General features: G+C 39.6%; 6 protein-coding genes across 12 annotated transcripts; 3 read left to right on the top strand and 3 right to left on the bottom strand.

The window, feature by feature from the left end:
• The first annotated feature begins 56,011 nt into the window (after window positions 1–56,011).
• On the top strand, window positions 56,012–136,756 carry ASAP2 (ArfGAP with SH3 domain, ankyrin repeat and PH domain 2). Of its 4 annotated transcripts, none has more exons than XM_056488524.1 (28): window positions 56,012–56,483; window positions 73,529–73,601; window positions 77,504–77,649; window positions 84,767–84,841; window positions 86,386–86,435; window positions 97,225–97,354; window positions 99,444–99,529; window positions 100,908–100,983; window positions 101,471–101,557; window positions 106,795–106,898; window positions 107,008–107,077; window positions 111,743–111,830; window positions 113,587–113,635; window positions 113,744–113,910; window positions 115,261–115,394; window positions 116,123–116,217; window positions 117,717–117,906; window positions 118,339–118,424; window positions 118,624–118,739; window positions 119,184–119,251; window positions 120,032–120,145; window positions 123,747–124,002; window positions 126,425–126,586; window positions 127,440–127,608; window positions 128,928–128,995; window positions 129,785–129,891; window positions 133,639–133,761; window positions 134,142–136,756. In XM_056488524.1, the coding sequence occupies exons 1-28, from the start codon at window positions 56,358–56,360 to the stop codon at window positions 134,214–134,216; spliced, it is 3,090 nt and encodes a 1,029-aa protein (XP_056344499.1). In that variant the 5' UTR covers window positions 56,012–56,357; the 3' UTR covers window positions 134,217–136,756. The 4 variants fall into 4 exon arrangements, with proteins under 4 accessions (XP_056344499.1, XP_056344498.1, XP_056344502.1 ...); XM_056488523.1 differs by having other exon boundaries at window positions 129,782–129,891; XM_056488527.1 differs by lacking the exon at window positions 126,425–126,586.
• Window positions 136,757–137,035: 279 nt separating this feature from the next.
• Window positions 137,036–145,670, bottom strand: ITGB1BP1 (integrin subunit beta 1 binding protein 1). 2 transcript variants are annotated; one of them, XM_056488530.1, is made up of 7 exons: window positions 145,509–145,670; window positions 144,206–144,306; window positions 143,213–143,291; window positions 142,386–142,522; window positions 141,097–141,189; window positions 138,121–138,270; window positions 137,036–137,394 (listed from the first exon to the last, which is right to left on the bottom strand). In XM_056488530.1, the coding sequence occupies exons 2-7, from the start codon at window positions 144,275–144,277 to the stop codon at window positions 137,323–137,325; spliced, it is 603 nt and encodes a 200-aa protein (XP_056344505.1). In that variant the 5' UTR covers window positions 144,278–144,306; window positions 145,509–145,670; the 3' UTR covers window positions 137,036–137,322. The 2 variants fall into 2 exon arrangements, with proteins under 2 accessions (XP_056344505.1, XP_056344506.1); XM_056488531.1 differs by having other exon boundaries at window positions 144,206–144,303; window positions 145,509–145,658.
• CPSF3 (cleavage and polyadenylation specific factor 3) lies at window positions 145,301–163,113 on the top strand. 2 transcript variants are annotated; one of them, XM_056488528.1, is made up of 18 exons: window positions 145,301–145,772; window positions 146,242–146,305; window positions 146,714–146,811; window positions 147,776–147,904; window positions 148,635–148,812; window positions 150,080–150,169; window positions 151,150–151,300; window positions 153,581–153,756; window positions 154,275–154,433; window positions 155,179–155,325; window positions 156,231–156,383; window positions 156,789–156,897; window positions 157,591–157,689; window positions 158,732–158,826; window positions 159,355–159,442; window positions 159,983–160,052; window positions 160,629–160,725; window positions 162,684–163,113. In XM_056488528.1, exons 1-18 carry the CDS (start codon window positions 145,492–145,494, stop codon window positions 162,783–162,785), a joined length of 2,286 nt encoding a protein of 761 aa, XP_056344503.1. In that variant the 5' UTR covers window positions 145,301–145,491; the 3' UTR covers window positions 162,786–163,113. The 2 variants fall into 2 exon arrangements, with proteins under 2 accessions (XP_056344503.1, XP_056344504.1); XM_056488529.1 differs by lacking the exons at window positions 145,301–145,772; window positions 146,242–146,305; window positions 146,714–146,811 and having other exon boundaries at window positions 147,853–147,904; window positions 148,763–148,812; window positions 162,684–163,106.
• A 615-nt stretch (window positions 163,114–163,728) lies between these two features.
• Window positions 163,729–184,364, top strand: IAH1 (isoamyl acetate hydrolyzing esterase 1 (putative)). 2 transcript variants are annotated; one of them, XR_008840202.1, is made up of 7 exons: window positions 163,802–164,019; window positions 165,238–165,290; window positions 165,739–165,887; window positions 166,747–166,908; window positions 168,632–168,750; window positions 169,441–169,742; window positions 182,487–184,364. XR_008840202.1 is itself a non-coding variant. In XM_056488522.1 (6 exons), exons 1-6 carry the CDS (start codon window positions 163,939–163,941, stop codon window positions 169,606–169,608), a joined length of 732 nt encoding a protein of 243 aa, XP_056344497.1. In that variant the 5' UTR covers window positions 163,729–163,938; the 3' UTR covers window positions 169,609–169,756. The 2 variants fall into 2 exon arrangements, 1 of the variants encoding a protein (XP_056344497.1); XM_056488522.1 differs by lacking the exon at window positions 182,487–184,364 and having other exon boundaries at window positions 163,729–164,019; window positions 169,441–169,756.
• On the bottom strand, window positions 169,993–206,059 carry ADAM17 (ADAM metallopeptidase domain 17). Its single transcript, XM_056488521.1, has 19 exons — window positions 205,826–206,059; window positions 193,563–193,695; window positions 191,947–192,080; window positions 190,959–191,047; window positions 188,792–188,960; window positions 188,130–188,260; window positions 186,383–186,472; window positions 185,210–185,323; window positions 184,531–184,675; window positions 183,898–183,986; window positions 181,890–182,042; window positions 180,883–181,082; window positions 179,783–179,886; window positions 178,977–179,111; window positions 177,930–178,060; window positions 176,892–176,970; window positions 175,638–175,726; window positions 174,961–175,017; window positions 169,993–173,348 (listed from the first exon to the last, which is right to left on the bottom strand). Exons 1-19 carry the CDS (start codon window positions 205,911–205,913, stop codon window positions 172,998–173,000), a joined length of 2,481 nt encoding a protein of 826 aa, XP_056344496.1. The 5' UTR covers window positions 205,914–206,059; the 3' UTR covers window positions 169,993–172,997.
• A 23,355-nt stretch (window positions 206,060–229,414) lies between these two features.
• Window positions 229,415–250,981, bottom strand: YWHAQ (tyrosine 3-monooxygenase/tryptophan 5-monooxygenase activation protein theta). Its single transcript, XM_056488924.1, has 6 exons — window positions 250,798–250,981; window positions 249,430–249,808; window positions 234,538–234,661; window positions 231,976–232,139; window positions 231,525–231,620; window positions 229,415–230,484 (listed from the first exon to the last, which is right to left on the bottom strand). The coding sequence occupies exons 2-6, from the start codon at window positions 249,721–249,723 to the stop codon at window positions 230,425–230,427; spliced, it is 738 nt and encodes a 245-aa protein (XP_056344899.1). The 5' UTR covers window positions 249,724–249,808; window positions 250,798–250,981; the 3' UTR covers window positions 229,415–230,424.
• Window positions 250,982–288,358: the final 37,377 nt, after the last annotated feature.

Genomic DNA, 288,358 nt, shown 5'->3' with positions numbered 1-288,358 from the left:
TATCACAAAATGATTCTGCAGGAAAATAACCTCAGCTGCTTATAACAGGTTTTTCATCTTTCAAGGTCCGTGTTCACCACTAAGAAGAATAGTTTTAAACAGATATTGTTCAGGTGCAGGATGCTCAAGAAGCATCTGTCAGTCATTGCCTGCATTCGTTTGCTACTTCTAATACAGATACAAAAATATTACAGCTAAATCAAGCTGTATTATTCATACCATGGTACTAAATTATTTGCCTTGGTTTTACTGGTGAGATTTGCTTTCAGGGATTCTAGGCCATGGAGATCAGTGGAAAAGTCTGGAGCTCTGAAGATTTAACCTCAGTAGAGGAGGATTGAGTTAGGAAACATTTAAACAAATAGAGCATACACAAGTCAGTAGGATTTTGTGGGATTCAACCATGCATGGAAGGCTACTCTCAATTCTGTCTGGAAGGTCATGGAAATCAGAGGAGGTTCCTGGGGCCTGCAAGAAAGCAAATGTCTGTGCTGTATTCCAGAAGGGCAAGAAGGAGAATGCAGGGATCTACAAGCCTGTCAGCCTCACCTAAATCTTTTGGGGAGGGTAAAACAGCAAAGCCTCAAGAAAATTCTTTTCAAATGTATCATGGACAGGATGATTAGGAGTTGTCAACATGGATATAAATGGGGGAAGCTTTGCCTAACCAATCTGGTGGCCTTCTGTGATGGAAGAACTGACTTTGTGGATAAGAGGAGAGTGGGCCATGTTGTTTATCTTGGCTTTAGCAAGGTTTCCAATGCTATGTCCTGTAACATCCAAAGTGACAAACTGACGAAGGGCAGACTAGATAAATGAACAGTGAGCTCAAAGGGCTGTGCTGGGCACAAAGTAAAATACCATGGGGATTGATACCAGAGCTTATACTGGGTGGTGTTGTCAGAGTGCACCCACAGCAAATATCCAGACAATAGAAGATTGAGAGGAGTGGTTGAGACCAGGTGTATGTGCTGACATTCAGAGGGACATCAATAGGCTTGAGAAATTGACTACCTCTTGTTCTTGAACCTCATAAAATTCAACAAAGGGAAATGCCAAGTCCTGTAGCAGCTGAGGATTAACCCTATGCACTAATACACATAGGAGCCTGGGAAGCAGCTTTACAGAAAAGGATCCAGGGTTCCTGCTGGGCAAAATGTTGACTGTGAACCAGCAGTGTGCAATTGCAGAAAAGGCAGCCAACAACATCCAGGCATTGCCAGTAGGTCAAGGGAAATAGTTTTTCCTCTCTAGTGAGACCACACCTTGACATCTGTGTCCAGTTTTGGGTTCCCCAGCCCAAGAAATACATGCCCATACTGGAGAAAGTTCAGTGAAAGGTTGTAAAGATAATTAGGAGAATGGAGATGTGTCATTCAAGGAAAGACTGGGCCTGGAGAAAAGAAGGCTTAGTAAATCTTATCAATGTGTGTAAATACCAGAATGGATTAAGGCAGTAAAAGACCATAGAACCAGTATCTTTTCCCTGCTACCCAGAAAGGGCAATAAGCACACATTGAAAGACAGGAAATTCCACTTAAATATATGAAAAATTCTTTGCAGTGAGGATGGTCAGACACTGAAACATGTATCCCAGAGTAGTTGTGAAGTCTTCAGCCTTGCAGACCCTTGAAATCCAATTGGATCAAATCCTGTGCCACCTGCTGTAGTTGAATAAAGTTTGAGCAGGGTAGGGCCTGAACTCAACAGTCTGGTGAGGTCCCTTCATCATTCAACTATTACGCTTCTGTGGGTCTATCAAGTTAGGGTAGTCAGAAAGGTTTGAGATAAATTCTGCCATTTACAGATGAAGCATAAGAGCGTAAGGAGCAAGGTAAAGCCTCAAGATAAATAGTTGGCTAGGCGTTTCTATTCAAAAATACAGGATTTGTGCATATCAGGAGTGCAATACATATAAATATAAATGCTTGCAGAGTGGACCTAAACTATTCCTTTTGGCATTCTGTACTAATTTGCTAATGGATGTCATGCAGATTGGGATTTTTAATTGTAGAGGGACCTTGGAATGAAAAAATAATTTAAAGCCTTCTCAACTTCTGTTGAATTCAAGAAGCCTGCTGGGAAACCCTATTATTCAACCCTGCAGGGATTTGTATTTTTGATGTGTTTTTTGAAGGATTCAATTCAACTTTCAAGTCCAAGAGATTGCAAGTTGTGTCTTTTATATATATGTGCAACAATGTCACTAAATAAAGGGGAGCAGCATAAACATGCTTCTCTCCACCATTTTATTGAATCTTTGTTTAGTAGCTTCCATATACTTTATGGATCTTGGAGTTGTCTGGGCTGGATAGTGCCAGCTGTGGCACTCAGATATGGCACTCCTTTTCCTTAGCTGTGGTTCTGTGGTTTTACCTACTCTGGATTAAGTAATTTTTTTTTATTATTTTTTTTTTTTTCCCCCGTATGTTCTCTATTTCCCCTCCCATCACCTTGTGGGAAATGACATTTCACCTTTATTTCCCCTCCCATCTCCTTGTGGGAAATGGCATTTCACACACCTGGAGAGACACCACACTTAAGCTTCAGGTTCTCCCTTGGATAGCAAATTCTACAGCCATTCTTCAAAATTCAGACATGTCTGATGGATCTGCATTTTCAGCTGTGTGGACTTTAGCAAAGATTCAACAACTTCTCTTTCTTTTCATCATAGCTCCTATAGTCTCTTTTTGGCCAACATGCCTGTTCAGAACAACTGCAAAGGCTTTCCCTCCTTGTTTTTCAGTAACAGATGGGTGTTACTGCTTGTGTGTTTGAGAAAGAAGACAAAGACTGGACATCTATTTCTCAGCCATCTGCTTCCTTGTCGGCCTCTTTCTTTAAACCATGTTATGGAAGAGGAGTATCAGGGTCTCTAGCATGATGGTTTTACATAAATGAATTAAAAAGGCATGGTTCCTGCTCAAAAAATTTACAGTAAAAAGAGAAATTGCAAGAAAACAATCACTGAGGCTTCATACAGGTATGTAAATTGCATCATGTACCATTAAAAATACTAATAAATTCAATATTTGAAGTAAGTATCTCATGTGTACAATTCCACCATATATCCTAAAAAAAAGGCAAAATTTTGGTTTTAAATTTTGTAGCACTACAGAAGACTATGTATGTCTTTTATACCTGACATGAAACAGCCTGTTGACAGATGTGCTTGTGTTAAAAGCACTGAAAAGTTTATGCTGTTTAATTGCATTATTCTCCCCCTTGCTCAAGTAGATACAGTGGTTTGTCCAGCAAATTGGAAAATCCAAAGCTTTTTTTTTATTGTTGTCTCCATCTGCTTTTTGAAACTTTTGTAAGGGTGTAATAGCAATGTGTTGTGCTGCTTGGAATTTTGATCTGTATTTTACTGGGAGGAGCATTTCTGGTTTTATATAGGACTCAATAAAACAACCTTCTCCCCTTGGGAAAGTGATTAGTGCTTTTTTATTAGTCCAAAGCTAGAGGCTATTTTAATCCTCCAAATACTGACTTTCCTGCTTACTAATGTGAATTAAAAACAAAACAAAACAAGAAACAAAGAAACAAAAAAACCTAGCAATAAAAACATAGATCTTCTTCATGTCTGCAAGTCATGTATTCTTTCTGAGGAGCAATGTGCAGACAGAGGCAATACAGCATTGAGGAGGAAATTTAGCAGGAAGGAAGCAGTACAGGTGTTGAAGACTTGAAAATTTGTGGGCTTTTCAGAGCAGGAAAATCTGCCTGAAATCTCTAGTGTCTAAGTCAAGAAATGGTAGAGATTGCCTACACTGTACTGACTTTGGAAGTAAACTATTAGATTCAATTTCCAAGCCTTGTCATTAGGAACACACCTGAAATATTTTTTAGAGTGTTCTAGTTATAGCATACAAGCATTCACTTAATTGCACTATTTGAAAGAGCCAAGATAACCTCAAATAGTAGTGTTCCTCTGTCCTGCAGGATTAGGAGACTGTTGGGAAACATTCACAAGCACCCATTTGGATAAAGCCTCTGTTTCAACATGTTCTGAAACAAGTGAACTCAGAGCTTCTTGGACAGCCAAAACCTATGGCCGCACCTAAACTTCTCTATCACAGTTTAGGGAGAGTCTGTCATCTTCTGATGGGGCCTGAAAGCAACCTGACACAGTATGGGCTGTGCAGAACATTTTGTTCTTAGTTGTGATGCCTGGAAAGGCTGACCTGGAACAGAGATTGTGCAAAGCAAAAGGAATAAAATAGGTATTTATTGAAAGGATATGCGTTGGGCAGTGCAAGAGCCTGGCTGGGGCTACACCCAAGGTGAATCCAAGATGGATCCCAGTCACGAGTTTTTACATTTTTATAAGTTTTGGTTCATCTACATATTGGGGTCAATTGTTCAACCACAGACCCAGCCTATGAAGTCTCAGCCCCCTGGATTGCCCCCTTTCCTTAGCCATTGTTTCTGCTTTTTGGGTACTGGTTGTCCTTGATTCTCTAGCTAGGAAGGGATTGTTTTGTCCAACCACCCTGTGAAGAGAACTTGCTAACACCTAACATGAAGTTTCAGAGTTACACACCAAGCAGCAGAGAATCAGAAACACATAAAAGCTAAAACCCAAGGCATCAGCTGTTCATAGGTAACAGAGTTCCACAGACATAAAACAGTCACCTAAACAATGTTGACCTAAGGGAAGAGGCACTAGTAAAATGAATGTTGAACTTAATTCCCTGCCCTTTACAGATACTCTAATAAGTAGTTGCCTGCAACCATGTACAGTGTTAAGTTGCAAAATACCTTGCAACATGTTGTCCTCATTTCTTTTGTGCTGTGTGGTCTATATTTGCTTATGCTTCTACTTTTTGTGACTGCTCTGTCCAGAGTATTTTGTCATAAATTAATTCACAAAATGTACAAGAAAATATTTAAGTAATCCCATCAGATTGCTCAGAAAAAGTAAATGTAGTTTTAAACTGTGATATTGCATGCAAACAAGCCAAAATTCAACCTGAGAAATGCTTGTACTGGGACAGGAATTGCAATTTCTTCTGCATTTGAAGGTTTTCTTTTCTCACAGTTCTCTTCTTCACTTGGCTTGGACTATAGCCACTATGTGAGATCACACAAGTATCTCATAAAATGCTCATCTTTGCCTTTTTCATTCTCTGAAAAGCAGCAGACTGAAGTTTAGAGGAGTTTGGGATGCTTGCCTCTGAAACTGGAAAGGAATTTGTGGGATGGGGATCATGTGTCCCTGTGTCTGTAGGAGATTTTTTTCTCAGAGCCTGGCAGAAGTGCCAATGGTGGCTTCATCACTGAGCCAATGTTCAAAGTGTTTCTGGTCTCTGTACAAAGAAGAATTTATTTTTCAAGAACCTTGACAGGGTTTGCAATTCCCCCATGGCTGCAATAAATTTTTTGTGATTTTTTGCCTCCTAGTGTGCATTTTCTCCTGCACAGTGTGGTGACCGTGTACTCAGGCTCCTCTGTTTTCACAGTATTTGCAGTGAGGAAAAACAGTCTCATCAATATTCTTTCTCAGATGTCAAGACATGGATTTTCAATGTGAGAATTAATTACTTTTACATTGTAGAATTGCAGATTTAATTTTATTTTGTCTTATTTCCCCTTTGAGCTCAGCAGACCTCAGTGGTTTCTGGGAAGTGTTGTCAGAGTGACAAGAGATCCTGTTGTAAGAAAATGGCTTTTGTTATTTATTGCTTTGTTTAAATCATCTTTTATAAGCTTACTAACTTCCTATGAAAGTGGTTTGCCTTTTGGTATTAATGTGTCTAAATAGATAATTAGCATCTTAGTCCTGGGCCTGTTTGACTTTCTTAGAGCTTGGGCAATGCACTGGTGATATTTATATCTTAGAGATCCCTGAATGGAGAACAGAGGGAATGTCTAAGGCCAGCATAGCCTGAACATTCTCTTCAGGCTCTTCAAAGTTTTAGAATAGCCTTCTGAACACATAATATGTAAGTAAAATGAGACATTTTCTGAATTACAAAATCTCAAATATGAATTGCCTTATTATTTGACCAAATCCATTGCCTGAAATGATTTTCCCCTTAACTTTGTCAATTATTACTTTATATGTGGATCTGGAAGAGTGCTGATCTGAGGTAATTACTTCTTGGATAATACCTGTCAACCAGCACTGCCCCAAGAATGACTTATCTGCCACAGTAGAGGGGGCAGAAGTGAGTTGTATGTAGTTTATCACCAAGACTTCCCATGATGGAGGTCTGCCTCTGTGACTGTTTAGAGGACCCCTTGCCAAAAAAGCACTGGCTGTTGTACTGCTTGAGACAGCTTCCACCTAAAACAAACCATTAGAACAGACCTCTGGTGACTTTTCATGTCAACAGATGTCACCCACTAAAGTAGACCCACAATTTAAATGTTAATCAAAACTTAACTTCATTTAAACTTTTCCTTAGACTAATTCACATGCACTATCCGTACACAGACAATGGTAACAATGATTATTAGTGAAGTACAGGTTGCAGAATTTACCACACACCATTGTTGGACCCCTTGAAACTGAGAATTTTGGGCTTTCTATGCTAACAGGCACTGACCCCCAAGAAAACGCTGCTTTTGACTTGGAGAATGCAGGAGACTCCTGGATTCTTTGTATCAGGGTGGACGCATGGAACAAGAGAAAGCTTCCAAAATTGAATGATAGAACTAGGATCACTGGCGTGTAGTTTAAATAGAAGTGTGTAATATCACATGGTGAAAAACTTGGAACTTAAGGTTTTAGAATATAGCAATATACAGGAAGAAAGATGGAGGTTTTGGGGTGGAGGTTTCTTTCTTCTTCACCTTCTTCATGGGTCTAGGTGGCACTTTAGTAATTGGATAGAAAATGCTGCACTGTGGGTCACTGGTGTTTGGTTATTAGGTTAAAAGTAAAAATAATTTAGGTGTTAGCTCTTAATTGGACAGACTGGCCCTTAAAAGGCATTATAATGAGAGACACATTGCCATGTTTAGCTAGAAGTGCTGTAGCACTCACTGTAGTAAGATAAGAATTAATAAATATCTGAGTCTGAACATGAAATACCATCTCTCTTTAAGCTTTTAATCTCTGGCAGAAAAGAAAAAAAGAAGATAAAATGCAATACACTATAAACTATCTTCACTTAGGTGACAACCCTCTATAAAAACAGATATCACTAGTATAAATTAATCTTGGAGAGAGAGGTTTAAGGCTGACTTAACAGTTCTGCAGCCCTTACTGAGATAGTGTTGGGGAAGGTGCCGCACCATTATCATGGGTTTTGAAACAGTACATCCATCAGTGATGTCTCACTGTGAAGAAATTGGCCAAGTACATAAGGCAGTTTCTTTTAGAGAAAAAAACTAGATGAGATGGTTTCCTTTGTAGATCACTATTCCATACCTGGCTGGAGACAGCATTCAAAGCAAGTAATGCAGCACAAGCTGTCAGCTGCTTCTGAAAGCTATTTCCCATGTGAGTTGACTGTATTTGTCTGCAAGTGCAGCAACCATGACAAAAACCAGACTTCTAGTGATTTTAATATTTACACACATAATTGAATATTTAAATATATCAACCTTTTATGGCAATTACTGAGATATGCTTTATTACGTAATTTTAAAAACCCAAAACTATACAGATTCAAAGTGATACAGTTGCTCAGTTTATGTATATAAGACCCTCTCTTATAGGCAGTCATCCACATAAGCAGCAGCCATGAACTTCTTACTTGGTTTCTTCCATTTGTAATTGTAGATTGTAACTGTCCAGAAATCTTCACCCTGTTTACAGAGATGTTCCTCAAACCATAGCAAAGTCAGTGCCTGATATTTTGACAATATCACTCAGAGCATGGAAGGATTTCTCCCAGTGCATCAAGTCCCCCAGTAATTCTTCAAGCATGTGAGGGAACTGTTTGTTAAGGAAGTTGTTCCAGACAAGGTGTTAAGATAAATAGCCGTGTTTGTGTTGTAGTAACACTTCACGGAATGTCTTTCTGCTGTCCTGTCATTTTGTCCTTTGAAAAACTGACTGCTTAAAAAAACAACAAAAAAGGTAATTTCAGAAAGCTCAGCACTGAAGGCAGTATAAGCACTTTGTTGGGCTCTGATTAGCAAAGACTGGAGGTCAGGGCATGCCCAGGCACAGTTCAGGCCCATTGCCTTTTGGGAGGTTAGAGACCTATGCCTGATGCTCTCCTCAAATTGCTGAGTGCACCCTTGCTCAAAATGGCACTGCTGCAATGTGCTTAATATATCAGCTGAAGTCACAGGGCCTGTGTGTTCCTGCCGGGATCTGACCAGGATTTCACTGTACTCTCCCTACCGATGACTGCATGTCAGGAAAGTGCATGACTTGGGCTGAGAGCCTGGAGCAGCCCCTGGTAATGAGAGGCTATAGGCCAAACACAGTTGTACAATACTGCTTCAGTAAAGCAGTAAATGGGAAAATTTGTCCAAAGAGCAGGAGATTTGGGGATGGTGAGTGAAGGATGTACTGGCTTAACTCCCAGCAGCTTGTGGTTCTGCTGCAGTCAGAGTGCAAATGCGCAGGAGGAAGTGGGACCAGCAGCTGAAGCAGGTGTAGCAGTGAAATCTGAGCTTCCCGAGGCTGCCCTTACACCACAGGGTGAATATAGGAGCACGGGGCTGCTTCCCAGCTGCTCTGGGCACAGGCAGGAACTCACTCCCAACACAGCTGGGCACCAGTTCCTGGTGTGTGCTCAGGGACCAGATTACACCAAAAATACATTCTCATCTTTCCTCATAAGGAATGTAGATTTTTTGCCCATAAGCAAGATTTTAAACATAGCAATTGTATATTTGTATGGCTGTTGCATCATTCCAGGAAGGCAGGCACTCTCCTGGGTTTGTGGAGCAGTCTGAGTCTTTCCCAATGAATAGCTGAGAGGGCAATGAGCAGGGAGGAACCAAGTGGCCATATCATCCTGATTCATCCAGCACATATTTTCATTATGTTACTACATCCTTGTTTCCCACCAATGATAAGCTTGAGATTTCTTGATTTAACATATGATCTAATTATGAACTTTTGACACTACCATAAAACTATTGTCCTTAGTATTATATTTTTCTCTTCTTTCCATTGCTCTGAAGCAGAAGTCTAGATTGAGCACAAGATAACTCAGGAATTCAGACTTAAATGCAAATTTCAGTTTAATGATAAACAGTAGTAATTACTTCTAATTATATGTGGTCTTATTATACAGCAAGTGCATAGCACTTTACAAATATTGATGAAGCTAGTTTGATAGTGCCAAGATAATGTAAGTAAGCATAAATTTAGGCACTCAACATGAAACAGCTCTGGTAATGCATGTGACTAATAAAAGTGTGTAATACTTTATGCTGATTTACTAAGCCTGTTGACTCACTGTGTAACCAAAATCCAGTTAAAGGAACTGGGGAGTGGCTGTGTAGGACAAGGCAGGAAGGGTTTGAGAGGGTGGGACACCATAAAAATAAGGCTTTTTATTTCCTCATTTCATTTCTTTTTAATGGCTGTCAAATTCCAGAAAGGGACAAGTTACACTGGTTCTGTCACTGAGAAGGCTGGGCACAACAACTCTTCATATAGGAACTGCATTGGCTTTGAGATGGGATATTTGAAGAAGAAAGTATAAGAGGAACACTAGAGTAGTGTCACCTCTGCATAGCCAGTCTCTGGCTTTATTTGACAACCACCTCATATATTTTCTTCTATAAATTAATCAAATCAGTTTATAAATTCTGTTTTATTATTTGTCCTTGTAGCTTCCATTGGAAAGTTTTTTCAGGAACTCAGTAATCTAGTGTCAGTAAAAATCAACTTGGGTGCCTTGATACCTACTGTGTGCTTTAATTTGAAGAACACACATCTTTTCATCTGCTTCTTTAACTCAAAATTTACTTTAAAGTCCCGTTCCCACTGCTGACCCTGCACAGGAAACTTCCCTTACAGAGCACCTGGTATTGTTGTTTCCAGTATTTTAAGTCATCTGTGTGTTGTTTCTTTCAGTTGTTGCCAGTGCCTTTAAATAATCAGTACAAGTAATTTGTTGTAAGTACAACAATTTAACTACAGTGGACTGCATTTGCTATTACTTTGCTATATGTGTTTTAAAGGTTTTCTTTAACTATTCCATTCATACATTTCTGCATTATTTTGAATTAGCCACTCAGCATGCTGGATTGGATTGACAGCCCAGCATTCAGTGTTAACTTGTGCTGCCTGGCATTACAAGATTTTTTTCTTTTCCATTGGCAATGTTCATGGATCCTTAGCAGAAAGAATGGAGATCAAGTTAACAAAGCTGTACACTTCCTTTGCTGGCATTAAATAAATGCTGTACATTTGGAATAATTTCAGCTGTTCAATCCACTTGAAGTCATTTTCAACCCACTGTCAGACAGTCAGAGGAATCTACCAAGCTCTCCTACACTTAAGAAGAAAACGTTGCTTCTGCATTTAGAATAGCTTATTAATTTTGCTTTCTATGTGCAGCTTAAAATCAGGAGTAAAATGTGATTGAAAAACAGGCCATGAGTTTCCAGTGCTGCCTGAAATAAATCACAACCTGTTGCCAAGAGACAGGTGAGTTCTAAGTATAAAGTCCAGTGCACACCTCATGCAATTCAGATGGGTTTTAAAATTTTCTACTACTAACATCTTTGAATGCAACTTCAATAGCCATTTTTGTTCTAGGATTAAGCAAGAGTGCATATTGTTCCATAGAGGTTCTGTGGCTCCTTCTTAAGCTGTTGACATACGTACAACAAATTGTTCTAAGTAAAATGCAGCAATGCAGCACAACTCAATACTTAATCTTGTAGCAAATTGCTTTTCAGTTGCAGTCCCTAAACTTTGTTGTGGAAGAATAAGAAAAGCTGATGGAAAGAATTGCCCAAAATATTCAAGAATATGTACCTTATAAACACTGAAAATAAAGAACTGTTAGTCAATTGTGATTTTATCAAGACTTTTTTCATGGGTACAGTTAGAGATGAGCAATTTCAAGCAAAAGAGGTTAGTTATATCAAATAATACATTGTTTGCTATTGTACAGCATTGGAGAGAGCAAATTATTACTTCTTGGAGGAGGATAAAAGTGAGATTTAACAACTTAAAAGGATGCAGGAAGTGTATCCTGCAGTAAAGGAAACAAATCCTCCAATTTGCTGGAAAAAGAAAATCACAGTTAAGGACTATGCTGTAAGCAAGGAAACATTTGTATTTGATTTTATTAGGGATGATTGTATGAACTTTGTATTATGATGTCCATAGGTATTCAAACTGCATTTGAATAATATTTTTCCAGAAAAAAAAAAAAAGTAGCAACAAGTTTAAATATGATAATGGATTTTTATAGAAATAAAGTTATTATCAAAAGTTGTGATAAAAGACCAAAAATCATAAAGAATGGTCAAAATAAGATTCTCTTGACACATTGATCCTTTAATTAGACAGAGAAATTGTAGTTACATTAGCAATGGGGGTTTTTATGCTTTATGGGAATAGAAGATGGAAGGACAACAGTTCAGTCATCTGGACCAGCAGTTATGTTTGTTGTTTAGGCAGTTCACTTCCTCCCCAGTTAAGGCTGCTCACAGACCTGAGCACTACCTCTTTGTTTCAGGTACTGTGTCTAAGACGAATTCTGCCTTCACAAACCTCTCTAGCTTTCAGAAATTTGTCAGATTCTCTGGGAGTAGTAAAGTCCTTTCCCTCATGATTTTAAGTGTTATGGAAAAGCAGAAACTGAGGTTTCAGAAGATAAATAGCCAGGAATATATGAATTCATCAAGATCTCAGTGGCCCAATTAAACCATTGAAGACTCAGCTCATGAAAAACTGAGTATACTAATAAAACCATGAGTCATCATTCCTTTTTTATTGATTCTTGTTATCTTTCTGTATCTGAGGCAACAATAAACATGATTTATATGCACTGCCTTTAATTTCCCATGGTGTTCTAATCTCACAGTGGTGTAGGGGAAAAGTCAATGAAGATGAATGGTGAGCAGACTGCAAACTGGGAGGCAGGCAGCAAATTTGGCCAGAAATTGGGGCGGGGGGGATCATGTTGCAGAGATAAGTAACTTTTACATCTCTAGATCTGATGCCATTTAGAATATATTAAAAAAAAAAATGTTGTGATGGGTAAGGCAGGATGGTCCTGTCTGTACCCACAAAAAGGGCCCATTTAAATCTCCTTTGTGGATGAATCGGAAAATGATGCTTAATACTTATGAGCCTTTCTTCCCTCTGCACACTGCTAAGCAGAGACAATGTCTGTGAAGATGTTTTCTATAAGGTCCAAATAATTTAATCTATATGGTGGAACCTGCTGCAGCAGTTCTCCTCACTGAGCCACACGGACAGCATAATACACATGGCATCACAGGAACTTCCAGTGCCTTCACATACATTTTCTATGTCACATGGATGTTTGATGGACAGCTGCCTGGAAATAGGCTGTAGGCTCCCTGGCAGCATCATTCAGAAAAAATTAATTCAATCTTCTAAAATATAGGCAGATTAGAAGAAAATTACTACAGGCTGCTTTCCGGTTCCTTCCCTTTGGATGGGTTGTGGGGGCTTTTTTGTTTTGAAAGAACATTGAATTAGGTTGTGAAATCCTCCCCTTTCATTTATTGTCTCTGATAACATCCTCTTTATGACTTCATTCCAGTTACTGCTGAAATGGTGCCATTTCACTAAATGCTATTTATTTTTGCAAAAAGGATGGTTAAGCCTGCAGCTTCTGGCAGAGCCATGACCCTCGTGCCTCCATGAGGACCTCTGCATATGATACAAAAGAGGCACCACTGGCTGCCTGTGAGAATCTGAATAAAGATGAGATGCCAGAGGACTTGGCTGAAATGGGAATCAGTGCTGACAACAGCTACCAGGAAAGTGCTTAAGAGTGCAAGTGCAGATACTTACTGACATCCTTCTAAAATTACTTACTGTGGCTCAAGAAATCAAGAGCATTGGTGTGCAAATGGGCACAGAAAATGTAGCAGTAAAGCAACTAGACTTCTAGAAATGCTGTATACGTTTGTAGAGAATGCCTCAGGGAGGAAAAAAGCCTTTCCAAGGAGCAGTTTTTTGTAGGGCCATTGCAGCAATTGTAAAGGGATATCCCTGGAAGCTCAGCTTTGTCTCCAGCTGTTATTGGAATAAGAAAAAGGTCAAATTCTAAAGCAACAATGGCTTAAGCCTTTATGAGCAGCTTCTTCTTTATGGTTCATTTTGTGGTCTCACCAATAAACTGTTTTACATTCTTCCAGAGAAAGGCAGCCTTACAGTTAGAGAAAAGCCCTTTAGGTTCTGTTCCTCAGCTCCACTATCCCTCTCTCCTCCAGTGAACACAGAGATCCTTAACCTACTTTAACGTTATTATGAGGCTCAGAGTCTGTGCTGCTCCCTTTGAAGACAACTGGAAAGCTGCCACTGACTTCCAAAAGAGCATGGGCAGGCTTCTTGTTAGTTAACATTTGTAAAGTGCTTGGAGATACTTAGACAAGAGATGTTACATAAATGCTATTAATATTGTAACATGGCTGTCAATACTGCAAGGTTTTGCTGCACCTTGATTAGCAGCATCTCTATTCTCACTCAGCACCATGTGGCTGAGGATTAGGGGTTAGGTAAATACAGAAAAATAATCTTCCCAAATTCAATGCAACTATTCATCTACATAAATAAAGCTTCTACCTTTGTTTAAGTAAGAAAATCTCTTGTTTGTGTGGAAACCCTTTTAGAAGTATATATATTAACACTAGCTCTTATTTCTGGTACAATTATAAAACATAGCTGCTTATTGAGGTGTTGTATGTTTGAATCATCACAGATGCCCTGGGAATAGCAATATAAAAATAGATACAGAAGGTGAATGCTACTTAATACTAACAATTCAACTGTTCATGTCAACTTTTGCCAGTTAATTGTCAAAATTAGCTTTATCTTCTGGAGACACAGAGAAGTCCATTAACACTGATGAGTTATTTAGGTTACCTAAGCACCAAAGTATTTAGGTTTGTTCCTTTCCCATTCCATGAGAACAAAGTTATTTCTTTATCATTTTACATAATTCACATCAATATTTCTAATTCTATGGGCATTTCTTAGTGGTTTCATAAGTTAACCTTTAAGTTAACTTTGGGCAGTATTGCTTGACTCTGTCATCTTGAGGTCACTACAGTCAGAGTTTTGAAAAAGAAGTTAGAGGCTTGGAAAGAGAGTCTGATGACTGCAATGCCTGGAAATCATCTTCTGACATGGAATGGCAGGGAGAGGTGGATATGCTCCCCCAGAAAGGATCCATGGCAGAGGGCTGGTAGAAGGGGCCAGATTTCCTGTGAGTCTCAGCTCCTCACACCAATAATGGCAATGGGATAAAAATTGAAATCCAATGGCTGAAAGGCAGTAACAAGCACAAACCCCTGTCCTGTGTACACAACTCACATTCATCCACAGGCTTTATGTTCTATGAGCAGAGTCATTATGCATTGTGAGAACTATAATATCTACTAACTGATTGATTTAATTGTGTTCCATGAACCATTGTCTTTTTTCCTAAAACTCAATTCAGACGATAAAATCCAGCATCAAGTCTTTTGACAGGTTTTCTTGTATGACATAAACTTCCCCTTTTGAATCACACTCCTGCAATTCTCCATCAGCATTCTGCATGCATTTTTGTTACTGAGAGCCAAAAATTAATATTTTATAGTCGTTCCTTTTGTGTATTGTAAGCACTTTGTTGTTATGTGCTGCAAGTATTAATCAGTTTGGTTATTCTTAACAAAAACAATGGCTGTGTATCTACCATTTCAGATTCTAGTTTATTTGTTTGAGGTAATTACCAAAGAAATATGCATTATCTGTGGGAAGTAACTTAAAGAATGTAGCATTCTTGTAAAAGTGAACATTATTCTATTACAAAACTAAAAATATAATGGGTTGAGAGGAAACCTACTGTGTATTTGAAAGGGCAACTATAATGCATTTTGTCAGCATTTGTATTCCCACATTTCTTTCATGTCCACACATAAAGAAGGCAATTCTTGATGTAGACAGCTGGTTTAGTAGGCCTTAAGTGATGGAGAACCTGCAGTACATGGATAGTTCAGGCAAATATTTGCAAGCAGTGTAATTGAGCTGTGCTTTTCATTTCTTAGACACAGAATGTGAGATACTTGTCATGTGATGGGAAGAAGTATTTAGCCCATTATTCCAGTCATGGCCTGGCAATCATAATGCCAGTTCATGCATCCTTGATATATTTGGTATTTGAGTATTTTACTTTGAGACACAGCCTTTCTACAACAGTGGATGTTATTCACTGTAATTGTTATTCACTTTAACTGCTGTTTTGCAGCCACTTTTAAGGTTACTGTTTTCAAAGCTGCTATTCCCTTCTGTAAAATATGACTTTTCATTCTCTTACTTTGTATGTCAATATTAAAATGTGGAATACTTCTTTGCACTCTGTTCAGCAAGTGATGCCTATAAAAGTTAGGTTTACATTTTCAATTTCCACTCCATCAGTCTTTGTGCTGCACATATTAAAGCCAGCTCAAGAGGAGCTCACTACAGGCTTGTGTCGCTGAACGAACCCAGCTGTTTCCAGGCTTCACAAGTTCCCTTCAGCCATGGACCAGCTCCAAAGCTCAAACAATTTCTCAGCCAGTTTGATGACTGATGAGTAGATTGGATAGAGATTTGGAATTTGCCTGCAATTTGCCAGTGATAACCCAAAAATGGAATGTTAATGCTGCTCTCAGAGTTAGTCAGAGGTGGGAAGCTTCTTACAAAACTTCATTTCACTATGTGGACAAAAACTTTCTTCTCTCTCTACTGCTTGAGAGTACCTATTTTATGCAGTCTTCAGAGTGACAGATTAAAAAATTAATGTGTAGCTGCTTAAATAATTTAAATACTGAAGTGTATTAGGTCATCAAACTGAGTAATAAGAATGGGTATTTTCTCTACCCTATTTCTATTCAAATTCAGCCAACTCAGTATTTTATGCCTGAAAAAGATTTACATTGATGTTTGAAAAGAAATGTTGAATATATGTTCCTTTTTTAAAAATGTATTCATAGAATCACTATGTCCTTAGTTGGAAGAGACTTGCAAGGATTATCAGGCCATCTCCTGGCCCTGCACAGGACAAGCCCTGGTCACACATGTGCCTGAAAGCATGTGTCCAAACACTTCTTGAGTTCTGTCAGCCTTGGTGCTGTGACTGCTTCCATGGGAAGGCTGTTCCAGTGCCTGACTACCCTCTGAGTGAAGAATCTTTGCCTAATACTCAGCCTAGACCTCCCCTCAGTGAGTATTAAGTGATAAAGTCAGCAATTGACAGTACCTGACTACAATGCATTGAACTTGAATCTCCTTCAGACTGTGCTCCCATTTTGCAGGGAGAAGACAAAAAGCATTTCCCTTGGTTCTGAATATGTAGGGACAGCTGGCTCTATTTTTGCTATTCACCTCCAGCATCCATCATTTGTAGACATTTGGAGTCTTTGCTCACAAGAAGGCTGGAGAGAGTCATGCTGTCATTGCAGTTATCATCTCCTGCATAAAGTGCCACGGGGTTGCCCAGTGTTATCTAAACTAGAGCACAAATATGATGTCTTGATGTTAAAATTGACAGAAGTGAACAAGGAACCTGCAAAAAGGCCTCTGTGTTACAATTGTTTCTTGTTTATAGTGAGACTGTATCTTGCACCAGTGTCATTTGCATGTAAGGCAGAGGGTATTTCTCCTGGCCATTTATTAAGGCAGACCCAGTCCTGCCTAGAAGCTAGCAGTCAGTCATAGCTTGTGCAGCTCTACTGAAACATATGGAGTTGGCTTCTGCTAAATGTAATTCATTCTTTAAAACAGTTATGCAATCATGTCTGGATCTTACACCTAATGTATTTTTTCTTTGTAGTTTTTTTAAAAATATATTTTCAGTTATGTAGCCCCTTTTCCTGTACAGCACTTCACAAGAGTGGACAGCTTTTGACTTTGGTGTGCGTCATAGAGCACTGACTTCATACTTGAAAAACTACATGTACTTGTAATTTCCAGCAACTTAGTTTTTTTTTCTTTCAATAATTATATCCATGAACTGAAGCAAAAGAAGTAGAATATTGACCAGCACAGAGGAAAAGCCAGCAGCTGATTGCACAATATGGACAGCTGTTACATGCTTTCACAGAACATTCAGGAAATACTTTGTTATATTTGGTACTCATACCCTCTTAATTCAAAGAGGCTTTAATTGATATCAACTAAATATTGTGTCAGTGAAAATCCTTGTGACAAGCGCAAGAAGTTTGTAGTAAAATGAGACACAAAACACTGTGTGAAACATCATATGGCAGCTATTTAACTTGTTAGAACTGATTTATTATTGCAGTGGCTACCTATACAGACTGTTATCCATTTTAATTTTAATAAGGATCTTAAATTATGTAAATTCTGCCCAAATGCTGAATATTCCCTTTCTGATCCCAAAGTCCCACTTGCTACTGAACAACAGCTCAAATTTACTCAGAGAATACCCTGTGCTATAACTGCAGTGGGCAGAGAATCAGATGTGACCATTGTGGAATACATTAAGTCCTGAGATTTTTTCTGGATTTGACCACCTCTCCCACTATGGAACTATTAGTTTCAATGCTCAGGTTTTGTTTTCTTGAGCTCTTAAAAGCATGACCTGTATCATTCTTGTTATAGTATCTAATTTATGATGTGCCTACCAAGAATTTTCATGTGAATCTTTTCCATTCTTTCTTTGCTCATTTCAAACTTAGCACTTCAATCCTGGAGAAAAAAGTCATATAGCCATAAACAAGCTTGGAACAATATTTATCAAATGTCTTGATTTGTGTGGGTGTCCATATTCCTCTCAAATCATGCCTAGTTTGGCAAACATATGGGTGCAGTATTTGTAATTCACCAACATTCAGTTATATACCATATTATGAAGTTTATTGCTGAACAGTTTCCTATTTCTTAATTTATTTTTTATTAGCTTACTGTTGTAGATAAGAAAGGACATACATGGACACTGAGAGGAGACTGACTCTGGGCCATAAAAAGGAGCCAACATTTTCAGTTACAGGTCAGGTTATTATTTCTGCCCCCTAGCAGAAATTTGGCATCCAGACTTCAAAATAACATATTAAGATTTTATTACTAATGGTGGGCTGGCTATGGGTAATTGCTATAAACTGTTACAGTTCTAATGATTTCATCACAATAGCTTAATTAAACAATTGAACCTGACAGGCAGTGCATTGTAGAGGGATTATTGGATGCCTTTAATAAAAAATAAAATAAAAAGCAAGGAATTTCAGCTACCAAGAAACCTTTGAAAACAAATCTTCTGACCACTTCATTGTTTAAAAAAAAAACAAAAACATGGAATTTTAAGAGAGCAGAAAAGAAGAGATCAGTCTTGAATTTAGCAGTCTAAGGGTATTTATCACCACTCAGAAAAATCTCCCCAGAATACTGTATTTATTTCTCATAACCCATTGCAAGATGACTTTCACCCTGGAACCAAGATTTAAGTGATGGTTTAATGTTAAGATACTTTCCCATGTATTATGACAAAAAAACAAGACTCATTAGGGAACCAACCTCAAAGTGTTCTTTTGAGGGGTGAGCAGAGATGGTGACAATCTCCTCTCATTAGGTTTGTCTGCTTCTCTGGAGACAGCTGAAAAGACGATGCAAGGAAATAGCATTAGCAGCTAAGAGTTGGTGGGATATAGCCCAGTTTACTTGAGCCAAGCCCTGTATTACTGTCAGAGCTTTGCCAGCTGACAATATGGTTGATATTGAGCAGATGAACTTCTATTGACTAAAGACTTTGTTCTAGAGCCAGTTGTGTAATACAGAAATGCCCAAATAATTAATTTGACTAAAACACTGAGGAGAGCTAAAATTCTGCCATGCTAACAAAATAGGTATTTATCACAACCACTTTACTGACAGGGACTACCAGCACACGTGTACTGTAATGCTTTCCAAAACTTTACCTTCCAGTATTTCATATCTAAACATAATGTGTCAGAAAAGGAATGAGAAGATTAGGCCAGCTAAACCAGGAGTTTTCACTGTATTTTTTGAGCTTTTGAGGTTAGCATGATGTATTCTCTATGGAGAAACAATAAAGACTTTGTTTAAACCTCTTTCAATCTGGAGCAATGAAACCAAGAGTAACATGGAGGATATTGTGTTGCAAAAAGATTTGGCTTTGTCTTGATCCCTGCTTTTCTATTTGAGTTCTACTATGAGGTCTTCCTGCTCTGTGTTCAGTCTTCAGTACCTGAAGGGCACAGATTGTCCCGTTTGGATGCCTGGTCAGTATCAAGTGCAGACAATAGTTAGGTACCAACACATTCACCTACATACTCACATATTCACAGACTCCTCACTCTGTTAACCTTGTATTGGATTTTGAAGACTGTTCGAAAAACAAACTATTGACTTAATCTTTTGCTTTATTCCCACATTCCCCTTGGACTTACCAAATATATCAAATATTCTCCTCCCATCTTATATCTGATGTCAGTGACAGGCTGTCTTCACAGCAGCATATGCTTCCCATTGAGGATCAGAAGATGAAACAATGGAGTTATTTGACCTGGAGTAAGCATGTAATCTAATGAAGAAGATGCCATTTCTATTTAGTTTACTGGCACCTGAACTACCACTGGTAAATGAGTTGATGCTGATGAAGGAGGAAGAGAGCTGTGAAGGTGCCTGATGAACTTCTCATGGCAGTCTTTATCTAAATGCCACAGAGGCATTTCTGCCACTTTGGCACCTGTCCAAGGGCTGGCATTCTTTTTGTTTGCCTTTCCAGTTATGTCTCTGATATGCTTTCTTCCTTGAGCTGAGGATAATCACATTAGGAACATACTGTACTTCTATGTTTAAATCTCTAATTAGTTTATTCAATAGGGTAAGTATAATTATTCTCATTTTGAACCATGAAGAAGATGAAACAATTTGCTCAACATCTCACTCCAAATAATTTAGATACATGTTTTTATATCTATGAAAATTCCCCATTGTATTGCTTTTAGTAATAGCTTGTCACACTTAGTTCCACACCCTGTGTCCCACATCTCACTTCCAAGCATTTATTTCCAAGTAAACTCCATAGTAGACTTCTGCCCACATTTGCTTCACATCTACACTGTGATGTGGGTGAGAAGCACAGCCTCACACAGCAGAAGAATGAAGGAATCTGCCACACAGGGCACCACCTTCTCCTCAAGGCAAGGACTGAAAACTCTGAAAATTTCCCTATTTGCTCTAAAAATACAGAACAGATGTATGTTGATATTTAATTTCTCCTAGTCAGCTATTTGATAGCACATCACTTCTTAAAGCAAGTATAATGCTATGTGTGTAGAGGTCAAGTAATTTTTAAAAAGGCGCTCTGTAGCTGATGAGTCCCAACACAGTTTTCTGTTCAGTTACTATTCTTTGCTATAACGGACTGAAAAGTTGCATTCATAAGCCAGAGTAATTCAGAAAGTTTGTTGTTTTTTTTTCCAGCTCTATTTTATATGATTTTTTTCTAAGCAATGGAAAATTTAAAGCAATCTTGAAAAGGTTTTTGGCAATTGCATCCACAGCAGCACATGTATTCTGCTCAGCACAATCACTACACTGGAGCACACAAAACCCCACTTTTCATTTGTTGGGACTGACTCTTAAGAAGCTTTCTCACCAGTGCATACAATTTGGTCTGTGTGTTCTCTTTTGTGACCATTATTAACTCACAGTGTGGGCTATAAACCTAGGCTTCCTCATCTGGTGCCAACTGGCATCTGTCTCCACTCTCTCCTTATCTGATGCCTCTGCCAGTTCCCAGTGTGAAATGAGGCCACGCCATGCTATCGTCAGGATTAGACCTAATGCACTGAGTTCTGTCTGCCCTGTTTATTTTTACCAACTTATTTAGATTTCTGGGCATCTGATGTCCAGAAATACTGGTGTTTTAATAAGCAGTAAATCCACACAGATGCAAAGCCTGACTATTTCCTCTGTCATTTTTTTGTGTGTCCTTAGAAGGCATGGAGGAGATGCAAAATCCTGCAGCGCAGAAAGCCCTGCAGAAGTTGCTTCCATACCACTGCCATGTGTGTGTCCAGGTGCTAGAAGGACAAGAGGACATGAGGAAGGACAATTGCCTGACTGTTACAAGAGGCACCCAGAGCAAATCAAGCTAATGCTCTGCAGGTATTGACCAGATAATTGTTCTGCTACTATTTCCTAAAGTAGCTGTATTAGATATTGGGAGATAAAATGGAAAAGCAATAAATGGATTTAAAACTTCCTCCTCTAATAGACAATGATGATTAGATAAAAAAACATTATATGATCCATTTATAACCCTGATCTGAAACTGATGGAACTAAACCTAAATTAGATCAGATGCCAAAGCACAAAAGAGCAGGAACACAAACATGAGATATGCAGTTTGTTTCTCATGTATGGAAGAACATAAAGGAACACTGCAGAGAGAAAACATCTAGTAGCCAATGCAGAAGTATCCTTACCCATTCTTTCCTAAGGATTTCAGTCCAGTCCATTTTTAGACACAGCCAATCTCTTACTAGATACTTCAGTTAAGAGTACATTGAACTGTTGGACAGCATTTTTCTTCACAAGCTAAACAGAGTTCTCATTTTCTTCCCTTCATTTTTTTGCTTATTACTACACAAGATTTTTCAGCATCATGGGTGTTTACATCTTTTTAATACCTATTTGCCTGTTAAATCCCCCAGTACGTTCTTTACATTTCTTAAATTAGCCACCACAACTCACGAGTCAGAAAGCAATAAAAACGTCAGACTTTCATTTAATAAAACAAGGTTAGCAAGGTTAAGAGAAAAATGGAAATTAAGCGAGCCTCCAAAGCAAAAAGCTGCAGAACACTTCCAGAGGGTGTTACAAATTTCAAAATATTATGCATGTGCATAATGCAATTAGATTCATGGAAGAAAAACACTTCAAGTGTGGTGAAAAGAAAGGTGTCACCTCTCAGCAAGTCAGTTAGTTGCAGATCACTGAGGAATGGCCGGTGAGCTGGGGAAGAAGAATCACATGCTTCCCAAGCACCTTTTGTCAGCCACTTTCAGGGAAGACTAATGAACTAGATGGACCTCTGGCCTGTTCAATACATCAGTTCTTACAATTTTTTGTTATCCCTTTGGGATGGGTGGATTGCTTCTTTGATTGATGTGATTTATCTACTGTATCACACAGAAACTCTGCCAAGAAAACAAATTGCTATATTCATCATGGTGTTGCTGGGACAGAGGTCAACAGTGCAGAGCAGCACTCCTGGGCTGATAAAGGTACAGCCTGACAGCCTGGAAAAGGGTTTCAGAGAGAGATGCTCAAGGTGTGTGTTTGTGTGGGGGAGAGCTAGATTGGGTAAATGCGCAACAGCAGGAGTGGCACTTGGGTTTTGCTCCTCATTCACCTCCCACGGCAGGGGACAGATCTCTCCCTGGACAGCTTCAGTGAGAAGCTGCTGAAAGAGGAGATCCAGCAGCACTGCACTGCTGGGGCCCAAGGAGGCTGCAGTGGTGCTGTGAGGTGGTGCTGGCCTGGAGCTGGGAGCAGAAGTGTAGCTCAGCTCCACCAGTGTCTGTGCCGGCAGGGTGCCCTGCTCACTGAAGCCCAGGGCAGGGCTCCTTACAAGAAAACATCAGCACCCTGCAGTGCAACAGCGCTTTAAGCTGCAGAAGAGTCATGTTTTCCCTGTGTGAAATTTGTAGGGAGGGGATCCAGGACACTGGCTGAGGTTTCACTAACTAAAACTTGCACTTTCAGGCCATTACAACCTCATCATTGTACTTTCTTATGAACAGATTCCTCTTTCCTCACTTCACTTCCCTGCGATGGCTGGCTTCTAACATGCTCAGCACAATGTAATTGAGGGCAAGTGCCCAGAGCTTAGTGATGGTACTTGGACTAGAAAAAGGTGAAACAGTGGGTGGAGATTCATGGACACAAACCACAATGAGTTTCAGATCTCTGTTTCATTATCACTTCAAAGAAAACTAAGTTCATTTTATCAGAGGAAATGAAATGTAATACTGGCATTAATATTTTTTATTTTTCTCAGTAATTAAAGAACTCAGACTACTGAAGTTTCAAAAATAGATAACACTTGTCTGCTCCTATAAGCTTGAAAAAGCAGTGATTTATTTAGAAATACTAAGCACAAACACTTGATATGTAGCACTTGCTACTGGGAGAAGAATTGTCCGAACCAGCCAACTTTCAGCTTGATTCATTATTTCCCTGCAATACAGACCTCTGCCACAAGCAAGGCATTGCAGCCCATTGTCCTGCCAGTCAGCTGTAGTCTCTGACTATATTTGTCCATAAACAGACCTAATAATCACAGCCTCAATAATTATTAAATTACTGGAATTTGAGTTATTTTTTATCCTAAATTATTATAATTATTATTGTATTTATCTAGCTGTCTATCAACATAAAGAAAGATTCATAGGCCAATTACTGTTTTCTTCATCATTTCATGTATTCTGTGATTGCCTAACCTAGGCTAAGATGGGGACAAACATCTATGTTTTTGTATTTAGTTCAGCATAATTTTCTTATTCGTGAAGAGAGAAAAATATTTCCTCTATCAGTTTAGTGCTCTGTTCCTATCAGTTTTAGTGCTCAGATGCATTTCACTCCTTTTTTTCCTGTAATTCACTTCCTTTTCCAAGTTATAAAATATTTGGGGCAGGTACTCTGCTCTAAATTGATTTAAACCTGCTGAGGACAGGCTTCAAGAGCTCATGAGTAAAAAACCACTTGTTCGTCTATTTGTTTTCAACTTATTAAACCAAAGCTAGATTATATTACTTATTCAATTGCATTATAATCATCTTAGTACATGTGTCTGGAGTAGTCAGCAACTTACAAACATATGGTTATATGGATAGCTGTATGCATATGTGTGCTGTATGCACACATCCTCATGTGTGTTTGTGTGTGCAGGATCAGGGTCACAGCTTTCAGGGAAGTAATTTCTAAACAGGAATATGACATGCTACATTTCACACTGTGACAGATTTTGTAGTAATACTCAAATCTTCAAGAAATAGTCTCACAAGAGTGTGACTCAAACCGGCCTCGACTGTCAGCACATGTAAGGGATCAAATGCTCAGAAAAAAGGAGTTTCAGAGCAAGAAGCCAAAGCAGCATAACTATTCTTAGGTACTGCAGGGCAAAACCCAGCTGCCAGCTGGCTGACCTAAACGTGGTGATTGCCAATTAAAAGCAAAAATGAAGATGATGAAGAACGTAGACTGAGGGCTAGTTAAGGAGTTTACATAACTTGTCTTTGGCTTTCACCAGCCTGGTCTTGAGGTTTGGTGTTTCTACCACAAGAGTGCAGCTGTGATTTGTGGGGTGTTATCACTATCAAATATTTTTCATGGTAAAAACTACTGAAAAATAAATATTTTCATAAAGTAAGACTTCCTTAAAACATTTAAAAGTTTATAGTTAATACTTTCATTTTTCTACTTTCAATCCCAACCTTAGAATTATTTACCAAACTTTGCATACTGCATTTTTTTGTGAATGTAGCAGGTTTTCTACATTATGCTTACTTGATAACCTAATTTTTTTTTTGTCTCTGAAGTGTCATAGACTGCCTTATGTGTTGATATACTAGACAACTAGAAAATATTTTTAATTTAATCAGTGTAGCCATATGATGTCACAAGCTCCTTATGACTAAGCAGTATGTTATCAATAGGGCCTTGTGCTAATGGTCTATGGCTATGTATGGGATTTCACCTGATATTTATTGTCTCTTTCCTACTGAATTTACCCTTTTATCACTCTCCTCATCCTTTTCTCACCAGGTGAAACAAGTACAACTCCTTTAACCTTTCCTTGTAGTGTAAGCCCTTTACAATCCTGACATCCTCCCCTCCATTTTCTCTGCATCCATCCAAACTCCACCAAAAAACTCTTCCTGAAAGATGTGTTTCAGATGGAGCCTCCCCAACAGTGAGTAGAGAACAAGGCAGTGGGACAGAAAATGTGAAGCCAAAGATAAACCTGACAGACCTGGACATTTTCACTTAGGAGTAAAGAGTCTTTAGAAATCTCTAACAAAAACGCAGCAGGGTAAGATCACCCTCACTCTGGACAGGAGCACAACATCAGGGAAGAACCCTTTGGAGCACATGTAGCAAAGACTTGGCACTTTCTCCATCATGTTAATTTTCTTCAATGTTTTTAGCTGATAAATTTCCATGAATGCACCCTTAATGATCTGGTATGAGCACTGCACCAGCTGAGCACTGCTGCCACACTGCAGTCAGGGCAGGTGATCCAGGCAATGTTTCTCACCACTCACCCACCAGCTGATCCTGGTGGCAAGGCTGGGAAAGGGACCCTCAATCAGGACCAGTAGTTATTCCAGATTCAAAGGAAAAATAGAGTGATACAAACACATTGCTGGTGGCAATAGTGAACAACTATCAGACAGATTAAATTAATTTTTTGTCTACTACAGCTAATGTTAGGTGTGATTTGATCAGCTCTTTCCCATCCCTAAGGGATCTGAGGTTCTTTGGTTCTGGTACTTCTCTGTGGTATAGAACAGTAGTTTTGGTCATATTTATTGCCCCCCCCTTGAGGATGTTTGGTAAGGACCATCTTTTCTGATGTTTTTTGACTGCCATCATGGCTAAAGAGATATGCAGAACTGTGGTCCTGCCCAGTCAGGGGCTTCATCACATCTGCCATGGACAGAACACACTCCTTGGCATCCCCTCCTGCTTGTGATTTCAAACTGCTGCAATTTATGCACTTGCAAGGCTAGTTCAGTACAAGTAACATTCTGGAAAAGATGTGGTTGTTTACTAGCACTCATCCCAGGAGAACGGCATCTCAAAAACACCAACATATTTATAGTGTATTTTCATTTAAATAGAAATAACCACACTCCAGTGAATTTAACTCCCTAAATTCAAAACACATCCATTTCTGGCTTTTCTGGGGATTTGCTTCTGGTTTGAACCATCTTTTAGTGACCACAGCTGTTCCTCCGTGTCTCTGTGTGCTGTTTTGAGTTATGTAAAGAATTGCTAATACTCAGTATGGTCCGTATATCCAGACTGATAGCTCAATTCTGCTTTCTTTCATGATGAATGATTACAGGCCTAATAAAGATAATGAGTTATGGGTTCTGTAAACTCTGCTTTTCCCCTCACTGAGGGGATTGGGATGTTTTTTCCCTGTAAGATTCTCTCTCGGTTTAAAAGACAACTCATGGTGCAGCTGGTTCTTCAGCCACAGTATTCCTAGCTTCCCCTTCCATGCCTTGATCATCTTCTTTCATTAAACATTCAGGAAATCCGTGTGGAATTAAGATAGCAGATGGGCATTCGGGTTCAGATAGGCAGGATCTCCCTCTGGAGGCTTCCAACAGCAACTGCTTCTCTTCCTTGGTTCAGAGACCCCGGGAGAGAAGCGCTCTGGCAGAACCAAGATGCTGCTGGGGCAGGATGCCCTTGCTTTTTGATTTGCCGTACACCACCAATCCTTCTGGCAAATGTGGCTGCAATTTGCCAGCAGCTTCAAAAGCTCTTGGAATGGCACCTCTCCCCGCTCGGTCCCAGAGGGAGAAGGGGGAAGAAGGGCCGAGGCGTTCCCATGCGCGGGCCGGGCAGCGCTGCCCGCAGAGCCGCGCCTCCCTCGGGATGCTCGGAACCACCCGAGCCAGCTTATCCCACAGGAGCACCGGCGTGAGCGCGGACTAAAGCTGTCTGATAGAAATGTCTCGCAGAGACATAAGGAACCAGAGGAAACACTAAACCCATAATGAAGCTTCTAATGCTAAGGTTTGAAAAATATACAAGAAGGCCAGTATGAACTACTTAGGGCTTTAGGCATGTTCAGGGGTTAGTCAATGTCATAGTCCCATGTCCGACCTGTTGAATCACTTTTCCTGAAACATACTTGACATAAAATGAAGTATTTCTGGGCATAGGAAGGAAGATATGCAGGCTACCAATTTTCTGGATTTTATAAAAGGTTTATAATTGTGACTCTAAAAATAACAAATGCACCTTTTTTTCATTAACTGGAGTAATTTGTATCAAGAACTTAGAATCAACTTTTATTGTAGAGAACACGATGAATTAAATGAGTTTCACTTAGTACCTTCCACTCTTCTTGTACATTTTTTTTTTCACTTTCATGAGTCTTTTGAACTCATGTTGATTAGGTCTCCCAGTAATAAGCTGCTCTCCACCATACTTGTAAAGGATGCTGTCAGACTGAAACCCAGCAAGAGGCAAAGGTTGTTTGAAAAGTTGTATTTCAATATCAATACCTGTGTACAAATAAAAGGCTTCTGTTGAATTTCAGCCAGCTAAGCTGGTAAAAAAGTCCTGACTAAAGAAGAACCCAGACTGCAATCTCTTTGGAAATTCTACTGGTTAGCAAATCAAATACTTTGTAATCAAAAAGAATCTTAAGTAGATTTAAGATGGGAATTTGTTTTAGTAGCCGGTAAAAGATGTGTTTCAGATTTTAGAAATATGTCTAAGCTAAAAAAAAAAAAATAAAAATGAGAGAGAGAGGAAAATGTCAGCCCATGATCTGAAGGGGAGATTGTAGTGCAATTCCATGCCTATTCATAAATACAACAAGAACTGTATTTTGAAAATTAACAATAAATCTCAGGTATAAGTTGTTAGAAGTTAAAATGTTTGTCTGCTGTGTTAGTGGCTTGGGAATCAAGAAAACTGAAAGGTAAGCAAAAATATTCCCGCTGCCGTAGTAGCTAAATGCAGATTTTATTTCCATCACTAAGAGGCGCTGCTGCATCAGGACCATGGGCGACTCTTGCTCGTCACACAGTGAGGTGGAGCCAAGAGTAAATAAATACACACATAGGTTTGGAGGGGTTTTTTAATCCTGGAACATGTGTGTATTATCTATCTATCTATCTGTCTGTCTATTTATCTATCTATCTATCTATCTATCTATCTATCTATCTATCTTGGTCTTTGAATTAATATTCGTCTTTCAATTTAAAAAAAATCAGCTTAAAAGTACACTTGTTTGTGTATTTTTTACACATGTGAATGGCTGCTCTAGCTTCTATCAAAAATATCCTGTATTTTCATTAAGCTGGGAAAGATTTTGTGCTGTACTTGTGATATTGGAAACCATCTGAGTTATGATGATGCAGACTGCAAATTCTTGGTGCCTGAGGCTGTGTAAATCCTCAAGCTGGTAATGTACATTAAAAGGAATTTTAGATCTATGGAGCCAAGTCCCCTTTCATGAGAGGATCTAAGAACAGGCTTAAAGTGCTTCTTACTGTGTTACACAGAGCATGTTAAGCAATGTTTTACTCCTCCATTTGCAAAGATGCAGTTTCAGGAGGGGACATAGCTAAGCCAGGAATACACCTAAATATTGTTAAAATTGTTCATGCAGCTAAGGTGACTGATACCAACTGGTAGAACTTGTTTTAATTTGGAAAGGAGTTTTTTCAGCAGAGTTCACAGCAAGCTGGATTTGGACTGGGATGGAACAGGGTAGGAAGAAAGGATTTGCAGTTGATGAGGGTAAGTACATCTATAAAACAAAACCTGTACAAGACTATGATCACAGCTTCAGCATGCAGCAGGCCTAGAAGGTACAGCTTGGGCTTAGTAGGCTTGTCTTGGGTTTGTTCTTTACATCCTTGCTGTTTAATCTGGAAATTCTAGAGATAAAAATTAAAGATTACAGGATGTTTAGTGGTCCGTATGACTCTTCTAAGACAGCTTTTAGGAAAAGGAAGAAAAACACAAACAGTACTCTACTCTTTGAAGAAATGCAGAGAAGAATATCAGTACTGATTAAGAAAGAAACTATCACCTCAAAAGAGTGTTTGACGTATAAAAATACGACAGTTTGAATGAAATTGATTTGTCACACTTGCTCTGTGCACCATTCTCCTTTTAAAAGCTAACTTAAGAGTTCTTATTCGAAAGAAGACACAAACCATTAAAAGAAAAGGGAGATAAAACATAATTGTAAAGGTTCTTGTAGCTATAGGCTCACACGTTTTTTGTTAGGAAAAAATAAATTAACACAGAAGAAAGTTGTACTTACAACCACAGCAATGTTTACTGCTTCCCACTCCTTGAAGATTATTTAACAGTTAAAATTAGAGGAGGAATGTTCTTCTCTTGTGATTGGTGATGGTGGAACTATAAACCAAACTGCTTTTCAAAGAAATGAGTAAAGGGTATGGTTTCAAACACAGTAAAGCTGCTAAGATGCAGACTGCCTCCCCTTACCCACTCTTGGCTTAGGCCCTTGAGCTGGTACTTGCCTGATCAAATCACAAACCGGTTAAAAAATCTAAACTGACAGAAAACACACTACCCACTGAAAAAATACAGGTCAATGCGTTTTTGCCAGTTCAGCTCCCTTAGCTTAGTACCAGGTGGTTGGACAAGCTTGGGTGGAAGGGACAGTACGGGAAGAGGTGGCATGGGGATGGGATCAAGTGTCCATTTGGGCAGCAGTTGCTGCCTCACCTTACGTGAACCATCAAATTTAAACTTATCTCTTTCAGCCTTCTCTTTCCCATGTGTGAAATCCCATGTGACTTTTGGATAGCCTTGCTCTTGTGGCTGAAGCATATGCTATGATTTAACATAGAGTAGGAGTATAGAATCATAAAATCATTAAGATTCTCTGGAAAAGAACCTTTAGTCCAACCTTTGACCCAACACCACCATATCAATTAAACTCAGTGCCCTGTCCAGGCATTTCTTGCACAGTTCCAGGGATGGTGACTCAACCACCTCCCAGGGCAGCCTGTTCCAATGCTTAACCAGCTTTTCAGTGAAGAAATTCTTCTCTATGTCCAGCCTCAACACATCATCCACAGCTTCAGGCTGTGTCCCCTTGCCCTGTCACTGTTGCCTGGGAGAATAGACCAAACCCCACCTGGCTGCACGCTCCTTTCAGGCAGTTGTAGAGAGCAATAAGGTCACCCCGAGCCTCCCCTTCCCCAGGCTAAACAACCCAATATGCTCTTCAGATGTTAACTATTATAATACCTTTTTGTCTTCAATTGGAAGAGCAATATTGTTTCCAGTGCAATTTCTGCTAGTCAACTTTTAGGAAAAAAATCAGTTCCAATCAAGAATTTAAAGAATTTATATATGTTCTTCCTATTGCTTTTGCTATATCAGCATACCAGAAATGGTCGAGGGACATTTTGAACTTCCAGATTGCTCTCTGCAGCTGCTCTTCAGACCTGCAAAGCAGATTACAATGATGTGCTGCCAAGGTGCTAGCTCCTTCTCCCACTGCCACCACTGGCAATGGAGTTGCATGGAGAGGGGTCTGACCCAGCATGCCATGCCCAGCTCCTCACCAAAGGCCCACTGTCCTCTGTCAAACTCTGCTTTCCAAGTGGACAGGTTATGAAGGAGGCAAAGGGTATTATACCAGAGGTCAAGACATAATCTATGACTCTAACATGGTAGTGATACAGCAGTGTGTGATAACAAGGAGCTGTAAAGCACTTCAGCATGTTGCATTCTCTCTAGGTGTCAGGACAGGAAGGTAATGTGAAGGGTTTGTATCCTCTTAGCATTCACATCCCATGCCTCCAATTATCCCTATGAGAACAGAGATTTGTTTCCTTTCTAAATTATGCTATTCTTTTGGCATCAGGTGCCTGAAAGTTGCTAACATTATTCAGTGTTGTGCAAAAAAAAAAAAAAAAAAAAAAGTCTTTCATGGATTTAAGAGCAATTGTTCCACTGTGACAATTTGTAAGTAGGAGACAGACTCAAGATGCAAAATTCAGTTCATGCAGACAACAGCAAAACAGGAAAATGGGTCAGCCTCTTCAAGCAGAGGAGGATTTATAATTGTCAATATATAGAGTAGGAACATAGTAAAAACATTCAGTGGAACTTACCCTTTTTAAAATTTCCACTTCACTTTAGTTATAAAAATATTAAGGGTGTGGTAAAGGAAATTCTGCCTAATTTCCAGTATACCTTTGTGTAAATGTTTCTCACTGTAGCAAATCATCAAGACATCATCAGAGCAGACTGAATGTAAGATTTATATTTCTGTCTTCAACAATCATAATAAAGCTACATATCTCTTTAAAAGGGTAAGGGCATAACAGCAGGGATGGCATCAGAATTTGTTTTCATTTATTAGCATTAAGATTTTGGTGGAAAATATTCTAAATAGTAATTAATGGATTATGTGGTGATTGTATTTGTGTGAGTACTTTGCTTTCCCGTGAGGTCTGTCTTTACCACATCCCAATACAGCATTAGCAGTGTCTGTCTTTTGCTTTATTGTTCAAGCTCAATCATTCTTTCCATCTCCAGAGCCACCACAGAATTCATAATTGAACAACTCCATGTAAAGGAAAAATGCCTTCTGCCATAATTAAACAATCTGTGCTGCAAACATCATAATAAATTAATCAACATGCTGACATTTTTTAAAATTACTAAAATTCTTGTATCTCAAACTCTTAGAATAGTTCTTTAATTTCAAAGCCCATAAACAAAGTTAAATAAGAAATAATCTAAAGGAAGAGTAGGGGGAGGAAAAAAATATTTTCTCTGATAATATAGTGACCGTGTTGTATTCCATGCAGTGACTGTATGTCAACCACTGAGCAAACCTCACAGCATTTCTCCTTCACCTTCCCATGGTGTAGAATTTGAAATAACCGTCTTGCTGCATGTTGCAGCTTCTACTTAACTTCCACTGTTTTTTAAATAATTTTTTAAGGATGTAAAACACATGAACTCTTCTGCTTGTCCCTGGCTTTAAAAAAACTCATCAGGTGATGAGTAGCACAGAAATATTGTGGAAACTCTTGGTTGATGTTCATTGTGATTATAATTTTTTTTCCTGTAGCAATTGTGATCAGAACTTAACTAACTTTTAACTAAAAGTATATCTAAGATTGCTCCTCTATCACTTCCAGAACTGGGCACGATAAAGATAAACAATGGTCCTAAGCATTGTGATAAAATCAGTAAAATTAGCTCAGCATGGAAATGCAGCATAATAGGAATATCTTACACATGAAGTACAAGAATATAGTACAAGAGGTAAAATTGACACACAGAATGGTAGTCACTTCAAGACAAAATAATTTTTGGGGCCTGGGAATTATCGTCAGGGCAGATTCATCCACACAACACATTATGTTTGTTTCTTTTTTTCCTAATTAAACAGAATGCAGTCTTACTATCTGGTTGGTTTTCTGGCAAAGACACTGTGTTTTCCACTTGTGCTTCTAAAACGGAGATGTAGATTCTAAACAGCTGGACATTCAACAGAAATGATCTCATTCTTTAAATCTGTAGTGTCAAAACAAGACAGAAATAACCTTTGAGTGAAATGAATATTTTTTACAACATTAAGGCCCCATGCAGGAAATGGGACACTCAATTGTTCTTAAGATCTTTGATATGGGTCTCTCAGAAGAAATCTAAATTGACTTTTGGAAAGGAAGGATGAAGTGGACTGAGAACTTTCTTGTGGCTGTACCATAATTAAAGTTATTGTTGCCAGGCTAATTTAAAATCGCTGAAAGCCTCTGCTTTCCCCTTTGACTTCATGAAGAATTTGACTGCAGAATGGAGTAATTTTTTCCAGTAGCCTGGGTAATCCCTGTTTTTCCCACCCGTCACTAAAACTATTCTTTGCATTAGTGTGGTTTTCAGCTGCACTTCAGATCTGAAAGCAGAACTCTTATCAGTTACTCAAAAAAAATCCAAAGTATCGTGACTAATGCTACTGACAGAGCTGAAAATCCTCATGCCAAAAAGCATAAGGTCTAAAAAATTTATCTTTGTATTTCTAAGACACCAGGATTTTAATATAAACCCTGAAGTATCAGGGTTTTTCAGGGCTTGTTGTGGGTCCATGAATGCCAAAGTCCTCAGGAAGCAGTTGGAAGCAGAGACAAGATATGTGTGCAACTTCCCTAAAGGTCCTCAACTCCTACTTCCCACCCACCACTGCTTAGTGCCAAAGCACTAGGTGATTTTTGGAAGTGGAATTTTGGAAGTTTGCATCCCTCAGGAGTTTTGTATGACTGGGATTTTGTTTTGTTTGGGGTTTGTTGTTTGATTTTTTAATTGAGTCAAGAGTTTGAATAAATTTTCTGAGCAAATTGGAACAGATTAAGCCTCCAAGGTGAGGTACAACTGTCAATGGAAGAAAAGCTCCTGCTCACAAAGGCCTGTCTTTCTCACATTTGCTTGTAAAGTAGTTCTACACATGTGCCTGTGTGCTTTAGGATATAATTTATTGTAATAACAAACAGGATACTATGGTCTCTGGGAACAGCTGCAAGGGGCTTTGGAGCAGTGGTGTGGAAAGAGCTACATCCTTCCTGCAGCAACCAGCAGGAACAGCAGCCAGCCCAGCACAGAGCCAGGCTACAGTCAGCAGTCTTGGTTAATCTCAGTCTAAATCCCCCTTGAATCCCTGCTGCAACCAGTGCTTGACAAACTCCTCTGATGAATCTGCCACAAAGGCCACTTATTACCTGAATTTCTGCCTGAAGTTCCATCTCTTCCCATCATCCTGGCAGTTATCCAGGCTATGAAACAGGACTAAGTGCACTTTCATTTTCAGGGTAAGAGGAACTTTAGCAGGAAGAAGGAATTTCAAGCTCAGTAGCTGTGTGAAAAGGACCAATGCTGTGGGGAGGCTCATTGGAAACCACAACCAGAGAATTTTTGAAGTCTCATGATCTCAACTGTCAGAACAGGGTGGTGCAGGACAACAACCCAGCTGCCCTGCAGATCAGGGCCAGGCTGTCCCATGCACTGCTGCCCAGGCTCCAGACCACTTAGAATTTATGCACATCTCCCACATTTTGCAATTTCTTCAATGATCGGACAAAATTGATTAAAAATAAAGAAGCTTTGCCCATAGGTGCAGAAAAATGTCATAAATAATTAGAGCTGATCAGAAACAAAATCACTGAGACCTTTTAAGATTTTGCTCTAAATCAGGACACTTCTAAAATCACAGGTTCACAGTATCATAGAATGTCATGGGTTGGAAGTGACTGTAAAGACTATGTAGTTCCATTTCCCTTGCCATGGGCAGGGACATTTCCCACTAGATCAGGTTGCTCAGAGCTCCCTCCAGCCTGGCCTTGAACACTTCCCAGGATGGAGCATCTACAACCTCCCTGGGCAACCTGTTCCAGTGCCTCACCACTATCACAGTGAAGAACTGCCTACTTTCTTTTACTTTGAGTCCATTCCCCCTTGTCCTGTCACTAGAAGTGCTTGTAAAAATTAGAAATTCTCAAGTATTTTAATTATAAATATAAGAATTATAAACAGGTATTTTACATAGACGTAAAATGCTTCCTTCCTTAACATATTAATCTTTCAAAGAGGCAGAAAAAAAAACTACTCACTTTTTTTTTTTTTTTTTTTTTTTCATTTTCCCACTTATTCTTTTAACCTGATATTAGGCCATTTTAGACAGAGGGTAGTGAAACAAAGCAATATGGTCCAATCATCATCACCATGCAGCCACCAGACTGGGTCTGATCAGGCATCTTGTGTTCTACACCTGCACAAATAGAAATGTCCCAGGTTGAGTTTCCATGATGGGAAATCATGCCCTTTAAGCCAATGGAGAATGGATCGTGGAGACAGGAAATAGGCAGAGCTATGACCAAAGCTGAAAGGTCCTTGCCAAACTTCTTCAGTTAAGAACTCTCTGAAGAAGGAAATCTAAATGTGAGAAATCCTCAAGTGCTGTAGGATGCTGTCCCAAGTCCAGTCAAGTATTCCACCTTTTCTAAGTTTTCCAGAATTGCTCTTCCTCAGCAAGGGACCCTGATCTGCTACTTCTTAACATAGTCCACATGTCATGGAAAATGGTGACTGGTTTCATGAGTAGCTTCTCTCTAACCCAAACCCCTACAGGAACATCTCTGCTAGACTGCAAATACCACACAAAACTAGCAAGACTCTACAGTCAGAGAAAGTTTCTGCTGCAGCACAGAAAACTGTTTTTGGAAGCCAGCACTTGAACATATTCTTAGATTTTAGACTGAAAGATTTTATGTCTGCTTTTCTGACTGCTCATCCATCACAAGCCTTTAAATGGAAAAGCAAAGTTTACATATTTTGAGAGCCCATTTTGCTCAAGTTTTGGGAATTCAAGCCCCTCCTGCAAGACATTCAGCCTGGTCTTTGTTCCAAACTCCCTTTACAAATTTAAAGATGGATATGAATACATTTGAAATAGCTCCCAGCCACTGTCCTGGGCTTAGGAGAAGATGAAGAAGGAAGGAGAAAATTCTTGCACAAGCAGTTATGAAAAGGGACATTTTGGCTGTTCTCTTCTGTGTTTCCAAAGTAAATCTTGTTTCTCACCTGTCTGTTCATACACACCCTGGCAGTTTTACCTGACTGACACCAACTGTTATTCCCATGCTAGGGGAGAGAAATTAGTCTCTTCCATCTCTGTAAGAAACCACATAAAATCAAATGCTAAAAATGTAGTGGCTGTCTCTAATAAATTGCAACAGCTTAAACCAATGATATTTACATCTTGAGCCACATTAAATTTAGGCTGTGGACAAATGACCAAATCTTTTTGCAACATGTTCCAAATATTTGTTGACAATAAATGTAATGAGTATCTAGAATGTCTATGAGGAAGTGATATTAAAACAGGATTTTTGCACATCACTGTGAATGTTGAAGTCTTGGAAAGTTGTTGCTGAAGTATGTTTGCTACCTTGATGTAATTTGTAGATTTATCTTATCACCTGAAATTTAGGGAAAAAGGAGTATTTTAAAAAAGTGAAAGCAAACAACAAACTAAGGTCTTCAATATTTAAGCAAACAGAATAAATGTTGGTTGTGGAGAGGAATTATAACTGAAAATTAACCACATCCCCCTTATAAGATTCCTTCTCTACACTTCATCTTGTCGTCTGGGATGCATCATTGCTGTATTGTGTTGCTTTGGATCAAACAGATTTTTTACTAAACAGACAAAAAGTGTAAATCCTTAAGGTGAACCTCCAGCATTAGTCAATTTTATCAGAATTAACTAGCTGGATTTCATGAAGAAGCTTGGTGAGAATCTTCAAAGAGTTTTTAATAAAATGGATACTGTAGTTACTGGGAGCTAAATAAATTAATGAGCACTCAAAGCTTGAAATCTTAGATCTTATTCATAGAAAGTCTGGAGGGTGGTAACCTGCAACAGCAGTTAATGATATTTCTATTTCCTCTACTCTAAGGAGAAATATCTCTGTATCCATGAAATAAGCAAAGCAGAGCTTAGAAAACTCTTAAATTACATCCCATGTAGCTTTATTGGCTGCTTCATTCAAGCAAGAGTAGGCTGACACTGCCATAGTAATGTCAGATGTTGTTTGCTTAATAAAATGTCTCTTTGATTAGACTGTGGGCAGATATCTTGGCATTCAAACTATTAGACTGTGGTGGATTTAACAATTTAGAAATAAATTTCTCATAAGCATTTTATTTCTTCTTTCAAGCAGTAAAATCAGAATTAAACATATACTCGTTTTTCCATAATCAAGGCAGATTGTAAAGGACATCCCACACAGCCCTTACTGTGACTCTGATATATTTTTTTGCTTGCAGGGAAAAATAACCTAATGCTTCTACAGGAGACATCCCCTTAAAGAGACCTTAAATGTTTTTTTGAAAAATCTTTTCCTATTTGGAGCTGTCAGATTAAATTTCTCTTTTTCAAGACAGTGGTCTTTTACTGGCGACTGGGGCTTTCCTGTTATTTTTCCTACTACTTCCAGACAGTGGGGTAGTATCAACAAACACTTTTCTGGAAGTTCTTTGGCAGTTTCCAAAATTCTAAATCACAATTAGACATGCAGTATCACACCCCATGGACTTTTCACTACATGGGAAGATGAAGACCTAAAGCCTTTCTGCCTGAAGATGTTTTTCACTTCTTCCTGATGATGTATTAACTTATATCCCAGAAAATGCCTAAAAAATAATAAATATCAGAATTGTAACATATTTGTTTTTATAGGGACATGTATTACCTAGCAAGGTGCAGGACAAAGGGGATTCATGTCCCCTGTACCATACTGACATAGTTTCAATGTGCTAAGTGTAACATCCAAGTGTAACACAATTTGAATGACATTATCATGGTCTGTTACAATGGTGCCAGTCTTCGAAAAACATAGAACTCATCAATAGGCACTACATAATCATTAGCAAGCAGTTTGTCTAAGGGATTTCTGCAAAGACTTAAAGTGGTAAGTACTATCCAGTCATAATTAACTCCAGTACTGAGGACAGTAAAGGTCAAAACTGAAATATCTGGCAGACTCAGAGTCTGACTGCATGTTGCTGTGACATAATTTTGTCCATCTTACTACAGAGACTTCTTTATCACCACCAACAGAATAATTCGGTTAGAAAGGGAAAAATCTGGTGATTTCTACAAATTCTCTTGTGCAAGAAGAGAGAAAATAACTTCTCAGAGCTTAATGCCATCACCACAGTGAACTTGTATCACCATACAAATTCTATCCAGTGAGAGCAAACCTAAATGAAGTATTTTATACTCAGATGCTTGTCTGCTTATGTGTACAGAAGATTTTGTGCCTTCAAGGTTGGCAGCACATGTGCACACTCCAAATACCTTCTCTTTAAGCAAAGCCAGCACTGCCTCTAGACATAACCTACTGCAAGCACTGGCCACTGGGCAAAAGCAGAGATGGCAACTGGTTTATGTATGGAATTGAAGTCTTGAGCCTGCATTTAATCTTTCCTCAGAATACTGTTGAATTAAAGACTGAGTGTCCTTTTCCTTTAGCTATTATTCATTGACATTATTTCTATAGTTCCACTGTCATGCACCTTTTTCCTTGGCTTTCAGTTTACCAATGAAAGTAATGTCTAAACAGAGTGTAAACGAGGCAGGGACTAACTGCCAGCTCCTTCCCTTCAGTGTCAATTGTCTGCAGAAATGAACAATAAAACAGTGAGATAAAATAATAACAGAGTATTTTAAAGAACAACACTGAAAATGCTATATCATAACATTATGATATAAAGGCTTATTGTGGGAGCAACTGTGCCTACAACCTCAACTGGTTATCAAAATGTGCAAGGAGCTACTGTTCTAAACAATGTGAGTGCTCTCCTGCCATGGGGATGCCACATACATGCCCCACTTCCACAAAGAAAAACATAAACAGCCTTACTGGCTGCAAAACTGTGGAGAAGAGTCTTTACTAATGAGGCTCTGCTTCTTTTGCTTTTCTGTGAGAAGTCAGCAGGTATTTTCATTCACAGCCATGAAAGAAAGGAATGAGGAAAATGCTGACTTTCAGACTCTGCAAATGCTCATAGAAATTGCAGACCAGTGACAGGTAATTTATTTATTGTCACTCTGTTGTGAAATCACCGTATTAATTTCCCACCATTGTGGGAAGATTAGCTACTAGGTATTCAGGTGGCCTTAAGTGTAGAAATAAGCTGCCTTTAGAGGTCAAAAAAACTGTCCCTGAAAATGCTTATCATCTTAGTATATGAGAATCCATTAATACAGCGAAGATCAGATGCAGTTGGGAGGGATGAATTTCAGAAGGCATTTAATTTAAAGTAAGGGAAGGTAGGCACAAAATATAATTGGACAGCAATATGCTAATAGAAGTTATTAATGGACCACTATTTAAATTGAGGGATTGATCAACAAGGCTATTTCTATCAAGCTTGGGTATACAGAAATCTGGCCTAGGTCCAGTTTCATTCAAAATTTCATTTGTAACCTGGATGATAGATTAGGCAACATTTCTGTTAAATTTACAGACAACATGAAACTGCAGAAGACTGAAAGGATATTGGCTGACAGGATCAGAATTCAAAATAGTTTGGACTTGTAGGAAAAAAATTCGGGAGAAGACATGAAAGGAAATTCAGTCCAAGTGATGGAAACCTATATACTTAGGCCATGTTTCCACAATCATGAGAGATCTGTGCACTGCTAAATCACCCACCTTTACCACCTCACTTAGAACAAATATGATGTTTATCATCATAATTTGCAACCTATTACCACATGAGCAACATGCCATGTTCACCTCTACCTTAAGCAGCAACAGTAGGCTGGATATCTGCCTGGAGGTGGTCAGAGAGCTGTGTGAGGAGGAATGGTCCCATTCAAAGCTGTGTGAGGAGGAATGGTCCCATTCAAAGCTCATCACACACATCACAAAGGGACAGTGCAATTGCATGGCCATCTGTAGCAAATCTGGGCTGCTGTAGTTCTGCCATCTGCAGGACTTCCCAGCTACATTCCCATCCTTTTTTTTTTTTGCTACTACTGCTTCTAATTCAACCACATGCTGAGACAGTTCAGAGGGCTGACAGCTGGCTCTGCCAAGAAAGTGATTATTTTTTTGTCAGAGCAGCTCTCAGAGTCAGCTCACTACATAATTCTATGAGCTTGTGCACTGTGAGGGATGGGAATGTGTCTGGGGCTGTGTGGGGCAGCAGGAACTCCGCAGCTCAGATGTGATCAGCTCCAGGTACCACAGCATTGTAAACAGAGAGAGGACTCAGCTAAGACTTTAGGAAGTCACTGTAGCCATGTGAATAAAGGGACTCCCATCTGAAATTATCCCATGAGAAGACGCATCTCATAACCGTGGGATGAGCATCCACAGGTGTCTGTAGAAAATGTGCTTGATCACCTGAAGGCCAGAGGAATATTTCTTAAAGGGAAGAAAAATCTCTGACTAACTTGAAAAAGATTCTGTTTCTCTGCTGTCTCCTGCATGGCATTTGCAGGAGCAAAGAGGAGCAGATGGCACCAGACAGAGAGCAAGAAGGCCAAATGGAGCCCCGGTCACCACCTGTGCCTGCCACAGCTTGTTCACTCACCCGGGACAAATGGGAGGGGCAAATTGTGGAGAATGCCCTGACCGACTATGCTGTGCACAATCCCTGACCACTGCTTGCTGTGCTGTGAAATTATGCATGTGCTGGAGTGAAAGCAGTAAACAATTGTGTTCTGCAAACCTTGCTCCTAGTCTTTTTAAGGTGTTATTCCTGCACCCACCCTGGAACCCCAGTCTCTGCCAGACCTGGCATAGGGCTGGCAAGGCCTAGATCCCCCAGGCTGATGGCTCATTGATTATTCCCAACTCGTGTTAATAATCCCCCAAATTACTCTTGCAAGTTTTCTGCTTGGCAAAAATACAGACAACCCAGAGATGTTAAAGAGTAACAGGATTTGTTAAAATGTAACAAAGGCTGGGCTATGCAAAGACAAGGGCAGTTCTGAAAGAGAAGGGCTGTGGATAACTGGAAAGGTTGGAATCCCACCATGTGTCCTTCTGTGTCCATCCCATCCGGTGACTCTTACAATCCACTCGCTGTTCCTCAATCAGAAGGACTTTCCAGTGCTAGGGATCTTCTGGGGACAAAGTTGTCCTGGGGAAATATAACAACTGCCACACACAGGGCCATGGTATAGTGGAGGAAGATGCAGGAGAGCAGAACACGGTAAGAAGTGCAGAGACCCCTTGGCCACTGGCACTTCCACTCCATCACCTGCTCTCTCTCCAACAAAAGCACAGAAGACACCGTCACCTGGACAGAAACCATGAGGGAGCAATAAAAGCAATTTGAGGTCTAGAAACACAAGGAAAGAACTGAAAAATAAAGGATATTTATCCTGTGGAGGAAAAACAAAGGGAAGCTTCATAATAGTCTTCAGAATGTTTTAGTGGAGAGGAGCAGGGTGGTGGAATTACAGTTTGCGTCAATTACACTCACTAAGTTTTTAGGATCTTGTTAGACAAGGCCTGTGAGGAAGCTGCTGACAAAATCTTGGGTTGAATTCATGACCTGTGCCACCTCTGACTAAATTTTTATGACCTTATAATTAATATACATCATTACATTTGCCTCCTAAAGCAGACAAAGCAATAAAGAGATTCATGAGATATGAAAGAGGATTACAGGGATTTGGTTAAGAATATTGCTGTAATCAAAGTCCTGTCTTAGCACACTGAAAGGATTCTGCTTAAAAATCAGAGGCCCAGATAACTCTGCAATCCATATTCCCAACACCATTCCTCTTCAGTCTTCAAATTATTACACAATTGCTCTTTTAGTTACCTTTATTAGAATTTGCTTGAATTAATTTAACTCAAATTAAAAAATGACTACTCATATTTACCAAAATCAGAAGGATTTCATAAATTGTACTTTTGTATATATTAAAAGTTGCCACCTATTAGAGCACTATTCTGTGGATTTAGGACTGCTAATAACATTAAGTTCTTTATCCAGGTCTCCTTTAGTCCTTCAGTGTATTGGACTAACAAGTACACTCTGGGAAAATGGATCTGGAATCACCTCCTCTCTTTTAAGATAGCATCAGAATGGTTATAGTAATTATTTTGTTAACCAAACCCATTTTATTGAACTACCTGCTTGATCTGATTTGAAAGTAATGATAACAATGAAACAGAGGATCAGGACAGGAACTCTTTCAACAATTTTTACTCCTCATTTAAGTTCCTCTATGAAAATAGCAATTTTGCTGAGCTTTTCCACTTTTTACTGTCTTTAATGGCTAGCTTGTCCTTTTACTCATGCATTTTGGTACCTGAATCTCATTGTTTGTGTCATTTCAGCTGCCTGGGTGTGCTCATGCAGTGCTACAAGGAGAGGAAGCCTGTTTCATCTCAAAGGACAGGCTGAAATGTCATTTAGTGCTTTGCTATTGCTTACACTCCAGCGCTGAATGACAATGTGGAATACAAGTGATCATCTGATTCCAGATTTTCTGGTGGTAAAATGAATCCTGGAAGAACACACATCCAGGTGCACTGCAGGTTTATTCTGGATCCTATCAATATTTCCTATCTCTCATTTCCAAACACACACTCTTATTGCCTTGTGATTCAAAAGGCTGACCAGATTACCAGGTTCTAGGGGGGCTGTACCAGAGAGAAGGGGGAGCTGATTTGAGGGCAATTGCTGTGATTCTTCCATTTATTTCTGAATAGATTCTCTGTTTCTAAACACAAGAAAAATCAAAATAATAATGTATAATTCCCATCCTCAAATTTTCCCATTCAAAACTCAATCAAAAATCCCCTATTCTTTCTCAGCTTTTTCTCAGATCACCAATACCAGACTTCCGTGGGTCTGCCCTATCCCATATTTATTTATTTATTTATCTGAGTAATATTTCTACCTCCTTTTGTAAAGACAAACAAAAAAGAACAAAACAACAACCAACAAATTCCTCTGTATAGGTATGTGCTTTCTTTCGGATGAAGCAGCTGGTGCTTCAGCTGCTTTTTTTCCATGGAAGTGTTTAGTAACTTCTTAATCATAAATGAGAAGTCCTATACATAACAGTATACTCATCCTTGATGAATGTCCTGATAAATCCTGATTTCTTACTGAAATATAGGAATTTGGGCCAAGTGGAGAAGATAATTATAAAGCAATCCTTTTATTTTTCATGTGAATTTTACAGAGGTTTCAAATACACTTAAATTAGCTTTGTAGACTGTACTTCCCTTGGCCTTTGTCTTCTCTTCTGTTTATTTATGCTATTTTAGCCCCCTCCAGCAATATTCAATAAATAATAATTTCCTTTCTGTTAAAAACTGCCACTGTGTAGTATTTGTTCCAATCCCTGTTTCCTATAGTTTTAGCTGAAAATCATCATCACCACCAGCCTGAGGAAGCTTAATTCAGTAAGTTGTTAGTGCAGGCTAGTGCTCAAGAATTTACCTCATTACCAAATGAGGAAAATGAAAGCAAACACATCTATAGTTTCTACACAATCCTCCATGAAGTGAAAGTCAAAGGATTTATTGTTTCTATTACATGTTGCATATCAAAATACACTTGGTGTATTAGCAGTTTAGATAAGCATATGACAGAAAGAGACAACAGAAATGTATTTCTCATTGATAGGAGTCTGTAAGCCCGATTCAGCTTCAGGCTGATTTCCAGCTTGCAGACTCAACAGACATCCAGTGCCAGAGGAAGAAAGGGTAACTGCATGCTTTTCCAACAGAAAATTCCTCAGAAAGGAGAGACATTTCAGGATTTTTGAGATTGGAATTAGTATGTCCTGCCCATTCAAAAGACAGAAGATTTTTTTAGTATTCACTGAGCAGAATTCTGCTTTTCTCAGAGTGAAAATAAAAGTGCATTGATTTTATCCTAGAATGATTGTGGCATGCAATGTCTTGGCTAGCTGTGACAAGAGCAGCTTACAAGATGAGCTTCCAGACAGATACTTAGTCTTACTGTGATACATTTACTATGCTACTCATGCAGGCATCCCTCCATCACTGCAGTGTTACTGCTGCCTCCCCATAGTCATACCAGCACGTTCATGTTCTTGCTTTGAAACAACACACTTTGCTGTGTGTACTTGTCTCATCTGAAAAGCTTTAAATCATCCTGGGACCTCCTTAACAAGACAGACCCTAAAACATCATCTTTGTTTAAAGCTTTGTTGGCAAGTTCCTCGTGAGACATACAGTAAATTCACTGAAATGAAAAACAGGTCACCCCACTGCACCTTGCCATGAATCATTGCATACCTCCCCTTCCTGTGTTTCAGATTCAAGTACTGGGTTTTGTCACTCCATTACATTTTAGCTGTTTTCCTTTAATAAAGGGAGTTCAAAGCATCACCAAATCTAAGTTTTCCACTTGTTCTGTTGCTAAGTTTTATGAAGTCTCGGCATAAATGAAAACTTTGTTAAAAAGTGAGGTCAGTGCAGGACTGCTATAGGAGGTCACTGAAGAGCTCATAGAGCACGTGTTACACAATGCCAGAAGTCAAAGTGAGCTACCAGTAACAAACCATGACAATAGCAACAGAAATCATAATGATGAGTAGCTGCCTCACAGTTGTTCGAGGTTTTCCACAAACCTCAGCACTTGTCATGCAAATAGAATTTCAGAACCTGCTAACAATAGTGTATAAAACAACACACTGTTTTGCAACAAACAGGCATTATGTTAATGCACAAAGCCTAAACACTCTTTTGGGCTAGATAATTATCCCCCTTGTACTTCTGGAAAGGCAGAATTGCACAACGGAGAACTGCACTAGCTCAGACATGGTCAAATAGTGGCCCAAATGAGACCTCAGTGCCTGTGGGTACGTTTTATTATTGCTGCAAAACAATGATAATTTGTGGTAGCTAGAGACAGAACTTTTCTTCTGCAAAATCCTGTAACACTGCTTTAATTATCTTTTCCAGAGTTTTCCGGACAGCGCTTGCAGTCTATAGCAGAGCTGAGCTAGCATCACACAGCACCAGGGAAAAACAGAGCATTAAAACACATAATGGACACAGGCTGTCACAGGGAACTCCAAATGAGGATAGAGAGAGGTCAAGCACCAGCAAGAGGTCATTTTATGTAAACAGAAGTGGAGAGCACTAAATTTAGTCAGTTGATTATTTATCTCATATTACATTTTGCTTGAACATTTGGCTGTGGAATACAAAAATGCTAATGTGACTCCATGGATATTCTTGAGAGCATAATAAATTTGTAGAGTAGATAGATAATCCCATTGAAATAAATACTTTGGACCATGCTGAAAATAGCACTCAGGACAATACCACTTAGACATTAGAGATATTACAATAATTGGTTTCATGTAAAACAGATAGCTAAAGACATTGGATTAGTTCCCAGGAGTGTGCTAGACTATATCATTGAAGATGGGTTCTTTAATTGAATGTGTATAGGAATAGATATAACAGCTTGAGCCATACACAGTATGTCACAAACCTTAACAATTATGGGTACATTTCATTTTGCACACCATTCCATTCCCATAAAATAGCTTGTTCAAATTTAAAGGTACAGAATTAAATATATTTGCTTAAGAGGCATTTTATATTCTTCGAGGAAGGAGACACATCCTTCTGCTTTTTACTGAAAAGAACCAAGAACAGTCCTGGAGCAATATAAATAATAAATCTCTCTCTTATACATTTATAAAGACTCCATCAGTATGATACATATTTAACATACAAGCACTTCATATTTCATTATATATGTATGTGAAAATTAACTCCACTTTCTAGGTTCCATAAATTTTCCTGTATAACTGGCTTGAAAATATGGGCTATATATTTTTATTTTCCATTTTTTAGTTTTATTTTCCTTTTTTTTTTCTTTTTTTTTTCTTTTCTTTTTTTTTTTTTTTTAGTATATTTATAGAAACTGAAAAACTGCTTGCAACTATGTTTATCCTTTTCCTACATTTTAATTTTTTTAAAAGAATCTGCCTATATCTAGAATATTTTTTGTTTAAGTGCAGGAAACTAAGAATTTTCATTGGTAGAGTGTGCCAACACTGTTCCAATTTTGCAATTATATATGTGGAAAAGTAAAAACAGAGCAACTCAAGCCATTAGGATCACAGATCAATCTGGGCAAATAATCAGACATCCTGCATTAGAGAACTTCCTCAATTTTTGAAAGATAAGGGAAGATAAGTATTGTAAACCAAACCTCTACCTTCAGCCAAAACCAACTGTGCACTGTAGTGGCTCTCTTATGAGCATTATCACAAGACAATAGCTTTGGAAACAGAGTGCTATGTTGTCTGTAAGTGTAAAGATAATGAAAATATGTGAATGGAAATCCTGTGATTTCCTTGGAATGCTATATTAAAACTCTTGACTGACTCTCATAAATTGCTTTGCAATTACTGCAAATTCTTTCCTTGGTTAGAGATGAAACAATGTAGTATTTACTCAACAAGTTTTCTAACACTTAAAAATGCATCAGAAAAAGTCTCAGCTGCCTTCAAAATGGCATATGTGCTTTGAAGCATATACTGGAATTCTTTATAAGTTTTTGCATAATCAATTAGTCTCCTACAGGATAAAATTAGATTGTAAAACCATAAATATCAAATTAGGTTGCTTGCAGTTTACACCAGAGTAGCCTCATTTCAGAGGTGCTCAGAAACCACAGGAGGGAGTGGATTGCATCAGCTCTCAGCCCGGTAAAGACACTTCCCATAACTCTCCATTCATGCACGCAGCAATTGTGAAGCAAATCCTCATCTCAGCTTACTTTGACCCATATGGACAGTCTAGTTCTGTGGAGCCAGATTTCCTCCATGAGCTGCTACTTGGGATGCTAATGCAGAGGAATTAAGGGGCTGCCTTAGGGCTCCTTACATGCATCACAGCAACAACTGCGCTGCATCCAAGCACTGCTGCATTTGAATTCTTAACCGCAAGTCAGTTATTGGTGCTTATTTTTTTGTTCCTTTCATACAACATTGTAAATATTTATGTTGGTATAAATGAAGGATTAAAAAATTATTTTTAATCATCTCCAACACACCAAGCAACACACTGACATGTGATTTGTTTCACTTCATTGATAATATGCTCAGAGCCTTTTGTGCTGAGGCATGAAAAGTTAATTACTTGCAGCACAGGGTATTTATTATATCTCCTTGGGTTCTAAGTGTTAGCATTTTCTGGATGGACTATTTAAATGAATTTTTGAGGTAGTAATATTTTTTGTTGTTGTTATTTTAATGCACATCATGATAATGTGTATTTTTCATATTATCTGGACTTTACCAATGGATTGTTTTCTCTTTTTCCTTTAGGTAACACATTCTTTTAGCCACTGAGAACTGTGTGCTCATTGCTACCTTTCACTATCTTTTAGATATTAGTGATACAAAAGAAAGACTGTCAGATACCTTAAGAGAGTGAGTGTAACTCAGTTCAAACACAAATAAAGCTGATGTAAAAAGACTGAGCTTTGTGGCATCCAAAAGTCTGTACATTTCTACTGAAGTTCGTCACTGTCTGCTACTAATCCCACAAAGCTCAGTAGGGATCAGCTGCTGATAGTACCAATGAAAGGGGGTCTTTGTTACAACACTCTGTGTTTTTGTACATATTGAAGACCTTGTGAGCCTCATTCAGATTGTCTGTTACTTAGCAAATATTAACAGTGTCTATAATGCAGTGCTTCAGACAAATCTGTATTTTCTCAGGGTTTTTGTGTTATTTTCATTCATCACAAATGTTTTATATACAATTCATGCTTATGATTTAATTCTCTATCCACAATAAATGCCACATAAATAAACACTTTACTTTTTTGGTCTTCTCTTTAGTGGCAAAATAATGATTGCATGGATAAAGTTCAAAGCTAGAATGTTTTGCCTGTGGTGGATTTATTATTACCATTATAAAAGTTGCCTTCAAAGGGTTAAAGTTGGTTATTCAGTTATTCCAATTCTCCCTGTTTAATGAAATTATTTTGTTTCCTTAAACTGTGTTTAATAAGTAATAAGGAAGACTAGAAAATTAATACACATCTTGCTGTATTGATTTAGGTTTAGTTCATTCTGTTTTCTCTCTGAAGTCTACAAGCCTTTAGGTGCTAGCTAATCTATTCATTTCTGACATGCACATCTTTCTATTGCCTAAGCGCCTGTGCTGTTCTTGAAACAGCCTCAGAGATTATTTAAATCCACATGCTTTGCTTTTTCACTTGTTCACCATTTCCCACATCCTTTTATTATGTACTTCAAAACATTATAATTGTACTCTAAGAAACTCCATTGTCATATTAGGTCTAACTTAGCACAACCATTTTATCCAAGGATAGTCCCTACATCCATTGTCCTGCAACCGCAGGAATACTGCTAGATCTCCTCTTGAGTTCTGAAAGTGCCTGGCAGCAATTCCATACTCAGGACTGCATTTTAAAATGGATAGCTAAAAGTGTTGGAGGGTAATGACTCAGGTTGTGCATATACAGGTAAGATGTGAGCAAAGTTAAGACTGTGGTACCATGGTATGTGTGATGAGAGCAGACTGCACAGTTATTTTTAGATGACAGCGCAGGAAATAAAATGATGTGCTTAAAACCCACAAAATGCTAAATTCAAACCTACAAAGTGCAGAGTCATTGTGACTGAAGCAGCCATAATTAGCAACATGAGGCACCAAGGCTGGTGAAAAGGCTGGAAGGCATGATCTGCACGGAGTGGCTGAAGACACTGGCTTTGTCTAGTTTAGAGCAAAGGCACCTGAGGGTGAATCCATTGCTCCTTAAAGCTTCCTGAGGAATGGACATGGGGAGAGAGGGAGGTGCTGAGCTCTTCTCCCTGGGATGCAGTGACAGAATATATGAGAATGGTTCCAAGCTGCACCAGGGGAGGTTCAGACAAGATATCATAAAGCATTTCTTTACTCTGAGATTGGTCAAACACAGGAAAGGCTTCCTTGAGAGACAATCAACTCCCTGAGCCTGTCAGTGTTTAAAAGGCATTTGGACACCACCCTTAACAACATCTAATATTGGTCAGCCCAGGTGGTCGGGCAGTTGGAGAGATGGCAACTGTTGGTTCCTTCCAGCTGAATATTCCAGTATATCCATATAGCCACAGTGTCGTGCTATACAAACAACATCATCTTGGTATAACTTCTCCACTGAATCCTTCTGCCTGAGCCTCCTTAGGCAGGGGTTGACTCAAGCTGTACAGACTCCATAGGGTCTTTCCCTACCACTCAGAGTACCTACGAGCAGGTCCCCCAGGAGGATGCAGGCCTTTTGTAAGGCTGGAATGCCAAATAGCTAAGTACAAGAGTCAGTAGCTAAGAACACTCTGGACTATGATCTTGTTCAGGCAAAATTCAAAAGCAGAAACACCACTCTGAAGGGAGTTCCTTTCTATACTGCCTAGGACATACCATGTCCCCTACCACCAAGAAACTGTCTCATCAAGTAAACTAATTTCCATGGGTTCCAGATCATCAGATTCAGACAAGAAAAAAATGTAGCAAACTATAGCCCCTGAAAGGCATCCAAGGCAGCTAGTTCATATAATCACAGAATATATCTGGGCCGAAGAAGACCTTAAAGATCACCCAGTTCCAATGCCCCTGACAAGGGCAGGGACACCTTCCACTACAGCACGTTGTTTAAAGTTCATCACTGCCAGATATTTCCATTCATTGCTGTTGATTTGCATATGTTTGAGTAAGTGAAGTCTTTACCATACAAGGATAGAAGATGCCAGGCTAGTAGACTTATTGTTTCTAAATGCATTCTCCACTTTAAAGGTCACCATATTTTATTTAGCAGACATTAATGAAGTGTTTGATCTCATATGCTACACTCTTGATTGCAAGCCTGACTCTGGGAAACAAAATAGATTTATGGTCTTGTTTAAACTCTACTTTGTTTTTAGCCATGCCTTATTACAATGGGGAAACCTCCAATTTCTATGCTTGTTTTCCATATTAAAGCCAGGTGAACTTCAGTCTTAGTTCTCTTTTTCAGTCTTTGTCTACTGAATCTAATTTCTTAGGGTTTTGTAGTATTCTAAGTAGCTTTTTGAAGACAGACCCATTTCAAGTTTCTAAATTCCAGTGGGAAAATGGAGCACTACTCTCTTCTGAACTGAGTTTCAGGAATTGGTCCTTTACAGCAAATTTATGAGAGCAATAAAGGTGCTTTGTGTTTGACAACAATACAGGCTTTTCTTTCTTTCTAAAAATTCTTGAATCTGAGAACATTCCTTGTCTTTTCATTTTGTGCCCATGGAAACTAATGTCTCTTCATTCCTAAACACCACCCAGTTATCTTCCATGTAAGTGCTGTCACCTGAAACTTTGCTGATTCTGGCTCTGAATTGTAAATCTTTAGTTTCTCAGAAGAGAAATCACCTTATCTCAAGCAATATGTCAGGGATCTGACATAACAGAGCAGTGTATTGAATATGGTGCGATGAGTGCAAAAATGGCCCACAGACTGCTGACCTTGCCTGTTTTCATTGGTGATCTGAAGCTGTAGGATCAGACTAAGACCAAAAAGCCATGTGTATGTAAGGGTACCTCCATTGTGTAGCCTTTAGACACAGCTGAGCTGCTGACAGGAAGGATGTTCAGCATGACCTGAAGCTTGAGAAATGACCCTTCAGGATGTGCTTGTTCTCACGAACATTGCAACCACAGAGATATTTACAACTGCCTGGGTACTAGAAAGACTGAGTTTCCCTCTGCAGATGTTAGTCTCCTCCCCGTGTGTCAACAGGCTGGCTTATGGCCCAGCGCAGAGACTGAATGGCTGTGGTGGTTAGGGATGGTGACACAGGATGAGGGAGCAGCCCAGCCAGGGGAAACACAAGCTCTGCAGATGAGTGTTAGAAGAATCTCTCTGGGACTGTAGCAAGACAACTTCAGCAGTTGGTATCCCTGAGGCTTTCCCATCTGATGTGAGCTCCTGAGATGGCCCAGGGGCCTGAGGCTTGATCCGCACAGCACAAGACAGCCCGAGGCTCCGAGACAGGAGCGGCATTCGAGGGTGTCCTGAAAGATAATACACAGCAGTGCACACATTCATCCAGGGCATACCTTACAAATACTGTGAGCCTAAGTTATTAATATTGAATTTAAATTAAACATATGGTGTAGCTCTGATGTTAGATGTTAGAGAAGTAGTTCTATCCAGTTTCACTCTTGAAGCAGCATGCTCCCACACTGCTGGTTTAAATAATATCTTTGGGGAGTTTTGAGGGAAATAGAAAAAAGGCCAACACTCTTCTCCATGTTTTCCTTCTTGCTTTTGTCTACACGCTAGTATGCCTGTTACAGGTGACGCTGTTACTATTATTACAAGGCAAAATAAATATTTTCAATCTCTACAAAAGTCTGAGGCAATGCAAAGGTACACAAGGCAACATCAATTAGGGTGAGAAAAGCATACAATCACATGTGCTTGAAACAGGGATTTTTAAGCAGGCACTTCCGTATGCAAAAGGACCTGAAAAAACATACTTTTCTGAACTTTTTTAATTTACAGAATTTGCACTTATTTGTAGAAATAAATCTCTGGAAACAGACCTACGAGACCAAATAAATTTTCAAATAGCAATTATTTTCAAATTAATTCTAAAAGAGCAGACACAGTTGCTATTCTAAAGCTGCTACATGTTGTAGTTGGCATCATTAAAACATGAGTTAATCCTCCAAAATCATAGGAAAGACTTTAAAATAATCAGATATCTGCTCTTTTGGGGATTAATACATTTAGAAATCATGAGAAGCCTTTGTTCAAAATTGTGGTAACAAATTTTCAAAAGTGGAAGCTGTTTTGAAAGTGTTTCTCTGAGCAATCAACACCAAGGATTGATGCTTCATGGACAAAATGCAAGAATTGGGACGAAATTACAGAATCCACTAATAAGGCTCACCACAAAGTGTTTTACTTATCTTCTATGAATTATATGTACTATAGAAATTTCCTGAGTTTCACATCCACCTGCCTCAAAATTGTCACTTGGTAATTAGCAGCTGCCAGACTACATTTATTTGCATGCTTATTTTTAAAGTTCAAAGACAAGTGATGATGGTAATGAGATTTTCTATGAACCATCTTCTTGTTTTGCTCCCTCAAAACACCATTAATAGAACTAACAAATAAACCTCAGAATCACTGTAAGTACTGAGTACATACAAAGAAGGCCAAGAAAAAGTATTTTCTCAAACCATCTAAAGCTACCAAAGAAAGAAATTCTGTGAAAAACCATTGACATAAAATAAAAATAGAGCAAATAGAAACAATGTCATGGAGCTGGTCACCACTGCTGCGGGTTAGAAAAAACAACCTTACACATTTTGGGTCCTATTCTAGGCAGCTGCTTAAGGGATCATCATATTCTAACCAGACCATCATGTTCTTTACCTGCTATTCTCACAAGTCCTTTAGCATGTCCTCTCATTAAACAGACATTAATTTTGCCCCTGATCCATGACATTTACCTCTAACTCTGTTAAATTTCAAGGACACAAAGTCTTTTGCGCGATCTCTCACGTTGACCCTTATTATTGGAATAATTCCCCTTTAAACACACCAATATACCACATAATCCTTCTTGAAAATGCTACTTAAAATGTCTAAAGAAACATTTGGGCAGCAGGGTGTGAAGATTGTAAACTCTAATACAGACCAATAACCAGTATTTCCTTATATTCACTCAACTGCTTTTCAATTAGCTAATTTTAGATATCAAAATCTCCAGAGGCTGCCTTATTGTTCTGTTTCTATAGCACCTGCTCCTCGGTTTGAGTTCTCACTTACTAGCAGTGATGCAAATAAGGATTTTGACATACAGATAAGATTTCTAAAGGCTCAAAACCAGCCATACAAATAAACAAAAAGATAAGAAAATCAGTTATTTTTAAATCTGTCTTACTATTTTGAAGATCTGACATGTTTTTAACAACACTGACTGATGTAACCATTAATGCTGTTTTGAAGTCAGTGTTGGAAGAAATGTTTGTACAAATCAAGTATTCTGATTAATGGAGCAGTAGTCTGTGTGTATCCAGGAGATTAGAAGTTTTCCAGCAATGTGCAGAGCATGAATCTTTGGAAAATATTTTTTGTTATTAATTTGTCTTCAGTAGAAGACCTTTAACTGAGTGACTGGGTCAAAGAAGGCAGTGGCATTTTGAGGAAGGGAGGGAAGGGAGGGAGGGAGGGAAGGAAGGAAGGAAGGAAGGAAGGGAGGGAGGGAGGGAGGGAAGGAAGGAAGGAAGGAAGGAAGGAAGGAAGGAAGGAAGGAAGGAAGGAAGGAAGGAAGGAAGGAAGGAAGGAAGGAAGGAAGGAAGGAAGGAAGGAAGGAAGGAAGGAAGGAAGGAAGGAAGGAAGGAAGGAAGGGACCAAAACCAGAACACGAGGAGCAGGAAAACCTAGAGACAAAATAGTAGTACCCCATTCTCCACAAGCTAGCTTTGTTCACAGCTGTCTCATTATCAAGGCATTCCACTTCAATACTCATTCACAGGTTCAAAGAATGGGGCGTGGAAGTTAAGTATCACTCATAAATACCTAAAGGCCAGAGTGTAGGGTTAGATGAGCCTGAATATGACATTGAGACCAGAAAGTCTAATAATACTCTTGAATATAACAATGAATAATTAGAGAACCAGAAGAATAATTTATTGAGGTGTTAGGACTATAAAAATGATGGAAGTGCTGAGAAAACAGCCTTTCAGTGAGAGACACAGGACTCGCACACACTAGTAAAAGTGTTACTGCAGAATAATGAGGTGCCATGTGTCAGCTGACTCACAGTCACCACCTGGGTACTCAGTCTGGGTTTGTGGCCAATGCAAAGCAGTTCAAATTAACTCTGCCCTCTTTAGAAGAGGGGAGTTATTCAGTTTGATTTATCAAGAAATAAACTGAGAAATTATTTCATGCCTGTGTACAAGAATGCTTACAAGGAGAAAAGCCTGAGTACTAAATAGTTCCTTAACTGCTGAAAAAGTATAAAAATAAGAGCTAATAATAGTAGATGCAATTAGCTGATGTCCTAAAACACAACAGAAGTAAGGATTCTCTGAACTGTTGAGTCTTGATATCAAGTCTAAACAACTTCTAAAAAGCTTACCCAAGCACAAGTCTTTAGCTTCATAAAGAGTTGAGGCAAATGCAAAGTCTGCCAAGCAAAAAAAGGCCTCACACTTTCATTGGGTTGGCAAATATTTGAATCTATTTAAGTTAAAGGTAGAAGAAGATCAGATAGCGCAGCAATCATCTAACTTAACCTGCTGTACCAAAAAAAAAAAATAGAATCTGTACAATTCAAAGACTCATTACATGATGGTACTGTCTGTTCCTGTTTTCAGCTGGGATAGAATTAATCTCCTTCTTTGGAGCTGGCACAATCCTGTGTTTGGAATTCAGTATGAGAATAATGTTGATACCACACCAATGTAGTTGTTGCCAAGTGGTGCTTACTCTAAATCAAGGACTTTCCATTTTCCCATACTCTGCTTGCTGGCAGGTGTACGAGAAGCCAGGAGGGTGCATAACTGGGACAGCTGATAGGCCAAAGGGATATCCTGGACCAGTGAATGTTATATTCATCATATAAACTGGGGCTGGCTGGGGGTATCAACCACTGCTCGGTGATGGGACAGGTAATCGTCAGTGGCTGGTAAGCATTGTCCTGTGTATCACTTGTTCATCTTCAGTTTTAGTCCTTTCTCTCTCTCCTTCTCAATAAAATTACTCTTGTAATCATTATTATTACTATAATACTTGATTTTGTTTCCATTATTAAACTGTTCTTAGCTCAACCCACAAGTTTTTTCCTCGTTTTTTGATTCTCCTTTCCACTGAGCAGACCAGCAGTGATGAGTGTCTGTGTGGTACTTTGTTGCTTTGTACTGGGCTGGAGTTAAACCATGACACCATCTCAGCTGCATATACTCCAATATCAAACTGTGGACGCAACCACTAGGGGCTGCATTACTATGTTGCAGATTTGCACTATATCTGATAGAAGAGCTGCTGCAGAAAGTCGAAGTCTAGTAGTAGTTGCCTTTCAGACCACAAGATTTTCATCTCCTTTAAAATATCAAAATAAATATGCCACACTGGAAGGTATGGAAGTCAGTTTAAGAATGCTAGTGTTTACTATAATTTTGGATAATAGTGTGATAAATGTTGCTTTAAAGGCACCACCATCAGCTAATGCAAAAATGAAGATGTAAGATCACACATTTTTAGCAAGAATGAATATTTATACCCAACTATACTTACTTACTATGTGACTTACAAATACAGACAATAAACTTAATGCATTAGCAGCAGAATAATGTATATCTTTATTTGCGTAGTAACTGATCATGCATAAATATTAGCAAGGAGGGTGGCAAAGAAGTTAAAAGCAAAACAACAGTGGTGATTTTCATTGGAGAAAATAAGGAATAATTAGGATGGAAAAACTATTAAGAGTTAAAAAACTGAAAGAACATGTAGGTAGTCCCTGTTCATTCATCTGATTTACTACAACCAGTAAAATAAATATGGCTGGCAAGCTTTATTATTTATGCTAAAGGATCTAGCAAGGATTACAAAGGGCAGTAACATCTGGGCAGGCCAGCAGTTATTTATTTGGACATTTTACAAACGGCAGCAAAAGAGTACCTGCTTACTCATTTGAATTCCCTGAAGAGTTTTAAAACAGAGTAATAAAGAATCACTTATAGAAAGCTAATAACTGTATCACCAGAGGGGAGTGAAAGAGCCACAGGGGAGTTTCTGGGCCAAAATACAGACTTCTGAAGCTTTCTGCAGGAATCAGCTAGAAGTCCTAAGGGCTTTGAGGCCAAAAGAAACCACTGCCATGGATCACATCCCCGTATTCCCAACGCAAGCAACACCATGCTCGTTCAGTGACACTTTGCCAGTGTCCCTTCTGCTGCATCAGTCACAAGCGCCACAGCTCGGGCTGAGCTTCACCCTTTTTGCCTTGAGTAATCCTTGTGGCTTTATATTGAAGAACAAAGCACCTCCTCTGATAGCTCTTATTCCTAGAGTACAGAAAAAGCTTTCTAAGAATTTAGATTTAAACGTTACTTAGCCTAAAAGTATTTTTGCACGGACCTCTTGGGAACAACAGCATTTCTCCTTAGCTGCCTCGAAACTAGACAACGAACTCGTAAAACAGATTAAACTGTTGAAACATAAATTACGAGCTGTGAGGAAAGAGACTGTCCCTGCACCTGCGGGCAGTCCCGGAGGAGACAGCGCGGAGACCTGTCCTGTGGGCTTCAACCTGCTCCCCCTCGTACCAGACAGGAACTGCGCCTCACCTTCCCCTGCCCTTGGGTTTTTGTTGTTAAACACTACCCGAAACACACGGCTGGATTCCTCCTGCCTGTCGCCGGGATTACCCAGCCGGCGCCTGCCACCTCCTCTCCCCTCGGGGCGCGGGGAGGACGGGCTGAGGGAGGGGGCCGCCATCTTCCCAGGGCGGGCGCGGGTGGCGAGTGCGCGGCGGCAGGTCCGCGCCGGGGGCTGCAGGGGGCCGCGCCCCCGCCCCGCCGGCGTGTGAGGGAGCGAGGGAGGAGGAGGAGGAAAGCGAGAGGGAGAAAGCGAACGGGAGGGCGGGGTGTGGCGGCAGCTCCCGCGGCTGGGCGTGTGCCCGGCCCCCGGTGCTGCGTGACCGCGCGGGAGGAGCAGGAGGAGGAGTGTGGGTGCGGGGAATTTCCTTGTGTGGCGGCGGAGGAACAACACCGCTCCAGACGGCGGGGCTGCGAGGAGGGCGCTGCCGCCGCCGGTTGCCGAGCGATGTGAGGGGGAGTCCCCCCCCTGCGCCCTCCCCTCCCTGCCCCTGGAGCCGCCTGCTTTCCCCCTCCCTCCCCTCGCTCATCCCCGCCCCGCCATGCCGGACCAGATCTCCGTGTCGGAATTCGTGTCCGAGACCAATGAGGATTACAAGTCACCCACCGCCTCCAACTTCACCACCCGGATGGCCCAGTGCAGGAACACGGTGGCGGCCATCGAGGAGGTGAGCCCGGGCGGGGGGCGCGGGGCGCGCAGCCCTCTCTGGCCTGGCTGCAGAGAACAAGGCGCTACCGGCGCTGGCTCCTGCCGCTCCCTCTCCCGCCCGGCCCCGAGCAGCGCCCTCGACTGCCGCTCGGAGGAAGTGGGGCTCGCCCGAGTGGAGAGGGGAAAGAAAAGGAGCGGGGGAAGGGCCGGGGCGCCGCTCCCCCGGCCCGCGGGGCTCACGCTCCGCCCGCCCCTCAGCGCACGGCGGGGCTGGGTCGCTCGCCGCCCTCAGCTGGGGGAGCCCGAGCCGTCGGTTCTCGCTGCTCCTGAACGCCCGAGGAGCCCCGATCCGGGCGGTTCCGCCCGCTTTCCTCGTAACTGGGGGGTGGGGGGAACTTGAACTCTGCAGGCTCCTCCGTCAGCCCCTTCCTTCACAGCGACACCTGAACCGCCTTGGCCTCGCCAGCTGCCGTGTGGGGCTTCGGCTTTCCCTGTTTGTCCTTTCCACGAGTGTGTCTTTGCCCGCCTCCGGGCACAGGTGGGATTTAATCCGCTTTCCAGTTCCCACACACAGAAATTTAAACGCACTTCCCCCGGCCACACAGTTTAAGGCAGCCTTCCCTGGGGATCTGCTCCCTGAGGGCCGTGCCCGTCCTTCGCCTTGCGGGATCCCGAGCTTCCTCTTGCCTGCCTCCTCCGGGACAGCCGGGCTGCGGGTGCCCGCCGTGAGCCGCTTTTGTCTCGCTACAAGAGCCGGCTGCTTCTCTGTCTTTAAAGATAGTCGGGACGTGCCGTTGAACCTGATGGTGAGAGCCCACTCTGCCTCCCACGAGGGATGTCTGCCAGCACTCGGGAGAGGGGGGCTCGCTTCCCTGTTTCAGATCAGTGGGAAATCTGGGACAGGTCTGAACGCAGTGAGAGCACATTCCACATCCCAGTCATACATGCACAATGAAAGGAGAAGCGTCTGTGTATCTTGACTCCTCTAGCAGCTTCTCTGAAGTAACTTGTAGGAAGGGGAAAGCTTACTTGTGCTGCAGATTAATTTGCTCCATCTACCTGTTACATCAGTTCTTCCAGTGTGTTTTTAGTTGATTTGTTTTGTTGTAAGCATATGTTTTATAAAAAGCCTCTTCAGCAAAAATAATCTTGTCAGTTGTTGATGTCCCTTCTTACAAAAGAACTGCCACTAGCAATGGATTATTAACGTGTCTTAAGTGAACAAAACCCAGGTTAGGTGTTTAAACACCTTTTTCAGGATTTTCCTGTTTTGCCAGTTCCCAAAACCACTAAAGCAAGGAGTTGAATTCAAAATAATCTTGTTCCTGAGGTAATTTTCTGCCCTGCAAGCTCTTGCACTTAAATGCCTGGATTTAATTATGCATTATTAACCCGATAGTCTTAAGATCAACAGTTCTGTAACAAAGACAACCTCTTCCTGAATATTTATAGTAATGAATAATTTTAATTGCAAGGTAGAACTGCTTAATAATTGATTAATACAAGATCAAAGGTGGTATAAACATCTGGGTCAAAAGCAGTTTTGTGAGATATAGAGATTTTTATTTCTGAAAAAAAATGTTTTTTTTCTCTATGTTGAATTTAGTGGATTGGTGTTTGATTTTTAATGGAACTCAATTAGAACATTAAATCTTTCTTTGTATCTGCATATTTTTGGTATTAGATGCTATCTGCTAGCTTAGTGCAAATTGTCTTTAGTAATAATCACGATAAAGAATGAGCCTGGTGAAGTTTGAAAGGCAGGAGGTGAGAGATTGCAGAGACAGGCAGTAGTTGTTAATAGTATTGATCTATCTGGCACTTCTGGCAAAATATCAGCAGTTCCTGCCCGTTTGTGCTGCTGTCTGAAAGCATGTGTGGAAATGCTTTTACTCTGATTTGTCAAAAACAACAAATATATTTTCATAATTTCAAAATGGTGAAATTTTCTTTCAGGCTTAGACTTCTTTGGTTTGGAAATACTCATGTCCTTTAGCATGACGTGCCTGGTTTTTCAGGTTAAATGTGATTCTTGGATAAAAAGCTGTCTATAAATTGTGCAATAGAGAAGTCAGGGCTCAGAAGTATTTTTTTTTTTTTTCATAGGGGGCTGGGCAAGAAGTAATTAATCAGCTTGTTATGAACGAAAGCTTATTAAAGAATGCATCTAAAAATGTTCAGGAAATACAAAGAACCTGTGCATTTCCAGTGGCATTGGCAGTGTGAAGCATTGGTTTCCAGTGCATACTGCTCTCTTGCAGCAGGCAGTGTACTTCTGGGAACTAGGAAGTCTGGCTGTGTATGATTGAGGGAATGTGTTACTTTAAAGCAGTTAATAGGTAAGTTGAAACTGGTTGACTGCTGACTTTGTGTATGTGTTGGTTTGAACATGCGACTGTAAGAGCTAGTTTATTAACTGAAGACACATTTTTGCTTCCCAGGAGATTGTATACATTTATTAAATCAACAAATTAAGTGGTTAATACTGATACTTAGAGGATGTCTCTTTACTACTACTACTCCCAGAAAATCTGGTTCTGGAACGGAATGTTAAACTGCCTGCATGAAGCCAGCTCTAGCCTCCCAAGTCTGGTGCTCCCTTGGGAGCTGGGGAGGCAGTGCAGGAGCACAGGAGGGGGAAGCTGCTGTCATTTGTTAGCCTGAGCTCAACTGTCCTCAAACACTGATGTGTTTTCACATCCCACATGTCTTTTGCACTTAACATTGCTGGCTACTAGTTTTGAAATGCTGTCTTTGTTAATTAGTAGGTGTCTAGTAGTGTCTTAAAAGTTTAATTAATGAAGCTTTCCATGTTGGAGTGGAAGAGGCTTGTTAAGTGAGGAAATCAATAAGATGTTGGACAATTAGAAGTGTATAATTTATCTTTATATCTTTGTGGGCAGTGGAATTATCTTCAATCTGAACTTGGATTAACTGACCTCTGTCAGTTTCACAATATGGTTGATTCTTAGTATCAGTTGAAAATACTTTCAGTTTTACTGTTTTATGTGATTATATACACTGATTACATACCATGGATCATGGCTTTTGAGATCACCAGAAACACCTGCATTGCAGTTTGGGAGCTGGTGCCTGTTCAAACACTTGCAGAAAGAGCGTCTGATTCTTTGCTTAATCTGTTTCTTTGCTCTCTGTAGTGGAAAAGGGATTAGGAAAGGCATTCTTGTGGAACACAAAGTGATTTCAAAGGAAAAGGAATCATATAATTTCTGCATTGTTCTCAGATTAGGGTGTTGTTCAGCAAAATGTTGGGAGTATTTAGCTTCTTCTGGAACAAAATTGCTAGTGAGCAATATGTCACAGGCCCTTACAGGTTACTGTTTAATCTTTACATGTGTGATAATGACTAAGATTAAATAAGTTTTAATTGATAGAGTGCAGAGCATGGTCACATGATTTGGGTAGGGGTTGTTTGAAATCAGTAATCTTGTCTGATGACTGCAGCCTTTTCAATTGTCTGTTTCTGTTAAAGGTCACAGGTTCTAAAAATTTGTAGTGACCATTCTTAAACTATGAATGCTTTAAAAAATCTGGTTTCAGTATTGCTGTTACTTAGAACAGGCACTTCTCTCTTTTATATGCTGAAAGTTAAATAAAATAGCCCCTAAATTTTAGTGAAACCTGAAATATGTTTCTAGAAACTGTGATCATTTTAACAATTTTTAGAAATTAATTTAAAGAGTAATTGAATGACTAGAATCTAATTGTGCCACTTTTTTTTTTAAGCATGAGTCAAGTTTTACAATAACGAGTGGAAGTGAAGCCCATATTTCTGTTCTGTTTATTGGGGCCCAGTGCTGGACTGAGTAAGTAGGATAGAGAGCAGTTTTGCAGGCTAATACATAGAGAGTAGCAGACAGTCCCTGTGCTGAAGACTTTTCCATCTAGTTCAGGATTGAGGTATAAAATTTACCCATCTACTTAAACTTAGCTGCATGCACAGACTTCCCTATGAAGGGAGGAGAATGGAAACATTGAGAGAAGTTTAATATGTTACTGGAACACCTCCACACCATAGTGGCACTTGCCACTGGGATAAATGTGTTCTAAAAAGTAGAGAGGACAAACATGTGGGGGAAATACATAAAAGTGTACAACCAAAAGAAACAGTATAGGTCCCATTCCATGATGATGATACCTCAATAATTCTGTTATTTAAAAGACTTTTTTTTCTCTTTAAAAGATTTTAAAAAAAAAAAAAATTACTACTGCTACAGATGCAGCATGTCATTTCTGTATCAAATCCTTTTCTTCCTCACTGTCATTTATAATGCAATTTTCTATCAGAAATGGCAACATCATCTTGCCACCTAAGGCAGTCCACAGTTTTCAGCTGGCTTGGAGTGGTATAAGGGGTCAATGTTTCTTGAATTTGATTCCCCCTTATATGGTACAATTCTGTAATATTCTCTTCTGCATTTTGGTTCTGCTAAGCTAACAAGGGGAAGATGTAATAGCAACATGGTAGAGTGGGGGAGTGTGAGTCTGGATACATGGATACACCTGAATATTTACTTTTTGCTTGCTACATTTCTAGGACTGGATTCTGTTTTCCTATAGTTGATGATTGTGCTTTGAATTTCAAAGTTACATGAAGAAGGTGTTTCTGTATAGTTTGAGAAGCAGTAGGAAGTGTCATATACTGTAGTGTGTTTTGAGAAATTTACTGTGGTTTCATGTATGTTTCATTTTAATAAAATATATCTTTATTCCCACTATAGCATGCTCTTTACTAGAACAAATTTGCACACTTTTCCTAACTTGTTACTAAATACACTTCCATAAGTGCATGTTGTTTAAAACTTTTTTTGTGTTCCACTTCTGCTTCCTTTCTGGAATCATGATTCTCTGTCATCGGCATCCAAAGAGGTTTCTGGAAAAGTCATTATAACACAAAAGGCATGATGATTTCAGAAAGAGTGTGGGAATTGTTTTCTTTTTGAGAGACATACAGAGGATGAAAATTGCATAAATGCAGGAGCTAAAATGTACATCTTCAGCTGGAGCTTAGTGCATATTTTCAAATAGGCAGTTTAAACCTTTTATGTCGACATGCAGTCAGTTAAAACAATGTCAAACCACAAGAAAAGGTTTCTGTGCACCTTACCTTAGCACATTTGATGAATCTGCTTCAGCATTTACCAAATGCTCCTGTTCCTCCTAGGAGGATGAATGAAAAATACAGATTTATAAAGAAAGCGATAAATATTCCTGAAGTATTTTACTAATTGGGGGTTTTGTGTTTTGAGTTTTCCATAATGTTGCTGTATTTTTCAGAACCATCTTATCTGAATCTAGTGCTGCTAGAAGAGGGTAATGTAGAAAGTGGCAACTTCTGCTTAGGTTTAACCCACCTTCAGTTCCTCTTCTTATCTTCATCTTGTTCTCTGTATACCATAATATGCAACAATTTTAGGTAAAAGTGAAGCCTTTATTTTGAAAGGCTTTGGAGAGTCACAGGACAAAAGCCTAATCCCTGCTTCAAAGTTCTTACAGTCCACATGTCAAGTAGATCTGGCTGATGAATACAGGTGGAGAAATGCAAGAAAACTTGGTGCACCTCTAGTGTAGTTTGTTAGTAGATGAAACATTGTGAAGTGCTTTCTTTTTATTCATATACATTGGAGTAGTGGTTATTAAACACTTAATTCAACTCTTAAAGCTATTATTTTTTTATAATTTCCACCTTCCATATGTGTGAGTATGTGTATGTATTATATACAGCCATTCCCTGTGTAAGCTCCAGCACTGCAGCTTCTGAGCCTCACTCTTGACTGCCCAAATGATCTGTCTTCCCCAGTTTCCCTCAAACAACCTTTCCACTTAAAGCTCCACAAAAGTCGGGTCTAGCCTTGTTGGGGCTGACTCTTCCCTCTCTTGTCTTGGGTATCAAGCTTCTCTATGCTTTTGAAATGTTTACAGTCCCTTATGTTTCTTAATTTCCTGAAACTCCTTTGCTACAGCGATTATTGGTGCTTTGTCCTACCTTGGTGGAGGTCTGTGCCTTGGCCCAGCCCTGTCCAAGGTACTGGAGCAATGGCTAGAGCTCAGGTGGGCTTCACCCCAAGATGAAATGCCTCTCATGGATGGGCCAGTGGCAAGAGCCTTCACTTGTTCTCAGCCCTTGCTGTCTCCAAATAAATCATATTCTTCATGAAGTTGCTAGAGAGGGAAGAAGTTGTGTTATAGTCAGGCATCTGTCATGGCAAGCCAAGATGCTGACTTTTATGTAGGGAAACAGAAGCTGGAGGGCTAATTTGAGAATCACCGGTTTAAAAGAAGGTATAAAGTTGTGGAGACAAATGAAGTGTTTGTTGAATAGTAGGGGCTGAATTAATTGTGCACTAAAAGCAAAACAAAGAAATTAAAATATATATATATATATATATATATATATATATATATATATATATATATATATATATATATATATATATATATATATATATATGTATATATATATATGGAAAAAGTCATTAAACTGAGTTCTGGTGAGGTTGATAGAACTGAAGAGTTCATGTACTAAAGTCTGAAAAATGTTCTTTAAATATCCCAGAAATGGGGAAAATAATGAGAAAATTTACAGATGTGAAACACCCCAGGAAGAATGTCACAAATTATCTGAGCCTGTCAGACATGTGAAGAAAAAGCCAGAGGAAAGTTTTTTTAGAGGAAAGTTTTGTTGTAATGAATATGTGTAAAGATAAAAGACAAATTTGCAAAGGTCAAGTTTCTTTAGGAGTGACAGGAGATAGTAAAGCAAACAAAAACACTCTTAAGCACATGGAATTGCAAGGGGAAAAAGAAGACATAATTTGCAGTTAGAATGTTGTAGTATTGAAGATAATGTAGGTATTGCCAAATCTAAACAAGTGCTGTGCTGCAATTTTTGAGCTCAAATTGTGGGAGAAGGTAGAATGGAGGGCAAGAATAGAGATGCAAGTAAACAAGGCAATAAACAAAATTGTGAACAAGAAAAGGAAATTTGAATTAAAAACAAATTGAGAAATTGAGTTATCTAGGAGCAGAAGTACTGTGATAGCATATGAGAAATTGAAGGGTCAGGAATTGCCACTTGGGGAGAAGCATTAAGGAGGGGATGAGGAAATGCATAAAAAGTCTGAGGAAGTTCAGAGGAATTGGTATTGCCAGGAACTGCAAAGGAAGAGGGAGTGTGTCAGTGTTCACACAGGAAATAGGATGAAAACACGCCTGAAAATGTAGGGGGAGGGCTAATGTGAAAAGTGTAGCAAGGAGGTGTGAGCAGGAATATAGGGAAGGGGTAGTGCTGGGGGACAGGGAATAATGGTGGTAGCTGTATCCTACTGTGTAGTTTAGGAGTGGAAGAAGAGTTCTGTATGTTCTCCAGAAAATGTTATGTGATTCTTAGAATTATGCAGACCTTATGAGATATTATAAATACCTCAATTTTATTTGGAAAGAGAAAATAATTTACCTTACCAGGGGTGAATTTACTGATGGAGGAACTGAGATAGAATTGTAACTGAATAGGCTTTTTCTTAGGAGCAATGGTGCTTTGCAGGAAATTAGCTTGGGTGGTGTGATTCAGTACTTTTCATCTCAAGTATTTGTTTTCAAGTGAGTAGGTGTTGGACAGAATTTGAAAAATTTGCTTCTTTGTGTGTGTGAACTCTGCTTCACAAAAATGTTTACTATGTAAGTGACATACTGTGCAGTGAAGTGTATTTCTTTAAGAGTTGGCTGTAAAAGTTAACGTGAAAGAAGCTGTAGTATAAATTCTAGCATCCGACTTGTTAAACCAAGAGGAAGTAGAGAGCTGAGGGAGAAGGCTGAAGAAGGGTCCTTGTTGTCTTGGAGCAGTGTGGTGTTCACAACCATCTGCTGTTTGTGGACCCCTCAGCAAGCCCTGATTAAAGATCAGATTATCAATGTAGTTCTAGCCTGAAATCTATAATTCTGTCTAGGCATTATGCTAAGTATCCATGTAGATACATCAAAACAGCTGAAGTGATTAGGGCTGAACAAACTACTTTCATGTTCCTGAAAGCTTTGTTCTACATTTAAAAAGCATATAGGAAAGGAAAGTAGTAGTGAGGGGTAGTGGATGTTCTTACAGATTTTCTCATGTTATATGATTTCTGTTCATTTTTAGGGAAAGATTTCTGTCCTAGAATATGCAATTTCAAGGAGACTTAGGCTGTATTCTAGGGAAGTCAACTCAGAAACAAATGCATTTAGTAATCATTTAAAGCTCCTTCAATCAAACAGGATTACTGTTTGACAATTGCAATAGGAGTAGAAATTTCCTTAGCATTTGCAAACACATAACCCCTGCTCCTTAAAACATGCAGTATGGAGTTTTGCAGAGCACATATTTTTAATAATTTGTTTATTTTCCAGCACTGTATGTGTATGTTACACAACAATAGAAAAAATGCCAGCAGAGTCCTCCTACGCTCTGAGCTCATAGACTCAGATGCTAATTGTGCTGATGAGAATAGCATTGAAGAAGCAATGAAGTAGTAAATCTTTTGTAAGCTGCTTTTTGTTTGGTTTTGTTCTTCTGCTTAGTTCACTCTCTTCTGTTCCTTAAATGGTCTGGATGTAGATGACAAAATTTTCATATAACTATTTCCAGCCCAGTCTGTTCTAGGGATGGAGTGGTCATGGTTGCCACTGCCTTCTCTGTTCCCCAGTCCATATGGATGTGGCACTGGTGTAAGGATACATGGTGCTTGGTTACATATAGATTCAGGCATTTGTCTCTTCTGCTTCAATCAGTTGGTTCAGTAACTCTTTCCTATTCATTTAAGAACAGAAGTTCTGATTGACCTGGACATGCTTCTCTGTTCTAAATTGCTTCAATTTTAAGTGCAGAAGTTCTTTTTCTTAGGTAGTCTTAGGTGACAGTTGTGCATGAATTTACCTTCCTAATGCTTCATTGATATGGAGAAGTACCATCTGTTACATTTGATAGATGCCTTCCATGACATGAACTCTCTCATTATTTTGGTAAAGTCCACTCTGGGATAAAGCTTTTATTTTTGCATCAATATTATTTAAATCAGTATTTTATATCTACTGTTTGGATTACACTAATAATTGCATTAAGTTATACTTAAAGCTGCTGAAATTCCAGTAGAATTTAAGACCATTGCTTTCAAGATTGTCCTGTGATTTCTGTGTTGAGCATCTAAAATGAATGGCACTTCAGATGCATTATTTTGTTTAAGTGTGTTGATACTGAGACCATGCGGAGATTTTCAAAGGTAAAGTGAATACAGAGAAGTTGGAGTGAAAATCACAGACTGAAGTCTGGATGCCACTATAGAACAGAAATAATTTTATAATGTTTCAAGAGAAAATAAGTTTTATCATTTGACACTGGATTTTATGTGTAACAATATACAGTTAATATTATAGGTAGATGGTGTTAATAAATTTCTACCCTGATAATAGAGGAATGATGTCCAATGTGCTGCTTTACCTCTGATGAACCTTGTTTTGACAGCTGGTTCTGTATGTCTCTAGGAATAGTTGATTCATTTGAGGTGATTTGTCTTGCTCTCCTGAAGTCGCTTCTAGATACCTCTGCCATTCTTTGTTGTGGGAATATGGTGTCCTAAGAGTTTCAGGTGTGTCATAAACTAGATAGAGTTTGTGTGCCTTCTATTCCCTTTCAGAATGGACTCCTTGTATGTGTTTGCCAGAGATGTTTGTGGTATTGATTTGTTATTTATTTCTGATAAAGAACTCTCAGAAGTCTGTTAAGACTGAAGTTTGATTTTGCTATGTTGTTGTAGACTCTTTTCTAGGCTAGTTTCTTGTCCCTAGAATTACTGGATACCTAAAGAAGAAAAAGTCAAAGAGTGTTGGATGAGGAGGGATAGATCAGTTTATGACATCCAGCTGATTTGTGCACATACTGCAAAGATTCTCATTTTTAGCATAAAATACATCATACATAGGGAGAAACAGAACTGTTTAGTTTATCATTGCTTTATAGAGATTGTAACAGGAGTGTCTGGCTTGTTCAAGTAGAGGTTTTGAAGACTACAGATACCAAATTAGACTACTAATATGGAAACCTTTGAGTATCTGGAAAATACTTTGATTTGTTAATTGCTTGCATAAATAACTAAAAATTCTCTTTTCAGAAAGCTTGTCACATGCAGAATAAAAGAGATTTATGTTCTGCAAAGATTAATTCTTGTTGCTTCTGATGGTGTCCGAAAAGATTTAATACTGGGGAAAGAGTTACTGAATTAAAAAATCTGCAAAAGGAAAATCCCATTAGCCAGCTCATCATAATGCTGCTGAATGATATAGAGTGAGGATCAGCCTCTTCCAACAGCTGGACTCCAAACCATGAATGGCTTTGATGGATGCTGACACCAGATAGAAATGCAAAAACATGAAGATAGAAAAAAGTCCCTTGCAGAATGAGGACCAGAGAATTTTGACATGGGTAAAGGGTTGCTAAATCTAACTTGTCCGTTTAAGACAATCATCACTGGAACTTTAATCCTGTTGCCTATGTTACTTTATTTTACATGGTGATGATTCTTAGAATGTTGAAGCATGTGATAGTAAATAAATGGAGATGGATATTAGGAATTGCCTATTGTAACTGAAAAAATAAACAACAATTAAATATTAAATAAGGGAATTTTATTTACCCACCCTCTGTTTATAAATGAGCAACTATAAAGAATAAGTGCATCATCTATTAGATTGCTTATGAGATCTGTATTTAAAGTCCAGTCATCTTGTCTTTGAAAGCAAATAGCTGCAGTGTTGGAGAAGGAAAATATATTTCTCAGTGTAAAAATTAGTTAATGCAGGAGGTGGATGTGTTCTGAGAAAGAGTTGACATAAGCAGCTTTCATTCTTTCTCTAAGCATGCGATTTTATTTCACAAAAATGCTTGATGTCTGTTTCCCAGATAAATATTTGTTGCATTTCTAACTTTTTGTAGTGAGTGAAGCCTGTGGGAAATCAATTAATACACAGATACCTGCTTTGTTTAGTGTGAAACAGTCTCATTTAGTGACTTTGTATTAATAACGTAACATTTTGTATCTCTGAACCTCTGATTTGGGATTTCTTTTCTGATAGAAGTAGTCTGTTGGAGACTTCTGGTTTTTAGGCATCCCTTGTTTGTTTTAATAAATGCATTGTACCAAGTCATCATGCTCAGGTCTGATTTTATACACAGCATAGAGCAGTTCCAAATTCTTCCATCGTTCACCTTTGCAGCAGAATTTCCTTGCACTTTCAAGTATTAATTTCCCAAAGCACAGGGATATTACTTTTTTCCACCATGCATATCCTTAGCTCAAGAGTTTACTGCATTCTTCTGCCAAATACACCAGTGCTTGTTTAAAAAGATTGCCTTGGCATTGGGCCCACAAGAGCCACAAACCCAGATGCTGGAGAAATAATGCTTTTGTGGAAAGGGACCTTTCAGAGATGATTCTGCCATAAATTCTATCCTTTTTTTGCAGGTTTGTCTCTGAAGCTTTAGTCTCTTTAGCTGACAGATCTCACACCAAAGACCTCATTTATACTATCATAGCTACTGCAGTTTTTCACTTGCATACTCCAAGTAAAGCAATTGCCCCAAATTAAAGTTTTTTAAAAATTACTGTTGTTCTAGGATACACTCAGAAGCTACAATGCCTTGCCCCAGACTATGCCTGTAAGGGTTTTTTTCCACCTTTGTATCAATCCCTCTGTGAATGTGCAAGCTGATCAGTGGAAGGAAACTGGAGAGGATTTAGAAAAGAAACTAATACATTGAAGGAGGAAATGACATAACAGTAGGAGAATGAGAAGAGGATTCTGGAAAGGGATAACAAAATTTAGAAAGTTTTTTTATCACTCTCTGTAACAAAAAAGTGAATTGAAGCCAGTGGTGTTGACAGTTCATTTCTAGTAGAAAAATAACAAACTGAGACAGAATGTCTGTGGATATCTCTGCTCTTTTGAGTCAGCAAGGATTAATTACAGCAAATATCAGATTGCCTGTAAAGATACACCAGAAAAGCCAAACTATTGTGCTTCCTGGATACAAGTATAAAAAACCTACTGTTAATTTTAAAACAAGACTAGTCCAATGAGGCACAAGAGCCTTGTCTTGTTTTGCTGTCTTTACAATAATTACTTGATTGCCTCTCTTTTCTTTTACTGACCAGGTTTCTTCCTGTGCCCTTTTGTTTTTGGGAAGGTTGTTCCTATATGTGTTCAGCATCTGCAGCAGCCTCTGGCATTATTATTTATTCTGAAATACTGGAATGGATGAAGTGGAGGATTTATGACTGTTGAGCAGCCCTGTGTTTTAAAGTAAATTGCTAAAATTAAGAGTAAAATCTGATTTTATTTTAAGGAAATAATGTTAAGGTAACTATGTATAGTAGGTCAAATATCAGTGTGTTAATTTTTTTTTGTATATTTGTCAGTTAGATGTTCAGTATAGGAAAGAACACATAGGTTCCTGGCTCTGGGATAATTTTTCAAATGACATGAGGATCTATTTCCCAAAATTTTGTTACTGCTTTAGCAGTACTTCCAAGCATTTGTTGCTGTTGTTCCAATGGACTCTTTATTTTGCAAAATGAAACTTTCTGCAAATTCAGATCCAGTGCTATGAATACTTTCAGCAAAACCAATAGCTGAAAATGTGAAATAGTTACTTTTACACTTGCCAAAAGGAAGCTGCTGTGGGTAAGAAGGAAAGGATGCATTTGAGATTTTTGAAGTGTTTTAAATGCAAGATAAAGTAAAGATGATGGCTAACTCCTTCCTCTTCCTCTGTCACTACTTCCCGTGGTACGCTCTCAGTCCCTTGTCTGGAATGAGAAAACTTGGGCTTCTTGTTTCTCTTGAGAATAGCCTGTTGGGCTATGTAGTGTTTATGGTTGAGAGTATCTCTGTCTGTTTTTAAACTCATTACTGGAAACTGGGAGATTATCCTGGGGAAGGATGTGTACGTGCTTTTCCTTACTGCTCTGAACATCTGCTGTTGGCCGCTCCTGATAGAGGATATCAGGTTAAATGCAGTGTTGATCTGATCCAGTATGGCTGTTTTTCTATTCCTTCACAGATAATTAATTATTTTCTGGGCCACAAAGAAAAAAGACACTGGTGTGAGGACACTTGCACAAGATAAAGACCCAGACTTCTGTTAGTTTGGCACAAAGCATGTTTAATGAACCACTAGAGCCTGGGGACTCTCCAGTTATGTTGCTACTGCCCCGGTTTTCCCCATACCCTTTGGCATTGTGAAAGGTGCCAAAATCATCTCTAGGATGTTCAGTTTCTGAGTTTGTCTTCATTCTTTTTTTCCTCCCTCAGTTAAATATGCTAATAATAGAACAGTTTGTTTCTCCTTTCTCCTCTGAAAAGAGCAAATAATACATTCATCTTTTGTGGCAACCATCTATATTGCACAGATCTGTTTAGACAATATAGATGTGGGGATTGATGCTAATATTTTTCTTCTCTGTTTTTCTTTTTTTAGTGGGGGGGAAGCAGTGCAACTAAATGTTTGAAAATTGTATATGCTGGTGGGCTTAAAACCTTCTAGGCAATATGAAACAGACTTAAACAGAACTACTACTACTACTACTGCTATTATTATTATTATTTAGATTGAGGCGTAGAGAGTAGGATGTAGAATAACATTTCAGGATGTTCCACTAATCTCAGACTGATTTCTTCCTGGTAGAATGGAAGAGTTAATTAGTTGACACATTTTACTGTACAAAATAGAAAACTTTGAAGAAGCAAAGATGGAAATTGGTCTTTGGCAAGTGAAACTAGACCTTGTTCCTACACGTGGAAAAAGGCTTTGCTACTTATCACTGGTAGCTTGTGTCCTCTGTCTTGTGTTCCTTTGAAAATTTTGTTTGATTTTGATATGCTTATTTCCCTCTCTAGTTTGTTTCTGGCTAAAAAATAATTTACCTTAAAAATGGTTTCATCAGATTGCCATCAGAAATCATGTGAAAGAAAATGAGCAGAAGACATAAATACTGTATTTGGAAAAAAGATTGCACAGACAAGGACACACTCAAGAAAGTCAGTTTCGAGTTTCTGTTTTGTTCAGTTCACATGCATAGCACCACTTCCACAATAATGTGATTTCTTGTCTTATGTACTGGAGAGAGTTTCTTTCCTGCTTTATATTTACTATTTTTAACAATAGAGAAGTCTGAGTGCTCATCAGTAGAACTGAGTGGAACTATGAAAATTATTTATATGACCTCATAGACTGAGTTATGCTGAAACAGATGCTAAAATAAGCAGTCTTACAATAGAGATTTTTGAGGCAGAACTAGAAACATTACATGAGAGGACACAATGATCCCACTATATGGTCACTTTTCTTCTTGTTCAGGAGTTTACTGGCCATTTTAATTGAATAAAAAGAAATGTTAGTATATGCAACATCTGAAGCCATTTTAAAATTTCCTGCTTCTGAAACTACTGAGAATGCACCAAGAAGATGAATTAGGCTGCATTTTGATGCATGTGTGTGCATTGGTATAGTGTGTGTATATTTATGTGATAAACACAAGCTCAGAAATGTGAACTACAATGTAGCTACAGTTGGATTTAAACTGATTTCCCAGTGCTAACATGTGGGCAAAGAAAAGGACAAGGAAATACGAAGAACGACACTGAAGAGGAGGAGCTGACATTTTCAAGTTTTATCCACAGTTGGAAACATAGTAATTGTATTCATAAATGTATCTAGGTCCCTTTCAAATGGCTAGATATTTTTTATCCTTTGTTTCCTGTTTGGAAAGCTTTTCAGAACTGATTTTTTCCCCCAATTTCTAGTCACGGTTTGTTAAGGTTCAGGTACAACTTTGCACTGACATAGCTGAAAAGAATGGCAGGGGATGAAGAGAGGACTCAAGAAAGCCTGACCTGTACAGTTCAGACACATTAAGGTTTTAGGTTTTGCTTGTTGTGTTGTCCTTGGTACTGTCAGTGGGGTGTTTTCCTCATTATCCTTTGTTTTGAATTGTTATGTGGACCAGCTATCTGAAATGGATTGATGCTTAAGTTGTCACTGGTGTATTCGGGCATTATCTGCCATTTCTGTGGACTCTGGTTTTACTGTGCCTTGTGGCTTTGTTCCTCTGCTGCCCTTATCCTGGTGAAAGTGGAAGTTGGTTGAGAGACATTTCAAACCAAAATGATGACTTTAGTTGAGGAAGAGGATTGAGGTTTTTTCCTTACTGGGAGTTTGTGCTTTCTGACTGAGGCAGTCATGGGCCTGAGGACTTTATGAATCTGTTTGGTCCCTGACCACAGTAATACAATTAATTCCATGCATTTATCCTTCCAGCATTTATCTTCCTCAAGAATTATCTCCCCCAGTCTAAGGTGCAGAGATTTAATATTTTCTCAGCTGCACATACAAACCTAAGGCTTAGCTGAGAATTGAATTTGTAAGTTTTAAGGCTGTCAGCCTTCTCTTTGGACTGTTGCTAGTATTGCTTGTAGTTAAAGACATTCCTTTCCTTTGGACTTCAAGAGGGTGATTGCCTTTTGATGCAGTCATCAATTAAATTATTCCTCTGTAGTCAGCTGTTTGGGGAGTGCTTTTCTGAGGTTATTTTTAGAAATCATACAATGAGGGAATTCACTTCATGTACTCCCACCCAAACAGGTGACTAATCTAACCTTGGAGATCACACTAGATACAGACTTGTAGTAGATGGAAATCAAATTGTTGAAGAGGGTGAACAGGTCTGGCATGGCTTTTATGGGCTTGCTTAGATTGTTTTATTTTCCCTTTCCTCTGTACTTCAGGACTCCAGGTGAAAAGGCCTCTGCAGTTCTCCTGCTAATACGTTTCAGATGTGGATATAAAGATATTGGAGGTAGAACCTCCAATGGATACAGCAATACCATGATGCTGTAACCATTAATGTTAAGGCATTGTCTAAATTGGTTGGTTTCCATGGAATGCTGTGAAGATTTTGTTCAGCTATTTGTGGTCTAAATGGATTCAATTTAAGAATACTCCCAGAATCAGGGGGCTTAATATTTCTTTTTTGCATTCACTGTATTAAAATAATTGGATAGACTCCTAGGGGCTGAATTTTCCACATTGTGTCTCTTACACAAATGATTAACAATAAAACAATGGTAGGTCAGATGTGTAGCTGCTGCAATTCATTGAAATGTTTTGAATGAAAACTGGAATTAATTTGGTGGGTTTCTTTGCTTTATCATGTATCATGCTAAGCAGCTCTTGACATAATACAATTTGTAGTGTTCAGTATTGTTCTTCAGTGGGATCTAAAGACACCACCATCTCTGAAACATATTTTCAAGTTTCACAATTTTTTTTTTTTTTTTAATAATTTGTATAGTCATAATTCTGCTTCTCCCTTCTGGAACAATTCTACATTTTTGAGTCTGCTCATATTTCACTTCAGTAAGCAAAAGGGCTGCCTGTTTTTACTTCTTTCTTCAAAACAAATTGATTATAAGTGCTTGAGCATTCTGGACAAGATTTAAACTTGAATTTTATATAGCGTTGGGGAAAGCTTAGCCTAGTTAAACTGTGTAAAATATATTTGAGAGATATGCAATTTATTTTGCTCAGCATAGCAGTTGGAAAGTTCATATAATTGAGAATGCAATTAACTAAATTATCCAGGAGAAGTGAAATTAAATTCCATTTTCAATATTCTGCCTAAGGAAGTGCTATTGCTTGTTTCTTCAGCAATGTCAGAACATATGATGGGTGAAAACTGTTTTAAGCTTCTTTAATAATTCAGCATGGAAAGATGATACCGTGTAAATTGTTTCCTGCTGCGTTTACATGATGCTGGTCACCAGCCAAAGATGGAGGAGGTGTATTTTTGGGCAAAGGGACAGAATAGATTATATGGATGGGGGTGGAAGCAAATGGCAAGTAATTTATTAATTATGGAAATAAAGTTACCTATGTAATAGTTGTAACTACAGCAGGTTTCCAGGTCAGAAATTTGCCAAAGGACAATCCACTATTACTTTTTTCTCTTTTGTTTTTAGGCTCTGGATGTTGACCGAACTGTTCTCTATAAAATGAAGAAATCTGTCAAAGCCATAAACTTATCTGGTCTGGGTAAGTACATAATTCCTATTAGTTTATATTGGTGAAATTGTAAGATTTAAGCAGTCAGATGTCATACTGAATCAGAAAGAGTTATATGGGTAACTCTGAGAAGAGAAATATGTACGTTTTAAATGGCAATTTTGAACTAGCTGTTTGATCATGATCTCAGTAAGGATGAGATGTTGTGGGGTAGCTAATCCTCTCTTACTGCCATAGTGGTACCAAGTGGTGAAGCTGTGCTCTCCTCTTTCCACCAGCTGTGGGCTACCTGCTCCTTCTGTCACACCTGCTGCTTTGCAGATTCCTAGATGAGTTTTTAAGCTTGTACAAAGCTGCATATGGAGTGAGATCAACTTAATTGGGATTAGATGAGTGCCTGAAGTGGTAAGGCCATGTGTATCATCAAGAGATGAGGGTGTGGGGGAGTGAAATTACTCTTTGTCAGCAATAAGAAGCTATGTTGGCTCTACTGCTATGTGAAACCTCAGTCTCCCTGGTGGCTTCCACTTATGTATGTTGAGAACTTCATGAGAAGAGGGAGCTGATGAATTGCAACTTTTTATTGTCATGATGTAAAAAATCAGATAATTTTCTTACAATTCTGTATAAAATACAAATAACTATTGCTGCATGTAGTTTTAAATGTGTGCAAATCTCTCAGAGTTGTGTACGTTTATCTCCTTTGAAAAAATAACTGAAGCTTTTGTTTTTTGTGGATCAGCAGCATTTTGTGAATAAGAAACAGCATTTGTTTTTGTGGATAAGAAATGGCATTTGGTTGGCTTTTGTTCTCACCGTGCGGTTCATAGCAATTAGAGCTAACAAAACCTATATTAAATGCAAAATAGATAGGCCTGTCAACCTTGGAGAGCCACCAATATCTGACAGAACTTGTGGCTGTGTTGGTGTTCAGACAAGGTTAGAACAAGGACTACTGTTGCGGTATAATTCATCTCAGCTAATTGAAAGGAAGTTCCTTGTTGAATGTAATAAAGCAGTTATCTTTGGATTGTGGAGGGTCCAGTTTAAGATTCATTAGGAACTGTTTCATTGATTTGGCATCCTTTCTTCTCTTTCTTGCTTGGCTGGGGTTTTTTTGGCTGTTGATTTTTTTTTTAAAAAATTATCCTAGTGTGCTAGACTGTGCCTTAGAGTACCTGTTAGAACATTGTAGCAAATCACTAGTCTTTACATAAAATCAGTGCCTTGCCCATGTTTTAAATTTGTGCTGCCCACCCAATCTTGACAAGAAAGGTTTGGAGGCATTTATCTTCTGCCAGCAGAAACATCACTAATCGAGCCACTTGTCAGTCTCTGGGGTTCCTTTTGACAAAACAAACCTCATGGTCCTACACTCATAAGAGCACAGTGGCTGGATTTTTAATATAGATTCCATAAAAGTTAATATACATGTTTTGTCTTTCTTTTTTAGTATGAGAGTTTACAAACCGTTGTTAAGGATTACATAGTGACTCCCAGTTTGTACCTAGCTGGGGTTCTTACTTAAAGAAAGTCTCTAAACCCTCAAAACTGTATCAAGTCTCTTTTTGGGTGTATTTCATACCTTTTGTTTGTAGAGAAATTTCTAAAATTTGTCAGGAAAACACCATAGGACAGGAAGAAGTGTTTTGGAGAGTTCCATGGGAAAAGTAGGTTTTTGTGTTCTTCAGAAGCACTTGCAGAGTACCAGCTCAGTTAATAGTACTGCTGCAGTAAACTACCATCAGCATTCTGGGGAATGTCTCAGAATCCAAAAGAACAGTCCCTAGGATGCTGGGGAATAGAAGACTCCTGGGGATGCCATGTGGAATGGATGCTGGGCTTGTTTCCTAAGGTAAAAAGTCAGCATGGCTCAGCTACAGGTTGCACATCTAACCATAGCACTTAATGGTGGCAGCCTTTTCACCTTGCTTTCATGCAGGGGGCAGCTTTCTCCTTTTTGCTGTGGGAATTGTGGCCTGACTTCTTGTCTCACCTGGGTTCGCATAAGCTAAGCTGGGTGGAGGAAGCAGCAAGAATGCAGAAAGCAGTGTGGTGGAAATAATGTACCTTACTGGGTAGAAGTGAGATCTAAAGGAGCTGTGACCTGCCAGATCCTTGTTTTTGCTGCCTGTGCCAGTTCATTGAAAGCTTGTTCAGGTGGATATATATCACACAATAGAATTAGTTGAACATTCTTGCTTCGTTCTACAGCAAAAATTTTGGTAAGTGCTCAGCCCTTTCTGTTGATGCTGAGGAAAAAAAGTAACTTTCAGTGCTAGTATTTAGTTTTTAAATTTAATAGCTATCTGGAAACTCTGTCACAGGCAGCAAATTCAAGTGCTCAAGTTAATGACTTGTAGAATTAATGCTTCTTGTGTAATTTCCATTCTGCATGTACATTATGTCAGTCTTTAATTACATGGTGTTATACCCCTGCTGCACAGGGTTTTGGTTTCATATATTGGAAATCAGAGAAAATTTGTAGCTATTTGAGAAACAAAATTCTAGAATGGCTATTCAGATAGGACACATGAACAGACAGGCTTGTTTTTAGTCTGGAGCATGATAAGTTTATTGAACAGGTTGTATAACTAATTCACTGAAATTTGGGAAAGGACATAGTATCAAAAATCCTTTGGATATTAAATGTGTTGTTATGTACAAATGGGCTTGAAAAAAAACTGCATCATTGCGTGTTTAAACAGATTAATCCTCTCTAAATAATCTTCAGGATTTAGGTAGTCTCATGTAATGATCAAGACAGTTTTTGTCCTTATTAATACATGATTTGTTTTCTAGGGTGTGGAGCTTTTCTTCCTTGACTTCCTTTGAAGCTCTAGAAATTGTCTACAGCTAGAGTATGAAACAGACAATGTTAACTTTCTCAGGTGCCAACTTGGTGTGTTTTATCCACGTGCTCAAGCTTCACATGGTCACTAAACTGGGGTTCAGAAAAACTTTCTCTTTCTGTTTTATTCCCCAGCTCAAATTGACTTTTGACTAAGTGACTTTTTATTCCTGTCTGTATAGGCAGTAACCTGGTGACCTAGGAGTAATCACTTGGGCAAAGTAGTTAAGACTGAAGCCTCTCAGATTTCCTTTATATTTGAATCATGGGAATTTATTTTATTCCTAGATTTCCTCTCCTGCCCTGGGCTGAATATGTGCAACTGAAAGCTTTCTGAACATTGATGTTAGGTGTATGCTGGATGAATTGTTCTGGTGTAGCCCAGGACTAATGGACGACTTCTAGGGCAGAGCTTCTGGTTTTGTTGTCTCAGAAAGGAATCTGGTTGTCATAAACCAGCACTGCTTTCAGAACTGAACTGGCCTGTGGTAAATGCAGTTTGCTAGGATTTGCTTCAGATCCCCACTGCTGCCTTGAATCAGAGAACTAACATAGATATGATTTTGTCCTCCTCTGTAATGTGGGTTATAATCCTTTTTCCTAGGATTACCCAAGAGTATTTGATCTGTTGCCTTCTGTTGTAGAGATCCAAGACTGCCAGCACACTAGCTCCTCTGTTTCCTTTTCAGCACACAGTAAAACATAATAGCACACAGTTAAAATAAGAAAGTGTTAATGAAAGACTCTAAAACCTGAAAGTTAGTTATAGGAGTTGGGAGTTGTTATGAGGTCTCTGCTATGGTGCAGAAATATTATGGGTCTTTCTAGACTGTCAGATGTTTGTCTTGTCTTGGCACATTGTCATTTGTACATGTGGATAGGTGCATGCAAACCAGAATTAGTGATGTATGTCATACTTCTAGGATATATGTGTTAAAGTGTAAATAATGACTGTTTTTTGTACCAAGTAAACATTTTTAGCAATAACTCTGGAAAGTGTCTGTTTTAAAAAACCCATCAATTGTGATTTCAATAACCTTTTATCTACTGATGTTATCTTCATGTTTTGCTCTTTTTCAAGCTCACGTGGAAAATGAAGAACAGTATACACAAGCACTGGAGAAGTTTGGTGGCAACTGTGTTTGCAGGGATGACCCAGATTTGGGAACAGCGTTTTTAAAATTTTCTGTGTTTACAAAGGAATTAACTGCACTCTTCAAAAATTTGGTAAGAATTAGTTTAGAAAAACATGGAATTTTAAAGCCAAAGGCTGTATTTAGGAATTATAACAGCTCTTCATATTGAAAACAATTTGTGTTTTAGCAATCACTATTCTTCCAAAATTCTCAGCTTATGAAAATATCTCACGTCCTAGGCTTTTCCTTTACAGAAGTCAAAACTCAACCCAAACAAAAAAAACCACCACAGAACAAAAACACAACAACCCCCCTTCTTCTAACACTTCTCACACCTAAAAGCTTCCCACAATAAAGTAGTTATAACATGCATTATAAAACACACATCTCAATTTGCTTTAAATTATGAAATCAGCAAAACCCAACTTGGTGTACTGTGTGATCATGATGCTTTGCTTTAATTTTTCCCCACTTTCCATTTATATTTGTAAAGGGAGATTTTAGTGGCCCTGCAAGAGAGCTTTTTTATTTCTCAGGGAAGTGGATGAGTCAGGAAAAGAAAATCAAGCAAAATGCTAAAACAACAGTAGCATCCATTGGGGACCAATGCTACAGCTGAAGCCAGAGCATTGGCTCTTTGGTGAGCCAAATGGGATGGAGCCAAATGGAAGAACAGGATTTTTAATTATAAATTGAGAACTTTCAGCCTCAATTTCACATTAATCAGAGGGTGCAAAAAGGGCAGATTCTGATTACGTCCTACAAGCTAGAGCTTTCTCATATCTTAAGTACCAAATTTACTTGAATTCGCAGAACTCTTATACCAGGGGCTAGGAAGGGGAAATGACCCAGATTCCCAGGAGCATTTAAAAGTCTGTGTCTGCTGAAATCAATGGCATGAAGACACATCAAATGCTTTTGTGAGTCTAGACCAAATGTCTGTAGTTTACAGCCAGCTGGTCATAATCACTTCTTTGGGGAATGTTTCCAGCTGATGGGATTTAGGGCAGTTCCATTCACTCTCTGATGCTGTCCTCTCTTTTTACCTAATCATGATATTGATGAATACAGCCACAAATGTATTTATCAACAATGAAATGTCTTTCATACTGGTTATATTGATTTGAACTTCTCTGGATGTACAAATACTATCTGAGATTATGTATCAGAACAGGCATCCTGATTCAGTGTGAGTCAGTTATCCCAAGCCTCTTATACAGAGGCAGGCAGCTCCTATGGAAAGAAAAATGGATAAAATTGATACCTTCTGTTGACTAAAACCCTCTCTCTTGTCATCTATTAATTGCAGTATGATGAATTCATTAGGCAAATGGATCTGGGAAATGTGGTGTTTATGTGATTTTAAAAATCAATCTGCTAAAAGCTACACCCCCTCCCCAGAAAAATCTTTTAATGTATTGCATTTCAAGAATACTTCTAAAAGCTTGAAGGTGTTGTATTTTTACCAAAAATCTTAAGCTATTTGTTCTCTTAAAACCAGAAACCTATCTTTGCAAAATGTTTCTGACAAGAATAACTTTTCTTCCATACTTTGGAAAGGGAAAACACCAAAATAATATCTATGGAATGCATGTTTTTGTTACCTGTTATCTACCTAAGTGTTTTGTGTGTCTTCTCCAAGGAATATTTGTAGTTCTTTTTTCTGTGTACTAGTGGTTTTTTTAGTAGCATTGATGTCCTTTTGCTTCAGTTTGGGTGTATAAAAAGAGGATACGTCATAAGACAGTAGCTAAGTCTGTAGTTTTCTTAGTTTATGGTTCTTGTTTTCTCTGTTTTTGAAGGGAAGAGTAATTTTGCATGGGCATGAATGTAATTTTTTAAAAATATTGCAGTTGCATAGGCACCTTCTCTCTTTAACACTGTCTGGTGAGGAACAGATCTCTGTAAAGTTCTGCTCCTTCCTAATATGCTTCATATTGTTAAGGTTTGAAGCTTTTTGTTTTTTCCTGACTAGCAAAGGAAACCTCATGGACTTTGAATTTGGCGTCTTAATACGAAAATTGTTTCCTCCAGAAAGAAATGCATATGGAAAAAAAGATGTGAACTTCATTACTGCTTACAAATGCCATATTTATGAAAAATAAATCTTGAATAATTGAAAATTATAGCTGTGTATAGCTTTGCCTATTAGAAGTTAATGCCACTTGAATAAATTTTTAATAACTGGTTATTTTGAAAATCTGTTCATAAATTCAGTGTTTGTGGTCTAGTTTTCTAAAAGGTTAAAGGATATTGACCAGTATAAAAAGTTCTGTAGAGTAATTGGAAATAATTTGGGAAAGTCATAGCCATATGTGCATTCTCACAATGAGATGATGTATCCAACTCTGAATGCTCTCAAGATACTGACCTTAAAAACATGCCTCTCCTCTGGTGTTCCTTGTAGCATTCCTCATGTTTTGCTTGTAAAGATTTTCATCCAAAATGTAGCCAGGGCCATGCAACCTGCTACTGTTGTAAAAAACATTCTGAAAGGTACTCTTTAAATAGACCTATCTCTGGAGTTTCACAAGGTGCTGAATTTCCACAGATTTTAACTGAAGTGGATGGGGGATGTGCAGGGAGGTGAGAGGACATGTTCAGACTGGAACAGATGCCAGAGCTATTAACACTGGCAAAGCTTTAGGGCTACTGTCAAGTTTTGCTTTGTCATGTATTTTACTTTTGTTTCTAGAAGCTGATGTGTTCTGTCAGCTCTTGGCCTGGATGTCATTTAGAGCTGTAGCTCTGAAGTGCTTCTGCACAAAGATTTTTCTCTAAACTTGTCCTTAGTTTAGGCAGAGGAAAGCCATTATAAGGTTGCTCTGTTTTAACTGGAGTTTCAGGTGCTTGTTTTTCCTAATAATTTTAAAAGTTTCCCTAAAGACTTTGAAGTTTTTATGGCCTTATCAAGGCATCAGTGTTTTAAAGTATTTCAATACTTCAGCTGGTGTGTTTTTGTTTTTAATCCTAAAACCTTTATACTATTCAAAGTTTAGGTCTTGAGGTTTTTATAAATTTGCTATGCTACTTTTATGTGTGCACTTTCAAATAGTGCATAAAATTAAGAAAACCCCACCCCAAACTTTGTAGTTTTTCTTTGCTTTTGAAGAGATTTATAAATGCATCTTCAGTAAATGAATTTATATTTACTGTGTACAAGATCCTTGTAACCAGTCATTTTAGCCATTCTACCCCAGTTTGCATTGCTTGGATCACTTTGTGATATAAACTCTGCAATTATTTTCTATTGCCAAAGCTCTGATATCAACTTACAATTTTTTCTTCAAGTTCTGTTTTTTAAGGAGATTGAGCAATTAGCTTGTCTTTTTGGAAATGAAAGGTCTGACTATACTAGAGGCCATTTTCAGTGGTAACGTACTACATTTTGTGGCAAGCACAATCTTGCTTGTTGATGCCAACCTTGTTCTAATTCCTAATAGCATGGACCCCCCACTAGAGAAGGAGGAGTTCCCAGGTAGGTCAGGTCTGTATGGCACTTGCTTGTAGTGCTAATCACTCTGTCTTTTTAAGTATAGTGCCAAGGGATAAAGCTGTGAATCTTAATATAAAAAAATATTAGACAAGAAAGGCTCATTGCAATATGTTTGCACTTCAAATATTTTCATAGGATTTTAAATCCTATTAAATTTTTACACTAAGAAGAAATAAACTTGGCTAACAGTAAGAGTTAGAAAATAAAGACTACTCTTTGATTTATGCTTGTAGAGATATAAGCCAAGATGTAATAATTCCTCCTTGGCAGCATGGCTTCAGCTCCACCTGGAATCAAATTTTTTTTTTTTTCCGCCCCCAAAGAGTACTGATCCAACTGGAGGAAATTCAGAGGACAGTAATAAAACATGATTAGGGCTTCAATAGATAGGTTTATAAAGAAAGTTTAGAAGAATTTTCAATTTATGGTTTGCTTCATAGATAACTCTATGGAGGAGGAAAATAATAAATTGCTATAAATGGGATCTCACCCTCAAAATATTAGGTGAAGTGTCCCAGAGAAAGTGATAGAAACTTAGGTCTTTCAGCCTAGGTTAGAAAATGTGCACTCTGGTATTCACTGGCACAGAAGTAGGGCTAGAATAACTGCAAGTCCCTTCCTTTGCTTTTGCAACTCTTCATTTTATGCTTTTCAGATATTCCATTAAATACTTCCTAATAGAGAAGTTCTCAGTTTGTAATTTGCACATTGGTGCTAATAATGGGGCTGACTCTAACTAGTCCATTGTGGCTACACTTGGTATCTTGTGTGAAGGCATTTTTCTAGGCAGCTGTTCCAGCAGCTCCATGTGGACATTTAGTGGTGCTTTGTTCCTGTTCTGCTAGAGTCTTTTTCCCTGTGGCATAATTGGTGGTGGGTGATGTCTGAGCTCAGCCATACCCGTGCTGCAGGGGAAAGGGGGTGAGGACAGAGGAAGGGCAGTACTGTGTCCTTGTGTGCAAGGGGAAGGCACAGTGCAAAGATGAAAGTTTGTGCCACCAGTCTTTGTTATAGATTTTTCTGAGGTCTTGGGGGTAGATGCTAAACCCTAAAGCTCAAACAATGTCTCATCTGTGGTGGATGTTCTGATTTCCACTTTCTCCCTGCTGTGTTGATTTGCCTTGTCGTACTAATGCACATGTGACTAAGAAAATTATTGGAAACTATTAAATCCAATAGCACTTCTCATTAAAATAAAATAACAATGATTTGTTAGCAGGCAGTACTGCTATCACCTGCACACACCCAAGCTCACTGCATCTAAAGTTTAATAATGGCAATAGGGGATATATATTGCTCAACTGCTTGGATTTTAGTTTAAACTGAAAAAGTTTTAAGTTAATAATTAAGTAAACTATTTAGCTTCTGAAGTATACTGAAAAGGATTTTTTTCCTTCTTGCTCGGATTTAGGAAATAAAGCCTACAGAAGTACTGTGGGCACCAGTATCTAAAGCTCTTACGGAAAAGAGATTTACTTTAAAGTAATGAGGAAAGCTGGCAAACAGCAAGTTTAAATGTTTAGCCATAGGCCCTTAAACCACTTGAACATCTTTCCCCTTTACAAATGCTGGCTTGCTTGTTGCCTTTACCAGCACTATGTGTTTTGTTTATCTGTTCTCTCCCCTGCCATTTCTTCTTCTCTGAGCCTTCTCCAACTTAGGAAGTTTTAATTTTTTACCCTGTCATCTTGTTGGAAACTGCCAGAGGAAATCTGCAAGTGCCAAAGCAGCAATGTTGGAAGTGGAAACGAGGTCAACTACTTTTTTCCCTTTTTTTTTTAAACATGGAATTTGTTAGTGTTTGTCTGAGACAGGATGACTTCAGTATCTGTGAAGCTTTTTTACATCTTTGTATATTTTTTTAAAGCATATTTTAAAACATCAAGTAGTCAAAATGTAGAGGCCATTGCATATGTTCTAGCTCCTTGTACTCTGTACACAAGGTAGGAGCTGCAGCATATTAGTGCTTCTCTGCATGCCAAAAATGGGTCTATATTTTTAGATAGTTCAGCTTACGCATCTCAAGAAAGAGGGGAAAAACATGTAAGATCTTTCATCTGTGTATTGCTTGCTGACTTATAAATATGAGGGAGTATGATTCATCTAACTAGGTTAATAATGACAAGTTCATGCATTATGTATGCTTTTGTTACAAGTAGAATAGGAGCATAGGGAATACAATAGACTGATAGTAATGTACAGGTGATAGCACACAGAAGGAATTAGTTTGAATGGTCAAAAATTCTCTAAACTTTTTAAAGGAATGTAGAGTTTTTCTGCTGTAGAGTTTTTTTTTTTTTTTTTTTGTTGTTTGTTTGTTTTGGGTTTTTTTTGGTTGGATTTTTTTGAAGTTGCTTTGGACTCCAGGCCTTATGGTGTGAAATTCTAGCAAATATCCATAACTTTTGGAGTCTGATTGATGTTTACACATAAGTATGTTTGGGATAATACTTTGGATTTTTTTTTTAATGACTTAAAGAAAAATCAGTTGTCTTGGGTCTGCTGTTGAGAAATGCTTGTTCTTTATTCCTGTTTAATGAATTTGAGGATTAATTAAATGGAGACTATGAAAGTATTGATCCTTAAGTTAGACATTTGACTGCATCATACTCATAAAACAGAATAACAAAGCAGAAAACTTTACATGGGATGGTATCTTTCAAGAGACCTCTTTTCTACCTGAATAACCATTCTGGGTGTGTACTTACAGCTTCTAGAAGTTTTGGGATTTTTTTAGATAGGTGTTGTGCAGTTTAAACCTTTGCACTTATCTCCTGTATCTCTGATATAAAATTTTATTACCTTTGGGGAGCATGTGGCAGTACTGCTGAGGACTTAGGAGGTGGATGGTTTCCAGCACTGACAACTAAACATGTGTACATGTTCCTTATTCAATTTTTACAGAAAGTACTTTGAAAAACTAGCCCAAACACAGAGCTGAAATTTAACTTGTTGATTCTGAAGGGCCATGGTTGGGTCCTGCAGCTTACTGGGGAGGAGAAAAAGTAAGGTGGAGGAGGGGAAATGTGATTTGTGTTAAGAGTTCAAAAGACCAGATTTTCTTATTTCTTTAGCTTTCCCATGCAGAGACAATCTGTGTAACCTTTAAAACTGATGAAAGTCCACTTTGGCTGAAATTTCAAGCAAATGCAGTAAGCAAATACAGATGTATTGCTTTTTAAAAGCAAATGGAAAATATTGGAATGGTGGCCCTTTTACAGGCCAACATTCTTTCTCTTTATAACTTCTGTCAGAGTAAGATGCTATGTATTGGGAGAGTAGCAGATATGCGTTATGGAATAGGTCTGAGGAGGCTGGAAAGTAAACAAGGTTAATATAAAATATGCTCATGAACTCAAAATTACCAGTGCTAAAAAATTGTATGATTGTTTTTGTATGATTTAAATGGGGAAATAAGGCAATATAATAATTAGTGGTCTTATTTTGCAGACACTGTTGAGATATTTATAATCAGCAGTAATTCTGGAGGTTTCCTGCTGGCTTGGGTTATAGTGTTTCCAGAGTGAGTTTAATTAACTCGTGTTGCTTTCATTTTGATTACTGGCTGTGCTGATAAACATCTCCACAAGGCAGGGACAGGAAAATAATATGTGAGATTTCCTTGAGAAACTTTCTGAAATGTATGTATTAAGACAATTTATGTTCTTTGTCTAAATATATTAACTGATTTGTTGTAATTTTCTTGTTATAGATTCAGAATATGAACAACATAATCACTTTTCCATTGGACAGTTTGCTGAAGGGAGACCTGAAAGGAGTAAAAGGGGTATGTCTTTGTTCCTATTTATATGTAGGATTGTTGTTGGTACAGTAGATACATTTAACACATGTATTAATCTTATGTGCTGGGAGGTGTAGGATATTCAAGTGTTGTATTAGCACAATAAACAAGACTTTGGGGGCTTTGTTTGTATTTTGGGGTTTTTTTGTAATCAAGTCATCCCTTCTGTTTGTGGATTCACATACCTCATATTCTTGACTGTGTAAACAAAATAACATTTGAGGAGCTTTAAAAGCAGGCCTGAGATACAGAAGATAAGCAGAGAAAGAGGTGTAAGATTTAGATATTTACTTTGTTGAGTGAAGGGTAGTACTATATTTTAAAGGATTATTAGCATTCTAGCATTTAGCATTCTAAACTTACCTGGAACTATTAAGAAACACACATTAGACTGTATGAGCATAGGATTTTTCTAAAAGAAACTGAAATCTATCTGTTTATGGTCCAAGGACATTTCCTATTTGAAATAACAGCATCTTAGGTCTCAAATGATGATATGTTTATGATAAATTTCAGAGCCTATGGTGAGCAAACTTACTTGGCTTTTGCTTTGTTTAGTAGTGAGCAGACAGGAAGGAACTGGCAGCTATTGTTGTAGGACATCGAAGGAAGGAGAAAAATATGTACATAGACTAAAAATGGTTTCTGTAAATTACTGGAAGGTAAATAGATTATTTAGTGAGATAGACTTATTATCTTTGTATTGTTTGCTTTCCCGATTTCACTTGCGTTCTTCTCTGTGTCAGAATAAATCAATAGTTTCCCTACTGCCTTGAGAATATAATCCAATGCTACTTCAGTTAATTTAGTAGTCGTCTCAATAACTAAGTAACATGTAAGAATTAGTTCCTAATCTGTAGTTGCAAAGTTTTTCCAGTGTCTGGCAGTTAATATTTTTTGTGGCTGTCTGTTCTCTTCAACTTGATCAAAATTTCAGCTCTTGCAGCTTTAGACATCAATGAAATAACTTATTAAGATAGGTTTATCAAAATTACCTTATTTAAAGGAAAGAAGACAAAGGAACTTGTAATGTAACTAATTCAGAATTCTCACAGAATTAGTTATGCTGAACCATAAGGTCTATACTGTTCTCATTAAGTCAGTGGAAAATTGATATTTTTAAACTTTAGTGTGATGAATCAAGTTCTTAGCCAAGGCTATACTGCAGCCTCAGGACAGGGTCTTCTCTCCAGTAGAGCCAGAGACAAATAGATGAGAAAGTAGTTACTTTGATTAATTGCATAGTGTGGTCTTGGGATAACATGTTGTTATACCTTTTAAAGAGTAAAATGGAGCTATAAAAATCATAGTAAAAAGCATCCTAGAGATGCTTTTAAAAACATGAGTGTATTAATTCTTTTTACCAGATTTGTTTTTGTATGTGCAAGATTGCTTTTTCAGATCCCTTAGGTTCAAGAAGCCCCTTATTCTAGTAGCCACTGCAAGCACCCAAGGCATGTGTTCATTGTTAGAGCCACAGTATTTTTCATGTAAAAAGCTGGTTGTTTTTTTTTCTCTTTTCTTGACAGGACCTGAAAAAACCCTTTGATAAAGCTTGGAAGGACTATGAAACAAAAGTGTATGTATCTTTTAAACTTTTATTTAAGAGGGAAATGTAACTGAAATCTGTAGAGATTATTACTTAATTCTGAGGCTGGATGCTCTCAGCAAGTGCAGCATGTACTAGAAGTGGATGTACACCTATCAGAGGCTTGTAAATTGTATCTTATGTTGTGGATCTAACCCAGCTTAGCATAAGCCACTTGTTTGAAATTACCAGATCCACTGTATAAACAGCTATAAAATAAGGTTATAAAAAATGAAATTTTATATCCAGCTAAATAAATTTAATGAGTCAACAAAGTTCAACACCTGTCAAACACAATTTATTCTGGTTCCTAGTAAATCTTAAGTGGTTCAGTGCCCTACATCAGGGGCAGTTGTTTCCAGGGTTTGCCAGGTCAATTGTATCAGTACAGCTGACAGTCTCTGAAGTAGAATTTTGTAGTGAGTTTTCTTCCACAATACAGTACTACCTGGATTATGACTATCAGTTTTGTGTCATATGTCCAGTATATTTTTTCTTCTGAAATAATGCCACCTGATAATACAGGTCCAGAAGAATCACGTATGATGACGATTTAACATAAATAACTTGCAGATCCACAGCCAACTAGACTGGCTGAAAATCTAGCACCATTTCTGTATTTTTTTTAATTGCACAAAGTTATAATGATTCTCTGGTTCCCACTTAGGCTGTCTCAAGTCTTCAGAAATTATTCCTGTAGCTGGTTTACTCACAAAAGTAACCAGTTAGCTAAACTTCATTATTCCTTTTGTGAATAGCGATGAGAATGGTCTAGTTATTGCTTTCTAGCAAATTATGGGGACTACCTGTGTGGCTTTTGGTTTTTGAAACTGCCTAGTTAAGCTGGATTTTCATAAGAAAGCATTCTGAAATACTGAGATAAACCTCTGGTCTGACACTCTAAATCCATAGAAGATTGTGATGGCTCCAGTGTTTTATGTTCCTGACACTGATGAACAATCTCATTTGGCGCCATACCAGTTATGGACTATTGAAGTAATTAAGATTTCTAATCATTGCCTATGGCAGTAGTTGATCTCTGAGGACAGGCCTTAAAGAATAGTCCTATAATTTAGTCTGCTCTTGTCTAGCACTTCTTGATTGCTGGATCTGAAAGCTTATTTACTTGCATGTGACTATTCATACTGACCTCCTATGAAGTGCAGAATTTGTGCACTGCTGGGGCATACAGCAAGAGCAATGTTACTACTGGACCAAGACCTCTAGTGCTTTTAGGATTTCTGATCTAATATTCACTAGGATGAGTGTTTTGAAGTGATATAAAGATTTGTACTTGATTATCAGTTTGTTCAGAGCTGGCATTTCAGATATGCTAGAAATATTATCAGTTATTATTTAATTTAATTAAGAAGTAAGAAATCCTCTTAGAAAATGTATTTGTGTATTTGGGAATTTTCATTTGAGGTTATGGGCATGTTGGAAATGTTCTGTGTGCTATGTCATTCAGGACCTGAAAACATGATGCTGATGATGTGTTTTCTGTCTGTGGTGTTGAATCCATTGCTGCTTGTATAATGAGATTTTTTCTTTTTCTTTCAACTGGCAATCCTTTAGAAAATATGTTTTATGACTTTGCTTTCAAGTAAGACACTTGGATTTTGATCTGAAGTGGGTTTCCTTTTTCTACTTGCAGTTATCTCTACTTTCTGCAAGATTTTTTAACAAATGAAGCAGACCTCCTTGACAGTGTTCATTTCTAAGCCATTTATGTGCCAGGTTATTCAACATGCAAAAGTTGAAGGTAGCACATATTCATCAGGAAATTCTTTCAGATCCATGAACCATTTTTTTGGCATTTCTAAGTGGTGGGCTGGTACAATTACTGAGTTTTCTATTTTTTTTAAGTGGTTAGATGAAAGTTCCACATCAATATTTTGAAGTTTTAAGCTCTTAGTCTAGCCTGTTGGACTCCTTGACTTTGATCAAGACCAAAGGATCATCTGCTTGAGGCTCAGGATAGGGAGCCTGGGAATTCGATGTACAAGAAAATTATTTAAACCAATGGGCTGCTATTTTTTTGCCTTTTTTTGTAGGCTGTTCTACAACAGCAGAAATTACTTTTATTGACATGAGGTTGGCAGTCAGGGAGTATTGTTTTCTGGTGCAAGCTGTGCTTGTACCAAGGAGCACAGGACTTTTCTGTTGTTTGGTTGAGTTAAATTCAGTCTTGGAACTTCCCTGAGACCTCTGCCCCTGCAGTAGGACTGTGGGATTTGTCAGACCTCTTGTGCATAAGATCAGTTCCCAGATAAACTGAGATGTTACGAGCTGCCATTATGGAGCATTTGTCTTTAAAAGCCAGAGATGGGAAGTTTAATGATGTGATCAGACCTAGCCAGCATGGGTTTAGGAGGGGTAGGTTGTATTTGGCCAAACCTCCTTTTATGACCAGGTGACCCGCCTGGTAGATGTGGGAAAGTCTGTGGATGTTGTCTATCTGGACTTCAGGAAGGCCTTTGACACTGTGTCTCACAGCATACTCCTGGAAAAGCTGGCTTGAACAGGAACACTCCTGTCTGGTTTAAGAATTGGCTCTCTGGGCACAGAGAGGGGTGGTGAATGGTGCTGCATCCAGCTGGTGGCCAGTCACCAGTGGTGTTCCTCAGGGGTCTGTGCTGGGGCCACTTCTGTTCAATATTTTTATTGATGACATGGATGAGGGTATTGAGTCTTTCATTAGTAAATTTGCAGGCAACACTAAGCTGGGAGCTGTGTTGATCTGTTGGGAGGAGGGCTCTGCAGAGAGACCTGGAACGGTTGGATGGATGGGCAGAGTCCAGTGGAATGAAGTTTAACAAGTCCAAGTGTCAAGTCCTGCATTTTGGCCACAATAACCCCTTGCTGTGTTATAGGCTGGAGACAGTGTGGCTGGACAGTGCCCAGGCAGAAGGAGACTTGGGGGTACTGGTCTACAGCCAAGTGAACATGAGCCAGCAGCAGTGTGCCCTGGTGGCCAAGAAGGCTGAAGGCCCCTGGCCTGTGTCAGGAACAGTGTGGCCAGCAGGAGCAGGGAGGTCATTCTTCCTGTACTCAGCACTGGTGAGGCCCACCCTGAGTGCTGTGTGCAGTTCTGTCCCCTCAGTTTGGGAGCATGTCCAGAGGAGGCAACAAGGCTGGTGAGGGGCTGGAACACAAATCCTGTGAGGAAGGGCTGAGGGAGCTGGGGATGTTTAGCCTGGAGAAAAGGAGACTCAGAGGTGACTTTATCACTCTTTACAACTCCCTGAAAGGTGGTTACAGTCAGGTGGGGGTTGGTCTGTCTCTCCAGGCAGCAACTGACAGAATGAGAGGACAGAGTCTTAAGCTGCACCAAGGGATATATAGGTTGGATATTAGGAAAAAGTTTTTTATGGAGTGATAAAAGTACTGGAATGGTCTGCCTGGGGAGGTGGTGGAGTCACCATCTCTATGTGTTTAAAAAAAGACTGGATGTGGCACTTGGTGCCATGGTTTAGTTGAGGTGTTAGGGCATGAGGTTGGACTCGATGATCTTGAAGATCTCTTCCAACCTAGTGATTCTGTGATTTTCAATTTAGGATGACAATATTAATTTGAGCTTGAATCTGTTCAGGTTATATTTTTTCTCATACTGATTTTTGGACATAGGAAAACAGTGAGGTTTTCTGGGTTGCTATTATATATTCTGCTGAGGTTTCTTAAGAAAATAACTCTTCATTCTGTGGCTGTCCCGAATGGATCTAAACTTCCTTATAGCTGTGTGTTTTGGTCGTCTGTAGCAGTGGGTGGATGTAGATTCACCTCAAGAGTTCTTAATTGCGAATTTTGGGGGTTTTGTTGTGGTATCTTCATGCTCTCTGCGTTAATAAAAAGGACAAAGGAACCGGGAGAGGTAACCTCAGTCTCAACTAGAGTTTGTATTGACAGAATAGAATGGGGGATGTAGGTGCCAATAGCCAGAGGTTTACTCAGTCTTCTTCAGTCTATTACTTTTGATAACGCCTTATTTGGATTGTGCCTAAAACCAATTCTAGGTGTGTGCTTAGTGAGCTGTCTTTTCCAGTGATATTTCTTCAAATATGTGAATAATTATTTTTTAAATTCTTCCTGTTTTGTTTTTTTTTTTTTTTCCTTTCTTTTACTTTTCCCTTTGGGCTAACAAACTGTTCAAGGCTACTAGGCTGCCTTTTTCTGCACATGCCTCTGTGTCACATGCTTAACATCATACTGTTCATCTGCATTTCCTAATCACAAGTACAGACCTGTAAAGCTACATGCCAGATAATGAAGTGGTGCTTTTGTAGTCTGTTGGGAAGTGACGGTTTTCATATTGATTGCTGTCCTTATAAGGAAAATTTTTAAGCTTGTCGCACTATCTCATCTCTTTTACTTGCACCTTTGTGATGACCTCTTGGGTGCAAATATACCCAAGTGTGACCCATTTGAAAAGAAAGAAGGTTAATTTAAAAATGGCATCTGCTTTCCTTTATTCTCATAACATTCTTTGAGCTGCTGCTTCAACTTCTGTATGTAATTAAACACATTTTAAAAATCCTATGTATCTAGTTCTTGTTTGGGAGAGCGATGTTAAGATCCATTCTGATGCTCTTAGATCACCCTCCACCATTGTTGATTACTATGCACCTCCTTTGCCCAGTAGCCACCTAACTTCTCAGATTGTTTTCCTCAGGATCCCTTCAGCTGAGGGAAGCTAGATCCCTATTTCTCTGTACCCTGGGGCTGCTCTTGAGTAAGGTAGTATGAAGAGTATAGCTTCAAGCAAACCTACCTCAGTCAAAAATTGGGACTATCCTGAGATGACAATAATGAATAATTTATCTTTTCTCACCATCAATCATTAACATGACTCAGTTTAAGTTATAAAGGTTTTTAAATGCTTTTAAAGCTTTAAACCAGTGCATTTCTCATGGGACCTCAGTTAGAGTTGTTGTTTCCCACGTAAGAGCTGGGAGATGCTGCTGGCCACCACAGCAGTGCAGCAGGACTGGTCCGTGTCCTTCGGGAGAGCCGTTTCAGGCTGGGCTCTTTTTGTTACATGGCAGTGGCTTTCCCCTGTGTACTTAAACACTAATGGCAGGCCTGCCGGGGGACCATATGGGGAAGGAGTACACATGTCATAAAAACTGCTCATTCTCCCAGCAGACAGATCGGATTCAGCAAGGCGCTGAGCCAGATATCACCCACATGCTTCAGTTTGATCAGTCCTGTTGTGGTAGATTCCAAGGTAAAGACTTTGTATCAATTTTACACAGGAAGTAAAAGTATAAACACACTGAAGCATATTATTCACTTTTTTTTCTTATTTTAGCTGAATACATCTGTATTCTGGACATAAGCCTGGTTTTCCTGAAAAGAAAAAAAACGTTATTTTTTTTAAAAAAGTTACCTTATTTTGGGGCCTGTAAATGCCTTTCATCTTCAGAAGTCTTCTTTAACAAGTGTTGTGCTAATTCTATGAAATGTAAAGGTTTAATGGAGACTAATGAGCTATTTCTGGGAAGGCTGATTACCTCTCCTCCTTTGCCATTCTCCTTTTAAAAACTGGGCATGAGGTCTCTTGCACAACTGAGTGACGAGAACAAGTTGCTTGAATGTGCTTATGGCATTTTAAGCTCCAGGCATTAACAATACAGTACTGTGAAGAAATGCTAGCGCTCATACCTAGAAATAACTATCATTGATTTGTTTCTGAACTATTTGAAGTCAATGGAAAAATTAAAGTCAAATACAGTCATCTGTTAAGATGTCTGCACAACTATTTAAGTGATGCTATTTCCAGTTTGGTAAACTCATGTTTTACACAATATGAAACAATTTTATTTCAGAATTTCTGAAAATTCTGCAAGCAGTTCTCAATTGACTTCTTCAGAGCTCTAACTTGACTCAGTAGACCATTGATATTCATAGCTCCTAGGTATTTCTGGCATGCTTCTTTTTTAATGCAACTACATAAGACAAAGTGGAGGTCACAGCTTGTAAATAGTGATATAGAATGAAAGTGCTAAACAAGGTTACTTAAATATAGAATCATAGAATAGAATAATACAATCATTTAAGTTTGAAAATACCTTTAAGGTGATCAAGTTAAACCATAAATCTGAGGCTGCCAAGTCCACTTCTAAAGCATGTCCCTAAGTGTTACATCTACACAACTAAATGCCTGCAGGGATAGCGACTCAATCACTCCCCTGGACAACCTGTTCCAATGCTTAAAAACCCTTTCCAGAAGAATTTGTTTTCTAATATCCAATCAAAACTTCCCTTGGTGTAACTTGAGGCAGTGTCTTTTTGTCCTTTTCTTGTTACCTGTGAGAAGAAACTGAAATTCCACTGCTAAAACCTCCTTCCAGGTAGTTGTAAAGAGTGGTAAGTTCCACTGAGCCTCATTTTCAACAACCTAAAGAATCCCAGCTCCCTCAGCCACTTCTCAGCAGACTTGTGCCCCAGACCCTTCACCAGTTCTGTTGCTTTTCTCTGGATTTGCTCCAGCACCTTGATGTCTTTGAGGGACACAGCCCTCGAGGTGTGGCCTTGCTGGTGCAGAATACAGGAGGATGATCACTGCCTGTTCCTTTTACTGATACAGGCCAGAATGCCATTGGTCTTCTTGGCCACCTTGGCACACGCTGGCTTGTGTTCAGCTGGCTTCTGACCAGGACCTCCAGACTCTTTTCTTATGGGCAGCTATCCAGCCACTCTGTCCCCAGCCTGTAGCGCTGCCTGGGGTTGTTGCAATCCAAGTGCAGGACCTGGCACGTGGCCTTATTGAACTTCAAACCGTTGGCCTTTCCCTATTGATCCAGCCTGTCCAGATCCCTCAGCAGAGGCTTCCTGCCCTCCAGCAGATCTGCATCCCCCCCCAGTTTAGTGTCATCTGAAGACTTACTGGGAATGCACTCAATCCACTTTTCCAGGTGATTCATAGAGATATTAACCAGGACTGGCCCCAACACCAAGCCTGGGGAATACCATTAGTGACCAGTCACCATTTGGAGTAATTCCACTTACCACCATCCTCTAGGCCTGGCTTTTCAGGCAGTTTTTTTGCCCAGTGAACAGTGCGCCTGTTCAAGCCATGAGCAGGCAGCTTCTCCAGGAGAATCCTCTGGGAAACAGTGTCAAGAGCTTTACTGAAGTTTAGGTAACCATATCCACAATATACTGTTTAAAGTCTAAGATTTCATATTAAGTATTTTTATTTTGAAAGAGATTACCTACAAATTAAATGGAAAGGTCTTTGAATGAATCTGCAGATGTTATGGGTGAAATGATGAAAATATCTGAGCGTATTTCACTCTTTCTGCCCTCTTCCCCTTTATCATTCAGAGCAGGATATATGGAAAGAAAAACCTTTCCAGCATTTCCAAAAGGAAAAGGTGACTTTTCATGGAGGACTTGAGTGATAGAAGAGACATGCTTTACTGTGAGCATTGGCAGGCAGTAGGGTGATATAAAATAGAGGCTCTTTCACCGAAAAGCTGGAGGGCCAGAGCCTGGAGAGTCAGGCTGAAGAGAAAGACTAGACAAAGGAAATTTGAGATGAAAATGTCTAGTATCATTTTGTCAAACAAAATAGCCTTCAGAAGCACTTCTTTTTCCAGAGTGCTACAAATTCAAGTGTGCTTCTTCCAGGGGCTATTCTCAGTCTGTGCACCTTCTCATGTATGCAACCAGACTCAGCCTGGTTTATTGCTCTATGGAGAAGGAGAGGAAGAATGACAGAGATGCTTCCCAGCCGGCTGGTTCACTACTGCTGCATGTACACAGGGTGCTCTGATTGTTTACCCTTATTTTCTGGCAGAAAAGAAATACAAGTCTTTGGTGCTTATTTATACCATGAACTGTATGACAAAATTGCTTTATTTGAAATCAAAATTGTAATTATACTGAAAGATGGTTGCTTTTCAAATTGGAGTGGTAAAAATAGTCTTATATTGGAAACTGAATGGGTGAGACCATTCACTTTGTCTCTCTTTGATTTTACTGTTGTAATGCTTTGTTCTGTATTTCAGCTTTGTCTGTTACATCTGAGCTCACTGTATATTAGTTATGTGCAGCTGTGTTGTAAATGGAGTGACGTGTGCTCACATTTTAATCTTAGTCAGCAAAGTCTGTATATGAGATATGTGCGGCATGAGCTCCAAGAATAGCAGCATTACAAAACATTTGCTGCTTTCTTATTGCTTCTAGCGTATTTTTTAGAGTTTTCACCATTTTCTTATCAATTTGGGTTAATTGATCTGCCTGGAAAACCTGAATGCCCTGCAAAATGTGGACATCCCATAGTGCAGTGTTTCAGGACTGCCTTTGCCAAGAGGATTTGGTTAATGTCACAATAGACTGACACTTGAAGCTGACTTGATCCTTGCATGTGGATTGGACACTCAGCCAGCCTTTAGCACTCAGAAGATTTGCCTGCAAAATGGCTGTGAGGGGTTTTTTGTTTCCCTAGAAACAAAATGTCCTGTACTATCAGGTAGGAGGTAGCATATTATTGTGGCAAAACAACAGGGTAAATTCTGAATTACAAACATTAAGATGTAGTTAGATATTAAAAGCATAAATAATGAGTAAATGTACCGGCCATGTATCTCTGATACTTGTCGCTGAGAGATTATTTTGGGGTTTTGGTAAAGTATCTTTTGGAGTTTTTGCAAACAGGTAGCCTGAAGCTCCACCAAATGGCTTCAAGGATATCTTTCTCTGAATTGCTTCATAGAGATCAGTATATCTTGGTCTTGCTTTGTTTATTTTTTTGCCTGTGGAGTATGATTTATCCTTTAAAGAGCAGAGAGCATTCTTTCACCAGGCTTTCTTTAGGAGGAATACGATGTATCCTGTGATATTGTGCATAATGTTTGACTCTTTGGCAGTGTTCACTGTCTTTTGTTTTAACTAGTATTGAGAGATAACCTTACAACATGTTAATAAACTTCTAAGATCTTGGGGGTGGTTTCATTTTCTTATGCTTGAGTATTTTTCTCTGTAAAAAACGAAAATACTATACAATAGTAATTGGTAGTTATTAGCCTTGTCACACCTGGACAGATATTAGTGAGTTCTCTGGCCTCAAGAACTGTTAGGTTAATTTGGAAGTTGAGAGAACTGAAAGATCCTGGATCTTTCCTCTGAGTTTGACTGTTTCAGAACTATCAAGTATGATATAATGTAAACTCCTCTAGTGTGTGCTAGAAAGGAGCTGCATATTCATCATTTTCTGTGAATCTTTTTTTTGTCATGGTTTATTTTTCTTGTTCAGGATTGTCCACTTAATTCTTGTGTCTGGACTCTTGTTTTCTGTGACTTCAAAATAGCATAATTGGCAGTAATTGGGTATGAGTACTGACTTATTCTTCATGAAAACAGAACATTCTGGAATTGAGTTTTAATTCAGGCTATTGGAAGTTTTCAGAATATTTATTTCAAAGGAGAGGAGCTTCCTTCCAAATGTCTGCTTCTGGCGGGATGTAAGGAGCACAGTGCTGGCTGGATGTGCTGGCTGCTGGAATACTGCACAGGAACTGGCTCTGGTGTGCCTGCATGTGCTGAGAGCACAGTGGGGCTTTTTGAATTGCTGCTCAAAATCCTTCCCAGTGGGAATGTTGAAGGGAAGGATTAATGAAATTAATTCTTGTTTTCTGTTACTTCTTGAGGTGTAATAGGAGGCAGTTCCTCAATTTTGAAAAGTGTAAGTAATGAATATTCTGTTGACTGGGAGTCCTTAGACCTTCTAGACATTTTCCCATAAGCTGTTAGGGTAATGCTAACATCAGGTTAAGAGAGCACTTGAGACATGTCATCTTTTCAGGGAGAGAGCTAAGAGACACTTGACTACCCAAGAGGAGGTAGGACAGTTGTGTGTGTTATTTGTTCCTCTGATCTCCTTCCTGTATTCCTGTGTAATGCTTCCTCTTGTTCAAAAGCAGTGTATAGCGTTTCCTCAGGAAGCTTTTTTTCAGAATTTTGAGGTTCTAAACAGTATGAGTGGCGAACTAAAAGTCTTCAAAAATTTTCTTTCCTCAGTATATATAATTTTTTTATATTAGACTTGTCTAACTTGGTTGTCAAATTATGCTACTGCATTTAGGAATAATGAGGAGAACAGCTTTAACAAATTCAGAAGTGAGTTTGTGGGAATATGCCAGGCATTGGTTATTCATTTATATTCTGCAGGAGAACCTGTTTTATTCAGAGCTCTTGGAAAGTGTTCATGGAAACTTTTAGGGAATTAGGACAGCTGGTCTAGCAGACTTTGAAGTCTGCAACACAGCCGGCTGGTCGGCATTCCCAGTGCCAACTGGCTCAGCGGCAAGTAGAGACAGCAACTGTGATTTTGGCTTAGGAAACGCTGTATATATAGAAGATGACTTGATGACAGGCAAGACTCAATAAATCTGGTGACATAATTGAACTTTGTTAACCAGTGTTTGCTCTGTTGGGATTAAACATCCCCCTATGTTTTCAATTAAAACTCATTATTTTTTCCTGTATTTTCTTTCTTTGGAGCAAGAACTTAGTGTGTTCTTCTCATCGACTGTCTTCTTTTGGAATATCTGTCAGAACATTACTTTAACTGATGATTAATTAGATTTCTGCTACTATATGTCATTGCTGATCTTTAGTCATTGTCAAATTTCAAATGAAATGTCATCTGGAAGTAAGTTATATGCAAAGCTACAGGAGTTTGGCTCCGCATCTGTCAGGAGAATTTGTGAATAATCTGATTTCCTGAGAAGCTGTGGATTTCTCACTTCATTGACTGATTCTTTTTGCCTTATAGTACAAAAATAGAGAAGGAGAAAAAAGAGCACGCTAAGCTGCATGGAATGATTCGTACAGAAATAAGTGGAGCTGAAATTGCAGAAGAGATGGAGAAAGAAAGAAGGTTCTTCCAGTTACAGATGTGTGAGGTAAGATTCACTGTGAAACTATTATTGTTCTGCTGCTGTTTTTAGAAATTTTTTTAAAAATGCAATTGTTTAAGAGTAGCTCTGATATTAAAGGGAAATGCCAAGTTATTTGTTGACTCCATTTGTGAAAACAGTTTTTTTATTATCCTGGTGGGAAAACTTTGCAGGGAATTTAGATATTTTCTAATTTCACTTAACAGGTAAATTAATGCAAATAAAACACTAAGAGATTATAATGAATAAGTCTTTACACTTCTACTTCAGTGTAAGTTATTTTAAGCCCTTGATCATTCTCTGAATTGTTCCCTGTGCTGACAGCTGTTGAGGAGGAGAGGCTCTAGTCTAGCACACTGCTGGGTTGGTGCAGGAAAAAAGTGCTAGGGATGGAATCAAATTGTCTTTCAAGTTGTTTCAGAATGTTTCTGCTTCAAAATCTCTGTGATTTTGCAGTATGTTAAACCTGATGTGAGTATTTTTGGTTCGATTCATTTAAGGATATGTCTGGTTCTGTGGTTGGGAATTCAAGTTGCTGTGTTCTTTTTTAGTACACATTTGCCCAAAAATACACCATGCATGTTTCTACTGCCTTTGCTGTGATGATGATAGCTAATTTGACTCATATGCCAGCATAGCATAACTGCAGTTGTCCTGAATATTACTTTTAGTAACTACATGCGCTCATACATAAAAGCTTCACATTCCTATACAGAATTGGACTAAAATGTTCAAAACTGATAAAGGGATTTGAGTAACAAATAAACATATGGATGTTGCCAGCTAATTGCCCATCTGTATCCTTCCTAAGAAACAACTAGGAACAGATGCTTCTCTCTTGCTGTGTCACAATAAAGTAAGTTGTAGTGATAATGTAGGGTGAAGTCTGTGAAATTGGTCAAATTACCTTAAATTGGAATAGTTGAAGTGTATCCTGTATTTCTTTTGATTTTGTGGAAAAGTAGTTTATACTTGGTTACCTCATGGATAGTTGTGAAAGAGGAATTTGGTTTTGTTTTGATAATAAGTTAGAAGGGTGGCATATTGAAGTTTTAACATAAGTACAGACTAGTTCTCTGTAAATTATGAAAGTGAACTGAATACCAAATGCCTAGAGCTCCATTTTAAATTAATGGGAGCAGGAGAAGTGATTGTTGTAACTAAATACTATCTAGTGCACATGTCTACATTTAGGCTCATCATTTGTTCACCTGAACCAGCATAAGAAGCTGCAACACTGAAAGTTGGCACTTGGATGCTGCTTTACTTTAGTTGATTTAAAACATTTTGGGTGTACTGTGAGAAGGGGAAACTCAGATGCATTAGGGCATCATTAAGAAAACATTCACCCCTTTGCTTGGAGGCCACTGGTTAAGTTGCAGTTAAAATTTGTTGATGTTTAATGGACAGTTAAGGACTTTGATATTTGATCAATCATACTTCTGCTTGCATGGCTGACATTTTATGCTGTGATATTGAGGGGAGGAGCTGCCTGTTAATGTGGACTTTGATTTTGCCTTATGCAGAAGGACAGTAATAACATTTCATTGACACTTGACAATAGATTCTTTGAAAAATCTCTTGCTAAGCTGTAAGTTGTCATAATTACCATCTATAAGGATTTGATAAAGAAAACTATAAAATCAACAGGGGGATTTTAAAATTTGTTAAAATAATCTCTCACTTTTCTTTTTTTTTTGCAAACTGCTTTACTCCTTAATGATGTATGTTTAGCAATTAATTTAATAACTAGTGAGATACATTTTTAGATGTGCTGCTACGTGTAAGAATGGGTTCCTAAATATACTCCACAAACCCTTTCATGCTTTCTTTAACAGAAGCTTTCCTTAGAAGCCCCAAAGGATATTCTAACAATTTGAACAAATCATAGTGAAATATCCTCACAGGATATCAAAAGTCAGCAGTGACAAGAATTCTTTTTGTGTGATTTAACTCTTGAAGCCACTTTTTGCTGCATTTTCTTTTAGGTTTTGTAAATCTGTGACTGTTAAAACTTGTTGAAATATAACTGAAAATAAAGTGTTTAAAAAAACCCTGTAGCAGTAATATGTTTTGTGATTTACTGTTTTAACAGTACCTGCTGAAAGTCAATGAAATCAAGATTAAAAAAGGAGTGGACTTGCTTCAGAACTTGATCAAGTATTTTCATGCTCAGTGCAAGTATGTTTTTCTTTTCTTTATCTCTACACTAACTGGAGCAATATTTTGTTTTCAACTTTTGACATCATCTAACACTTTTCTAAAATTTTCAAAATCTTAAGATTCAGCTGTTCTTGCTGATGTCTTGAAAGATTACTTTTCAGATTAATCATAGCTTTTGTTACTATGCTCTGAAACATGTAATGTGATTGAGCATGTTACATTGAATGTAATCATATGTTCCAAAGGAACACTGAACAATAATTTGCATGTTTATAAACTACGCTTGAAACAGGGCTTTTAGTTTGATCTTAGTGGTCTATTTTTTTTAATGGAACTCTTTGAGTATATCTAACAATGATCTAAATTAATTCTGTGCTCAAGAAAAAAAAGTTGCATAAGCAGTGGAATAAAACTATATTGAAAGAGGCACTCTTTTTCTAGTTTATTGGAAGAGGACCCAGTATTAAAACACATAATTGTCATTAGAATTATGTGCTTTTGTTATGATATTGTTACAAATCTGTCATGTAGCAGTGAAGTCACAAGTATAAACTTGGAAGAGCCACTGCTAACCTGTTGAAATTAGTAAAGTTTTCATCTTAAAATACCAGTCTGCATCTATGTATTTTTTCCTTAAATAGCCGTGTTGCTTTCAAAATCAGTTTCACTTGTAGTGTCATTAGTCTGTTCTGTCTGTTTAATAAAATTTTGTGTAAATGCTATGTTGTGTTGTCACTTTCATACTGTTTCCAAGAGTGAAAATGTTTTATGTTGTGAACAGTGCAGCAATATTTAATCAAATATGCATGTAACTGTGATTTCTTAAATTTTATTTTTTAAATCTCAAATTATTTTTTTTTAAGAACTGGAATACTTGGGATAGATAGCATTGCTCTGCCAACACAAGATGCATGTACTACAGAAAGATGTAGCATATTCAGTTTGCATATAGACCATAATTAATGCTTTGGAAACAAGGGGGTTTTCCTTTAGTAAAAGGATTGCATCAGATATAAAATTATGTGGCTTCAAGAAATCACAATTATTTTATATCTGCCAGAATTTTTGCAGTTCTGTAAATGAATCTTACTTATTCTGGGCCTTCACAAAATGTGATGAGAACTTGTATTTGTGGTAAGAATGAAGAAAATTTGTGTGGCAGTGGATTGTGGCAATTCTGAATTTAATTGGGGATTTTGCATTTTAGAATAAGCTATGATGGAAATAAAGAGGTGAATCAGTCAAAGATGGATTAAAAGAAGTTTACTGTTTTGTTAATAAAGCTGTTAAGTTTATGGCATGGATAATAATATGTATGTCTTACTTTGGCAACTTTTAAAGCAGAAAATACAAAGTAAAGTTTCATAACCACTTGCTTTTTGCCTTTCTTTTTAAGTTTCTTTCAGGATGGGTTAAAAGCAGTTGAAAGTCTCAAACCTTCAATTGAGATGCTCTCGACAGATCTTTATACAGTGAGTATAAACCTTTCACGTTTGTGTGGTAAATTTAGTTTTTTACTGCAGAAGCATGATCGTTTTGGTTCAGGTTCCCTGACTGCTTTAATAGTCAGCATTTAAGGTTTACAGTAGATTGTTGGTAAAATCTTGTCTTAATATGGCATTCAGAAGCCTTAGTTTCAGTTCAGGACCCCACTGTGTAAAATGTTATGAAAACAGCCTTTGCTCTGAAGTGTTTATTAAGTGAAAAATAACGTGCGGTTTCAAATGGAACACAAGGAAGCAAGGGCATTGTGAGGCAATATCAAAGTCTTAATCTAGCAATATCCTAAACATTATCAAGTTTTCTGAAGATGAAAGGGAAAATAAAATGATCACATCTTTTACTTTCCTTTTGTTCTCGCCTAATATTTCTCAAATAATGTACCATTTAAGCAGCAAATTTTAAAGACCTGAATTAGAAAAAAAAGTTATTTTTAACCTGTGTTTTTCTTCATTCAAGATTAAACAAGCACAAGATGAAGAACGAAGACAGTTAACACAGCTCAGAGATATTTTAAAAACAGCACTCCAAGTTGATCAGAAAGAGGTGAGTATATAAGGTGGTTTAACTTTGGAATACCTATTTTAATTACTTGTAATGTTAATATTAAAAATAAAGTTATTTTAACTTTTATCAGACATTTAATTCTTTTTCTTCATTCATCTCTGTTTTGATGCTGATGTTGAATGTTTCTGACAAAGGCATTTTTTTAAAAAAAAAATGAATGCCCACTAAAAATATGAGACTTACTGAAAAATAGCTTCTTTTTGTTACCAGTACTGTAAAATACTTCATATGGTGCTCTGTTGATCAAACTGAAAATGAAAGAACTTGGGTAGTATCATGAAGATCCTATTCATAGAACCTTATCTCACAATTTTATTCCAAACTATATAATGATTATGTAAAACTAAGCTTCAAATCCCAAAAGACCTCTGTCATCATCTGCAAAAATGGCAATCAAGTTTGCTACTCAGCTGCAAAATGCCACTGTTCAGATGTGCAAGAGCTGGGTCAGTTTGGCAATCTAATAAGTATTTTTTAATTCCAATTACAATTGCCGTTAGATTTAATGACTTCTGGACTAGTTTCAAACTCTGATCTGGAAGTAAGCATCTTTTGTATAATGTAATCCTAAATATTGGGTCGACTTTTGTTTCAGATTGCTAGTGCCTCTTCTTCTTATAAATAAATGCCAGCCAGTTTCCTTTGTGTGGCTGCTGGGCCATGAGTAAGTGATGAATGAACCCCTGCCCCCTTTTCAGATTCTCTTTCTGAGAGGGATCACAATGAAAGAGTTTAGTCTACAGAGCACAGACTTCCTTGATCTTTTCTGGTCTTGCTTTGATCTTCCCATAAAATTTAGGGTGACTCCTAACTTTTACTGGTCACAGATGATGGTTGTTGAGCCATGTAATCTAGTGAAAGATGTCCTTACCCACAGCCGAGGGTTGGGCTTGATGATCTTTAAAGGCCCCTCCCAATCCAGACCTGTGTGATTCTGTGACTTGCGGACAAGCATTTGAGACGGTCCCGAACACTCTTCACCTTGTCACCTTGGGAAGTTTGTGATAATGTCCATTGTGCACAAAGTCCCATAAGATAATCAGGCATTTCCTTGGATTCTGCCTGGCATTCAGGACTCACTGATTTGCCAAAAACTTCCAAATTCGAGCTTGGTAGAATAAGAGACTAGGGACCTCTGGCTTTGGGTTAGCCATTGATTGCCTATTTCCAAGAATGAGTCTTTGCTGTTTAGGTGTCCTCTTTTAATTGGGTCTGTGCTCAAGAGAGCTAGCAGTAGTAGTTGACTTTCATGGTTGCTGGGAATGTCTATCAGTGATACTGATATTTAATATATACATGGAAGATGTGACGAGTACACATTTTTTCACAGACTCAGAAATTAATACACATAAATTTATTATTTCTACTGGGTTTATGACATGTAAAAATACAAGTACAAAAAATGCTTTATGCAATAGTCATTTTTTATTAATTCTTCAAATTTAGATATAGATGCTTACCTGCAGAGCATGAGAATTACTCTAATTATTTTTAAAGCTTTTTGAAAACATTAATTAATCAATGAGATGCCAAAGAATTCTTACATCATTTACTGTACAACCCGCTAATATTATTCTTGTTTCACTGTAATTTTCTTTACTATAACTGATTTCTTTTTCCTTCCTGAAATGCATTTACATTTTGTGACCGAAGTCTAGGAGAGTAAGTGTTACTATGTTTTAATGAAAATAGTGGCATGATTTCCATTCAGATTTCAAGAAACTGGATTTTTCCTCTGAGCTTTTGTCTGTTGGCATGAAAAGATTGGTTCTTTCTCCTCTTTAGTGTATTTTATTGCTGGGGGGAAAAAAGTGAAAAAAGAAAAAAATTATTAAAAAATTATCAGATTTTTCTTGAGAAAGAACATTGTTGCAAGACAAATTGGTGATTTCCTTTGTAATTTCCTTTGTTTTGGAAATTAAATCCAGTTGCTTGATTTGATGTTCTTGCAAGATTTTGAAGTACATGTATTTTTTATTAAAATGGAATTCACATATGAAGTGGCAGAACATTGGCAAGTATTGTTCTGTTGTGTTTAAAAAATTGAGCACACATAAGTACTCTTAGTGAACCTTTTTTTTGTTGTGCCTGTATGCATAATTTCTTCCTGCACACAACTTCCTCAAATTTGATTTGTATTGAAACTTATTTTTGAAATGTCATTATGTACACCTTCATAATTTTTGATTTTTAAGCTTTTATTTTTCAAAGGTAGAAGTTCTGCAAGTTTCAGAGTCAACCTTAGAATTGTATTGCCTTAACTGTTCTTGTTTCCATGACCTTGGGTGAGGTCACCTCCTGCGACTGTAGTGTTTAGATTTATTTCTGCTTCTTTGGTAGAACCTATAATCTATTTAGGCTACTGCAAAATATGATAAATGTTATGTTTCTTACAAAAATTATGGTAGTTTTGCTGTAGGAGAGACTGCCTGCAGGGGATTCTGATAGATATAGTCTTTTGGAGACTTTTTGGGGCTGTAATAGGGATGGGATAGATAAGGGATAGATCTCTGGAACATCCTCTTGGCAATGATCCTGTAAATGTCAGAGAAGCTTAAGCTCTGGGAGAGCAATAAGAGCTTTTTTTGGCAGCTTTACACACAGGAGTGATCTATACAGTCTAAAAATCCTCCTCCATGGGAGCTGTGGAACGGCTAGCCAAAATTTGTTCTGTATATGTTGAAGCGCCTTGTATGAAAAGTTCTGTTGTGTAGTGGGGCTGATAAATAGGATTTTAGAATATCTCCTACCAGTAGTCACAGACCATCTTTACAGAATACTCTTTTCACATTTCTTTCACTTTTAGTTCTGTGGTTCAGCTTGACTTGGAAGTCACTATATCTTTATAGACTTTGGAAGAAAAAATTTCAAACCTTTCTATGGTCAGTGAGTGATTCACTAAGAGCATGCTGCAAATTTTAAATGACTCACTTCTTTTTATATGCCTATCTGCATTTCAAAGTTGATACAGTGGTCAAAGTTCAGTTCCTTAGGCTTGTGTACTTCAGCCTTTTCTGATCTTGTTATGTTCAAGATATACTTAAAATGACAATACTCTGTATTAGGTGTGTGTCCTCTAGCCAGCAGTGATCCATTTCCTCCCATAGGTAATGTACATTGTTTCTACTCCTCCAGTGAGGCTATTGGGTCTGACCCTGTTATCTGTGATTTGTATCTGTGTTGTGCAGTATGCAAACCAGAAGTAAGGGAAGATCCTTGGAGACCCTGCTTATGGAAAAGGCATGCTGAAAGGAAGGATGTTAATTGTGGTGGTGATTCCTGGGGTGGTTACCGTCTCTTAGGAGCTGGATCAAAATCATAAACTTCTTGTCAGACAGCTGTGGAAAACCATCGTTTGGCAATCATGCTGGGCAGTATTGATCTAGACATGACCTGACCTGAGAATTTAAAATGGACAATGTGTTTGTCCTTAAGATCTTTTAATGAAATAGTATTACATTTTTAAGATACTGCTCATAGTCATGAATGTGTGGAAATACACGTCAGCTGCTGCAGCTTCCTCTCCTGCTGAAATGAGGCAGGAAGCTTTTATTATTGGTTTGCCAGTTTGGCCAAACACAGCAGCTGAGCATAAACAGATGAAGGGAGGTAGCTGAAATGAGGCAGAAAATAATGCACAAAAAGTAGCAGCACAGGCTAAAATAATGGGAATGGTGCTATGAGCAGGTGTTGGAGGTCATTAGTAATCTTTAAATAATTGAGGATGGGGAGAACTGAAATTAATTTCCTGTCAGGCCTCTAATCTTGGGAATGGAGTTCCTTTACTGACTAATGGGAGGCAGAGATCAAGGCATTGGTAGGGCACAATAGGCAGTGTCAGATCAGATTTTCTTCAAAAGTCAGTAAATGTATGCGTGCAGCAGTTTTTAATGAGTGACAGGAATATTTAAAAAAATGTTGTTCTGGCTTGATGTTGTGCAAAGTGCAAAACCAAATAATTCTATGTAAACAAATGGAATGATAAACAGACTGGTTTAAATTGTAAAGGATGCTTTCTCAGGCATAGACAGCTAAGTGGTAGTTCTTTAGGGCCTTTAAAAGGCTCAGATGATGTACTAGCCACCTGGTATGACTTCCTCAATCACTTGCTGAGAGGCAGGAAGGGGGCACAGGTTGCTTCTATTGAAAAGGAGCACCAAGGAGTGCTGCAGCCTGGCAGAGCTCAGCTCATGGCTCTCTGGACCACTGAGCTCCAGCAGTGTATTCAGGATGGGCCTGAAATCCTGCAGCTTGGAGGTGTGGAGTCTTAAGTGCTCTAAACAGGGGTGTTGGTGGGAGCTCTGTCCCTACTGTCATGTTTAGAATAGCTCATAGTCATACAGGGGAGCTGCTTTGTGGGTTTTTTCCTTACTATACTTGTATTATACACCCTATATAGCACAAGAGTAATTATGTCCATAGAGCAATGACAGTAGAAAAGAAAAAAATGAAAATTTTAAGTAATAGTCATTGTTAATGTGTGCATTAAAAGTCCATTCTGTCGTGTTACTGCTTTTGATATGGTGAGATACATCAGATTCCTCATTTTCAGGTTGTTATTTCTTAAGAAGTTGGACTCTTGCAGCAGTGGGTCATGCCTCTGAGTAGTTCTGAGAGCAGTGAGAAGGGTTCAATTAATCCTTGTCTCTTCCTGTCTAAGATTTCTACTTTCTTCTAGACATTTTCCTTTAAGTTATTAGTTTTTGGAAATGACTTTTCAATTTTTCTGTGTGACTCCTGAGCTATGTTTCCAGGACGATTCTTTTGCTTTTCAGACAATGACTTGACTCAGTTTCCACAAAGAAAATTACTTTTTCAAATTGATGTATATAATTATTTTTTCAATGGAAGAGTGCACTAGCAATTGCAAGTAATAGTAGTCTTTAATGTTTGTACCTTGCAGTGTTTACATGAGTTGGAAAGGCCACTGATCAATTAAGTTTTGGATTAAAACCCCCATATATTAAGGCCAAGAGTAAATCTAAATAAAAGCAAGTAAAAATCTTTTGGCAGGTGCTCATAATGAATACTTCTCAAATGGTTTTTGTGCCCTCTGTAAAAATGAATGGATCTTGTTCTCTCTTGTTGAGGAGGAAAAGTGTACTTTATTTGGCCTGTAGGACTAGAGCAGGAAGGAAAAGCTCTGAAACTCATTAGTGGGGGGTAGTTTGGTTGATAGTGTGGAATGCATCACAAATTGCTATTGATTATTTCAGGATTCTCAGATTCGTCAGAGTACAGCTTACAGTTTACATCAACCTCAGGGAAACAAGGAGCATGGCACTGAGCGGAGTGGCAGTCTCTACAAGAAAAGTGATGGGTAAGTACTGCTGGAGTTTGCTGGGAGGAATATTAGGTCCTAAGAGCTCAAGCAATGTAATACAAAATATATTTAAAACTATCACCTTTTTTTTTCCCCTTTAAACTAGAATCAGAAAAGTGTGGCAGAAAAGGAAGTGCTCAGTTAAAAATGGTTTTCTTACAATTTCCCATGGTACAGTAAGTATTTGTTTACAGTATTTTATGTACATGGTTGCTAATACAGAAAGGCAAGCTATGCTGGTCTATATTTATGATTTGGAATTGACTAGATTCCTGATACAGTGTTTTGAATGTGAAGGATTTATTTTTTAAGGCAGACTTTTAGAAATATATCAAGACATACACAGTATCTAAAAATACAGCTATTTTAATGTTCATGACTGTTAATGGGAAAAAAAGGCTTTTTTAGTGACTCAGTTCATGTAAATGTTCATATTTTACCAGGCTCTCTAAAAATACAAATTTTAACTTCTTTTTTTTTTCTATTTTTAAGATATGAGTTAAACAACTTATGTGTGCAAGATAAACTGAGAGCATGCTGAATTGCTTTTCTCCCCTAGATTTGCTGATGTGTAGTAGTCTGTTAGCTCCTTAGGAGTAGCTGTTGGGGAAAATCAAGTCTAAAAACAACTTCTACCAGAATCACAGAAAACAGAGAGATAAAAATTCCTCTATTACGGCTACTGGTGTTTGAACACATTAACTTTAACTATTAAACCATTTGTTAAAATTTTAAAACTTTATGCTTTTGTGGTTGGAACCTTTCGCACTTTGCTTTCAACTTGGTTTTGCTTTTCTGTAACATTTTTTGTATTGCTTTCTCAAAACTTTTAAGAAAGTTTCTTGAGGCAAAAAATAACACAGTGACAGTATTTCCCATTCTTAGTCTAATAAACAGTCCTGTTTCTTGGTCCTGTTATGAACTGTTCCGTTCTTCATCCTATTATGCCTGTTGCTATGACTACAAGTTGACCCTGGCAGCAAAAATGAATCAATCTCTCATTTGTGAGACTTAACCACAAGCTGCTGCCCTCAGAACTGATAATCGGGAATTAAGGAAGAGTGTAAAGTCAGGCCTGCAAAGCAGATTCATTACTATGGCTTTGGAATTGTCCACTTGTTTATGCCTCTTCTTATTTGGATGTGTAAGAGTGTGTCTTTCTTGGAGAGAGATCTTTTGGTATTCTGTGCTGGTGTCTCTATGTGCTGTGATTGTGCTTGATGTTGGACATGCTGTACTGGTACCAGTAGGAATATAGTTGGGGAGCTCAGAGCTGGCAGAGGCTACAAAATCCACTCGAAGAGCAGAATTTGAAAACTTTTACTTGCAAGTACAGTTACTGAGTCTATCAAGATACTGTTTTCTTCTCTTTTTATAAGCTGTCTACCAGATGGCCTGACATTTTTAGAAGCAGTAAGTTCCTACTGAAACCAGTGCAGCTGTAGCTGGAAATCAGTTCCTAAGGCAAATACTCAAATGTGAATTTAGATAGGTGTGTTTTACAGGTATGGTCTCAATGTTTTTATGTTACAACATGAGAGAAGTCCCTTCTTGTTTTAAAATATATTCCTAAAAGGTATTTTTACTTATTTGCTCACTTCCCCCTTATATAATATTGATGACAGCTTTATGTAAAAGTTAATGAATTTTTCACAGACAGTGAAGCAGGTAGAAGTGATTTTTGTTCATTAAAAATTTTACAGACTGCTCTGAATATCTTTTGAATGGAGAGAATATGTTTGGTCCTGTCAGTCACCCAGCTGTGACCCTGTATGTGCCTGTCTGCATTGGCATATGTGCCAAGTTATTATTTTAGACAACTAAAAGCTTAAAAGAAATAAACATTCATACATTTAATGTACACGGATAAAAAAACTATAGAAGAAGATTGAAACATGTAATTAGGAATTCCTAAGTCCTTTCCAGATCAAGAAGTCACAAGGCAAAAAGATTTCAGAAATATCAGACTCCTCTAAGCTGATTTGTCTTTAAAGAAGGTTCACTGGTTTTTTGGAAAGAAAATTATATAAGAGAATCTCCTTATCAAATCTTTTTTGTTGGTCTTTCTTTACTCCTGAAAACTTCACCATGATGATTAAAAGGACAATCTGAAGGCAAAACAATCAGATTTCATCTTTTATTCTGAAGTTGATCACTGATATCCAGAAAAAACTGCATGATGAAATCTACCAGCCAGTGTGTTAAGTGAACATATTTGCTCAGCCTTTTGTAAAATCAGCTCTATATCTCCTATATTGTCTCAGAGGCCTAACTTTTTGATTCCTACACTTCTGTTTGTTGCTAGAACAGTTTATAAGCCAGTTTTGCTGGATAGTGGGTTGCCATTTCTTCAGGAAGGAACATGAATTGATGCTTAGGTCTGTGTATAGCATGAAAAGTGGCAACACTTTTCAGGGTGTTGGCATGTTAATGTGGGTGTCCAAAAACTCAGCAGTAGTCGGAAATTTAATTGTCTAATCAGAGACTCGATCAGGAAAGTGAATCTCAGAGGATTCAAACAAGTAGTGTAATAGTAGTTACATTTGTTAGTCTTTTCCATGTCTAGTGTCTTCTAATCCTGCCAAGTGTCTGAATCAGTGTGGCTGAGGAGCTCATACAGCCTTCCTCCCTTTTTCTTTGAGCTTCAACTTCTCCCCAGGCAGTCCTGCCATGTGATGTTGTGTTGTCCACAAGCAATAGGTACAGGCCAGGGAGGCTGCTGGAGAAAAACTTACTCGGCTGTAGGATGGAAGTATGAATGAGGTGCTATCAGCCACATGCATAGGGTTTTTAATACCCTTGTAAATGCTGACTTCAGGTTAGGAGTTATTCAGATAAAAGCTTAAGGATATGTATGGGTTCCAAGATCAATATACTGGCCCAGGATATGTTATTGTCGTTGCAGCCATTTCTTTGGGTTCTCAGAGTGTGATACTGAGTTCTTCTGCTGCATTCTCCTGTCCAGAGGGAGAAGTCCTGTGTGCATTGGTCCTTCAGACCTCTCTGAAGCACTTTACTACATTCATTTAAAACTTCATATTTCATAGATTAGAGAAAATTAATTAGATCCCAAATGCATTTCAGATCTGAAGTCCTGGGGGGAGGGGATTTTCTCTTAAACATTAATTGCATTTTTACATTCTGATAGAGCTTGTGAGAAAGGTATGTATGAGTTGCCCAGTGTCTATACAATTAATAATTTATAAATATTTTTATATATTTATATATAATTTATAACTAAATAATTAAAACTGTATGCACTTCTACTACTAAAAGGAAGCCTGGAATTTGAAAAGCTATTTATTAGGCAGAGAATACAATGCGATTGTCAATAAATTGTCATCTTGCTGCCTCCAAAACCTCTCTTGGGTATAATTTGTTTTTCATTGCCCAGCAAGTGACCTACATGTTTATTGTTTCAAAGCTTGCATGACTTTGTTTTGTCTGCTGCTTATGCTGGGCAAAGCATGAGCCTGCTATTTTTCAAGGACACCATGCTTCTTTTTCTTCCTAACAGGAAAAAAATACATAATTGTTTCCTTGCTTATGTTTCTCCATGGTTTTGAATTTTTTTAACTGATCTTCAGATATAACGATACTGTTCTTTTTGGCCAGCTACATTGTTTTATCAGATTGTTTCAAGGGAATCTTTTGACTTGTTGTCCCTTGTTTTTTTTTTAAATTAAATGTTTTCAGCAATAAATTTAGATGAGATTGTGAGAATGTCTACATTTCTTATGATTCATTGCAAGTTAACGACGTGATAGTACAGCTTCATTTGGTAATAGTTTTGTTTAGTTTAAATCTTATTTTAGCAACTTAGTCTATTAATATGGTTAGAATGCAACAATAAGTGTGGTGATATGTTTGTGAATATTGCTATCCTTATAGCAGTCCTTTCCTAACAGTTTAGATTATTATTTTTTAGATATTATTGTCTAAGGAAAAGGTTGTCTAGTTAAATCTGTTTTTTGATTTAATTATTCTAAAAGAAGAGTGAAACTAGTTATCAACTGTAGGAAGTGAAAGCCATTCCTCAAGTCAAGTTTGCAAATAAGTCTTTCTAGGTCCTACCCCAGGTCTGTAGTGCAGGTAGGTCAAGTGAAAGACGAGTGCAGAGTTCTGTTTGAAAAGTCTTTGTAGCCTTTATGACTCTTTCCAAATGCTGGTTCCTTGAGAATCTTGCTCTTAGTAGAACACTGTTGCTTTCTGTTCAAAAAGGAACTGGAATAGCTGAGAGGAACTTGACTAGAAAATATATATTTTTAAAAAATATATATTATTGCACTTGATTTTTTAGTAATCAGCTAGCTAGTTTACTTTTACACATTTGCTGTAATAATTCTCTGTGAAAACTTATTTTCCTTCACTTGGTTCCCTTTGCTGATTTTAAAATTCGGCATTTGTTCTCACCTGGTTATCTGGGGACCCCTTAAAGACGTTAACAGCAGTCAAAATAGTTAATTATTGAAAACAAAACAAGTAATTTTTTAAAACTAAATGTGTGAGTGTTAGGGCATTAAATATAAGGATGAACCTGTCTCTTTTTCATACCCAGTTCCTTCAGGTAAGTGTTCCTGATTATCAGTAATTGAAGAGATTCTACCCTTCTTACTTTCAAAATTATACTGTCTATCTAGTTACTAGTAAACAAAATAGTCAAATAGAAGTATCTTATGGACCATGATGCAGAAGAAGACATAAATGAAAAACTAGGAACCTTAAAAATTTAACAGCCATTTGTCAAGTCTTTGGCCAGTGGGACACTATCCTATGCTTTCAATCTGCAGGGTTCAGTCAGTATGGATATACTAAAATGTGTATGTTTTATCTTCAAATAGGCTAACCGACCTCCAGCAAAGCTCAATCTGTTAACCTGCCAAGTGAAAACAAACCCAGAGGAGAAAAAGTGTTTTGACCTCATATCACGTAGGTTTGTTGTTCAGGTCTTTTTACTTGCAGCTCATAGCAGAATTTTGCATTATTTCTGTACATGTGTCAGTAATCCACTAGAACATTTTTGCCATTGTAGAATGCTTCCCTTTATAAAATGTCCTTCCTGTGGCAATTTGACCTTTCAGTTATTTTAGCATAATGTACTAACTGTGCCTGTTTCTTTGGAAAACCACTTGTTTTTAAAAGCTGTCTTCATTTCTTTTTTCTATTTAATTTTTTGCTGTCTTACAGCAGAGTAACTTTTTTGCTATGACATCACTCTTCATACTGAAAATGTCCTAGCTGATCATCTTGACAAGTTACAACTTTTGGACAAGATCAAAAGATGCTTGTAAAACTTTGAAATTTAAGTGTGGTGGTTGCTATGCAACTGTGAAGAAAATACTAAAAGCAATTTTTGATTTTATTATCTCATAATAGATAAAAACAGAATATCCACCAAAACTGAATAATTTTTGGATCAGAATGGTATGATATGAAATTGTGTAGTAGAATGTTTCCTTTGTTTTCTCACTAGAATATTTTACTGAATTATCTATCTCAAATTAGCTGGGGAGAAGAATATAAATGTATTCTTCATTTGTTCCTTTATTGAAGCATTAAGTTCTTCTGCATTTGTAAATGTAAGCTGGGCTGCTTAAGTGAATAGACTGGAATGCTTGTGTTCAACATACAGCTCATTCATTTCTGCTCAAGCGACTGAGTTTCCCTGTTTACTTTTGCACTTTCTTTATTGATGATCGGGCCGTGTTTTGCCCAGTATCAGCTTATTGCAATGTTACCACACACTTGGAAAGGTATGACTGGCCTTTTAGCCTTCTCCAGATGACTCTACTTCATTTTACTGTAGAGTTAAAAAATTCCTTGTTCTTTACAAAATGCAAATTGCTGTGTCATGCCAAGATAAAAATCTCTTAATGTAGCACTTTCCTTTCTGTTCTTTCATGTATCTTCTCTATCTTAATATTTTCCATACTTGAAACTATCTTTTAATACCTTCTAGCCTGAATATTTTTCAAACTTTAGAATCTTAGAATATTTTTGCCAATAGCTTTACCTGTGTTGTTTTCATCAACTATTCTCACTCCAGCTCAGTCATTAAACTGTATAATTTCTTATTCTCCATAGACTTAAAATGCATTATGCATTTTTCTTTAGTAGTACACTGTGATAACAAAGCTAAGAATTAGAAAAGTAGTAGTAAATTGAAAATCATGAGCTTGGTTTAAATCAAACGGCCTGGGGCTCATGCTGGTTGTAGTTTGGACTTCGTGGCTGGCAGATTTTTTTTTGTTTGTGATTATTGGATTTTAAGAGCGCATCTGAACTCTTTAAGTCTTTCTTACATACACAGATAAACACAAATATGAACTCTATATTTCACTCCCCTCCCTCCCAGCAGCACTTTTTACTTGTGATTACTGAGGTTATATCCAGAACACAGAACATTTCCTTCGCTCTCCTGCTGCTCGTGTGATAAAAGCACAGCACTGAAGAAAACAGCTCCTGTTTAAAATGCAACAAGCCACCTTGTAAATGCGGATGTAATTATAGATGAACTGTAGGTAGTAAGGTGAAATTTCTTAAATAGACTTTTTGTCTGTCAACTCTCCAGTAATGCGAATAGAGACATCAGGAATCAATTAATTTTAGATTTCATTGAGAGAAATCTGCAAGATGAGTTGTTCAATAATTTTTTTAATCAGTATGTGAATTATTTATTGTGCAGACGACAGAACATACCACTTTCAAGCGGAGGATGAACAGGAATGTCAAATGTGAGTTATTTTGCTAATTCTATTTTTGATACTGGTGATCTACTGAGACTTAATTTGAACTTCAGAAGTGCCATAACAGTTAATAGCAAAATATTGCTGCCATTTTAGATGGACATCTGTGCTACAAAACAGCAAAGAGGAAGCTTTAAATAATGCATTCAAAGGAGATGATAACACAGGAGAAAATAATATTGTCCAGGAACTGACAAAAGAAATTATATCTGAAGTCCAGAGGATGACTGGAAATGATGTTTGTTGTGACTGTGGAGCACAAGGTGACTCAATTAAGCATATTTCTAATTGGTAAACATTCTTTGTCTCATGAGAATATTTAAGCTAATTTTATGCTTTCACTTTTACTCATTATTTCACAAAAATTATATACATAGTAGAATATGCTAACAGTTTAATGGAACTACTTTAGTAAGATTGATTTGCTATATGCTTATTATCAGAGGGGAGAGAAGTTACTAAGAAGCTTATTTTTCTCCCGTATATTTTGCTAATTGTAACTTTTGCTTATATAAATCAAATGAACTTATGTAAAATATGGGTTAATTGGGAAAAACTGAGCAGCCATATGCTACTTGAAGCATTTTCTTAATATACCTTTTTTCTTTTTTTTTTTAAATCATGTTTGATGGAAAAGTGAGACATACAGGCTGTATACATTTTGAGAAGAATGCTGACTATGGTTTGCAGTGTTGGTTTTGTTGATCAATTAATTTCTACTTTAACCCTCTTCAAATTATTTTTTAAATCCTGCTGTTTCCTGTGTTCTTTCATGTTGCAGTGGCACTGCAGGACTTCGGTTTTTTGATGTAAAACTGTAGCTGCAGACATCAGCTCTGATGCTGTATGCACTTTCCAGATCAATAGCTACTTCCAGCAATAAGTATTGTGTAAGCCTATGGGAAGAGTCAAGCCTGCTGTCTTAAAAAAAGAGAGTATAAATGGCAACTAACAAACCTTTAGCAAAAAAATTAGTTACTAAGCTGTCTAAATCATAAGACATTAATTATTTGGCTGGAAGATAAGGGAATGATGTAGTAAGTGAAAGTTACTAGGGAAAAGACATTTGAGGGCTAAGAAAGGAGAGGGATGAGCCTTAGTGTCTTTGAAGTAGTTGAGTGAGAATCTTGTAGTGTGTGCTGTGTGTGCACTTCTGAATCACTTCTGCTTCACTTAGTCTAAAGTTTATATTTTAAGTACAAAAGAATCCAAATCTCTAAATGTTGTTGTTTCAGTTTAAACTGCACCTCTGTTCCCAGTTGAGAGTGTGACATCATTATATTGGTGCTGGGAAAATGCACTTCCAGAATGTTGTTTGAAGAATGACAAACTGGAGTGGTTAAGGGGCTCCCTTGGATAGCAATGTCTTTCACAAAAATACAATAAAAATTCTACTCTTCACTTCTTTCAGCATTAAAAAAAGATAAAAAAGGGGTGGGTTTTTTCCAGATAGAGTAAATGTGAAGATTATATCTTCATATTAAGAGAAAAAAAAAAAAAGATAATAATGCACAATAATCTTATTTTACAGAATTTCATTTCTGTATTCTATATTTTCTAGATGAAATAATTGCCTGAATAAATTTTAATTCTGTGGATGCCTTCTATTTCAGATCCTACCTGGCTTTCAACAAATTTGGGAATTTTAACTTGCATTGAATGCTCAGGAATCCATAGAGAACTTGGTGTTCACTATTCGAGAATGCAATCACTTACATTAGATGTGCTGGGAACATCTGAACTTTTGGTAATCAAATTGCTTTTATTAACTTAAAAATTGTACTATAAAATACTTATAACACAACTATTTTTTTGTCACTTTAGCAAGATGTTCCCATCTTGAAGTTGTCTCTGAATAAACACAATTTAAGAAAGCCTAATTTTTGAAGTTTATTGGAATTTCCTGTACCATAGTGTCCTACTGTAAAGTTTTTCTTATCTTAGAACTCAAATTAGTAGAGGCTTCATATTTTTTGTGTTTTCAAATTTTTTTATCCTGAGTTGCATTTTAAAAGAATGCAGCTGTTTGACGTATAAGTGCCTCAGATTAAAAACTGGAGGACTTCACAAATACTTAACCCATTAATTATTTAATGTTATTTTAGAAGACATCTTTAATCCTCAAAGGAAAAAAATGCTTTTAGCTTTGCTATACAAAGAAGTTACCATTTATCAGCTGCTCCGTGACAGTTCGTATGTATGTTCTTACCCAGCACAAAGTATTTGCATTTATTGTATGAACTGGTGTCTTGATGGATTATTCTGCAGTTATTTTCGTGCAGTAAATCCCAGTTGAAAATCCACATCCAAAAAAAGTCCCTAATCTGTTTGTTAGTGCTGACATAGCAGCAGACCAAGGAATCAGAAATAAGAGGTCCTAACTCTCATTTTCCCTTGTTCTCTCCTTGTTATGCATGTGGCTAATAACTGAACATATTTATTAATTGAACTGTGGGATTTTGTTTTTTTTAACAGCTTGCAAAGAATATTGGGAATGCTGGATTTAATGAGATTATGGAATTCTGTCTTCCAGTTGATGAGATGGTCAAACCTAATCCAAGCAGTGATATGTAAGTAAAGAGTAACTACTTCTGAGAAAGGCAGGCATTTAATTTAATATTGCTAAGGGGCTATGCCATTATGGTTTTCAGTGGCAGGCCATGGAAGATGTGTAATATCTTATTTATGGTGAAAACAAAATGGAAATTGTAATAAAGTGCACATACAGAGCAGCAAGTAGAAACTACATCTAGGACCAAAGTCTCTATGGAATGAAGACAGAACATTTAACCAAATTACTCGAAAGCACTGAACAGTGATGGCAGAGATACAGCAAGGACAGCTGCCTACTTGGCTGGACATTACTTATCATAAAAGGGCTAGTAAACAATGCAGAAACAAACCCAGAAAGATTGGCTCTGGATGAAGCTGATTTTACCTTAGGTGGATTTTTAGCTTCCTGACAAAACCAGTGTTAAAGTAGTTTAGATAATTTTTGACTATTACTCTCAATAATAATGCAGATGATTAATATTAATAATATTTATATTAATAATTTAAATTGATAATACTTTTACCATATGCTGAATCAGTATAATTTGAACACTTCTAAAAATTTCTGTTTAAAAAGATCATTTAGTTTGATACCTCTGCTTATCGAATTTGGGGCTATTTTATTGAAATGAGAACCTGAATACTATCAAATGCTTTATGAACATGAGTTATGTATTGATTCAATTTATTATAATTTTTTGGGGTTTTTTTACTTTTTGCCAGTTACATAGTATCTAGATGATGAGGTATCTCTTTGTTGAGTATCTTCTGTGCAATGCTGTATAAATCTCAAGAGCTGATAAGGAGTTATGCCTTTGGGAGGCAAGCAAGCTCCTGTCTTGCAGTGATGGGAGGAGAGGTAGATGTGTTACTGGGCGTCAACAGCAGAAGCCATAACTCGTGTTGAGTCAGGTGGACTAAGTTTTCATCTCGGTTTAGAAATGTCACTAAAAGCTCCAACGCATCCTCCCTGTTATAGTTGTGGTGAAGAGTTTAAAGAGCATATTCACTGCTGTGAATTCAAATTCAAGGCCTAGATAGTCTGTTCAGAGGTATGAGCTAAATTGTTTTGTTTTGTTTGTTTGTTTTGAGGTTTTTGTTTTTAGGGTTTTCGTTTGTTTTTGTTTGCTTGTTTGTTTTTTGTACCCCATGCCTTCCACCCCTTTCCAGCATGTGTGTAGGCGTACCAAGTCAGGCAAACATAAGCCTGCAAGGCAACATAAACCAACATTATGAAGCTTTGATGTATCTTCTGTACATATTGCTGGATAGTCTTGATCTCAACATCATCATATAGTTTGGAGGAAGAAATTCGTGGTCTGTCTTTGTATTGGATATTTGATTCATTTTCTGTAACTATATTTCACACTTGAAATATGAGACTGCATGGTTACATGCATATTTAAAAAGAAAAATTATCATAATGAATGATTTCAAATGACTTGCATATATTTATGGAAATGCTAATGTGTATCTTCAGCTGAAAGTTATAGAAATAAATCATATTAAATTTCAGGAATGCAAGAAAAGATTACATTACTGCCAAGTATATTGAGAGAAAATATGCAAGGAAGAAGCATGCAGACAATGCAGCTAAATTGCACGCTCTTTGTGAAGCAGTGAAATCAAGAGACATTCTTGGATTAGTTCAAGTATATGCTGATGGCGTGGATCTCACTGAAAAAATTCCATTGGCCAATGGCCATGTAAGTGTTGTAAATTTTATTAGACAAATTGTTGTAAGTGAAATATTAATTTGTTAATTAAAAATTATTTGAAATAATATCTGAAATAATATATGTTCTGAATGTATGTCCTAATAATTATGTAACTTTACAATAAAAAAGAAGATACTAAATAGTTTAATCTAACATTATTTCCAAATACTATCTTATTTTCAATTTATTAAAACATTAATAAATAAAACATTTCAATAATCTGTTAGTTTTCAACCAGTTTATTTATTTTTTTGCTTTAAAGGAACAAAAGGGACACAGTAAGTCTTCACAGATGTTTTAATGGTAGCATGTTTGAGTATTTTGAAATTATGCGCTTTATTTGATTCAATTAATGTCTTACTAAAATTTCTTATTCAGAAGAAGAAGAAACAAATTTTTTTTTTTTTGTTTTACTCTTAGGAGCAAGATGAAACAGCGCTGCACCTTGCTGTTAGATCAGTTGATCGAACATCCCTTCATATAGTTGACTTTTTAGTGCAGAACAGGTAAATATGGAAAGCTAAATATTGGCATTGCTTTTGTGTAAAGTAATATTAATACTAAATAAATACAAATACTGAAGTACTAAAGCTGTATTTGCAAATGTAATTTTATTATTCAAAAATCTTCTGTTGAGAGTGTCTTAATAATATAGGGTAGTAAACCTAAGTTTAATTGTCTTTCTTCTTTCTTGTACTCCAAAAGCGGCAATCTAGATAAGCAAACCTGTAAAGGTAGCACAGCCCTGCATTACTGCTGTCTAACAGACAACGTTGAGTGCCTCAAACTGCTGCTGAGAGGGAAGGCTTCTATTGAAATAGGTAAAAGGGTAATGTGTACTTCAATTTCCTATTTGTCATTGCTTCAGATAAGATACATAAGTGCATTTTCTCCTCTATTGTTTATCATAATTCTGTAAATATAATCTTTATTGTTAGAGAATCAGTATTTACTGTTTATTTAAAGTTTAAAATTGACTTGTGTATTACACCTAGTTTTTAAACAGGTTTAGATTTTTAGCTGCTGTTTTGTTGTCGAGTTATATTCTGCCATTTCATGGTTATCATTCACATGTGTATGGCATGTTGAATTGCTACTACTTGTCATGTTCAGAGGGTTGATGTGAGTTGGACCTACCTATGAAAGAAAGAGATGAGTTTTCGAGTGTGTTGGTGTAGTACTTCACTATGCAGGTTTGTCTTTAGTAATGAACGTGTTAATAGTGACACCTCTCATCATACATTTCTTTTTTCGCTGTCATATAGCAAATGAAGCAGGAGAGACGCCACTTGATATAGCTAAACGTTTAAAACATACTCACTGTGAAGAGTTGGTGAGTATTGTGTCATTGTGTGTGTGCATTTCATGTCTGATCATTTAACAGTTTACAGCTGAATATTCAGTGAGTATATTTCAGATGCAGTAGTATTGTAGTAGAAACAGTTATGTCCTCAGAAATAGTCATAAGCTTATGTAAAGTTATATGCTTTTAAGAAGAAAACAATATTTTTCTTCAGATGCAAGGGAGTGGTTCAGTCGCCTTTCCTGGAGGTATTTAGAAATGGTGTAGATGTGGTACTTAGGGCTGTAGGGAGTGTGGTGGTTCTGGGTTGATGGTTGGACTTAATGATCTTAAAGGTCTTTTCCAACCTAAATGGTTCTTTGAATCTAAGTGTCTGACATCTCCTTGAAATCTAATTACTAATGTACTTTTTGTGTGTGAAAGCCATGGATGAAGGCTGTTGTCTTGTTGCCCAGAGATGATGTGGATGCCCCATCATATTAGGGGGGGTCAAGGCTTATTAATAAGTGACTCTGATTCAAGGAAATGGTCATTACAGTTAATTTCTAAATCAAAGCAAATACAATGTGGTACTTCTTTTCAGTAAATGGAGACTGGATCTACAATGGTTAATGAAATGTCTAGTTACTTCTGATTTATTTGTGTTGTATTTGGTAACATAGCTTAATTTAAATTAACTTCAGTGCAGTAACTTTCCAGCTTGCTAAAATCAAGATTCTTCCCGTATGTGGACTTTGTTTGCTTTTAAATATATGGTTTTAAAATAAGTACTGCCCATAACATAAGTGTCATCTTTTTTTCTTTCCTTAGCTTACTCAAGCACTATCTGGAAGATTTAATTCTCATGTTCATGTAGAATACGAATGGCGATTACTTCATGAAGATTTGGATGAAAGTGATGATGATGTGGATGAAAAGCTGCAGGTTTGTATCAACATTAGTTTTCTGTACACATGTATGTGTAAGTGTGATGTTCATAATTATCTCAATATCTTTGCTTTTTACTATAGGTATGAAGAAACTGAAATAAATTTCTGTATTAAAATGCATTAGCTTAAATTTTTGTTTCTGGAATTATAGTTGGTCTTCTTTTTCCTCTTAACATGACCATGTGGTTCCAAATTATAATTAGCCATGTGCTATATATTCTTTCAATCACGTCAATAGTTGGTTTCAATACATCAGGAATATTTAGATCTGCTGATTGTGAAGCAGATCTAACATGAACTGGGAAATTTGCCTTTACAAAGACAGGCACCTCTGACTATCTCTTCATGTTTGTGAAATATCTCCAGTCAATGGCTCTAATTTTAGAATTGTAAAAGTTTATGCGTTGTTTTGCCTTCAACTGAACCTGTGTATTAAATAAGCTACATCCATTAACAGCAGGGTAGGGTCTTAATGCTGAATCTTCACATATAAAATATTTTTTCATTTTAGTGGTTTAAATACCTGAAATATCTAGTGGAGTTGTACTTTTAGGTTCAGAATCACAGAGTGTTTGGGGTTGGAAGTCTAACCTCCCTGCTACAGCAGGATCACCTGGAGCAAGTTGCCCAGGACCATGTCCAGATGGCTTGAACGATGGTCCTATTACAAAACATTCCAATAGCACAGAAACTTCATTGTATTTTCAAAACTTAATTTCCCAGTTTAGGGTCCAACTTGAATTATTTAAGCACCTAAACACACAGACAGGTGAAAAGCTACCATGTTCTGACACCTAAAATGGTATAGTTTTCTAGGGGACAAATAATTTGAAATTATGTATAGGCTCCAAAGTACTAATCCTGACATCCTAAAACTTTTATAGTTTGAAGTGTTCCATGTAAGTATTAAACAAGTTTTTGTTCTTTGTGTGTGCGTGGTGTTATAATTGCTTATGCCTTTTCTGCTTTCCTTTTGAAGTACAAGGAATACATAATAGGCTTTATATTAGTCTTCAGATGTTAGCACAACATTTTTTGAAAGTGACTAGCAAAACACCCCTTTCTCCTCTGGATAATGAAATTTAACTTTTTCTTTCTACAAATTTTAACATTTTAATACTTCTCTTGCAAAATCCCCCATCTCAACTGGGACATGAGTTGCTAACACTAAATTAATAAAATAAAACCAAGTCTTTTGTGTTGGATTTTTCTTTGTATTCAGAAATGTTAAAACCTGACAGTTACAGGTTCATTTCCATTACATTTATAGAATCCCTTTAAAATTGTTAGTTCATCAGACTATTAAATTGGCTTAAATGTTTTGGGGACTAATTTTGTCATCAATAATTCCTCTGTTGCAAAATACCGTTTTTACAATACTATGACTCTTTCTCCTGTGTCCTATGTCCTCATGTCCTGTCTCTCTATTCCAAGATAGCTGTTACTTCTGGTGCTTGACTTGAACGAATTGGCAATAGAAGGTGTCACAGGCCATTCCTTTCAAAGCACAATTTCTACCTTGTGAGACTCTTCTTAAGGTTTTTCCTTAAAATTTGATATCTGTGGAAGAATCTGTAATCCATGAGCTATTAAATCTAGTTCTTCTGTATAAGCATACTCTATCCCCATATTTATGTATTCCTATATATTTTATAATTTTATTTATTTTATAAAAATATAATTATGTAATAATTATAATTTTGATAAAACAGATTGAAATCTTTAGAGGTCTCATTTTTTGCATCTGTAAAAGGTTTTGGTAATTTACAAATACAAATCCCTTTCTGGCATGATCTAAATTTGTTTTTTGATCTGTTCTTGACTTTCACTTTCTTCATTATTGCCTATTGCCTTCTGCAGTTGAGTGGATTTTTTGTCTAGTCCCTGAGCTCCGTCTCATATGGGAAGGTATCTGCTACTCAGCAGTGTGGCTATAATAATGAATCTCCTACTTCATTGCCCACTATTAATAGGTTTATACTACAGGGACTTTTGAAAGGATATTAAAGACTATTAATCACAGAGTCACAGTGTCTGTGACTACGTTGTTTGCATGAGTGAATACTGGTGTTGCTTAGGATCACATCAGAGTTTTGTTTTTAAATGCCAAGTTATTGGGTGTGTCTTGCTGGCAAGACAATTGAATACATTTTGTAATCTCTGTCAGAAAAGGTCATGTCTGGAATTTAAGTTCTTTAGTCTGGAATATTTCATATGAAAGAGAACCTAACCTAAAGGAAAGTTAAGATAATTCGACTTGTTTCTGCTGTTGTTGTATATCATGGCTGTCTGGTCCCACCTCAGCTTCTCCCTCCACTCTGGCACACATTTGGTCCTGTATTGAACTGCTTCAGTTTGGTGAGCCAGTGAAAAGCTGAATCATAACGATGAAAAAGAATTTTTTTGCTGGTTTAGAAGTCAGAAACAAGTCCCAGAACTAGGACAGTGGAGAGGTCAGGGAATGGAGAGCGTCAGTCAGTTAGGAGTGAGGCTGCTAAGCCAAAGCAAGGGTAGAGACTATCATGTACATCATTTGATATATCTTGGAGCTATAATGCTGTGCTATAACATATCTAAAGGCCCTACATGACCAATCCAGAAGTAAGCTTTGAATGTATTCAGAGGAAAATCAGTTGCTTGTTAGTGATACTGTTGATGTAAATTTTTATTCTGCCTAAATGCTATTACTATAAATAGTTGTTTTAGTTTCATACAGACAATATGTCAGTATGGCATGTTTATCTAGCACTGTTTCTGAAGGTATATTTATGCTCTCTAGGCTGTGGATTGTTAAAGCCCATTGCTGTACTAGCGATATGAATTTGTAACTCCAGCTATTTTAATTATCATTTGATAACAGTAATGATTATGCTTGCTGTTGAAACAGGAAGAATAATGCTAAGTGCAGATAGTTGCTGTAACTCTAAAAACAGCTAATCAGTTATAATTTGATAATGTGCGTGGGATGAGCAATGTTCCATCCCAGCTACCAATTGAATCTCCCAAATTTTTCCAGTGATACCAGTGAGTTAAAAAGAGTTAATGAGAAGTTTGGGCTGTTTTGGCTACTCATTTTCTGTAGGCTAACCTATAGGTAGAAACTTAGATGTAATCTTGTCTGGGATTTGAGGTCATGGTCATTTTGAGGTCATTTGGGATTTAGCTCTGATGAACTTCAGATGAGGCTTAGGACCTTCAGTTGTTTATTTAGTTTTGAAAATACTGCTGGGTATTTTGATGCAGGGAAACTTTACTTGGTCCAGTATGAAAATCTATATTGGTTATCTATAGAAGTATAGTCTTGTGTATATCGGGATGTAGTATTGTCCTGTAGCAGTATACTGCAGAGGAAATGAGAATATATTTATAGTTTGGAAGTGCAATTCACTTTTAATCTTTTGTTGTTGTTAGGGTGCATAGTTACTTTGTCTTGAAGAGGGCAGAATGTAGGTTTTAGGTAATGTATTAAAAGCAACAAAAATGAATTTTAGAAGCCATTTTTTCTTTCTAAAAATGAATAACTTTCTATCACCTAATAAATAAAATGAGTGCAACTAATGTGGTATCAATGAATAATTTTTTTTATTGTGTTTAAGCAACCCAGTCCCAACCGGAGAGAGGACAGGCCTGTCAGCTTCTATCAAATTGGATCAAACCAACTTCAGCCTAATGTAGCATCCTTGGCAAGAGATGCAGCAAACATTGCTAAGGACAAGCAAAGAGGATTTATGCCAAGTATATTACAGAATGAAACATATGGAGCAATACTCAGTGGCAGTCCACCTTCCATTCAGCCTGCAGTACCTGTTACAAGTAGTGCACCTCCTCTACCTCCAAGGAATATTGGCAAAGGTACTAGATAATACCATTCTATGTTAGGAGAATAGGATTATAACTTAAAAAAATAATATTTTTTAGGTTTTCTCTTACAGTTATTTTCCACAGGTAAGTATTGGAACAGTTATTGATGGCCTCATTTTATATCCTTGAAGTGGATCTACATAATGTGTTCTGAGTTTGATTTTTGATATACCTGCAAGACAGTACACAATAGCGTTTGGGAAAACAATACCCAAATAACCTCACCAGAGTTAAACCATTAATTAAGAGGATAGCTGTAGTCAATGTAGCTCATCAGTTTTTTTTTTTAATATATTCAGTCTTTTCATACTTCTGTTTCTTGAAGATGTCATTGTCAGAGTTCAGTGTAAAGATAAAATTCCAATAGCATTTGTGTGCTGTGGAACTTTAAGACCTCAGAGAATGAAAGTATGCAGAACATGAGATTTTAACCTTGCAAATTCTTCTCTTAAGAAATACAAGCTTCAGGGTTATTGAAGTAAACGTCTAAGTGTCATGATGTGGAGAACTGGATGATTTTAGAGACCTGATAACTGACTGAAAATGCAGCTGCCATTTACTGGTTGTCCCCATTAGAGCAGTATGAAAGTACATTTCATCCTGATTCAGTGGGTCTTGTGCTTGCAAAATCTACCATTAAAGCTGGTGCAGTGAACTTCATTCTTATCTTCATATGTAATCTGTTTGCATCATAGTAAAGAAACATAGAGAAATCTCTATAGGTCCTCTTTGTACAGGTAATATTTGGTGTGTTTCATTGTTTTAATACCTTTATTAATCCACCATCTCTCATGGACGCTATATTTATGCATTCAATTCAATTCAAGAAAACTTACCATTAAAGACATGGTTTTCTATGGTGCTGTAATTCAGATTCCATATGCGGAGATATGATCAGGAAATGTTCTGGGCACACATGGGTGGCTTCTGCCTTTGGGAACACTGTGCAGAGTTCAGAATGCAGGACTCCACACACCAGTGATTGTGCCTGAGATGGCAAACTGATCTGTGTAATATGAAAAGTCAGTTATGGAATGGCTGCATAAAAGGGGCAGAAAAACTGAGAACAGAAAAGCATGGTTTGGGTTACTTGGAAAGGGTAGCATGGGACTGGGAGAAGTTTAGTTGCATGTAAAACTTAACCAGGTGGGATTACGTTAACATTTCACATGAAGCTTAATATCTACACAATATTTTTTTATTTGATGGAAAGGAGTGTTTTCCCTACCAAACAGGAAAATTGATACGAGGAGCTTGCCTGGTTTGTTTAACTGTTAGATTCTATCTCTGAGGTAGTAATACACTTGAATAGTTAAAAAGACTGTTTTACCCTTTGATATTATTTTAATCATGGCCAATTATACCCACAGTTTGCCCTTGATTAAATGACAGATTTCAAAATGTGTCATTTTAATTTCATTTCCAACCCCAAGCTTCTTGGCATCACTGTAATAGAACTCATGCCATGAAGACATGCTGCCTGCCTTAGATTATTAGCTCATATTCTTTATTCTAGCAGTGTTAGCCTATTGTTAGCAATTAGCCTATTAATTTATATTCTTAGTTAAAAGCTGTAATATGTATCATCGATCGTGGCTTCTTGTCGTTTGCTGATGTTGTTAATGTTATGCTTATGGTGTATTATTATTCCTTTATCCTCATAGCTTTAGGCTGTTTTCCAAGTCTTCTGAGCCTTTTATGCTTTTCCCTGCAACCTATTATTTGTTCATACCTTACTCTGTTTCATCTTTTCTTAATATGATACTCATGTGCTGAGTAGGGAGAAATGGCATAATATGTGCAAAATACTGGTTTTATAAAGAAAACCTGTAGAGTGTTTTTATGAAATGAGGAGGCGGCTCTTCAGAATGAAGTCATTTAAGAGGCTCTGAAGAAGTACTTTGTGACTGTTAGTTATTATAGCTTCTTGCTTGACTGAAATTCAGGTTTATGGGGTTTTTTTGCTTCTAAGTCAAAACTGATGTTTCACTTTGAGTCAGCAATATGTGCTCATGCTTGTGGAAGAGTGAGGTCCTTTTCTTGCAGTACCTGAGAAAATTACAGTTATCAGTCAGGTATTAAAGAAGGTAGCAAGACTTGCCTTCTGCCTTCTTACAGCGAAATCTGCTTTTTCAAGTATTGATGTATTTTAAAATAATGACTGGAGACAAATTTTGTTAAGGTTAAGCGTTAGAAGTTTCTGGATGAAGTCTTGCTGTGTAATTTTAACACCAGACTGATTTCTACTCTGGCATGCCATCAGGGTGCAGTGACTATAGTTGTTGAATATAGTGTTGCTGAATACAGTGATCTAGCCACACCTTTTCTGAAAGCACAGGTGTGAATATTAACACTTTGTGCATAGGGTTAGCAATAATAATAATAATAATGCAGTATTTTCCTCTCTTTTTAGTTCAGCCTTCAGTTCTTGGCAGTGGTATTCAGACAATTTCTTCATCTAATGCAATATGGAAGACAAATTCTTTAGGAGTGGAAAGTATAAGCAGGCAGAGGTCTTCATCAGATCCACCAGCTATTCATCCCCCTGTGCCGCCATTGCGTGTAACATCTACAAGTATGTTTCCACTTTCCCCTGTTTTCCCTTCTACTGTATCTAATCACAGTTTGCTTATTTTTCCATTTCCACAACTCATACTTCCTCTTTTGGTGACTGTAGCTTCGGCCTATCGTTCCCATCCAGTAACAAACTGTCTTCTCTGATGCTCCAGTGAGGACTGTATGGTGTAGTGCAGGGTCAGCAGGAAACACCATCTATTACTAGAGCTAAGGGCTCATAATTTTATGTATATGCATATATATATATATTTATAATTTTAGTGCTGCATTTCTCACTAGTTGTAAAGGTGTTACATGTAAGCCTGGGGCTGTGTCTCCACATTGTGCTTGATTGTTGCAGACCACTGGAATGCAAAAGGATGTTTTAATTCATTGCCAGCTGCTGTTGTGGTGGTTTTAAGAATTCAATAGCAATTTTAATTAATTGCTAAACCTAGTCTGCTCTTAGTTGTGAATCACAACAAGATTTTAAGAAAATATGTTCCTCTAAATAAAATTTGCCAGATATTACTCACTTGGTTACTTTTCCATAAAACACAGACTGAAGGCCTTGACTGACCAAATAATATTAGCACTTTAAAAATGTATTCTGATATACTGTTTTCAAGAATATGACTGACTTCAGTAAGAATTTTCTTCGTTTGCATTTTAATGCTTGAATAAATTTAAGAGTTCTCCAGCTTCGACTAGGTGAAACAAAAGGTAAACCACTCTCCAAAGAGGTCCTCCTTCCATTACATGTAAAGCATTTTTCTTAGATAAGTCCTGTAGCAGGAGAACCTGTAATGAGAATCCAAGAAATGAAATGGTAAATAGAAATGTAATTCCATGTTTCTAACTTTCCTATATAGATGTACTTTCTCCAGCACCACCACCTCCAGTGGCAAAGACAGCCAGCATTATAGAAGCTTTGAACCAGCAATCAAAACAGCAGCCAGCTCCTCTACAAAGCAAGCCAACCCCACCACCACTGCCCCCACAACCTCCAAGCAGAATCTCTCAGAGAAAGCCTATTCCTGGGTAACTGATGTTATTTTAGTCTTTAATATACTTCATCATATTTAGTAACTTAATATATCTATAACATGCAATTATCAATAAAGCATGCATGCTTTTGCCATTGATGTGTTCTAGAGTGTGGGAATGAACAGAAGGCAGATGCTAAGGACATGGATGACAAGGATTCCTACAGTAAAAATAGGACAGCCTAGTGATTTAAGGTTATATGACTTGCAGAATATCTCCAGAACACCTAGCTATGATGGAGATAAAAAAGCCAGAAAAAATATTAAATTCCTTATTCTCTTCTAGTAACAAATAGGAGATAATGGGATCTAATGTCTGATTGTGCCACTTATTGTTCACATGCTTTGCATAAGTTCTGTTCCATTGCATCTTTTCATTTGTGGCAGAAGTAGAGAGGCCTGGAAAAGAAAAAATAACTTTTAAATTTGCAGAAAAATAAGTTAGGAGAGACAAATGCACTGGAAAACAGGATCATATCCAAAGCATCCTTGAGAAACTGAAGTAGTAGTCGAGGAGAAAGAAGGGTGTCATTCAGTAAGCAACCCTTAGTAATTAAGAACCATCAACTACAGGAATGAAGCATGGAAAACAGCAGAGTATGGGTAAGCAAAAGTCCTTAGAAGAATGATCTGTAAGAACAGAGTAAGGCAGATGACCTAGTGCTGTTGTGAAAGAGTTAAAGAGTATAGTTTTACCATAGCCTGCAAACAATAGGAATTAATTCTCTCAACTGACTCAACATAAGTGATGTCTCAACAGGACTGCTGTGTTCAGTTTGGAGCATTGCAGAAAAATGAAATAGTGAAGTGGTAACCAGGGGAGATCCAAATAGGGCCTTGGAGAAAATTTTTGAAGAAATAAGGTTTTATTTGCAAATTGGGACTGAAAGATGAAACAGCCTTGACCCTTAAGCTCCTTTCTAGCCCATTTTTTGGATGTACCATACTACCTAAAAGGTAGACAAATTGTTGAAGCTTGTTATAATGTACAGACTAATATGGATGCGTAATTTTAAGAAAAGAAAAAAAAAAAACAAACAGTGAAATGAACTTCAAATCTCAGGAAAAGGCACAAATTGCAATAATCAAACCTGTATTATTTTTCTGCCTTACTTTTTAAAAATTAAGTGCAACTTTTAATTCACCTAATCAAAAATCCAGAAGAAAAATGGTATATTTAAAAGCAAAATAGCTGTCACCAAGAATTTACTGAAGATGTGCCAAGACTTTTATAATTTGGAAAGTACTCTATACTGTTGCTTTTTGAGTTCTTGTTTGTTTCTGAAATTGACCCATTTCTCACTTTCTGCACAGGACTGAGAAGTCATCTGGCTTAACTAACAAAGGGCAGACCAGAGGACTTGGATCTCTACAACAACCTGGTAATTGTGGTTTAGAGATTTATTTTATTGTAATTAAGCTGTCATAACAATCAAAGGGAGAGTGTGGGTTTGTTGAGGTTTTCTTTAATTTGTTTATTTACCTTGAACATTTAAATATAATCAATACCAAAATTCTTCTTGTTTCTCTTTGTGATTTTATAGGCCCTGATGTGTCAAGTTCTTTAGCACAAGCAGAGCTATGGGCCAAGTAAAGTCAATAATGGGACCATGTAATAAACAGAATCACAGAATGGTTGATGTTGGGAGGGACTTATGCAGGTCATCAGGTCTAACCCCTTTCCTCAAGTAGGGATAAGAGTGGATTACCCAGGACTGTGCCCAGAGGATGGAGACTCCATAACGTCTCTGGGCAACCTGTGCCAGTGCTGGGTCACCCTCACAATGACAAAGTGTTTCCTGATGTTCAGACAGAGGCTCCTGTGTTTCAGTTTGTGTCCAACATATATTGGTGTGTGGCCTGTTCATCCCCGGGTGCACTTCATTGCTGCAGATTCTCCCCTGATGCCTGGACCAGGATTCCTGAAGACCTGTCTTGCTAGTAAAGGCTAAGGCAAAGAAGGCTTTCAGTAGCTCAGCCTTTTCCATGTACTTTGTAACCAGAATTTCATCTTGTTCAACAATTAAATTAAATTTAAATTAAATACTCATGGGATATAAAATGATTTATATACCTTTAAGAATAATTTGTTTGGTTTCAATTTATACCGTCACTCTTACTTTTTTGAAAGCATGCTTCATAATATTTACTTGATTTATTTACCTTAGCAGGAGAGTCGTCTTCTGTATGTGACATTCCAGGAACACAGACTGGTTCTACAGCAAATACTTTGGCACAAATCCAGCCACCAGCACCAATGCCAAGGAAATCACAAATAGTAAGTACAAAATGTGATGTTTGATTTTAATAATCTTCTGCATTCTGTCACACTGTAGACATGATAGTGTGTTCTGCTTTGGTGAAAGTGTGAGAACTGTGAAAAATACAACATATCCTGTATCCTGTTTTTAAGTATTTGTGTGACCTGTAAATTGCTACAATTTACAATAGTAAATTGCTACAAAAACTTTTTTTTCTTGAATTTCCTACAGAATAGTATGAGATTTTAAGTTTAAAAATGCAAACCAAACCAGTTGGATTCTTTGCTCATGTCCTGATGTGACCAACACAATCCACAGAATTATGGTTTGACTTATTTGAGATAGATAAGCTTTATGAGTTAGTGACTTGTAGATGAGCTTGGTAAGTCAAGTAACACATGGCTTCATTCTCAGTCTTCAGTGAAGTAAGTTATAAGGGAACTCATGTGCTTCTGTGATGGACACAGATATACTGAAAGTTGCTCACATAAGTAGGTGAAATAACTTCAGATAAGAAAAGCAGGAGTCAAGCTCAAAACAAAAGAAACTGATTCTTTGTGCTGTTGGTTCTCAGCATTCACCTGGTAACAGGAGAGAAATCTCTTGGTAAGCATATCCCCAACAGAAGGTGGTTAATTCTTTATTTTTCTTCTCCACCCTCCCCCAGCCTTACAGTGACTGTTAGAAAAGAGATGTTGGATTTAGATGGACTCCTGATCCAATTGTGAGGCCTTTCTGTACTCTTTACTTATTATTTTTAATCTAGGACCATGAATGGTAACACATATTAGTGTCAGTACTTGTAATCTTATAGTGGTGTAGATAAAGGGATGTATTTCCAGATGCCAGTGGAGCTGTACATTATGTGTAGTTAACGTGGTCTTTGGTCCTTGCTTCAATTTTATGTTGCTTTCTTGTGTGATAGATGTAAAAAATCCATACCGTTGATCATGACAGTATATCTCTGCAGGAAGCAAATCACATATGAAGAGCGTATACATTTCTGAGATGCTCTCTGTGACTAAGTCTGGGCTGTTTCATATATTATGTGTAGCTGTGTGGTTCAGTGGTGAATAATAAACAGAGAGGTAGGAGACATGCTGTTCTGGGCTGTGCAATGGTCTTGTTAATGGCTTGTAATGGAAAGACCTGCTTCCTTCAGTCCCCTGTCTCCCTCCCTTCAACCTTTTTTCCTTAACCATGTCCACTGAAATAGCAACTGTCCAGGACAGAGCTCAGTGTGTTTGTGTGCATAGCCTTGCCATTGGTCTTGAGTGCACAGAGCCCCTGTTAGCTGTTTCTCATCTGATAATGATCACAAGCCTCAGAGACATTAGTTTGGAGTATAAAAATTTCTGGTTTCTTGCCACCCTCACTCGTGTTCAACCAAGTTACTGTCCATTTTGCATTAAAAACCTTCATTTTTTAGGCCACCAAAAATTAAATGGTCTAAGTATTGTAAATTGCTTGTGTTCTCATATTTACTTTATGAAGCTGTTGGACTTTGATCTTAATTTCTATTGTGTGTGCTGGGATTCAAGCGTAAGCACTATTTACATCCTTTCAGCACACCTGAAACAACTCCTAACCTGACCTTCTATATAAATTGTAGTTTCTCTATGTTGTTCTCTGTTTTTGGGGGGTTTTTGCTGTTTTTTCTTGTTTTTTTTAATAGGACAAATTGATTAAGCTGTGAAGGAGTGGGCTGTGGTGGCTAGTTTTGGGGTCAGTGTCTTTGATGTTTAATATTAATTGCACATAATATGAAGAACATATCTGACTCTCTGTCTCTAGGTCTTCAGTAAGGTAGATTCTGTGACTGAGCAAATCAGCTGGGTGATATTCTTCTATAATAGGACAGAGAAATAAGGGAAAACCTGGCTCAGGAGTATGTGCTAGTTAAGGTGCTTTAGCTAAATCAATCTAGCTAAAGCATCTTAGCTGAGATTTAGTCAAGGGCCCCTCAGCTAAAGAGCTTTAGCTAGATCAGTCTAGCTAAAGTTATTTGGCTAAATTGCTCCATTTAGCCTTATACTCCTGGCTTTTTTGCTAAGACTTTACCCTGCCAGGGAATCCAGAGGCCAGCCCAGGTTTAGAAAATGATTGTAGAAATGCTTCTTGAGTAAAGACAGGTCTAGTTGTATATGCACACTTAGCCAGTGGCTTATCACCTACACAGTGCATTTACCCAACAGCCTGTTTATCAGGTGGAAGTTCCTGATTCATCTTTTGTTTTCATTTTTTTTCTCCATGTGATTTTTGAAACCAAATTCTAGATATATGGGAAACTTCTCTAGAAGATTTTATTCCTCTGGGGATGAGATCTAGTTTAATTTCTTTGCCTTGTAAAGAGCAAGAAGTACCTGTAATTACTGCACTTCAAAGTTAGTAATTATATCACTGTTGTACTGATGTGAAGCTTTTTTCTTTTGACCTAAAAGGTGGTTGTGGTTCAGATTGTCACTTGTCTGAGAGGGACCGTCCGGAAAAATTGCTGTGCTGCAGTGCCAGGCTGGCGGCTCACAGGAGCGAGAGAGCCTCAGGGTATATCTGCTCTGGGCAGGCCAGAGCTTTATTTATATTAGAATTTATATAGAATTTATACTAGAATGCAAATGGATGCTTCTAGAGGACAATCATGCTGCCTGCATCCTTCCCTGTCCACATTTCCTTTTTGACTCTGCATGGTGCTCAGCTATGACAAAATGGCACAGTAACAGACTGTTGGGCAGTACTGTCCTCAGCAGAGAATTTTGCTGATGGAGAAAGGGAGAGTTGTAAACTGAATCTCTTGTCCCTTTTCAAGCTTCCTGCTCCATGGCTGACCTAACTAGAGACTGGGACTAGGCACTGGGGGAACTCCAGTATGGTGATGAGGTCATCTTTTCCTTATGCCGTGTGAAGCTCCTGTCCCAAACAGCCGCTGCATTAACAGCCATCTCAAACCTGCTCTGACACCTTAGGGTAGCAAGGAGAGATTTTTGCTCCCTATGGCTGGGAAAAGGGTGGACTCATGGTGGAAAGCTTTACACTCTGCCTCCAGCTCTTGAGTTTCTTCACTTGTTGGGTTATTTTGCATGGAAACACTGTGTAGGCAGCATTATTGTTGGTCTGCAACAGAGAATTAGGAGGCTGAAAAGAAATGCAGCAGCAGACATGTTTGCACTGGAAAAAGTGTGAGATGAGGAAAACCAGTGTAAAACAATTTTGATATCACTTTGCACAGAACATGGCTAGGACCGAGTCCCACTGCCATACTGGAATATTGCAGTTACTAAGTTGCTAAACTTCACCTTTGAAAGAGCTGCCAAGACTCCTGGGAGGCAGAGGATGTTTTGGTGGGTTCATACACTGCTGAAATGGGTTTAGCAAATTAAGAAGGAGCATATTGGCAGCCAGCTTAGGCCTCCCTCTGATAATGCTGCTGCTGTTACATTTGCACAGAACTCTACCACCTCTTCTGAATAAAATCATGCTCACTGCAGTGATGTAGAGCTCTGAAGACAGGTTCGGGTGAGCAAAACGGAGAATTTCCAAAGGAAACATGGCTTATGTCATTGTCACAGTGGTTCCAAAAACCTTTGGCTGGTGCCAGATTCAGCCTGAAGCATGAGCACCAAGCATAAAAAATGTAGCTGTACTCTAACCTATGAAAAATAGCCGTTGGAAGCACTTCTGAAAGTTTCTTTAGGTAACTTCAAGTCAACTCTGTCTCTTTGGTGCTGTATTATTTACATTGAGGGTTTTGTTTTTTTTCATTTCAGTCAAAAACTAAACCCAAAAGAGTAAAAGCAATTTACAACTGTGTAGCAGATAACCCAGATGAGCTGACTTTTTCAGAGGGAGATATTATTGTAGTTGATGGTGAAGAAGATCAGGAGTGGTGGGTGAGTATTTTGCATTTTCTGTCAACACGCTTTGAAAGAAAGAAATTAAATCATAGAGGTTGACACTCACTTCAGAAGATCCCCTGCTGAGTTTCCAAATAACAAGAAAAGCTTCATCTCATGGAAACCTGAGATGAAATTCCAAAAGTCAAAAAGCTTTTATCTTCTCTCAGTCAGAAAAAAAAAATTACTAAAAACCTACTGAAAAACATGCACCCTGTAGGACTGAATTTTCCTATTGGGAGAAGAAAAGTAGCACTATCACAGAAAAGATTTGGTGGGAGGCTTGTACTACAGGCAGGAAGGTCACTGGTATTCATTTTGGTGATACTGAAATGTCATTTTGAGATTTAACTTGAAAAATATCTGGATTTTTTCAGATTGGTCATATTGATGGAGATCCCAGTCGGAAAGGAGCTTTCCCTGTATCATTTGTGCACTTTATTGTTGACTAGATTGCTACTGATAAGTGGAGACATTTCTCATTTCCAGCAGTCACAAAAATAAGTTTTGTTCTCTTTCATTTCACCTACCTATCTGCAGCCACCTTGCCAGAGCACTGCCCAAGTCCTAGGTACTGTAGCTTACTTTTTTATTGCCATCCTTCTGATTCTGGGACTTTTAAACTTTTTTCTATGTGAAAACTTCTCCTAAGCAGTTTACACTTTTAAAATAAACCTCTTCCTGTATTTTTTAAGGTGAACTGAAAAGCTTTAACAATCAAAATCCATGTGTCTGAATATGACAACATTATGAATGTTCTTATTGATCAATTCACTGTAATTATATTCTCCCTTTTGTAACATGACAGTACAACAGTTCAGTGTTGCTTCCCCAGTCAAAGAAATTGTGTGTGCATCTACCAGGGCAGTGAATTTATCCAGTTCTTGACACCATTTGAAGTGTTGGAACCAAAGCATGCAAGTTCCTGCATAGTTCTGAAATGGACTCATTCAGTAGCTTGCTGTACTGGCCGTCATCAAGGATGCCAACAGAAGAAAGAAGAAATTATTTTAATTATGTGTCTTTGGCCCGGTGAAAGTGAAAAAGTATTTCAGTTTACCACAGGAGAAACTTCTTTCTTTCAGAATGGATGTAGATATTTGCTTAAAGTTATCCGAAATGTGTTAGTCGTTGAACTTTCTAGTTCTAATTTTGTGAGCTTGAGACTGTTTTGTTTTTCTATGCTGCATGTGTGTAGAACCTGTTTTTTGAATGTTCTTTATGTATGTTACATCCATTTTGGTCATTTAATGTGACTACTGCTGGTTAACTAAACTATGGCAATATTAATGAGTTACTACATTAACTCAAGGATTTGAAAACTGCACTTCCTGAAATGTACTTAACTATGATGATGGATTGCAGAACATTTCTTACACTTGTCTCATTATTAGCATTTAGATTTTGTTTTTAAATTCTTGAATTTTCTCTAAATCATCCAGCAATGTGTTCACAGAGAGAACATATTTGGTGGAACACTTAGGTAATTATCCTTGGTCCATAAGATACCTGACACCTCACAAGTTCACTACGTTATGTTCTGATTAATGGAATTTGTGTGCCACTACCTTGCAAACAATGATAGTTTGCCAACTCACTCTGTATTTATATAGAATACCCACATATATGGTAGCTACACTGTTGTTAAACTTGTTTTACTGATTTGTGAACAAAAGCTAGGCCATGGATAGTTCCCAGTTGGTTGATGGAATATAAAACACCAATACAGATCTGACATCATTTTGATGTTTGTATATTATGAAAATGTACCAGGTTTTTCTTATGCTACAGAAAACAACTGAGGCATAGGATACAGAAAATCAATGTCTAGGTCACATTGGCTTTGATCACATTATGTGAACATTGTATCTCTATATTTATCAAGAGAGCTTTGAATTTCTGGCAAATGGTGCTTAAATTGGCCATTTCATATTGGAAGGAATGGAAACAGGCCGCCACCACCATCTGTGCTTATTTGGAGAAAAACCACGTTGCGAAAGTGCTGGAAGAGCAACACTGATCTCACCCTGTATCACCCTTCCTGAATGGTACCGTTGGTTGATGCCTCTCGGGCGTGTGGGTACAGCCACGTAGATGTGTAACTTTCACCTCCTAGGTGCTGTTGCTGCAGTATAAATGGGGAACAAACTGGAATGTTTCAAGATATTTTTATTGCAAGTTGAAGCAAATTAGTCTGTATTTTCAAATTTCCCAGTAAATAATAGAGTAATAGTTTAGCACTACAGTTTTATTCACGTACTGATACGTTCAGTTTTCAACACTATTTTGTATGTTTCTATCCCTGATAGAGTCTAGAGAGTAAATGGGCATATTATTTTGCACAGATCTCCTAATGTACAGTATTTTTAACACAGAATCTTATAGTGTATGTAACAATTCGTAATGTTAAAAAAAGGATACAATTTTCCCTTGAGTTCTGCTAGAAGAGGAATAGAGTAAAGCTTAAAAACCAGGAAACTTGTAGACTACTACTTAATAGCACTAACAGTGCAGACATAAAATCACAAGGACCAATAAAGAGCAGCTAAGCAAAATTTATCCCTTAATTTTCTGTTTCTCAAAAGGTTTTCTCATCTGGCAGAGAAAAATGAAATTCTAGAGCCTGTAGATATCTATTTATAATATAAAATTAAGAATTTAAGTCCAAAATTTTGGCATATTTCATACAACTTTTCAAATCTGATTCAAAAAAATCTGTTAATAGACAGACTATTAGGTTGCTGTGTTAACTGTTTAAAAAGGAGCAAGTGACACTTAAAATGCAGCTTAGAATGCTATGAGATGTATAATATTCAATTCAGTTGTTTTTATTTTGTTTAGTTGCAGAGCAACTGTATATATTGTATAACCTAAAATCAACTCTTATTTTCAATGTCCTGGATGCAGTGATTTATAATTAGAGCATGATTAATAAATTTTACTCTTGTTAACCAGTCAAATGTCTGGAAAAATAAAACTACTTTTAAAATCACTTTTTCTGCTTCTCTTCTGTTCCCTTGCATTGCTTATGCAATACTGTTCTTTTTAATGTATAAAAATGACAAATACAAACAAGTATCACTTGAGGAAAAAATATATTTCTTGTGAACTTTAGTTGAACAGAGAAACTGTAGATGGCATGCTTGAGATTAAATTAGAAGGGTAAAGCACCAAATAACTCCCTCTTACCACTTTGCTTTTGTTTTCTTCTAATATCTGAGTTAAGCAGAATGAAAGCCTGTATTAACAAATTGTTTCTCAGACAATGAGGTAGAAGCAAGTGTCAGTTTTATTTTACATTTCTGCAATATTGACATTAACATACAAAACATGATTTAGGAAAGAGAAATTGTGTTAAATATAAAATTCTGTAATGTCCTGGACACTGAAGATGGAATCTTCAAGTCATGTATGGGGAATGCCAGAGTACCGTGTGCAAGGTTGTGTGGCTCTTGTTTGCACAGTAAGTCTTTCCTAGGACTGTGTGTGGCTCCAAGTTGTCCCTGGTGTCACGAGGAGCCCCAGTACCTCCCACACAAACACTGCTGCTGATGGAAATCAGGATTTCTCCGACATTAAAACTGAATCAAAGGCCGTAGACAACACTTTGCAAATGGCTTGTGCTTGTTCCTAAAAACCCAAACACACATGTTAGCACTTTCTGAAGAACTTCTAAACTTCTCAAAACTCTCAACTTCTAAACTTCTCAAAACAGAATGTGTGTCCTTCATTTTGCTTTGTGAAACCAGATTTCATCTCTCTGGTCTGCAATAAGTAGAAGCTGTCTTAACAAGCTCTTTTGAACCAAGTCATAGTTGCTGGCTGTCAGCACAGCACCAGCATTCAGAAGGTCATTTCTTGTGTTCTCCCAGTGCTGCCAGCCAAGAGTATGTGTCATCAGAGCATCCTAACAATTCTACTCATAAGGGATCACCTCCCTTGCTTACAAATATGGCTGCATGCTCTATTACCAAAATTGTTACTCCATCTCTTCCTGCTCCATATCTTAAGAGGTTTTTGTCTTTGGAAATACAAGTGGAGATAGGAGCTGCCATAGCACACTTTAGACTGGAGAGAGCTTTCTCAGGTGAGTGTAGTCACTGGCAATTTTAGGGAATGTAGGTGTTTTCCTCAAAGCTGATCCAGTTAGGCAGCAAGGCTGTTTTCCCCATCTCTGCCAGCACATGTTTAGATAGATAGATAGATTAGATAGATAGATAGATATTTTTTTTTTCTTTTAAATTAGGCAATCCTCCTTGTGTCAAAAAGCCTTCACAAGGGCCTTCGGTTTTAGAATCTCCTTTTACAACCAGAATTCCAATACCTAATTTAAATACTGAAAGCATAAACTCTTACCAAACTATTGCACTGATATACCCAGAGGCTGCATTCTTCAGAGGCTGCATCTGTTGTCTTCAAAGCCAGTAAACTTTTTCCTGCTCCCAGACCATCATCATAGCACACCATCCGTACAATCAAATAGAGAGCATGCCTATGTAACACATCCTGAAAGCACATGGCAAATAAAAGTTACTCTGGAACAGTGCAACAGATATTTCAGTTTTCCACATTTTTATTCTCACTTACAAAAGAATACTTCAGATTTATTTACAGGAGGAAAGTTTTCCTTGGTAATTATATTTTTTACTGATTTTAGTCAAGTTTTTTAAAAAGTGATGATTAAGCACAAGTTCAGGTTTAACTTTTGCTTCTATTTTAGAAGTGCATTCCTACGTGGACTTTGAAGACAAGGTGTGAGAGTTGGAGAAGAGAAAGCTCTTGGGAAGACTTTGGGCTACTTCCCAGGACCTGAAGGAGGCCTGCAAGAGAGCAGAAAAGGGACTTCTTACAGGAGAATGTAGTGACAAAAAAGGGATTTGAATGGCTTTAAACTGAAAAAGAGTAGGTTTATAGTAGGTTGTTGAATTTAAGGTAAGAAATTCTTTAGTGTGGGAGTGGTGAGGCACCAGAACACACTTCTCAGAGAAGCTGTGGATGCCTCATCCCTGGAAGTGTTTGAGGTCAGGTTGGAGGGGGCTTTGAGCACCCTGGTCTAGCAGGAGGTGTCCCTGCCCATGACAGGGGATTGGAACTAGAGGATCTTTTAGATGCTTTCCAACTCAGCCCCTTCTATGATGACACTCCTGGCCATAACCTGGAAGTGCACATTCGCTTCCCACCAACCCTCACTCACCCTCTGTGACAGCTGGGACACCAAGTCCTTCTGGCACAGAGGTAACTGATAACAACTTCTTACTTTCCCAATATTTTTCTAGAGAATCCCCTGTCTCTTGGGGAGTCTTGGGAAGGATACACACAAGAAACTGTTCCCAGAAGAGGCTACAGACAAGGTCAGTTGCTTTTGAGGGCAGTAGCCATACAGCTGTTTGTGACCAAAGCCACAGGATGTGTCCTGATTCTTCTACAGATCTCATCTAGGAGAATTCTACTCTCCATCAGAGCTGCAGGATTTCCACCATAGTCCCAACACTTCTGATTTTGGCCATTCCAGAAAGGGATTGGTAGAAGACACCCAGTACAAGGTCTCTGCAGCCCTACCCTACACAAAGCCTTTCTTCTCCAAGCCATCCTGCCCTCTGATCATACTCATGGGGTCTATTCCAGTCATACCATCTCCAGGGTCTTAGGAATTCTAGACAGCTCTGTTTCTGTGTTCATGGCATCAAACACCTGTCTCTGTCAGCTGAAGGGTCTAAAGAAATGACCATTTTGATACAGAAGATGTAAAAATGGGCAGTGAGCTTGCTGCCTGCCTTGAAACCCTGGAGGGAGAGCCCTCAGGTCACCTTGCTAAAAAACATCTCCATCCTGCTGCTCACTCGGCTCATTGCTCACATTGCTCTCACCATCAGCAACTATCACACCACGCTCAGGGCCGCTGGAGCCTGCCTGAAACTTACTGGAACCACCTTCCCATCTCTGTAAGAAAGATGCCAAGACTGTTCACCAAATTACTAGTGACTCTCAAGGGTTGCTTGCTTGGAACTTGCTATAGTGCTGATATGTATGTGGATTATCACTAAAAGAGGGATGACAGAATTCTTTTGATTACACTTTCCTTGTAAATTAATTTTCTTCCATCCTTTCAGTATCTCGGAACTCTGTGAAAAGAATTTGGTGAACTAACACACTGCAGGAAAACTTAAATGCCAACAGTAACACAGATGCAAAAAGCCAGAATTGGGGAACAATGCAATGCAATAAATTGTCAGTGCAAGCAAGCTTAACCACAAAAGCTTTATCTGCTTGTGAGTGCTTTCAGCTTGAAGACAAAAAAGTGATGGATTAAAGTCTTAAATAAGCTATTAGCTCTTTATCAAAGCACGAAGGAATTTAAATAACAGTGTAACCTATGTTTTTTATGAGAATTAAGAATTTAGGAGAGCAACAACAAAATTGAAAAGAATTCAAAGTCTGAGTAACAACTATTACGCTTCCTCCCAGGCATTAGAAACAAGTGTTTTATTTTCTGAAGGGACCAAAGGAAACTTTTTGGCTCTCTTCAGAGTATTCAGCTATTAAGCAATGCTATTCTCTGTGCTCATACTTGAAGCTTTTATGAAGAGGCATCTGTGGTTGTTGATGGGTCAAGGCTTCATAAGGCCAAGTATTTATGGTATCTGGGGCTCTGAGAGCAACCAGAAGGAAACCACATGGCTGCAACACAAAGCTACACAAAGGCAACTGGAAGGCCCTGGGGAAGAGACCGGATTTTTATTTTTAGCAAAGAAGCTACTTGAAGTGCACTAAAGGAAAATAAACTACATGTAGGAAATGATGCAAACAAAAAGTAGGCTTGATCAATAAAGTGGAATCAGGAGGCTTTAATGCTGGAGTGAACTCTAACTCTTGGATTATGAGTGCAAGGATGGAACTTCAAAGAGGTGGGTAATTGAGGTATTCTTAAAAAAACTCCATCCTTTGTTTTTGCTCTTCACAGAAACACCAAGAGGAACTGCCTTACTAACTTGGGCTGAGGAAACTATGGTCTTGACCACCACAGTCACACTACTTTCCCCCATGAAATGGCAGGACAGCCACAGAGGAAGGAAGATGTGCCCAAAGAGCATTACCAAAGGTTTGCCTGCCTTTTGCTCTATCTCAAAACGAATGGCTTTTTGTCATAAATCCAACCAGGAAAACACAGCCTGCAGAGATATGACATGAAGCAGTGCTGCTGGGAGAGCTTGTTTGTTTAACTTTTGCTTAAAGCCAGAAATGACATTTTGGTCAGACAGATCATCTACCAGAGAAATAAATGAAAGTACTTTTCAACTCTCATCAGAAAGACAAGTTGGGTGAAGCACTTACATACTGATCAGATGTGGAAACTTTAATGCCGTATTTGGAAACTCCCATAATAAACTCCTCTTCACCTGGAACAAAAGGTAACTTTCCATCTTGCTTTGGAGGGAAACAAACAAAAGCCTTTAGTGCAGACAGAAGGACATAAACAATGAAGATACATAACAGAAAACACATTTATGTGTACTTGGGTCCACTGGGTCAGCACCACAACAAACCCTGCTCAGACCCTGATGTGTCGGGTCTGCCCAGCGCTCATGCACCTGCCCAGTCTCTGAATATGTGAAATACATTCAGAGGAGACAAGACATTAAAAGGCATTTCTTTACTGAGAGGATGACCAGACACTTGAACAGGCTTCCTAGAAAGGTGGTTGATGGCCCAAACCTGTCAAGTATTTAAGAAGCATTTAGACAATGCCCTTTACAAAATACTTAATTGTCAGCCCTGAAGTGGTTGGGCAATTTGGAGTGGTGGTCACCATGAGTCCCTTCCAACAGAAACACTCTATTCCATTCTGTTCTATTCTACTCTAAATATCACACAGTTCTAGGAATTAATTTATCACCTCAGGGGAGAGTTTAGCCCTGTGATGAAATCAGGATGGCTGAAAAATCGTGCATGGCCTATCATGCTGCACTGACCCAAGGTGATCTGTGTTCCACTGGCAGAACTTTTGTTCTTTAGCTGAAAAATAGTTTTAGCACATATTCAGAAATGTGAAGTTGCTGCATGATAAACAGACATTCTGTGCTTTTAAAAATACATAATCAGTTACCTAGTGAGAACAACCAGTTATGGCTTTTAGTACAAAGGTAAGTGCAAGCAATCAGAGTTTGGCAAGGATGACCCAAATATTATTCAGGTTCTTTGGTGACAGATTCATGAGTGATCATAAGCAGAAACTTGACATCTTCCTCTATGGGAAAACTTCTACAGTGCTGAAGAATCGGGGGGAGATATTCCTTTCTGGATACTAATCCTAATTGTGCTGGAGGCAATGTAACAGCTTTCAGGTGGGATTTGTTCAATAGGGACTCATGAAAACGGCCTTGGCTCTAAGCCTGCTTCTGCAGAATGGTTCTCTGGGTACATCTTCTCCAAAAAATTATAGAACTGTGATGGCTTTTGAGATTCAAAGGTTAGTAGTTAATAGTTGCCACTTTTTTTCCAAATCAGTCTAAATTTAACAAGTATCAAACCACAAGATAAATAATAAAAAAAACCCAAACAAACCACAACCTAAATTTAAGATGTTTTGACTTTGTTGGTATTGCCTTTTATAACCCACTTACCTGTGCAACATCTATGTAATTTATCAAGTCCAGTGGCCCTTCAAGACTTTTGCTCTCATTGTATTTCAATTTTTCAATGGCACCAACATATTTAACTCTGAATTCTGCACATGTATCAGAATTACTATTGCTTTGTCCTGCAACAAAGTAAAACAAAGCCATTCTGAAGACTTCCAGAACTGTAATGCTATTCTAATTGCTGTTAACAGGGATAATGTACTAAATTCCCTAATTTTGCAGACTTTCCTCAAACACTTATCACAGTATATTAATTCCTCTTTAATGAACTGGGCTGATTTAGAACAGACCTTGTTGAAGGCAACAGTTTTGTATGCATCCATAACACAGCACTGTTCATACCAATTCAAATTTGGAGTTAACAACCTTGAATCAGAAAACACAGAAAAGCTGGTTCTACTTTTCATGTCTATTTCTTTCAAATTAACTGTTTGGTCCAACAGTAGCACACTATAATCTGGTGGCTAAAAACAAGTACAATAAAATCTTATTCCATTATTTTGGTGCAAATGTAAACGTAGAAAAGCAGAAAACAGCCATCCAAAAAGCTGTACAAGATTTGTGCTGGTAACAGACTGGTAACACAACAAAGTTTTTCTTTCTCAGACACTTTACTTTGAAAACAGTGACTTAATCCTAGATGAATCATTAATAATTCCTAGAGGCCTAGGGCTGTACCTGTATTAGGCTACCAAACAGATTCACTCGCTATAATACCTATCTTAAGCATTTCCATTTTCTGCTGTTTTATACAAAGACACAAAGTTAATCATGGTCCATCCATACCTGTTCAAGCTCTGATTGCATACCTGAACTTTTTGTAGAGTCTGTATCTAGGCTGGCCACAGTACTAGACCTGGAAAGTCCCCCAAGACTGGAATCTACAGACTAAGAAAAAAAAAATCATCATCATCAGAAACTTACTGAGAATGTGTTAACAATTCACTTCTAGATGTCCTGCCTCAACTCTTTAAAAAAAACCCAAAACCCTACAGTATATATTCTAGTTACTTCAGCAGCACAGGAGAATGGAGAGGAATAAACAGTACCACCTGTTTCTTTCCTGATGTTATCTTTCTGCCTCAATGCAGATTGGACTGATAAAAGTTCATCAGGAATCCTTGAGAAATCCATAGATATTTTGAAAGAAAGAGGAAATGACAGAAAAACGAGACAGAGAGAATGAATCTTAAGGTTATGTCTAGAGAAAAAGCAAAAATAAACCTTAGGGTTATGTCCAAACTTTTCTGGTACTGCATTTTTACATGAAGAAAATGACAACTACATGCTTGTCACCAGTATTTGAAATAACACAGCAGTGCAGGGGAAAAGAAACAGCACTTTGGAAAATCCAGATTGTTCAACTGCTCCGATCAGACAAAACGAACACATTACTCAAAGTTAAGAATACTTCTAGAGATACTGAGAAACCAAAAAGTACTGAAGAATAAACTCATTCTTGGTACCTAGCACCAGGCACTGTCTTTAAAGACAAAATTTAAGAACAAATGTACTAATTTTTCCTTCAAACCTTACTATGTGCTGCCAGAAAATCCTGTGTTTATGCAATTCACTGTGGAAGTGACTGAGTATCCATCTCAGAATACATGGGCTTTATGATTGATAAGGTATTTTTAACTCTCCTAACACAATCTGAGGAATGAAAGTAGGAAATTCTCCATGTGGAATGTAGCATTTTATGGAAATCACATCCTACCATCAGTGCAAGTGAACTACTGAACTGTTAACTTGTAACAAACCAAAGTGCTTCACAAAGAGAATAAGCATCACATTCAGCTTACCTTGCTTTTGGTGCTGATTTCACTGCTTTGTGAGCTGCTGCTGCTGTGTCGCTTTTTTCCTTTTCTAAACATTTTTTCATAATTGGATCAAGGAAGATCTTCTAAGTAGAAAAAATAAAAATTAAAGCCTGTCATATCATCAAGGGAAGGAGATCCAGGCAAATACCAGTGACTGTGTCCAAAGTGGACCAAAAATGGAAATTTGCACAGGACTCTGAATTGAAGTACTTTCCTCAAGCACTGTGCTAAAATTTCCTCATCCTTCTGAATCGTCAAAAAAGGCTACTACCTAGTTAACAGACTGTTGCAAAGGTCAGTTCCTAATGCATATATAGATTTAGAAACAAGGCAAAATTTAAAATTTATATTTATATATGCATTAGGTGATTTTTATTTGTGACTACAATCTAAATGCCCTATAAACTGCATACAACACATTCCCTGCTCCAATGACTTTCCAATAAAACAAAAGAAAAAAGCAAAATCTATTCCCCGCCAAAACATAAAGCCCATAAAGAGACCCTCAGCCTACTTTTGAAGAACTACTGATTGGAATACTCGTAGGAGCAGCTATTATCACTTAACATATTCCTGAAAATGAAAGCAAAACGTGTGGTGTATTTACTGCACTAGAACTGAATTCCTGGGAGTTCTGAGAGCATTCCAGAAGCATTTCCATTACCCCACTATCACCCTGCTTCACTTAACATCTGGCTGGCCAGTGTCAAGCAACAGGATGATGGCTCTCCATTTCTCTGAAACCCTATTTCTCAGCTTCAGAGACTAATTATTTTCATTACAAAACTTCAGAAACTTTGAGCAGAGGCCAATGGAGGATGACAACCTACATAAGACAGCTCCCACAGCAGAAAATATTGGAAAAAGCACAAGCCGGAGCTTAGATGTGCGATGCAGTGATGGGTCACAGTCCCTAGGCCGCCACTGTTCCATCACTGAGGAAACACCGGGTCCCTGGCGGACTAAAAGCCACTCTGGACAAGCAGCCCTGCTCCCAGCACGGATGTGCCGGCTTTCCGCACAGCAATGCGGCCGCACAGGAGCTTCTGCCGGCTCTGCCGCGGCCTGCGAGCAGGCTCCGCGCCCACCGCCCCACAGCGCCCTGTGTACCTCAGCCGAGCCCGCCCAGCTCCGGCTTTCCCGGAGCACTCTGCCCCTGAGGGTGCAGGGGGCGGCCCGGGAAGCCGGGCAGGGCAGCACCGCATCCCGCCTTCGCTTCTCTCCCCGTCCCTCCATCTCCGGCCGATAACCCGACAAGTGACAGAGCGATGCGGCCGCTGCTCACCGGGCGCGGCGGGCCCCGCTCGCTCCCTCGGCTGTTCCCGTTCCCGATGCCGTTCCCGCTCCCGCTCCCGTTCCCGCGGCCGATGCGATGCCGTTCCCGTCCCGCAGCCGCTCCCGCTCCCGCGGCCGATGCCGTTCCGGGTCGCGCGGCGGGCGCAGGCGCGGCGCAGGGCGGAAGGAGCGGGAGCGGCGCCATGGCGGCCAAGCGCAAAGCGGAGGCGCTGATCCCGGCCGAGGAGAGCGACCAGCTGCTGATCCGGCCGCTGTGAGCGCGGGGAGCCGCCGGGCCGGGGGCGCGGGGGGGCCGGGGCGGCACCGCTGGGAGCCGCTGCTTGCCCTGGCGGAGCTGCCGCTGCAGCCTGAGGGTGTTTCTGGTGGCGCCACAAGCCTCGTTTTTGCGACAGCTTGGAGATGCTACTCCAGGCTCATTCGGCCCGATTTTTTACTTAGGTGAACTTTAATAATACGTGTCAATAGTTTGAGATTCAGTAAAAAACAAAAGAGGCCAAAATAATTTCCTCAGGCAGGTTGTTTTTATTTCTGCTGCATTACGTAGGGCCTCATTTCCTTTGAGATAAGTGCAGCTGTTCAGGTACTCTGGATAGCTGGGCTTAAAAGGGCCGTGCAGTTGTTATTTCTACACAGAAAAATAATCCCAGTAAAGACATCCAGTGTAGCTGCATCTGTGTGTTGTGGGTTGTTTCAGTCGTCATGACTTTGATATCCTTTTGCAGAGGTGCTGGTCAAGAAGTAGGAAGGTCATGCATCATTCTGGAGTTTAAAGGAAGAAAAATCATGGTAATTATTGTGTGGATATATTTGTACACCCTATCAGTGTGGTACTTCAGATCACCAAAGTGATGTGAAATGTTGCAGGTTAAATTCAGCCTCTGCACTCAAGTCAGACACAGTGCTAGAAAAGGCACATTTTGTAGCTTTCTGGAGCTGTAGAGTATGTATATTAGGCATCACAGATGCTGTTTTATTTTACAAAATAAAACCATATCCCTGTATAGAATGCATGGGCTTCCAACCCAAACCATTCTACTTAAAATCCAATGCTAAAAGTAATGTTTAATGAATTTTATGGGGTTTTTTTTTGCGTGATGCTAAAAGTTACCAGTCACTAGTAACTATATAATAGACCAAGATGGAAGAAGGTTTTTTACGTTCTGTTAGAAGCTTTACCTTTCTTTCATTTTTCAGCTTGATTGTGGAATCCATCCTGGGCTAGAAGGAATGGATGCTCTTCCTTACATTGATTTGATTGATCCAGCTGAGATTGATCTCCTCCTCATTAGTCAGTAAGTGGCACCTAAAAGCACAAATAACTTGTTATAGTCTGAGCTGTGTTCACTTGTAGGTTATTAAGGGAGGTGGAAAACAGGTGTTATTTGGATGGTATGGAAAACTTTTAGTTTCCAGATTTTTTAAAAAAGAACTGTGAAGGATCTTCATGTAGAATTAAGGACTGAATATTGAGGATTCACTTTTGACATTACAACTCTTCTCTGAGCTCACTCTGATTTCTGACTGCTTTATAACCTGGCCTGCTTTAACACCATTGTGATAGCTCCTGGAGTGAGTTTTTTTACACAAAGACTGCAGAAGAGTATTGGTTGTGTTTTTTGCTCTATTGGCTTTGAATTGAAAAGGTTCTTGGAGACTTACACAAGCTTTGAATGTAGTTTAAGTATTGCTTAGTGGCTGAGAGACGAGGAGAGCTGTTTCTAAATGATGTAATCAGTAATAAACAGCTCTTTATAAAATCCTGTTTTGTGGTATGTGTTTGTTCTACCTGTATTTCAAAAGTAGTTTATTAAGATGGGTTGAACTAGAAGTGTGAACAAGTAATTTAATTTTCAGAGATCATGTTTTATTCTGTAGTGGGAAACATGCAAAATTAGGATCACTTTCTTATCTTTCATGTTTCTTTGATGTTTAGTGTCCCTGGTTCCTGTTCCTTTTATCCCTCTAAATTTACATGGAAATTAAGAAAAGAAGATAATTCTAATACTATGCTTGTAATACCTTGGCAATTAATTAAGAATTTCCTGTATTTCCTGTATTAGTTTTGCCTTTTCTTGGTTGTGTTTCTAGTCACTAGTCTGCAGAACATAGACCAGCACAGTTAACAAAAAGGCTGAAAATTCTGTTTCTGGATTTTCATGACACCATGTTAGTCCAGTGAAGTAGTGAATTATAGATATTATATATTAGTGTTGTGCAATATGGATGTATTAATTGGATTTGTGTGTCTATTTTAAGCTTCCATTTAGATCACTGTGGGGCTTTGCCATGGTTTTTACAGAAAACAAGTTTTAAGGGAAGGACATTTATGACTCATGCCACAAAAGCTATTTACAGATGGCTACTATCAGACTATGTTAAAGTCAGGTAAGCTAACCTGTGGGCTGTCTCTTCCTGAATTATTTCACCTATTAGTTGCCTTTCCAATGGGAAACTTAATGTGAAGCTATCAAAAGTAGCTGGATGAACCTGGATGTTGTCATAAGTAGCAACATTACATATAACCAGATTAGAAGTAATGAATCATTTTACTACCTCATGGATAATTTGTAGTGAATTTTAAGCTCCTAAAGATACAATTCATTTTTAAGACAGATTAAATATAAAAGAGTCCTTGGTTTCTTACATGTTGGGGTTTTATATCTCCCTTATATATTTGTTTTCTTGTGTCTCATGCCTTGACACATTATTTGTGACTGCAGTGATCCTGAGCATATCTCAACTCAGCTGTTTTGAGCTTGGATCAGAAACCTAATGAACAGTCCTCTTTTAACTTGTTTGTTCTGGCCTGCAAAGCATGGATCCATGTGGTTTTTGAGGACTGTTAGAAGCTAAGTTGCAGATCTCTGTCCAGGGCTGGGAGGCTTATTGGTACTTTTTGAGGAGCAGATTCTTAACTGTAAAGACTCTTCCAGCATGGCCTTTCAAAAGAAAGATACTTTAACTCTCCCTAGGTGAGCTACATTGGAGTAGCTGGACTTGATTTCTAACCTAGGAGACGTGGTGTTACTGAATGAAATCTAACTGGGAAAACCCAGGAAGTGTTTTTTCCAGCTGTTCAGATGAGCTGATGTTTGGCCATTTCACTTATATCCAGTAACATCTCAGCGGATGACATGCTGTACACAGAAACAGACCTCGAAGAAAGCATGGACAAGATTGAGACCATCAACTTCCATGAAGTGAAAGAGGTGGCAGGAATCAAATTCTGGTGCTACCACGCAGGCCATGTTCTGGGAGCAGCCATGTTTATGATTGAAATAGCTGGTGTGAAGGTATTTTCTCTTTTTCAAAAGTTGAAATCAAGCCTGAGCACTAATGTAGTCATTAATTATTATTGTCTCTTATGCTCTACCACTGTGGCTGGAGCTGTCTAATAGACTTTGACTCAGGTCAAGGTGAGAGGCCCTGGCTTAGAACACGTATTTTTTCATTGATAAAACTGGCAAGTGGTATGGATCAGGTAGGATGTTTGGATTGCCTGGGAGTCTGAGACATGACTCAGACTTGGAACCATGAAATAGGTAGTTTCCCTTGCTGGTCTGATCAGAGGCAGATGGTAGCTGAGGCAGTTGTGTGGAAGCTGCATTTTAGTAAAATCTGTGAACAGATGGTTTGTGTCAGTAATTCTCATTTATGTCTCTATCTCATGTGCTTAAATGGCATTTGGCAATGCATGCGATATGCATGTCTATGCATTTTTCTTCATAACACTAATGTATCTAAAGAAATAAGATTATTATTAATTTTAGGCACAAAGGGATCAAGTAAATTATATAATCACAGGCAGCACTGTGCCAAAATCAGATACTTGAAACACATGTCATGAATTGGAGTTCAGCAGGATAATCACTGTCCAAGGAAAGTTTCACACAGTCCTGAAGAGGGAAGAGAGAAGGTGGTTCTGAGGCTTGCTGCCCAGTTTGCTCATGATTTATAATGATTGAGAATTATAAGAGTCTTAACTTTAAAAAAATCATAGAAATAGAGCTGAGTTTACAACGAACACGATAAAATTTAGATCTCTTAGTGTTTCTTTTTTGGTTTTTTTTGTCTGAGGCATGACAAAGAAGAGATAAGAGAAGATAACTCATGACTCAAATAGATGAGGTTTTATAATCATTATTTTCTTTAATTTCCTGTGATAGTAGGTTACCTGGCAGACCAGGTGTCTGCTGTCACTGACTGTATGTTATTTATTATTCACATTTTCATCAATAAAAAAGTCAGTGCAAGTATGCAGAAGGCTGAGAATAGCACCTTGATATCTGAAATGAAAAATAAGAGCTTAATAATTGTCCAACCTGGTTTTGTTGGAATTATGGTACTGATTGAAAAACCTTTACACTGAGCTTTAAATACTTGTATTGTAGAACTGTTGACCTAATATTGTAAGTGCTGCTCACAGAAGAAGAATCTTATTTAAAGTATAGCTGACCTTTTTATCAAAAATTCATTAAAACCATCTTTGCACAGCTTTTTAAAGACTGCTGACTGGTAGAACCTGTAACCAGAACACCTGTTTCTCTTTGTCTCCAACAGCTGTTATATACAGGGGATTTCTCAAGGCAGGAAGACAGACACCTGATGGCAGCTGAGATTCCCAATATTAAACCCGATATTCTCATAATTGTAAGTTTTGCAAAATTATATCTTTCTGTTAGTGATTAATTATGGATTAGGGCTGTGACTTAGTTAAAGCCAAAATGGAATGACAAAAACACTGCAGATTTAGTGGTAGTGATTTGTGTTAAATATCCAAAATACTTGATGTTCAGAACTCTGACATTGCTTCCTATTGTATTGAAAAGTCTAATTATAATTTTATAATTTTTCTGATGAAGCTCCTTAAGGGTCTAGACAACCTTTCTGAGATGGGAGATATCTTCAATTTTGACTTGTGTTATACCCACCCACATTTAACCAGATGGTTTTTTTTTAGTAGATCCTAACCTACTTCCAGATATGTTAAGAATTTGTTCTCGAGGTGCCCTGAGTGCTATTCCATATTTTTGTTTTGTTTTGTGACTCAAATTAGTTTATTCTGAATCCATGTTTGGAAAGCAGCAGTTCAAGGCAAACTTTATAAGTAACAGTTTTAGCTGGAAACAAACACTGGGAACTTTCAAAATTATTTCTTTTATTGTGCCCCTTCTAGCTGTTCTCTGAAACTGATAATCTAATTTTAAGTCACATCAGAATCTTGTATTTTGTGAAATTCCTATATTTTAAGTCTTGGATTAAACCATGGCATATGTACCACTATGGTCTCTGTCAGTGTGATCATCAAAGCACTGGCAGCATTTCCAGTTAGGAAAATAAGTGTGTAAAGAAGCATTGAAATTAATAGCTCTAACTTCTTTAGTGCTAATAGGATCTGTCTGCCTGAATTGCTTGGAGGGATTTGGGAGAGGGGAAGTTTTCTTTATTTGCCTTGGTAGGATGGTTTTGGGAACTTGGTGGTTTTGACTTTTCCCTCTCTTTGACATCACTCCCTCCTCTCCCCAACATGTTAACACCAGTATGTTTATCTGCTTTTTTCTGGGGCTCAGAGAAGATCAGGAATTATTCTGTGTGTCAGCCCTTTCAGTGCTCTGTCTCTCCATTTGCAGGAATCCACGTATGGCACTCACATTCACGAGAAGAGGGAAGAGCGGGAGGCGAGGTTCTGCAACACCGTTCACGACATCGTCAACAGAGGGGGCCGAGGTCTCATCCCTGTCTTTGCCCTGGGTCGAGCTCAAGAGCTGCTCCTAATCTTAGGTGTGTACCTTCCCAGCTCCTCTTCATGGAAAGGCATATAAAGGGATTTTGAAAGTTTTCAGATGTCATAATTCCTTGAACAACTCTTCAGTCATTTTACAGCATGTTATTTACCTGATAATTTAATATATAATGCATGTTTGTTCAAATGCAAATAGTCCAGTAAACCAACCAGTAGTTCTGCTTTGAGAAGTAGGATGGGAGACCTAGAAAGGAAGAGATGATGGTGTAGTAGTATGTGATTGGCTTTTGAATCTTTTTGAATCAGGATTTCAGCAATTAGGGGCAATTATTACAAATAGAAACATAACCAGTTGCAACAACAACTGTTTTACTTAAACTGTACTGCTAAAAAAAGAGGTATATTTTCTTCCAAAGTTCTGCTACTTTTGTGCTTTAATTCACAAACCTGTATGAAAAAAGCTCTTTATAGGAAAAGCTTGGAAGACCATAGAAGACCCTTCTAACACTTCTGAAGTACTAATAATAATGAAAAGTAAATTAGGCTTTTGAACAACAATCAGTGAGAATTAGCCATGAACATAACAAGAAAATAGATAGTTGTTACAAGGTACTTCAGAAAAAACAGTTTTTAAGTAAATTATTCCCAGGCCTCTTCGCTTCTTTTTAGCACATTTAAGTTGTACTGTGTTACGTGATTTTTTTTCACTAAGTGTTTCTGCTCATTCAAAGGCTGGCCAGGTCAAAAGATAACTATCTCAAGCTTAAAATGCTTATGAATATGAATATAAAGTGTTCCTTAAACTACTTGAAATTTTTCTCACTTTTCATTTCAGTTTAGCTCAGTTTTAGAAACTGGTTTGTTTTCAAAATGTCTTACTAGTCTATTCAAATGTTAACAAGAAATTCAGATCTAGGCATGGGGTAGTATTTGATGTTGTAGATTATTTACTTCTCATTGATTGAGAGGGGTATTTTTAATTTATAGAGAACATAAAAACTGAACATTTTCAACCATATGTAGCCATTAGGTTGTAATTTGTTTGCCTCTCTTTGCTGTGTGTAGATTTTCAAGTGAATTTCTAAAGATAAGCTTGAAAATATATGTAGGAAAGCTAGACATACAATTGGATGCTTAATTAGGTAGAAAATGCAATTGCATCTCACATGCCTATGCAGTTGAGCCTGCAGGCTTCTGTGTTTATTTTTCTTCTTTCTGTAACTGTGTGACAAAAATAAAATACTGTGTTGTGATGTAGAAAATTATGATGATGAATTCAGTTTGTGACTGGTTATCTTTTACTGGCTGTTTCCACCTTGCACCTGAGCTTATTAAGGTAGCCATGGCAGTGAGCCTCTCTGTTGTGAGCAGCTTTGCCTGCAAATCAGAAATGTTAGGTAAAAGCACACTCTAATAGCATTGTAAATGCACCAATACAGCCAAAAGAGTGTGCATCTATTTTTGGACGATTGTGCCTCAGTTGTGCAACAAAAATCTCTTTCAGACTAGCAGAGCTGTATCCAAATGGGAAAATGGCTAAGTTACATTTGTACAGACAGCTGCATTCAGATCACTTCTCTGTGTTTAGGAAAAGTCATAGCTACTGTCATCAGTGATAAAATAAGTTGTGGTTAATGAAGGCTCTTTCCTTGTTTTTGTTCAGTTGGGCTTGTAAAATATAAGGTGGTGCTATACAGAAAGCCAGGCTTGATAAATGAGTGATTCCTTCTCACCTTGAACTCCATGGATTTGTTTTACAGACATACACTGAATTCTTATGAACAAATCTGTGTGCAGATGTCCCTAGCTTTTAGATGTATAATTAATATTTGACAGGGACATTTTAGCTTTATTGTAGAGGTATAATAAAACTTCTGTTGTCATAAATGTAGACTTCTTGTAGTGTAGTATTGTGGATACTTTAAAGCTGAAGGTGGTGATTGATTGAAATTTGACCTGCCAAAAGGACCTGAGGTTCTCCTTTGTCATGTTTGTTTGTTTGTTCTTGTTGTATACAGTTCTAGATGGTGACTGTTCTAAAGCAAAGAGGCTATGATGGTGATTTTCTGTGCTAAAAATGAAAAAGCCCACTGGTAAATCTGTTTTACGAGAATTACTAATGTTTCTGAGAAGCACACACTTTATAAATAATCTTGTGGATGGAATTTTGTGTTTTGTTGTTTGGTGACTGGGTTGTTGTGTGGTTTTTTTTTTTTGGTTTTTTTTTTGTTTTTTTTTTTTTTGTTTGTTTGTTTGGTTGGTTGGTTGGTTTTTTTTTTATTTTTTTTTTTTTAATTTTGTTTGTTTTGGGTTTTTAGATGAATACTGGCAGAATCACCCTGAACTCCATGATATCCCCATATACTATGCCTCCTCTTTGGCAAAGAAATGTATGGCAGTTTATCAGACATACGTCAATGCCATGAATGACAAAATCCGCAAGCAAATTAACATCAACAATCCTTTTGTTTTCAAGCATATCAGTAATCTGAAGGTAAGCTTGAGATTCTTACAAAAAAGTGAAGGTGACTGAAGAATTTATATTTGTTGAATTGTTTGCATGTTGAATATCCTGATATCACAGAATATTCTGGGTTAGAAAGGACCCACAAGGATCATGGAGTCCATCTCTGAGGGCCCCTCCAGGGACTGAACTCACAACCTTGGTGTGTTTTTAGCACCATGCTCTAATCAGCTGAGCCAGTCAATGTCCTTAATATCCTATAGGTTGATTAGGTCCAGGTTTATATCTGAGTTATGGGCTGACCCAGTGCTTAAGAGGGCTGTTTGAGGGAAGCTTATGCCCCAACATTTTTTTCACTATAGATCCCTATCCTTGCAGTTTACTCCTTGTGGGTATCAGTAAGAGGACTTTTCCTTCAAAGAGCACTTTATGTGAGGATGGGGTGTAATCTGTGAAAACAGGGCCCTTCTTGTAAGTTGTTCAAGGGTGCAGCTGGGCTGTCCTTTGTGTGAGTTGTGGTAACTGATATTCTCACTGTGTTTTTCTAGAGTATGGATCACTTTGATGACATTGGCCCGAGTGTTGTCATGGCTTCCCCAGGAATGATGCAGAGTGGCTTATCCAGGGAGTTGTTTGAGAGCTGGTGCACGGATAAGAGAAATGGAGTCATTATTGCAGGGTACTGTGTTGAAGGAACTCTTGCTAAGGTGAGTTGCTGATGCACCACAACCTCTTAGTAACAGGTAGCATTCATGTTGGGTTTTAAATGAGTTGGTCAATAGCAAGTGTCTTTATTTGACTTACTAAGATTGTTGTCAGGTATGTATGAGTATGTAGTCAAAACTGATTGCTTTTGGCTAATACTAATGAAAAGTACAGAAAATTTGCATATGATCATTTCCAGTGATGTTATATAGAATAATCTTTTCTAGGGGCAGTTACCTTGTCATGAGAAAGAATGCTTGGTACTTTAGACCTCTCCACTGCTTGATTTTTCAAGAAGGTAGCCCTAAACCTAATTCTAGAGAAGTTGATATTATGTCTAACACTACTTATGTGTCAGAGACCAGACTGCCATGTGCACCTTGTGCCACTGACCATCTGTGGGGAATGAAATCCTTCCAAATTCCAGCAGTTAAGGGCAACCACATCATCTAATTTTGCCTTTAGAGGTAGAAATCACAAACTTTTTACTGTTTTGATGCAAGTTAGAGAGATTTATCTGGAAGAAGGATGAGCCCCCAGATCTGCTGAGGATGCACAAGATGAAATGGTTTGTGTTGTGCATGCGTTTTTCATGTGTGAGTGTGAGTTCTGGGACATTTGAGAGATTTTTTTCACTGTTTCACATTTAACATGACTGCCACTATTATTTCATTGATTTTTGAAATGTAAAGCATTAGTTATATGGTGTTTTTACTTTTTTTAATTAAGGTGCTTTTTATTTTCTAGCACATCATGTCTGAACCTGAAGAGATCACAACTATGTCAGGGCAAAAACTCCCACTGAAGATGTCAGTGGATTACATTTCTTTCTCTGCTCACACAGATTATCAACAAACTAGTGAATTTATCCGGGCCCTGAAACCTCCACATGTGGTCAGTATCCCTGCTGCCCATTTCTCCAGGGTGGGATTCATCAAACCAGCTCACAGCCTTGAGTCAAGGCAGGGACTAGTGTCTAGCAGTAGCCAGCATCCCTGTGGTTTGAATAATTAAAGGTGGAGATTTAAATGATTTTTTGTCAAGTTATCTTAGCAAAGTAAAAATCAACTTGTTGCATGCCTGGGGATGACTTTCCAGACAATGGTGTAGACCCATAATCTATTTCAGCTGTGTTTTGAGCAAGTAAGATGCAGTATGGGACAACATTAAGTTGGAATTGGCCCTGAAATAAATAAGAAAACAGCAGTTGAATGTATGTGCAGACAGCAAAAGACAAAGGCTACACTGGGAGGGAAAAGCATGAGCTAAATCATGGGAAGAAGGTGTGAAGGACCAGAATGTGTAAATGGGGACTAGGATCTGAAGCTGGTGGTGAAACAGTGTGCGACCACAGATAAAGAAAAAATCATCACAGATGAGAATAAACTTGGCAAAGAAAATTGTGAACTGTGAAGCATCCTCTCTGAATTGCATGTTTATTATGCTTATATCTACACACAGACACAAAAATATAAAGCTGACTTCTCTTGAACTTAAGTTAATACTTCCTTTTCATAATATAGCAATATATTTGTGTGAAAATTTAAATGGGATCTCTGTAATGCACTCTTCTTGGTAGCATGGATTTTTCAACTAATACGCAGGATTGTGAAATTCCATCCTTTGAATAATGCAGAGAATTTACAGACACAGAACTGTAATTGAGCTCATATTTCCTACACTGTGACCTCATGGAATTGCATGAGATAGAATATGGCAGTTTTCTTGGATAATTTACTTACTAAACATGTCTGGTTGGATAAATAATTTCTTCTAAAAGGAAAACTCTTTTTTTATAGATTTTAGTTCACGGTGAGCAGAATGAAATGGCCAGATTGAAAGCAGCATTGATACGGGAGTATGAGGACAATGATGAAGTTCATATAGAAGTTCATAATCCTAGGAATACTGAAGCTGTGACATTAAATTTCAGAGGAGAAAAACTTGCCAAGGTATGAAATCAGTGTTTTCTTATATGTAGAACAGTATTTTCTCCTGGTATAAAAACTACATGTTATCTTCCTAGCCTCTATTTTTAATTGATTTCAAATTACATGTTTTCCACTGTCTCAAAGTATGCGAATGTTTTGTGTTTAATTGTATTTGGGATTTGGTTCAGGGGGTTTTATTTTGAGGGTGGTTTTTTTGTTTTGGGTTTTTCTTTGGGTTTTCACTCTTACAAACTTTTCTTGTGTTATGTCTCAGAAAGTTTCTAGGTTACTCTGACCTTTTGTTTTCAAAGTTAATTTTAGACTCTGATGTTTCTGAGAGAACTGTATTTCATCTCCATAATTACTTGAAGCTGTGAATGCTTCAGATTGCCTTGTTGCACTATATGTGGTTCTTTTGCTCTCCAGGTGATGGGATCTTTAGCAGATAAGAAACCAGAGCAAGGACAAAGAATTTCTGGAATCCTGGTTAAAAGAAATTTTAACTATCACATCCTTTCTCCATGTGACCTCTCCAGTAAGTACAGTGATGTGATCTGTGGGTAATTGAAACTTACTGTGTCATTAAAACACTTTCAATTCTGGGGCTTTTTACTGCAGTTTTGTGTTTCATAAACAATTAGTGAACATCTTAGTTTTATTTCTTATTTGCCATAAGTTCTGGACTATTGTAGTGAGACAAAGGGCATTTAACTTGTTGTTTACTCAAATTTAAAATCTTTTTTTTATCTAACAGAAAAGAAGCAAAATTCCATTTCCCTTCTGGTTACTTAAAACCTTTTCCTCTGCAAGAATATGCATAAAACATTGCAGTGAGAACCAAAAAACAGCTCAATCAATCATTTTCTAAAATGTTGTTAGTTTTTAGTGTAAAAAGCCACAGAATGGAGAAAATACTTGTGTTGTTCTCCTATGCTTTTTATTACTCAGGGAATTGATCTGTTCTCAGAATAGAGGAGGAATTAAATCTAAGGTCAGAAGAGCTTCAGGGAAAGCAGTTCTGCTGCCCTGGTTCATTGTTTGTCTCTAATAGGCAGGAAGATAAAACAAGCTGGTATAATGGGTGTTCCACCTTCCTCTTTATGAATTGCCTTGTTCAGCCTTCTTATCTTAAGTGTATCAATGCCATTATTGTCCATAATGGCAATTCTGTTTATTAGGAAGTAAATTCAGAGCTAATATTTAACATGTACTTTTTAAATGGTTTCAGATTACACGGACTTGGCGATGAGCACAGTGACACAGACACAAGCCATTCCCTACACGGGCCCTTTCAATCTGCTTTCTTACCAGCTGCAGAAACTCACCGGTGTGTACTTGGGAGGACACGGTCATGATTTATACTGGGCAGCTTTGAAAACCACTTCCAATCTTCAGAGCTCTTCTGGGTGGAGATTTCTTCATATTTTACAGCTTTCATTAGACTACGCAGCTTCTGCCAGAACCAGTTCATGAGTGTGACACGGATTTGGGGGAGATTCTACTGTATTCAATATTACAAAGTGATGAGCATATAGCAGTATAGAGCATAGACTGATTTCTGTCTCTGTCAGCCCCCAGAGTGAGTGCTCTGGCCACTCTGATGGAAACTTTATTAATTGATCTCGTATCTCCAGCCCCAGATGGAATGGCTAATGCCATCCAATTAATCAAAACAGGATCTCTGCCCTCCTTTGTGACAGCCAGCCTCTTCTGTCGAATTGGCTTTTCCTGGATGAGAAGCCATTTAAACCTGACACTGGGATGATCCCCTGTGCCTCTCTGTGGCTTTCTCAAGGGTTAGAGGCAGCTCCTGTCCTAGGTAAATATACCTTGCAGATTACTTTTCCAGATTTAAAGATTTTTTTTTAATTCTCTAGTGTCAGAATCTAATTCATGTCACTAGTGAACACCTATATTCAGTTGAGGTTCAGGTCTCGTAACTGAGTGCTACCAGGCACACAAGTGCTTTTCATTTAAGCTCTGTGCTTATGTGAGCAATGGATTATCCTATAAGGGGGTAAGAGCTGGTTACTTCTGCAAATGGAGCAGAATTAACTACATTTCTCATGTGTTTTCTTTTTTGTTGGTGTGCTCTCAGTGTACTAAGCCAGTCAAATACGAGAATTCAAACCAAGTAAAATGGCCAATATTAACTAATAGAAACCCCCCTAAAAAACCCAGAACAAAGAAAATAATATTGTCAGGTAAGGGAAGAGAGTATGGAGTTCGATTTTGTTAGCTACTCTGAGCAGTTGTCATAACAGACAACCCCTCTTATTCTTAAACTGACCTATTTTCTTACACAAATAAAGTTAGTCTTGCTTCCAGTATAATTTCATTATTGCTAACCATTTGTTGTCACTTCTTAGGTGATGTGGAAGAAATAGAAATCCAACAAAAACCAGCCCTGAAGGTGTTCAAAAATATTACTGTGATCCAGGAACCAGGAATGGTAGTCCTTGAGGTGGGCATTGGTGAGGGAGAAAGAAGTATTTTGTTCTCCAGTTTCTTCAAAATAATGTCGTGCAGAATTCAATGTTTTAAGGAGTTTTCTGTTGTATGACAAGTAGAGCAAAAGCTAAAACAAAGCTCCCCTTGAGCTGTTGTCCTGTGTGGGTGTGTGTTTGATTTATCCAGTGCAGTTGGGTTTTTTGCTGTATTTCATGTGTATAATGGCAGATTTAGTGCCCTTTTTTCATTTGGCAGATAGTAAAATAACATCAAATGGTGTTCCTTCCTCCCCCAGAGAGTTGTGGTAATTAATTATTTTGTAAATGTGATCAGAAACATTCAAAAGCTTGAATTTTCATGGGAAGTTAGGGAGTACGCTCTAGTTAAAAATAGCTAATAATTTGGCATGAAATGTATGACAGTCATTTGAAGCTGCAATTCAGAGAAAAGCAAAAAGGAGAATGCACTTCATGTTAAATTGTCTTTTTGCTGCATTATTCACTCAGTCTAAATAATGAATTTCTTTTTTTTTTTTTTCTAGTGGGTGGCAAATCCTGCTAATGATATGTATGCAGACACTGTGACAACAGTGATACTGGAAGTTCAGTCAAATCCCAAAATACAGAAAGGTATAAGTTTAGTGTATGCTTATTTAACTGAGGCATTTCTTCCTATTTTTTTACATCAAGCTTAGAGGGAAATAATGCTTTCCAATAGATTGCAATACCCTTATTGTATTTCCTTGCCTTATGGAACTTACTAGTCTTCATTATTTTTGACATGTTCATTTGTTGAAATTTTCTCTTACATGGCAGCCAATAACTAACTGCTATAAACAACTTACAAAAGTAGATTATTTTCTCTATTAAGTAAAGGACGTGAGATGTAATAAGCATTAACAGTAAACAGGAGAAGTAAAAAGTCAGTAAAAATGTGAATTGCAAATTTATTTTAAAATATGATAAGTACAGGAATATATAATGGAATGTATGCATTTCCTGGACTCTCTTTTTTTAAAATACATTTTAAAATAAATTGTTTAAACATACATCTTTTATTTAGTTTTTGGATTTTTTTTTTTCAGGAAAGTCAGTTTGTAAATAGCATCTATCAGTTAGCCATTTTTCCCTCCTAGTAAATGTCTGTGAAATATTTTTTTTTCTTTTCAGCTGCAGTAAGTAAGATTTCAAAAAAAATAGATATGGATGTGTATAGGAAGAGAATGGAGATCATGCTTCAGTAAGTTTGCATATATTTTTCTAAAGGAAAATGAGCACAGTTAATCATGTAACTAGAATAATCTTAGTATAAAAGTATTTAAAGATAGTTGTGTAAAGATACTTCATGCAAATTTATTTCAGTCTAATTTCTGTGAAGGCCAGGAATTAAGTAAAGGAAGGGGAACAGTAAAAGTTCTCAGCATCATTAAAATTTTGAATACAAGGCCCAGTTTTATCTTCCAGAAGCAAGATTTTAGATTTTTAAGTTGTCTCCAAAAGTTATGCTACAAATGATTAATAAAAACACCTTTGGATCACATCTCTTTTAAAACTTACTCTGATGTTTATTCTTTTATTCGTGTAGCAATCTTGCCTCTTTTGAAATCAAAGAAATCTTTCCCTTTTTTGATGATGAGGTTGTTTTGGTAAAATACTTACTGTTATTTGATACTCACTGCCATAATAAAAATTAATATTTTAATTATGTCAGAGTGAGTTAAATAATTGTTGCTGAAACGTGATACTCACCGGACAAATTTAATAGAAAAAAATAAGTTTTTAAGAAAAACCTTACACTCACAGGTCTTTGCTTTAGGGATATGTTTGGAGAGGACTGTGTGAGTTCCAAAGATGACTCTGTCCTGTGCATCACAGTGGATGGAAAGACTGCCAACATTTCCCTGGACACTCGGGTATGTAAAGCAAAGCACTTTGTGTGTGCTGTGTTCAGCTGTCTCCTGTCTGGCTCCCAGTGCTGCCTGCACTGTCATGTACTCACTTGCTAAGGAAATGTACTTGGTTTTAAAACAGAGCCTTCTTAATTATAAAATGCTAGCAATGTTTATGCAACAAATGCAGTACCTTTGGAAAAAAAACCCTAGTATTTTTCAGCAGCTCAGTTGTATGAAAAAATGAATAAAGAAAAATCGTAGAAGAGAAACTGAGTTAACCAACAATTTTTTTTAATGCTTTTAAAGCATGCTCTGGTTTGAATAATTGAACAGTTACAGGGTAGAAATGTTGTTAATAATTTCTTTGTCATCTTGATCCTTTTGGCACTAAATTGAAAGCCTGAAGTACTCACAAAAAATATTTTATTAATGTACTGGCTTGGTCTAGAACTGGATGTCATACATGTTAGAAGGGTGCTTTAAGAAGCCATCACATCTAGTTATTTGAAAAATGTAAAACTGTAAAGAATGGTTAAAGCCATGTCTTTCATGTTGTTAAGCATTTTAACATGTTGACTTTCTGTCATTAACACATTAAACAAAGCTTGTGTATTGCATCTATTCATAGTAATGATATAATGTAAATTCATTCTACAGTAGCTCTCATGCTCTCCGTGAGGGGTCACAACAAATGTTTTAAGTGTTCTACAAACCCAGAAGAAAATGTCCCCTGCCAAAAATTTGTTACCTTTTGAAACAAAACAAATGAATTTTAATTACCGTAAGAGAATAGTGAGTTACAGTGGTTAACACACAACTTGTGCCTTCTCCTTTCAATTCTTTAATAAACATTGCTACATTTCAGTTTGTACATAGTACAAAAAAATACAAGACTGGTGAAAGAACTCTTGAAATAAAGGAAAAAGTAACTAGACTGGAAAAGAATGCATACTGCTTAATCAAGAAGTTTGACTTCATTTTTATAGTGTGTCATTATTGTTAAAAGATTTGTGTACTGACAGAAACCCCAATGGCAGTTTAGTTACTCCAGGATGTATCTTTGCAGTATTTACTGTACAGTCTGTGTTGGCAATGGGAAGCTTGTGCCATTGTGAACCAGATTTTACGAGGCAGATCTTCTGTCCTTCATATATATATATGTATGTATATATACGTCTTATAAAACTTCATTGGCTTTAAAATGAAAAGCTGTTTAGTGTAGATCTGACTGGCTGGACATGTGGATTTATTTTTTCCATGTTAACACAGTGCTCCTCACAGTTAACATGATTTTAATAACATTGCTAGATAACATTAAATGCATTTTTGCTGTTTTATGTACCCACCTCCTCCCCCAAGACCTTTATGGTTGGAAAGAGTTACTTGATCAGAAGAGTCAAGTTAAAGGAGGTGTAGTCTTAAGAGTCTAGAAAGGCCACAGGACCAAGAGCAGTATTACTACTCAAATGCTGCTCTTTGTTTCTGAGGTAGAACAGTCAGGAAGGTAGATTAAGTTTCATGTTTGGCGTGGGCATCTTTCTCTAGGAAAATTCGTTTCAGTAAAAAATTAATTTATTATGATTATTTTTGTGTAAATGTCATAATGTGAGTGAGAGCATCAGTGTGGTGCCTGTACCTCTGGTGAGGGCATGTGTTTTGTAGTGTTAACCGAATATAGAGTGAGTGAATTCACAGATAAAATCTCCAGGAACTGAATCTTGTGTGATTTTATTTGATTTTGAATTAAATGTAATCCACAAAACTTAATGCATTTTACATAACTGTTTTGAGTGTAAGACTCAAAATTAAGCTTCTTGCTCCTCAGCTTCCTCTACATGCTGGCAGACCACTGAAAAACACAGTGCTGCTCTTGATAATTTCCATGACTAGTTTTTCCTTTCACTTTATGAGCATTCTCTGCATGCTGAAAGGGAGCATGAAGTGCCAGGGTTGTAACATCCTTCTCTTTCTGTTCCCAGACAGTTGACTGTGAGCCAGGAAGTGAAGATGACGAATCCCTTCGTGAAATGGTGGAGCTGGCAGCACAGAGGCTTTATGATGCCCTCAGCCCTGTATACTGACCTCTGTAGATACTTAGAATGCCTAAAAAAAAACCAGACTTTTAAATTGTCAATTTATTTGGGCTATTTTTTATGAGTAAATAAATTTTTTTTCTTGAGTAAGTCAAAGGTTTCAGTTTTGTGGATGTGAAAGTGCTGAGTTATTTCACATAATGGATCAGCAACCTTGTAACAACTGTATTTGTGCATATAGATGCAATTAAATCAGGCAAAGTGTGCATATGTTCTCCTATGTGCACATACAAGAAAGAATTCTTAACCTGATACAGAATGACAAAGATTAAATGTAGTTTTGTATTTTTGAATATTAAAACCAGTTGGAAGATAAATTGGATGATATTGAGTTTCCATATATAATTTTGTTCCTGCTGAGGAAGTGACTGTGCCTGCACACTTGTATCTACTGTAAGTCAAAAGGGTTTTGAACACAATTGAAAATGGAATCCACCATTGCATGGTGGAGCTAGTTGGAGCTTTAAAACTCTGCAAGCTGGCATGCCATTAACTGGAGTAGAGAAATGGGTGGTTATGACCTGTGACAGCCTCATCTGCCCCAAGTCAGTGACCACCCTGGCCTGGGAAAAGGGACACGGAGTATCAGGCACTGCAGGACACAGAGCAGAATTACAAATACAGTGTGCTTGATGCTCTGAGGTGGCTGTGGTTGTTGCCTAACACTGTCATGCTGAATAGTGTCCACAGAACCTGAGTTTTCCACAAAAGGTCTTGTACATGCTTCTTTCCTTCTCTGGCACCCTATGATCCTAGTAGTAGTAGTATTAGCAGAATTAGTGTATTAGCAAAATTAGCGACACTTTCCTCCCCAAACTGTGTCGTTAGCAAGCTAAACAGTATGAAGTCTTTTAAATGAGGTAGTTGCATTTTCTTCGGAAGGAAGTGTCTTTGAAACAAATAAAAACCATGAAATTGCGCGCGTTCTGTTGATAGCGCTTCCAGCCACCATGTGTGAGGGGTGGCGCCCTCCCCGCGCATCTGCAGCACCGAGCCTTTGAAAGAGACGATAAAAGCGTGCGTGGGGCTGGAAGCTGACCCCCGTTTGTAAGCGGGGCCTTGCGGAGCCCGCCCCGTTCGCCGCTGCAGGGGAAGAGCGGCCGCTCCCGCCGCCGCTCCCGGCGGATGTCCGGCCGCGGCCATGGCGCTGGCGGAGGCGGGAGCCCGCGGGCGGCTCCTGCGCTGGCCTCGCCTGCTGCTCTTCGGAGACTCCATCACTGAGGTAGTGCCCGCCTGGCCCCGCAATTCCCGTGCGGAGCTGCCTGGCCAGCCCGGCTCCTCGTACCGGGCCCGCGGCCCGGCAGCTCCGGGGCGAGCTGCGGGAAAGGGGCGGGCCGGCGGCCGCCGCGGGAGCGCGCCCGTGGGCCCGGGCAGACCCGCCGTGAGGCCGTGCCTGGGGCCTGCGGGCCTCCGTGCGAGCTGGAGCCGCTCCACACAGTCCTTGAGGAGACTGTGTTAGAGGCGCGAGGGTGAAGGTGTGGCTGGGGATGTTCCGGTGTCGGGGGCATTTTCCTGCGTGCTGCCCGTGCCGTCCGCAGACACCTCGCACTGTGCCCGGTGCATCCCAGCTGCTGTGTCCGGCTCCCAGCCCGGAGACAGCTCCATTGACTGGAGCACAGCCCGCTGAACATCTCTGAGGCTGCACCAGCTTATTAGCGTCGATTTTTGGGTCCTTGCCTTCTGTTGCATGGGGTTGTGGTGGAGCTGCTCTGATGGAAGAGTAACTAACCAGAGACCAAATCCATCTTTAATGGGAGATGGGTTTTTAAGCCGTCTCACTGTGCAGAATTGTAGCAGGTAGGATGGTGCAGCAGTGGGAATAAGGAGAAGGAATTCGTTTTGTACTTCTGGAAGAGGTTGGAGTTAGTTCTTAACTGTTCCTGTTAAGAACAGGAGGGAAAAATTTGATCCTCTATTTAAGAAAATTAAAATAATGAAGGCACATATCTAGTTAGACTAAACAGCTTAAATGACCTTTCCAGTACATTTAATTTAGTAGTTCAGATTGTATAGTATGAGTAAACTACTGTCCATCAACTGAACCTCTAAAACCATCCTAACTCCATTAAAGAGAGAGGATTTTTGAGAGGTCCTCTCCAGAATGAGAGGATCTTAGAAATAAAGTAGAAAAATACTACAGACAGACATAGCAAACCCTCACTGGCCAAAATGTCCAGCAGCAGTTTGTGTTTTGAAGGGTCCATGGGGTGTGTCCCTCCAGAGGTACCAGCCCTGTGTCACCTCAGATGCCAGTGGTGTGCCTGGGTAAAACCAGGGCTGTTTGACTTCAGAGGGACAGGGCAGGGAGGGAGGAAACGCTGCAGCAGCAGTGCCAGAGTCATGCACTAAAGCTTTTGAGGTGGGAAGGTGCCAGTGGTGGGGCTGAGCTCTGGGGGACAAGTTCTTCCAGTGAGGATCTCACCATTTTCCTTGTTTTCAGTACTCCTTCCAGGAAAACGGCTGGGGGGCATACCTTGCTGAGAGACTGGTCAGGTAAGAGCTTGCATTGCAAAAGTAATCTCTAGCTTGCAGAAACTCATGCAGCTTTTCTAAATGAAAACTAACAGTGGTTAATATTTAATGCATGTTTATTTATTGACATTTATTTATTTAGTGAAGTGGAACTACCTTCTGGGCAGCATGCCCAGGGCTGGTGGAAATACTCATTGGGTGTTTCTATTCAAAGCTTGAGTGGAAATTAAAAATTTCTTAGTGATTGTCAGGATTGTTGTTCCAGTTCCATGATGAAAGTAACAGGTAAATTCTGGATGTGCAGCCTCTGTGTGTGCTCTTTCAAAGCATGATGCTATTGAAAGCTCATGTGACATCTCATGTGAAAGGGATGGAGGCAGGTAGCCTGACAGAATGGCTCAAAGCTTCCCAAGACTTGTTTTGGTGGACAGAGGAGAGATGTTCTTTTTGATATGTGTCTCCATTTCAGAAAATGTGATGTTTTGAACCGTGGGATTTCGGGGTACAACACCAGATGGGCTAAATTGATTCTTCCAAGACTGATCCCTGAAAATACTAATGCTGACAGTATTGTTGCAGTTACCATTTTCTTTGGAGCTAATGATAGTGCTTTGAAAGGTATGGTAGCTTGCTTTCTGTCTTTTTTTTCTATGACCTGTTTCCTTAAGATTACAGTTTAGCAGAGCAGGCAGAACATTTCAGAATAGGCTTTTCCTGCTACTTGTCAGGAACTGATTGCTCTTATTTATACAGAGGTTTGTTTTCAGTCATTTCATTTGCATTTGACCCGTGTCGTGCCTTCCATTTCTCTCCCTATCACCAAGATTTAATACTAGAAAAATAAATTTCAGGGTGCTCAAGACTTTGTAGCAGTTGCCTAAAATTGGAGTTGGGTATCTAGCTGTTTTTTCTGTCTTTAAAGGAGGATGATGAGTTCTTGGCAGATTGTTCTCAGGCTGGGGGAAGGTAGCATTTGGGTTCTCGTTCAGATAAGCATAGCAGAGTGCAAAGTCTAATCAAAATGGTAACATCAGTGCATGAAGGAAGTACTGACTGTATGTCCATGGGACTTCCCAAAATTTTGTCTGCATCCAATAATATTGGAAATCTTGGATTTTGGTTCAGGCAAGGTTTGAGGTGATACTAAGATATGAAGTTGTAAAAAAGGCATCATAAAAAAAACCCAAAAAAGGCATCATAAAAAAAACCCAACTGTTGGTTTTTTGTTCGTTTTTTTTTTTTTTTATCCCTGAGCCTTATTTACTTTAGTTGGAAATGCTGTCTTTAAACTCTTGATTTGTCTGCCTTGGGCATTGAGGAACAGAATTTTCCTACCACACCTCCCAGATCTGTGGTTGAGGGGAACAGCATGCTGGAAATGAGTGTCCATGGCCATAGTGTGTAAGAGTCCTGTTATGCTGTGTAAGAAACCTACAGGGAGCTCAGCCCCACTGATGATGTGCTCCACCCCTCACAGAGCTGAACCCCAAACAACACGTTCCTTTGGAGGAGTACACTGCCAACCTGAAGAGCATGGTGCAGTACCTGAAGTCAGTGGACATTACTGCAGACAGGATTATTTTGATAACACCACCACCTCTTCAGGAATCAGCTTGGGAAAAGGCATGTCTTGCCAAAGGTAAAGGAATGATGAGGATGGGTGGAATTTCTGCATTTTACCATTGTGACAGATCAGAGGTTGTGAGGTGATTTCCTTTGTGTGTGTGCCATATTGCAGTCATGTTCTCTGACTTGTTGCAAGAGGGCTGCTGTTCTGCTAAACAACTTGTGGATATGCTCATGGAGTAACTAGCAAGTAATAACAAACATGCTTTCCAAAGTGCTGATTGATCTGTTAATGCATAGAGCTGACAGAAGCGGCTGCCCTATAAGAACATTGGTATTTGTCAATGTGTCCTAGGCAGATTCCATCGTGTCCCAGCAGTTTCCAGAATAATACAAATAATGGAAGAAATGTTGGCATTGTGGGCCTTAGAAGATTTTTTACTAGGTACAGCAGATTTCACATCTGTTTGGATAAGCAATAATATCCCAGCCAGGTTTATTTTAAAGTTAAAAGAAACTAATATCGGAGAATATAATATTCTAAGGATGCTAATAAAAGTGCCTGAAAAAGAATAAAAAGGTAGTTAAATGATTTCCCATTATGTTGTTTAACTAACTCTAAAATTAGAGACATAATAGCAGCATTTACTTTGTCTTACTGAGTTTGTGGAAATTGCCATAATCCCACTGACTCCAGCCGTGGCAGTTTATACCTCCTGAGAGCATGTTCTCTTTTCTGTTTGGGACACCTTTTCTAGTTCTTGCACATTTTATAAGAAACTTGAGTTAGGTCAGGTAAATACAGAGCTGGTACCTTTGTGGCACAGTTTTCTATTATTTAGGTGGTGTTGCATATCCTGAGTCATGTTTTCAATCAAAGTAGTAAAACTTTGACTATAACCTTAAGTTTAAACTGCATTAAATTAGACAACATGATTGTATGATGTTGCATTAGGAGGCTTTGATCTGTCATGTGAGCACACTTCGAATGCTGTTTATCTGGCTCCCAGCTGTCAAGGAACACTTGTAATGTGAATCCAGTTTCCTTTTAAAACTGTCCTTTTTATGGGGTAGGGATGGAGGAAACCTGAATTTACAGCATTGGATCTGCCAGCATCTGTCTAAAAGAGAGTACTGTTTAGGAATGGGTGATCTCAGACCATGGACCACAAATGAAGGATTGTGGGCACAATAAGCAGCAATATCAGACCATCTGCCCTCCAGTATCAAGGAGAAATTTTCTGCCTATTTCTAGTTTTGTCATATATATATATATATCAGAGCAAAGGAGAGATGGGAAGCTGGAGGATGGTGATGTTCACAGGAACATTCATCCAGGTGCAAAAAGTAGCAAGGAGGTTACTGCAAGGTGCAGCTGCATGTGGAATTGGACAAAAAGCAGAAGGAAATGTGTAAATAGATTTCCATTTACTTAACTGTTTTACCTACCTTAGCAGGTGTATGAAGAGTTTTAAATCTTAAGCACTGCTTTCACCTGAAGCTTAACAGAAGGTGAGAGCTGGGGGCAGCAGTTATACTGTCTGCTTGTTGGCTGTTGCTTTTCTCTCAACCTGATGCATTTCTTCAAAAGAGACATTTTCAAGTGACTCAGAAATAAAGCCCTGAAAAAGACCACACAGGCTGTAGCTTCCAGCCACTTACATTGCTGTTCTTTGGATTTAGTTTGTGCTTGGTTATGTCTGCTGGTTTAACACCTGATACACATGGTGTGTGCCCCAGCAATGACGCTGCATCGGTGGCAGTGGCTGGATGGTGTCTTTGTGTCTGCTTGGCAGGTGAGAAGCTGAACCGCTGCAATGGCACCACCGGGCAGTACGCCCAGGCCTGCGTGCAGGTCGCCAGGGAATGCAGCACGGATGTGCTTGACCTCTGGACACTGATGCAGAAGGATCAGGTAGGATGAAATCAGAAATATTTAGAACTGTCACAGATTGTGAAGTGCATCATTTAGCACAGAGGAACAGTGGTGCTGCATTATCACTGAAATGATACAAAATACATCCAAATTACACTTTAGGAAGGGAAAAAAAATCCAGACTGCTTTATCATTGGCAATGAGAAAAAAAGCTTTATACAGTCTGGCCATGGTACTTAGTTAGCAAATAGCCCCTGAATACATTATGTCTAAATAGCCTTTTCCTTGGACTTGAGTCATGGAATAGTTTAGGTTGGAAGAGGCCTCTGGAGGTTTCTTGTCGAACTCAGTGTGCAGTGTTGGGCTAATTTCAGAGTCAGATCTTTCTGCACGAGGGTGTTGCTGATGCTTCTGACCAAATACCCAAACCCATCCATGGGAGACTGCAGACTTTTCCTTTGAGCAGGTAACTCTAGTTTGGACCCTGAAGCTTTTCTCTCCCCTGCCCTCCCCAATGCAATAGACTGTTGGCTTTTGATAGCACCACTTAATCCCATGATCTTTTACTGATGAATAGCAGGGATTTTGGCCATCAGAATATTCTCTTAATATTTTAATATAAACAGGGAAAAATAAAAACAGTTTACCAGCTGGCTTTGAAGAATTACTAAAGACTGTCTCTTTGCAGCTAGCAAATACACTAATACATGGTTTTAACCTCCCTTGTAGGATTTCTCTTCCTATTTGTCTGATGGCCTGCATTTATCAGCAAAAGGCAACAGCTTTCTAGCAGCTCAGCTTTGGTCACGCCTGGAGAACAAACTGTCTGCTCTTCCTTCACTGCTTCCTTATTGGCGTGATGTGGACCACACGAACCCTGAGGCCAGTCTGCTGTGACATCCCTGCAGGTGGAGCTGGGGCAGCCACACCAGACAGAGCCAGCCCGTTATCCAGAACGTGCTGCAAACTGTGTGGGAGTCCCCAGCAATGCTCTTCTCTGTCCCCTTCTCTTGGTCTGTGGGGGAATAAAGGTGAGACCACTCGGGGTGTCCTGGGGTGGTTTTGCTTGTTGCTGTTGCTGGGATAGCTGTGGGGATGAGTAGCTCTTTCCTTGGAGGATTCAGAGAAAAATGAGTCTCATCTGCTCTGTTGCCAAGAGATAGAGGCTGCTCTGAGCAGTTCCTGGCCTTGCTGAGCTTTGAGGACTGCACTACAATTATTGCTTTAAACACAGAGGAGCTTGTAAGAGGCAGCAGTGTGGAGTTTGTCAAGAGCCATTAGTGTCAGTCTGAATTAATTTATTTGGATGTAATACAGCAGGAACAGCAGTTCCCTAAGTTCTGCTTTGGCTTTGGTAGTGATAGAGAATAGTTTAGAGAAAGGCTTTTAAAATGTAACTTACTCTGGCACCAGTATCTTTATACCCAGCTCTTCAGTATAGGCACAGGTTTCAGACCAGTGCATGTTTTTGGGCAGTATAAAACTGGTGGATATAGAAGCTTGGAGAAACTAGTAGCAAAGGCCTGCATCTCTGCTGACAAAGCTGCACTGTATGTCATTTGCCATCAATTTAAGACCTTTAAAGTGAGTTGTTAAAATTATTTTACAGCTCATGTAATCTGTAAGTACTGCAGACTATGCAGGTTTTGGCTAAGAGAAGACTAACTACAAAACTACCTTTACCAAGAAAAAAAGCCATTGCCTGTAACCTAGATGAAATTCAACCAGTATGGAAAAAAATGGTTTGGGAAATGAATGTCTGGCAAGTGAGATAGCAGCAAAAATGAAGATACAACTAACTGTGCATAAAAATGAAATAGCGTATCACTGCAGCTATAACCCTTCCATAATTCTGGGCTGTGTTAACAGTTATGTTGACATGGAACAGGTGTGCTTATTATGTAGGGGGTGACAGAGGCTCTCATGCTGTCCTGCACTATTAGTGCCATTAGACTGCCTTTGCTTCATAAAATAATTAAGACAAGCTGGCCAAGACCTGTCATCTACTATGTAACAGTGTTATGAACTGGAGCATAAGTATTTTTCATGTGCCTGGAGCCAGAGCAGAAGCGAGTTTCATATATAAATATTTATGAGTATTAAACTGGACTATCCTTTTCCTAATGAATGCTTACAGTAAAGACTGGCTGAACAGCAAACAGGCTTCCCAGTGGGAAGCTGTGGATCTTCCTGCCTTAGATGTTAGGAACAAACAATACAAGTACTGCTTTCAGTTTCTGGAATACAGCTCAGGCTGGGGGATGGACTCAGTGATTTCCAAGGCCTGCTCCAAATCCTTTTTCATGCTCCCAAGCACCTGCCACTGCATGGTTTTCACCTGGCATGTGTAAGGACCTTTGTGCTGAGAACATGTACTCACAAATTTGGTACCTGAACATGCATTTGAGCACACCCCCATCCCTCAGGCATTTAATGTTACCATCTCAACTGATGATAATCTGCAGGACACATGACAAGAGCAGCAGGAAGTAGGCAGCCCACACCACGGATAGTCCAGGGCTGGCCTGTGTAGCATTCAAGCTCAGAAAGAAGCAGTCAGAAATCCTGGCTCCTGCCTGGCTGCATGCCAGACTTTTAACCCAGGCTTTGACAACCAAAGCATGGAGATCTTTTAGAAAAGGACTGCATATAGAAGCAGCTCTTGTTTAACTGATTTTTTTTTTAATATAAAAAGCTTTTATTTTGTTGGGAATTAAATTAACTCCTCATACATGTACTTTGCACTGATCAGAAAACCCGAACAAAAACAAACAACCCCAAACAAAGTTCAAAACCAGCATATAAAACATAATAGCTAGTCAGATAGGACTACCATAAGGCACACATTCAAGTACTAGTGTAACAAGTATCCTTGGGTGTGGAGGAGAGGGAGCACTCACACAACCTTGCAGCACAGGTTCAGTTTCCTTTCCCTCACATTTAACAACACAGGCTCACTGCAGCTCTGCTTCCCTATGGCTGAGTCCAGGCTTGTAACAGTTAAATGGTTCTGCCCTTGGCCACGTTCTGTCAGTTTTATCAATAGATTATTGTGGGAGAAAACAGCTGCAGAATGATGCTGCTGTACTACCAGGACAGTTGCTCTGTGACTCCACTGCTACTAAGCTAAAACAATGCTCTTGTGCCAGTCCCAGCTCACCTGACAGACCTCCAGGTGTACAGAAGACACCATTCCATTACCAGCTTTTAAGAAGTTTTACTACCTGTGTGAGAATCTGTATTCACAAAATCTCCTCCTTATACTTACCTTGCAAGTTTTAACAAAGCTTTATTTCTTTACTAAATTCACAATTGTTTTTAAACAAATGTCTCCCCTGCAATGGAGTGATTTTTTTTTTCCCGTCATTCATGCCATAGGAGCTTCCAAAAGGCCACAGAGACCATGGAAAACTGAGCTCAGCAATTTGAACATTAACTATTTTAAAATAGCATTTGGAGAAACATTTCTGCACCAAAACTGTTGTAAACAGCAGTTTAAAGTGTCATCTGCATAAATTATTTCTTCCTTTACACTTTTTTCTCCAACCCCTGGGACACACAAACCTTAGTGCAGAGTGGGAAGCTCCCAACAGAAGCCACCAAGACAAGACAGCCTCATCACTGAGGCAGGAGTTTCATGCTAGAGGAGCATTTCTCATGCACCTTATACACTTTAACAGCCTCTGTGATCCTTTTATCTATACAGAAGCTGGGCATCTTAAGTTTCTTGATACTGATTATGCATTTCAGTGAATGCTGTGAGACTGTATTTTTATCTGTTTCGTTTCTCCCTGTTCTCAAGGCATTTGCTTAGGCTTTTGGTTACATGTACCTTAAATTGCTAAATTATCTACTCTATTATGGGACATACTGCAGTGTTCATTTTGGTTTTAAAAGCCCCGTAATTTTGTCTATCAGTGCTGTCAGACTACAAAATATTAAATTATAAAAAAAGGCTGATATACACAATCCAATATCCATCAGGATATTTGGTTTTGCACCACAGGTTGAAGGAAATGTTAAAGGTCAAGGAAATAGAAAACAAATCCAAAAAGCTTCAAAAACAAGCCAGTTCTAGTTTGGATTTTCCTTTTTAAAAGATATAATGCTTATAAATGTAGTTTAAGGAAGGTCATACACATGACCAGCATCTGCAGTAGGTCACTTCCTTATTCTCCCACTCCCTCACAAAAATATATGTACATACATTTATATTTCTAGAAATGAAATGGTTTCAGATCCTTGTTTTGCCGCCACGAGTCACACATTTAGCAGGCAGCAGGACACTAGCACTCTGTTTCTTTGCTGTCCACGCGGTTCTGGCGCTGCAGTTTGAAGGATGAAGCTTTCTCACTCCTAATGACAGGATGCTCTGTCAAGTCCTCGAAAGATTTGGCGGCCGAGCTGCTGTTTGGGAAAGGGTCCTTGTCGAAGGCGTCCTCGTCGATGTGCGAGTCGGTGCTGGGGTCCTCCTGGATGGTGTCCATCCTCTGGTGCTCCTGCTTGGGCGCCGGGGGCGCGGCGGGCGCGGCCGTCAGCGGCTGCAGCGGCTGGTGCCGGCTGGCCGCCTGCGCCGCGGGGAACGGCTTGATGATGCGCACCGAGGCCGAGTCCAGGCTGCTCAGCATCTCCACGTTCTGCAAGACAAGGGGCCGCGTCACTGCAGGCAAAAGCCACCAGCATCTAGTCCTGGCTTTGTTTCCTGCACCATTTTTCAAAGGGAGGAGGCACCTTCAGAGGAGCAGCTGCACTCCTGTTAGAACAGCTTAGCTACCATGTCCTCCGTGCCACTCCCTAAAAGGAGAAAGGCCACCCTGCCTCTGCTTCTTCCTCCTCTGTATAAACACCACAGCTGACAGCCTCACTGGGAAGAGCTGATGACTTTGTCCTTCCTTCCTGGAGCCCAAACTGCTTTGGCAAAGCCTAGGACTGTAAATGCAGGATCAAGCCACATGACACAGAGCTCAGTGCAGGGATACAGTCCAAGGTATGGCTTATTTCAGTCCTACAACTTGGAAAGTTCATGATTTCATGTACAAGAAGCTGCACTGAAAATAGGCTCAAAGACTGCAGGGGTGAGTGTCATCACAACCAAATTCTGCAACCCAGATTAAGTTCAAGTGCACTAATATCTGCTTCTAGTTCAGCATGATTTGGAAAATATCCAGAGATCTCTAGGCATAAAAAAATCCCCAGGGACCTTGGCAAATACTAATACTGGGAAGGATGAGATGTTTACCTGCTACCATTTCCCAACTGCTCCATCTTCAGCAGATTCAAAAGACACAAAATCTGTTTGCTAAACTTGCTGATGCAAGGAGACCATTGGCTATACCTGTGCTCTCTCTCCTGTCTCTGGAATTTTTTCAATTGAATGCAGGTAAGAAGCACTAAGATACTAACTAGTATTAGAAGCACTAACTTTTGTCATAGCACAGCTATGGGGTACTAAGATCACCCTCAGTTCTACCCACAGTAGATGACAGAGACACTCTGCCTCAGTGGTCTCTGACTTCAGTATGCTTCCTCCAATGGTTGTACAAGGAAGAGTTCTGCAAGGTTTTTTCCTGCCGTGCCCTTACAGAACATTTCCTTAACTGAGTATTTCAGTTCTTAATAGAAACTGGACTATCAAAGCACATGAAAGGATACCCAAAACTCTGTGTCACAATGTGCCTTGTGCTGGACTGTAATCAAAATTTACCTTGGCACTTTTTTGCTCTTCTCCCAGCTCAGTATCTGCAAGATGAGAAGTGCCACTGATGGGCCTCTTGAGCAACTGGAAGGCTGTAGTACATCTGGCTGCTAGAAGCCAACTCTTGCCAACAGCCATCCTGCAGTAAAGACACTGCATTTTGCAGAGATTTTTGAGCCTTATGCTTCAGTGACTGCACTTGGCTGGGAACAAGCAGCCCATGGCTGGTTCTACCAAGTGTGCTGTGCTGAGGGGCATAGGTGAAGCTGTGCTCTGCACAGCAGAGGGGCTTCCTGTCCCTCTCTGCTGCACCACAGGAGCTCTGCCAACAAGGCCCAGCTTTTACCCTGCCACACTGCAGTGCTTGGTAGGAGTGAACAGAGGTTTTTTCAGAAACCAGCTTCCTTTCACATGGATTCACCCCTCTGCAGCATGGGGCTCTCAGGCTCTCTGTTACTACTCTTTTGGTAAATATTCTGCAGACACCTGAGGTCCAGGTTTTCCAATACACATGGGACAGCATTCTGCCAATTCAGACTTAGACAGTAACTTACACTGGGGCAAAACAGAGACTTCGTGTTTTCCTCATACTGCTTGTCCAGTTTCTTGTCCTATTGAAAAACAACAAAATAAGAAAGTTAATTTCCCTATGGCAAAGTCTCCTTTTTCCTGCAAGGACATAGCACTTCGTGTAGCTCTTTTCCCTTCTCCTACTTCCCATTCATCCCAGGAGTGCTTGTGGGCATAGCACCTCTTTGCTCTAAGCCCACACTGCTGTCAGCAGCACACCACATGTCCACTCTCCCAGTGGCCATGAGCTCGCAGACTCTCTTTACCCATCCACCCAAGATAACTAAGATCACTTCCCACTCTGGGTCTCCTCTCAAAATGTGGGTATCATTTCTTCACAGGGCTTTAGAAGACTTTGTTTTAATGATAAAAATACCAAAATGATACTTGGATAGAGAGAGAAAGAAAATCTGCCTGGGAAAGATTGGGAAAGGCTCCAGGGAATAGTCATGAGAGCACTGGGTCTGCCAGGGCTTGGCAGAGTTTAGCAAGAGTTTTGCCTGCTGAAGGAGCAGTAAGCCTTACATATGCTGGATTTCCCCCCAGGGTTTGCTAAAAGCTTCCCATCGTTTTCTCCCACAGCCATCTGCTATTTCACATATGAAGGGTGTTCTCACAGCAAAATCCAACAGAGCAGTCATCTCAAAGACAGCTTACTCACCACACAGTGCACAAGGATGCTGAGAGGAATCCAAAACAGTAAGGAGAAGACAAGCACAGAGCCCACGATATTATCTGCTAGGAACTTCCCTGTGAAACCAGTTCAGTTACCAACCAAATACTGTTTCATTTCAACACACACATCTATGCCCCCCTTCTGCAGCCACTGCTCAGGCAAGTGAAGCCTCAGAATTGCTCAGAGAAGCACAGGCTGCCTGCTTTGGAGTAGACAAAGATAAAATTACACAATTTTAGAAAATTGTATTCAGTATATTAGCAATAAAATTTTTTTCTCTGTTCTCTGAAGAGAAATGCTGTGAGGCTGTAGTATTGAATATAGGTTATTTTAGAACAGCCTATACTGAGCCAACCAAGCTGCCCCTCTCACTTATCCAAGACACACTGCGAGTCCATTACCAAATTCTGATGTAACAGCCATATGATCTCTACCTGCATCCACAAACAAAATATTTAAATGTCAAAGATTCAAAAACTGCCTCTATCCAAGCAGGCTAAATAGCTTTATCAGTTACCTCAGAAACAATTTTTTGTGCCTGACACTTGAGATTGAAAGCTGCAGCTCAGGTAATTGCACTGTGCAGTCACAGTGGTGCCATGAGCACACACAATTAGGGCTCATGACACAACACCAGCTTAACCACGAGTTTTGTGTGGTGCCAGTAACACAGAGCAAGACCCTGGGGGTGACACCTGGGGTGAGGTGACACCTGCTTGGGTTGCACAGTTGGGATTGAGACCAAGGAGGCCCACTCAGTCACAGGGAGTGACTCAGCAAAGGCACAGCTTGAAGTGTGTGACCTCTGGTTTTCTTAAATGACAGAGAAAGGAAGTGTTCCCCTCCTGGTCTGTTGACATTTAAATCCCACTGAGAGGCCCACTTTATACCCTGCTGAATCACGCTGACTTCTAAAGAGACTGCCTTATTTCCTTTTCTCTAATTGACCTAGTTCTTAGTATTCAGACAAGAAGCTATCATCCCTTTCACAAGCTTGGAAGATGCCTAGAAAAAAATGGAGTACAAAAATGCAAAACAATCCCCCATCCATTCTGCTTTAAAAGGTGAGGTAAGTAGTGTCAAACTGCAGGCAAAAATATACTTTGATATATCACAAGCACAGCTACTAGCTACCCTTGCACACAGGGGAACAAATCCAGGCAGCTAACTCCCCCAAAGACTTTAGAGGTTCATGCCATGAACTCAAAAGTCCCCAGAGGATATGGTTATGTGTCTTACCAAAAGTATTGATGCTGAGTTGGTCTATGAAATCCCAAAATCGTTCAATCACATCCTGTACTTGCTTCTCACATTTGCCCTGCAAAAGTAACAAAATAATCTTGTGCTACCCAAGATTAAGTACTGCCTTCTTGGAGAGGAAGGTACAATGATAGTAATGAAATGAGAACTACAGACACAGCATGAGTTCACTTACATTCTGAATACAGAATTACACTCATGCCCAATAGCAGAAATCCATTTTTACTGCCTTTATTTTTATCAGGCCAGTTTCAGTTCGATTGTGGTCTGAATCAGATCAAGTTTTAAGTTTGAAACGTGCAAAATCCATTCCACCTTTGGCCCATGTTAGCGGACATAAAACTGATGTTTCTGGAGAGATTTAAACAGTTCCCATTATCCACAAAGAAGGCTTCAGCTCTCAGGAGCCCAAGGTTACAGTCAAACTCACTCCCAGATCTGGCTGTGCTGGTTTAACACAGTAGAACGTTGGTCTTCCAGTTCTGCCAGCAGGACTGGGGCATGCCCTCCCAAATTCACTTCTGCTGACACCCAGTTTAGCTCCAGTCACTGGGGTCTGCATGTGTCTGTGCAGCTGTACCATGGAATAGGCCACTGAGTGCCCGCAACCCACCAGTCTCCCTACCACAGGCTCACTGTCCCTTTCAGATACCGCTGGCTGGATTTTCATGTGATTGTTCCCTGACCTGAATTATTGGAATAAAAATTAATTGGGCTAACGGGAACAACTGGAAAGGCAAGCACTGCAAACCCAACCAAGCTTACAGGAGTGCTCAGTTCCCCTCCTTTGTGCAGGGTGCCAGCTGGCTGAGCTGTGGGGAGCAGCAGAGAGGGTAATGAGCAGCTCCAGAAGGTAACAGCTTCCTCTTGCATGGGTCTCTGCAGACTCCAACACCCTCCAACACCCTTTAATATTTACCCCATGAAGAGGTACTTAAAACCCATTACCCTGCACCAGCTTTGGCTTCTCTTCCCTAGCAGTCATCCTGCCCAGCAGAGCAGAGCTGGCACACTTACATTTGTGTCGCAGAACCCCACGGTGCAAGGCTTCCCCTTGCGCAGGAACAGGAACTGGTCGTTGGCATCCACGTACGGCGTGCACCTGTCCTGCTCGTCCCGGCAGCACACCTTGCAGGAATTATCTGTTTCTGAAATAAAGCAGCAAACTCATTCCTTCCAAGCACAAAGTGTCACCTGCAAGCCACAACCCCACTCGTATCCTGGCTGAGTACAACCCTGACCAGCTTCCCCACAGGGAAAGCAGAACCAAGCTGCCCAATTTTGGGCACTCTGTCAAGCCTAAAACTCAATCACATGCCCTGTGCAACTTAATAAGAGGTACAGTGGGACCAAGTTCTCCAAGCTGATACCCCAACACTGCATGAATCTACAGGCCAACGAAGAGGTTCCAAGTCCATCCAAAAAGACAATTTTAAATACTTCTTGGGCTCAGAGTCCTCTAAGCACCTGTCTCATTGGCTGTGCCCTCCATCTCAAAACAATGGGGCTCACTGTTCCTTTTGTTGCCCCTGTGAAGTTTTCATCCTACTACCAGCTGCTTTCCCACATTTAGAGGTAATATGGACAGCAAAGGAGCAGGAAAAGTCACTGACAGAAGTACTTGGCAGGCAGGTCAGCAGGGGAATGAAGCTGGGGATTCTAATATTCTTAAGGCACTTTAATATCTTTGAAATCTTTCTTTAACCCCTTGCTGGAGACCACTACTCTGCCAAATGCTGGATCCAGAGATTGGTTGGAATCTCCTAACAATCCCTTCTTGTCCACCTGTGGTAAAGCTGGAAGGTAGGAGAGTGTTCTCTTCTTTAGCTGGAGTGTCAGACCCTAAGTCCATCTTAATGTCTTCAACCCAAACAACCAGAAGACATTCACATTCCCTTTTTAAACAGAGAACAGCTGACAAAACCCAACAGTTTAAACTGTTCCAGAAACCACAAACTCAGCCCTCCAAGAGGCCAGCCCACAGTGAAGCTGGCACTCTCCCAGGAGCAGAGATGAAACACAAATCTCAGTCCCAGTCCTGTTTCAGTTTGGTCTGTCACTCACCATTGCAAGCACACGAGCGCAGGTTCTTCTCCCTCTCACAGAAAGGGACACACTCCCCATCCTTGCACTTGCCCATGTCCACGCACACGGTGTCATCCGGAGCATTCCCTGGAGGGGGACACTCGCTGCTGTTCCCTGCAGATGGAATCAGCAGAGTGGGAGGACTGTGTTAGAGCAAAGGACAGAGAACCTAAGTGTGCAGAAGAAATAAGGAAAATAACAGAAATATAGACTTATCCCAGGAAAACCCCAATAGCTTGTTCTTGGCTTTCAACCGCAGGCTGCATACCAGCTGCTCTGAGAGGCAGCAGAAGCTCTGGAGGCTTTCAACAGCCTGAGCATTGTGGCACTGGCAACCAAGCAGCAGGTGCAGACCCAGGAGCCCCCCTCGGCAAAGCACACACTCTGACTTGACTCCCAGCCTCCAAGACTATGAGGAGGAAGGAAACAAATGGGGAAGTAAAGCGGAGTTACAGTAATTCCACCCTTTCTATGGCATAATTCGTTCTTGTCCCCTCCTAGTGACACTACATTCTGTTTAGATTTTTTTTTTTTTTTAATAAGGGAAAGAAAAAAATTAAAAAAAAAAAAAATCAACCTTTTTTATGTTCTTAGGGCAATAAATCACAAAGTGACTCTTGAACTACAATGAAACTCCTTATAGGATCCTATTGTGATGCTTAACTGGTCTCTAAAATTACATGTACCGGATGACTAAAGGGCACTACACTGAAAGTGGGCTGAACAGGACACTGAGCCTGGAGCACTTGGCTAGCTGACATATAGGAGACAGATCCACATCCTACCAGTGCAAAAAGACTCTCCTTTACAAGTGGCATTTATGGCTTCCTGGCATTTCTTTTGTGCACTTTCAAACTGGCAGCCTTTACAGCAAGGACTGTTCCGGTCACTGGGGAAAGATCAAAATGAAAGAAACAAATATTAACCAAAAGTTCAAGTGTGGCAAAGCTGGAGAAAAAATGTTTAGGAAATAAAAAGCTACTTCTGACTCATTGATTCAACCCTTGTCCTCTCTGCTTCATACCACAACCACCTTTCTACTCACTCTTCAGGTACTGCAGGTCAAATCACATAGAAAGTAAAATATACTGAGAGACAAGAGAGGGACCTTCGTGTTTATTCAAGGCACTTGGATCGTCCTCTTGTAACCTGCCATGCAACTTAGGACAAGTTCACTATTTGCTTCCCCAAACATTTCTACCCCTTCTGTTTGTCCTGAAGGTTTCCTACTTTGTATTCTGCATAGTTTCATTATTCTCACCAAACACAAGAAGACCTTTAGTAAAAAAACACTCATTAAAAATGATGGATTTTCTTGCTAAACAACAGGAATTGCACAAGCTCTCTAATGTTACGTGGTGTAGAGCTGAACTATGAAAAAAAAAAATAAATTGGACATTGCATTGCCACAAGGCCATGAACACCCCAAAAAACAACAATAGAAAGAAGAGCCATTTAGTGTAGACACTGTGTTATCTGCTCAAACACATTTTGCAGCAGTCTTGAATTGCCAGTATGTACCAGTGTAAAAAGCCACCTTTCAACACAAACAAAACTTGTATTTGCACAAAAAGTGTGCACAGGAAATTTCTAATGCTTTCTTATTGCCTAAGTTTGCCTAATAATAATGGTAGTAATAACAATGACATCACAATATTAATTTTCAGGCTTGTGGCTCTTGACACTTCTCAGGAAAACAGAATGCTATAAAAATTAATGTATGCACACAAAAGCCTTTCATGAAATCTTTCACTGTTGTTAGCTCACACATTCAGCCTTAAAGCCAGGAAAGAGGCCTGTGACTCTGCAGGTGACTTTAGGAGTTTTCAGCCCAGCCCAACATTCTCTCCTGCATAAAGAAAAGCTGCAGCTCATTTCCCCTTACCTGCACTTGGCACCATCTTTCAGTTTACAGTCTGCAGAGCAGCAGGGATCAGCCAGTTGGTACAAGAGGCCAGGATCACATTCCTCCCCTTCATCCACTCTGGAGTTCCCACACACTTTGTTGTTGCGCTCTTTGAAGCACTCCTGGGCCTTGACCTCTATGGTCCTATGGATGGATTTTTTGCTGCAGCTTGAGAACATCTGGAGAGTCACAGTGGAAAAAAGCAGCACTGAGTGTACTTTTCTGTCAACCTCTGCCATCTAAGACAGCCAAAGCTTCCCTATGCCTCTGAGCTCTGGCATCCCAGAAAGCAGTTATTCCCTCTATACTGTCAGTTTGATACCCTGGAAAAATTCTAAGAAAAGTAACAGTTGGGTCAGTAACAGACACTGCAACACACTGCAGGGACTCCTCCACACAGTCTGGATCACAGACAACTCCAGCTCTCCCACGGCTCCAGCAGCCCCAGGATGGGATGTGAAGCTGCAGCAAGAGGCACAGACTGTGCTGCCTCTGGGCAGAGAGGCTGGGCACAGCCACAGGTCAGAGCAGACTGCAGGCCAACCATCTCTGCTAATCTGGGTTTCTCAGCTGTAGAACAGGCACAATGCCAACTCCACACTGCCAGGGCAAGCTTCCACCACGGCTATGGCACCTGCCAGTCCCTCTCCAACAGCAGCTAAGGACCACACCAACTCTGTGTGGTACTGAAGGTCCTGGATTTGACTCTTGCTGGGACTTGCTTGTAGCAGCATATGGCCACAGTTAATTACAAACAACTAATTAAATTGCACCTTGACATGCTATTAACTCCAGTGAAACCCAGATTCCAAAGATGAGCTTATCTTGCAGAGAACCCGACTGCATGCAAATGTTTTCTTATGGCTAATCCATTACATTCTGGTGGTTTCAAACTACAGGAATCATTAACTAAATAGATTTGCCATGCAAAGGGTCACTAACCATAGCAGAAATTCTTGTGTTGATGCAAAACTGAACAACCATACCTTGTTATTTTCATGATCCCCACTGACAGCAATAGGATACATGACGTATTTCCCACCCTGGTCTTCAGTGGGGGCACACTCTGGCAGACTGTCAGGATCATGCTCTGCTCCAAAGTTATGTCCGAGTTCATGTGTTGTAACCAGGTCAGCCTCCTTTTTTGAACATGAAAAAGAAATGGAAAAAATTAGTCTGACTGGTAAGGGACAGAAGATCCCAGCTAATTCTAGGCCATCAGCAATATTAAGATACACCAACATGGTAGGGAATATCTTATGAACATTTTTCTGGTTTTAGAAGTGGAGAAATGAAGGTAAATAAAATAGATTTAAACATGAAATTACTGTTAAAGGCAAAATGCTGTCCTAGAATACCAATTCCAACTAGTTTTCAAGGCAATGCAGATGCTTAAATATGAAAATTTGCTTCTATACAGCTGGAAGGCATAAAAAGTTAAAACAAAACCCAATCCAAACAAACACCAGCTACTGTGATTAGTCAATCTCTTGTTTAACACATCTTGCCATTAGAATTATTTCTTCTAAATGGACGATGACATTAGGAGTGGTGAATAAACTCTGCTACTGCATGATTTCTAGGAAAGACACCTACAGTTGTGGCCCAACAGGGATGGATTTCCATCATTTATGCAAGACACGCTCGTGCCTGTGCCTGTGCCGAGGATCCCAAACCGGCTCTGCTCGCTGCACACCTCCCACGGCGCCTTCCCCAGCAGATGGTGTCAACCTCACAAGGTGACAACCACAAATTAACTCACACAGAAATAAAGATAAGCACAAGGAGACCGAGCAGTTCTGGAGAGGAACTGTGGCTGCAGCTGCTGTGTGGGCATGGGAAGGACCAAATGCTGCCCTGAGCTGCCCTGGTCCATCTCTAAGCATGGCTAATGTGGGAGCCAGAGACGGGAGAGCTGCCCAGGCATCCCTCCTGTGCTTCACTGGGCCTCATTTGGAGAAGAGTCTTAAGAAGGTTGTTTTGGTTTTGTTTTTTTTCTTTTAACCAAAGTAGACACCATGCAGCACTTTCCCTGTGAAACCAATGTGAACCATCATCCCAAGCCTTAAGTTTGCCACTGGGAAGACAGAAAACTCAACCTCCTTTGTAATACAAGGCAGAACTCCAGTCTGGAGATTGAACAAATGCAAATAGCATGGCAACAGCTATTGCTAGAGCTCTCTGTCAACATCCCTCTAACACAAAGCTTCAGTGTCTTTTTTTCCCCATCTTCTTGACAGTTTCTGTGCCAAGTTTTAGCCCACACATCAATTATAAATTCCTATTATAATCACACTACAGAAAAGCACAGCAAAGAAGCTGGCAGAAGTCAGCAAAACCGAAATATGCCCATCTTGAAAGATTTAATAGAGGCAGACACAGGCACTGCTCTGGTGTCTTTACAAGTGAGACAAAGCACATATTTAGGCCTTTGTGCATTTACTATTTCATAAAGTATGGAAAAAAATCCAGGAAGCATCAACTTACATTAAGCTTAGTATTAGCACTAATAAGCCCTGTCTACTATACTGTTCTCTGCTCTAGTTACTCAGGATACACAAAAATCAGGTGGAGGAATTTCATTAAAAGGCTCAAACTAAACCTCCTACTTTGCCTGCTTGTTCTGTTGGAGGGTTTGTTTCGTTAGAGTTTTGTTTTTTGTTTGGGGATTTTTTGTTAAAACAAAACAAAATATATTTAAGTTCATCTTTAGAGATCGAAAGTCTGTTCATATCTAGGAAACTATAGCTCCTATGAGACAATAGCTGTTTCTGTTCCTGTTCCACAGTGAATTCAATTTTCGGTTCCATTCAGTCCTGACTCCCCTTCTCAGCTACAACAAAAAAGATGATTTTTGTTTTATCATCTATATCCTTGTCTGCAGAAATTTCACTTAAATGGAAAGCCAGCAGCTCTTTCCTGAGAGAGCACAGAAGCTTGTCACAATCCCATGGCACACATCACCAGCACACATGTATGAGGATACTCTTCTACCTTTGTTAGGATGGTCTTCCCATAGTTCTTGGTGCTGGTCAAGCCACTGTTCAGATAGATATCCTTCTTTGCAATTTGACTGTAATAAGCTGAAAGAGTAAGAAATAAACAAATTAAAATTGAGGAACATTTTTCTTGTGTTTCAGGGTACTTATGGGAAGAGAGGGATATTTGTCTGGGGAAATGAACAGCTTTACAGCTTTACTGTTCTCACAGGCTCACTAGCCTCTTGCCAGTTTTTGGAGCTGGGAATCTTTCAAGCACAGCTCCAACAGCCCATGTATTGCAGTAAAGGCAAAACCAGCAGAAATTTCCAAGACAACAGCATCTGCCTTTCCAGAACCGCTGCAGGATGCATCCACACAAAGCAGCCCTTAGAAAGGGTTTTTCTATACAGCCTGCTCACACCAGATAGCTTAGTGACTTTGTTTAATGACTTTTATCCTCTGTTTTTTCCAGCTCCAGCCAAAAAAAAAAAAAAAAAAAAGGCCATCCCTTTTATGTAAAAAAACAGCAACTAGAATCTATGCAAATATGCAACATACTCCATGAAAGTTGGAGAAAACAATGAAACACGAAAAACAAAAACTATCTTCCAACCCACAACTGGGACAGAAGAATAAGAAGCCTTGCCTTTAGGACAAATGCCACCATGGCTGTTAGGTCGGGGAGAGCCAACGTAAGCTAGTCCAAGGGTTCCCATGTCAAAATCTTGGTACGTGAAGAGATGAGCAAGGCACACATGAGCTGCTTTCTCTGCAATATCAAAGCTAAATTGCTTAAAAAAATAAAAAAAAAAGGCAAATTTCTGTTAGCTTACAGTGCATGTTAGAAGTCTGTAGATAATAACATTTATTTAATGTGCCAGACAAGTACCTCCTGGATCTGGCTAAGTCAGAAAACAGCAGCTGTTTAGCTGTCCTACAGAGCTACAGGAAATTAAACTAATGCCCAAGTACACTGTACACATTCATTAACATAACTTGTCTATTCATCTTCCCTTTTCACAGGGAGGACAAAGCCAAGTACAATAATTTGATGAAGGTCACAAGGCAGCCAGTCTCAGGGCCAGACCTATCAGGACTGCCTTTCTGACTCAGACCACATTAATAAGACTAATTGATGTCTGCTTAGTAATTATGCAAGGGAGCCCTTTACCACAGGCTACAGGGCACAGCAGCTGGTTTGACTTTGTGTGACATCCACACATCACACAGAGGGAGCAGAGGACTTTCACTCATTACTACAGAGCAGCCACATGAATGAGCAATTCTCTATTAAGTGGGACAGTTTTCCAAGGGTTTCAACCTACCTCTAGCAGCATTTTCACATCCCAGGCATCTTTCTTATCATCTGGGCAACTTTTTGCCATATTATAATGCTTCTCTCCAGGTTTTACAGTATTTGGCTCATTGTGGATGATAATCTACGTGTCAAAAAGAGCAATGACAATTAAGAGGAATTTTGGTCAATTTTATAGCTACAGAAAAGGTTTCAATGTAATTTTAAATGTTTCAATAGATCTGTAAGAAGAAAAATTCAGATGCAGCATAATTCTAATATTAACTTTTCAGCCTCTGCTAGTTAAATACACCAACTAAATCATAAGTAACTACATTGTAAGTAACCCTTTACAGGATAACATCAGAAGTTTTTACTGCAAAATTCTGCTTTGGAGATGTATTTTACTTTTAGAAAAACTCCGAACAAATGCAACCAGTATAAATAACCCCAAGTCATTTCAGAGTTCTAGCTAACCAAAATGTATGTTAAAAGATTTTGACTTCCCACTAATCCAGAATTAGTTTATCATGTTCTCCACCCCCTCCCTACCCAAGTAATGCTCCTTCCTCGTGCCTGAAGTTCTTTTCCCAGCAAAGGGGCAGCTGGCTTGTACCATTAGTCTCCATGTCCCACAATCACAGCTCTTGTAATATGCTAAGCTGATGGAGTCCTCATGTTTGTAATGCTGTTTTCCAGATTTCTGTGCACTAACTTTGAGACACCACCATAAAAATTGAAGGCACTACATTCCCTGTGTCCATATACAAGCCTCTACCCTAGCATGATATCTAAGGGAATCATTAAGGCTCATCAGGCAAGATTGTGTGTTTTCACCTGTGTTTGAGGCCCACTCAGGCTTTGTAAGCCAAGCACTAGTGACAGAAATATGAAATAAATGCATAAGTATGTCTGAATGAAACAAAATTTGCACATATTCAGGCAAAAAAGCACTTTTGAATTAGGAATAAATATGGAAAGATTCTCCCCGAAATTTCACATTTCAAACACTGCAAGAAACTGAACATGGGCATCATGTCAGATCATTAATGCTAGGAAGATGCTGTTTCAGAGTGGTCTTGGCTGGAGTTAATAATGTAGGATTTTATTATTTTAGCTCTAACCCAGACAAAATAATCAGAAACACTGCTGTTTAATCCATGTCCCTTTAACTTGGAAGCCCTCTGCAGAGCCCAGTGAATACCTGCTCTATCTGTATGCCGTACCCATTGAAGGTTCCATCATCCCAGGAAGTGTTTCGGTAGATGTCATCTACTCTGTCTATCAGTTCAATCTGTGTGGAAGAGAAAAACAGTTACCCAGGTGAGCTTTCATGGAGCAAAAGACATTCAGGGAAACTGCAACACATTTATCTAGAAACAGCTACTTGAATTAAAACTAAATCTTGTGTAAGGTAACAAGATAAACTCCCTGGATCCAAGGACTGTTGGTTTTGGATCAGTATTATCCAATATACTTGAAAATTTTCCATTATAAAAAAGTATTATCGCATTTATCACTTTTGTTTTTGTTGTGGAAGAGCAAAAATATTAAGAACAAGACATTTTGGGGAACACTTTGTTCAAACACTGATTTTCCAGATTTCTTTGAGGGGAAGGGCAGAGGAGGGAGCTGTTTTTACTGCTTTGTTTTAGCATTGTGCTTAATTAGTTTAACTGACCCTCTAGGCTTGTTTCCCTCATTCAGCCAAAAACCTATTATTTTCCTCATCATGGTTCAAACACAAGGTTCCAGAAAGTCTCTTGTCAGTGCTCACAATCAATACCTCCCTTTTCAAGCTGTTCTCTTAAAAAAGCACCTTCTACTAAATTTAAACTTGCTGAGCAGAAGTGACATTCAGAACCACTCAATAATAGTTCATGCTTTAGTTTTCCAATTACTGTGTTGTTAACAGTACCCATCCACCTAGGAAACACAAAAGGGCTCAGCCTCAGCACACTCAGATATTGAGATAAAAGCACCTCTGCAAACACACCAAATGAGGCCCCTGCACCTGGAGAATTTCTGGGGACAGAAAGGTCAAAAAGCCAGCAAAAGTGGAACAGAGTGATTAGCATTTCAAAGAGTAAAGCTCAGAAACAGACTTTTGACAAACAACAGGCTTCCAAACCTGTTGTCATTTGTTTTGTCTCCAGTCCCCAAACCCCCATTCTCTCCTGCTGAAAGGCTGTGGGTAGGCCTTGTTCTAGCTCACAAAAATCTGCCAGATAGGCAACCCCAGTGTTTCAGCTGGGTCACTCAGTAACTGGTGCACATGAGGGAGCCCTGCTTCCCTGAGGATGGCTGAACACCTGCCTGCTGATGGGAAGCAGTGAATTAATTCCCTTGTTTTGCTTTGCTGCTGTGAACAGCTTTTGCTATTAAACTGTTTCTATCTATCTCACCTTTACCCTTCTGATTCTCTCCCCATTCCATCTGGAAGGAGAGAGTAAGTGGCTGCCTGAGGCTGAGCTGCCTGCTGGGGTTAATCCACAACACCAATGTACAACCAAACAAGTTGTTTACTGGGCTTGCTTCTAATTTATTGCTCTGGACAGAGAATCTTGAAAGAATTTGGAAAAGAAGATCTCTGTGAATTGCTTTAACCTCTCATTAAACATGCTAGAACTTTAAAGATGCTCAGATCATTTGCAGTAGATTTCAAAATCCAGGAGACTAGAGCTATGACTGAGAAAAGAGAAGTTCCTGGGCAGAAAACGGCATAGCCAACAGAAGTATATGAAAAGAAGGAATTTGCTTCCAAGTAAAATTTGAAGACTACTGAACTACATTAGCTTCACTGTAGAATATTTTTAAAGCGTGACTTAGCACTTCCCCAGGTAAAAGCTGTGTGTACAAAAGTAGTATAAGCTGTATGTTGTTTTAACTACTGCATCAGTGTGTTTACCTGCATCTATTCCAGCACATTTTAACAGGGCACATTTACTTACCAGATAGTTTATAGTGGTGCTCTCTTCCCCACGGCCCATGTACTTGAAGAAACGATGGTCTGCCACTACCAACATCTTGCACGTGTTTTTGGAGTTCTCTGGAACAGCTCTTTTCTTCCTATGGGTGCTTTCTAAAGTAAATATTTCAAATAAACACTCAATACTACTACCACAGCTGAGTCCCTATTTAAGACCTGAATGTGAGTGTGGGTGGGCTCCTGGAAGGAGAAGAGAATGGGGATGTTTAGTTTTAGTTTGGGGCTTTTTTTTTTTTTAATAGCTATTCTTAAATTTTGTGTTCCTAGCAGTCCTCAAACTTACTGTAAGGAAAAGAATACATAGCAGTGAGATTGAGTTATTCATCAGATTTACCTATAGAGATTTTATGGTCATCACTACAGCCTTAACACTTCTCCAGTTCCTAGTCATGACCCCAATTTTTGCTGGCACAGCAAAGGATAGAGGAAAGAAAACCCCATCATAGCTCAAGATGGATTCCTTGAGTGACCATAGAGGGCAAAGTGGTCCTGCTGCACAGTGCACAGAAGCACAAAGTTGTTTCAAGAGGCAGGAGGGGGCTGCTTCCCCCCTACATCCCCACAGTGAATTGAAAGAGCTGAATTGTTTCAAAGATGTTACTCTCTCAAGGTATGGACACTCACCTTCATTTTGTTTCCTGTCTTCCAGTCCTTTTGGCAACAGTTCATCTTCATTCAGCTTCAAATAACCACATACTTTGGGGGACTGCAACCTTGAGAAATCCTTGATATCTTCAGATCTGTAGACCAGCAGTCTTTCGTCTTCCACATCATCTACAAATCTCCACAGTGGCTGACAACACAAGGAGAAGTTAGGAACACAGTGAACCTTGCAAAGTCTTGTAAAGTAAAAAACTTTATGTATGTACCATTGTATCTCCACAGGCTTCTGTCTACACACATAAATGCACAAATGCACTTCACCCACAGCAACAAGTCTACTGATAAAATGACATCTCCAAGAAAGCCAACAGAAGCACACTCTCTTATGCTACATGGGAATCCAAAAGTCTGAGAGCATCTTAACAAAGTAGTGGCAGCTACCTGATAAGGCCATAGTAGAGAACTTTTCTTCTCAGAATCTGAGCAAGCTGAAGAGGCTTGTCAAGTTCCTCTGCTCCCCTCTGTAACAGCATGGAGCCAGGAGGATATCTTTAACTGGTAACAAATGCACTGACCAGAAGCACAGGAAGAGGCAGGTAACAGAGAACCTTTAAGCCAACAGCAGAATGTGGGCTCTTTGATGTTCAATAGCTACCCAAGTACTCATAAACATGAAAATTTCTCCAAAACCAAAGAAGACTATGAAATCTCAAGGAAAGACACCAATTCCCACAGGAGATGCATACAAACCATCTTTTTACTTTACTGACAAGTCCTATCGTTATCTGAATGTTAAACTAAAGCAACACCACCAAATATGATATGGACCAGGTCAGTTCTCTGGCCAAAGCCAAGCAGCACAGACTGCCTGCATCTACAACAGAGTGCACCTGGCTCTGGGTCTCCTCTGGCCCTTAGGCAGGGCTCTTGCACCTTCAGCCAGCCATTATTAACCACACTGCGCTTTCACTTCACAGCAAAAAAGTCCCCAAACGTGAAGGCTGTGCCACATCAGCAGCACAAAACTGAGAGTTTCACACACTAAAGCAAGGTGTGAGGGCAACAGTGGTTTACACAAGGGCCCACAGCCTTTCCAAAGCATACACAACTACCTTTAAAACAAAAGCAGGAAATGGCAGAGCAGCTTTGTCCATGCTGCCTTTGGGGAACAGACTCAGGCATGCTCCCTCTGCCACTGCACATAGGAATCATCTCATCCAGGGCTGTTAGTGGCCAAAGCTGGCCTGGGGGCACCACCAGCGTGGCAGCATGGGCAAGCCAGAGGCTGCACACCATTGCCTGCCCTCAGACATAGCCACACAGGAACAGGGTCTGGCTGCACAGAGAGACAAGGCACACCCACAACTGCTCTGGACCACAAACACAAAAATGCTTTACATCACACGCAAATAGCTACTGTACGTTCTCAGTGTAAAACACAGTACAGTGATTTGGGCATTCTGATCACATTGTTATACTTTCACATGACTAGATTTCTCAGGTTTACCCATAATTCTGCATATCTTTGGGTTTGGAGACAATTACAATATCCGTATAACACTCAGCCATAATTACTGTTATTCAGCCATTCTAATACTGCTTGTGTCTGGGAATATACTGCACTGAACATCTCATTATGACAGTCTCTAATTATATATTCGTTGAATATGTTTTTTTTAACAGAGTTCAAAATAACACAAGCAATAAAAATGGTGAAAAACAAGGGAGTAGGGAAAAATAATCAGATTTTCAGATAAAATAACCAGATTTTCAGGTAATATAACCAGATTTTCAATGAAGCCCTAAGAATGGGAAAACTTCCAAGGTGTAACAAAGCCAATTTTTCAAAAGCTTCACACTGACTCTGTTTAGACTGCCACAGTTTGTTAATGATCACCACCAATTTCTAACGTTACCCATTTCTGTTTCTGAAACCCCTTCCTATTTAAAACATACCTTCTTCCTTGATGTATCTAAAACATGCAACTGTCAGAGAATGTCACTCACTAATAAAAGTCAACACTTGCAAGCCAAATTGGTTTCTTATTTCTCTCCCTCCTCACCCCAAAACAAACACTATCACCAAATCCAGTTTGAGTACAGAAGTGCCAACACAACTAACAATGAAAAGGAACACCCAGAGGAAAAGAAGTGATTGTCTGGATACATTTTCCACAGCAAAGCATACCTCGATATTGTATTCTTCTCCATCGGTATTGATTCGCACTGTAAAATCTTCATCCCCAATATGTGCCACAACCTTGGAATTATGCTCTCCTTTAACATAAGCATGGAACAATTAAGTTAATTCAGCTGTCTGCATGTGCTCCTGCACAGACACTGTTTGTTGGGGGTTTCTAAACCTCATGACAAATTACCTTCCTCAATCTTTGTACTGTTCAATTTAAAGAAAAAAAAAAGAAATTAAACAGCACCTCCCCCAGGTCTTAACTTCCCAAAAGTCACCGCCAACGAGACTCAGATTTAATAGAAAATTTTGCAGAAAGTGTTGAGATGGCTCTGGGGATTAGTAATGGGGGACACAGTATTCCTGCCAACAAAAGTAGGGTGCATCTAACTACTATCAGACAGCAGTTTCAGGGCATCAGCCTGCATTCCAGTGGAAAAGTCTCACCACATCACAAAGGCAACAAAGAAATCAAAACAACTTAGTAAAAGCATTAGCACTGCATGAAAGTGGAGCATGGCATCTTTCTTACCAGAAGAGTAATCTACAAAGAACTATCTTTAAGTCTTTAAATTGAACAGTCTGTGCATCACTGAATCACCTCTACCTCAGCTCTGTGTTCTGTGGCAAGGAACATTCAAGTCCTACATTCCAGCTGGAATTAAAGCTACCATCAGCATTTTAAAAAATAATAATTTGCAAGCCACTGCTTAAGTAAATTATACCTTTGTGTTCTGCCAAACTAAACACAAGAGCCCTATCTTAGGAGCTTGATGCAATAAACCCTACCACCCACCAAACCTAAAAAAATTCCCCAAACACACCACAAAAACAAAACCAGAAAACCCAAGGGGATAAGAATTACAGTTATTTCTTCATCCTACCCAAATCTCATGCAAATGAGGGAAATACACCATTTACTTTGCCCAAGAGACTTGAGCAAAGCTGTGGTTTCTCAGCAGTGACCCATAGTCTACTTCATACTAACCAACGACATGTCCAGTGAAAAAGTCTTGCCATTGAACATGATACTCCTTTTCCTTGCCTTCACCATCCACAATTAATGCTTGAAATTTTTCTGAAAAGTGTTCAGCAGTTGCAGTTAAGTACAATTTAAAGTGCCTGTAAAAGAATTTACTTACATTTACTTTTAAGCAAAGTATATACATGTAACAGATACATTCAATCTCCATTTCACTGAGGATCCAAAAGAAGTTAAAAAGCATTAATTCTGATAAGCAGGTTACAAAAACATATACTATGTAATTGATAACTGTAAATATTTTAGAGTCATAGATGTTTAATTAAGAAAAGGTTAAAAAAATAATCCCCAAAATCCAAAACCGTCGGTTTGCTCATGATGTACTTTCTACATTTGCAGTTAAGCAAAACCAGTTACTGCAAACTACTAAAAAAAACCAACAAAACAATCAGAGCAAGAAATTTCTTCATCTACTTGAAATTAAATAATCTTGAAGTTCTTACTTTCTGACATAGTACAGGCTGAAGACCATAAACCAGAAATCTGAACTCCTGACACTTTTAACAATATATTGTCACAAAAACTAAACACTATCCCAAGAAGTAAGCTGATAGCTTTTTCTGGAAGAAGCCTCATGGGCTCTTAAGTTTATGTGGGCTTTGGGTCAAAGATTTTTGGCATGCTCCTCTGCAATTATTCTGTAATCATCATTGGTAACCTCACCCTAAAGCCAGGATGCATGAGGCAGTGCAAAACAGGGACAGTCAGACATCTGATCCCATTAATCTTTCATAATTGCCCCTCCAAACTAAAAAAAAAATTGCCTTTCAAACATTCAGAGATTCAAAAAGTATGCATAACTTGCATGACAGTTGAAGATGACACAGGGGAAGGCACATGAATATACAGAGGACAAAAGATGTCAGACAAACAAAAATCAATCTACAATTGTCAATACAAAGTGTTATTCTCACCCTGCTCCCCATTTCAGATTCACAATTTCAGCACTGAAATACCTGCAAGGCACTTTTCTGACTCAGAATAAAATCCCTGTAATCTTCATGCCTGCTCCCTCCTACCTCTAGACCCCCTTTCAGCAGAGCTTTATTTGCCCTCTTATAACAAAAACCAAAAAACAAAACTAAACCAAACAAACAAAAGATAAAAGTAAGTATTTTATTTAATGGACATTTATACACAGTAGGAAAAGGATTAAACTTCCATGAAAATAAATACAGTAAATTTCTTGGGCAACACGCCACACACACTTCCCAAATTGAAGGCTGAGATTTTCAAGAACCAGAGGACAGTCAAGAAGTACTGACAACACTGCTAGATGAGGTATAAGTGAGATTCAACCCAATCAGTGGGAGTAATTTGCATGAAACTAAACCTAAGAATAAAGCAAAGGAAATCCTAAATTACTGCCACTTCAGACTTCAGAGAAACAAAATAGAACTTTCCCCTTTCCTCTGAGGCTCTCTGAAGTCATATAACCATGCAGATCGCTAACTGGCAAGTCATGACAGAAAACATGGCAATTTATGAGTTTGAAACTGTACAGTACTCATCAGAAACCGAAGGAAAATATTATGCTATTTCATTGCTGATGGTTTAATTACCTTTGCAGGGCTGAAAAACTTAAGAGCCTCTCTACGTGTGTCTCAGGCTGGAGGGCCCTCTTCTTTAGTGAGTGTTGCTGGATGCTAGACAGAGAGAGGATGTCGTAGTCTGAAAGCATGGACTCAACTGTGTCTGAAATACCAACAAGGAAAGTTTTAGTTTCAAAATACTTTGTTTCCAAATGCACACATAAAAAACGAGCAAACCAGAGACTACCATTTCAACAGCAAGACCACAGTTTGCTCTAATTGTACATTTCAGTAATGGTCTATTTTGTGTAGGCAAGTAGAAATCATAAAGACACAATCTGTGAGAGACAGAATTTGCCTCGCTTTTTCTACAATTTCTGAGCAACCAATTCATTATTTTTACTGCCACAGCAATGCAGAACTAATACTCTCCCTGGCTGCACCCCAGAAACTAAACGGGGAGAACGTTCCCATTTCTCTGGGGTGAATTACTCTCCTCACTGCTGGTCCCCATATGAGTCCAAAGAAGAAAAGAGTTTAACCTAGGAGACTTAAACCAAGTTAACTGCAGACTGGGCTGTATTGGGCCTTTCTGCCCAACAGTAGTCAGAGAACAGGTATCTGCATAGCACCATCAATCAGAACTCATTAACAAGGCAACTCACATAAGATACCCTGGTTTTCCTATACCTTACCATCATGCAAAACTCCTTTTCCTACTCAGGACAGAACTCATTCAGAGAAAGGAGACCAAGAGCCTGAATTCCTATGGGAGCAGTACACAAATTACAAATCCAGGTCAATGTTCTGCAGATGTTTCCACCATTAACAAGTGCTCGGCAGCTGCAGCGTTTGGCTCTTTCTGATAAAGCCTCCTGCTACTTTGTAAGACATTTCTTCATCAAATGACCCATCCACATTCTTCCTTCTCTGGTGCACCCACCACTCAGCAAGACACCCAACAACCACCATGGCTTCCACTAGCACTGATAGATTCAGTTGCTACTTGCACCCTTAATTCCCACATTGTCATTTTCCTTCTCAGCCAGACGTGTTCACTCTTCACTGCACTAAATGAGGATTCAGACGTGTTTTACAAGACAGAAGTGCTCACACAGACATTCTCTATTAAAAAAAAAAAAAAAAAAAAAAAAAAAAGTTTCTTTCTTCTCCATTTCCAGCTATTTTTCTAAACCAGACCTGGTAACAAACCAAAGAGGTTTTCCATTAAGGCAGATGGCATTCCTTCAGAGCCCCTGGTCACTACCTTACCCCACTCAGCAAAGCCACTTAAGACTTTTAAGTAAGCAGCACCACTAACAAGCTGTTTTACTGGCTATTGTGCAGTGAACCAAGAATGCCAACTTGAAAGAGCTCACAGCTCTTGAAATAATATGGGATTTTTAAACCTGACACTCAGTACTATAATTTATCCCCAAATCCATGCCTCTGAAGCCCAGGAAAGCTTTAAGAATGCATGCACTGATCAGGGCAAGGGAAGCACCTTGCTTTTCCTTTTGTGAGGGGGTGGGTGGGGAGAATTACCCAGCAGTGTACAGCCACACATGTGCTTGTGTACACTGAAGTGAGGGAGGCACAGAAGGAAGACCCTCACCACCCTCCTGGCCATCAACCAGATTCACTCACAGAGTGAGGCACGGGTGACACAGCTGCTTTCTTGGGCAGCACCACCGAGCCAGGAGCAGCAGTTCCCAGGCTTCTCCCTCCCCAGCTGCTCCTCCCCGGCCCTTGAGCAACACAGGAAAAGCAACGCAGTTGCAATTTCCTGATTTCTGTTTACAACTCACAGGTCGAGAGCACCTGCAATTGATTACCATGTGTTTCGGGTTACATGCAAAGACAGTTTCTACCGCTGTACTTTCCACTGTGGGGATTTTCCCCATACATGCCCCACTGCTGCATGTCAGGCAGGGCCTTCATCTTTAGGTTGCTGCAGAGCTGGTTCACTAGATCCACACAGTGAGTAAAATGCCTAACTTCCCCTTCCAAACTGATTTTTTTCTTTTTCTTAAAAAGTCTGCTCTAATTAATTGCTTTTTGTCTGGCATCTGCTCTCATCCAGAACCACCTAGGAAGAGGGTAGGAATGGGTGAGGAAATTCTGGGGAAAAAACACCTCATTAAACTGCCTAGTTCTGAAATCTTTTAATTAAACTCAAGATTCTCTCACCACATTCAGCTAGAGCTGACCCCTCAATTAAAGTGAATGTTGATTTACGGGATATCCAACGTTGGTTTATGATACAGACCAAGCGTGTGGTACGTGGGGCATGAAACAAGAGGTGTGGTACCACTGCCCTGCCGTTTGGGGCCTTGCCAAACACAAGGTCTGCCCAAGAGGCACAACCCCAGCTACAAAACATTACTGTCCTTTTCCACCTCTGCCTGTGAAGTACAGACCAGAACCAAGAGCAAGCCATGCCAGAGAACAAGATGCAGTTGCCACTACAGCCAGACAAAATGACTCAGTTTCATGGCAAGAGAACTGAGAACCCTGCTAAAAAAAAAACAGGCATTTTTATTTGGTAGGCAAGTCCTACTCCACCTTAACATACACAAACACCCTTCTGGAAATGTCTCACAGAGATACAGGAAGGGTAGTAAGAACAAGACCTAAGAAGTTCATGAAGATGAGTAAGATGATTCTCTTGAAGTAACAAATGAAACACACGGCACTCCCAGTTCCTGTAACCCTGAAACAAGAGTGCACTTGTTCATATTTCCCCTTACCCCTTCTAAATTTGTTTGCTTTTAATTTTACTTACAACATGAGTAGAGGCTTAAGACATGCTGCTCCCAGACATAATCTGTTAACTAATTATGGTACCAGACAGAGGTGAAAGAAATATGTTGGCAATACACTCAAACCAAAATTTTTCTGTAAAACGTTCATATTGCGAAAATGAATCTATGTCCATGGCTTATTGAAAAGATGAAGTGTCATTATTTTAAAGAAAACACAGAACTGTACAGAGTCCAACTGTACAGCAGTTTGTATAGTGATAGGATCCATAGAAAGCATATACTTGACTTTTTATTCAAGTTTAAAAATCTTTCTGGTATTCCTTCCCCATTATCTTCACTATGGTCCAAGAGCCATTTCCCATGGGCTTCATCAGACCTGAGCTTAGTTTTCCCAAACCACATTTTTGCAGTTCATTCCCTTCCACGCCCTCCTAGATTTCTACATTCCCGACTTTTTAGGGAACACCTTAATTGCATCCTGATATAGCAAGTATTTATTTATTGCCACCAGCATTCACCTCACGGTACCCTCTTTCCCGGAGGGAAACCTTCCAAGAACATGCAGATCAAGGGTTTGTGAGATACAGAGAAGGAACATCAGTGACAAGGACAGTATCCCAAAGCTCTCAAGAAGAAATCCACAGCAGTCTTCCTCCTCTGCCCCCAGCTTTCAACTCACCAACTCTTCGCTCTTTTTTTTTCTGGGCTAAAAGCCTCCTGGCACTAGACTTCCAGACTTAACACAGGAAAGTCTCTTTTAATAAACTCTGCTCCAGCACCAAAGAGCTCAAGAATGCACAGGGGAACAGCTTAACTCCCTGAGTTGAAGGCCACTGCATGTATTTTAAAAGAAGTTTCTCTTTCAGTGCTCAGCTAGCAACTGAAATACCAATGTCACCCTTCTCCAACCAGCTTGGCTTTCATAAGTGCAACAGTAAATTCCCATGATCTCATGCCCCATCTATGGTCCGGAACCCAACATGTAAATGTGGCATGTCACCCATTTCATAAGCATTCTTTTGCACTGCATTGTTTATGGAAAGGTTAAGCTTATCTAGAAGCATGAAATTTTAACCCAAAAGATATAATTAATATTTTTTAAAACGCTCTTCAAAATTATTCCATGATAGAAAACGTTCCTACGTAAGATCAAGACCCAAATTTTTTCAAAAATATATTACTTTTGGGATTTAAAAAAGACCACTAGATTATCAGTGGGGTTTGCAGGAATTATTGCAGTTATTTCTCCAATCATCCCAAGGGAATAAAAGCAGAAATAACGATTCTGTCAAAGGTACTGGAATGGGATGACAAGCCTGCAGGGAGCAGGTCTAGAACAAGCACTGCAAACACAATCAGGAAGGATTTTGCAGTGGACTGTTAAATCAGTGTCATCTCCAAAACTGAAAAAGGGGCTCCAGGCTGTATTTCATGCAGTACTTATCAACAACATTTGGGCTCTGATCTCAAGATGATTTCCAATGATTATCAAACACCTATCAAAAGCTTATGAGCAGCTGACTAGTAACAATTTTTCTGATTCAGCAGAGGAGTGACTAAATAGTTGAAGGGCTACATATTCTTTATTGTTACTATTTAGTTTTGTATGCTCTTCTTGTACATTAAAATATTTTAACTGAAGTAACCAAATATAGTAATTTGAAATATAATTCAGAGTCTCAGAATTTAGACCAGGAAACACAGACTGGAGTCTTTCCAGCTTGAACCACAAGAGCTAAAGCAGGTCTCTATCACCCTACATAAAAAAGCTGCCCCTGTGTTTGCAGTAACAGCTGCTCACTGGCTGCAATACAGCAGGATCATCTGGCTGCAGCACCATTCAGGGGGTGCTAATGGAGAAGGCAAATATATCTGTATTTCAACTAGGCACACAAATGGTCTGTGCCAGGCAGGAGGTGATGCAGCCATGCCTAAATGTTTCTGGATAGCTTTTCTGAGCACTTCATGCTGCTTATAGGACACCTTAGATGAAGAGGACACTGAGAAGGTTCATCGTGGGAAAGCTGTTCTGTAACAACTCCTTGCATGTGCTGTTACATCTTTCTCCAGTACATCTGGTACAGAGACCTTGTCAGAGACACGATACAAGTGAATTGAAGCACTTATCCCACAAAAAACAGCCTATGCTTTTAACAGTTTAGATAAATCATGTTTACTTGTTTCCACTGAAAAGTGGTTGCTGTTTAGCTCATAGAGAACATATAAACAGAAGAACTTGTAAGAGAAACAAGTTCAAAGCAAGAACCAAATACATGTCAGCGTTCTAATAAACCATAACAAGATAAAAGTTTACACTCTGTTTGAACACATTTCTGGACAAACCTGTCAGTAAGAATGGCCAGCCACGTCAGCACTGCTGAATGTTTTAAAAGGCATGTTTTTGACTCGATCCCAGCTGTACCAAGCTAGTTAAACCACGTGAGAAAACAAGGTCCTGCACTCAGTCAGCAGCAGATGAAGCCTCAGGGTAGGGTTAATCAGCCCTCATGCTGGGAGGGCAGGGATGCTGCTGCTTATTGTCCACCAGCTACTCCACAGGGCACTTCTCCTGCAGGTACACTGGGCAACTACTCTTTCCTTATCACACATTCAGACATGCCAGTGATGGGTATCATGGAAAAGCTAACAGCTTACTAAATACCATTTAGCTCATCTCAGGAAAAACTTGTTAATGTAGCTGCACCTTTATACTACTCCAAAGTTTTTTTCCCACAGTAAAATAAACATCTGTTGCTAGGCAGTGAGAATATTTCCTTAAGGGTGCAAATTCTGCTTAGCAGAAGCTATATAGATAATTAAGCTGCTGTTTCTGGTGGTTTTGAATACAGCTGAACACCCACAATGGCTCCTACACATTACCTCACACACTTCCAACCTTGCAAATTATCTCCTTCAATAATCACATCTTAAATAAGGACCAGTGAGGAACAAAACTTAACCTGTTGGATCTACTTGATTTAATAAGTCTGTCTTATTAATGACAACAGACCACTTTTCAAAGGAAAAAAAAAAGCAATATCCTGCCAAATATTGACATAAAGAAGTCTACTGAATTAACAGCCTCATAATTAAAGTGAAACAAGGGCAATACAGCATCCCATCTTACACCAGAATACCTTCACATGACTTGATTCTCAAAAAACCCCAACACAGCCCACCCCCAAATCACATGCTTCCATACGTCCTGCAGAGAGGAACTGCCCAGTCACAAGATGCAGGGTTATCTGAAAACAGGCCACTTGTCTGGCTACCAAAACACTACAAGCCTCACTACTGTACAAAGATACCACCTCACAAAATCCTGCTGTGTCACAAAATAAGTTGGAGTGGAGCTGATTCTAGGTAGACACTAATTAGACACTAATTACCGTCTAGACCACACTTGTGAGACCAACCCCTTCACTTCTGACTGCATTTCTTCTTGTGGATACAACTTTGGACTCATTCACACACAAAATTTGAAGCACATCACAGGTCCTGAGGGGCAGAATTTTACTATCTCAGTGACAACCTGGAAAAGTGAGAATGGAAACAATCATGTTCTTGTTCAACACCACATCTACTGGGTGGCAGCTGTAGATGCCTTCCTTCACAACAGAGCCCCCTTGCCTTCCCACTTCCCAGTCCATGCACCTACACAGATTAAAAATGCAAATATCTAGGAGGGAAAAGAGTACAAATAATGCACATTAGGGCAGCACAGGAAGATAGGAATGGGTATTGTGAAGAGATGCAAGCCACAAGTGACAAAGATAGGCAGTACTACCACATGTATCTGCAAGAATGAAAGACATCAGGAAGACCATTAGAACCATTGAAAGGGTTGCAGGACATCCCCAAAAAAGGAAAGTTCATGTGCTGCACATGAAGATCACAAAAGAGGAGAGCAGAATAAACTGCTCATTGTTAAAAAAACATGGCTCTTGGTTTCACTGCAAAGCATGTCCCATCATCAGTCTGGCAAACAGGAAAACTCAGACTCCTACAGTTTACGGAAAAACTGGGGTAGCAGATCAACCTGTTTATAAAGGAAATTAAATATAAACTTCTATCTCAAAGACAAATCACTGCCAACTACTAAACACACAATTAAATCTGAATGCAAAGTCAGAGCACCAGAGTGTTAGAGTATGGCTGTGCTTCCTCACTCAGCCCTTCCAGACACAGAGCAGAAATCCATGCTGGGGCTCCTGTAAATGCACACAAAAATTCCAGAGTGGCAGAAGCATGAAACTGAGATGAGTCACTGCTGCTATCAGCAATTTACAGCAGCAGTGAAGCTGTCAGTTTTTACTGGGGAGAAAATTAAACCACTCCAAATCTTAAATGCAAACAGGAATTTTACTTTTTGTCTGCTTAAAGGTCAGAACAAACTGGCATTTTTGAAAACCAAGTTCATGGAGCACTGGATTATGCTCCCATTACAAAAATCTTGAAATAGTTAAAGGTAATTCTTATTAATTAGAATTTAATGTAGCATTGACTTTCTTCTTTTTGTGGACCTTGAGTACTTTTTACAGAAATTACATTTCAATCACCTCTTTCAGCTGGAAATGGAAACATTGACCTATTCATACGAGCAAATGAAAACAAACCTGAGAAAAGTACTTGAAAACCTTGATATTAAGTAACTTCATGGAAAAGACTGCTAATCCACAACACAAAAATAATACTGGAAATTTGCATTCAATAGGGCCATGTCTACACCAAGCATTTGATGTTTACACGGAGACAAAGACACTGCATCAACAAATTCCTGCAATGATTTTGAAATAAACCCTCCACATTCTGGGCAGGGACCACATGCTGTGGGATTGTGTGTCCTTGAATTCTCCACCATGTGATGCATGGGGAGAAACACACTCAACCTTCAGCTTTTGGGGACAAACTGCAAAACCAGCTCCATCTAGAACAGTAATCTTGCTTCAAAGGATGTCTAAATGGGTAAGAAACAAAAAAGGCAGATCATGGTAAGGAAATGAATCATTTGACCTTCACTTAGATCTTGCCTTAGTCTCCAACAGAAGCTTCAGTCCAGCAGGATAAAATTTAATCTTGTATTAAGATTTTTGTCACGAATTACCTCACTGCACATTCTTGAAACTGAGCTAAACTTCCAATCCCTAAACTCTTTGGCAGCAAGTTACGTTCCTGACCTTTTGGACTTCCTGTATTTTGTCACACCAAGTGTGAAGAATTCAAAACTGACTGCAAATCAATTTATGCTGCTCACTGTATCATTTAGCTCCCCTGGTTTATTCATCAACACCACTACCATTTGGTTTTTTGAGTTGCTGTACTCAACAACTTCTAAATCCAAGTCTTCTGATGTGCATTAGGTAGGTTTGTACCAAACCATTTCTAACAGGTCATTTCTCCAGCTCACACAGTTGTTCTGAGTTCTTCATGGTATTTCTCTGTGTGGAAAAAACTGGTGAAAACCAGGGTACCTGCCTCAAATTTTATTAGTGCAATTTGGCAAGTAGAAAAAGACCCCCAGTGAGTGATATAAAGAATATCTCCCCATCTTATTCAATGGGCAGAACATAAAACATATAAAGAACATATAAAGAACAACTATCTTATTTTACTTCCCTGCCAAGCTTGTGACAAAAAGTTCTCATTCAAAAGAGGTAACAGTAGAGTAAGACACGTTTTACAGACTCTGTTTGGGGTAATCCTGCATACATGCTGCTTAGTGGCAGCACACCACTCTATTGTAATTCAGATTCAGGCAGTTCTTTAGATATATTAAGTTATTTAGATATATTCACCCATTCAGCACCCAAGCTGGATATTTGCAGTTACTCTCTTCAACTACATTAAGCTTTGTTACCACTCAGATATGTCTGAACTCCAAGACAAACAGCATAAGTATTTTATAGCTATAAAAGGTTATCTTCAGAGATAAACTACAACAAAAAGAAAAATTTTGAAAGAGTTGCCATTAATTTTTCTGAGGCCAAACTACAGTATCACTGTATTGAGTAGTAGAGTCCCACTTCTCTAGAAACTGATCCTCAACGTCAACATTATTAAAAAGAGTACACCTAAAGACAAACTGAGGTGGATACTATCCTGCCTTCATCCCTCACCTGGAACAAAACCACTTCCACCCCCTAAAAACAATGGGGCAGGTGCTTGGACAGTCACACTGTGAGCTGCTCCACAATAATGGAGTTCACAGAGAGAAAATGCATCCCTCACTGAAAATAAACAAAAACCAAGCAAATGAAGACCCCAAACCACTAAAAAAAAATAAAAGAAAAAAAAAAAAAAAAAGAGGGGAAAAAACCAACCAACCAACCAACCAACAAAAGAGATTGGTTTCCAGACAGCTCACATTCCATGAATGTGCTCACAGGAATGGGGAAGGGATTGGAAAGCTGAGGTCAGGTTGTGGCAGTCCCATTTTAGAACAGTTTAGACTCCTGCAGCACCACACCCTAATATTACTTCAGCTGAAAAAAGCTGGAAAATGACCCATATCTTTTTATCACTTATTCTATTCTTTGTCCAATTTTTTTCACTGTATAATTTTTTTCCTCCTTGAAAAACTGAACTCAGAGTAATAAGCAAGAAGTTCTCAATAGAAATCACAAAATGTTCAGTCATGAAACTTCCTTAAGGATAGTGCTTATCATAAATCTGATTTCAGTTCCCAAAAATTAAGCTATGGATAAACAGAGCTTTCAAATTAATAACACTGAAATCATTAGAAGGCAAAGATGATATTTAGAAAACCAAGCTGTAAGATGAGGACAACAGAACTCCAACAAAATATGAACATAAAATCACAATAAAATAGGCAAAAGTATTTTTAAAAGTAGCTTGTAAAAGACACAAAGCTAATACTCTAAATATTTTTATTTTATGAGAAGAAAACACACAGCTAAATAACCAAAAGGGCTTGTAAAACAGGTAAGCTGCAAATACAGCCCCAAGAATGGATGCTAAAGGCCAGTACCAATAATTGACCTTAGTACTCACTGCAGAGGAGATTAAAAAGTTCCCGAAAAGGAACTTTTTGTCATGATAGGATATATGTAAAAGCATGTGTTTGAGACTCAGGAAAAGAGGCTTTACAAGCAAGAAAATGGCCAATAAATCCATAGGATATGAATGTATTAACCCAAGAGTTACAAAGCACTGCAATAATAGAACTGTTCAACTCCTAACTGTGGTATGGGACTAAAGTGCCACTGGTGTAATGCAGGGGGTCTGAAAAGACCACTCCAGGTCTAAGGGCCAAATCAACAAATACATTCAATGTCCCAACCTGGCAAACAGGTAACAATAACAACAACGTGTAAGTTACTAGACCTAACTAGACTAGAGGCTAAATAAGATACTAGGAAGGTAGTGCCTCCTATATATTAACATATATATATACATATATAGGAGTAGTGTGTGGATAAAAGTAATAGCTAATGTAGCACACACGGATTTTTCAAGCTCCCTCACAAAATACTTCTGTAAATTTAGTTTACTGGACAACAAAACAAAACACGTGATGAAATTCAAGGTGTGAATGTATGAAACAACACTTGAATAAAATAATTCCTCACTGTATTTACACAGCAAAATATGTCAGTATAAATTATTACCACTCAAAACAAAACAAAAAACCCAAAACAAATAAACAAAACACCAAAAGAAAACAAAAACAAATAAACAAACCCCAACCCCTGAAAAAGCCCCCCAAACCAAAAAAACACAAAGAAAAGAGAGCTTGGAGTGACTATTAAAGACCAATTTCTATTCAGAGAGGAGACAAAATCAAAAGCATTCATCATTATAAATTTATGCTACCTTTGTATGGTGTCCTGCAGCCTTGACCATACATCTCAAATAAACAAAAATCCAACACAAAATATACAGAAAAAAGTAACCAATAAAATCGGGATTCTTTCCTCATACTAAGAACTATTATATAGACTAACATTTTACTCACTTGAAAAGCAAAAGATAGTACAAATGAGACATATTGTATAGGTATGTAAGTCACTAAAGGTGTGAAGAAAATGAATAATTCTTCCAACAATTAGAAACAGAAGAAATTAGGTTTTCCTCCACGCAGTATTTCATAAAACTGAAGAGCTCATAGTCCAGGCACAGTGGTACATGGGCCAAGAAGATAAAAGCCATCAGATAAAGACTGCTGAAACTCATAGCAGACAGGTGCCTTAGAAGGCATGAAGATCTGACAGCCCAAGATGCAATTGCTGTTCAGGACCTCCCTGACCTGCCTGATACTGAAAGGACATGCTATGTTTATTTCTATTACACTTCCTGGAGCATCCACCACTGAGCCCCATCCTTCCCAGGCTCCTGCAGCCACCAACTGCTGAGGTGTGCACAGAACCACAGATCCACCCCAGGTGCAGGAGAGGAGGGCAGAGCTGCAGCCTGGACACCTGTCAGGAAATGTGCTGAGAGATCTGAGCCAAGAAAGGAGATCTGGAGCAGTCCCTGCTGGCCTCACTGACTGGAGACAGGACAACTACCTCTGTGTAAATGTAAAGCTGACTGATCACTGGAACAGTGCTCAGATAGTCTGCAGACAGTTCAGTTGTCGATCTGAATGTCACATGTGAATCCCCACCCCACATTCCAATGGGCTCAAGGAAAGCAACAGACCTTATCACAAAATCATTCATGTACCTTTGATTTTCAAAATAGGCGTTCTCATTTGGGGGCCAGACAAAGCTTTTACAGGAAACAAATTTTTTTTCTCTTTCAGTGATAAGGAACTATCATAGAGAGAAGAAAAATGGAGCAAAGACAAGGATCCAAGGGCTATGTTAGACATGGGACTTAAGGGCAAGGCACAGCCACTGGCTCTTGCAAGAGTCCATCTGCCATTTCTGCTTTTGCTTATCAAACTAAAGTCTACAACTTGTTCATTGCAAAGCAGCAGCTTAGACGCAAAACTGTTTACAGGAGTTAAATAAAGCAGCGGTTCTCCCCCGTGTCAAGCGTTTCTAGAGGTCACTTTCAGCTCCAGTGGCTTCGGGCTCTCTGGTGACTCTCCAAACAGAAGCCATTTATCTGACTTTGCCCAGGGAGGCTGTGCAGCCTCCCTCACTGGAGATATTCCAGAAGCGGCTGGATGCGATCCTGTGGAATGTGGTCCAGGCTGACCCTGCAGGAGCACGGAGACGGGACCAGATGACCCACTGCGGTCCCCTCCTGCCCGACCCATTCTGGGATTATCCCGCCTTAACACAACGCAAACTCCGTGAGAAAAACTCTTCAGCACACCTCGGGCACGAATACAATGGTGTCTCCCCTCGTCCCCGCAGAGAGCAGTAACCCCAAACACTGCCCATCAGCCATGCCTTCAGAAAAAGGGGTGCTCTGCCCACCCCACACATCGCCCACCGCGAACCCCCGGCAGAGGCGGGGGTGCCGTGCCTGCCCCCCGCACTGTCGCAGTGGTCTCTCCCTCCTGCTCCCCTCCCTCCCCTCCCTTCCGCGCTCGCCGTGGTCGCGCCCTGCCCTCACCGTAGCGCTGCGGGCGCCCCAGCGCCTCCAGCCCGCCCGGCCCCCACACCAGCACCAGGGCCGGCACCAGCCACAGCCGAAGCCTCATGTCCGGGCGCGGCCTCCTCCGGCACTGCGCGCCCGCTCGTTCGCATCCGCTCGGGGCAGCGCCGCGCTCCGCCCGCCGCGCCGGGCCCGCCGCCCTCCTGGGCCCGCACCCGGAAGCGCGGCCGCTGCGCGCGGGGCACTGTGGGGCGGGCGGGGCCGCCATCTTGGGCGGGGGGCGGTACGGAGGGGAAGTGCCCCCTCCCCTGTGAGGGCGGGGGCGGTGCGGTGCGGTGCGGTGGTGCCCGCTCCGCCGTGAGGGCAGGAGCGCTGCGGGGGAGAGTGTCCGCTCCCCTGTGAGGGCGGGGGCGGTGCGGTGCGGTGGTGCCCGCTCCCCTGTGAGGGCGGGGGGCGGTGCGGTGCGGAGGTGCCCGCTCCGCTGTGAGGGCGGGAGCGGTGCCTGCTGCCCTCATGGAGATTCCGGAAGGGGTAACATGGAAAAGACCGCAGTGGGGCTTCTTGTGCGGCCTCGCTGCTCCTGCAGGGTCATCCACATGGCACAGGATTGCATCCAGGCGGTTCTTGAATATACCCAGGGAGGGAGATAACAGCCTCTGGACAGTCTGTTCGAGTGCTTGGTTGCACGCACAATAAAGTTCTTCATCATGTTCAAGTGGAACTTCCTGAGTATCCGTTTCTGCCCGTTGTGTCTTGTCCTATTGCTTGGCATCACCGAGAGGAGTCTGGCTCCATTCTCTTGACCGCCTCCCTCCAGATACTGAAATACATTGATGAGGTCCTCTCAATCATCTCTTGTGGCTGAACAGGCCTAGCTCTCTCAGCTTTTCCTCTTAACAGAGATGCTCCAGTCCCTTTATCATCCTTGTAGCCTCTGCTGAAGCCTTTCTAGGAGCTCCATGCCTCTCTAGTTCTGAGGAGCCCAGAACTGGACACAGCACTCCAGGCGTGGCCTCACCAGGGCTGAGTAGAAGGGCAGGTTCACCTCCTCTACCTGCTGGCAATGCTGTTCTTCCTGCTGAGAGCACCTGCTTTCTTGAGACGTCCTCACCACAGCCCCCTCCCGGCCTTCCCAGTGTGGGAACAGATCCCTGGAAAGGAAGAAGGCTCTGGGCTCTGCAGCCCCTCTCTGGGGCAGCGTGGGGTGTGTTTCTGCCTGGGCAGGACCCTGATCCTCTCAGATCTTGCACTCTCAGTGATGCCACTCATAGCTGCGTTTGCTGCTTCTCCCCAGCCCATGTGAGTGACTGTACTCAGTGACTTTACAAGGTTTTGTGTAGTTTCCTTAGCATAACTGAGGATTGTGGCACTTAGTACTAATAATAAGTGATGGGTCCATGACTCAACTGTTCCCAAAGAGCATGCCTTGTTGAGACAAAAGGACAGAAAATGTACTTGTGTCACAGCTGTGCTGCAGTGCTCTGGTTAATGTTCTCCAGAATTAGGTGAATCTCTGACCTTTTTGCAGATGCCTCCATCAAAGATGATTGCAAGTGATGTACTTGGCAAAAATGGAGAAGTGTCCCCATCACCCATCCTGCTTAAGCTGTGCTGCTCTTTAGTTAACCTGAAATATTTAAAAAGCATCAATAAAATTACTCATTTTTCAGTTTTTCATAACACCAAAGAGGCAGATACATCACTTAAACCAAGAGTGTGTCTAGCAGTTCTTGTCCCCAAAGATGAGAAGACTGTAAGAGATTAAACTTCTGGGGAAACTTCCGGTGGGTCTGCTTTGAGCTTCCAACAATTTCCACGTAGTGACTGCTGAAATGAGAGGCTGTGCTTAGCAGCCCTCACTGTATCTCCTCCATACATTTGTTCAATTGATGTGATGCTCAGGAAGTGCCACCTGAACATGAGGAGGAATTTACTGTGTGAGTGACAGCACTGGAAGAGATTGTCCAGGGAAGCTGTCAAGTCTCCCTCACTGGAGATACTCCAGAAGCACCAAGATACACTCCTGTGCCATGTGCTCTGGAATGGCCCTACTTAAGCAGGGAGGTTGGACCAGATCCACTGTGATCTCTTCTAACCTTACCCATTCCGTGATTTCTGTGACCTACTGCTTGTAAACTTGTAGCATCCATATCATCCTGTGGCAGGGAATTCCACAATGTCACTGTGTATACAAGCAGCCACTTTCCTTTCTTGCAACTTGATGTTTTGTGATACCATGTGATGACCCAACCCTGCTTCTTGCTTGGGAAAGGACAGTACATCAAGTTTTCCTTCTCTATGCCAGTCACCACTTCAGAGCCTCCATGAAATCTCCTTGCAGTCTGGTAAGGCTCCTCTTGCAGACTGACAAGTCCAAGTGAAATCTCCTTCTTCCCAAGGAAGTGTTTGCTGCTATTCTATGAACTTTGCCATTTCTGTTATTCCTGTTTGTGGTAGTGGGACTGGAACTGCGTATGGTGTTCATGACAGAGGCACATAGTAGATTCATAAAGTGGCATAACAATATGCCCAGCCTTATTGTCAATATTGCTTCTGAATATTTCTAATGTTCAATGTGCTGTTGATCTCCACTGAGCTGGCATTGTCCTAGAAATAATATTCCCAGCTCCCACTCCTGATGGGTAGTGGTCGGTTCAGACAGCATTATTCCATATGTGATGCAGAACTGTCTTTTCCCCATCTGCATGGCTTTACATCTGTCTGTCTTCATGATCATGTGTTGTTTTCCTGCCAGGCACTGAGGGCACACAGTTGCCCACATGTGGGTGTCCAGTGCTATTCTGGATGACAGAGAGTCTGAGTGAGGCTTTTGAAGAGTCTGGGGGTCCCTGTTGAGTCCTGTGCCAGAGCAAATGTGTCCCCCATATGGTGGAGCATCAGTAAGGGTGTATGAGCCCTGAATAGAGGAAGGACTTTCTGCAGTTCTCAGCCACACCTTTTCTCTCTTTTCATGAATAATATTATAGCATCAGCAATCTCTGTCTTGTCACTCCTCACCTTACTCGGATTATTTATGAATAAGCACAGAGATGTGAAGGTGCATTAGTGACTTCCTTTCATTGTGAAAACTAACCATATGCTTAGTCTTTTAAATGCATTTCAATCCATGCTGGGATCTTCTCTCTTATCCTGTGGTTAAGTCTCGTTAAGAACCTTTGGCAAGAAAGTCTTGAATGTCTTTCAGAAATCTCAGCAAACTATGTCTGCAATCCCTCTTATCCAACTGCTTGCTGACACATTCAGAAGACTTCCATCTGAGTTTATAAGGCGAGACTTCTCTTGGCAAGGACAATGTTGACAAAACCCTTGTTGACCTTTCCTGGTAAATCACATCTCCCCACACATGCACTAATTGTAGTTGTACTAGTCTGTGAAAAATTTGTGTCACTTTTAATGACCACTAGTTGTTCAGCTTTCCCTTAGAAAGAATTTTTTAAAAATAAGGTAACATTTGATACAATTCATTTCTTAGATTCCAAGAAAGTTATAAGCAAGAATTTATACCACAGTTAGAATTTCAGTGCACAGTAAGAATTATTGCATCCTTGAGTTTTCTGGGTGAACCATGTCTGTTGAGAATTTGTCACTGTTTGTTTTGTGTCATTAACTTCTTTTAAGTCAACATCTCCATTTGAAACAGATCAGAGATAAGGCCAATGATGAAGTGTTCCAGCAGAGGAACAGAGACTCAGAAGGTTCTCTTGAATTTTTCACTATGGCTTTATCATCTCTGGTTCAGTACTGGTTTTGCAGCCAGTTTGGTTGGTGGGTTTCAGCTTCTGGCACCTGGTACACTAAGAATAATCTTAGATTAATTCAGATTCTCTTGAAAATTATTTATTATTTTCTGACTCATTCCTTTGATGTAATTTATGAAATCTACCGTAACCCTCTGAGTTATCGGTTTGATTGGGGTTTTTTCCAAATGAAATGTCTTATTTTGGTTAGCCTTCCTTTTGTGTGATTAATCCATGTTTCTGCTTTCTGGCTTTTGGGTTTGTGGTTTTTTCTTTTTATTTTAATGTAGTACAGGCATTCTGAAGTATATAATAAATAATTGTCCTCTACCCATGTCTTGATTCTAGTGACTTTCTGGACTTTTTGACCTCCACTGAATACAGAGTTGAAGTTTCAGGTAGATAATACTTCACTGGCTTTCTAAGATGTCTTTCCAGATTAATAGCAACGAAACAAGTGCTCATCATTGTGAGTATTTTGTGTTTACATACAGCATTTATAAACATAGTAATTTGCCATTTTATCAGATATTTTTTAATATTGCTGGATCTTTCTGCAAGCTTTAGAATCAACTATAGATGGAACTTTTTTGAATGGAATTGTTTTATCTGGAACTATTTATCGCAATTTCCAGATCACATATTGGACTTCAGAAGTCCCAGTACAGATCCATTTTTTTTTTTTATCGATGGGTGGACTACCCTATCTCTTGCTATTTTGTAAGATGTGAAGGAAGATATAGAAAGCCAGATAAAAACTTTCTCTTATCACTTGAATTTTCCCACTGACTAGGTTTTTTTCTTCCCTTTACTTCTTATCTCACAAGGACACTTTAGTAATAAAGATTGATTTCCTATAAATATTTTTTGGGGTTATGGAACTGTGCTTTTGGTTTTGACAAAGACCATCACAATGGAGCTGTTAGATTAAAGTGTTTAGACTATTGCTATTTAATAATAGCATAAGAGTATATAGTTATTATGAAAATTTTCACTGATTTAGCAATATTGTTTATTCCACATTAATAACAATAATTGATTTGGCATCAGTAGGTTAGTTTAATGACATGCTGAGTGGGGTTTTTTTAATCATAATTTGTTTATACAAATATATCATCTTGTGTCCAGTACAGGACCACTTTTGCAGTGTGCTGATACTCATTATTAATAGAAATGCCTTATTTCCTTCCCACAGTAAGGAATTTGAGCCATTTTATTTAATATGAGTAGGGACTAAACAAGGATATGCTAAATACATAGGATATGATTAGAAATTAATGAGAAACAGCACATAGTGTGTTGGTGAGGAATAGCACAAGTATATCACATTGAATAAAAGAAAGAAACAAAATAATTTAATATGCATAGGCAGTGAATGTGTTTCCCTGTGTTAATAATAAAAGCTGGAGATGTGAAGTGACAGCTAGCTGGGTACCTGACCCTGTTCACAAGAATGGTTCCTTTAAGAGCAACTGTTTGGTAAAAGGAGTGAACCCAGTACCCAAAGTGATTCAAAAATATACAGTTTAGTAATTTGTTTGGAAAGGAAGATGGAATCTGTGGCATGCCCTGGAGGAAGATGGTGGATTACCTTTGTTTTGTGAATGTTTGAAGAGTAAATGATCCCTCGAGGAAAAAGTTCTGATCTTGGTTCTGAGCTAGAGATAAGCAGAGCTCCTCCCCACCCATGTGGGAAATGTAGGCTTCATACAGCTGCATATTTTCCCATGGGAATTACTGAAACCTGTGTTACATGTGGCTTTTGAATCTATGTTGGGCGAAGTCCTAGGAAGTACAGTGACGTATAAGAAGTATTCATACTTTGGGAGAAGGGTGGAATAAATAAATTCATAAACCTCTTCCACTTTCATAATCATCTGCAGAAAGAAAAAACAAATTTAAAAAGCACCTAGGAGTTTCTCAAAGTGAAATAATCTCCAAAACATAGAAAAAATCCCCAACTGCAAAACATCATCCATGTTTATGTCACACAAGGAGGCTTTTGTGCTTGGTTCATACCATGGAACAGGGGACCTAACAGCAAGAGCTAGTGTGCAAGAGTTAACAGGCAGAAGACTGGTATACTTTGGCCTCATTGCTGAGGCTGTGTTCTCCCTCTTGCTGATAAATGAGATCTGGACTCCTGTAGCATACCAGTTCTGAAGTTTCTCTAATTCCTCTCTTCCTTACTTGTTTTTCCTCCTCTCTTCTCTTCGGTGTCTCTCTTTCACCAAGTCATCTGACTTAGTCTCTTTTATCTCCATAGATGCTTTTCTTTCCCATACAGCAGTTCATTACTTTGAAGGCCTCACCCTTACTTAGTGCTGTTTGGCCTATTGTCACTTTCAAAATATGTAAAATAACACCCCACATTAGTGATCCAGGAGTTTGTAGTATATTTCCTAACATTTCCCCTACCTACTCAGCAAGACAGAAATTTGGCTATGACTCTTGAAATATACATATTTCAATATTTTCTGACTTCGAGGAACTTCTATGGTCTCCTGTGGTATTCCAGGACTACACAAATATGGACTGACTTACTTGCTATGCTAGTTTTGAAATCTACTGTTACTGCATCACAAAGGAAAGCAGAGACCAACATGAGAGAGCTTTTTAAAGGCAGAAGCAGCCTGAATTTGTTCTTCATTATTAGGAGCATATGTTCTCTATAATTATAATATCACATAATGCTTTTCTTCCCTGAAGCATCAGAGTTAATCTTCCTAGGGAGGGAATATACTCTTGTGAAGTTACTTCCTGCTACAGCCTTTTAAAAATCCACAAAGAAATTACTTGGCCCTACATTCTGACACAAAGTGGTCCCTATTTCTTTTGTCTGCCAGGAGATGGTGCTGCCAGTCTTCCATCTCTTCCTTTCCAGTTTTTAGGAAAGGTGGCCCATGTTTATGTATAAATAATGAAGATACTTCTGCCGTCTGACTGTCATGCGTTTGTCCTAATAGGGATCTTAAGAGAAACAGAAAACACCTTTCCATTTTTAAAGCTTACTACTGTCTTACAACTGGACATACATATTTAAGATTCACCAGATGTCAAGGGCAAAGCCATTCAGGAGCTTTCCAGAGATTTTTTAGTGTTCCATGACAGGATGATGAATATAAACCACTTAACTTTATGATTTTCTGGGTAGTTTCACATATGCCTTTCTCACCTTTGCACCACATCTGTGGATACACTCTGGCAAGACAGTTCATATTTTCACAGGCATCCCATCTCTGTTCAGAGAACAAGAGCTGTGACACTGCTTTAAATGGAAACAAGATGCAGATTTAAAACTCATCCTAAATAATTTTTTGTAATTTAGACGATTCTGTTAGCACCAATGTTAACAGGTCATGTGGCTTTAGGTTCCATTGAGCACACTTCACAAAATTTGGCCTGAAAAGACCTTGCAGTGTATAATGGAGAGACACATTCTCTTGTGCTTGATCACACTTATAAATATGTGTGAATACCAGAGAGCAATATATTTCCTCTTAAGCTTAAAGGATTAATTTTTTATTTGGCTTTGTTTATTTGGTATCAGATTTTCTTTTCATCAGTGCAACTGTTTGGTAACACTCATGGCTACAGTAAAAGAAAAAAAAAAAACAAACTGAAAAAAGAACTGGGCCTAATGTCAAATACCCAGGTTTTGTTATGCTCTGGTTTTAAAGTACATCCTGGTGATTAAACATATATCGTGGTGATTTCTCTTATTCACCCAACAGCTGTCATAGACACTGTTGGAAGTTAACATCTCTGGTGTCAATTCCTGCTCTTCAGTGGACATGAGATTTTTTATTGACTCTCTTTTCTCTCCTAGGAAAAAACTTCTTTGATGTGAAACTTAAGAGAAGAAAAGAGAATCTAAGTACAAGGTAAAATATGTTTCTTCTGGGCAGTATTTTCATCAGACATTGGGACCAGACATTATTCCAGGAGTATTGTTAATATAAAGGCAGCAAATGTAGATCTTGTGGAAAGTGATGAAATGTGGGCCAGTTTCCAGCTGTACTATTTTGGTGTATGAGACGCAGAGGGAACTGACTGCCAGTATACTCCAGCAGCCTGAGTAAAACTGGCAGCTGGACAACTGGATACCTATAATAGCAAAAACACAAAACAAAACACCCCAAAACATTTAACTGATTGGATTTGCATAGGTTTGGGTTTGGAAAGATCTGCTGGCATTCTACCTTATGCAGACTGCTTTGCTTCCACATTTGTGTGTGTATTAATTTGTACTATGTCTTTAAATACATATTAAAAGTTCCAGTTTAGGCTTAGAATTGTATGAAAGAGACAAATGAAACTCTTTTGGGCAAACTGAAATCAGTATTCAAATAAGATTTGAATGATTGGACAAATGAGATTTATTCTCATGCATGGAAGTTGAAAGGTGGTACTCCTGGGTTTTTTTCCCTTTCAAGCAATGTTGACAGTATGGGATTTAAGTGTAAGTGGAGACTTCAACATGCTATGGAAAATTCATGTATTGAATTCTGTACTATCTGCATTACATATGCATTACAAAGAAACAGAAAAGGAGTGGGCTAGAAAAAGGCTACGCTGGATGGATATGTGCCTTCTAGGGTTCTTTTGGCAATACCTCAAATACGGAGCAATTCATGGAATACATGGAATGTAGTGTTAAGTTTTGCTTGCTATTCCTAAGAAGAGCTGTAGTAGACCACACTTGTGAATGAGGCACCATCGAGAGTTGCTTGAAAAGAGAAAAATGCCTGAGCCAGTTAAATAAGACCTTGCATTTTCCTTGGGTTCCACAGTGAGAACGGGAGTCCTGAGCCTCCTACAGAATCAGATGCTCATGAAAAAATTGATGGGATGGGATCTTAACACCTCAACAGAGGGAACAGACCAGGACAAGAGAATCTCATGTAGTGACCCGGTGACTTTGCAGCAGTTACTCTGAGTTGCACCACTGACTGAACAAACTATTCAGTCTAGAACTGAAGGAATACAGGCAGTCGTTTTGCTGAGCTGCTGCAGTCCTTAGTGTCTACAAGCTATCAACCTGTTCAGAGGTTTCATTCTCCTTACTTATTTTTGAGCCTGTCAAGTCACTGATATTTAAGAAACATAAGTGTGAAGCATTGCTGCTCCAGGCTAGCAAGCACTTCACTCTCTGAATAGGTGTAAGTGCCTGCACTGAGCAGGAAATCTGAATCCAAGTCCTCACAGCTCTTTCTCAGACAAAATAGTTTTCTTGAGTATGTGAGACCAAGAGGATTTATTTTTAAATAGTTTCTTTACAAAGAAAAGTTTGCCAAATATCTTGGGTCTATGAACACTGTCAAAATCTTTATGTGACCAGAATTTACACATACCACCTGTTTCCAAAAATAAAAGGAAATCTCTATGGGCAGCCTGCATCTGGGGCACCAGTTCACCACTGCAAAACAGACCTGGATGTTAGGCTCAGGAGCCTAACATCCAAGAGTCAGGGTTCAGGTGAACCAGACTGGCCATCCTCATGATGGAGCTTTGGTGAAGGAACTGCATTTGAGCTGCTTAAGATTTGTGTGTGATTCAAGTCACCTGCCCATCAGCTGAGATTTCAACATTTTTTTAAATATGTCTTCTTATTTATATGCCTTTGATGTCTCATTTTCATGGTGCCTCATTTCTCTCCACTGCAGTTCCGTGTGCTTGAAATGTGACTCACAGAATCACCACTCCCCAGCCCTGCCCGATTACACTGCTCTGGGATGTGCTCACCAGCCAGATCTGATATAGGACACACAGCAGGAAGACAGAGAGAAGGGCACTTCCAAGGGACACTTCTGCTGCAGGACAGTGCTGCTAGAAGGCATGTTCCCTTCTACACCTGTGCAGGCTCTTCATCCTTCTCCTGGCCTACCTGCAGTGTCTTAGTTGGAAGTATATTCCATGTAGTGGTAATGAAGAGCCTCAAGAGACCTGCCCTCAGCAAATATGCTGGCTGTGTTATTCATTGAGCTGTAGCTTAGATCGCCCTGGTAACACAGCTCTGCCTACATAAGGCACCTGGGAGCACTTTGGTAATTCTGTAATCACAAATGTCAGACTAGGTCAGGAGTCTTCAAACAGTTTGGACCACTGGAGTGTAGTCAACTCTAAAAACTTACTGTACCCTGTTATTAAAATTCTACCTAAAACCATGTTTTCATATGATTCTGTAGAGTCCCTACCAGTGGCTCATGGGGCACAGTAAGGAAACCACTGGCCAAAATACTTCAATTGTAACTAACTTAAGGTACCATTAAAGAGACTCTGTCTAAGTCTCCTCACCTTTCTGTGCATGAATCAGTTTTCCAGTGGTAGAGCATAGACAGTGATATGTATTATATATGCAATTTAAGAGCCAAGTGTTCATAGTTATTACACACCTGCTAACATAAAGCACCAATTTAAGAGGACTGGGAAATAACCTGAAAACAAGCACAGTGCTAGACCCATGTTAAAGTAATTTTCTTAGGTAATGAAAAGTGACACCAAGGTTGTGTTTCTCACACATGACTGCAAAGTGTTATTGGTGAAGAACTGGTAGGCAGAAGTTTCTAAGGTCCCTGAAGCAGAAAGCACAAGCACAGAGTTTACTGCAAATCTAGGACAGAAACTCATACTTGCTTATTACTCTTTTAATACTTTTGTTCTCAAAAGAATACTGATTTTTATATAACCAGGGATGTTAATATGGCTCTTTTAAATTATTTTTGCACTTGGGGGAAGAGATAATAAAGGTAGTGTTTGAGAAAATATCTCTTCTGAGAAAATGTCTGTTAGTTAAGATAGTAGGTAAACAGCACAGTAATTAAAGGACTCAAACACTTTTGAAGTTGCTGAGGAACTGTGTGACAAATATCATCAAGAATGTGGTTCAAAGGATCACATTCATATGGTTCATATCTCTAAGACACACAGGGAAAGCAAAATTCTGATCCTATGCTAGTTGGGTATCTGGCTTCAACTGAATCAAACTTGCTCTGCTGTCAGATGTCTGCACTGGGTAACTTTTCTTGCTTCTTCTGGGATGCTGAGAAAAGATGACCCATGGGATCAGGGCAAAGAAGGAGCCTGAAACAGGTCATAAAAAGGGCCATGAAAGATGAGGAGGTTAATAAGGTGACTAAGAAAAAGTTCAAGAGTAAAAAAACCCAAACTCTGTAGTGCTATAACAGCTTTTGCTCTTGCTCGTCTCTTTGGTACCCTCTTCTCCTTTCCTTTTCCCTTTAAGCTTCACAAAAACTGTTCCAATTTGGCCAGTTAAATGATGCTGAATATGGTTTATCATTGTGTTTGTAATTAAATAAAACCGAATTCTTAGGTACACTCATAGTTTATTTTGTTGGCTGGTTGGTTTTTTAAAATTTAGTTGTGTTCACAAATACAGGTAAAAAAAGGGAGTAGAAGCTGTGAATAGTTATGCAGAACTGAGGTCTACAGTTGGATTTCTGGATTGTCTGGAAGACTCCTCCAAGACAGCTGACTGGGAAGACTGAGACACAGGCAAACACTTGTGGTGGGATCCCATGGGCCTCCACTTACATTTTCCGTGTAAGGGCAGCAGTGTCTGCACAAGATCTCTGGACTCCTGTAACACTGGTCATCCTGCTTAGGTGCCTTTGTCAGGATTACAAACTGATCATGTCTGTACTAGCATCTTCCAGCTCTACTGGCAGAGGCCTTGATGAAGGAGTCATTTTCCAGTAGGAATCAGTAAGACCAGCAGACTGTCCACTGCAAACCATCCTTTTTGTCAAAAGTCCGTTCTTTTGTGTGTTTTGATGAAAACATTGTTGGAGCCAGTGTAAGCAAGGATGCATTGCTGCTGGTTTTGAGGCAATTCTACTGAGATTAAAGAAAACATCACTTTTCAGGGCCTTTTACAACCCTGAAGTGATTAGAACAAAATTAAACCAGTTGAATGTTAGTGTGCTGCTGTTGGACAGGTTTTCTCGTTTACCACAGCTGATACAAATCCAGGTCTTTTCCCCTTGAGAATACAGATTATTGGCTTTCTGAGTATCTAAGAAATAGTCTAAAGCATAATTCACCAATCCCAAATCTCCAGAATGCAGTGATAGTTCCCCAAAAATAAAAATACCACCACTGACTGTACCAATATATTTGTACTTAATGATTGTGCAATAAGGGGTCTAAAATGAAAAAAAAATAGTATAAAATAAAAGAAATTATGGTCTTGAGAGAAAAAAACCCCCAGTAACACTTCTGTTTATGTAAGATGAAATAAGTATAGTGGCTACTTTTAAAACAGGATAACTTTTAATGTATTTGTTAGTGGATTAGTGAGAACAACTGACTGCATTAATGCTTTTAATGCTATGTAGAGTATTGAGATGATTTAGCATTATGTGTGTTTGAAAGACACAGCCCTGAGGAACTGTAACTTTGAAGTTGGACTTGCTCTGAGAGGAGATATAAACCATGTAATTTCCATAGGTCCCTCCAGCCTTAATTGTTTTATGACTCCAAAGCATTATTGAAACAAAGCTGCTTTTATTAAAATATTTTTCTTGTTAGGGGCTGACAGCACTGTGTAATAAGACCAATGGAGGCATGATGTTAAGCTATTAAAAGTCATAATCAGTAAAATATGAATCCATAAACAGCTGTACTTTATAAATGTGTGTATGCAATTTATACAATGTAGAAAAAGTTTAAGTACAATATGTTTTGTAAGATCTTTAAATGTATATTACTTGTCTTGCTCCTATTAATACAAAGATACTGCATATATGGTAGTAAGTAAACCTGAGCAGGCTTTTTTATTTTTATATATTTTTATATAAATATATTTATATTTATATTTATATTTATTTTTATATATTTTATTACTTTATTGCTTTTATACTGCTGTTTTACTGTGCAAGCTTCTAGTATTTCCTATCATAACTTAAACCATGTTCAATTTGAAAAGTTTAATTAATGAGTAAACTGGCTGTTCTTTCCTGTATACAAAAACACCCAGAAAAGAAATGTTTATTTCTAAGGATTTAGATTTTTATTTATGTTTTTCCAGACAACATGGCCAGTAATTACTGTTAGATGTGGTTTCTAAATAGTCTTCAACCAAGACACCATAATTAAAGTAATGTATTTAGTACCAAAGTTTAACAACATTTTTCTGTCCCCATCTGAGTCCAGAAATCCAAGTTATGCAAAAGTAGGAGTGGCTCACAGGACTGCAAACTTACAGCTAATTACGTGTGGGTACTGTCATGGGGTCAGCCTGGGTCCTTAGTAACCAAAAGTTGTTAGCATCTGATTATAACTCATTTCCAACATCAAATGAGTCAGTCCTCTGAAAGCAGACATGGTCAGATCTCATAAATAAATACATACATATATACATATATATATATATACAAACACATGTAAATATATATAACAAAATACTTACAAATAAAATACGTATTTCAGTATACACACACTAACATAACTGAAACTACTTGGTGTATTACTTATTATTTTCCCATCTTTTATTTCTCATGAATACAGTGCATCTTTTAGGTTATAATTTTAAAGAGAGGATTCCAAATCCACTTCTCCGTTGAAAGTAATAGGAGTCTTGCTCTAGATTGTTTAATTTTAATGAATTAAACTTCTTTAGTGAAGTAATTTTCTGTGGTTAATTGTCAACTCATCTTGCTTCTTACATTAATCCCATATTCTTCTGTTTCCTTGATTACAGGCATCACTACCAGAACATTTCATTCTGGAACAGTACAGAAACAACCTCCCACACAATAAAGCACAGGAGAACTGTAAACAAGGTTTGCCTTTTAATGCTTAAATTTTTTTTTACCCTTAAGCCCAGCTTGTGAAGGTAGAAGGAAATTGGATCATGCAGAACACCTGAAATTGTAGGAAATCAGGTTTGCTGACCATGCCTGTGTTCTGCTAGGGTGTTATTTGTATTGATGCTTCTGCTAATGATCCCAAGCTTCTTTCCTTGGTGAAGATCTTAATTTTTGTCTTTTATTTACACTCTTCTTTTTGTACAGTTTAAGACTCAGGAGCTTTCACTGCTGGAAGATATTACTCCTAAAGAGACTTTGATCATGAAGCCTAATGAGTGAGAATCTGGTGTCACTCAATTTGAGCCAACAATAAACATTACAAGACCAGACCCAGAATACAGTGCAAAGTAGACAAATAAATCTCCCTTGAGTCTGACAAGTAGGGGTGTTAAAGTCCTTGTACCTGGGATTTTGTTATGTTGCCACATCATCCATCTGAATTTGCATTGCCATAGGGAGGAGGAGTGCTCCTGCCCTCTCCTCCCAAGTGTTCCTCTTCTCGAGGAACCATGCAGTGTGGGGGTCAGCATGTGGACAAGGGACGGAAAATGGAAAGGTGTCCATCCTTGCATGTGGTTTTACATTTAGGCTGTCTGATACCAGCCTAAGAGGGGCAGTAGAGACAAGCAGAGATGAGACAGCAGAAGATTTCAAAGGCAGTATGGATTTGTGTTGGACTAAATTGACTGCATAACTCTGACCTCAGGGATCTTCCAGAACATGTATCCAGTGCAGCAGCTGGTTGTCAGCAGAGGAGACATGGCCCAGGAGGACAGGCTGCCACTGGAGCTTTGTACCTCAGCAATTCCTATTTAATGAAAATATTCAGATATCACTAGCAGGGAGTATGAATCAGCACAGCCTTTGTATTGCTGTAATTGCTGTAAGGCTCAGACTGGTACATTTTATCCCACAACACTGTTTAGAAGCAATATGTAGAGTTTTTAAGCTAAGGATCTTTGAATTAAGAAAGTAAGTAAACAAATTACTGATAGCAAACCAGAATTTTGGGACGGGGTGGGTGCAAATGAATATGAAACCTGAGTGACGAGGAAGAAAACAAAAAAAAAATTAATCAAACTGCATCTACCAGTTACTTTTGTCTCAGTGGAATAGGTCTCTGAGGCAGTTTCCCTGAACAGCAGCAATCTCTCTATTCCAACTGGAAAAGGAAAACACGGGAAATTTTCACAAGTCAATGGAAAAAACAAGCAGGGACAGGAAATATGCTGTTAAATGTAAGATTTTTAATTTTTGGTCATTCCTTCCACAAAAGTCCCTCAGCAGTCAGACACTCCTCATTTCTAAATGTTAAACTTTCTTCATTATCACTGTATTTTTCTTATTAACCAACAATATTTTTATAATACATGTGTATTTATTTATATTTCTTAAGAGCTTGAAGATTTTTTTCTCATTGTTTTAGAAATTGGGATTGCTCTGCAAAGGAAAATACTGTAGAAGAAGAAATGCAGCACATGGAAAACAATTGACATCCCTGTATCTTGTCTGTGTCTCTGGCTCCACAGGAGGCAGGGTGGAGAGAGTGCTTCCTTTGGCTACATGAGTAGAAAAGAACTGATGACCAGGGCCAAAGGAGCACAGGATTTGTCCAATCTTGTACATCCAAGAAAGTCTGAAATAATCATCTGGAAGGCCCCATAAAATATGTGGTCAATAAATCTAAGCTAAAAACCAGATTTTTAACATCCTCTAACCCAAAATACCCAAAGAAAAAGATTGAAAGCCACAACTCTTAAAAAAATAAGGTACAAGAAGAGGTCAGGAGAGATTGGGCATTGCAGAGGCCCTTGGTTTCTGCAGTAATAGAAAATATATGACATAACAGTTCTAGCAAGAAGCACTCTACTCCACTTTCTCTTACTGAGGAGGAAATCAACCTTACCACAGTTCTTCCAAAGTGGATCTGAGAGGCAATCTCCTCCTGGATCTCAGCTGGCTAGATGAGCATCCATCTGGTAATTGCAAATCAGAGTTGTGAAGGATCTAAAGGGTAAAAATCGTCTTTCAGACCATGCAGTGGTTTTGTGTTTTGTTAACAGCAAAGTGTTTTATTGCTCTGTGTATTCTGCTTTTAAAGGTCTTTATCTTGTACACCCTCACTTCTCTGCCCAGATACAGGTGTTTCTAAGTGCATTCTTATAATCCATTATCATCTTAAGGCTACAGTCAGGACTCTTGGGTCTTCATGTTTGGTTTTGTTTGTAGGTATGATGTGAATAATGTTAATGGAGAATGATTACAGATGGCATGCACCAAGTGAGAATAAGATTCCATGTACAAACTCTGCAGCATGAGGTTATATTAATAAAATGTATTTCAGACTTGTCCCTTGATAATAATCTAAATGCTGATTCCAAAATTCTTCGTGTTGCAGATAAGATCTGACATTACAAGATCTCGGGCTACCTCTCTCAGGGAGAGCAGGTTGCCTGTTCAGCCAGTAAGAAGCACCAAGTGATGGGAAAGGAAAAAAAAAAGAAAAAAATATCTCCTTTGGATCATGACAGCCAGGTCATGGCTGATTTATAAACAGCTGCAAAAAAGCCATCTTAAGGCCAGTCTAACTAACTGCAGACTTTGACACAGCAAGCTCATGTTCTATGTATACAAGATATGATAATGGAGAAGTAGTCAGCACAGTGCTGCACTTCCAAAATCTTGCAGATGAGTTGTATGGGGTAATATTAAACTGGGCAATAGAGTATATTATTCCTAAAACTGCTTCTTTGAGCTCTTCTTCTCAATTCTTTCTTCTATTCCACATCAACTGCACCAAGCAGATGTCTCATGCAGCTGAGGAAGCAGTGCTGAATTCCAGGCACAGCAGATGGCAAGTCAGTTTCAAGGGTTTCATCTAAAAAACCAACATAATGATATAGGACTCTATGGCATTCAATTAACCAGTTCTTGTAAGGTGATGGAATCAAGAATAACAGGATTTATTTGTTACACTGGGAGACGTATTTTCCATAATTTTTTATCCTTGTTGTCAGTCATGTGATTGCACGACTAGTTGGGGAATCAGGGACACGTCCAATGGAAAAGAGAAATTAGGTCATCTGGTCCATCCTTACTGCCAGGACATGACTGTTCTCTGCAGTGGATCACTTCCCACACAGTTATCTTTCCAACCATCTTTTAGGAGATGGAAATGCAATTCAGAGTCCCATTTGGCTATGGATTTCAGAGCTTTTAAGGACTTTTTTTTTGGCCAAGAATGCTTAATGAGAGAATCAGATCTAACAATTTTAAATTCATTTCAAAGAGAAAAAAACAAATCTCAGAATTTCATTCTCAATAAATTTTTTTTAATAGAAAAATAGTGTAATATTTGGGATAACTGGGGACATTGTTTTCATTAGACAGGAAATAGTTTCTGTGACTCAATTCTACCAATTAAATAATAGATTTCTGCTAAAAAGATCAGGCAACTAATTGAGTAAGTAGTTTAGGAAGCAACCAGTACTTGTGATACTCTGAGCAGACCATCATCAGGAGACCCAGCTTTAGTGCTAGCTGACTGTAAGGATTCCAGATTCCTTGATAAATTACTCCAAGTGCTTGGATCCCCATCCTTCAACAGAACATCTCAGTGGGCAAATAGTCACACTGTACAGAGCAGGACTGGTTATTAAGGAAAAAAAAAAATAAACACAAATGGTAAAACAGTGATAGAACTTACACATAGGGAAATAGCACACTAGTTCTCTTATAGCAGCTTTAGCATGACTTCCATGATGCCTGCAAATGCAAACAACCCCCACCTTTTACCACTACATCACCGTGCTCATTGAATTTGAATTAGTAAGTGGCAGCCCAAGTATTTCCCTAAGGTTGGTGTCCTTTCCCAAAGGACCAATTTGCTTTGTTTTACTGGGAAATGTGACCATGTAGTTTGGTTTAAGGCTTGATTCATTTCTGAAGTTAGGCAGGGATTCTCCAAACTGTACTCAGCCTCACTGGATCACTTCCTATGGCAACCAAATTCTCATCCTACTTTGCCTTCTCACACATACCTACATAATTTCTTGATGTTTTTAGACCATCATCCTTCAGTAGAGAATTTTGTTTGAACTTTACCCTGCAGCAACATTCTTACCAGGAGGATTCAAAAGCATTTAAGGAACTCCTATAGAAACCCAGCAGTTAGAAACAAGCTCATCATGACAAAATGAGTAATGCCTTCTCTAGATCTTCTCTGAAAAGATCACAACCACTGCAACCTCAAGTACAAGTGCATGTGGTTGCTTTTTATGTCTCACCAGAGAAATCCTAAGATTTTCTTGATAAAAGATGCCTCTTTTCCTTCTCCAACACAGGAAGAATGCTCCCAGGTGCGCCAGAATTCAGGAATAAAACAGGTTACTTTCTCCAGTTGCCTTATAATCTTTAAATTAATCCACATAGCTTTTCTTTTTGTCCCCAGCAGAACTACAAAGACGATGCAGGGTTATTTAATCTCTGCTATAAACCCTGAAGTCATTGTCAAATTTTTATTATCCTTCTTGTCTTTTAAAGTACATGAGAACTCTGTATTTAATTCCTTTACATAAATAATGCTTGACCTTGTCTTAATTTAAATGGTCTTTATCCCGTGATTTTAGGTAGCCATTGCAGTCACCAAAGGTGGTCCAAAATTCACCAGTCATGAAAGGGTCAGCATGCCTGGGAGTTCCCAGGGTTTGGATGCTTGTGTATGTCATGGTAGGGTTGTGAAGCTTTACTGTAATAACAATAATTATTAGATCCACGGTGACATGACAATTTTCCTTGGCTTTGTTGCAGTTATAGATTTTTAGATTCTGCTTGATGAGGAAAGATGTGGTTACTAACAGAAGAACACACTGAATTATAGACCTTTTGTGGGTGTAGCAATTTTCTACTGTTAGAGAAAAACAAAACATTCCAGTATTACAAATCCACTGAACAGTCAACTTGTTTTCTTTCCTGTTACTTTTCTTACTGCACCATTTAACCCTAGTGATTTATTAATTAGTAGTAAGGCCTGCGTGGTTTTCTCAGCAAGTGAAATTTAGAAAGTCAAGGAATGCAATATGAATTCCCAGGATGCTGATAGAGATCTCATATTTGTAGCTGGATGGAAAAATAAAAAGCTACATTTGGAAAGCTCAAGCAACTTTTAAAAATTAAAGTGCCTTTGGCAAGAATTATTCGCCATTTCTCCTCCAGTTCTAACTGGACAAAAATATTTGCAATTGACCCAACAACCAAGCCAGACAGATAAGCAACATTTCCTTTTCATCCTCTAAGACAGTGAACTAACAAGTAAGGTACTTTTATAAACAGAAGCCATTGGGAAAAATGAAGTTATGTTTATTTCTTTCAAATGTCAATACCTATGCTGTTAAAGATCATTCTGTTTGGCAACCAAAACAATTCCTTCATCCTCAGCTGTTTTTTCCCTTTGCAATAGATTCTTTGTAGATGCACTCCAAAACAAATTGTCTCCCTTACTAGCCAAATTATCACTGACAAATTAACTATTGCAGACCTTCAATGAACTGAATCCTCACTAAAATCAGCAAAACCTTGAGCAAAAGGATGTGCAGCATTAGTACCTCTGAAAACCAATTACTGTTACAGATGTTTTGAAGTTCTGCACAATGTACAATCCCTGCATATCACAAAATGTTCCTGGAGCACTCTGTTAATTTAAGATTCCTCTCCATGCAGACCTGCTGACAGCAGAATGCTTGCAAGATTTAACTATCAGGCAGCACTGACACTAAAACAAGTGGGTAGAAACTAGCTAAGAGAAAACTTCTATTTGGATTTCTAGCTATCAGCAGGATGAGGAGCTGGAACAGGCTTCCAGTACCAAAGGAGGAAAAGAATCTAATACCAGACTGATAAACATACTGCAGAGTGCCTGTGATGGCAGGGAGTGGGATGTGCTATCTAGGGGGTCTCCTCCAGACTTACTTTAAATACATGAACCACAAAGTTGCCCCACTTTGAAGCAGAAGTCTTAATTGGCTAGGCTGGCACACTTAAGGCTGTATCTTCCACAGGAACCATTTATATTATTATTTCTCAAAATTTATATTTTTTTTATTATTTCTCAAAGCTACTGGTTTTGAACCATATTCCACAGATTCACTAGAGATGACCATTATGTGCTCTTGGTGCAGAATAGCAGGTAAATGTCTCATTGCTTGTGGAATGGAGCAGCACATGCAGAGATATAAACATCTCAGCCTTGACCACACACCCGACCTTCCCGCATGACATCCCTCACTTTTAAGTGACAAAGTATCTTAACTCCTTTCCACTCTGGAGGCAATAAGAGACAGCAGTGTTTGCATTCAGTACTGACAGACAGGCTCTGGTGATCATCTTGCTGTATCTCCTCCCCTCTGGGATCCTAACACACCTGGCACCTGGGTGCAGACCATCCCCTCAAGTATTTTCAATGTGCAAGAGATGAGAGCAATTTGTGCCTTTGAGCATCTCTCCACCACCACCCATTGTGCCCAGCTCTCACTCCAGAGCCTAAGGACAGGGCAGAAAGGAGAGCAATGCAAAGCCAGCTGGAGTAAAGCAGAGCAGGAGAGTAACCAGAACATTAGAAACACAATTGTAGCGATGGAAGTTTCACAGCAAAGTAGCTTTGAACTTGGCTGCTAAGTAATTCAAGCAGGCCTAGCAAAAGTCTTTTGTTTCCCAGTAAGCATTATTGAAACTGTCCCAGATGGTATAAAACTCGAGGGCAGGGACAAAATGGAATATCAAAAATTAGGCCAGTTAAATTGGCTCTAGCTGCAATTCCACTGTGCACAGACTTCTTTGGTGATGCTCTGGTACTCCTTGAGAAGTTCCTCTTGTTCCTCCCACTGATGAAACTGTCAACCATCTCTCAAATCACAAACCTTAACAGCAATACGATGGCACAAGTTTCCACTTGACACAATGCTTATTGAGCACTAATACTTATTTGAAGCATTTTGGCACAGCTACATATTAACAAATATCTCTACTTTGAAGTGTTCAAATATGTTTTATGTGGGTGCTTATTCTATGTTTGCATAAAACCCTACTGAAGACCTGGTCTATGAAAACTGAAAATTATGTTCTCAAGGTCCTGTATTTAAACTAATTAATTCTAAAAGTAAAGGTGAATTAAGTCACCAACCACTGAAAATTTTAAAATCATATAGCAAGATCTTGTTCAGACCATTCAGTCTGAGAAAATTAGCCTCATAAATGAAGTTTAAGTAACCTATACATTGAAACCAATGAAATGATGCTAACAGAACAAAGACAGCCTTTTGTGTCAGCCTGGATTTTTCAGAAGGGAGAGTGGCAAAACCTTGACTCTGCCATTGTATAAAACCCAGATATTCTGTTGCCTCCTGCTTCACGTTGGCATAATTTGTTCTATGAATAGAAACACAAGCATTTTTTAAACTTCACTGGGCTGATTCATGTATCCTATACTACAGAAGCTTCAGCATCTCTTAACACATGCACAAAATCTCTTTGGAAGCCTTGAGTTATGTGAAGAATGCTGTAAGTACAGTGTTATTGCTGTTACTGCTGAAACCAAACTATCACTCCCTGGATGTCACACACCAGATTTCCTTGAGGAATGCAATTTAAGTCATTAATAGCATCTCTTCTCCCTCTCATTCTCCTCCTTTTTACAGGACTGTAATGACCCTCTTTTATAGCTTCCAACAGATTTACAACAAATTGGAACATTGCTCAGCATCGCTCTGCTCAGCAATAACAACATTAGCAGCCATATATGATTTGAAGCCAAGGCCTAAAAAAAAAGGCTCACTCTTCTCTCTTCTCCCTCCTAACAGGTTTTACAAACTGTCCTTTTGCTTCCAAAGTAGAGGGATTTTATAATGACAATGACTATGACAGGAATGAGGATTTAACTAAGCAAAGGGATTGGACAACAAAGAACATAATTTGCAGAAAGAAAGCTTATGAACCACTTCTAATGGCATTTACAGAATTTCTGCTCAGGAATTCTTATACTGATGTCAATGAACAGATCCTACACTACAAACTGCCTTTAAACTAGTTTGCATATACAGAAATACAAGTTTTAAAATACTTGATGTCATAGTTTCAGGCTACACTTTATTATCAGGTGTACTCACGCCCATGTGGCAGAAGACAACAAAGCATTCCTCTAGGAAGCTGGAGTCTTTGCAGTGTAGCGGAAAATATCATGGCAGTAATCCAAAGCTGGTACTAACATTTCACCCTTCTCACTCAGGCATTTTATACAGCTGAAAGCTGGCCAAGCTGTAATTGCTGGAGATTTCAGCAGCCGTGTCATCTAGCCACACTCGCACAAAACAGGGCAGCTCTTGTTACACAAGTCTGGGATTTCAGCTGCACAATGGGAATCTCAAGTCTGTACTCTTCCAGTAACATCTAGGATAAATTAGTCTGCCCTTTTCCTACATATGATGATTTATTGCCCAAGTTTACCTGGGAGGGAAAGACTCAGCAAAAGTCATTTAGGGAATTACAATCCATCCCTTTTCATTTGTGGTATCATCCCATTCCCCTACACATTTCATTTCCTCTCTCCACCAAAAAAAAAACCAATGCAAATACTTGGCCAAATTTTTTAAGTAACAATGAGGTGATGCTGTTGTATTCATCATTATTAAAATTTAAAAGCTGATGCTGCAGTTTCAAGACTTTTTTCATGCAAAATGTAGATGCAATCAACAACAGACAGCTAGAATTTGCCCAGCTTGATAAACATCAGAAAGCACATTTAATAAATTAAGCTATAATCTAGATACAAGGCCCAGCTGCTGTTCCTGTAAGGAAAACTAACAAGTCTCTCAACAAGGTGCAAAAGAAAAGAAACAAGAGAACAGTGTTAGCTGACAATGTAGCGCAAGCTGAGACAGAAGCCAGAAGACAGCAAAGACAGCAAACCCTTAAACGAGCAGATAAAGCTGACTGCTACATGTCAGTACCCAAACAGCTTTCCTAGAGAATGGCAGCACTTAGGAGCTAAAACCTTTATGAAATAAATAAAGGATCAGTAAGAAATGTGTGGGTGAAGGGAAATTACAAAACCAAAACACTGATTAAGAAGCATGAGTTTATGTAGAGTCCTGCCACACAATACTTTGACAGCAATTCCAAGTGACTGCATGAAGAAAATGGAATTGATACAATTTTTTTAGAGTAATGCATGTCAACTGAAGCACAAAATCAGAACAATTTTATTGTAGGAACACTCACTGTGCACACTCAAAGAATGAATAAAAACATGGAAGGTGGAAGATAGACCACCAGAAGCTTTCAAGGACTAGTAATATATATCCTTTTTCATAAGCTGATTTCTTGTCCAGCCACTAACAAGAGTTAAATATTTTCAAAAACCCACCAACATGGGAAAGTAAGAGGTAGAGATTTAGGAAAAAAACTCTTAAGGGATACAGGGGGAAAAAGAAAAAAACAGAGCAACATATTGTTACAAAAAGCTCCAAAAATGAGGGAAAACAGTAACACTAAATGTAGTCTAAGGAACAAGAGAAAGCAGATCATGATGTAGCAGCACACAAACTAACATTCTAGAGCAGGACAAATTCCTCTGCATTACTAAACATGTAGCTGGAACACTGTAATGAGGTCCATCAGGAAAAACACAAGAGAATACAGCAGAAAATTCCAACAGATTACAAAAATCTGCATCATTTAGGTAAGAATATCTGCAAGCCATGAAAGAGTATCAAGAAATTTGCTATCTTTCCTTAGTTCATTACTAAGGTGGATCCATTTCCTCTAGCAGATTTAGTTATTGAGAAGTCCACATGTCAGATTAAGTATGAAAAGTTATCTGGGGTATTTTTTTAAAACAAGTTCATTCAAAAGCAGACTTTTAAGAAGTATGCAATAAATTTGAGAAAGACATTTCCAGCACAAGATACTTCCTTTTTTAAGTTCAGCCTTTAAATTATTATATGGAATTGTTACAAGTCAGCAGTAGGTGGTTTATAAAATGTAATTTTATTTAATGTTACTTTGCTGTTACAGAGGGCATAACATTTTCACAAGGCTTTTTTGGGACTACAATCAATGATTAGCAACACACAATAGTGGTCCAAACTCTCTAACAATCACTGGACAAACTTGACACCTTCTCACATGTGCACAAACCTGCATGGAAAAGTACTAAATTTTATACTTGGACATGTGAACTTCAATTGGTTTTCCCATTCCAGTGTATTAAGAAATGACATGCACTTTAGTCTGCCAAAAAGCACTGCCTGTACTCCAGCAGTAACATGCTGCTTCTAATACATAGTAAAGTGAATACCAGAACTACAAAGGCAGGAGTGTAAGTGAACTTTTATTGGGAAGGGATATCAACTTAAACAGCAGCAACTGAAGATTAAGAGAAGCCCCTGTTTTTGAACACATAAGCTTCTGTATTACATGATACGGGAAGCAACTCAATTTGTGGTTTTCCAAACTTTAAATGCTCAACTTGATCTGGCCCAAAACTTCCGTATTCCTACTGAAACAAATACACAGTAGCATGTGAAAGTCAATTATGGAAAGGAAACCCTGCAGAATAAGAAGGGAATGTGGAGAATTAAATGCTATATGGAACACTCTTTAGTTGCAATTAACTACATTTTCATATCTTAATGTAATACAAAACACAGTCAACTGGCAGGAACTGGTTCAGATTTGTTTTTAAATACCAGGTACACTTTAGTCCGCTACGTAAGTGTTTGGAAGTTACTTATGTTTATATGAAATGAAGCTATTAATACTTTTCTACAGCAGTAACCGCACACCAGGAAGGCCAGGACAAACACAAATCAAGGAATGGAGTTTTCCCAAAGCTGCAGTGTGAAAAGACTATAAATTGATTTCCATACACATGGATGGGTTTTCTTTGCTATAGGAAATCCAAGTGGAGCTATAAGGAATGGAGACGTGTAAAAAGGTTTCTTGAGAAGGAAAGGGAGAATGACGCCCCACGCGCAGTTTAGTTTTCTGCGCCTTCTGCAGCATCACATTCTTCTCCTGCGCTGTCTGATGTCCATAACTAGAAAGAAAAGAAGAACAGCGTCAGCTTTCAGAAGTGCAGCTTGAATTCCAAAAAGGGACAACTACTGACAGGAAGGAAATTATAATGAATTAGACTTAAGGATGCCCACAAAGTACCAGTGCTCTGGCACTGCACAACCCTGGCTTCCAGTACTTGCTGGGAGAGAAGTAACTGGACAGAGCTCCACATGCACAGGGCACAACGAGCTTTTCCTCTCAGGCAGAGCAGCCATGTTCTCAACGTCTCCAGCTCTTGTGCTTAACAGTGAGCTGTGCCATAGATTCCAGGCCATTCAACAGCCTCCATAGCAGCTCCACAGGCAACTTCCATTTCAAACGCAGCAGTCTGAATCCTGCAAGTGTAGATTGCCACTTTGAAGCTAAGCACTTCACTCTGCTAACAACAGACACTTCTACTGAAGGACTATTGCAAAATAATAAATGTGGTTGTAGTTTTAAATACAGTTATTATTCAGAGAGGACATTCCCTGAAAAACTGCCATAGTTGCATATTTTAATACAACTTAATTGTTCCATAAGGCACTTTCCTAAAATGGTTTATTATTATTATAATAACATACTCAAACAAAATGATTTTATTCTTAGTACATTGAAATTTCACAGCTTTTAAATGAAAATCAGGACAATTAATGAAGCAAGCTACACTGGATATACACCAGGAGAAACTTTGTTTTGAGGTAGTCATGAAAAAAATTTAAGTAAGATTCCCTGACAGATCACAGATGTTTTAATTCCTTGTCTAATCTTATACATTCGGTTGGGCTGAATGCCCCTTCTCCCCTCTACCATAAGGCCATCACAAAGATTGTGAGCTAACCATGTTGTTATTCCAGATTACACAGAATGAAGTTGGACATCACTTTACACAATATTCAAATTAAGTTATGAAAAGGTATCATAGGTAAACAGCCCAAGTCTTTGTGCTAGAGCAAAATAAAGAGTTTTTTTCCATCATAAATTCAGTCTAAGCAAACACCTGGAGAACAGAACTAGATAGTACAGAAAAAAGCAACTTACTGTTAGGTTGTCTCTAAGCAACTGCATGATGAGAGTACTGTCTTTGTATGAGTCTTCGTTCAGTGTATCAAGTTCTGCAATTGCCTCATCAAACGCCTGGAATAATTAAATAATCTTTAGCCTTTCTATTAAGTGATCATTAAGCAAGTAGAAGCTAAACCTATCAGAAAAGGTAGCTTAAAAAAAAAGCAACATCTGCTCTACTTGAAATAAAACCATAAAAAAGATGTAATAAAAGCCTGCCATGTTGCTGAAAATTTAAGTCATGTTGTAAATACAGCCTGCTTGTACCCCTTCAATCCCACTAACAGTATTAGCTATGAAACCTGAAACTTTAAATAGGATTATGTCCTTCACAAACTCTAAGAAGTAGTAATTTATACAGTCTCTTAAGCATAAACTCTCTTCTACTTTCCATGCAGGCATACTGGAAAAAAAAAAAGTTACTTACTGTCTTTGCCAGTGTGCAGGCAAGCTCAGGGTTGTTGAGAATCTCATAATAAAATACAGAGAAGTTAAGAGCTAGACCCAAGCGAATTGGATGTGTTGGCTGCATCTCCTTCTTGCTGATATCAAATGCCTCCTGATAAGCTCCCTGTGAGTTTTCTATTGTTTCTGTAAAAGAATGACAAACAAAGTGGTTTGGGGTTTGTTTAAATATTTTTGAAGATGTTCCTACCTAAATCACTCCATTAGTAGGAGAGTCTACAGTGCTGCACGTAAACCTGTTCTTAGGAAAACTGCACTTATTTTAATCAAAGTAATAATTTTACACCCATCTTAAGTACAGTTGCCACACTGACAAAACACAGGGAACAAACTAAGCTACTACAGAGCAGAGGTATTCAAGAGAGATAAACACACAGAACTTGGTAAACACAACCAATCTCCAAGACTGAAGTAGTCTTCACTGGCCTTTGATATATTAGTTGGAGTGGGGGGGAAGCATCTGCCCATTACTTTTTCTAGAGAACTCATACTTTGCTCCTTGCACAGGATGGACATATTCATGTGAATTATGTGTGCAGAGTAAAGAAGGCCTAATTTCTTCAGAAAGTTTGGAAGGCATGTACAGCATGTTCCAGAAAAACTGACAGTTTGCCTCCAAAAACTGCATGTAGATAGGTCAAGATAAAAACCCCCAGTGTTGTGGCCAAAATAACTGGGAAAAACACCACAGAGAAAAGAAGTTACCAGGTCAGATAGTACTTCAGGAATGCTATCTATGGTCTATTCCAGATTCACTTCTGATAGACAACCAAAGGGCCAAGAGTTGCCCTAAACATGCTGCAGAATGGAAGGAGACTGCAGGAAAAGAAAGGTCATTGTCAGAGCTCAAAATACAGCTCTGTGAGGGAGCTAGCTAGTATTGGCACTGCTCTAGCAAATGTTGGTAAAAAAGCTTGGTAAGTAAAATTTACTAAGTACTGAAAAGAGTCAAGACAAATTTCGATTTTCCAGTATTTACACAGTAATGAGTGCTAAATGAGTGTTGAGAACAGATGAAAGAAGACAAAAAGCCAGCAAATCTAGGAGACAAATTAGCTTGTAAGTATATAAAATATAGTCAAAGCTGAGAAAATAAACAGATGCATTCAGGTGGAACATCAGAAAAGCCTAAAGTCTTGCACTTTTCAAGAAGCTACACAGAAAAGTCTGCATGATGTGATACACTTAAGCTGTAACTTCAGAGCTAAACCCCAGCAGGATCTGCTAACAAGGTTATAGCAATCAATCTTTCTTGCACTGCATCCCCTATCAGCATGTGTGGCATTTAACTGCAATCATTTTAGCCAAGAGAAGCTGGTATTTGTGTGCTTGGACAAGCTCAGATTTGTAGCTGTTGCTTGAGGCCAAGTATAAATAAGATGATCTTTGTGAAAGCCAAAGGCAAGTTTTCTCTGCTACCTTGGACTTGCTGCTTCTCTTTGAATCAAATTAAGGGTTAAGAATTTCTGAATACAACACATTAACGCAAAGACTTTTACCCTGTTTTGTATGTCTTCATTTTTCAATTTGAATGCTCCTACAATAGAAGGAGACTAACAAAGCCTTAACTGAAGCAACAACCAGCCTCATCCTCCCACTGTGCACTGCAATCAATTTCAGGGGGCCAACACTGTCAGATCCTGCCATGCCCAACCCCAGGGGACAGCACTGCAGCATCCACATGCTCCAGCAGTCTCTCCTTTGTGTCATTGCATTACTGCACAAACTAATTTTAGTTTGCTATGTAGAAATAGATCACTAGCTTATGCCACACCAAGAGTTTTTAATATGACAACACTATCTGGGCACCTTACAAAACAGTTTTAATTATTAATTCAATACATCTGCTCAATACAGAGATAAAATCTTCCCCGGAAGAGGTTCCTTAAAACTACCTATGCACCTGTTCTAACTCCTAGGAAAGGTCTACAGTCTCAGTATGAAGTGGCAGTTTCCAGGCCTTTCCTGCTGAATCCAAAAGGGCAAACTAAAATTTCAGGAATAGTATTATTCCCATTAAAATACATTAAAATTCCCATTTTAGAGTACAGCTCACGCTTTTTGGCTAAAGTATTGACCTAGCAATTTTGTAGCTTCTTTATAAATACAGGTGACTATAATGAAGTCTGTTTCACAGTGAAATGGTTAAAATTTATGGATCAACAGGACTCTACTATGGAGCACAAAATGTTAAAGGGATTTGTTTGCTCTCCTCAACCAACTTTATTTTAGTAAAGAATTACAAACACGCAACATTAAATACCATGTCTTCACCTACATTGTTTCCCAGAAGATTTCAATAAGCATTACGGAGGAGCTAGTCAGAAATTTAGGGTAGATGACAGGAACACCAGCTAAAATTCCCTGGCATACTTAAGGCCTAGTCAGTTTTACTCTCTGTCTGTATGAAAACTGGAGATTTCTGACTGAAACACAGCTAACTCATGTGCATTTGGAGTCTGTACATTTAATTTCATGGCCCTTTATTCATGGACCAGAGCTGTGAAATACCCAAGGTACTTACGTTTTCTGTCATCACCACAGGCAACCTCAGCAAGGTATCGGAAGTAGTCTCCCTTCATCTTCAGGTAGAATACCTTACTTTCTGGATTAGTTGCATTAGCTATTAAGTATTTGTCCAAGAGCTCCTGAAACAACAACAAAACACGAATTGACATATTGCAAACACCAATGCAACTAAGTTCAAATTATTTATCTCCCAGACGTTTGGAAGGACTCAAATGTTTGCTACAAGGCTAAATGGAGTTTTAAGGCATTTTAGACAGATGCACACTTATTTCAACAAACTGAGTATAGGCACAAAACCAGAGACTACAATAAGGTGAACAGACAACTGGCCAATCAGACTGTCAGTAACAAGGAAAGGTTTACTGGTGAACAGTTTCAGCACCAAGTTTAGTTTCATGATATACACTTCTCATTTCAAGAACATTGCAAATGAGTAAGCTTTCACCGGAAAAACAAAACACAACACAGAAAGTTTCAAAGCTACTTTTTTTTTTTTTTTTTTTTTTTTGCATCAATTGTTTTTATTAGACTTGTGGTAAGGAATCTCCAGCCTACCTACCACAGGCAGTCAAGGATTCAAACCCATCCAGTCTGCAGCCAAGCTCACCAAGCTGCACCAGCTCTTCACAAGGCTCTAAAGAACACCTGGCTCCAGCACAGCAGGGAGGCATCCTTTATAACCACCTTGCCATTCCCAAAATGGAGAGAGCTATACAGTGCTCTCCAGCACACCCTGAGCTGCTGCAAACACCGCTCCCCTGGTCCACAGCTCCCCTACCTGATAACCAGTAGGACAAGAAAAGGTTTGAAAGCCTCCAGCAAGAGAAGGTAAGTCTCTCCAAGGCTGCAAGCCATCCTAAGACAGGGGTGAAGAAAGGGGAGAAGTACAGGACTTTCCCCCAGAGAACAGGGTAAGCAGCAGGACAAGCAGCAGAGTACCTTATGGCTTGACCATGCCCCTGAACTCCAGAGATTTTACCAAACTCATTACTACAACCACCCATGTTCTCCAGAGTTGACAAAAGATGCAAATGAGTTCTGATACACTCAAGGAAACCCTGCAATACCCAGAGAAACTTTACAGTAGGAAAACAAGTGATAAAGATCTGCATTTACTTATTTGGAAAGTGAACAGGTCATAAAAGGAGCAGAAAGTTTCCACAAAGCCTGCAGCTGGCTATTAAGGTTTTTGTTACAGGAACATGTATCCAAGTTCATGAAGCAGCTACAAAGGAAATATTCACAGAACTGTTAGCTTTCTGCATAAAAATCCTTAGCACTACCTGGCCACTACAGCACTACAGTCAAAGCAAGCTAAGTTTAGACGTAAATCTACTCCCTATGCACACCACCATACCATTATTACTTCCTTTAATGATCAATGGAAGCAGAGCAATCTAGTTCAAAGTGTTCAGTCATTCCAAGTCCATTTGAGGTTTTGGTAACTATTTTAAACTGACACTTGCAGTAAGGTACTTCCAATTGGGTTAAAAAAGCATTTTTGCATCGAAACTGTACGTGTCCCATGGATGTAACACTGCAGAGCCCAGACAAGCTCCCTCAGAGATCCCCACCAAGGCAGTAAGCAAAGTAGAGGGTCACACCTGCCCTTGATACCACCCTAGAGAACACAGCAGGAAGGTAAGATGATACCAAGCCTGACATACCCTTGCACTTACCAAATCAGTGACAGACATTTTTAGGAGTTTCTGTAAAGATATAAAACCACTGCTAAAGCCTAGACACTGGCTATTTGGCAAAGGCTTAGGTGAGGAATCTGTGTAACAGTTTAACACAGTCAAATATGCAGGGACTTGAACAAACATGTAACAGTGCAGTTCACTGATGCTACGGAAAAGGCAGCAAAACCTTAGGTCTGTTCAAAACAAGAGTTTTAGGCAAGGTAGTAGGCAGATGAGTAATACAACACTACGTTAACAGTGCTATTGTGCATGAATCATTCCATATTAGAATGAGTTATTCCCACTCCACAGATTTCTGCAAAGAAAAAAACTTCACATTTTGGCTCATATCTTCCTGCTACTTTTCTCCTATGACAATGTCCACATCAGCCATAAAAGTGCAACATCACACAAACCAGTTTCAAAGTCCCAGAGACAACAGCATGGGTAACCTCAAGTGTACCATAAGAGTTTGGCTTTACAAGAAACTGCCCACAGTGATGAAACACTACACATAATACACCTATGGTTTAGAAAGGCTCCATAAATCTGTAATGTTTGAAGAGTACCTACCAACCTCTAAAAGCCATCCTATGGTTGGGACTGCACTAAGAAGCAGACATGTGATTTATCCATGTGCTCAGATTAACTGTGCCACAGTCTAAGGAGTACTGACCAGACAAGCAGTGAAGATACAATATGGCATTTTAAACCAGGTATTTCACAAAACCTTATCTTAGATTCATCTTTGAAATAAAACTTTCAAGATGTTACAACTATATCAACAAGGGAACAACCAGGCATTTTTCATTTATGCTTTCCAAAACATAGAAATTTACTGTATATTTAGCACACAAAAGGTATTACCCATTTTATTACAAAATTCTGTCTTTGGAGGCAGCTCTAGCACTACAGCTGATCTGACTTGGCTACGGCTGAAAAATACTTAACCCCTGGAATCTAGTGCACACTAAAGAATGTTGGCAGGAAAGCTTTAGCGTGGCCAATTTAAGCCAAATCTGAAAGCTACATTCCCTAGAGCATCAGTGCCCATTTTTTCTTCCCACCAGATGGGGCAGATCACACACTCCTTCCAGGAATATGGAAGGATTTTGCTGATCCAACCCTACCGCAGGCAAGCAGCACTGCGGCCTGTATGTCAGCGCATCCATAAAACACTGCCTTCATTACACTTATCTGATAACCAGTGGCTCTGTCCAAACTTCTGACAAACTTAAGAGAAAAAAGTGATGCTGAGAATGATACAGTTTTCCAGACAGCAAAGAGTGGATTATTTCCTAGGCACTTCTCAGGTAGAGAAGCTGAGTAGCCCAGCAGCACCCACCCCCAGCTCATCTTGAGGGCCTCCTAATCCTTACATAACACAAGTAAGGAAGAGAAATGTGCCTTTTCCTTCAGTTAGGGTGGAACATCCTCATTCTGGACTTTACATATTCAGTTTTGGCTTTTTTTAATAGCCTTAAATGGAACAAGATCTCATTTATGAATCATGTAAGTTAGAACAGAATCCAAATAGACTTTGAGTGGAGCTAATTGTTTATCAGGCTAGATGTTAATCTTTCAAATCAATAATGTATTCAGTGTACTTTGTGAGCCATTAATTTCTGGATATCATCATCACCATTTCTTGGAAGGCATCTTACCCTCTCTCTCAGAAAAAATGTTGGTGGGGTAGTGAGAGCAGATAGCACAGTAAGCCAAATTATTTATTTGACACTGTTCTGAGTCCATAACTCACGATTTCCAGCATCTGTCCTCCCATCTTTCCCCACTTGGACTTTCTTTACCTTTCCAGCAGACAGAAATTAGCCAGGAATTCTTATTTTAAACATCTGATATTAAGTAAAATAACTGCAGGCAGGCAAAGCAATGAAGCAGATGACAGAGAGTCTCAGTTTCAGTGACTTTGCCTAGGGAGAAACAAGAACTGCGAGAGGTATGATTCTGGGATGAAGTAAGGCAATATAGTAGACTGCCATCCATGCTCACATACAGTGAATGTGCCCGTCCCTTTTATGTATGAAAATACAGCTGCCACCATCACCTTCTAAACCAAGCCTTGAAAAACCAGCAATTATACGCTCTGCGACACAAAACACACCTCAGAAGCTGCATGAAAGCCACACGATGTCAGAGCCGCTGATCTGCTCAGATGGGAGCTGACTCTCAGAACCAGGAGCAGTATGAAGATACAGGAAAAATCAAAGCTCTATCCTCAGACCAGACCCTTTGTGTCCCACTGCAGTTGCATTACAATAGGTTTGCAGTGACAGCCTGTGGCTGGTAGCTGCTGTTTGCCCCACACTGACTTACTATGCTCAAGTGGCCTGCTGGTCCTCCTAGAGTGTGACATGATTTCCCACTCCACTTCTCCTAAGTGTTGCTCATCCATCTCAATCTATCTCTACCTTCACACTCTGTGAATACTCTTGCCATCCTAACAGCATCATATTCTCATCTGTGATACTCTTTTCCCCTCCCCTGGAACAGGTCTGCAGCTGCCTGAAGAAGCCACAGAGAGCAGGTTGGGAGCCTGGCTGCTAGATACCTCTTCCCCCGAAGGGTGAATTTTTTTTTTCTTTCTCTCTCCATTGGAAAACACTCTTCTACATGCCAAATCAAAGTTACATTTCAACTGCCTTTTTGGATCCTTCTCCAGTCTACTCTTGTTCTTTCCCAACTACATAAGTATTCTCTCAGTCCCATTTCCCCGCTATTTAAGTAGGCTCAAGGGTTGAACACATGATACTCACTGACCACTGCAACTAACCTGAGCCAGAAATACTAAGTCAGTATATCTGCTCTTATCACTTTCCCATTTTTTCGGCTTCATGAAAAGCAATCCCTGAAAGAGTGTCAACCATACCTTTACCTGAGGTATGTTTGACACAGACAAAGCAGCTCCCTAAAGACAGAGCTCCTTAATAATTATTTGTGGTGTGTGCATCCAGCCAACCTCTCCTTTTAATACACTGGCACACCTCCTCTGCAAATCATGTTCGTTCCACTCTGCAAATCATGTTCATTCCACTCTGCATATGCTGTTACCTCTTTTCAGGGCAACACCTCCTTGGAAAAGCTGACATCAAAACACAAAGTTCTACCACTCTCTCCCCATCTAAGCCTATTTTAAAAGGCAAGACTGATTGAGACATTAAGTTCAACCACAGTGTACACTAAATACTTCCTATACAGTTTAACCACAGGTTAGGTTCAAGTGGCAGAAAAATACCACTGCTACCTGACCTGTGCTGTTCTCTCTTCCCACATATCCAGCTATAAAGAAATCTCAACAGAAGAGATGAATTTGGAAAAAAACCACAAAACATCGTGAATACCAAACTGACCTTTTTGCTTCCTTCAGCAGTTGTGTCATTTAGAATTGGACTTCAGTAAGAGTAGCAAATACATGTGTGTAAGTCTCCTCATATATTCCAATACCACTTGCTAGTGGATATATTATTCACACTTAACCATTCAATATCAGAAGACGAACATGAACCACGTCAGCTCCAGAGATTATCTACTCATCACAACTAGTCTGAGACCAATTTTCAAAGCATGCTAAAGACACCACATGCCTTGGTATCCACAGAATTTTTCAATGTGGTAAACTCAAGTAAAACATTTACAATGTCACCATCACTCAGACGTCAACACCTATGACATGTTCAGGTCACATCACCAGCGCCAAGTCAAAAAAGACTGATTGTCGTTTACATTTCTCATTTACTCAGTAGTTTATCACTAATTTTGCTCCACTAGAAGGAAAGAAAGTCAATCTAAAAGCAGCCATCAGAAACAGCAATGCTCTCCAGAAGTTTGTCCTGTAAGTTAAGCTGCTCCACGGTATTTAGCAAAGAATGTGACAATGTTCTAAACAACATGGAATTTTCTGAATTAAGTGTACGCTAGATAAAGTTTGATTTTTTAAGTCAGACTGTTTCAGCAATATCCTTGAGCCTAAAGCCCATATCTTACTTCAAGTTGTTTAAAATACCTTATTTCAGCACCATCTCCATCGTCTGAGAATGTAATTTTAAAGGCTATTTTTAAATGTGAACATCCTAACAGTTTGTGTGAAGTAACTGGTATTTGCAGTTTATAGTAATTTAAAACAATGTCCTTCACCTGGCTTGAACTCATATGACACAAAAAGCATCCAGAAAATAAAGAAAATCCTACAGTAGTAATTTTTTGACAGAATAAACTAATGAATATCAATGCTTATAATATTAAAAAAGTATTCCTCCTCACTGCATAATGGAAAAAGTTCAATTATATGGGGGGGAAAAAAAAAGAAACCAAGTTGAACTTCTACTCAGCAGCTCTTAGTTGTACAAGAGTTCTTGGACCTGCCATCATTCCACAGAGTGCCAATTTTTCACAAGTTTTACAGGAACTAGGCTGAATTTTATTGTTGTTTCCTAGATGTTTGTTTTCTGAACGGACACTGAATGTTCTCTATTTTAAGCTTTAAGTGCTTCTGGGTTTTTTGTTTTGCTTTGTTTAATAAGGAGTGCAGAAGCTCACCAGGAGAACAAATGTTACCTGGGTAACAGCAAGTAACTGATTACTTAATGTTGTACCACACACTAATTGGCCAAATCCCACAGAACCTAAAGTCACCTGCAAATGAAGAAACTGTTTCAAAATAAACCTATTTTTAGACAAGGCTCCTCAAAAATAATGCACCAGCACAGAGTGCATGTCAACACTTCTTTAGCAAGTTAACTCACCACCCCAAAACATGAATTCAAGATCAGAGTCCCATCTAGATCAGCAGCTTGCATCTCACAGGAAGACCATGAAGTGTGTGAGGCTACATAAATTCAGCCAGGATTGCAGTATGCAAAATATTTGGAAAAATTCTTCAGTCTCAAGAAATTTTGACGGTCCATCCAGACCCAGTAGGAGAAAAAAAGACCTAGAAGTGGCACAGAGAGAAATGGTTTCCACCCTAACTGCAGTCAAAAAGCAAAGCTAAAGTTGGTGAGGCAGCTTAGACCAATATAATCACCTACTATAACTTAAATGTGAATTTAAACACATCAAATCCAAAATCTCTGACAGCAATCTTTGATTGGTGTGGGCTCAGACCTTTCAATAATGCTCTACTCACAAATGACTGCCTATTTTAATAGTCTAGCTGAGTGGTATTTAAGACTTCTTGACTATTTGAAGTACAATCAGTCATTCCAAAGTCCACAGTATGACTCACTGAAACCTAGGTGTTTTTTAACGTTCAGCAGTTGTTTTCTTGACAGGAAAGGGAGAGTCCCCTGCTGCAAATTAAGATCACTTTACTTTCAAAAGTGTAATACAGCAGAACTGAGTTCTTCATCCTTCAGGATTCAAGCTCTATGCATCAACTCCTTTTGGGAGAACATTAAGTGATTTTCATACAGACCTCTCCAGACTAACAGTTTATGTATTGGGGAAAATATGTGTGCACCTTTCCAGAAATGGCATGGCCTTAAGATGACCTGACAAAGCACTAGTGAAAGAAGAGACAAATGTACCTGACATGAAAATGGAGAGTGTGACCTAATTCATCTTTTCCACTTGGTTCCATGTCTTTGTCTATATAATTTTAAAAACTGGCAGCCAATACTTAGGATTGGCCCTGAATGAAGTATCTGGAATCCCACTTAACAAATACAGTGGAAGCCTGAGCTGCAGCACGTCTGCCCACACTATTCCCACCTGGGGCTGAGATTAATTTAATCTAGAATTTACACTCACTGCTTATACTTCCCAGGTTAGAAAGTTCTGTGGTCCCCAGAGAACTATGTAAGCCAGGAATTAGAAGTGTATGGAAATGCAAGTTCTCCTTTCTATAGATTTTCAGACAAAATGAACAATCCAGTGAAAGTCAGAATTATTTAAGTTTTTATGGAAGAGCCTAACGTTTTCCAGTTTCTCCCCCTCATATGTAGAAAATGAATATATTTAAAAAAAAAGAGTAATTCCTCTTTTCAAAAATTGTAAATGTTTGATGAATTAATGGCTTTACAACACAGCCAAAAGCTTTCAGGAAAAATTCCTTGGTATCTGACATATTTATCTCAAATTGATTCTAACATTCTTTCATGACTGTGTTTTACATATTTCTAATTCCTTAAAATACTTCCAAGTGCTCTTCTCCTCTTAGAAACACAAATTTTAGACACTAAATCATTCTCTTCAGAATCCTGGCCATCTAAAAGCTGCTTTCAGCATCCATTTGTGACAATTGCATAATATGAAGAATATTAAAAAAAAAAAAAAGTAAATTTTTATTTAAAAATACTTCTATGCTCTTCAGCTACAGAAGCCAAAAGGTAAGATTAAATGACTGAGGTATATCTAGACTAACAGCACTCAAGAGGAACAAAAGCACAGTGGAGTTATGTGGTCTTAAGGTATATTGCCCTTACCCAAAAAACTAATTTTGTCTTGCTTTAGAGTTCTCTCTTTGGGAGCCCTTGACCAGAGGCTTCTGATGATTGAAACTCAAAATGGTAACACAACAGATGCACTTTCTTCTCATTGTATAGTGTAGCTTGGAAGAGCCTTTTGGATCATTCAACTTTATCTCAAAGGAAACCCAGCAATATATTATTTTAATCAGTCTGTTAGAAGTGTGCCAGTAATTTGTTATTCCCCAAATGAGATAACCTACAACAATGAAGTCTAACCTTAGGTGAGAAAAACTGAAGTCAACATTTCAGATAACCTGGTTACAATAACATCTCACAGAAAGTGAGCCGTGACTCTTTGCTAAGGTCCTGCTACCTGCTTTTTAATAAAACAATTTCTGCTTACAAGAATTTTGCAAAATGTATTCAACTTCAGAACAAAACTTCCTGAAGAAGTTTTATCCAGCAATGATGAGGCTGTCAGTCAGGTAAGCGTGTACAGAGCTTATTCAGAAAAGTTATTATTAAAGCAAATGCAAATTCTTCTGTTTTCAGAGCTGAACACAATTCCTGTATCAGGCTAGTTCAATGAATGCATCATATAAATTAAAGGAGAGAACAAAGAGTAATAGAGTAAGTAATAAACCTTTATCAATATCAGAAACTGGTAAATCAAACCCCTGATTACTTTAACAAATTAAAAGAAAGCTACAAGGAAAATCACAGCTAATTCAGGACTTAAAGTTCTTAGATCTTGACATTTGATGTTTTGGTGGGTGCACAGACCAAAGATGTGAAACTCAGCACTGAAACTGTTTTGCTGCCTCTCTTAAGTGCCTAGCTCACACAAACCAGGCACTGTTAGATATTCAGATACACAGGATGGATTAGCAAATGACAAGCTTACAAACCAGCAGTATGCACAGCTGAAGCGTTCTGATGTTGGTTCCAGCTTCCTGCAATGCAGAAAGGATGAGGAGGAACTTGTAAACACCCCTCCAATAAACTTGGTGGAGCTATACTGAGTAAGTGCCATAAATGCAGTGCTCTATAAGAATAGTTATTACTTACCTGTTTGTAACAAAATTGGCTTCAAGTTTAGTGGCAGTAAGAAAGCACAACCACAAGTAACACTGAGGGGCACCTCATTCTCAAAGGCCAAGAGTACAATTGATTAATCAAGTGTACACCTTCACCTACGAAACATACAAAGTCTACCCACACACTTTTACCAGCCCTTCCTCTGTTTTCCTCACTACCTTCCTCTGAAAATCGAGCATCCCCCATAACTAAAACCAGAATACCAAGCTGTAGTGTATGTACAGAAACTGGTACAATCTACTCCTACTGTGCTAAACAACCCGTTTGTGCAATGATAAAGAAATCAAGTGTAACAACCTTCAAACTCAAGTGTGTTCTTTCCTCAAGTTCTCTCTCTCTCACATACCGTCTTCTGTGTTTTACTTCAAAAAGGCACCTATCACATTAGTATCCAAGGTATTAGAAATGACTGCGAGACAACTGTCTAGCAAGTAAGCATGACAGTGATTTCTAAACTGTTAAAATCTTCACTGCATTAGCAGAAAAACAGAATTTGTAGTTTTGTTGTACAGTTTGGCCTAGTGAGCACATCCTACTGTATCACTGCCACCAAAGCAGTAAATGTCCTCCAAGAAATTTAATAATTCTAGACAGCATTCAGCTGTAGGGGGAGGAGGCAGCAAGCAATGACTGTATGGGATGGAAGATTCAGCTACCATCACAATTCCCTGAACTATTTTTAGCTGGACTTGTTAACAGTTCACAGTCTGTTCAAGAACCTTGATACATTCTAGGTTTTGTTTCTGCAAGAATCAGTCTCTTCTCAGAAATTAAGTTTTCTTTGCACAAGTGTGAGGATTCCACCAGTAGATTCTTCTGAAAGATGACAGAGAAGGTAAGAGAATGTTTATGAATAAGTTCAGATCTAAGTTTCAAGCATATTACACTAAAAAAAAACTAAAGCATTAAGCTCCACAATTCTTACCACAAACATGTCGACGGTTGCTAGAGTTGTGCTAAGAACACAAAGGAAAAATTCCCTCTCTCCACAAATTACTTTTCACAAAAAAAAAAGATTATTCCAAATTCACTCAATTTCATTCAATTCACATTCACTCCACAATTCTGGGTTTGCCAAGAACTAACATTCCCAATCTGACTTTCATGAAGTAGCCTTTCTTTTTAGTCAGTCACATAAGAATAGAAGTTGCTTTAATTTATAAAAGGTTAAAAAGTAATACTCGAAACACAGTCCCAACAACGACTGGGACAACTAACTCAAGTCCAAATGTAATATTAGCGTGTCTGACCTTCAAAATAAAACTGCATCCTACACAGTTCCCGGTATCAAAAAACTGTATGTAATATCTTTTTACTGGGTTTCACATCTACACCACACATTTTTGTACAAATTCTGTCTGTTCCCTGACAACAGGAACACAGAGACATAGAATTCACAAGACATGAAACTTTGGTAAATTGTTTACATAGCAGCATGAAGCTGATACCTACTGGATCTGACACATTTCTGCATGTGCAATAAAAAACCCAAAGATTTCACTTTTCTGTAGGCCAAAGGTGGCAGCAGGGAAGAAACAAGTCTATGGTCAAAGTTACCCATTATCAGACATCAGATATTTTAGCTGACATGAGGAATCTATTTGCTACTGCAAAAAAATTGCCAACTAATCTTTCAATGGACCTCTGAACTTGAACAAACTGCACTAAACGTTACCTTCTAGCATGGGGATTTTTGTTCTACTCATTTTAAGTGACTAATTTTAGAATTAGATTTACAAAATGGACAATAATCAGAAGTGGACAGATTTTTTCATCGTTTTTATTAGCTTTTATTGTTTCTTAATTATGCGAAGCAGAAGTAGGAATAACATTGCAACCTTGGGGGGAAGGGAGGGAGGAAGGAAGGAAAGGGGAGCTGGCAAGAGCAACCCATCAATACATGCTTTCAACAATTAACAGTGCAATCTCTCAGAAGATCAAAGCATCCTATCAGCCTTTACACAGCAAAAATACAGACAATACACACCTTATAGCTCAAAACTATTTCACTGCAGGCACTGCCACAGGGTGGCAAAAAGAATCAATAGCTTAAGTAATGTGACTGCTCCTTCATTTCTAGAAGTTCACAATGCCCTCGTTCACTTCTAGAGAAACAACCCAACATGGGCCTGACACAATACAATGTAAAAACGTTTACAGAGCACACTATGAAAACAGATTTTGGGAAACAACCGAAAAGCCTCAAGTATGTAACTTTTCTATACAACATTTAAAAATAATATTAAAAAAAACACCTTAACGTTTCATCTAGAAACAGGAGAAGTAACCTAGAAACTGAACACATGCAAACACGTGCAAAAACCCTCAGGCTGCAAGTGGACAGCGCTGTCTTCCCTGCCTTTATGTTAGTGCTCTTTAAAGAACAAAGGAGCCTGAATGCAACACAAGTTACAGCCATACAAAAGGACCACGCTCTCAGAAAACCCACCAGTTTAATCTGCTTCCCCAGAAAAGTTCCAATTCAAAAGTTAACTTTTTAAAAAGTCTATTGTCACTGAACAGCAGAGTGTGCATACAATTAAGCAGACATTATACTGTACAATATACTGTACATTCCGTCTTCGAAGTTTCCCACATCATTTCACTAATTACATGAAAGTTGCTGCTGCCTCCATCCCTTCTACATTATCTTGAACCAGTCTTGAAATCACTCAAGTCAAGAGAAAGCAGCATAAACTTTGTGCTCAGAGTATATGAAACAACATAGCGCAACTTTATCTTGAAAAAAAAATTAAGTTGCCAACCTGTTTCTTTATTCAAGAAGAGTTTCAATAACAGTTTTAACTATGAGTCATAAGGGATGATTCAACATTAATCCTCTACATTACCAAAGAATTAGTCAATCAATACAGGGAGTTCAGCAAAATCTCCTAGTGTACTTTTCAAATAAAACATTTGTGCAAGTTGTTTGACAGTCATACCGCTTCTCCATTAAAGAGCTACTCCCATCTGTAAGACCAGTCATAAAATTAACTGTTAAAAAGCATTCAGATCATGCCTACTTGCAAGACAGGCAGTTAAAGAATGACAGTTAAATAATCAGTAAAAGCTTTATTTTGATGTATATATCTATATATCTTAACATAATTTTGAATGTTTGTATTCTAGCAGTGATTAAATTTAAGTTCTTCAACAAATCATGATCTAAACAAATGCCTTACTTAATAGGCTTGGGACATTTTTTGTAGGAAAAAAGTAATTACAAATTCCATTTCCCTGACATTTTAACAAAAAAATTAGCAGTATTTTTAATGCTAGCAGAAGTATGTCTAAATTAAGATTTAGAAATATGCCATAACAGTAGTTAAAAAAAAAAAAAATTTAAAAAACTGTTAGTAGTATGACTAACAGCAGTCACACTCCACCCAACACACCCACCCTTGCTAAATCCAAATACTCCAGATGACAAGCAACCTTTCCATACTACTTGCCAGCAGTTGTTACAGTTTAGCTGCCTTCCTAAAATGAAAAAAGCATCTCTGAGATTCAGCTGAAGAGACCTGAGAAAGCTACAAGCCGTTACCATAGTACTAGTACAGAAGAAATTATCATTCAAAGGAGGAGCCAAAACCATTGCATGGCTCAGCTTTAGGAAACCCATCCTTTGTAACGCCTGCTTCTTGTGAATTCCAATCTCTGACATGCTGACTCATGGATCATAGGAGTGGTAGATGGAGGAGGAAAGGGAGGAAATCAGAAGAGAGCAGAACTGCACATGGCCCTCAAAGAAAGAATAAAAAAAGGAAGGCTTGCAGTAGATAGCCAACATCTCCTTCTACCAAAGGAAGGCACATCTTTGCAGCAGGTCAGGACAGGACAGGACAAGCATGCTCAGCTGCAGGTTTTGGTCTTCACTACTTCCTGCAGCCTTTCATGCCGGAAGGAGAGAGTTGCCAACAGACCATTGCTGAGAACAGAGGAAGACTAGAGTGCATTAAAAACCTCATCTAGCACAGGAAGCGCCTGCTTTCCCTACACCAGAGATCTGTGCTAGCACAGCTACCAGAACACCTGCTGGCCACCATCAGATGGGGTGGAATAACTTCAGCAGAGACACTGTGTGAAGTGGTTCACTGCCCCTCCCTATGGAAACACAAGTTCCTTGTCAAAATGGTACAGTATGAGATTTTATGCATCAGCTTCTCCAAGGCACTAGATTTGGTAAAAGGACAGAGGGAGATTAAGAAGTCTGAAGAGTGAGGTTTATATGGAGGGTCCAAAATGTTAGTTCTGAAGTGGGGCACTGAATAGAGAAGAGAAAGAAGAGTGACTCAAATGCTGGCATTTCATCACACAGGGTTCTAGTGAAACTCTTGTCACAGGAAGTAGGAATCCTACAGAAGACCCATCATTTTCACAAAGGTGAAAGTTTCACAATTTCAATACACCCATAACTAGAGAAACAATTTTGCTCTTGTGGAAGGCACAGGCTCTTAAATGTGTTAAGGAATTAACTGATTCATAAAGCTAATACGAAAATTATTTTCAAGAAAAGATAACTCACTTTGATTTAGAAAGAAAGAACAAACCTAGGTGGCAGCATACAAGGAAGCATACAGGTATTTTCAGCACAATCCAAAGAAGCAATCCCTTGTATGTGAGCCAGAACACTTAATCAAGAAGAAAAATCAGTAACTTCCAAACCACTCACCTTTAAATTCACGTTTCCTAAACCAATCTAGGATAAATTTACCTCAAAATTGCTTATTTCCTTATAGACATGCTTCCTCCTGTTCTCGGATTAGCAATACTAGACACCAAATAAAAGGGTAACTAGGAGGAGCAAATCAACCACTGAAGATGATCTGCCACAGAATTACTACTGCATTATGCACATGCAGTTTCTTGCAGATACAATTTCCTGTAGAAATTGTAGAACAGGGTCCAGCAGCCTCCACACTGCTGACACACATCTCTTGAGCTCCCACTACACTGCACTACAGTTTTCCTATCAAAAGCATCTGGAATTCTGCTGCTTCCACAGAAATTTACTTTTGGGCTTTGATGCATGCTTAGGGTGTCACTCCAATCTTTATACCTTAGCTTTACATTGCTCCATAATTACTGCAAACTCATCTCAAAAATACCCTGAAAAGTCAGCCTGCATCTACCAAAGCAAACTTCTATATGCCTCCTTCCCATCTTCAATACAGATGTCTAAGTTTGTAACGTCAAATTTATGTTAAAAATGTTCCTCAAAATGTCTCTTGAAGACCCCTCGAGAATATTATTCATGAGAAAGCAAACAAAATGCACACATTGTTTCAACGTTTTTAGCAAGTTATTAGCTGATCTGAATAAAGAGGTTTTCACATTTTCAGCCTATCTTATGAATAGCCAAAGCACAGACGCTAAACTCCCTGTATCTCTGCAACTACCTGGTGAAATACTGCACATGGATCCACCCAAAAATATACCTTACACTCACTCAAATACCTCTACACATATAGGGCCAACAGCATTGAGTAGTTGATCCTCCTCATCACGGTGACCCACATAAGGGTTACAGAAGTTTCTGCATTGACTTCACTACCCCAGCACAACACTGCATGATATGCCCCAGCCAAGCTCCCAGTGCTTCCCCCAGTACAGCAGCACACTTTAAATACTGCATTTCTTTACCCTAAACAAAATACAAGAAAAAAAAAAGCCCCTACTTACCAGCACCGTGGTGCAGATGGACCTGAGCTCAGACTCCACCTTCTCCCGATAGTCCTTGATAAGCTGCATCTTCTTGTCACTGGTGTCTGTCTTCTGCTCGATGCTGGAGATGACCCTCCAGGCCGAGCGCCGCCCCCCCACCACGTTCTTGTAGGCCACGGAGAGCAGGTTGCGCTCCTCGTTGGACAGCTCGGCACCTTGCTCCGTTACCGCCTTCATGCAGGTGGCCATGTCATCGTAGCGCTCGGCTTGCTCAGCCAGCTTGGCTTTCTGGATCAACTCGGTCTTATCCATGGTGGCTGGCAGTGGGACAAGAGCAGTGGAGTAGCAGAAGAAGCTGGAGATGTCACACTATCAACACGAGAATGCACCTCAAAACCTGACAGGAAGAAGACAGTAACCATGATGCCCGAACAAACAGCACCGAACACGATCCTACAACACCCACTGCAACCCAGCTAAAAACGAGAATTACTGTGAGCCTTGCCTTCCCTTCCCCATCTCCAGTGCTTCTCCTGGAGAGACGGACTGCAACATCCCGCCCTTCCATGCAAGGCTACGGGGACTCGTCCCAAGGGTCCACCCCTCGGGAAAACCACGACCTAGAAACCCAGCCGGAGAAGTCATGCTCGGTCGGTGCTATCCAAAGGACGGCAGCCTGCCGCCCAAGCAGTAGAAACTGCTGTTTTTCCATCAGAAAAAAGTCATCACCCCGCTTTTCCTTCGTGCCCTACGTGAGCATATTAATAAGCCCTCGTAACAGGGACGCGTTGAAAGATTCCTGGTTACCACCCAGCCTGGGGCCCTCGCCCAAATCCCTGCCCTCCGTGCGCTACCAGCCCTACGGGCGAGCTCCAGAGGCAGGCGAGCATGAATGCCGGGACTGGCGGGAAAAAAATACATAATAAAGGCAGCAGGACGAGCTCGGCCCCGGAGAACGCGGCAGGGGTTAAAGCCCTCCAGGATCCGCCTCCCTGGGGGCGAGCGAGGCCGGGGCGGGGGCCCTGGGCGCTTCATCTCCCCGCTGCAGGGCGCGGCGGACCCGGGCCTCCCGTCTGCCCCGGCGGCCGCCGATCCGGCCCGCGGCGCGGAGCGCGGCGGCTCCCGGTACTCGGCAGCGGGTGCGGTCTCGGGCTCAGCGGCCGCGTCTCCTGGAAGGGCGGGGGGCGCGGGGGCGGCCGGCGGAGTCCCCGTGGCGATGGGGCGGGAAGAGGAAGCGGCGGCGGGTGCGAAATGGCGGCGCTGGCTGCACCTCCCGCTCCCCGGGGCCGCCGAGCTCTCCACGCCGCGATCACAAAATGGAGGACGCGGCGGGAGGAGACAGCGGAGCGGGGCACATCCCGCCGCCGGCCGCGGCCCCGCGCTCACCTGGGTCCGCCGGGCTGAGGGGCCGGGCCGCACCCGGTCGGTGCCGCGCTCGGGGCTGTGGCGGAGAGAAAGAGCCGCTCCCGTCTCGGCCGAGCCAGCGCTGAAGGGCGTTGGCGCGCGCACCGACCCGCTGCGCGGCCCGCGCCCACGCGGCCAATCGCGGCCCGGCCTGCGCGCCCGGCCCCGCCCCCCCGCGCGCGGCCGGCCAATCGCAGAGGAGCGCGCCGCCGCGGGGGCGAGCGCGGGCAGGGCGCGAGCTCGGCCGGGCCCGTGGGCTGCGGCTGGGGCCACGGGGTTTCCTCCAATGAGATCCAGGGTGGGGTGACGTCACTGTAGCCATGGTGACGCCGCTACAACCCCCCCCCCCCCTCCTCCCGCCCTCTCCCTCGCTGCTCCCCCCTTCCCGCCCGGCACCCGGGAACGGGACCGGGGATGGGGAAGCGGCGGGAGGGGGCCCGGGGCTCCCCGTAGGGGGGCTCGGCCGAGGCGGTGCCCGTGCCGGCGGCGGGACGGGAGCGGGGACAAGGCGGTGCCCGCGCCCGCAGCACGGCGGCTGTTCCGCCCGCGGGCGGCCGCGCCCTCAGGCCGCTGCTCCCCGCAGCGCCGGCGGGCGGGAGCTCCCGAAGGAGCGGGCGGCGAGCCCGGCCCTGCCCGGCCCTGCCCTGCTGGCCCCGCCGCGGCTCGGGCGGGCAGGGCCGGGAGCGGCGGTGCGGGCCTCGGGAGCGGGCCGGACCAAGTCCGGGTGCTGCCGCCGCCGCGGCGCGGTCTGGTACAGGCACTGCGGGGTTCGTATTCCCGTACGTGTTCCCGGAGCCCCGCGCGGCTGAAGGCAGCATTTCCCATAAGCAACTATCGGTATATTTGCTTGTCTTCATCCTCTTGATCTCGCCTTAATCCTCTAGAGAGATGTATGTCATGCTATGGCATACAGTGGTAGCGTGTTAGCCATCCGTGGGTGGATAAAGGTGAGGCACCTGTGGCCATATGTAGGTCCAAAACCGAGTGGATGCATGACTTGTGTACATTCACGCTACCCGAGCCTCAGGATGTGGTAAAGACACGGTGGGTTTGTGTTGTTGGTCTTGCCTTACAAAATCAGGTCAAATGCATTTGGTGTATGAGGGCTCACACGAGGTCAGGTTCTCCTGTGTCTGCAGGATCAGGTCTGTGCCTGAAGTGATGAGATTTTTCACCTTTGCTTTCAGCATCACCAAATATAGTCACACTGAGGAACTTCAGCATCCAGATGGGATGATGAATTCTCTGAATCAACCTCAGGATGTTACTGTCTCAACTCATAAAGCTCTTGGTCTGTGTTTGGACTAGGACTGGGACTATGCATGTGGAAGTTTTAGCTGTGCTGCGAACAAGACACTTTTCTTTGTCATTTGAGTTTGGGAAACATTGCTTTATTAAAAAAATAGGCTTCAAATTTATTGAAACTCAGAAACTGCTCTGAATCTCCCTCAGAAGTTACCTTTTGGTAACTTATTAAAGTTTTAGGATGCCCATTTATTCTTCCTTGTTTGTAAGATATATTCTCATTTTCATTAGTCCCTAATAATTATCTTCATTTACATGAAGTAAAGACCAAAATTCACCAATTGTGTAACAAAGCCTTTTTTATTAACACCATGTCTCCTTCAACTACCATTCCACCTATAAGGCACAAGTGAGTATGTTTTTTGAGGAAGGACAGCTGACCTGATTGAGGCTACTTCCTTCACTGATTCATCTCAGAAAAGGGAAGATATTAAGAATTACTCTCATACCATTTAGTTCCTGTCTCTCTCCCACCTATTGAGAGGCTGCATTAAGAAATACAGAAGCAAGTTCAGAGTTGGGAAGTGCTGGGCAGGGCAGTTTGTGTGCACAGAGCAGTGTGATGGATGCAGACTGAATTCCACGCGTGATACAGTCTGATGTATGTGTGCAGAGCAGTTGTGTGTCTGCCTTCAAATCTTCTCTGTGCTCCTTGCTTTTGAGGCTTGGGTCTTGTGGGCTTACATGCCATAAGACTGCTCAGCAATACCAATTTTAATCACATAGCCATAAGCTGATTTTCCCAGAAGAACCCTATTGCTGAGTAGGAATATTGTCCTTTAGGGGGCTTTTCTGAGAGGGGACTTGAAGAGTTTGTTGTGTTTGGATTAGAAAAATGAATGTTAAGAGAAGATTTGATGCTGTCTCAAAAGATGAATAAATGGCATGGATGTAGAATTGTTGTTTAAATGGAAGACACGTGTAAAATGGACATAAATGAATTTAGAGTGTGAACTAGAAGATTTGGAATTTTCAGAGCAGTGAGGCCATGAGACAGTTTCCCTATGCTGAGGGCAGGAAGCCCTTCCGCTTGGAAAGCAGAGCCTGATGAGTTTGCAAAAGAGTTTATGTGATGTAGTTGCCTGGGATAGCAGGAGAGTGAGCTCCAAAAGCTTTACAATTCTGTGTTTCTTTTATTGATGATTCCATATTCTTGTACATGCTTAGTCCATGCATACATGTACAGTTTACTGCATAACATTATCCTTTATTGAATTAAAAAACCCCTTAATTTTCTGTAGAGGATTTCAGGACTGCTGTAATCTTACCATTAATGACTTTACCCTTGTCACCACTATGAAGTGGTTGGCATTTTTTTGTCTTCTTTGCAGAAAAAATATCAACACTTCTGGTTACCTGTATGAAGAAATTTAAGACCTTAATTTCCGAAGTGGTAAATACCATATCAAAGACCTGCATTTCCAGGGTGGTAAAAGCTTTATGCTACTTTGCATGTACAGAAAGTCCACCTCCCACTGACTTCAGATGCACCTACTCACATTCAGCATCTTAGCAGCTCACACCACAAATTACTCAATTGGGGTGTGGGAGAAAAATGAGGAATACATAATAATGCAAATTCCTCAGACTTACATGTGATCTTTACAACAGAGTTAGAAGACAGTTTTCTAGAGCCTTTGTTATTTGCTTTTTCCCAGCAGAACCAGCCCCCTCCATCAGATGCTTTCCATCTCTACATCAAATGAGATTGAGATGGTACAAGCAGGAGCTTCCTTCCTACTGTCTGTACAACAGGTACACGGCAGGTCAAAGTGGCATCTCACAAAGCAAACATATAGCACTGTGGATGAAAGTAAACACACAAACAAAGAACCCCTAAAAGCAGACTTCTGTCATGGGATTCACCCAGACTACACTGAACAATAATATGAGTGTGCTCTTTGGATATGCAGCATGCTCCTGAACTATCCAAAATAGTCCTGTCATGGGTAGCAGTCCAAAAACTTACTCATTTTGTGTCTTGTTTTCAGTGGGATGTAGATTCTTTACAACTAGTCTCTTTATCTGTTTACTTAATGGCAAGAGAACATATTTTATGTTTATTAAGGCTCTGTGTTTTAGTGGTTAAGGGCTTTTGTTTTGCTCCCATACTCTTCCTGTAATTTTTTCCTTATTATCAACCCCCTAGTTTACACTGCTATCCCATTTCACCCCCTTCTGATTCCTGCCTTCTGATCAGCTCCTGTCTGTACACTTGTTCTCCTGCTGTCATTCTTTCTGTATTATACCCTCTGCCCTTCTTTTGTTGTTCCAACTTTTACTAAAACTTCTGGGCATGGAAGACTTGCTTAGGAGGCCTAGACATTAGCAGTCTTATATGAGTGCTGGAGTCTTAAGGAAATTCTGCAGGCAAATTTTAAGATGTCAGCTAAGGGTATTAAAATCGAGTTTTCTCTTTATGTTTTCCATGTTTGGTTAGTTTTCCATGAAACCAGCATAAGATTTAACTTCCATCTGGCCAACTTCTTGAAGAGTTTAAAGGCACCACTGATGGTTGCAGTGTTGGAATTCTTTGATAATCAAATTGTAATAAAGTGTGTCATCCTGGACAAAACCAGAATTCCCTTTGATTTTCTCTGTGAAAAACAGCTAAACCATTCTAGCTAAAATATGAAAAACATTCTAGGTGTGTTCATATAGACTGATCTGTATTTAAGCCTTTGGAGAGGAGCTAAACCAGTGGCCATGACTCTTCTAGATGAAACTTAAATTTACTTAACTTTGTTTTTCTTGCACTTGGTTGGGGGACTTAGGAATGAAAGGATAAGGTGTCTTGTTACCCTTGTATTTTTTGCTTGTATCTTAAAGGTGCTAGAGGATGGCACAAATGCTCTTACATTAAAAATAGGAAGTGACCCATGTAAGAGGCTAAAGCATCATCAGAATCTAGTTAAGTGACAAATAAATGTGAGTCAGTGGGATCAAGCTCTTTAAACATTATCCTGATTTCATATTGTGTTTGTGCTGTGCTGTGAGGAGGCCACAGGACTTCTTAAATTTTTGAAAATACTTGCATGACTTGCTCATTACTGATATAAGCTAATTGCACCAGAGGACAAGTCTCTGAAGATGCTCATGAATGTGTAGCTAATCGTGGGTGCTGTTTTATGCAAATAGTTTTCTTCTGCTGAGAGAAGAGGGATCAAGAACTACTTGGGTTAGGAAGGTGAAGTGTGGGGGGGTGGTACTGAACCTTTGCAGCTGAGTGCCATTTGTCTGGTTTAAGTGGCTTCAGGATAAGTCTGTGTCCATACTGGGAGTCGTTTGGTTGTTGCTTGTAAAGGGTGGTATTGATTAATATTGATATCTGCTGCAAGGTAAATGCTGCTGTAGTCTGATGTGCTGCAGCAGCTACTGATCTTGGTTGATAAGAGTGTCTCAGCCTTTGTCTGACACTCTTTCTTCCCTCCTACCATTTCAGTAATTGATTTTACATACATACATACACTCCTCTTTTTGGGAGGTGCAGTATATATAAGCTTTTGAACATGACATGGTTTCTCTGTATCCTTTCCTTCCGTGGCATGTGGTGCTGGAGACTGCAATAGGCTCTGGGGAACAGATTCAAGCCTGTGTTACCTGGGTGAGCCATCTCCCTACTTCAGAGAGTTTTCCTTCCCTCCTGATGGCCTGTGGGTGAGGGAGGGAGGGAGGGAGGGAGGGAGGGAGGATGCTGGCTAAACAGAGCCATTCCCTTTTTTGTGCTCTTGATATTAAAATGCAGGTTTGTCTGTTTAGGTTCTAAGCAGATCCGGTGAATCTCTTGTGAAGTATATCCAAAGCCCTGGGACCTCACTGTGCTGCAGCTGCCAAGAGACACGTGTGGCAGAGTCCCATATGGGATTCCTCTCCAGGAATAGCCTGCACTGGTCTAGCTGGACATAAAGCTTTTGCAGATTTCCCTTGGGTTTCTCTTTTATTTTCACTGGCTCTGTCTTAAAAATGTGACTTAGGAGTGGGAGGACAGGAGCCAGCTGGAGTCCATGGTATCCCTCAAAGTTGAGGTGTGTCCTTTTTTCATGGAAATGAAGCAAATAGCCTTTTAATGGCTTTTGTTCAGTTACATGTAACTTGCTCTGCTGAAGGTTGATAAAAGGTCCCCTTTTGCATGAACAAACACAACTGAAAAAAGTCACTCTGATTGTCAAGTAAATTTTATCCTTCTATCTGGAGGAAACAGGAGGGCCCCTAGAATTAAGACAAATGTAGCTAATGTTCTTTTAATGGTGATTTGATTATTCTTTCATTACAAGTAACTAGTTCCCTTTTCTAATTATGTGTCTTGCTTTTATCTAAGAAAAATCACCCAATTTATGGGAGTGGACCATTAAAATTGCTTATCCACTAACAGTTTATTGTAGTGCTATGAGATTGCTGGTTTCAGAAAATGTCTGTATTATATAGATTTATATAGATTTTTGGTTCTTCTGCTGTTTTGCCAGACATGACAAATGAGAAAGCAGGTAGTGAGGGTGGATGTACAAGGCAAAAATTATATGGAGAGGTCAGAGAGCACAAACACTGCACACATTTAGTGTGCCTTTTAGGGAGTGAGAAGTATTGGAAGGGAAAAGGGCACTAGGGAATAAGCCCAGAATACATAAAGATGCACTGGTACCTTGAAAGGCTTCAGGTTTAGAAAAGATTTAGCAAATTCAGGGAGAGCTCTGTCTGCGTTTGACCTCTGCACTTCTTGTTTTTTTTTCTCTCCCTCTCTTCTCTTTCCCCTGAAACTGCCATATGAGCATGTTATTCACATGGGAGAAGGGACATAAATCAACCAAGTGACACAGCGGGGACAGGAGAGGGGGCATTGGAGGAGTAGTTGGGAGCCTGATTTGAGAAAGCCTTGGGTCCTGCAGGCAGCTCACTGCAGGCCACTCTTGTTAATTTTGTGATGGGCTAGGGATGCTGCTAGCAGGCAAAGCTGGTGCAGACAGGTAATATCTCTTACTGTATCAATTAACTGTACAATTAGTTTGAAAAATAGACAAGCATTTGATCTGAAAGTACAAGTGTAGTTTCTTTGTATAATTTAAATGTACTTTTTTGTTCTGTGTCATATAATATTAACACTGGTGGATATCTGAAGGTCGAGTGTTCATCTATACAGGTAAACTGACTGGTAAAGGAATTGTTATTCCTGTAAACTAGAAGTAAACTGGAGTAATTCCTTACATGTAAACTCCATTCTATAAAGAAAACCACTTTTATTCTGAAATACAGTGCATGCTAGGGGAACAATAACAACAAACTATGATTATCAGATTATTCCCAGTGTAAAGCATCCATAAGAATAAAGTAAGGAAAGGGAGAGGACAAAAAGGACAGACATGGAAAGAAGGCAGTCAAGTGGTCAAGTAGAGATACCTGTGGGGAAGATGTAATATAACTGTCCTTTCTCTGAATTTAAAATCTGAATTTAAAATCTGAATTTTACAGACTGAAATTAATTGTGTAGTAGCCCTCAGAAATTTGTTCAAAGGTGATATATGTTGGTTTTGAAGAGTTCATGCTCTTCCATCAGCTCAATGTGGCAATAGGATGTGTATGTATTGAATTGTTTCATACAATTTTAATGACAAGGCTCTTGGTTATGAGTTTAATCAGAACTCAGTACTGTCTTTCATGTACAAAGATCAGAAGTCTGAGGACTATGAAAAACGCATGTTAAGTGTCTTGCTACTTATGATTATATATCTTGTACACTGTTAATAGTGATTTACACGTAGAATAAAATAATTCTTCAGTGGAAGAAGGACATAGCATATGCATATATATACATATTTTAGGCTGAAATGCCCTTTTTCAAGCCAAGAACAGGGCACTATTCATACATCTTCAGTAAGTGAATTAATTTTGACAGTTAACATACTGCATCTTTGCTTTACTGAAATATCACTGCTGTGCTTGTCTGCCATCATTATAGGCAAGCTGCTTAATGATGGCCTGTGGTAATGCAAATTATATCATTTAATTACTTGCATTAATGTTGTAGGAAGTTTCAGGTACACTGGGTGAGTGTCCATAGAGCTACAAGCAAGGAAAAAAAGCTTCAGACTAGGGAAAGAAGTATCTAAGTGTGGAGTTGCCTCCTTCATTGGTGGGTTGAGCTTGTCAGTGGGAGGTTTTGCCTTCTGGAGAAACCAAATGAGAGATGCAACCTCCCTTCCCTGTTTTCATGTTCTGCTGTGAATGAGAGACCAGAACTTTCTGTTGAGGTGAAGAGCTATGCTTACAACAATATATAGCCCCAAAAAGAGCACGGTAACATGCTAATGTGGGTTGTGTTGGCAGATAAAGCCATTTCTACAGGAGGAGATACACTTCTGAATAGGGAGATTCAGATGTGGTCCTGATCCCTGGATGAGTACATGAGGAGTTTAGTTTGAAGGTGCTAGATGTTCACAGTGTTAAACATTGATGTTGGGAGGAGTTTTCAGATCTAATTTCCATGTGTTTGAACAGTGGAGACTTTCAGATAGAACACACAGAACAGCTGTAAGTAAATCCTAGTATTTATTTATTTCTGCTTCTTTATGAGGTTCCTCAAATTAATGTTGTTTGTGTAACATTCAGTAGAGTGTGTTTGAATGTTTAGATATTATGTAGTTAGCATTGCTCCCCATCTTAAGAACAGGCAATTCTATGAATTGGCCTTATTTCTGTAACTTTAAATGCAATGTTTCTATACATCTTTACCTGAGCTTAAAAGCTATGCATGGACCATTAAAATAATAGGATAATTAAGGGGAAAGTTTTGACATAAAATGTTATACTAAATGTATCAAATATTTCATAATTTTTTTTTCTATTGTCACAGATTACCACCTTTATTAACTATTTAATTCTAGTGTTTTTCTGGAGGGATGGTATCTTACTTTCTTGGGTGTGATATTGGAGGAATACTGATTGACCAGCTTGCTTTATTGTACCCATGCTACTGTCATCACAGCTAGGTAGGAAACTAATATTCTGCTCTGTCAAACTCTTCAGGAATTCTTACCCTGAAGAAGAAGGTTGCAAAACATTTTTCATGGAAACCACCCCCCCACACACACTTCTACAGTATGAATGAGAGCACTTCCATGCCATGGGCAGGGATATCTTCCACTAGATCTGGTTGTTTAAAGCCCCATCCTTGGCCTTGAAGATTTCCATGGATGGGGCGTCCACAGCTTCTCTGGACAACACTTGCCAATGCTTCAATACCCTCATCATAAAAAATGTCTTCCTTATATCTGATCTAAGCTCTCAGTTTAAAACCATTGTCAGGTTGCTCTGGCCCAGGTAAAAAGTCCTTCTTCATCTTTCTTATAAGTCCCCTGTACTGAAAGGTGTCTCTTACAGACCAAGAGAAGTGTGTATCCTGGAAACGTCAGATCTGTTTTCCAAGACTTTCTTAGGATGCTTCACAGAAAGACAGACTTGGATTTCTCTCCAGTAGATGTAGTTCCAAGTTACTGGATTTTTGAGCATAGTAGCCCCAGCATCTCTCTGTAGCCTGTGGAAAACATTTCCAGGGAATGATTCTTCCCATCCCTCTGAGATTCTGCAAGTGTCTGTTTCCAGATCCTTAAGCAACTAAATAAAATTAAATAGAACATAAGCCAAAGTCTACACATATGAGAACAATTTGATGAATATTCATAATGGCTGACGATTACCTTTAATGGATCAATACAAACATCATTACATATTAATTCTACAGACATTGCATATTAATTACGAGCAGGTTATGTTCACTCAAAAAGCACATAAGTCATGACCAGGCCTGTATGAAGTGCTCAAATTCATACTGTTTAAAGTGGCATTTGTTAGGGGACTGAATTTTCTACATTTTCCCCTTTTGCACCATACTTTTATACTTCCATTTAAAGTCCTACATTTTTTTTCAGGTGGAAAGGAATATTCCATATTTCTGATGCAATTGTTTTATTGTTGCTCTTGGCACACAGCCATTTAATTCTTTGAAGGAACAGCAATTGCAGGGCGTGATAAGTAGGGTGACTGTCATCAAGAGTCGTTTAGTGTTTGCTTTCACAGAGCACAAGCTCCTTTTGATTCACTTTAAAAGGATAAGGCTTGATTTTTGTCTGGTGTAAATCAGAGAAAAATGCTGCCTGTTTCAAATGCGTGTCTTTTGTATTTAATTAATTCCTTGAAGATTTTCATTGTAAGCCCATTGTAGGATTTGTACAATCTCATTTAGTTTGTCCTTACTTTTGAAATTCTTCAGTTATACCTCTGTGGACTCTTTATGTTTCTCATATATCTCTGTGATGGGAGACTTGGTACTGGACACTGCTTGCAAGGTGAGACTATTGATTTAGACAGTGGTTTAATGCTTTCAGGACTTTTCTCAGTAGAATTCTTCCTGATATTCTCTCAGCTTTATAAAGTGACACTGAACATTGTGCAAATGTTCTTATTTTGCTGACCACATCAATACTTTAATCATTTTGTCCTAGACTATATTTGATAACATGGCATTTCCTCTGTTTCGTGCTGTCCATTCAACCAGCATTTATTAGGTCTATAAGAAGATTTTTCACTACCTTGTCTCAGAGTTCTGTTTTGACTGTCAGATAACATTGTGTAACTAGTAAACTTGCTCTGTTCACACTCTTTTCCAGATCATTAGTCAAGACATTGAGCAGTAGCGTACAATTTTAGGATCTGTGCAATTTATTTTTAGCCTGAGTGAAAAGTAAAACCTGTATTCCCACCTTTTTGCTTGCATCAGTGACAATGGCAGAACATGATGCAGCTGAGAAGGTGGCCTAACAGATCTTGTCCCTGCAGACTTTAGCATTGTTTGAAGTTTGAACCAGTTTGGATAAAAAAATATGCTGTGAGCAGCTGTGGTGGCATCAGTCTCAGAGTGGTTCCAAGAAACCTGTAGGAGTGGGGCCCGCAGGTGAGTTTCCTACAGCCTCAGAGCCAAGCACTTGTTATCTGGGGTCAAACCACCCTGGCCGGCAGCTGACCCTGTGGGTGGCAGTGAAGAGTGGGCAGAGGAAATGGGTGTGTGTTGGGCCCTCTGCCAAGTGGCTAAGCCAGTGCACTGCAGACTCCACTGCCCTGGGATTGATGCAGGCACTCTATGTTTTTTCCTTTTCCTTCCATCAGTCATTCTGGTCATTACTGGAGAGATGTATTTCTGTACATAGCTTGTCAGTCAACATGCAGGAGGTAGTGTGGAAGTCCACAATCCTTGGGAGCTCTGCTTTCTTTGCTATGTTATATTCCCAAGCCTTCAACATAGGAATACTTAGTCCTGGCATGTTTTACATTCCCAAATGATTGCCTGGCTCCAACTCAGCCGTGGGCTTTGCACTCTTTTCATGTTGCTGAATTATTGATGCTGCTTCATTGCAAGAGCTCCTTAATGCCCATGTTGCAGTGCAAGAGCCTGATGTGAGACATTCCCTTCTGTAGTTCATCTCATCCCTCAGACACACATAGGCAACTTGCAGAGGGAATGGGTTGGGATGAGGGAGGAGAGAATATATGAGCAGATGGGGAAAAATGGGATCAAAATATCAAAACACCAGGATAGGAGCCCCAGCTGAGAAATCGGAACAAAAAGACGTGTTTCATTAGTTGGAAGGAGATGGCTATGTCTAGTCCAGTTTGGCAAGGAAGATCCACATTAGTTTTCCACATTTTGCTAAGGCAGCTTCTGAGGGAGTTGTTCCTGCAGGCCTGTCTCTCTTCTCAGGTTTGCCTTTAATTATGAACAGCAGAAGTATGCTGGGGGAAGGCAGTACAGGGGATTTTGGAAGGCTCTGTGCTTGTTCACTGAAGCATGAGAACAAATTCTGTGCACATTTCAAGACAGGAGCATGTCTGCTTGCCTACATCTGCCTCAAATCCTGCAATCCTGCCTTACAATTTACTCATGCTGCCTGTGCAAGTGCAGCCCAAACCTAAATGCTACTCCCTTTGTATCTACCTCCTTCCCTTCACCAAAACAGCCTCAGTACCTCTTGAGCCTGAATTTGTCTTTGTTCAACAAAAAAAAAAAAAACCAGTTCCTTAGAATATCCCAGCAAGGTACTGATCAGGCGTTCAGTACTAGCACATTAACTTTTTTACTGGTGGAAAAAACTCATGCCTCTTGGCATCAAACTTTGGTTTTTCAGCTCTGCATCACATCAGCAAGGGATGATTGTGCTTAGCTAGAAATCTAAGGTACTCGTAGTTGGCTACTAAATTATAGGCTTTTAAGTTTTTAGCAGGAATTTTTAGCAGGTGTTAATCTCTAAATACATGACTTTATACTCCATGATCTTCAGTTTTAGTCTGTCTGTTTTACTCTTAGCCTACCTGTGCAATACTCTGATCTTTCCCTGCACTGACACAGCCTTTGAATCTTGTGATATGCTCTTGTTTCATTAGCATGTTTTCATTTTCTTGTGCCAAGGTTGTTAATGAAAGTATTAAATAAGATCAGTTCCAAGGTCCCAAGCTTGAGGAAGCTTTAATTGGATGTGCAGGATACATTTTGTAGATAAACGAAGGACACAGCACAGATCCTCATGGGAGCAAATCAGCCTAATCCTGATGTCTTCTGCAGAGTTATTCTGCTTATTCAGAGAATGCTGCTTCATTTCAGTCTATTGTCCTGCACACAGATAGCAAAGCAGTTCCTTATCCTATGGCCTGGGTAGCTTTATAAGGACTATAAAATATGATTTGGATGAATCATGATTGAATGGACTGCACTGATGTTGAGATGGGAGGCATCAGTAGGACAGAAATACTCTTGCAGCAGCTTTGTAAAGGAAAAACAAGCAAGAGGGTATTGTGCAGATGTGGGAAATGATAGAGGATACACAAGCCAAAAGCCCTGAATAGACAGATGAGGAATCTCACAGAAATGCTCTACATTCTTGGGCCCATCGAGTCAGAAATGCATTGTGCTCTTGGCATGGCTCAAACAGCCACTTGTGAACTACAGATATGTCTTTATATTAACCAACAGTCAAGCATTTTGCATATCTTCTTGTTTATGGAATGCTATTGTCATGATTCATGGGTACCTTTTACCTTGTTTTATGCCCAGAATTAATTGCACTCTCTGTGGAAAGGAAATATATTTTCAGTGGGTTTTTTAAAATTAAATAGCAAGGATCACATAAAATAAACACTAAGCAATACATTACTAAACATCTGAAAACCAGGAGTATTAAAACTGTGGGCTTCAGAAAAGTTATCTGCTCCTCCAGGATCCCCCAAAGCCGTTGTGCTGTAGGGTATCAGCCCTTTTCTCACGCTCTTCTGTCTCTTGTCTTTATCATACTGATGATCTGGGGACATGCAAAGGAGAAAACCAAGAAATTACTTTCCAATTTATGGACATTAACCTAGTGCAGTTGTCCTTTAGCCTTTTCCTCATGTTTAGGTCTTCTTTCTCACAGATTCTGTCCGGACCTAAACAAATCTGAAGTTACAAGGATTTAATCTTTCAAAATTTTTCCTTGTCCCCTGGACCTAAAGGCAGTTTTCTAAAGGTAGTGCTTTTCTGGTAACTCAAGGAGAAATTTATTAAACATGGCATGGATTCCTAGATATCCAGGGAAAGAGCAGAGGCTGGAAGGCTATTAACTGAGAGAAGCTTCAGGGTTATGTGTGTCTCCATTGGAAGGGTTGATGGCTGCTTTGGTATGGGGTAGCAAAATGCATGAGAGGCAAATTAGTAAGTGGGCACGTTTAGGGCTGCCCTCATTTTGAAGGATCTCACTTGTTTGAAGGATCAAACTTGTTGCAAGCAGGCAAAACTGGATTTTTTTAAATGAGGATAAGGGCAGAGAAGGAAAAATACGTCCTGTTCCTTCGGAATATTGGGCCCAGACTAGGCACAAGCACACTCCCTCCCAGTTTGAGAGCTGTGTCGATGAATAGTCTTCATGCTAAGGGACAGCACTACTTTTGGAATAAGTTAATTCCAGCAGGTCAGTGTGAAGTACACTGCAAAACCATAGAAAAGCTGCAGAGAATTCCCTATAGCAACTCTCAGAATTGCTTTCCTTTAGCAAGTGTCTGAATAGCCTGACCTCAGCAATCTCCCTCATAATAATGATTTTGCTCAAAACAGAGGGCACCAATTAAACTGTAAGTCAGCAACACATCTCTAAAAGTTTTCTTCCTCTGTTTATAGTAAGCATTTTTAGAATAAAAGAACTTTACCTTCCAACTGTTGTGGTTTTCCTTTAGCTGTGAATTTTTTTTGACTGATATAATAATGCCCTGTCACCTGGGCAGTCAGCTCAGTGGAGGAGGAAGCAACAAGTTTCATCAACAATCTGGACAAGGCAATTGGGTGCACCCTCAGACAGTTCAAAGATGACACCTGGTTGGGTGGGAGTGTGGATCTGCTGGAGGGCAGGAAGGCTCTGCAGGGGAATCTAGGCAGGCTGGATCATGGGCTGAGGTCAGTGGTATGAGGGTCAACAAGATGAAGTGCTGGCTCCTACACTTGGGTCCCAAAAACTCTATGCAGTGCTGCAGTTTGGAGGCAGAGTGGCTGAAAAATTTCCCTAGTGAAAAGGAGCTAGGGGTGTTGGTTGGGAGTGGATGAGCATGGGCCAGAGGGTGCCTAGGTGGCCAAGAAGACCAATAACATCATGGCATGTATCAGTATAGTGCCATGGAGCACCTTCCACTAGACCAGATTAATCAAAGCCATTTCCAGCCTGGCCTTGAACACTTTCAGGGATGAGGCATCCACAGCTTCTCTGAACAACCTGTTCCAGTGCCCCATCCTTTGGAATGGTACCTTCCCTAGTTTACAGTGTAGAGAGATGCTTCAGCTGGGACTCAGAACCAGAGTGCAGTCAGGTCTTAGTAGCAGTGTACTTTAGTAGCATGAAGTCTTGCTCTATTTATTTATTTTTGTCACAGTCAGGGTCCTAACTATCCCTCTCTAATCCCTCATCTGCTTTTTTTCCTGCACTAAGCAGGGATTCAGCCAAGAGGCAGGCTTCTCAGAAGCTCATCAGTTCCCAACTTCAGTATGGGATTGTGGTGGTAAATCAACTGAAGGCCAGCACTTTGCTCTTTGCCAGAATGGAATAAAGCAGGTAGTGGCTGCAGCAAAAAGCAGGTATCTGGCAAAATATGTTGGGATATCAGTAGAATATGGGATATTTTCAGAAGGATCCACTTCCTGTTTTCCTGAAAGGATTAGGCTCTTCCAACAGGTTGCTGAATCTGCCTGCAAAATGGGTTTAAATCTTTGTCAGTTTGCAGTAAAAGCCATGAACTGCAGGAGCAAGCCTACTTAACACTATTCTACAAGCTCTCCTACAAGGAACCATGGAGAAGGCAAGGATGACATTCTTCCTTCAGTGGCATTGGTCTCTCTCTTGTTTCAGAAGGCCAAAAGGGAGGTGGAAAATTTATGACTCCTTGACTTGAGATACAGCTGACTGTGTAGTGTTGCTCTTCCCAGTCCTGTATTAGTGTTTTAGCTGTAGTTCTACTGTTGCACCAGTCCTTAGGCTGAAGCAGTGGAGTGCAGTGGAGTAAGAATTGCCATTCCCAGCTGGACATGGCTATCATTGTTTATTGTGCACTGAGTTTATTGTGTACTGTTCATCTCGATGCTGTTAAACTCACAGCATGTTTGTGAAATGCACTATACATAACTCCTGTTGCTCTGACACCCATCTAACTGGAGTCAGGCATGGAAAGGAAAAGACAAAAATCACTCTAAGGGTCATCCCTTACAGTAGGAGATCACTCTTTTCCCATTTCACACATTCTTTACATTCTTTCACTGTCAGGGTTAGGTCTGGAGGAAAACCAACCAGATCATGAGCCTACTGCGAAGCCACCAGCTTGAGGCACAGGGATAAATGTTAATGGATATTAACCTGCAGGAGAATGGGGAGTGTGCCTCGTGGAGCATCTTGCTCTTTCCACTGAAGGATTAGGAATCTGTTTCTACAGATTTCCTGATTCAGGAAAGGAAACCCTCTGTTCAACTCTATTCCCTTTCAGGGATGGGGAAAGGAAAGGTTCCCTTACCCTGGTGAAAAAGTCAGGACCAGCAGATTAGGCCCCTGAACTCAGAACATCATACTGTCTACCTTCCTATGTGAATTTTACCATTCATGTTTCCCCAAATCTGGACAGACACTTCCTAGCACACTTCCAGAAGGATGTGACACATGTTAAGCTACACTAAAGACAGTGTGCCTTGTTTGTACAGTAATTAGCTCATCCCCATTTTGATTGCAAGCTTTCACTGCCAAATATTTGGAAGAAACTTACTTCCTATGATATTGCAGGTATACATCTGCCAGGATGAATCTGCTCTGTATGATGTTTCCTTTCTTCAAGCAGTTGTCCTTCGAAGCATTGTCCAAAGTAGACACTTCCTTTGTGATACCTGGCAAAAAAAAACCACCCCAACCTGCTTGAAGCCAGCTTCTGAACTGCAATTCAGGAGGAATATGGCCACAAGTTAGAGAAAATAAAGATGGAAATGTTGCTTTCTTCCTGCTCAAAGAAAGTGAAGTGAAACAGACGCCTTGCAGCTTTTGGTATCAACCTAATTGAACAGAAAAATTAGGACCATAAAGTAATCTGTACTTTATAGCTGAAATCTGATCTCTTGTCAAAGCATTTCAAGGATGTGCATCATGCCTGTAAAAGGCATTATAATTATGCCAACAGAACTTGCACTCTAATTTGTGCTACCCTTGCCACAAAGTACCCTTACAATTTTTCTTCTGTTGTCATTCTGCATCCTGAGAGATTCTGAGCCCCCATTAAAGCTTGAAGTGTGGTGGTGAAAGTGTCCCTGCCTCATCCAGGGGTGTCAGTGGGTTGGTAAGAGCATGTAAACAATTTAAAGGTAGTAATTTGGTAATAACCTTTGTGAAACTTCTGTCACTTTGTCATCATGCCTGTACTTGGTGTATCAGGGGCACTACCCCTGTAGGTATGAGATTACTGCTGTGTTGAGTCCTGCCCATGCCTCCATCACAGCCCTTTCCAAAGGTACAGAAACTGGGGGGACATCAGGATCTTTCTAAGGAAGAAGCATTTGGAGTGTAATGCAGCACTTCACTTGTGCAGCCAGGAAAGCTTTGCTCATCCTTAATAGCTGCAGATACAGGAGGGAGGCTGTTGGACACAGCCCCTGCTCCCATCATCTTCCACTGCCTGGGTGTCACTTATGTGCTGCTAAAATCTCCTGCCCACATTTCTCTCATACAGTTTTTCAGGCTTTGTCTGATTCATGAATTAGATCTAATCCCTGTTAATCCCTAATCTAACCTAATCTAATCAAGCACTGCTTAAGAGCTTGTTAAAACAACATTGACATCTGAGTAATATTCCAACACTCCATATAATTTCATTCCTTTTGCCTTCAATACAACATCTTGTTTTTGTTTAATGCCACTTCCTCACCTGTTTGGGGGTTTTCTGTGTATGCCTACAGAATATTTAAATTTATAACACATCATTTTAGCTGAAATCATTAAGAAACCTGAAGCACTCATTGAGCCTTAGGACTGCTCAGCTCAGTTTAGAACTTCAGCTTTCACCAGCAGATCTAAGGGTCCTAAATGTCACAACCACCTCAGTTATAAAAAAAAGAGATTGTCTTAACAAATTTCTTGCAGCTTAAAGTATTAATTCTCTGTCAATTAACTCAAAAGCATCATTAAAGGCCGTGAGAGCTGGATACTTACTCAGGTGCCTGGTGGCAAAGCCAAGCCAAGCCAAGCCTAGCCAAGCTACAAGAAAAGCACATCTCACCCTCCAGATCATTTTAGCAGATCCTTTCCTAGGGCATAATTTGTTGTTTACAACAAAGGAAATACTATAACTAAAACACGGTCCCCAAGGGGCACTTCCCTGTCTCCGCTAACCGGAGGAAACAAGACACACCTTCCATGTGACCTGAGAAACTGCTTTCTGTCTTGCCATATGGACCTGAGGTAGGCAGGGATGCCAAAATCATCCCTAGGCTGCTGTCTTATAAAACTCTGCAGCAGTTAATGCATGTCGGCTCTGGGAGACAGAGATGTAAAAAGCTTTGCAATGCTTTTGAACATTCTGCCAGAACCTTTGTCTAATCGAAAGGTCATGTATTGCTGTGATGTGCCTTGAAATAGGAAAAGTAATCCTTCTTCTTAATGAGTTGAGAGCAGCACTGCATGCTGATAGGGATACACTTCCCTGTTTATATTGTGGGTTGTTTCCCACTTGCAAACTAAAGCTCTGCTTCATGGAAATGCTGCATGAGTACTTTGGCTCTTGCTGGCAGCTGGGACTGATATCTTGTGAGGGGTTCTCAGAAGTCTGCAGGAGCTATTTTCAGTGGGACAGCAGGTCTGTCTGTTCCTCTGGACTATAAATTGTGTCTTTAGGTTGATCTTCATATTCAGAGTTGTGTTACTGAAAAAGTCAGTTTTTTATCAGGTAGCTGTCGGCATCTCAATATTGAAGACAGCTAATGTCCTCAGAAGTACTGTGCACTCATGATTCCTAGGCTTCTGGCAGCTCAGTTCTGAGTTTCAATTTATATATTTAACTATAATATCCTGCATTTGTTATGCAAGCCATGAAATATTTTTAAAGACAGCTCTTTTGTTAACAATAGGTCAAGTTAAGTTGCAGTGCTTTTTACAACATATATTTTATTAAGAACTTTTGATAAATGCTAAACAATGGGAAGGAAGGGAGTACCTTCCATCCCTTCCATGATTGTCACCACACTATCAGGCTTGTGAGTATATTACAGGGGAATTCTACTTTGCCTTCAGGAGGCTGCAGGATCCCAGTGCTTGCAGCAAGACTCTGAGCAAGATCCTCAGGCCAGGCCACAGAACTCTCACCTAAAGAAAGCATTAAAAATGCACCAATTAAAATACTCCTGCAGAATGATGCCCAGCTCTAATCAGCAGAAGAGAGCAAAACAACAAGAAAAACTGGGAAAAGCCTGAGAAAGATTCTCCAAAGGTGGTGGTTTAAAATATGTCCTTATATAACTTGTTGAAGTCACCAAATATGAACCTGGGCCAGCAAACTCATTCAATTTTTTAGTCTATAAATAGTTTCCTCTTTCCAGTGGCATGAGTCTAAGGTTTAATAGTGGTTTGGCAGTTTGCAGAGAGAAAACCTGAGCAGTGTGCCAGTTTGCTGGGAGGGAGGAGCAGGGGGATGGTGAAACACCCTGCAACTCATTTTCACTGCACCCAAGTGACTTAAGGCTTGGACTTAACCCATTTGTGTGATTCGACCTTCAACATGTCCAATTATTTGGAAAACATAGGAAAGCCCAGACCTCAGGGGAGGCACTTCCCCAGCCCCCAGTGCTGGAGCCTCTGCTGCTCTCCCTGCTGTGCTTCAGCACCCCAACAGGAGATTCCTGTGTTTATATACACATCAATTTCTGCATAGTTTTTCACATGGGGGAAAACACCCAGTATGTTTGGGTTTGTTTGGTTTGGGTTTTTTTTTTAATGATTATCCTTTACAATTTGCTGTCCCAGCCTGGGTTTGTGTTGCTCACTGGAAATGCAGACTTAAAGGAGGCAGTACTGGAACTAAAGAAACTGGGCAGGAAAGAGAAAACAATGGCTTGGATAAAAATCATTCCCCTAGATAGAAATGGATAACCAGAAAGGGATGGAGAGGGATCCCTGAACTCCAGCCCCTGTCTTTGGGGAGGCTGGGGAGAGGGGTGCAAGCTGAACTGGGAGTGTAGGAGCCCTGTAGGAATAGGAAGGGGGGGAGCTGGGGCTGCAGGGTGTGTCAGTGGGAAGCTGGAGACCGATGGAGCTGGCTGTGAGCTCCTGCACCCCCGAGGATGAGCAAATGCAACTTACTTGGCCTGGGAACAGAGAGGGTGCAGGTAGGTAAGGGAATATGCTGGGAGACCTGTGTGTGCCTGAGGTATTATACCTTGGCCACATGTCACTTCAGTTCTGTTGGGGATGAATAAAAGGTGTTTCTAGGGGGAAGCTGCAGATTCATAGCATTCAGCTATGAACCTTTTTGTGAGAGAGCCGAGGTAGGTGTGGTCACAGCTTAGGGTGAGCCCTGGCAAACCCCTCCCAGAAGAGGGACACAAGTCCCTTTGCTCACTGAGCATCCATACTGAAACCCCAGGAAGAAGGACAGTGTCTGTGGCACAGTAGGCATGACAGGACAAAACTCTCATTTGTTGTTTACTGTTGTTAATCTTCAGTTCAAAAGTAATACAAAGACATCAGAGTCATCCCTGCCTCTGCTGTAAATCCTCCACTTGGAGGAGGCCTCAGAGGGAGGTCCCTGGAGGGCAGCTCAAGCTGCAGACCTGCTTTGTGTCACTGACACAACTGTGTGTGCAGAACAAGTACACCCAGAGGTCTGTGCCCCAGCCCAACCCCAAAGCTCCTCTGTGCACACTGTGTGTTCCCCTGTGCAACACAGAGCTGTTTGCAGGCTGATGCTCCTTCCCACACCACCCCAGGTACAGTTAGCCCTTTCCTTTCAGGAATTTAACCCCCTCAAACAAGAAAGGGAGGAATAACCTGTCCAAGAGACACCTAAGAGGATCAAAATAGGAGAAAGGAACCTCTCAAGATTCTCCTGTGCTTTTGGCCTACTATCTCACCTCTCCTTAACAGTGGCTTCTGCTTTAGGGCAGGGCTTTGTAATGGTCATTTTGTGCTCAGGTCTCCATCCATGTTGTGGGTAACCTGTACAATGCCTGTGGAAGTGGGATTCATTGGCATCCCAGCTGGCCTAGATTTTGTCCTGCTGCCCCTTGTCTGCCAAGGATGTTCTGGGTGCCCCAAATGATGTATGAAGCTGGGCAGGGAGAAAAGATCTCCAAAGGCAGCATCTTGAAATGCCAGGCTGCAGTTCTTGACCAGGCATTTCCACCTTACACAGAAAGTAGGAATTTTGTTCTTAAATGTCTTGAATGAGGTGTTTTTAGTTCATAAAGCTTTTTAAGATTCTTCACCATTTGCCTTTTCAAGTTTTTGTTCATTGTACAGAAAAGAACATTTAATTTTTAAGAAGACAAGGAGTATGTATGTTGTTAAGTAACAAATGTATTAAATCTTTAATCAGGGGAAGTGTTTTAGTAGGCACTTCAGGTTTCATGTGCTGTTTGCTTTTGATAGCTTAGGTGAAAACTGTTTCTTGAGGGAAAATGTGATGTTTTGCCAAGACAAAATGTCTCTCAGCCCAAGTCATTACATTTACTTGTCCATGACCCTGATCAGAAGAGTAGTGACACTAGCTCATAAATGGATGTTTATACCAGCAGCCTGATGAAAGACTAGAGCCCACAGGCTTTAAATATTGAGCATGACACTGTTTTTCAGAAGTTGTGCTATTAATATCAGGGTCATTTTTGTATGCAACTAATTAAAAGTTGTCATATGGTCTGTCTCCTGCATGTGGAACGATACCTGCTCCAAACAAAGGCAGTGCTGAACTTCACAAGCATTTCAGCTTAGATCCTCATTTGGAGTAATCTTTTTAATACCTTCACCTCATTATGCCTGTATTTGATAGATTTCTATGGCAGTTAATGGTGGGCTAGACATTTGCATATCACTTAATGTTATGCTATTTACTTACAGAGCATGGTACACAGGAGTACAGTCTGCTCTTTGAAGTCTGATAAAATGCCAGTGAGCTTGTAGGTGTGATGCAATGTACCTGTGATCAGGGGTGAATCAGGGATTGAAAATGAGCTGTCAGGGAAGATGTCATGAAAGCAGGCTCAGCCTACAGTGCCAGCTCATCTAACCTTTGGCTGCAGGGGGAAAAGGGAGGAACACGTTCTCTCTTCTCCCATGCATTAGCACCTGCAAAAAAGAGAAATAAAAAGCAGCCTGTTTCTGATATTCCCTTTCCTCCATAAATCAAATGTTATTTCGGGAGGATTACAGTCCTATAGCTAGATGGTTTGAGATACATTAATTTTGTTGCAAGTTGTGAAATGAGAAGTGCAAAAAGGAAATTTCTGTTCTTCTTTACCAAAAATTCCTTCTTGGCTCCTTTTTGGACAGAGAAAATAATTCAGACACAATGGGCTTGTTTCCCTCCTAAAGGATGCAGCACAAATCAATAATTTTACCAGGGTCAGGATTCATCTGCATGGGAAGTCAGACTGCTGCAATTATAGCTGTATTGCTACAGTTATGCCATATAATCTCTTGTGTATCCTTTTATTACAGGATAAAGAGTGACTTCTTTTCAGCTTAGTTCTGAACTTCTGATGTTAAGAAACATCAAGTGTGTTGAAGATGGCCATGATTCATATTGGAAGAGAAATACTCACATGGGGAATTAAGTTACCAGCATGATTAATTAAATTCACACCTTCCTTTATAGTGGTATAATTCCCCTTTTCTGTGGTTAATGTCAGGTTCAAGGCAGTGTTACTACTTCTTGCAGCCTTTTTAAACTTCTGCTTAGAGCCTGCTGCTAATGAGCTGCCCAAGCAGAAAACCTGATTTCTGACATTTTAACAGGAAGGTCTTTCTGCTACTGCAACCAGGGCTGGGCAAAGACAGAAGTCAGTGATGTAATCCTGTCCATGAGACCTCAAAGCAGTGGAGAATGTCCCATAAACATTATTGTTCCCACTTTTACATCCTTGTTTATTTGTGCTTGGTTAAAAAAATGAACCCTACTGATGCTAGTGGCAGAAACTGGAGAGGGTTGGAGCAAGACAGGTTTTTGCAGAGGGCACAGAGCATTTCTCCAGGAGTTATCTTTGTCTGGTACCTTGCCCTGTATTCACTGCATCAAGCAATGTTTTTTGTCTAAAAGAATGAGTGAATTCTGTAACTCTTCCCTCATGAGACTGGTTAGTTTTATCATCTCCATCAGGATGCAACCATATGCACAGAAACTTGCTCAAGTCTCTGCATGAAGATTGAGCTTGGACTGGTAATAAGGACTGACTTCTAGCCCTGGGGACATTTCTCCTGCTTGTTTGTCACGACCTGCTACACCTCAGAAACCAGAATGATCCCCCTTCCATTTCTCAATCAGACTGGAAAAAAGATGCAATATTGCCAAATATTATAGTCAGCAGTTTTGGTGCCAGGAGGGCTGTTCTTAAGCAAGTTCTCCTTGGCTGGCAGCATGCTGTGCACTGTGCCATTGGTGATGACCTGCCCTGGGGACAGAGTTCACTGTTGGCTCTTAGCAGTGCTTGGGTATCAGGTAAGTTGATGCCTTTTTATTCTGTTTAAAGGCAAACTGAAATAAAATGGGTACTTTTTATGTGATTATTAAATATACTTGTTCCTGGTTTTATTCCATCAAGAAAGTTAAATCCTGTGGGTTTTGCTTTAGTGTATGCAAACCTTTGAAAACCTTGGTTACAAAAATGTGCAAAATGTCTCTAGAGCCACGGAAAATATTGCGAATAAAGATTCACCAACAAATAGTTTCTGCCTCACAACTTGATTATGTGAAGATTCCAGAGCTAAAATCTCAGGTCAGAAATCTGTCTCCTTCATCCTAGGGTTCTGATATGTTTAAATCATTGATAAGATGATGTCCATCATTGACCAGAAGAGCTGTATTTTTAAACTGTAATTATTTTTAAGGAAAAGTGTGTTAAATTATCCTATCACTAAGCCCATTTTGACCAGTGACTTACTGTGTGTTAACAAAGTGTTAAAACCTGAATCCTACTTTCTCCATAAGAAAGTACACCAAAATCCCCTTCTGCTTGCTATGGTGAAGGTCAACACATGGTACCTTTGCAGGGGTGATCCCAGTCTAGAAACAGTGGCTCTCAGCTCAGTGGGGTGCTGACACACACAGTCAGGGTAAGATCAGGCTTGGGTTTTGTCTCTCTCTTGAAACAGCTTCTTTCACCTGAAGCTGTAGAAGGTGAGGCAAGCTGAAGCATATTCCTTGCATCATTCCAAAAGAACAGCTTCACATTTCTATGTGATGGCTACAGAGTCATTTCCCATACAAGAAGACACTATTCCAGCTTGCATCCAGACCAGAATGGTTACAGTGATCAGACTTACCCCTCTTTCTCAGCCTCCAGCAAGTTTAATACTTCATTATTCTGCAAAGAGAGCCCAAAGGTCTTGCTGCATGAGCTGATCTGTAAACTCCATGATTAATATTTTTGGTGCAATATGGGCTCTTTCTTTAGCTGCCATTTTTCAGGGATTAACTCCACATTGTGCAACCAGCTCTACTACCTCCAGTCCCTAGGAGGATGTCCCTTTGTGCTCCAAACTCAGATGAGCTTCTTTGCCCCTGTGTTCGCTGGTAACAGCACACAGCAGGGAGGGGGAAGATGCACACCTGCAGCATGGATATGCTGAATTCTTCCTGGAGAGAAGGAAGAGCATCACAGCTGATGGGAGTTGGTCACCTCTGTGTGCTGCTACATATATGGATGGTGTACAGGCAGGTACAATAATGTGCCTTTCTCTACAGTTTGTGTCCATTTCTTTTTCCTCAGTACTTTGCTAGACCTGTTCCCTCAATCCTTTGAATTAATTTTAGTGACCTGATGTGCTTGGCATGCAGAGGTGATACTGCTGCTGTGAGTCATTCCCGTGGGATGAGGTAATGCTCCGCTGGCTTCCCCACGCTCTGGGCGTGTGCTCTCCCCCAAAGGAGTGGTGACCAGAGACTGCAGCTGAACACGGGGGCTGTGCCTCCTCCCAGACCTCACTCCTGCAGGAGCCTACTACATTTTCCTGTTCTCCTTTAAATTGATTAACCCCCTTTCTTCAGGCTGTCCTTATGCTTTCTTCTCTGTACATCCTGCAGGCAAACGATACAGCCCAGCTCTGCTGGTTAATGGGGGCGTGGATTAGTAAGGTTTTCTGCTTCCACTGCGTGTGAACATCTCCCCCATACAACAGTTCCTACCTGCCCTCTCCCAGGGTTCAAGCTTCCACTACGCAGTAGGTGCAGGTTTTGCCTAGTGGCAGCTGCAGGTATCACATTGCACAGAATATCCCTTTTCTCTTGAGGCCAGCCCATTCTGTCTCTGTTTCCTGTGAGCACTTGCCTCCTTCTGCTTATGGCTGCATCCCTCTGCATCACTCTGGATTGTTCTGAATCTTTCTGCATCCCTCTGTGTCCCTCTACATCCCCCAGCACATCTGGGTGGCCAGAGCAAGGTCTCAGGCCGGTGAGCAGGCTCCTGTTCCTCCTGCTCCTCCCATTGGAAGCAGTCAAATCTGGGGGAGCAAGGCTTGCTGGAGGCTGTGTCTGCTCTGTTTGCTCAGAGGCCACTCACACTCTGTGCCCTAATATGTATTTTTTTAATTATGTTGCTCCTGGCTCAAGTGCCATTTACTTGGAACAGGCAGGTTTTCTTCCTGTGCAGCAGTGTGCTTACAGCCCTGCTAGTGCTGGCACAGAGAGGATGCACCTGGGGGCATACCCAGGTGGTTTGGCAGTCCACCAAAGTATTGATTTTCATTTGTGTTTTAAATGTTCATATCATATCATATCATATCATATCATATCATATCATATCAATCATATCTTATCAATCATATCTTTTAAGAGATATCTTTATATTTTATATTACTCCCAGCCCTCCTCCCCTCTTTCTGGGAGCAATCCTCCCTGTCAGGATGAAGCCCCAGCAACAGGAATGTGGGACAGGGGTGTCATCACTGTCCAGGGACCACAGTGCACACTGGGTACCCTGTGGATAATCAGTTCTTATCTGCTCTCCCAAAGCTGACAAAAGTAGGCATAAAGCTATAACAGGAGCACAAACTTGGCATGACCAGATCCTATTAATTCTATATAGAAGCAATTACGTGTGGGTGTCACATCTAGATTTCATACCTACCAGGTCTTTATCTCTTACTGCACAGATCTGGTGCTGGTGGTGGCAGATCTGCAGCCATGAGTTCTCATACAGCTCCCCCAGCACTGGTGGCTACAGGAGATGGTGCCCATGCTCTTCTGTGATATGGGGGTAAACCTAAGGAGGGATGTCACTTTTGGCACTCAGGGGGCTGAATGAGATTTTTACTGTAGTAGAATAGTTTAGGTTGGAAAATACCTTTAAATCACTTCCAGGTCCACTACTAAACCATGTCCCCAAGTATCTATATATCTTTTAAATCCCTTCCAGGGTGGTGACTCACCCGCCTCCCTGAACAGCCTGTTCCAATGCTTGACCACGCTTTCAATGAAGAAATTTTTACTAATATCCAATCTAAACCTCCTGTGGCACAACTTGAGCCCATTTTCCCTTTAAAAATTTCCCATCACTGAGAACAGTAATTATCTTTGTGAGCACTGTCAACATTGCATCCCTCATGTTCAGCTGCTGTTTGCCAGCACTGCTTTCAAAAGAAATCAATATGCCCCCATTGACCTAGGTCTTCCAGCACATAAACAACCCAGGAGTTTTTTGAAGACAGTACATCTTTGAATGAAGTAGGAGGTGTCCTGGGCTCACGGAAGATGCAGTGATGAGGGCATGAGTGGTCTACAAAATACCTGCACCCTTCTCACACTGCTAGATTTTATCAAATGGCTGAAGAAGCTGAGGCAACACTCAGTAGCCTTTAAACCTCTGATTTAGATGGAGAAATATGCTAGAAAGGCTTTGATATTCCACATATAGCTGTATAATAAAAGCACCTACATCCAGCAGTAGTTGGGTGTCTGAAGTCTTCAGATTTCTTATGCATGCTGTGACATTTCCCCTCTGTTTAATGGCATTAATCCTGTGCTGAGATTGCCTTGGCTTGTTGGGTTGCTCTCCTGCCCAGCCTTTTGCTACAGTTGAGAAAATGAATACTTTGTGGTGTAGAGAACTTGCCATTTGGGAATTATTTTTGCTACATGTTTTTTTCTTATATTCCAGCACCACTTTTCTCTCTCCCTCTCTTTCGTGTGTTATTTTCTGTGCAGTGTGAGCCCATCTGCATTTAGTTGAACGAGTGGGAACTGTGGGCACGCAACAGTACATGATCCCTTCTATTACATAATTAAATTGCCATAATGTATATGACTTAGGAATATGTCTGAACAAGTTGCTATGAATCATACATTTTTTCAGCCTTAAACTGCCCTATTTAGCTTTTGTTAATCATTTCACTGCTCCTACGTTTCAAAGTAAAGCTTCCCTTTGCTTCAACTCCAAAGGCAAAAGGATGGGAAGAGTGAAACACATTTCCATCTCAGTTATTCTAGGGCAATATGAACATAAGGTAAATTGCAGCACGTGCAGTTGAGATCAGAATCTGGCACAGAGCCTCTGTGCCCCATGATAAGAATTTTCTGCTCTCCTGGCCTACTGAACTATCAGTAACAGCAAGCAAGTAGATGGGTAATTTTTGTAGTTCAATATCTCACAGAAATTTTGGGCACAGATTTGTGGAGCAAGTTTTAAAAAAATTAAAATTTTTGTTTTCTTTCCGTACCAGTTGCTACTTGATCAAAATTTAAAAAACAACAACAAACTGTTCTGTGTTTAGTAGGATCCTGCTTTAAGCAAGATACATCTTGTCTTTATCAGAAACTCTGTCTGGTCAGTGAGAGGTTCCTGCCAAAAACATGGGAGAGATTTGTCTAGAACTAAATGTAAGAAGTCAGAGTTAAAGGGAAAAGGTCCAAAATCTGCCTATTTACCGTTTCAGACTGTCTTCACTGGAGTCACTTGAGCCTTCCCTGTGCAGCTCAGGGCAGAGCTGGGTGCTAGAGTGCTGAGCTGTTGCAGTCTGGTTCGAGTAGACAGGGTAGCTGAATCAGTGTGTCTGGGGAGTAGAAGTGTGAGTGTGAGTCAAAAGTGACACATACTCGATTAAAAACATCCACTTGGCTCAGAGAGCCTGCCACAGCTCCAGCACTGTCTGGGAGGCAGTGGGGCTGATGGGCTGGTGTGCTTGTCCATCTGGGGACCTGCACTGGCTTGTCCCCAGCACCATTCCCAGGCAGGAATCGTGTCTGGAGCTGGCACCAGCCAGTGGATCTCCCAGTGGGATCATCTACCCTGCAGATCTCAGTGGGGTCTCCGTGCCTCCCCCACACAAAGCAGTATCAACAGGCACCCCGTGTTTCAGACTGGAGTCTGCTTTGCTGCAGATTTGGTGATTCACATTCCTTCCTTGCTTTCTGCCTTATTTCTTATTTCTGTTGTGTCAACAGCAGCACAGCAGTCTCAAGTCAGGGACATCTTATTAGAATGCAGAATTTTATAGTGAATGAGTAATCGAACCTCTGCAATGTGTTTTAGAGCCAGGCTTGCAAAATCTCTGGTGCAGCAAAGGTCTGAGTGCAATGCAAAGGAAGCACTGAGCAGTCCTGCCCTGCATGGGGAAGGCAGTGAGTGCACATATTCCAGGCACAATTTAATGTTCTGTGTTTTGCAAGACGTACTCCTGACACTGCTTCTCAGATCCAGCCTCTTTTTCCACACTCTAGCACAGAGACTGCATGGGATGAATCGCCAGCATCTGCTGTGGCAATTCCAAAGGGGAGGGGGCCTTTGTCATGCACATTAAAGCACTTGCATTTGTACAGGCAGAAACTTCCTTGGCACAGTCTAGGATCTTTCTGCAGCTTTTCTTCTTTCATTAGAAGATTCACCAATGTCATCCCTATTCCTTGTTGGTATAGGTGTCTAGAATGAGCTTACATTTCATTCAGAGACTACATTAACTGCACAATGTTTCTACTTATAAAGATGTATAGAGAGCACAATTAGAAAAATATAGGTGGGGTGACAAAGAATGGTACCCTTAGCTTTCAGTGACTATGATGTTTTGCTCTTGCACTGCATAGGAATCCCAGGGTTTCCCAAGGCACTTGTTAATGTTAAATGCTCCTGACCTCCAGACTGTCTTTACTGGGTAATAAAAATAGAAAATATTCTTGCTTGGTTTAGTAAACTCAACCTGTCCATTTTACACATGTGCATAAAATGTTACTGTGATAAGGCAGGATTGTACCCTGACATAGTTGATGGAAGGAAATCCCTGCTGGAACCTGGGACCCTTCAGGTTGGTGTCACAAGCAGGAGGACAGCCCTAGCATCCTGCCCTTCCTCCCAGTTCCATGATCAGCCCATGTGCCAACTCCGTTGCTCCCTCTCCTGCTGCAATATTGACAGCTTAAACATTTACTCCATATCAGCATCCCTTGGAAATTGTAACACAATAAAAATATTGGTTTGTTATGTGCAGCATTTTCAAGCTATTTGAAAAACACAAGAGTTCTTGATGTAATTTCAATGTACAAAAATTCACACAGTCCATTATAATAAAATAATACCATGGATCCTGTATGAATGCCATTCATATACTCAGCAAAGCCCACAAACCCTGCTTGAACATAAGAATCTGTTACACAACTGTCACTGTGGGTGTAAAAACAAAGAAAGCTACTAAAACCCAAAGAAAATTACTGATGCTTACTCTTGGAAAATATTACTGAATTATTTTTATTAATATTTTCTGATAACCTATCCAACAGAAATGATGCAAATGCCTGTTAAGGCATGCTCCAGGAGTCCTGGTTCATGAACTTAAAAACAAAAGCTGCTTTGCTTTGATTCCCAATGCAGACTCTTCACCCTGATAGGCCAGATACGAGCTTTCTGGATTTTGCTTAAACACCTTTTTCTTAGAAAACCCACTAATTTTCATCTCATACTAATCACCCTGTGTTACCCCTCAGTTTAGAGCAAGAAGTAAGGATCAAAGAAGTCATGCTTTACTTTTTACAGAGATGAAGAACCACTCAACAATGTCACAGATTCTTTATTGTAGTGCAAAACACTATGTAGCTCTCTTTAGAGGAGGATACTTCTGGATTTTTCAAGATCCTTACAATTTCTGAGTGGCTCAGGAAGGGAATAAATGAAGAGAAAATTCAGAAACTGAGACCTGTAATTTTTTTTCTCTTATGTATTTTTCAGGTTTTTAGACCATTTAATTGCGTACTGAAAAAGGATTGGAACACAATGTGCAAGTAAGGGCATTAAAAATGATGGCATCACTTAAGTGCCACATTCTGAAGTCAGATAGTTACTCTCAAATGGAGCACATGACTTCTGTAGTCTGCAAGCAGCCAAGGACCCCTATATTAGAAAACTGGTCCACATCATTGTCATCTCCAAAACTCTAATCAGAAAACTGAAGTGAAAATTATTCTCATTCAGAAGGCATTTGTAGTCAACATTTTATTCCAGTTAAATGTTTCTTTAATTATTTCAAAGCATATTTTTCTATTTTTATCACTACTGATCAGCCAAAACAAATCAGTTTGTATGTTAAATTAAGAACTTCTCATTGAATTGAATTAGTTTTTAGCCAGACTCTAATTTCTAACTCCCAATACAGCTAGATCACCTGCCTTGTAGAAGATAATACATCCTTTGCTTAAGTGCACAGGTATCCTGGAATAAAAGAGAATAATGATTTGGAGGGACTATGTAGGTTCAAGTAACAGCTCTTTTACTACATGTTTGTGGTGTTGTGGTTTTTTTGGGGTTATTTTGTTTGTTTGTTTGTTTGGTTGGTTGGTTGGTTGGTTGTTGTTGTTGTTTTTTTTAATAATGGAAAGAAAAATAAGCCAAGGGAACATTATTTTATATTAAAGGTGGGGAGTCTAATCCAAATGCCATGAAACACAGAGCTTTTTCCTATGCATTTGGTGAGCTTTGGCCCAAATTCCAGACTTGCAAAATGCAGAATTTTGTTATGACATCCTCAACCCCACTGTCTGATTTGGGGCTGGAGCTGCTGCCCAGATCAGCCACTCAAAGTGTGCTGCCCACAGTCTCTCTCTGGGAGGGGATCATGATCCTGTTTGTCTTTCCCAGCTGTAGCTGGGAACTGCTGGGCTGGGTTGGGAGACTCTGGTAAGAGTGGGCATTTTCCTGGTGGGACAGGTGCCTGCAGTGTGATGGTGCAGAGGGCTGAGGCTGGCAGGGCAGCCTGCTGCTCCTCCAGGAATGCCACCATAAGGACATGGGCATCCTTGGCAGGAATCATCACACAGCAGATCTGAGAATGAAAAAAGACAGTCATGCCATTTCATGTGGTTTTGAGGCATGTTCTTTCACACAGATTTTTAACAATGTGATTTGCTTACTTGTAACTGACTTGCTAACAGCCACAAACATGAGTTCTGTGCTGCTGAAGGACAGCCCTAGTGACTGAAGCTATTGCTTCTGCACCAGGGGATGATCAGCAAACCCCTTCCCCATGCAGTGCTGGCAGCAGGATCACTGTCTAAGTGTGAGACTGAGTTACTTGGGAAGAGTGTGGGACTCCTCAGAGTCTCCACAGCTTTATTGCACATGCAGTGGTCTGGAAGGATTGTTAACACTGACTGGAAGTGCTGGGATTGCTGTGGCTGCTCTGCAGGCTCCGAGGCTTGTCTGCACTGCTCTGGGATGTTGAGGCTCTTGCTATGCACTCTGCTGCCCTGTCTAAGCTGAAGCTTGTTACCTAGGAAAGGAAATTTATTAAACCTAAACTGATCAAGGCTTCCACTCTCCAGATGTGAAGGTTTCTCCTATGGCACTCTCAGTCCATGATGGGCTGTGTCCCACAGGCTGCACACTTTAAAGCAAGTATTAGATGCACAGCTTTCACCCAGCTCTGAAGAACACAACCTAAAAAAGACCTATGAATAGTTGTGAACCAGCAGAGGAATGCCAGCTGTGGGTATGACTGGGTCCTGCTTCTACTCAGACACTTGGACTTCTGGTGAAATGCATCCCTGAGCAAACATGGGTCACCTGCAGGCTGCAGCTCTGGGAGTCTCTTGAGGGAGAATGATGGAGTAAATCCCCACAGGGACCCTTACATGCTGCCTGACCTCTAGACAGAGCTCATAAAATATTGATAAATTCTCTATGCTGCCTTTCCAAAGGGCCATGGTTTCCTCTACAGCTGTGCAAAGCCCTTCCCTCTGCATCTTGCACCACTGGTTCCCATGCTCCAGCTGGGGCAGTGGGGTCATGGCTCTCTTTTAGCATTTCAGTCATTTTATCTGCTCAATGAGCACGTGATGTCTGCCTCTCCTTTCTTATCTGAGCCCATGAGAAGTGTGTGAGGATGGACAGCTGGACTGAGAGGCTGGACAGCTGGTCTGTTAGCAGGGAGCCCTCCAAAACCAAACTCTGGAGGAGGTGGCTCTGCCCCACCATGGCCAAGGAAGGCAGGACACCTGTGAGCCTACAAAGTGATGCTCAAAGAGCTGCATTACCTTGGTGCTTGTGTTTCAGGATGACTAAGGTAAAGCAAGCTGTGACTAAACCTTGTGTTCAACACTGAAAAATAATGCCCTTGTACAAAACCAAAAGCAAAGACAACCTTTCTTGAAACTCTCTAGTTGTAATTACCTTTGGAGCAGCAGAAAGGGAAGAAAAATCATATTGTTGTTTCCATTAATGGATGTCCTCCATTGAAGGACATTATCACAACAGAGATTTGGCAGTGGAGGTGAGTTGAAGCTGAAAGAGCAGATGCTCAGGTGGTGTAAAATGGCTTTAGTTTAGTGGAAGTCAGTGGATTTTCATTGCTTTACCTTTTACGACCTGCTTCATAAGCCTTGACACCTTGTGTCCTGTTTCTGGCTGCTAAAATCACTTTTTCTCTTAAATAACACTTTAGGTGTGTTGTAGAAGAACTTTCACTAAATTTAACAAAGAGAAAATTAAAACCTTGTGAATTAACAGGTTTAATGCTCTGTCTTATTCTAATTCAGTCCTTGAGCAGTTTACTTTGAGAAAATCTTATGACAAAATCTGGGGGAGAGGATTTTAAATAAAAATTCAACTGGATCACATAACCAGACCTTTCTTACATGAGAAAACCTCCAGCAGTTTTGTTTTTAGAAGTAATTACCTGATACAAACTCTTCTCATTTGCCAATATCAAAGTCAGCCCTGAGATAAAGGCTTACCTAATGCATTGGGTTTTTTCTCTGACCATGTCTGTCACATTCCATCAGCTCCCTGAGATGCTTCCTAGCCCCTTCCCTGCCTGCTTGGTGGCTGAGAGCAGGGGAGGTGGGAGCTGCCCAAGCCTGGCAGTGCTGTGCCTTGCTCCATGGCTGTGGCATCTTTTGCCTTAGGCTTCTTATCCTGGAGTTTGAGTTCCTGTAGGTTATTCCCTTCTTGCGTTTGGCTGATGTTGGAGTTTTTACTCAGTGTCTCAGTGAGGTTGTGGCTGTGGCAGCCCTCAGCACTGCCATGTGCTGGTGGCAGATGCTGTCACACAGAGCAGGCCAGTCCCCCTCACACTCCCTGTTCCTGCCCAAGCACAGCTCTGCTCTCACCTTGCTTGTGTCACCTTGCCCCCAGATAATCCTCACTTTCAGTGAAACTTGGCTGAGTATGATGCCAGGCCATCACTTCAAAATGTGCGTGGTAGCACTTTGGAAAATTGTAAGAGAAAGAGATGAATAGATTTTATAGCCTATTTTTCCCAAGAGTCTAATAGTCTCAGCAAACCTGACACAGTTTGGAGAGAATGAAATAACACAAATATTTCCACTAGCTCAGATGTCCTCGCTTGGACCAGATGACTTCCAGAGGTCCCTTCCAGCCTCTTCTGTGCCTCTCCTTCCAACCCTTCTGTGAACCTCTGGTGGGGATCTGGTGCCCCCAGGTAGCAGGGATGCAATCACCACCTCCAGGTACCATGTGCTCACAAGGGCTTGTCATTTGTGGTATTCAAAAATCTCTGCCACAACTGCTGTACATGGCTTTGTTCATCTAGCAGCTTAAAAATCTGTATCTGGTGAATAGTGTGGCTGTGCTGAGGAGGGGCACAGCTTTTGCAGCACATGTGTGGGACTGCTTTTCCCTCCCAGTGCACAGATGATGTCATTGCAATCACCATGACATCATCTTCCAGGAGGGGAAAGAGGAGCAAATCTTGCTCTTGCCACACCTGCCCAAGTGGGTTTGCTGCTGTCAGCAGCCCTTATAAAACTTCTATACAGCAAAGAACAAAAAGGAATTAAACCCATCAGTGGATGAAATGGTAGGGCTGGAGTAAACTGAATTTAAACACTATCTGATTTGGTTCAATGGTACTTTTAATTGAAGACTAAGTAAATAAATAAATAACATGATTTCATGCAATTTCTGGCCAATAATAAAAAACATCTTGATTCTTTGTCATGGAAAACCATCTGTCTTATAGCCAGCAGGGGTTTGCACCTAAGTGATCCTTTTTATTTCTTTTTACTCTTGTTCTGCTTGTAATATGGGTTATTCCTTATCCTGGATTTCCTCTCTCTCTGCCTCCTGTGAGGCTGAACCAGTCACATATGTCAGGTTTCAGCAGGCAGCAGGCTGCCTGCCCATGTACCAAATTTAATGAAAATTCTGATTTTTCTCAAGCAAACCAGTTACCATCCTCTGCGTGTGCAGAAAAGGTGTGATAGTGTCTCAGGCCAAGAGCTGTCTCATCAGTGACAGACCCCTGGCAAAGGGCTGTCAGGGACAGTGGTGTGTTTGGGAGTATCCTGCCCTGCCTGGATCCTGAGGATTTGCTGTGCTTGCTGTCATCTTTTTGAATGTCCCCTTCATTTCTATTTCCTACCTCAGTGTACTATCCTTGTCACACAAAATGAGACAAGCTATTAGTACCACAACTGAACTGCAAATGGCATATCTATCTATCTATCTATCTATCTATCTATCTATCTATCTGTCTATGTCTATGTCTATGTCTATGTCTATGTCTATGTCTATGTCTATGTCTATGTCTATGTCTATATCTATATCTATGTCTATGTCTATGTCTATGTCTATGTCTATGTCTATGTCTATGTCTATGTTTATATCTATATCTATATCTATATCTATATCTATATCTATGTCTATGTCTATGTCTATGTCTATGTCTATGTCTATGTCTATATCTATGTCTATATCTATCTATGTATCTATCTATCTATATATGTATGTGTATAGGTGTACAATTAGAAACTCCCTAGCCCTCTAATTTTTTTTTTCTTCTGGTTTTTCTCTTCTCCAGCCCTTAATGAAAGGGTTTCTTCATCAAGAATTTAAGAGGTTCAAAATTTGTAGTGTTGTGTTGGTTGATTTTAGCATGCCAGGTTTGCATTATTATTATTCATCTTGCTTTGGTTTTTAAGATAGAAGACCAAGAGTTGCTTTAATAAAGGAGATGTCCTTGGCACCAGGATAGACTTTACCACAAGAGACACAGTCCAGCCATAATCTTGTCCAGTTATAATCCAGTCCAGCCATAGCAAAACTCAGCCAGTTGCCTCATAAAATTGCAGTTCAGAGGTCAGAAAGACTTACAAGAAATAAATTTAAGATATGAGAAGAGTGAGGTAGAAGAGGAGAATGAAACTAAGTAATAAAATTTTGAAAAGTTCAAGAATGTTTTCTACTTTCTACCTGGCCTTCAGGTGAAGGATCTTGTGGTACCAGAGGAGGGACCTCTGGAGAGCAATGTGTCCAAGCTCTGCTCAGCCAGGGTCACCCACAGCAGATCACACAGGACTGTGTCCAGTTGATTCCTGAGTATCTCCAAGGGTGGAGACTTCACAATTTGTTCCTGTGTTCAACCACCCTTACAGTAGGAGGAATATTTTTATTATGTTTAAACATATTTTCCTGTGTTTCAGTCTGTGCCTAATGCCTCTGTCCCTGGGTGCTATGGAGAGGGGTCTGGCTGTGTGCTCTTTGCTCCCTCCCCATCAGGGAGTTACACACACTGGTAGGCTCCCACTGAGCCCTCTCTTCTCCATGCAGAACTGTCCCATCTCTCAGCTGCTGCTCACATGATGAATATTCCAGCCACTTCATCACCACTGTGGCCCTCACTGGATTTGTTGCAGAGTATCAGCATCCTTCTTGTACTGGGCAGATTCTCAGCTTCCAGGTCTGTAACAGCAGCATGGGTTTTGCTACAGTTCCTCTATGTGCTGCCAAATAATAAAATAGCCATTGCTCAGCAGAGTCATTTTTGAAAACAATTAGTTCATTGTCAAGGTCATTTTAGGCTTAAATTTAACTTTGGCATGGGAGTGAGTAGAAAGGTGTCTGTGAAATAGCTGCACTGGGGTACACAGTTTCACACAGATACTTCATGGATCTGTGGGCTGTACATGTGTACACGAATAACCAAAGTACTAATAATGTGTGCAAAGGAATGGAGGCCATTTGGAAACCTGTATAATTTTGCTGGAGTATAGAGTGGAGAAAATTTTTTGTCTGGCCCATGTGCCTCATCAGACTAGTCCATTTTAGTCATCCTTCAATAGACTTTGATCTTTAACAAATGTACTTGATATTCAAATTATTTTGCCAGTGGTTAAGTAAATTCTTCTTAGAATTTGCTTATGATAAGCAAATTCTTGGAACTCTATGCTGCAAGATAATCCATTGTTCATGCTGCAGGAAAAGTCACCCAGCTCATACAATGTGATTTTTGCTTTCTGAGCAACTGACTGAGAGTTCTTTCATGCATTTCAGTTTGGCCAAGCACACATTTCCTGACAGCCACATGATTAATGTCTGTCTCCAAAAGTATTTACGATGCTTTTCTGATGGATGCATTAGCAAAAAGTTAGTTAGTAGAAACATTAGCTGAAAGTGAACAAAGTCTGTCATCTAAGCATCAAAAGGTGGAAATAATATATGATCCAAGCAATATATACCTGTCAAGGCTGTAAGAGCTCTCTTTTATTGCAAAACAAAGTATCAGTGGTTGTCATGATTCTCAACTGAGACTTACCAGAGCAGTCCCAGAGCTCCCTCATGTCTATGTTGTCTGTTGAACTGCACCACAGCTCTTGCACCTGGCTCACCAGCCTGGTCAAAAGTCAGTCTTATCAGTGGCCAATTGTAACAACACAGATATAGTGACATCCAAATTTATTCCAGTTTTTTTTTTTCCGGTACAAAAGATAGATTTGTCTGTGTCTAGTAAGTCTATTAAGATTTGAAGACTAGCCTTGAGGCATTTATGAACATACATGTAAAAAAGGAGAAGATTTATTCCTGAAAAACTCACTGTTGCAACACAAAAGAGTGGCACTATAATGTAGTCATCTCCAAAAGAAAAAAGATAATGTTTCTCCATTGTCAGGGTTGGGAAGGAGAAAAGGACTTCATTATATGACCTTATGATGTGGTTTTGATTCACCAGTTTGAGATTTCCCAGCCCTTGAGATTTATATGATTATATGAATCAGTAATCCAGTGTCTTTATGGGAAAAGGTGCCTCTTCTGCCTATTTCTGTGGAAATATGTAAATGTCTCCTTTTCCACTTTTGTAATAGAAGGAAGTATTGAACTGACTTGAGTTTTCCTCTTCTTTAAAACAAGGATATGATTAGTCCATGTCAATTAAAAACTTGATTTTTTCCAAATATATTTTGGATATTAAAAGCCTAGAACAGAAATATTGGCTTCAGATTTGTATATTCATCTAGCACCCAGTACAGAGTGATGCAGGTGTGTTGTTGGGAGCTTGAGGTGCCACACCATAGAAATAATTATTGCATATCAGAGTGCTAATGTTGCTTTGCACCACTGAAATAAACTGTATTGAATTAACAGCTCCTTGGTAGAACCACTTATTTTAGGGTTGTTTTTTCTTCTGTTGCAATTATATCACTGTAGTTTAAATGGCTAAACACTTTGAGAAACAGGCCAGGCTTCACAGGTGTTGCAAATTTAAGTGACATTTGATGGATACTTGGATGAAGTCAAATGATCAGCTGTTACTGCTATGAATAAAACAAGAATATTTCTTCATATTTGGCTTAGTGTAGTATCTAAACAAAGGTCCAAGATTATGTCTTGGGGACTAAGTTCTTCTGGAAGGAACCAGTGAAGCTCTTTCCTCATTTTTCACTCTGTCATGCTTCCTCTGAGCTGGTTGAGGAACCTAACAATGTCCTTGTGTTATTTTGAACTTTCCAGCTCCCGTTGGCACCACTTTATATAGCACAAAGCAATTTGTTTTCATTACAAAGGACATTAAGGTGATGTAGCTGAAATTGTTCTGTGCCCTAAATCTATATAATTTGTTGCTCTTGAGCTATTCAGCTCAGCTTCCATTAGAACAGACTGACATCAACAAACCATTTCATCTTCCAGGCCTGTCACATCAAGTATTTTTTACAGCACTGTTATAACTTCATTTCAGAAACCGACTGTGACAAAGAAGGGGCTGCATTAGACTCCATGTCAATAGCAATCTGATTTGCTTCT

This window comes from Oenanthe melanoleuca, chromosome 3, assembly GCF_029582105.1.
Source record: "Oenanthe melanoleuca isolate GR-GAL-2019-014 chromosome 3, OMel1.0, whole genome shotgun sequence".
NCBI lineage: Eukaryota > Metazoa > Chordata > Aves > Passeriformes > Muscicapidae > Oenanthe > Oenanthe melanoleuca.
The sequence above is the reverse complement of the archived record's forward strand: the minus strand, read 5'-3'. Positions and strand labels throughout refer to the sequence as shown.

What these genes read in the sequence shown, in the direction of transcription:
- IAH1 (XM_056488522.1), top strand. Translation starts at nt 163,939, where the DNA reads ATGGCGCTGGCGGAGGCGGGAGCCCGCGGGCGGCTCCTGCGCTGGCCT. An exon ending in TAATGATAGTGCTTTGAAAG is followed by an intron (nt 165,888 to 166,746) that starts GTATGGTAGCTT and finishes CACCCCTCACAG; the next exon opens with AGCTGAACCCCAAACAACAC. An exon ending in CACTGATGCAGAAGGATCAG is followed by an intron (nt 168,751 to 169,440) that starts GTAGGATGAAAT and finishes CCTCCCTTGTAG; the next exon opens with GATTTCTCTTCCTATTTGTC.
- ITGB1BP1 (XM_056488530.1), bottom strand. Translation starts at nt 144,277, where the DNA reads ATGTTTAGAAAAGGAAAAAAGCGACACAGCAGCAGCAGCTCACAAAGC. An exon ending in TTTCCACATCTGATCAGTAT is followed by an intron (nt 138,271 to 141,096) that starts GTAAGTGCTTCA and finishes ATGTGCTTTCAG; the next exon opens with GATGTGTTACATAGGCATGC. An exon ending in TATATCAGTGCAATAGTTTG is followed by an intron (nt 137,395 to 138,120) that starts GTAAGAGTTTAT and finishes TTGGGTTTTTAG; the next exon opens with GAACAAGCACAAGCCATTTG.
- ASAP2 (XM_056488523.1), top strand. Translation starts at nt 56,358, where the DNA reads ATGCCGGACCAGATCTCCGTGTCGGAATTCGTGTCCGAGACCAATGAG. An exon ending in GAAGGCTTCTATTGAAATAG is followed by an intron (nt 118,740 to 119,183) that starts GTAAAAGGGTAA and finishes GCTGTCATATAG; the next exon opens with CAAATGAAGCAGGAGAGACG. An exon ending in ATGTGGATGAAAAGCTGCAG is followed by an intron (nt 120,146 to 123,746) that starts GTTTGTATCAAC and finishes ATTGTGTTTAAG; the next exon opens with CAACCCAGTCCCAACCGGAG.
- YWHAQ (XM_056488924.1), bottom strand. Translation starts at nt 249,723, where the DNA reads ATGGATAAGACCGAGTTGATCCAGAAAGCCAAGCTGGCTGAGCAAGCC. An exon ending in CCATCTGCACCACGGTGCTG is followed by an intron (nt 234,662 to 249,429) that starts GTAAGTAGGGGC and finishes TTGTTGTTTCAG; the next exon opens with GAGCTCTTGGACAAATACTT. An exon ending in CTGTGGTGATGACAGAAAAC is followed by an intron (nt 232,140 to 234,537) that starts GTAAGTACCTTG and finishes ATTCTTTTACAG; the next exon opens with AAACAATAGAAAACTCACAG.
- ADAM17 (XM_056488521.1), bottom strand. Translation starts at nt 205,913, where the DNA reads ATGAGGCTTCGGCTGTGGCTGGTGCCGGCCCTGGTGCTGGTGTGGGGG. An exon ending in GGGGCGCCCGCAGCGCTACG is followed by an intron (nt 193,696 to 205,825) that starts GTGAGGGCAGGG and finishes TTGGTATTTCAG; the next exon opens with ACACAGTTGAGTCCATGCTT. An exon ending in TGGGGTTCTGCGACACAAAT is followed by an intron (nt 176,971 to 177,929) that starts GTAAGTGTGCCA and finishes TTACTTTTGCAG; the next exon opens with GGCAAATGTGAGAAGCAAGT.
- CPSF3 (XM_056488528.1), top strand. Translation starts at nt 145,492, where the DNA reads ATGCGGCCGCTGCTCACCGGGCGCGGCGGGCCCCGCTCGCTCCCTCGG. An exon ending in TTGAAGGAACTCTTGCTAAG is followed by an intron (nt 154,434 to 155,178) that starts GTGAGTTGCTGA and finishes TTTATTTTCTAG; the next exon opens with CACATCATGTCTGAACCTGA. An exon ending in TTCTCCATGTGACCTCTCCA is followed by an intron (nt 156,898 to 157,590) that starts GTAAGTACAGTG and finishes AAATGGTTTCAG; the next exon opens with ATTACACGGACTTGGCGATG.